The 247787-nt window shown below is 39.3% G+C and overlaps 1 protein-coding gene, 1 long non-coding RNA gene and 2 pseudogenes across 7 annotated transcripts; 3 read left to right on the top strand and 1 right to left on the bottom strand.

Moving 5' to 3' along the window:
* The first annotated feature begins 10447 nt into the window (after window positions 1-10447).
* ZNF608 (zinc finger protein 608) lies at window positions 10448-157871 on the top strand. 6 transcript variants are annotated; one of them, XM_039848577.1, is made up of 10 exons: window positions 10448-10584; window positions 11785-11876; window positions 99721-99976; window positions 146830-146917; window positions 147445-149899; window positions 151564-151981; window positions 152583-152755; window positions 154173-154326; window positions 156220-156301; window positions 156887-157199. In XM_039848577.1, the coding sequence occupies exons 2-10, from the start codon at window positions 11823-11825 to the stop codon at window positions 156891-156893; spliced, it is 3687 nt and encodes a 1228-aa protein (XP_039704511.1). In that variant the 5' UTR covers window positions 10448-10584; window positions 11785-11822; the 3' UTR covers window positions 156894-157199. The 6 variants fall into 6 exon arrangements, with proteins under 6 accessions (XP_039704511.1, XP_039704508.1, XP_039704512.1 ...); XM_039848574.1 differs by lacking the exons at window positions 10448-10584; window positions 11785-11876 and adding exons at window positions 55200-55486; window positions 58817-59907 and having other exon boundaries at window positions 156887-157871; XM_039848575.1 differs by lacking the exons at window positions 10448-10584; window positions 11785-11876 and adding exons at window positions 57182-57801; window positions 58817-59907 and having other exon boundaries at window positions 156887-157871.
* On the top strand, window positions 114425-114543 carry LOC120590955 (uncharacterized; annotated as a pseudogene).
* Window positions 157872-164316: 6445 nt separating the features above from the next.
* Window positions 164317-189112, top strand: LOC120590901 (uncharacterized). The gene is made up of 2 exons (XR_005649805.1): window positions 164317-165389; window positions 188598-189112. It is a non-coding gene; the product is annotated as an uncharacterized LOC120590901 (long non-coding RNA).
* A 20603-nt stretch (window positions 189113-209715) lies between these two features.
* On the bottom strand, window positions 209716-210098 carry LOC120590897 (ubiquitin-like; annotated as a pseudogene).
* Between the last annotated feature and the right edge of the window lie 37689 nt (window positions 210099-247787).

The raw sequence follows: 247787 nt of genomic DNA, 5'->3' as shown, positions 1-247787 counted from the left end.
GGGTTGATGTCTGGACCTCGTTAAGCTGCTGTCCTCTAAATACAGTTTTCAGAAGCAGTAATATTGACATCGCTAAGCCATGACCATCTCTATGTAGATAGAAATGGTCACAATCATATCAGCAGTTCTATCAGCTCTATCAGTTCAGCCAGTTCAGATCTTCTTCCCATACTCCTTCCCTTCTTTCTTCTTGCCAAAATTTCTTTACATCTACTATCTCTCCATATTATTACACTGCTCTGATGTCAAGATCGAGGATAACTCTGAACCTGATCTGCTCAGTTGGATGATTCATTATACTCTAAGCTTGACTTATCAAAGAGTACTATAAATGTCATTTCTGGGCACTGTGGCAGGTTTCACTAAGAGCTGGGACAGCTTGCTTGGGAGAAAAATATGCAGCATAGAGACAGTGTGATAGATATTTATGAACAGTTCAATGAATCGCAGTGATCCACAAGACCAGGTTGGTGGCCAAGGCTGTAATCTCACATGTGTTGACCACAAGACCACCAAAATATGGGAGAGGAATCAAGCCAGGGAAATATATGACAGGAACACGGCCTTGTTATCAGCCATTTATTCAGTGAATTTGAGTTTACCAGCATATCTCTGGCTTCCGACGGCCTGAGGAAAAGCACAGGAAATACCCAGAAATGAAAGCCCAAACATCCTGACCCCGGAAAGCTATTCCGGTGATGCTGACTGACCACTTGTTGAACAAAGAGACAATCTGAGGGAATTGCAAAAGTTCAAAAACCTTTTCTGGGGGATAAGTAAAGCATTAAAAAGGTTTATGGTTTAGAAAACATATGGCTTTGGAGTCATACAGTCCTTGATGTGCATCTGGTTCTGACATGCACTTGAGAGGCCTTGAGAAAATTACATCTTTAAGCTGCAGTTGCCCCAAATATAAAGTAGAGATAAAAATAACCTACCTTGCAGGCTTGTTGTATGATTTAACTGAAGTTATATGTGAAAGCACCCTGGGACATAAGGTTAGAAAAATCTCAATTCTTTCCTTACCCCCTTCCTTCTTTTCTTTCCTCTTTTTTTTTCCTGAGTTCCTATAAAATGTTTCCCAAGATAAAGATGAAAGAGCTTTTACATTCCATATGAAACAATCTATTTCTTGTTTATTTAGCATTAAGATTCAAATGATCCTTTTTTTCTTAGTGAAAACTAAAAGGGAACATTGGTGATATCTCTTACAGTTACCCTTACATTTCTAAAACTGGTTACCATCAGAATGTAAGCTCCTCTCCACTTGTAAAGTGTCTCCTTATTGTAAGGGAGAACTGGGCTATACATATTATACATGTACTCTGATGATCTTAAATGCTAATTTGTGCTGGGCGAAGTTGACAGAGAGGAAATGGTAAACATGGCAAATTAATAATCACTAAGTTACCTGAGGGTCATAAAGCTGAAAAAGATAAAAAGAAAGACACAATAAAGGGCCAAGAAGTTAGTGAAAGATGCCTGAAAGCAGAGAATGAATCAGGTCCTTTAGTGAGAGATTTAGACTTAAAGAAGATGGATCACTTAGGAAGATTTCAGATTCAGGTACCAGAAAGCTCAGCTCAGAATTGCTTAAATAATCGATTTATTGGTTCATGTATCAGGAAGTCCAGATATAGTGAGCGCTTCGGCACTGTTGGATCCAGTGGTTCAATATATCCACATGGGTCTAGACTCTTTTAGTCTTTGAACTCTGCCATCTGTGTGTCAGCTCAGCACTAGTGCTCGTTCCAAGTTAATCACAGGATGGCCGAAGTCGCCATCAAAGCTATGGGAGCATTCTTGTTCACATGCACTGGGAGAGAGAAACGGGTTTCTCATAGTTCAGGAAACTCCCACAAACCTGTCTTCACTTTATATTAACTGGATTTGGGTCACATACCCATTCCCAGAGATAGAAGGACTTACCCCTCCACCAAACAGGCCCTCCCCTGGACTGTGTCAGGGTCAGTTTCCCTTGAGGGATTTGGGCTGTGCTTGGAAGTTTGGACACCTGAACAAAACTGGAAATTACCAGGAAGAAGAAAGTATGAATGGGTCCAGGTTAGGCCACCAACATTTTAATTATGGAAGATTAGAGAGGTAAAATTTATAAATTTCTGAGGGCCACTTTTTCATATGTAGGGGCAGTGTCACACAGTGAATTACTGGCAAAGTCAGATTTAGACCTTTATCCGAAGTCCCAGGCAATAAGTTTGCTTTCCTGTTGTGTTTTGTGTTAACTTTGCTATACTGCCTCTTAGACAAGTAGAACAAAACCTCCTCTCCCTGAAAAGTGCGTACAGTAGGGATTTCCAATTCTGAAGTCCTCTACGCTCAGTCAGTTCCCAAGCCCGGTGTCAGAGAGTGCACCCACTACAGTGGTAGGTCCTGGGAACTTTGTCACCGCATCAAGATCAGTGGCTCTTACCTGACCAAGCAATTGGATCACCAGGGAGCTTATTTAAAATACACCTGCCAGAGACACTGATTCAGTAGGTATGAGATGAGAACTGGACATCTATATAATTTTTAATCCTGAGTGAGAGGGAGTTGGAGACTGTGTATATTATTTTCTTCCTTTCCCTTTCCTTCTCTCTATTGTTTTTTAGGCCCCCAATGTTTCTGAGGTGCACCCATGGCTGAGAACTATTCATCCATAAGATCAAATAGCAAGCTTTGGATTGAATGCTCTAGAGGCCAAAGTCTTTAGACTGCGTTTTCAGAGACATAGTGCTGCATTTTGCCTCGTTAATGAAAACCTGAGGCCAGCGAAGGGGTCAGTGCTAACTTCTGACTCAGATTCTTAGACTCATGTCTTTTCTGGTTTCTGCATAGACCACAGAGCTCAAAAATGCCCTATTTCTTGAAATGAAGAAATGTAGATGACCAGAAGGTTTTGTTGACAGACACAGACAAGTTGAATTCTGCATAAAGTTGTTCAGTTTCCTTTTGAAAGAACAAGTAGAGGAATGGCTTGTAAGTGGAATCAGAGCCATGTTGTTCTCATCAGCCCACTGACGCATGTTTCTCAGTGACAGACAGAGACCAGAGTAAGACGATGTTGTTTATTTTAAGAGATCATTGTAGGTGTTCTTCCCAAAGTCTCTTCTCAGCGATCAGGGGCATTGCTCTTCTTTGAATTACAACCGTAAGAAGCAGGAATCACTAGCTGGACATTGTAAAGCCCTTCTCACTAGCAGTTTAAAGAGATTAGAAAGTCGATGGAGAGATGTGTTTAGAAATCATTAAAATCGTAGACATTATTTTCAGAAAGGGACATCCTTTGTTCACTCTCTTGTAGCTAGTTGTAGACTGATAGAAATCAACCACAAAGGAAGTTCAGTGTGGGCTAATGGTTATTTTCACAAGAATAGACCAGACTACTTGTAGACACAGCGATTACTCTCTCCTTCACTTGAGCTTCATCCAGAATATTTTTTAATCAGCATATCAATCTCTAGGTATATCATATATGGGAATCGTTTGTCCAATAAGGCCAAAGTCACAGCTTGTCCTAAAGAACTGTCTAAAAAACCTTTTAGGTACAAAATACCTTTCCCTCTGCATATCTATACTGCACTTTCTTCTACCAGGGCTTCCTCTCCTTATGACACCTGTGTCCCCTAGTAGCCTAACTTTAGAGGAAAGAGTTTGTCTGTTTGCAAGACGCAAATGCCAGGTAGCGCTAGGGCAGAAAAGCTCAGAAGACGTCTTACCCATGAAATCTGTACAGTGTAAGGAGTGACTCAGTCTGAGGAAACACTGATTCCACACCATTGGCACCAAATTTGCTATAGCTCCCTTAAAGTAGCCTAGCCTTAGCCTGGGCTTGGGGCCTGGGGATTCATCCAAGACGGACGAAATATCCAGATTATTTTCCAGAAACGGGTAAGAGAAGGTAGGAGAAGGGAGACCAACATTTTCCTAAGGCCACTTTCCCTATGAATCATTAATAGGAAAGAAGCCGAATTTTTTATTTGCCACTTTTTTCTGTTCCCATCTATCTAGCTGAGTCTTAAATTTCTAAATATACCAACTGTGATTATTCTTAAGAACAAATCAAGTTCTACAAAAAAAATACATATTATTTTATTAAGTGAAAATTTGATCTTTAGTATTCTATACTGCTTTAAAAAAAGAAAAGAATTTTTTCTTTACTTCAAAAAGGGGGCAGAGAACCAAGGAGTTAAGTTCCTATTGTGATTCAGATACAGGTTGGATTTTTATCTTATCTCATTTAATCCTTGTAATCATCCTGTAAATTAGTTACATTGGATTACCTAAAATTAATCCCCAGATAGTTTCTTCTGTGTATCTTCTCTGTTCTAAGGACACTTGCAGGCACTGGGGACATTGTGATCCTGCCAGGAACTCAGTCTGGTGGGAAAGAAACATATGAATGACTAATTACAACACACACACACACACACACACACACACACACAAAGAAAGAAAAAAAATGTTTCCATAATAGCTATATGAACAGAAGGCTGTGGAAACATGCATTTGAAATTTTAAATCTCTTTAATGTTTGTATGAATCAAAATGGTAGTCTTACTGCAAAGACAAATTCTGAGGTAGTTGCAAAGGACTCCAATATTTTGATACAGTCTTACTAAGAGCAGATGGATAATTAACTAGGAATATAAGATGTTCTTTATTTATTTTTTTTGTTTTGTTTTAGGGAACATTGGGAAGGTTTCTGAATCTCTATTTTTTTCTAATAAAGTAACTTGAAATGTTCTAAAGAAACTTCATTTATTCATTCATACTCCCACATTATTTTAAAAATAATTTAACATGGCTTACAAAAATACAATAGCATGGAGTAAATAAAAATACTCAGTAGCAAAATGACTATATCTATATCCATTTCTTCTTAATATCTATTTCCTGTTCCCCACAGAATAACTGTTTCTTTTTTCCTGGTTTCAGTTCTGTTTGAAGTCACTGTGGCTATCCTGGCAAGGTTGTGTTTCCTCTGGAACTGACTCGGTGCCCTGCGCAGGCCGCAGACTGCCTGACTTTGCTGGGGTCTGTGTTACCTCTTCCACAAGCGCTGTTAAGTCTTCAAATTCCTTAGGCAGGAACTTGTGTCCCAAACAAATCTGTATATCAGAGAGCAATTGGCTTGCATGTATAGAAGCCTTAATAAACAGGATATTCTATTTCAAATTTATGGCCTCTTGGCACACACAAGAATAACTCTCAAAGAAGTGTGTGATTCTCAAGAATGCTGTGGCTCGTCATGAACCACAGCTGCTGAATGGAACAAGCTAGGCATCTGCTCACTGGCACTTCCTGGTTGAAGTACAACAATTAGTGCCTTTTCTGAATTTGTGTGGCTTTTGGATTATTAATTTCAGGATGGGAAATCATTAGTATTCTTAATTTAAAGAGGAAACCTTTGGACAAGAGTCTGCAGCTATAAATCAATAATAAAGATTTTCTCTGAATTATGATGTTTTTACCTGACTCTGAAATTGGATTTTTTTTTTTCTTTTCATTTGTGAGCTTTTGAATTTGACTTAACATACTGACTCTGTCAGGTTCCTGTGGTGAATTGATAATGAAATTAGGAGAGACAGGGTCCATTGACTTATAAGACCTATGCCATTAGTTAAGTCCTCTCTCTATTTCTGCAACTGGCTTGACACCCTGTTAGTCACCTTGGTTTTGGCACTTGCCTCTGACGCTGACACTTAAGGAAGCAGAGCTCAGAAAGGAGATGAGGAGGTAGCCTGGTAAATAGACATTATAAAAAAAGAAAAAGACGGAGGTGAAAATCAATACTTCCATTAACGTCTAGAAGCAGACTTTTCAAAGAACATTTATATGTTTAGCTGACAGTAATGTACCAAGACGACTAGTTCCTTTAAGGATCACAAATTATGTGACTTCATTGTGGTACTATTTTTTTTTTCTCTGCATTTTGCCAAGAAATTTCACCAATAGAATGCAAAACTAGAACAAATAAGCAAGAAAAAAAGGCAAACAAAAAACTCCGCCTAGCAAAAATACCGAACTACAATTACACTTTCCAAAAAAGTACATTTGATAAAATTCTGGTGATATACATCAAAATTATTAGTAATGTGCAATGAAATAGCTATTCTCTTGAAGTTTATATAAGAGGCATTGATTTGTACATGTATCTCCTTTATAATGTCACTACTTTCGTAATGTATGTGACCAAATTACCTGTGTTGCAGCGAATTGTTTTTGTTTGTTTTGTTATCCTCTCACCCTCAAATCTAGGTTTAATTCCTGACTTCTGCATTCTCTGGCTCTGTGATTTAGAGAAGCCAATAAATTTATATAATGCTCAGTTTCTACACGTGTTAAAATGGTACTGGGAAGAATAAGAGAGGTGTGTGTAAATGCCTAGCACAGTGCCTGGCACAAAATAGAGTCTCAAGAAATATTACTCCCCCATCTCCCCACTCTGTGCTTCTTTATTTTCTATTTCTTCCATGTTCGTTCTCTTACCACCTCTGCTTTATCATCTCTACTCTGTAATTTAAAAAGAGCATCTCTGGTCATGGGTGTTAGTATTCAATGACTTTGGATAGGCGATTGACCTGCTGGCCTTTCCTTCAGTGAAGGAGGCCGGTACCTTCTCTGAGGCTGCCTCCACTCCCACTACTCTGGCATTCTTTGCTAGTTCCTGAGCACTGGAGCCAAAGCTTCGCAGGACTTCCCATTGTCATGTGGAGTTCAGGGCTCCTCTCACCTCTGGGTACAGAGGTCTTCCACTTAGCAGATGGAGAGACGTAGATTGTTGGCTTGGACTTGGAGAACACAGGTACTCTAAACTTGACTCTGATCTTCCAGGAAGAGCAGGTTTAGAACCAAGAAGTGCTGAGTACCTTGGGAGAAAATGAGAGCTTAGAATTCAGACGCGTAAAAGACAAGAATGTTAATCGGTGTCTGACGTGCATCTCAGACTATGGAAAAGTAAATTTCAAAAAGTTTAAGGAAAATTTAGTTTGGTCTCATGGTGGGTTTTCTAAAAGAGTATAGATAGGTCCAGAAGGAGTAGAAAATGAAATTCTAACTATATAATAAAAATTAGTTGAATATGGAAGGAAAACTAAAGAAATCAATATGGTTGCTTGGAGAACTCTCCTTTGAGCTCAGATTTTAAAAAGAAAGCATGTTTGAATGATCAAAGAGCTTGCAGCTAGAAACAAAAGCAATGCAATAGCACAAACCTAGAAGAACGGTGTCGATAAAAGATATGCTCCATTTTGCTGGGGGAAAAATGACCTTTACCAGTGTGTAAGGAGCACGAAGAACAAGGAACTGTTAGTCACATTTCTAAGAGATGTAATTTCATTATGATGTAATGTAAACAAGACAAAGAGAGAACAGAATTACTCAGCTCCTATTTTGCTCTGTCTTCTCCACCAGAAGAATGACCTTCAGACTGAAAATGTAAAGATGGCTGGCAGATGTGCCTGAGAACTGAAAACACAGTTTCAGGTGCTGGGCAGGGGACCCCTGAATGGCTTTCCATAAAAGAATGTGGCAGTGTGAGGGATCACAGTGGTGGGTTCAGCCAGAAGAGAGGCCATCCCTGCAATGACCCACACAAGAGATGATGAAGGACTGAAGTGAGGCAGGGCAGAGGGGATGGAGAAAGAAAGTAAAGTGGAGAGAGGTGGAGAGGATAGACCTGACAGAATAATCCATTTCAAAGGTTCTAGAAAAGATTTAGATATGCTGTTTGAGGTGAGCATAGAGAAGGAAAGGATGTCACAGATCTTTTGTGGAAGCAGAAAGCAGACAGGATTAAGGAGAATGTGAGTGGAGAACACCACGTGAGCCCTGTCATGGCTGGAGTATGTTTAAGACATAGTGAGAATCCAACTTTGCCAGAATCACAAGTCGTGTTCAGGGAAGTAGCTGGATATAGAGGGGCCATGGAGGAAGGGATGAAGTCTAGATCCAAAGGGTTTATTACCTATCAGAAAGTCTCGAATGAGGGCTTCACACCTGATGAGGAGCTGGAGAGGAATTTAAAAGAGGAAAGAATAAGCCATTGATGTACCTCTTCCTGTAGGCCCATGTAATTGGAATATGCAGTTCAAACTGGAAGGAAGCAAGAGTTTTGTGAATTTCTTTGTGCTTTGTGTGGGATCGATTGGTTAATGGTCAAAGTGTTGAAAACGGACAGGACCCCACTCTTCTTTTCCCCAATTAAAGACAGAGTATCTGGGCTTCTTAATTGTTGAATTAAAGCTAATAAAGAAAGCTTTGTTGTCACACCAGAGCTTATCATAAGGCTTCCTAAGGTAGACCAGGGGTCAAGGAAGACTTCCCTAGGGATGTGACATATGGGCTGAGAGTTTGCAGGTGAGAACTTAGCATGAAGTTTTGCACACATTAGGAGTGTTAAGCCTTATTCAGATCTGATGCCTCACTTTAAAGAGAAATATTGCCAAACCGAAGCTCTGCCCATACCAGGAAACCGAGTCACCCCCATACCAGGAAAGTGGTTTTATCAACTCATTGTAGACTCGGAAGAAGAATTTTATCTAATTCTGACATAATCTAACATCAAGATCAAGCTCCGATGCTCCAGACCCAAATATCTATAGTTCAATCCTGGCTCTGCCATAATTTGCACTGCCTCATATGTATAACAACAGCAATAATAATACTATAATTTGCATAGGACTATTGGGAGGATTAAATGAATAAATACATGTTGAGTGAATAAATGAATAAATACATGGAACATAGCAGTCAGTCAATACATGTTGGGTATTATTATTACCTAGTGAATAAAAATTATAACAAAACATATATATGTATATGTGTGTATGTGTATATATATATATATAGTGTATATATATAGTGTGTGTATGTATGTGTGTGCATGTGTGTGTATATATATAAAATAGAATGTTTTAGCAATCCAAGTTGTTGAACAAAGTAATCTGAGTTATCTAGAAGAAACAAAAAGGAACTGATACCTGCCTTGAGTGGGCAGATAAATTGGATGACGATCTAGTCTTTCTAACTTTCAAAATTTCGTAATTTTATATTTAAGAATTGGGCATTTCAGGAGTACTTCATTTCAACTAATATATGTTCCTGGAAGCAAATTATTTATTACATGTCCTCTGGAGCTTTCTTTGTCAGGAAAAAATATCTATTTGTTAGACTCGTAAGACCATAGGTCTTAAGCTAGGACATAGCTATGTATCTCAATTTGTGTTGAGTCAAATCCCAGGGAAAACTACGTATTCAGTCCTTGAGGTGGAAACAAAGAACGTAGTATTTTTAACAAGACTTCATTCTGAAATGTGACATGAGGGACTTTCAATTTAATGTCAAACTGCAACAACAATTTTTCAAACAGTTCTTGGTCATTAGTAAACTGATTGTTCTATAATCAAGTCAGCAATAAGCAATAAAGATCAGTTAGGATTTTTTTTTTTTCCTTTCAAGAGTTGTCCTCACAATTCTTGAACTCAATGAGAGCACTGATAATCTGAATTATATGGGCTCTCACAATGCAGAAAAGAATCAAAGGAGATTTAGAAGGGAACATTTTACTGAGAATTCAGCCAGGCTGATTTGCCCATTGGTTAAAGAGTAACAGCAACTACACTAACCACCAGAATGGTCAGTGCAATTAATGCAATTAAAGTAATTAGTCCTGGCAGCTATAAGGTCAAATAGAGGTAGCTTTGTAACAACAATCTGCCACTGCAAAATTACTGACATTTCCAACTAAATTATATTCTCTAAATTGTTGTCTTAATGCTAAATAAATAAAGTTATGCTAATGTAGGGACTGATTACAGATTGAAATTAGCACAATTGCTTGTTACACAGTCTGCTAGGGTTAACATTTTTTAAAAACATAATTAATGGCCTTTGCTTACTGTCTCTGGTTATAGATCCTGCAGCTCATTTGCATTCTTTTGCAATATGCTGACAGTGCTAAATGTCTAAGAAGAAAGATCTCATCTGCAGGCGGAAAATGCATTTTTCACGTCATCAAGCTAAAACTTGTTATGGTTTCAGGCCAGTGTTAATAACATAGATGACCAGAAAAGGAATGGATAAGAATGAGGCTAGAATCCGTTTTTCTTTTTCAGTCTTGTGATCCAAGCCTTTTCTGGAGTCAATGTGAAATGTAATTGCTCTTTTGACCTCTATCTTCTCTCTCCCCAGGTCTGAGGAAGAGCTACACTGGTTGATTATTGCAGGAATGAAAGGCACTCTGACCTTGTCGACCAAGCGCCTTGCAGCTTTCAATGTTGCCCATTATCCTGAAGGCAGGCAACTCCTGGAGAGAGGCAGAATCTACAGGAGAGCTGCTCCCCGGGCAACCTGCCAGAAAAGGCTTCATCAGCGGCAGTTCAGACGTGGCCAAACAGCTCAGGCAGCAAAGGAAACAGCTAAGGGAGGGGAGCAGGGTATATAAAAATATTATTAGCACAAAGTCTAAAGAGCTCTCAGGCATCTATGCTATAGAGTGCTTTGCTGATACCACCCCGTGTTATCTGCCTGAACTGAGGATAGACCTGGGAAGGTTTGCTGAGGAAGGAAGCAGTAACCAAAGTAAGTGCAGCTACTGATTTCCTAAAATAGCCTGTCACTCACTCAAAAGGGTTTATGATAATACTCTTATGTAAATAGGAATATAAAGTGATTTTCTAGCAAAAAGTAGGTCGGGATATTTAGTTACAACAATTGTTCTATATTATAAATTATTCACTACAAACATGGTTGGATTATTTTTAGAATTTATGGTTAACAGAAGGATTAGGGTACAACTCACAATTAAACCATGTCTCTTTCAAGCCCTACAGTTAAAAGGAGGCTTTGTTTAAAATCAGCTGTGGTTCTTTTGCATATCTATTAGTTCTACTTCAATCAATTCTATTCAAAATTTTATTGAGCATTTATTATGTGCCTGAGCATTGTGGGGAAAATAAATAACATGGAATGTGAATTAATGAGGCTGGTTGACCAATCAGACATGGTGCCATTTGCTTTGTCATTCTATTTCATCCATTGAGGAAGAGAATTGAAGGCCTGCTACAAGCTAGGCATGTTGTTTGGTCCTTTGGATTTCAATTTTTGCTTAAGTTACAGTAATTTTCAGGTGCATATTATCATTTCCACTTTAGGAAGAGTAGATTTACTGTAGTAATAAAGGCTTTAGAATCTGGAATTAGCCAGACTTGGGTTTAAACTCAATTCTGTTACTATAACAGTTTCTACTTGTCTGTGGAGGATACATTCCATGACCCCCAGGGAATGATTGAAACCAGAGATAGTATCAAACCCTGTGTTCAGTCATGTGTACCTTAAGGACAGAATATATTCAGAGAAATGCATTGTTAGGTGAGTTTTTCATTGTGTGAACTTCACAGGGTGCACTTGCACAAACATAGATGGTACAGCCCACTACACACCTAGACTCTATGGTAGAGCCTATTGCTCCCAGGCTACAAGCCTATACAGCATGTCGTTGTACTGAACTCTGTAGACAATTGTAACACTGTGGTAAGTATTTGTATAACTAAACATATCTAAACGTAGAAAAGGTACAATAAAAATATGGGATAAAAGATAAAAATGCTACACCTGTATAGGACACTTAACATAAATGAAGTTGGCAGGACTGGAAGTTGCTCCAGGTGAGCCAGTGAGTGAGTGGTGAGTGCATGTGAAGGCTTAGGGCATCACTGGACACTTCTGTAGACTAACTACAAACACTGTCTCATAGACCCTCCCTCTGCTTCCTTCTGACAGGGTCAGAAATCGAACATTGAAACTGTCCATGCTGCTCCATGAATAGGGATGTGAGCTGGATTGATTGGAAATATCGAGGAGAAACTGACTGGGTAAGGTGTAGATTATCTAATAGTGGCAGGAGGGAGTGAGAGGTGGCCTAAGGATCAATAGGAATAAAAAATCAAGATGGAGAGCTAAAGGAACATAGGGGATTGTCATGGCAATGTGATCTTAGCTATTGCATGTTGGAGCAGTGGTCAGATTAAAGAACTCTGTGGTATTTGTTTTAAAAAAAGGAGGGTGTTTCACATGGAGAGAGTATAGAACTAAGGACTCGGTATTTTGACTTTGGAAGTTCATTTTTGTTTCTTTTGACTCTGTCTGGCACAAAAATATCTCTCTGGCATTGAATTGATAGAAGAAATAAAATATCAATACTTTACATCACTACAACCTGAAAATATTTCCAAAATACAGAAACAGGCAGGCTCCAAACTACACAGAAAGCTTTTATGAACGTGGCAGTGGCACTTAATATTGTTAAGGTAGCTCCCGTGGGTCTGTGTCCTTGTACAGGATCCTAGGCCCTCAAGAAAGAATCTGTAGCTATGCACTCTGAAGACCATCAAGCTAGATCTGAGAGGGCTGTGGCACCCTCTGATTTGTATTGTTAGTGGAGACAGGCTTCTCTGTGCTGAAACGCATCAGTGGCTGATTGATTGGGATGTAATCTGTGCACTCAAAATTGAGGTGCTGTAAATGAGAAGAAATCTATTCTCAAGGCCCACAGATATTGCTTCCATTAAAAAAAAAATTCCTCCCAAACCACATATCCTTCCATTTCTTACAAGAAATTTACCTCTATTATAATCTTATGGGACACCTGTCGTATATATGGTCTGTTGTTGACTAACATGTTGTTATGTGGCCCATAACTGTACTATATATTTTTCCTATACATACTTATCTATGCTAAAATTTAATTGATAAATTAGGCAATTTCATGGATAGAAGATTCATTCTGACATTAGAGCTTAGCAACCTCAGCTTCGATTTTTTTCTTTACTTTTAAGTTGAGAACTTTTACCTTTTCACTTAAAGAAAGCACTTCACAGCTTCTCTTTGGCATGTCAGAATTTCCAGCATCACTTACTCTTGATCTTTGGGACCACTATGAAGTAAAATTAGAGTTACTTGTACACAAGCTCTGCGACACCACAATAGTCAATCTGAAAACTGAGACAGTTACTGAGTGACTCATGGGCAGGTGGTGTATATGGTGTGGATATGTTGGACAAAGGGATGATTCAAGTCCGGGGTGGGATGGAGCAGGACAGCAAGATTTCTTCACGCTACTCAGACTTATGAATTGTTTATTTCTGGAATTTTCCATTTAATGGTTTTGGACCATGGTTGACCATCAGTAACTAAAACTGCAGAAAGCAAAATCATGGATGAGGGAAGACTACTGTGCTCAAAATCTGTACAATCTTGAGAAAAATCTCCATTTTTCTGGGTTTTGGTTGGCCTAGTTCTTATAATAGAGGAGACTAGATGAACTTAAGACCTTTTCCACTTGTTTAGTTCTATACGAAATATTATTGAGCAACCATACATCCTAGATTTTTTGGGACATCTCAGTTCCAAATATAGTGGCCCATAGTGACTATAAAAATATTTATGTTCATCAAATGCTGAATTCAAGAATCACAATCAACCCCTCTGTGAATAAAAAGAACCATCAGAAGTAGGAAAAGAATGATGAATACAGGCTGGGAAGAATGGTGTTAAAAGATAATTTTCAAAGAAGGGTAAAATCATGACCCTCATACAGATATAAAATGAAGACATGTTAAAGATTTGATTCTACTCATTAATCAAAGAGGGAACCGACAGATGTTATAACCAGTTTAAGAGAATCCGAAGAGACACATTTAAAGTTCAGGAATATTGAAATGAGTATGCAAATAGAACAAACCTGGTTTTTTCCAGAGGAAGTGGAGGGAAGTCAATTAAACCTCTACCAGACAGGAAGCATTTGCATGTCTATCAGTTACTTATAACATACAAAGTTGCAAAGTAGCTCAAAAACAATGAAAGATTAGAATCAAATAACAGGAAGAGTGTCCTGTATGTAAATAATGCATAGTTTCCCAATGAAGCACAATCTTTTTTTCTACAATGAATATAGCTTCACGTGGAATATGGCATTCCTTTGTGATTTCTGATTCTTCAGTGGATTTCCAAGGAAGGATCTCAGTGCAGGCGTGGTGTGAACAGGGCTCACCTGGGAAACTTCCAAAACAGAACCACCACTTCCAACCTGCATGGAGGCTTCTAATAAATGCTTTCAACAGTCAGACGGCCTCTTCAACTGCTTTTTGAGATTGAGGTTATGATGAGAGGAGACCTAGAAATTCAGCTGTGTGCAGTATTTATAGGTGTGGTATTTCTTTCTGATCCTTTGAACAACCTTTGTGACTTTCTTGATGTGGTTTAAGGGTCATGAAACTGTTAAGAGTTTTAATTCACCAGAGACAAAGGACCAATGTGCACACTGAGGGCACAGGAAAGTGAAAAGGAAAAAAGAAGGAATTAAAGAAATAAAAGAGAGAAGAATAGGATAAACAAGAATGGAATAGGGAATAAGAGGAATCAGCTGCTACAGAGGCATGCCAAGGATGCCTCCTGATGGAACTACTTTTTAATAAATACACCATTTCAAACTCATGCCCATAAAGAGTAGGAGTAAAAAAAATCTTTATTTCAAAAGCTCTGCCAATTTGTAGATTTCCAACCTCCACTAGAAGTCTAATTTGGTATTTTTTACACACTTAGTATGTATTCTAATTCCATTATAATATATGAAATGCTCTCATACACACTGTTTTTACAATTTTACACTTTGGAGGTTTTTCCTCTCTTCCACGCTTATAAATAAAATGATCAATTGAAAGCCTAAATTGTAGTCTTTCCTATTTTAATTTATTTTTAAAAGCACAATATTGTGAATGTGCTGGACTAAAGGAGATATTAGTTATTTATAGTTCTCAAAGGGATATTTGTGAAAATGCCAAGTCAGGTTTAGCTTAATCACTAAAGTGAAATGTGAAAAAGAAGTAAAAAATAAAATATGGAGAATTTTGTGGTAATTTTAGAAAGATTGTGAGACTCAGCAGAGACTGACAACGCAAATGGTGGAAAGATGGCATTGGGTCAGGTCATACAAGGCTTTCGATTCAGTAAAGCATTATAACCTTCCAAAATATTAATCAGGAGTCACTCTGGAAATAAAATTTGAAGAAACTAGGTAATTCTCACATTCAAAACAGATTAACTCAAAATGGGAGGCAATATGATCTTGACTAAATCCTTTAGGAACTGTGGACACCAGGAAAGGAAGGAAGGCCCCTTGGGTGTTCTGAATGACATAGTACAGCTGGTCAGCGAATTCCCCGTTGGCTGTGAAATCACTGTGTTTGGACAAGTCAAAAAGGGTTAAACCATCTAACACCATGAAACAAATGAAAGACTGCTACTTGAGCCTCTCTGCAGTCAAAGTTTCAAATAAATTGTTTGGACCAACAGAATAGTTTCTTTCTTTTCATCGTTTTAACCTAAGGGATGAAGAAAAATAAATCAATGTCAGATTAAAAAAAAAAAAAAAGCTCTGGTAGCTCAGCTCAACACAATATATAAAAAATGAAAATAATCATTCGCTTGTGGGGAGAAGAGAAAGCCAATAAAACTCAGAGTAGCTTCTTTCTGATAGTACACAGTGTGTAAAAAGAACTTTAAAGCCATTATTCCTCTTTTGATCTTCCCCCAAAGCTAAGAGGTGAACAGAATCTACCCAAATTGCGCTGCTTTCTAGCTGTCATGTTTTAAATAGTATCACACATACCTTCCAAGTTTTGAAAAGCCCATTCAATGTTTTATATAAAAGCAAGTTACCAGAAATGGGCAGAGAGCACGCTACTAAATATAGCAACCTAATTACTGTCATGTAAATTATCTCCTCTGTATACTGTTAGAACAATGAGACAAAAGGTTTATCTTGACAAAGTTCGAACTGATTCAGAATATCCATAAGTTCTCCATCCACAGTCAGTGGGAGGGGGCTTGGCGAAAGAGTTCCTTTAATTTCAGTATCAGCACCTCCTTTCTGTTCATTTGCTTTTGGGGAGTTTTTCCACAGCGTATTCACTTGCTAGTGAGATAATGTGACCCTGCATGATCAGATAAGAGAGGGATAGAATTACTAATGATGAAAGGAGGCAGCACAAGGGCAAGAAAACAAAGCAGCCCTTCCTTTTCTCACCTAATCTGGGTAGATCTGAATTTCAACCATCTCGATTTTTCTTTTTCCTCTCATGGTGATGGTGGGGCCATTTTCCAAAGCTGGGTTAGGACAGTACAAATTGAGTTCTGCAGGAGTTTTTTTGTTTGTTTGTTGTTTAATGCTATTCAGAGAAGGAACATGATGCCATTGTGCTGACTGGCTGTTCTGTCTATTTGTGTGTACAAGTCAGTTAATAAATTGAGGGCAATTTAATTCGACCATCACTCAATAAGCATCAGCTGTTTTCCAGGTACTATGGAAATAAACAACACAGAGGCCGTGTCCTTTAAAAAAATTCCGAATGGAATATCAGAAAATCGTGATTCAAAGAAATGTTTAAATTAATAAATTAGAATAACGGGGTGTTACTGGTAGCAGAGCCACCAAAAGAAAATAGATGGAAATATGGGCTAAATTTAAGTAGAGGTGATATCTTACCCTGTTCTGTCTTTAGACTGTTAGAAAAACAAAATTCGACTGAATCTAAAGATCAAATTGGCTTTATTCAGTGATTCATGAATTGAGTGGCATAGCGAATAGTTTCTGCCACACTGTAGAAAAGGAAAGGTTTTTAAAGGTGGAAAGGGGGCAGAAAAAAAGGAAATTATTAACAAAGACCGCATTGTCTATTGGGCGGATTTCCTCATTAGCGCTTACCAGAGAATTCCACATTGCCCGGCTAACGGTTACATTCCCGGGAGGCCGAAACTGCAATTAGGCTAAGTATTAAATCTTGGTTTGCTGACGTGGGGCCTAGCACAAGTGACTCCATTTGGGGCCTTATCCTATTCTTAACAAGGTAAATGTAGGGATCTACTCAGAGCACTCAGTGGACAGCAATTCACTATTCCCTAGGACGAGTCAAAGACAGGAAGCCAGCACTGGGCACTGGAGCCAAAAAGCAGAATCTAGTGCTGTTGTGAGTTCAGGGGTCTCCGGCCTGCAATCTAGACAACTTGGCCCTCATTTTCCTTCACCGTAAGCTTCTGAATTGTCCGGAACTGGAAAACTGTGTCCTTTTAAGAAAAATACGGGTAAGCAACAACATGATGATCCGCATTTCATGACTATACATAATATAGAGACCAAATACAAACATTCTTTTTAATGAAAAGGGTATAATAATACATGGGAAAGACTGTTTTGCTTTGACTTACCTAGGAAATTATTTAAAGGTACCTTGGAAGCATGAAGCACTCAATTGGCTGACCCGACTGAGGAAGACTTTGCAACCTTTCGTTTATTGCCTGCTGCCCTTTGGCTAAAGTACTTCCCTGGGATGAAAGAGAGCCCTAGAGTGAGTAACAACATGCCAAATTTGAAGTCACTCTGCTCTAGGTCATCCAGAGATACCAATACTCTGAGTTGGCTATTAATACACTCTTGCTTCCTGTGCCAGCCCAAGGTGGTTACCTTGCTTGGTACTGAAATTCACCAGGCTGAATAATGACACCCTGCACCTTGTCACCCACAGAGAGCAAAAGGAATTACTAAACAATCACAGTTTCATAAAGAAAATTGTTTCTTTAGTGGAACATTTGTGTCCACTAAACAATTGTTACAAAGTAAATGTAACTCCTGTAATAAGGGACATTTTTGCAGGGCTATTTGTCCAAAGATGAGCATATGATAACAATAATCCTACAAACAAAAATGCAGTTTCGAAGGTATCCCTTGCAACCTTCCACTCCTGCATTCTAAATGAATTCATTTCTCAAAACCATCCGAACATATTCTAAATTAAGACTAACACACTAACAAAAGCAGCATTGTGCCACCATTTTTAACCATTGCATTAGCCATCATTCAACCACAAACCCCCATCCCACTGAGCCATTTGGGCAAGGACAGAGGAGATAGAAGTTAATGGAGGAAAGACTGACAAAGATGGATTGTGTATGGACTGGAAGGGTGGTGATGGAAAAGAATGTATCAAAGACAATTCCTAGATTTCTGAATGGAATGCTGGTGTTTTTTTATGGAGATATGAACTCTGAAAGAAGACTAGATTTGTAGGAGAAAGACTAAGATGGGTAAGAATCAGAAAAGAAAAAGATCCTGAAAATAGAAAAATGGGAACAACCGATAGAGCCAGGACCCAAAGGAGACAGTAAGAAACCAACTCAGCATGTAGGTTGAAGGTTTAATCTTAGAAGGAGGAAAGAGAGACACTCTTCCTCTAAACTAGGAAACACCTTGCTCTAAGCTAGGAAACTCCTTCCTTTGAAATAGGGAACCAACATTTATTGATGGGTTTACATGTACCTAGCATGATGCCTCAGCACTTTCTCAAGTTAGGATACTGTTAAAAGAGAACAGGCTATCATATGACAGCCTTTATTTTCTTTGTGTCTACAGGATGAGAATGCTGGCTAAGATTTTTAAAAATAAGGTCAGATTAGAAAGAGGAATACATTAAATGGTATGCACTGGGGAAGCTGAAAGGAAAATGATGAGGGATAAAAAATAAATAAGAAATGCCAAATAGTATTGTGTATTGAGAACTGGATATGCATAGGTCAATGTCTTAATTTTTTTAGACAACTTAAATGCCTCGTTTACATAACCCAGCGTCCATAACAGTTAGAATGGAAGAAACTTGCTTTCTTCATTCTTAAAATGCTTGTATTCTTAAAAAGCTAGGCCGAGAAAGAAGAACTAAGAAAACAGAAGTCGCTAGCATATTTCTGAGCTACTGCTGGCAAGCATGGAGGATTCTTAAATCTATGCCCTTCCCTGATCAATAGGTTAAACACAAGTCTGTGTTACATTGGTTCAGATACCCTGCAGAATTCCCAAGGGTTTAACCATACAAATTAGTAACACTGGCAATAGGACTCTTGCATAATTCCACACGCTCTCTTAACAGGTGTTTTGTGAACCTCTGCATGGTTCAGTACAAATGAATAAAATCAATCCAGTCCAATTTCCTGAAAATGTTACATATTCTCGCAAAAAGTAGTTATAATAAACTCTCGTGATACCCAGTTGAACAAGTAGGCTTATCCAATTTAACAAACATTTACTGTCATCCGTAGGCATGAAGCACAGTGCTGGGCACTGGGAGATGATGTGATGATGACAGAGATGGCTATCGGGGCTGATGTTGAGGGAAGGCCTACTATGCACCAAGCACTGTTCTAAGCTCTGCGCGTGTGTCTGTCTCAGTTAAGTGCTTGTGACAACCTTATGAAGTAGGCCTAATCCCATAGTACAGAAGCAGAAACTGAGGCATGTTGGTCGCTCTCTCTGCCCCGCTGAGGCTTCAGGCAGTGAAAGTCAAGCCTTGAGGAAGAGCTCCCATCTCCTCCTTGCTTCGCCCACTCTCTCTGTAAAAGCCTAAGCCAGGAAGTTGAGCTCAGAAGTTAGAAGAGAAATAAAGTAGTCTTTTACAAAAATCGAGATGTTGAGAAAATAAGCCAATCCTTTATTATAGCCTATTAAACATATCAGATTAGCTTGATTTTCATAAAAAATATATTTAAAAGTATTACAAATAGCCTTGTAAACATTTGTCTTTTGATTGTAGATTATGTTGGTTAAGGGGTAACTGCTGAAGCCAACCGGAGGCAGCCATATACACAAGACAAAACCTTAAAATGTCTGACAGAAGTGTGAGTGCTTCTCAGAAGAACATGAGAGTGAATGTGTAAAGCAGCATGTAGGAAAACATTCTAATGTGATAATTCATATTTTATTTGAGTCTTTTCTAATTTAAAAAATAAAATTATATCTACTGAGAAACATTCAGAAACATTATGTATTTATGTCCTAAGATAGTTTTAGGAGCTTTTCTACTACCAAGATTTTTAAGAATCATTTCCATTCTTAAAAACCATTCCTTCATTAAAACATCTATCTATCATTCCTTTTAATTGCTGACACTGGATTCCTTTTAACCCCACCAAAAACATGTCAGCTACCACTCGCAGCCTCAAGATTATATACAAATCGGTTATACCATCTTTAGAGAAAAGCTTGTAAATTTTTTAAGTATTTATGCTGAGTTTATTAACACTATTTAAATAGTGACATAACCAGTGTTGATTTGTCACTCCTACCTTGGAAATATTTAAACATTTTTATAACTTAGCTCCACATTCCAGTTTTATCTCTAAAATTAATGCTTTTAGGCTCAATTTATGCCTGTCAACAAGTAATGATCATAGATGTGAGCTGGCTCATAATCCAGAGGTACTAGGTTACAATGTGTTACCATGGAAACTGTGTTTTATTGCATTTTCTCTTCTTGATTTAAGGCATTTGACAATCATAGCAACTGTTTGCCAGTCTTCCCACATCATAAAAAATTTAAAAACACAAACAACCAATAGAGGGGAGAAAGAAAAGAAGAGAGGGGCGGGGGAGGATTCTCTACTGTTCTTGGACTTCACTAGAAACATAAAAAAGAAATGACAGCCTTATATTTAACATGGGCCTTTTGTGAATAGTTTATCTCTCAGAAAGTCCAGGAGTGTTGGAAAATTCAATCAGTGGTTAGTCATGGAATGGACCTGTCTGCCTGTGGTTCATTTTGTTTATTGCATCATATATCTTTTATGATCACTGGAACTTTAGCCTGAAACAGCATTTTCTTTAACAAGAGCCATGTTTCCTTTAACGTTGTTTATTGCATCTGAAACATTACTCTTTGAAATCATGGTACATTTTCTATCGAGCAAAGGTCTGCAACCGAATCTTGCATGAATGTGTTTATTCAGGATCTAGAGGAAAAAAAGAAAAAACTCGTCCAGTTCATGTAACATTAATCACTTTGTTAGTGTTCAGCTGAGGTCATTGCCACATTCCTAGCGGTATTAAGGCAAGTCAAGATTAATCATGTACATTAAACCTTGGAAGGAGAGCACGTGAAAGGGATCTCCAATTAGACATTTCTTAAAAGACGAGAAGGGCCTGTGGCAAATGGGCTTACTCTGCTGTAGCTTGTCTTTCTACCTTGCTTGCTTTTACTGTCTGTGGTTGATACAACCACTGTGACTCTGTGGGCTTCCTTTTTCCTGTTTCTGGGAGTTTATAAGCGAAGTGTGAAGTCTTTTTGAGCATTCAAAATTAGGATTCATTCACTAAACATTTTTTTAGTACATGCTGACCACTCGGCACTGGCTAGGATCTGTCCATGCGAAGATGAATGAGATGCAGTGCTTCCTCTCCCACCTCCTTCAAGAAGCACGTGATCCACCTAGGAAGGCTGGTTCCAGATGTGCACAGTATTAATAGAGGAGGGAATAATGAATTGTGACGGGAAGTCAGAAGAGACTTTACTGGAGTTAACTTTACAGGGGGAGAAAGGCGAGAAAGCAGTCTGGGCAGAGGGAACGACATAAAGATCTAGCAAGTGTTCTCAGACCAATCAGTGATTTGACGGGGCTGGGGAAGAGCGGAAGGGAGCAGCAGAAAATGAGATTGTACAGTAAATTGGAGCCAGACTGCAAAAATCTCTGAACATGTACTTTATTCTAAAAGCAATGAGAAGTCTGTGAAGAATTTTAAGTAGGAAAATTTGAGTAATAAGATTGTATTAGAAACTAATTATAATTTGCAGCGAAGACAGATTAGTTAGTAAGAAACTAGAATTACTGTCTTCAAAGAGGAGGAGAAAGTCATCCAGAAAAGTGACAACAGCTTAAATTCAGCCATGGAATAGAGAGAGAGAGAGATTATGGAACCAGATGTGATAGGAATAGTCAACTGAGTTCCTGAAAGGAGCCAAAGGGTAGATAATAGAGAAAAAGAAATCTAAGTTGATGCCAAGAGATCTAGCTGGGTTGAATATGCAGATACAGTGCCATTAACCAAGGCACCTGAGGTCATGAGAACATTAAAATAATAATTTCTATTAGGATGTTGGACATAATATGATGGCACTGATGAGTGACAGGGCTAGATACATTAATTTGGAGGTTGTTAACTTATATTTGATTGTTTAAGTCATAGGGGAAGATGAGAATGTTTAAGGGCAAAAGGTAGAAAAGGAAGGAAAAATAGTCTAGGGAAGAGTTTCTGGGAAATAAACGATTTCTCGATTATACTATAGTTTTCACATTGAGAAAAAGAATTAGAGGCCTGAGGAGATTTTATGCTTTTCTCTAGCTAAATAAAAAGTAAACTTGGCACATAGAGTAATAATTTTTAAAAAAGAGAAAATTTAAGAATATATATTAGTTAAAAATATTTTACTGCTGATTTCTTATATGTATATAAAATGCAATCTGTATTTAAGATGCTAGTGGGCTTATTCAGAGAGTAATGTTTTATATAAGAGGCTAACATTATTTCAAACCATTGGAGCTTTAAATGTTCATAATAAGCATATTTAAGTATGCTTTTATATTGTATGTGGCAGATTTACATATTTCCCATGTCACCATCATACACTTCCATTTAAGATTTATTTATTTTTAAAAATACATTTTATATTCCCATAAATAGGAGAAATTAAATCATAAAAGTATAAAGTTAGTGTTTATAGTCTAACTAGTACTCCAATTGACAACAGACACACACACACACACACACACACACACACAAAAGTCAGAGTTGATGGCTGTTTTTCTAGTGTTGAGTATAGAGAGAGGGCCCAGGTAAGAGCTTAGTTTTTGCTCATGGAGACTTGCATTTCAAAGACTGAATTTTCCTAACGACCTGGATATAACACATGTGAGATACAAAAATGTCACCTTCTAAAAGAGCAGAAGGTTGAAATTGCATTCATCTGTGCTTGGCCTCACAACTTCATTAATATTGAAAATTTAAGAATCGGTTATCATACAGTAGCAAGAAGTTATTGGAAAAATCAGTAGTATATGTAGAACTCAGAAATACTATTTTTGGGAGGTTTATATATTCCACCTAGTTTTCTGTTCATTCATGCAATAATGCATTCGTCCAATAAGAACTTACTAAGCAACCAGAATGTGTCACACTCTACTAGTGGATATGAGTTGGTGACACTGTCCTTTCCTTCAAGGAATTAATTGCTCTTGTGCTTGGCAGGCCAGCTGGGCTCTGTACAACTCTAGAGGGAGCTGTTCCCATACAGGCTACAACGTGGCCCTGGAGCGACCCCAACCCAGCCAATTAGCATCCCCATTCCGCCCCCACCTCCCAGTGATTAGCTCAGAGATGGGCATGTGACTGATCAAAGCCAACAAGATGTGGAGAGGTGTTTGCTGAAATTTCTAGGAAAAGAAGTTCCCTCTTTCTTCCTGAAAGCTACCAAAAGGAGTCCATTTTCTTCCTGGATGATGGGGTGTGAGGCTCAGGTCAGAAATTGCCTCTGGTGTTTTGCCACTGGGAGCTATGAGTTTGCAGTTGTTGGGTTCCGTCATGTGGAGCCTGAAGAGGAAGGCAGCAACAAGGTGGACAGAATAAAGAGAAGAAGCCACCAGGTCCTTAGTGACATCATGGGAGCAGTGGAGTAAGCCTCTTACAGAGCCAGAACTAACTCAGTTGCAGAAACACATAAATTCTGGGGTTTTTTTGTTTGTTTAAACCAGATTGAGTGGAAATTGCGAGGAACATTTATTTATTTAAGTATTTATTCACTTTTATTAAAGTATAGTTGACATACAATATTATATTAGTTTCAGGCGTACAATATAGCGATTCAACATTTATACATATTATGATATGATCACCAGAATAAGTCTACTAACCATCTGTCACCAAAGTTATTATGATATTACTGACTATTGAGTGGTATTTCTTGTCATGATTGCAAGAATCCTGACACAGTCACCAACACTAACACTTCCTCTACATGTAACTTTTGTGCCTAGTCAGGTATCTACCGGTCATGGTGTTCCAGATGTGTATTCCAGCTTAGGGCAAGATGGATCCCAATGGAGTCAGTGAGACAATGGATAATAAGTTCAACCTCTTTGGGAACCTGACCTAAGTGCAGAGGTGGAGCCAACTACTTCCCAGTTTATCAATTCTCATTCAACCTGATGTGGAGATGATGACAAAGAGAATGGATATTAAAAGAAAGTATTTAACATTCAAAGCTAGCCTCCCAAGGGGACTCAACACTGTCCTCCTAGATTTGGAGGCTTTTTGTTTTTTATATCCTCAGTGATACATACAGATGCGCTTAGCATTTATGCAAGATTTGATAAAGATTTGCTTTTTTATGTTTTTTGTTTTTACTGTGGTAACATATACATGACATAAATTTACCACTTTTACCACTTTTAAATGTACTGTTTTGCGGCATTAAGTACGTTCTCAATGTTGTGCAACCGTCACCACTGTCCATCTCTAGAATTTTTTCATCATCTCAAAACAGAAACTCCATTCTCATTTAATAATAACTTCCCCTTCTCCCCGCAGCCCCGGTACCTCTTTTCTACTTTCTGTCTCTGATTTTTCCTATTCTAAGAACCTCTATTCTAGATATCAATGAAATCACACAGTATTTGTCTTTTTGTGTCTTGTTTCACCTAACATAATATGTTCAAGCTTCATCCATGTTATAGAATAAAGATTTCCTTTAAAATATATTTCTCCCCTTTCCACCCGAGAGTGTTTAATTTCTGCTGTGGATGGAAGGAAGGAAGGAAGGAAGGAAGGAAGGAAAAGGAAGGAAGGAAGGAAGGAAGGAAGAAGGAAGGAAGAAGAAGAAGGAAGGAAGGAAGGAAGAAGGAAGAAAAGAAAGAAAGAAAGAAAGAGAAAGAAAAGAAAGAAAGAAAAAGAAAGAAAGAAGAAAAGAAAGAAAAGAAAGAAAAGAAGAAAAGAAAAGAAAAGAAAAGAAAAGAAAAGAAAAGAAAAGAAAAGAAAAAAAGAAAAACATGTAAATATTGGGTTAATTTTTTAAATAATTGGAACATACTGAGGAACTAGCACATACTTAGGACCCACAAGAGGGGTACCAGGCAATGTACTAATTCCGTTACAGACATTACGTTGTTCAGTATTCACAGTCCTAACAGTTACATTACTGTCAGAGACCCATAGTTGCAAGATCACATGATATTGTAACTAGGATAGGATCCCTGTTTTCTGTAACCCAGAGCCCATACTTTTCCCATTTTTCCACATTGCAATGTTTCAGATATTACAAATCACAGGAGGTCCAACCATAAGCCTATTTCTAGTTTTCAAATAGCTTTAAATCTTCTAGGGTAATAGATTTATCCTTCTATTTTATTTGTGCTAATATAAAAACTAGTTCACGATAGCTGGGTTCACTTAAATCTTTGGCACAAGGTTACTGAGTGATAGATAGTCTCACCTGGAGACTCAGCTTTCTATGTTCAAGCCAGAGGTCATTACACACCCAACAGATTGCCATTTGTCTGAATGCCTGCTGTGCTTTGCACACACTAAAAGCTCAATATGTTTGCACTGAATACATGGTATCTTTGGCTTCTCAGAAAGGATCGTGGTTCCTCAGACATGAGTTCTGATGACTTCCATGGCCGTTCTTCAGCAACCTATAGGACCAGTAGAAATTTTAGGGACAAGATGGAGTTTGCCTCTGCCTCTTCTGCCCTCTACAATCCTTTCAAATTCCCTTTTCTTATCCTATTTAAAAATAAATAAATACAAAATTGCTTGTGATTTTCAGGATGCTTATCAGTGTTACAGAGCTCACCGTTCTTCCAGCCCCTCTATGCCACCATTCTGGCCACCCCACAGAGGAATTGTGCCCAGGAGCCCCAAGAACAGAAGGACCAGGACCACCTGAGGTCCTATGTGGTTGTCTGAAGGCTTCTACAAAAGGGTGGAAAAAGACTTCTGACAAAGATATGTTATTTTCTAGAGACAGAAAGAAGTGGATCAGAGGGTTTTTTTCTAGATCTAAGGCAAACCTATTTTTTGGTTAAGGACTTTATAAGCCATTGCTCAATTTAACAAGCAAAACACATTGCCACATATCTAGTTCTTCTGAGAACTATTTCCCTAAGTTCAGATCATCACTAAATGTGCAGTTATGCATTCTTCACTCACATAAAATTTAACTTTGTCAATGGCCCTTTCGGGACACTTTGGGAGAAGTAATGTAGGTATTGGCAAGCAAACAGGCAGTGCAGTTAGCAGACTTGGGTTGGAAGCCCAGCTCCAACACTTTACTTCCTCTGAGGTTATGAGCAACGTTCTGAACCTCCCTGTAACAATTATTTATTTATTGCTATGTAACACAGCCCTGAGTTTAGTAGGATTGAAGCAATAACCTTGTTTTTGTTTGTTTGTTTGTTCGTTTGTTTGTTTTGTCTTATCATGTGGGGCAGAAATTTGGACTAGGCTTTACTGGCCAGTTCTCCTGGGTTGACCATGCAGATAAAGTCATACAGTGGCTCAGATGGAGTGGCCTGGTCTAAGGTGGTCTCATTCACATGTCTGTGTGGGGTACCTTTGTTCTCCCCATAACCATTTCAGCAGGCTGGCTTAGGCTCATTCACACAATGGTGTCAAGATTGAAACCACAGCCAAAAGAAAGCAAACCCATATGCAAGTTCTTTTCAACCCTCTGAATACATTCGTAATGTCCCACTGGCCAGAGCAAGTCAGATAGCCAAGCCCAGACTCAAAGGGTAGAGAAATGAACTCTACCTCTGGATGGGAGAAAAGGCAAAGTCACATTGCATAAAAAGCACAAGTATGGAATTAGGAGGAATTAGTGCAGTCATCTTGAAAGCAAACTCCCTCTTTTATGAAATGGGGACAATAATACATGTAATAATATACAATATTGTAATATATGCCATATAACATTATTGTGAAAACGAAATTTATTCCTTCTTTGTTAGCTAGCTCAGTAGGGCATAGAAATGGAAAGAGTTTGGGATAAGGTAAATCAAATCTTATTATGGCAGGTTCTGAATGCTTGCTTAACTGAGGTATTGGTTGGTATTTTTCTTAGCCAGCAACAAGTACTGACACATCATGTACAAGTGAATGACATCATCTGAATGTGTTTAGGGAATGATCACTATTTAAAATTATTGACTTCATTTATTTATTTTCTTGTTTATAGTCTGTTTTCATCTAGCCGCTAGATTATAAGTACCATGAGACAGATTAAGAACTTTGTCCAATTTTCTACTCTGTCTCCTGCTTATACAGCTTTGTCTGGCTCAAGAAACATTTGCTGCGTGATTCAATGTAGTTCAATCACTTCAAAATTCCTCTTATGATATGACTTCTAGACTTTTCACTCCAATATCTAGATGCACGATGTGCTCTAGTCCTCAATGTCCTCCAGCACTGTATACAATCCCTGGTATATTCAATGACAATTAGAAAAGGATACAAGTCTGTCCTGATTTGGTTAATTCATTTTTATTAATGCAAGCTAAGATTGAATTTCTTGGCTCATGTAGAACTTGTAGGTAAGTAAAACTTCAAGGATTTTCTCTTACAAACTACTGTTAATCCAAATCTTAGTCTTATTCCATCCCAAAATTGTCACCAAAAAATAATTTTTTAAATAGCATTAAGATGTAAATGTCCTTATTTAGTTTTATCTTCAGTTTCTGGCTCATTCTCCTGTATCAAGATTTTTCTGAATCCACATATGCCATCAAATACATTTGCTTGCCTTCTCAATTTTGTACCAACTTCAAATTTGATGAGTACACTTCCTCTGTCTTCAGCAAAGTACGTGGTCAAATGTTGAACAGGGAAGTTCTAATACGGAGACCTGCCACTACTGTACCACTAAAAATCTCCTTATGGGTTTAACCAGCCACATAGTCATTCAACTCTCCTATTCTCCATTATTCATGTCTGTTTCCTTTCTGAGCATGTCATTGGCAATTTGTCATGTCTTGCTGAAATTAAGATATCAAATGTTTATTGCATTTCATTTTATACCTACCTATTTAACCAACCCCGTTTCTAAAAACGAAAATAAAATCGTTGCTCATGGCTTGTTTTCATCTTATTGTTGACTGATCTGCAGCCTTACCTACATCTGGATCCATCTTCTTTACCATACCTTTAAAAAGAGGATATTTCCAGGGGAAAACATCCTTAATCCAATCAATGCTCCACCCTCCTACTAGGACCTCTCCTATAATTTCCTGCATCTTCTTGCAGACTTCAGGCATCTCTTTTCTTCTGTAACATCAGTCTTCCTTCTTCATTAGATCACAGCCATTACCACTGCAGTATTGGTTCTTAAACCTGATTTTGTGTCAAAATCACCCAAAAGGCCTGTTACAACACAGATTGCTCACCCCTGGAATTTCTTATTCAAGAGGTCTAGGGTAGGAGCCAATAGCATTTCTAACAAGTTCCCAACTGATACTGACGCTGATGTTCATGCTCATGCTCATGCTCATGCTGATCTGGGGATCACGTTTTGAGAACTACCAACCTAATAGAGTCCATCTCTTAAAACAAATAAACAAAAATACAAACAAACACCTCTGATTCCACAAACACCCCTCAAAATGATGTTCCAGTTCTCACTTCCCCGTCATAGCCAAACTTCTTCAAAACATTTATCTAATTCCACAGGCCCTAGTTTCTCACCTCGTGTTCTCTCTGACACCATGGAAACTTCTTTTAGCAAGTTCACCAACGGTTTTCTTGTTGCCTAATCCAAAGGTCATTTCTCTGACCTACCCTTATTCTCTCTCTCCACACATAAGAATGGCTTTCTTAAAGTGATTTTCTTCTACTACTTTCCAAGATACCCTGTTCTTCTAAGCTTTGCCTCCTAATTCACTGACTGCTTTTTATTCTCTTTTGCTGACTTCCCCTATTCTACTCAAATTCTAAATGCTGGGGTGCTTCAGGGCTTGATTCTAGACTTTCTTCTCAATATCATTCTCTCCCTAGGTGATCTTACCTAGTGCCATGGTTTTAAATACCATGACTTCCACATTTATACCTATTAGCCGAGACTCTCTCCTGAACTTCAGACACATATGCCAGTGGAGACCCCACATCCACAATAGATGTCTCTTAATCATCTCAAAGTTTGAATCCTTATTTGTTTATCATTTTGAACCTAGTCCTCTCCCAATTATCCCTATTGTAGTAAAACTACGGCCCTCCCTAAGATGTTCACGTAATAATTCCTAGACCCTGTGAATATGTTACTTAAAGTGGCAAAAGGTACCTTGCAGATTTGATTAAGATTAAGGATCTTGATTTTCCTGGATTATCGGGGTGGACCCAATATAATCCCAAATTTCCTTTAAAGTAAAAGAAGGCTCCAGAAGAGAGGAGGTGTGACATTGGAAAAGAAAACTAGAGAGATGGCAGTATGATTATCCAGGTGGGTCCAACCTAATCCTTAAAAGTGGAGAACATTTCCCAGCTGTGGACAGTGGAAGAAGACGTGATGCTAAAAATAAGCTCAGAGAGATGAAATGCAAAAGAAGTGTTATGAGATGAGCCAAGAAATGTGGGTGATCTTTAGAGGCTAGAAATGGCAAAGAGACAGATTCTCCCCTAGAGCCTCTAGAATGGGACACAGTACTGCCATCACCTGGGTTACAGCCCAGTGGGACTTATGTTGGATTTCTGACCTATAGAACTATAAGATAATAAATATGTGTTATTTTAAGCTGCTAAATTTGTCGTAATTTGTTGCAGCAGCTCTAGAAAATTAATACAGTCCTCATCTCTGGAAGTGGCACCAACATCTACCCAGTCGCCCAGGCCAGAATCTTAAGTGTCATCCTTGATGCTTCTCTTTTGTCTACTTTCTACCCACCTAATCCAGCAACATTTTCTTACAGTTATAATTCCAAAATAGATCTTGAATCTATCTGTTTCTCTCCATCTTCTATGACAACACCCTAGTCCAGGCTGTGATCATCTTGTATCTGGACAACTGCAGTAGCCTGCTAAATTGTCTGTTTGTTTATACACTGGTCCCCCTCTAACTGAGTCTCCACTTGTCAGTGACAATGATCTTTTGAAAAATTCATGTACTTCTCTGCTTAAAACTCTTCACTATCTTCCTATCACAATTAGAATAAAATTCAAATTTCCGAACATGGCCTACAAGGTCCTACATGACCTGGCTTCCGCTTATCTCTCTGACTTTACCTTGTACATTTACCCAAATCACTTTGGTTACCATATTGGACTGCTTTCTGTTCCTATAATCCGACAAAGTCAAGCCTTTATATGTTGTCCTCTTTCCCAGTAATTTTCTTCCCATGTGTGGCTTCTTATTTTTCAAGTCTGAACTTAAATATCATCTCCTTAGGCCTTACTTACAGCTGAAGTACCCCACACCACGGACACAGTCATTCGTTATGAGATAAGCTTGTTTGTAATTATTGACTTTGTTTGCTTTGTTTGTTTTCTTCATCCCCACCCTACCCCCAGCTATAATGCAAGCTCCTCAGGCTTGCCCAGCTGATTCAACATTACATCCCCCAGCACTACCACATTGCCTGACACAAAATCAATGGTAAACAGATGCTTTTTGAAGTCATAAATGAATGAGTTGAGTGAGTTGAGTAAATAATGTAATCACAGTTTTTTTTCATTGAGGTGAAATGCGCAAAACATAAAAGTAACAATTTTAAAGTGAATCATTCAATGGCATTTAATACATTCACAATGTTGTTAACCATCATCTCTACCTAGTTCCATAATATTTCCATCACTCCAGAATAAAACCCTTTACCCCTTAAACACTTCCATCCATTCTCTCCCCTTACCCTGCATCCCCTGACAACCACCAATCACCAATTTCTTTTCTATGCCTATGGATTTACCTATCCTGGATATTTCATATAAATGGAGTCACACAATATGTGACCTTTTTTGTTTGGCTTCCTTCGCTTGGTATGATGTTTTCGAGGCTATCCACATTTTAACATATATGAGTACTTCATTTTTTATTATAGCTGAATAATATTCCTGTGTGTGTGTCAGAAATCCAATTTTGGAATTTGGGATGTAGGCAGTGATTTCTAGAGCATACGCTTTAGTCAGTTCTTGTTTGTTTCTGATTTTCTACATATCTTTAATGCCTCAGGATTTCTCAGAGTCATGGAAAGTAGCTTTATGATCATATCTGCTTAATCAACATAGAATTCATAATCAAATTATTTACTCCATAGATTTATACAGCAGGTGCCAAACTTAATAGGGCTAGAGACAGAACTGGGGGTAGGCAGGAAGAGATTAAGGCAAAGAATCATAGGTATAGTTAAAATTATGATTTTTTAAAAACATGCATATTACAAGATAATCAATGTGCTTATGCAGTGATAAACTCTATCTATGTTCCCCTCAGAAATGTTAGTAGATGCCAGTGCTGCCTGAATTAAGCACTTAGAATCCCTTGATGGTATGTTCAGTGCCATCTCCAGTGTTAGAAAGTTTTAATCCACAATTAGATAGATATTAAGCCATTAAAATATCATTGCATTTTAATGATTTGAATCTACAAAAATATGTAAATTAGTAATGGCTTATTAAACTTTACAGTTTCGGGTTATTGTACAAAAAAGATCTGTACATATAAAATGTTAGTGGGGAAAGCCTTTTGTGTTTTTTATTATATCATTCTTCAGTGAGGATAACAATAGCGAAAATGTTCATGCAATTAATAATTTTACAAAATAAATGTATTAGTGTTTAAGAATAGAAACGATGTCCCTGAAAGCCAAGTATAAATAGTTGCTTAGGTCTAAGCACTTTATCTTGATCCCTGGCACCCCATTTTTTGCTTCGGAGAGCTCTATTTGATTCAAAACATAAATTTGGAAATGGCTTCCTCCCTGGAACCCCCTGAAAGCTATAGTTATGGTGGTTACTTAAATATTATTTCCATAGCTACACTGGCTTCTAGCCACCGTTGAAATGCATATCAACAAGCTTGGTGTGAAAATGGGAAGGGAGGGGAAAAAAAAGAGGAGACAGAGGACACTAATTTTCCTTCTTTAGAGTAGGAGGTATAATGTCTTTATAAAGTAATAATTAAAAGAAAAACAATTACTGGAATCTTATCTGGACTGTGCAGCTGTACTTCCTCCTTCTGCATTAGCAGTGTTTCTAAGGTTATGACAAACCATGAAAATTGCATCTTTAGAGGAGTTTTATTCCTTTTCCTAGGATTTGATTGAAACAGACAGCTACATTTTGTGTATATATAATTAGGCAGTAAAATAGGCTTTGAAGGCAGGTTTCCATTTAGTATGTGAGTCACACGCACAACAGCCTTTCATTCACCAGCCAAAGACTGATCTTTTTAATGCCTCAACTCGCTCAACATGTTTTCTGAATGCTGCATCTCGCACTGAGGGGGAAAAAGGGAAAGAAAAAAAAATCAGCTTAGGCCCATATTTCTTTCTTTTTTCATCTTCTTTCCAAAGGAAAAACAATCTGAAAAGCCAATCTAGGAAGTCTTTGGTGATTTAACCTTATGACAAACTGATTTTTATCGTCCCTTTTCCAGATTGTCATCGGGGCACCAGTGAATGCTGCACCAGTTCTTGGCGTATCTAATCCCTCTCATAAAAGGCCATTGTGGCAGTAAAACTGAGACCAATGGCTTTTTCATTCTCCACCTCTCAGCTCTCCAAAGTAATGGCACTGGGTCTCCTCCTCGTGTTTTTCTTTTCAGATGCATAGTTTCCCCCTTTAACGAGGTTTAAAGAAGGGGGAGAGGGGAGATCGGGGGAAGAAGGACTATAATCTCATTTTCTTAGCGCTGTCCCCATAAGGTGGTACTAAGTGATTTTTTTTTTCTTTCTGAACTTAAAATAGGAAGAGCATTTGAGATCATAGCCTGTTTTTATGAAAGAGATTTTCCTCTGAGATTTTAAGTACACTGAGAACAACCCTGCGTGTATTTTTTTTTTCTCGTGGTAGAAATCAGGCTGATCAACTATGCATCATCAGGCTGATCAACTATGCATCATCAGGCCTTATCTAATTAAAAAGCAGTCGCCTATTAATCTCTATCCTTTCATCTCACTAGATACCATTTGCTATCTCCTGTCCCATTCTGACAAACCCAGAGATGGAGAGAAATAATATCCAGCTACTGGACTGATTTATGCAAGTGATAGTTTGTGTTTATAGAATGCCTTTCATCTAAAGACCTCAAAGGGCTTTACGAACATTATCACACTGACAGGGCCCAGCTCTGACATAAAGGGCACAGGACAGCCATAGTCATGTAAATCTGTTTCTAGAGTGATTAGTACCCTGGTAACCAAGAGAGATGAACTAGGTTCTCATTTTTGATGTGAAATTCGATGTCCATGCAGGAATTTCAATTTCCAATTCAGGCCCCATCACAAGATAAACCACTCAGTATTCAATTTACCTCCTGAGATGTCCCCTTGGGGAGTCTACTCCCCAAGATGAAGGGCTTTACATGACAGGCAGGTGTATATATTTCTTCAATTGGCCTAATCTAATAAAGCTGGACATGATTTATATGTGCAAAATGTTGCCATGTTAAATAATTCAGAACGAAACTGCCTTTTCTAGTGGTGCTGCAAATAGATGTCAATCTGCATTTGATTGTGCCTGTATCCCATAGGGAGTATGGACCGACTGAAAGAAAATATATTCCTTGTGCTGCTGGTTCTGAGGAGAAACACTGGGGACAGTTCTCCTAACTGAGCCTAGGTGATTTGGGCCCAAATCAAATGAAATCTTTCAAAGTAGACAATCTTTGCTAATTCTGTTTTCGTGAAGAAGAAGAGCAGCTTCCATTGAAGACTATGGTGCCTGTTGGGATTTCTATGTAAATCTGATACCGAGATTTCCCTTATCATAAGAGATGTACGTGTACATGGTCAAGGTCCTTAGTTGGAATAATCAACTCCACTTCCTAGCAGTGCCCTCATTTGGCTGACTTACGTTCCTCTGCACATTTCGCCACTATTCCTACCTCAAACTCACTCTCCTCATTTCAATCTTATTCCCCCAAACTAGATTTAAAAAATTTTTTTTCACAAAAAACAATATCTTGAGTCAATTTTTTTATTGCAATCTCTCAACAAAGATCATAAAGTTTTCATTTCATCATTTCCATATTAACCATATAGACACAATAGGAGTCATCAGTTGGTAAAAATAAGATGTCCATATTATGCTTCTGAACTTCATTGATGGTTTGAATTCACAGTAGTCCACCCTTACCTGCAGTTTCGCTTTCCACTGTTTCAGTTACCTGCAGTCCAAAAATATTAAATGGAAAATTCCAGAAATAAGCAATTAGTAGGTTTTAAATTGCATGTCGTTCAGAGTAATGTGATGAAATCTCGTGTAGTCCTGTGCCATCCCTGTCCTTGCCGTGAATCACGCTTTTTTCCAACACATCCACACTGTGTGCGCTGCCCACCAGTTCATCACGTGGTAGCCATCTTGGTTATCAGACGGATTGTGTTGGTATCACAGCGCTTGTGTTCAAGCTTCTTCACGAGGCCTACATCATTGACCTCACTTCATCTCATCACTTAGGCACTGTATCATCTCGCATCAGCAAAAGAAGAAGGGTAAGTACAGTACAATAAGATATTTTAAGAGAGAGAGAGACCACATTCACATAACTTATCACAGTATATCGTTATAATTATTCTATTTTATTATTAGCTATTATTGTTAATCTCTTACTCTGCCTAATTTATAAATTAAATTTTATCATAGGTCTTTATGTATAGGAGAAAACAGTACATATAGGGCTCTGTACTATTTGCACTTTTAAACATCGGGGCTACTATATGTGATAAAGCATAACAGGCATTATCTCCCAATTGGAGCCTCTTCGCTTATGAAAATGAAATGGCAACATTACGAAAAATAATACAGCCAATATTCGGAGTTTCTTGATAAATTCAGAATGCTGGTTTGTATTATCACCTTAGCCTAATTTTATTAATGGGTCTGATAAAACAAAAGAAATTTATGTCCTGTACCTTTATCTGTAAACTAACGAGACTACAGCAGTCAGTCACTTCATCAACCTTTAACAACTGGCTGGACCCCCGGCCTGTGTTACCCTGAAAGAGACTTCAGTGAGTGGCCAAGGATGAAGTGGCAAATGCCTACTTTTGTGCATCCCTGGGTCGCACAGAACCAGGACATGACTTTTCTGGGGCTGGTTCTATTTCCAAGGGCAATGCTTAGTTAATATCCCCTTTAATGCAAGCTTATTTTAAACCCAATTCAGAGGAATAGTCTACATTTAGACTATTTTATCATAGGTCTATGATATTTTTAATGAAGGAATGGGGGCAGTCAGAAAGTTAAAATTCTTCTTGCTCCTATCATTTTCCCTCATATCAAACTCTTTGGTTGTCTTCATAGCATTTCTTAATATATAAAATTATCATATTTATTTACCTGTTTATTTACTTATTTTTTAACTTTACTAGAATATAAACTCAATGACAACAGGAACTTTGGTATATATAACAGATATACCTGCTGCCTATGCCAGAGAATGGCACACAATGGCACAAAGAAATATTTGTTAAAGGAATTAACTGAGTGAAAATTGGTAACATGGTGAATGTCCAGAAATAGCTTCTTCTAAACAGATACATCAAGATTTTATAGCTTTCTGGTTCTGTAATTCTATAAATATTTGACTAGTATAGAAATGACCTGATTATTTTAATGGTTGTTTGGTATAAACATCAATCCATTCGAATTAATTGTAAGCTAATGTTCATTGACTCTCTACATCTACTTGATCATACCTACACTAAAATGAAAAATCATATGCATATGAACCAGTGCAAGATGCTAATGTGAAGTTATAATTCTGAAACAAAGTTCAAGTGTGCATTCTGGGTAGTTTATTGTATTCAAATTCATTGATAGTTTGTGGAAGTCACTCCTACCAACTAGTCTATGAATCAAGGACTGTTGTTGCTAAATTCAGCTCATGTCCTCTATCTTGCCCTTCTTTGGAGGTCACGGGCCATAGTGGTTGAGCATGCAGACTTTGGACTTATGCAAGCCAAGCTCCAACTCTGCCACTATGCCTTCATTTCCTCCTCCCCCAAATGAGGTAATAGTTCTATCCAATTATGTATGATAGTTTCACTAGTCAGGAGAGAGAGAAAAAAGAAAGAGAATGAGAGAGAGAAAGAGAGATTTTAAAAAGACAATTATATGAAACACCTAGCACCACGCCTGGCACATAGCACTCAGTAAAAGTTAGTCATAAGTGGTAGCAGTTGTCGTAGGGGTGGTAGTATTATTATTCTCTTATTGCTTATTCTCAAGCACATTTTGGTTAGCCTATCTCAACTTCTGGAATCTACTCCTATGTCTACATTATCTCCAACTCAAAGTCTCTCTTCAGATTGCCTGTTAATTCCTTTAGAATCTGTCTGGCCTACTTCTGCTGTTTTATTAGAATGGATCATTCAACAAATCTGCCTTTACTCATGGTTGTCCATGAGCTTCATTTAGTCTCCTAGCATTATTATTATCACTGGCATTATCCATTTTGTCCATCTCTGGAATCTCATATTCTTAATCCAGCCACCACCTTGAGCTAGTCTCTTCACTTCAGACTTGAGAAGTGGTTTCAAAGATAGCTCTGAGTAAGATGGCCACTGTCTCAAATGTGTGGTCTTGGACAAAACACGCGCAATCTGAGTTTCCATGTTTTTAGCTGCAAAACTAAGAGAGTTGGATTAGAATATTCTCTGAGGTCTTTTCTAACCAAAAATATTTGATTCGAATTATGTAATTTTTTTTTTTACTTCCATACCTGCTCAGGTTAAATTTTCAAAGAATTTCTAGTATAGTAAAAGTATAGTAAAAGTTTTAACCTTACTATTATTTTATGAAATGTTAAACTAACTGATCTAGATTGCACTGATCTAGATTTGCTATTATGTCTTTATCTCAATATCTCCTATAGCTATCAGTTTCTAATACATCAATTTCTAACATGCTCAGGCTTATGCGTATACAACTGTTCTGACTCCTCTATCAATTCATACTGGAAATACAATTTCAGTTTATAATATTAGCAAATTTATTACACCTGTTTGTAAGATCCACGACAGCAAAGATGGAATACCATCCAACTACAGGTTTATTTGATAGTTTCACTAGTCAAGATACAAAATGAAAATGCATTGCATTTACAGACAACTTTACGTCTTAAAAGTACATTCATACACATTAACTTCAATAACCCTCACAGTAAACTAATGAGGTAAGTAGAGCAAGCCTTGTTGTCCCAATTTATAACAAGAAAAACTAGGGCACAGCAGAACACTTAAGTGTCTTGCCCTAGGCACCACTGTTGATTAGTGACATCTAGGACAAGAACTCAGGATTCTAACTCTGAATCCAGGGTTCTTTCCACAGTGCCTGCCCCCATTCTCAGCCAGCTTGTTCATTCCACTAAGTACACATTACCAAATCCTCTACTGCTATAAGAGATCTCGCCTACCCACTAACCACATTGCTTTGTTTAGGCAGAATTAGTCAAGGAATTATTATATAAAAATAGAAAAGCATATATATGTACATGTGTATACATATATGAATACACACACACATATTAGAATATTCTCTGAGGTCTTAGATGTAATGCATTGCTGGATATAATAAAAATTCTGGCTATGCTTGGCTTTATTACCCTACTGCTTCTTCTGGTATGTATACTAGTATGGAAATCAGCTAATAATCACCTAAAAATAACAAGCAAACTCTAAGTAGTGAAAAGTAAGTAGCATTGCTGCTTATGAAAAGCATTAAAAATGCTTGCCATAAGTTCTTTCTGTTTACAACCCTGAATGAACTGTTAGGACAGATGCTTACTCTTGCTGACTTATACACACCTTCCCAATTTTATTTTTGTAACACTGATATTACTCTCTTTCAACTTTAAAAAGCCTGTATATTTTAAAATTTTGCCCCTTCTTCCATATTTCATCACTCACCTCTTTCACACTGGTGAATCTGTGTAATAGTAGTTGTCCTCTTTCTTTTGATTTACAAATTTTGTAAAATCAGATTTCATTTCTATGTTGCTCAAACAATCTACCACATGTCTAGTTACAGCTTATGCCCTATAAAAGAAACATAAAAGAAATAGAAAGTATCATCTGTTCACTTGAAGTCTTGAAAGACAGGTACATTTGAGAAGGCACTAGAAAAAAATATGATGACCTATGGAACACTAGGTCATGCAGTACATAATGCAAAGAAATAATGAAATCAGAGACAAAAAGTTATTTGGGCTAGCAGTTATGGTATATTCGGATTTACTTTTTAACCTTGGAAGAATTATATGAACTGGATTGCAGAAATCAGTAAAGGAATAGTGAATTATAGGTACAGTCATATGATGTTGGTTTTAGGAAGATAGCATGGAGTCATTAAAAAAAAAAGGTGAGAGAAAGAGCTTTTTGGACTCCTGTAGACCTGGGTTCAAATTCAAACCTGGTGTTGTTATAGCCCCAATAACAGTAATTATCATTTGAATGCCTATTTTGTGCCAGGTATTACATTATGTGCATTCTTTCATTTAATCATCCAAGCAACCTTGCTACTCAGTGCCTGAGAGAATGCTTGGCACATGGTAAGAGCTCAATGAATGTTTGTTAAATTATGTAATACTAGAGTATGATCCTTATTTTATTTATAAGGAAACCAAAGCTCAAATAAGTTATATTACTTGCACAAGGCCACACAGCTAATAAAGAGGAAAACTGGGACTTGAACAAGATCTATATAATTTAAAAATGAGGATAATACTTTTCTGGGTTGGTTATAGGTTAAATGAAATACTTTGGTTAAGGTTTAGTACAATACCTGGCACACAGAAAGTGCTTAAATAAACATCAGCACAAAACATCTAACAGAAGTAAATTGATATGGGCTGAATAAGAAACAATAAGGAAAGCAGTAGCACAACTATTTTTGGATTTTCAACAGTTTAAGGCAATGTGTTCAGAGTTGATAGAACTTCAAATGACCCGTAAAGCAAATATTTGATGAGATGTTTGCTTTCATGCTCAGCCATGGCCACTGTCTCTTAGTTTTTTCTGTCTAATAATTTTAATCCCAAGCATAAAAGAGACAACTAAATGACTTTTCCTGGAATAGTCTCCATTTTCCATATTTAATAGTGGTTTAAGAACATTCGATATAGTGATATAAAACGTTATTTTATACTCATGATTCACATAATACCTTAATAACTCTTTGAGGTATTGAAATCAAACCACAAGCTTTTGGAAAACAACTTAAATATCCATTCTTAGTCTTTTCAGACTGCTGTGACAAAATACCGTAGACTGGGTGGCTTATAAACAAGAGAAATTTATTTCCCACAGTCTAGAGTGTAGAAATCCATGATCAAGGTGCCATACATTCAGTGTCTGGTGAGAGCCTGCTTCCTCATTGAAGATCTTCCCCATTAATTGCTGTCTTCTCCCTATAACCTCACATGGCAAATGGGGCAAGCTGCCTCTGTGGGGTCTCTTTTATAAGGGCACTAATCCCATTCATGAGGGTTCCACTCTCATGACCTAAGCACCTCCCAAAGATCCCATCTCTCAATACCATGACATCAGGTATTAGAATTTCAACATATGAATTGGGAGGGAGGGACATAAATATTCAGTCCGTTGTATCCATCAATTGGAGAATTGGCATAATAACATAGTATTTCCATTCTAAAGATATTATATAACTATAAAAAGAATGAGATCATTTGTATGTACTGACCTGAGAAGATGTTTATCAGTTAATCTCAAGTGAAAAAATAATTGCAGAAAAGTTATAATAGTGCAATTCTAGTTTTAGCAAGGAAAAATACTACATATCATGTATATGCTCATAAATGCATGCAAAAAAAATGTATGGAAAGGTACATAATAAACTATTGGGAAGAGTTTCTACTGGAGAATGGAACATGTGTAGGAGATTGACAGAAAGCTTATACCTTTTTTCTTTAAATACATATGTATTTTATCCTTTTTTTAGAAAAAACTTTTTGAGATGAGTATGATTATTTCTATCTCTTCTGTTTAAAATTCAATAGGGTTATACTGAGATAGTGGCCTAATCATACCTATATAAATCCCCTTATACCCAAAACTCCATTGAAATGACAGAAAATCACTTTTGAGAGTACTGCAAAACAACATGGATTACCATGTATTTTGAGAAATTCCTGGAAGATAGAAACGAGTGGAGAAAAACATGGATAGATAGAGCTGCTACAAAGGTGATATTGGTGAGCTTGACAATGTCCTAACACATATACAGTTCAGCAGAGGTCCCAGTGTAATCCTCGGGAATCTTGAAGAACATTTGAAAAAGTTGCACTAATAGGGTCTAGTTCCTTGCTCCTTTGCCACTTCACCTGAATGGTGGGAAACAAAGACTTTCCACTTTCAGATTGTTACCCTAACTGCTTTTGAAACAAAATAAGAAAGAAGTAGCGAAGGCCTCTAATATGTAAGTTCAAGTTGGAGAGGAACTCTGTGTAACACAAGGTCTACTAAGCGGGGAAAATATATGCTGGATTTAATTGTACTCCTTTCCTCTTAGGTAATTTTTGCTACTAGGATAAAACCTCAGATAGGGACCTCTGAAATGGGAGTTCTTACAGGTGTCCACTGGAGGCAGCCCCCCAGGTAACTTACAAATGCCAAGAGGAGCTCTCAACTCAGAAGATAAACCAGGAGTACACTCTTCCTTCCCAGATGATGAGATATCACCAAACATTTGAAGAAAAATACTTTGAAAAGAAACTTAAAATTCAGAATGCAAAAGAACTAAGTCTTTGGGGAAAAGTCTCAAATAATAGAATCATATAATTAAACTAGAAAAAATTATTATTCTGAAAGATTCAGAAGAATATTGTATACATGGAAGAACAAGCTGATATGAAAAAGAAACATTAACATTTTTGGAGGTAAAAGTGATTAGTGAAAGACAAATTCTCAATAGGAAAAACAGCAAAATGGATATACTGTGATCTAGTTAATGAGCAGGAAAATTTAACCTGTGTTTCTACCAATTCAGGGCAAAAGGGATGGGCTAAAAGGAGAACGTGAAGCCCTGACCTCCAGTACCTTGGAATGTGACTATATTTGAAGATAGGGCCTTTAAAGAGGTAATGAAGGTTCAATTAGGTCATACAAGTGGACCCTAATGAAATGTGATGGGTGTCCTTATAGCAAGAGGAAATTTGGATGCACAAAAAAAACATAACAGGGATGCCCACAGAGGAAAGGCCATGTGAGGACACAGCAAGAAGGCAGCCATCTGCAAGCCAGGGAGAGAGGCCTTGATTTTCAACTTCTAGTCTCCAGAATTGTGAAAAAATAGATTTCTGTTGGTTAAGCCACCCAGTCTGTGGTACTTTATATGGCAGCCCTAGCCGACTAATATATACAAAAATATCAAAAATATGAGAAAATAGTTAAGAAACACAGACAATATAACCAGAATTTTTGACATTTATTCAATAACAGCTCTAGATAGGTAGAACAGAGATAATAGAAGAAAGAATATAATAAAAAAAATTCCCAGAACTGAAGACAAATCATCTGCTACTTAAAAGAGTTTCAGGTTTGTTGAGCAAGATTCATTTTTAAAAAAAAAAAGATCGATAACTACATACATTGTAAAATTTAATACATCAGAAAAGAAGTGATGTAAGTTTCTCTTTGGATACAATAATCTATTTGCAACCTAGATACACAGGGAGTTTGTTGTAGCCCAACAATAGTTCTTGATGCCTTTTCTGTCTCCCATTAATAGAATCAAAATTTAGAGCCGGATCAAAGTTCAGAAGCTGCTTTCTATAAATCGCTTATTTCTTTGAAATAAGGAAATTGAGTCTCAGAGAGATTAATTGCCTGGGTGTTTCAAATTCTTTGACACTCTCCCATAGACCCCACAGGGGAGGGGTCAATGTTCCCTCTCCTTGAACGTGGGTGGGCATATGACCACTTTGACTGATACAGCATGTCACTAGGGCAACCAACTTTTCTGGGTTTCCCAGGGTTGTCCTGGGTTTAGCACTAGAGGTTCCCCAGGACCATTAGTCACCAGAGAGGTAACTTATGTGCCTTGCAAGGCTGGATCCTAAAAGGCCAGGCAGCTATCACTTTGTTTACTAGAATACTCATTGTTGGAGTACAGAGCTGCCACATAAGAAGTCTACCGTTAAGCTATCAGGCTGAATTGGCCATGTGCAGGTATTTCAGTTGACAGTCTTAGCTGAGCTCAGCCCTCCAGCCATCTCCCAGAGATGCCAGAAATGTGAGTAAAGCTAAACCCTCTAGACCAGCCCATGCTCCATCTGAGTCACACCAAATGGCCTCTGTTGATATTTTGTGGAACAGAAAAATTAATCAACAGGGCCTGCTCTTATTACTGATCCTCAAAATCATAAAATATGTAAAATTAATTGTTATTGTAGGCCACTAAGTTTTGGGGTTGCTTGCTAGGTGGCTGTAGATAACTAGAACACTGGTTGAAATGATCAAGATTCTCAGGTCACTTCAGTTCTGGTCCAATGTTGGGTCTACCATAACTCAGCATTGCAATTGTTTTGTTTTGTTTTGTTTTGTTTTTCTCTCAAAATTAGTGTAGATTCTCTTCCTCAGTTGATTCATAGCTTTCTAGATATTACATATAATTATCAGTCTATAGTAAGTGGATATTATAGTAAATTCTCTTGATAAGGGAATGGTTATAAAAAAAAATTTAAAGCAGATATTTCTAGCTCACAGTATATTTTTATATGTCAGTATGCATCTAATCAGAGAAAAAATCAACTAGTAATTTGAACAGGGAAAGTTTAATATAAATAATTATTAAGTATAACTGGAGATTATAGTAATGAGGAATGACTGGTAAGAAGTTAAGAGAACTTTAAAGAATATATGAATAACAGATACATAATATCAGAAATAATATAATATAGTATAGCCACTATCCCTAGTGCAGAGATAAAGCACCCAAGGAAGAGTTTTCTCCCCCACACACCCAGAGCTGAGATCCAGACTGTTCTGGAGACAACATGGCCTTGGCTCACTGCATGGCAAAGAAGTCATTGCAGGGCCATACCCGAGATCTTGCAGGAACCATGCCCCCCCTCCCCCCATCCCACGTCCTGAAACCTACAGGAAATCCATCCCCTAGTGTGTGGGAGAAGCTGTATGCAGAGAGGTGTCTCATAAGAGGCATTTACATACAATACTCGTTAAGGGGGTGCCAAAGGAAGCTGCTGGTCACTACACTATAAAAATAGAGTGTTATCCTACAGGAGCTTGGTGCTGGAGAAGCCACCTATGTGGCAGGAGCCTACCAAGTGAATATGCTAGAACCAGGATGCAAAAACCTTTCCTTCTGCAATGTCTCTTTAGTGCTTTCTGCTAACAAGTTTTAATATTGTGACAGCTGTCAAGGAAAGGTAAAGGTATCAGATCCACTTTTACAAAGCAGGCAAAAAGGGTTAATTCAGAGCTGAGTGGCAAAAGTTAAAAAAAAGATAACTGTCATAATTATTATTAAATATACATCAGGATTTTACTTTACCATATTTTGAACTTCTAATGTCAAGTTCTATAAAGAATTATCCAGATGTTTCTAAAAGGTGAATATTTTAGATGGTAATGGTCATATGTTAAAATATCAAGTTCATTTTCCAAACATGACTTTTATGTGAATATCATTATGTAGAGTACCAGATCATTAAATGTTGCTTCTAAAATTATTATTAGAAACCCCATTAGTGACTTTAAATAAGCACAAGGCTAACTTTTACTTTTCAGGGTGATAGAAATATTCTAAAATTAGATGTGGGGATGGTTGTGAAATTCTGTAAATATACTAAAATTCATTAAATTGTACATTTAAAATGGGTAAACCTTATGGTACACAAATTACATCCTGAGAAAATTTTTCTTAAAATCAAACACTAATTATATGTTAAACTTTTCAAATGAGAACATGGATATATATATTTAAAGGCCTGAAAATGCTAGGTAACCCATTTTTCCACTACTAAATCTTTTCCGATTCCTCTTGAGAATAATATACCACTCTCAATTATTTTTTCCATTCAAATATCTAAATGTTTTGGAAAATTATTTAGAATATTTGTATAATCTTTAGTATATAGTTTGATTCTTTTGACAGAAAAATGATGTTTATCATCATAGGAATTTTGTTCTTTCTCACTGTTTATTCTATTGAACTTAAGTAAATTTTCTGAAGTGGCTGCCAAGGTTGCAGATATCTTTGTCTTGTTTTCTTCTTGGACTAGTCTTATCTTGGAAGTTTTGTTTGTAACCTGAGGTAACGTGAGGTTTTGACAACCTGGATCCTGGGACTAGACCTGTTTTCTGACACTGACCTATCCCACAGCTAAGAAATGCAGGAAGTTCTTTAATTAGTTTCTTGTTTCTGGAGTGAAAGGTTAATGACTTTGTAGAATTACATTCATCCCTAAGTGACTATCTAACTTAAAATATATATATATATATATATATATATTTGAAAATGAAATATGGAAAGTGAGTTCTTTTCAAGTATTAAACAATAAAGATTTTTTTTCCCTATCATCAGGTCTAGCATAGTGTCTGGAATATAGTTAGTGTTTAATAAATGATATTTAAGTGAATAAATAAAGTAATGAAATAAAATAGTGTGACTTTAATGCGAGCAGCTCCACTTTGCATTGAGTCAAGTACCTCAAATGTGGGTCAATGACAAACACTCACTTTTGGTTTACATATAGCCATTTGAGTAAAACAGAAACCTTTTACCTTAGATGAATATGACCCAGTGGAATATAAAGTTAGAATGTAAAGCCCTAAAGTTCCTCCATATTTTTGTCATTTAAACCATGTTAAGAAATGGAGACTAATTTAGAACAATACATTCATTAAATTTTTTATACTTTGACAAGATAAATCTGTTCTAATATTCCAAGTTGTTTCTTTCCCGTTAACTCATCAGCTTCTCAGAAAGTTACTAGATATGCTGAATTATTAGGAGCTTTAGGTGTCCGAATAAAAAATGCTAATTATCTTGGTCTCTATTCATACTGTCTCACTTCTACTGCCTGCTAAGACTGTTCTGGGTTTCACTGCTGTCCTTACACAGCCACTGCATGAGGTGTAGTCACCTTGTTGAAGAAGCTCCCTAAGTTTTCACTTAGTCCCTCCATTTGGGGCTTCCTATGCTAGAAATATGAATTCATAACTGAATGGTCTTACTGTAGACACAACTGAATGGTCTCTTTCCCTTTCCCACCTTTCTCGGCTAGGATCTTTGTTCATCAGTTAACCTCTAAAACTTAACTACTCTCTCTACTGACTCTTCTCTCAAAATGTATGTTGAAGACTGTTTTGTATTGGAAAAACACAAAAGAACAACAAAATTCTCCTCCCAGCCTCTTTCTTCAAACTACCCTTCTCTAGTCGTTTTCAACAAGTTTTTAAAAAGAGTAAGCATCATTCCATCTCCCCATTTGCTCCCCTCTGTTTCAGTCTTGAACCCTTTGGTTTTCGTTACCCTTTAGCTAATGTTGCTCCCTCACTGATCACTAAGTACTTCCCCATATAAAAACCAAAGGAGGCTTTTCAGTACTAAACTTACCCGATTGCCCTGATACAGTTGTAATTGCTGATCACTCTCTCCTTCTCAGAGATATCCTTCACCTAGCTGGGTTTTTTGTTTTTGTTTTTTTAATCTCTCTGCGCATTCATCCATTATTCAAGCAGTTGTATTTTCTGCTCCCAACTTAGATATTGGTGTTCTTTGTGAATCCCATTTTTGACCCTATGTTTTATTCATTGACATTAACTTTTGCTTCAATCAACATGTTTTTTGTTCATAAAGACCTATCTGTCAACAGGTTTTCATTCATTAAGACCTCTCCCTGTTCTGGTTAGTTTATTTAATTTGGCTGTAGAATATTTCTTGTAGAATTTGTACTTCCTAAGTTGAGGGTTACCAAGTTCAGGGTTGGCTTATTACATGTTTATTGTTATTGTTTGTCCTCTCAATATACTTGTTGGCTTGTATATTACCTCAATACACCTTGAGCTGCTCATTAACCATTATTGTCCCCTACAATCCTTTCTACTATTCTTGAATATAGAAGTTCAATATAAGTTCATTAATTTAACAATCATTTTTGACCATTACAATTTCTAAGAACTCAGCCAGGCATGAATGATATAATGCATTTACTACCTCCTGGACATTTTCTGATATATGACTATAAATTAACTTATGAGAGAATTAAGAATTTTCCATAGTCCTACTAGAGCTAGTCCATTCATTGCCTTGTGATAAACTCTAACTCTTCATAGGGGATAAAGGTAGCCCTTCTATCTAGTCTGGCTGAGAGCACTCTTTTATACATTATAAAAGGCTACCTTTTCTTAGGCTGATACAGCATAGAGCCAGGGCACGTAACTTGGTGAGCAGAGCACAATCTGGATATCAGCTTCCATTGTTCCATCACCAGAATACCTTTGTGAGGGTTCACAATGGCCTTATCTACAATAAAACTTCAACCTACAGCCTGACCATCATTCTTTCTTTCAGGGTCCCTATGATCTAGCTAAGCTGGACCAATACTGCTGTCCTTTTTTTTTTTTTTTTGCCTCTACACCTGTGTTCATTGTGTTTCTTCTGCTTGGCATGACCTTCCTTCTGTGTCCATCCTAATGTGGCACAACAATTTAACCTACTTCTTCCCTTGAGCCTATACTGATTCCTTAGATAAAGGTAGCTTTTCTTCTTTCCCAAAATAATACTTTTTGTACTTATTATCATAAATCAAATCCTTTTTGAGCTTGGCAAGTGTCTTACCTCAACTACAAAATTGGAGGCATCTCAAGAGCAGAGATGATGTCTTATTCCTTTTCATATCTTCCATGAACATGTAAACACAATAGAAGTTTATGGAATGAATATTTCAAACTTAATCAAAGGAAATGATTTAATATTTGTAAAATGCTTAGCATGGTACCTTTCACAGAGTAAGTGCTATGCAGGTGTTTGTTAAATAAAACCAAAGGTCAATAGGACATGAGTGTGGATTTGAGAGGACTATTGTTATGATAATGAATGGTAATTATGTCCATAATTTATTAATAGACTCAGAAATACTTTCCTCTTTTATCATTAGAGTTTTAGTAATGTGGAACCATGGATAGAATCATTGCTTTTTTTATATATTCTATTCCTTTTTCTAATTACATATCATTTCTCTCATAGTGATAGTTAAATCTCATTATATTTAATGATTTATCCATTTTTTGCCGTAACAATTTTATCAGCGACTCCTTGTGTTATAATCTCATTATTTCACAAAATTATATCCTATTTGTTAAGAATAGTAACTGTTACCATGATTTCATCTTCTTTAATGCTCTTTTTAATCTCAATGTCATAGCCTTCTTTGTGAAAAGATTAAACATTTTTCTCCTCAGTCTAATACAGTTCAATGTTGCTTATATTATATAGTGTCTTTCTGTATTTCACTGTATGTTGCTATTTATATAAAATTTTAATTCTGTGTCTGAAATGTTAGTTTCATTTCTACAACTCTTTCTTTTAATAAAACAGAAAACATGTACTGAAGAAATCTAAATTACCGAATATTTTTTTCTTTCTTACAATGTATGATATACTTGTAATGAAATACTGAATCTTCATTCCTTAATTTCTATTGAATATATTTCTACATGGGATTAATTTTTTCCTTCTTGATTAAAATATAGTTTATATAAGAAAGTTATAAAGTGTTCAATTGCATCTCCTAAGTACATGTTGAAAATGTAAATAGAACATTACAGATTTTTATCATATATGGCCTAGTGAGTGAATTTGAACTAAAGCAAACAAATAAATGAAAACTGGAGTAAACAAATGGTAGGAAGCAAGTATAATCTGCTGATTGTTTGTATAGACAGCAATGTCATTTGAGACAAATTTTACCCTGTTGGGTTAATGCCAGAAATGTTCCAAAGCCAAGGGAGAAATTGTGTTTCTGAATAGCTCTTTCTTTTTCTAAGACCTAGTAGCTTTTTCTTTCAATTTTTAATATAGAAATTTCCAAATATATATGTGTGTGTTACATAAAGAATAATATTATGATCCCAATATACCATACCATGTCAAAAATGACCAATCATGTCATTTTAACCTCATTCTGCCATGCTTTATGGTAATTTTTTTAATGTTTAAAAAATTTCAATTGAATAATAACAAAAACTGATATGTATATATATATGTGTGTGTATATATATATAAACACATCTCCATATATATATTTTTTAAATTCTGAGTCTTAGATGCCACTTCTTCTGTTTTGCATAGTATTGATCCCTGGTGGGAAATGACTGCATGGCTCTTCTTTGATTGAAAAGTAGTTAAAGTCATTATTCTTTCAGGAAGAGAAGTCATCAGAGAAGTCATCAGTCACCTGCTAATGTTTCTGTGCTCAGCAAAATGGGTGGAATTGTTATCTGGAGCCACATTTTAGTGGCAATCTAGTGCCATGGTTAAGCATCTAGGCACAGGCTAGGCTTCCTACATTAAATCTTGGCTCCACCAAGATTTGACTGTGACACTTGAAAAAGCTACTTATCTTTTCTGCATCTCAGTTTCCTCCCCCTATGATAACAGTTCTTATCTCATGGGGTTGCTATGAAGATTAAATGAATACATATGTATAATTAAGAAGAGCTTCTGGAACATGGTAAGTCACATATATATTTCATATTATTATCAATTTTCTTAAGTTTGAAAGAGTTATGTGTTCTTAAGACAGGTGTTGGTCTTTAAGGATGATGATATAACATTTTAAAACACTTTTTAAAATTAGAGACAAGATGCAACATCTTAATTATAAAGAAAAAATATATTGTCTCCTTCGCTCCTAAAAATGGTCTTACTACTTTTCAGTATTATTAAAAGTATTCTAACTGTATGTTTTAAATTTTAAAAATCTCAGAGAAAAAAAATCTAGTTGGGACAGATAATGTTTAGAATATAAAAATTAAAGCATAATTTGTTCATTTAATTTTTGTGGAATTCCTCTAAAACTCAAGGAAACACGATGAGAACCCAAATAAACAAACTGTTAAAACATGGTTAGAAGAAATGTCCCCATGTATTAAATTCTATTCTTAGCAGATCTCCAACATGATCATTACATTTAAAGATGTCTTAAAAAAAATACAAGGTGTTTCCCTTTAAAAATACGAGGCTGATTTTAAAAAATACAAGGCTGATTTTTAAAAATCTTAAAAAGAGAAGACAGAGGAAGGAAAAGAAGAGAAATGAAAGGAAAGGAAAGGAGAAGGAAAACAAGAGCAAAAGGAAAAGAAAAATGATTAAAATAATTTTGGAAGAAAAGGGTCCCAGAGCAGGCTTCCATGGAGTGTACATTGAGCTGTAGAAACCTTAATATACTGGTCCAGGAGTCAGCCAATCAGGATGCTGAGAACCACATTTCCATAATGATGATTGGCTGGTGGACTGGAGGCTCAGCTGAGCTGAGAGGATGGGGAGGAAATGTTCCGCTGAGAAAATAGCAAAACAACTTTCTGTTGTTTACTGCATATTCTCCAAATGATTGTAGTGATTCATCCTTTAGGAAAGCTTGTTTTGAAAATAAAAGCAGCACAGTTGTTCACAACAAAAGTGATATTCAGCAGCCAAAGGAGCTGAGTATAATGGTACTCTTTTATTTTTCTGTAAAATAAACTTTAGTCTCCTGATTTTTTTTCCAAGCAAATATGTTAAGACTTCCTAGGAGATGCATAAAGGTTTGATTGAAAGTATAAATTAAACAGGGGTTACTATGTCTGAAGCACCTTTGCTTTATTAATCTGTTGGCTTTGTGAAATATGTGCAAATTGAAGGTAGCTTGTAAAGTGTGGGAAAATCCTTAAATTCTAGCATTGAAGTGTCTTTACAACTAAGGGGGTTCTGCTACTCTCCCCACAGAATCTATATTAAGAAATTTTTTTCTTGCAGTTATTTATGTGTGAAAGCTAGAGATACATTTCCCAAGGCATTTGGTATTGCTATCACAAATTTCAACACATATATAAAAATCCACTGTAATTAAATCATAAAGATTTCAAAAAAATGACAAAAGAGGGAGTAAAGAAAGGAAAGCAAGGAAGAAAGACGGAGTAGAACATAACAGCTGTATCCTGCTGCCTTTTGGTCCTCTCCTGCTTGGTGGTTGTATTTCAATGTAGTTGTCGCTTTAGAGCAGTGACAACATTTCACTTACAAGTTTTTAAATTTAGTTTTACAATCATTCTTTCCACAGATCATCTTTCTGGAAATAAGAATAATTCTATAATGCAGATTAAGCAGAAGTATTTTTCAGTCTCTCCCGGTGACCATTCCTTGGCTAGCTAACAGACCAGCCATTCAGAAGCAATTTTCTTCAGGCTGAAATTATGTGCTGACCGTAGCAGATCACTTCCCATAATAACCCTTCCCCCACCCAACGCTAAATACAATCTGTCTCCTACTCACTGTAATAACGTGCAAATGACTGTAATTTTGCAGACAAGAAACAGCCCAAAGTGAAACGTGTCTAAACAGAGGTCGATTTGAAAAATCAGGGCTATTACCTAAATCTGTAAAATACATATTGTAATAAAACCAGCAACAGCAATCTCCAATAAGTAGTTTTTTAAAAAAAAAATGTAGCTTGTGTTTTGATCTTCTTTATGTATCCAGTCTCCACTGGCATAAAAGAAAAATCCTTTTCCAGAAATGCTTTCATTACATGTGATGTAAATTACCTTACTTTGCTAACCAATTCGCAGACCTTGCCTGGGCACCCATTCAGATATAGTAGCGCATACCACACCACAAGGGCCTCACCCAGGCAGAGGTAAGATTTCAGACACTTAACACTGACCTACATTGCAGTTCTCTCAATGTGAGCAGTATACAAATGTTTCCCTTTAGAAGAATGTGCTATTTTGCAATATTTTGCTAGGTTCTTTAGAACTGTAGGGCATAAAAGGGACAAGATGTGCTGCTTTTCCTTCTAGGTTATTTTAAGGTTGAGGAATGGGAAAACTACATACACCTAGAGGGAGAAACACCTCCTTCTTTCACTTTATAGTTCTTTACTATGAAAATTCACTGTAGTCTTAAATCAGAGCATGGAAAAGTGGCTTTCTGTCATTTCAATTTGTTTAAGCAAAAGCGTGTTATAAAGATTTGCGAAGACAGTCATTATTCTCCTTCTCTTGGATGTACGGTCCCTTTGTTATACTCTATGGAATTTAAATTCAAGGTGAACTAATAGGGCATAGAAATGACCTGAAAAGTTAACACAGCTGTGTTATACAGTGTGCGTAAATGTCCATCTTCACGAAATGTATATCAGAATGTCTGCCAGTCTTCCATGGCAGTGTGAACACCCTCCGGTGTCCTTCTTCTCTAAAACCCCTGGGGAAGGATCTGAAATGTTTCCCAGTACAGGGTCCTCTCTCTCCACTTAACACCTGCTTCTTGGCACTTTATTTTGGTTCAGTGATAGTCAGGATACTGCAAAAACATCAAATGTTTGATCAAGAATACTGCTCACCTCTTTTTGGTGACAATTGTCTAGAGATGTATATTGTTAAAAATATTTCACAGAAATTTGAGGTTAGTAAGCATGTGTGAAAAGGCAGAGAGAAGAGCTTTCTCTAACAGACCTTTCAAAGGCAGGAAGTTAGGATTCTACCTGTGGGTAAAAAGAGTGAAGACCTTCTAACATTTGTGTAAGTGTTTAATAAATCACCAATTCTACAACCCCTAGAAATGAGAGCAGGCCACCTTCCCACTACCTTGAGGCAGGTCTGTTCATAAACAGCCCTAGATAGAGGAGCATTTGTCTGCACAATCTTCTTAGGCAGCTAGAAAGTTTCTCATTATATCTAAATTAAGTTCCTTTTCCCATAAATTAAGCCCAGTTCCAGGTAGGTTTTATTTTTTTATAACTTTGCTTTCTACTTTTTCTCCTTGGTCTTGAGTAAATCTCAAGGGTCAATGTTGGCATAGATTTAGAAAAGGTAGGCCCAGTTATAGACATCCTTCCAAATAAATAAAAACCCAAGAAATAATTTCTGATTCTTAATAATATACCACAATTCAGAGGAAATAGGTACCAAAGAAAGGCCACCTAGTTTTCCTCTATAACTGCTTGAAGCTCCTGCCTCCTTAGCATTGTACAATTCTGCCCTTAAAATGGGGAAAAAGTCTTCTGCCAGGACCTTCTGATCACCTTGTAATCGATGCAGTAAGTGCAGGGGCAGAGCTGGCAGTAGTGGTTATTGGAAATGGGATAACACTCTTTAACTGCTCCTACACTATCCTCATTCTCCTCCCACCCTCCATTCCTCCTAGACTCATTTCCAGACAGCTCCTCCCCTCGACCACATCTCTGGTCAGACACACACTAAAATGTAAAATTACAAAGTGCACATATTATACCAGTGTACTGGTATTATCAAATGTATGCTTGTGGATATTAGTAGGGAGGTAGTGTGTTCTGTTATCTTGATAAGAGAGAAAGATAAAATTGTCTTCTCTAAAATATAGTTGAACTTCCCGATTTTGTGAGGGGAGTAGCTCTGAATTTCTAAGCTAGTAATTATCTTAGTGTCAGTCATCAATTAGCTGAGAGCCCTCTGATGTCTCTTGATTGGGCCCTTTGTCAAACAACACAAAACAAACACACACAAAGCCAGCATAGCAACTCTGGTTTATTCAAGTCTGAGGGAAGAACTTGGAGGGCAGGGGATGGGGGTGGTTACAAATAGAGTGTGGAGATGTTGGAATGGAAGGAAAAGGCTTTAACTTGCCCAAAATGGTTGTGATTGAGTTAGGGATAAGTCTTTGTCTTTGACCAGTGGAGTTTATCCAAAAGACTTAAGATTTAGGGCTAGGTGTTGAAGTTAGGGTTGGGTCAGAGTATTTGAATATTAGGAAGTCTACGCTTTGGTTTTAGTTATACCAAATCTATGTTGCAGATTTGCTTTTCCCAAGGGAATGTGTTGGAGAAGTGACCCTTTTCCAACTTTACCAGGTCTTATTTTCTATGCCTTTTGAAATCCAGTTGTTTTAAGAACTAACTATTGATTTTTCCAAACCTATAAAACATATGGGGTAGCCACGGGCTTCCAAAGGCTGAAACGCAGGTGATACTTCAGGGACACAGAAAGTCCTTTGAGGAACCACTCTTTTAAAAGAAGAAGAGTTAAAAATCACCATATGGTGCTGTGTTATTATCAATGAGACATACACAAATTGTAAAATCTATACATTCAAAAATATAAAACAATCATCAAAGCTAAAATGGAGGATAAGTGGATATTAGATATCTAATTTGTCTCATTTTATTTATTAACGTACAGCTTTGATTTGAAGGGAGATCTAAGGACTATTGTAGATTGCATTCATCTAGTTTTTATACCTCAGAAAAGGGTGGAAACGGTTCTTTAATACTGTTTTCAGCCAAATCTAGTTCATCTTGGGTTGTGAAACAACTGGCATGTGTGTGAACTAAATATATTGAAAGCTCAAACATGAGTCAATACACATTATTTAAAACATACGACATATTTTTATTGCTCCACAAACTTATCACTGAATACTTACATCATAAGCTATCTTCTGCTAGCACTAATTCACTTTATATGTTCATCTGACTCAGTTAAGTACCTTAAATTGCAATTGTCATGTGGAAATTATAATCCCAGTAGTGCTGGATCTTTAAAACTTGGGATCATGATGCTTTCTATTAAATTCAGAGCACCTTTTGCCTTTAGAATTTCCATGTTCTAGCTCCTAAAAGTACTGGAAAATAACAATGAAAAATTAAAAATACAAGTGCTCTAAAGGCTTTATACAAATATATTAGCTTAAGTATATTAGCTGTTACAGTACAATACTGAATTTATTTCATTAACCTCTCTTACCCTGTCACCTCAGAGTCCTATTAACCTGGCGTTTGTCCTACAATAAACTCTAAAATATTTCTGTATTTTTGGCGGATTGTTCGGTGTAGCAGTCAAAAGATTTAACACCTCTCCCCTCACCCTCAATCCTCATGGTAGGGTTAAAAATTTGGGGGAAGGGGAACTCTGACAATCCGTTGGTTTAAAAAATGTGGACTGGGACTGTTTAATGGGTTAATCTTCCTAGTATATTTCTCTCTCACAAATCGATTTTTTTTTTTTTTTTTAATGAGGCTGGCCCGAGGTGTTAATATGGTTGGCCGGGACCTTAATTTATTTTGTTTTTTGTTTTTTTGGAGCCGCCTAGGACCGGGTGGGAAAGATGTGTTACTAATTCCAGGGAAGAACCGTTCACGTAGTGGTGGTTAAATGGTTGCCAATGTTAGCACTTCAGTGCTTGTAGACCAGTAGACTGGAAACAAAAGGGTTACTTGTTTCCCCACCACCGCCTTTACCCCCTGATCGATTTTTCTTATTTAATCAGCGAGTAAAAAGAGACACGGGAGGTAGAAAAATGGAAGAAGGGCAAAGTGGTGGGGGAGGGTTGAAAGCCAGAAGCTGCCATACAGAAAAATCAGCCTTGGGAGTTCGCGCTACCGAGTCCTTGCGACAAGGAAGGGAAACCAACAAAACGTTCGGAGTCATTTCCACACAGCCAGCCTCCCTTTTCTCCTCGCTACGCGCTAGTGGCTCATTTGGCTTCCTTCTGCCACCGAGCGATCACATACATTATTTCCCCCAAGATAACACAATCAAACTCGTATTTACCGACATCCGCTCCTTGCAGCCTGTTTGAGATTTGTTTTAATAAATAAGTGTTTTATGTGAATGATGCAGTAATTGAAACGCGAGCACCATTTTTCCCCCTTCTTACTGCAGGAGGTTCCTCTACCCCAATCTGGTTGGAAAATAAAACGCTTTGTCTCCACAACCACCCCCCGCCGCACCCCCACCCGCTCTCAGTGTGTGTTTTATACGTGTGTATTTCTCAACCCCCTACAGTAGCCAAGAGAAAGCAGCTAGCCAATGAGAGAGCCCGGTTTCATAAAAGCTGCTCTCTGATTGGCCCGATCCGAAAGGGCAATGGGAACAAAGAAAAGTCCCTTTCAGGTATAGAGGCTCAGAGCTCCTTTTGCTCCACTCCCCCTGTGTGTGTGTTGTGTTTCAGTCCTGATTTCAGTGTTGCAGAACAAGCTTGTTGTGTGTGTGCACCAGGGGGATTTTTGTTTTCTTTTTTTTTAATTTTAATTTTTGCTTTTATAAAAAATACACAGGACAGTCTGTGACATTTGATGGTCCATCTTCTTTAATAATAAATTTGTTGAAGAGATTATAATTTCCAAAATAAAGCGGCTTCAACCAAACACATTCAATGCAGTTAGAAGGAAAAGGTCAACTCGATCCAATACAGACCGTAAGTACGGTTGCGTGGTGTGTCTCTATATAGCACTTAGCGGGGACTTCATGCAGGGGAATGTGCGAGTTTTATGCATTGAAATGAGGAACTAGTTACAGGGTTTGGCTTTTGCATTGAGAACAACAACCCAAGAAGGGTGAATTTTAGTCAGTGGAGGGTGAAGCATTTGTAACTTCTTCACACAAATTAAGCTTGACTGGGCACTCGGGGTAACTTAGAGTAAATTACCTTTTGGGCTCTAACCCAAGGAGAATAAAAGTGACACAGTTACATATCCTGATCTGCAGTGTCCATTCTCTGGCTCACCTCACTCCCTCTTCTATCCTAGCTGGGCAAGACCCTCTTCCAAACCGTGCCAGGGAAATGGGGGCAAGGGCAGAACAAGCTGATTTCTGTCTCTTGTCACATCCTAGTGCCCAATAACTTAATATTAAACAAAGGAATAGTCACCCATTACATGTAATGGTTATAATTACCATTTTCCACCTCCTTAAAAAAGCAAGCAGCAAAACACCATTAAGAAAAAAAAAAAGCCCCACCCAACCCAAACAAACCCACAAATAGTAACAATGGTGTGTTTATTACAGGACCTGACTTGGGAGCTAGCAAAATATTTTTCTTTGTTTAAGACATGAGGGGGGGTCTCTAAAACCGAAATTGTTTCGAGGTGCCCTCCTCCCTCGCCTCGGCGTCCCTATCCCTGGCCCCTTGGGAAAGGCTACAAATTGGAGATAAGTTGAGGAAAGGTTTATAAGGTGTTTCTTTAAAACATCTGCTTTGCTCTTGTGCTCATTACATTTCACTCCTTCCGAACTTCCGAGAGCCTAGATCTGCGAGAAATGTTTCACATTCATAACTTGTAGCTGCGCCCACTGCAGGGGGTGGTGGTGGTAGGCGGCGGTGGGGAGAGTATGGCAGGGGGAGGGGAGAGACCTTCAGCTTTTTTTTAAAGACCAGATCAGTATTTTCTTGATACGCTTGTCACCATTTTTGTTCTCACGACAACCAATTGAGCCCTTGATCCTCACGTGATGTGAAAGGCTTGCACTGTAACAAAATCGCTCCTTTTAGATGGTTGGTTGTTGCTAACTTGCCCATCCCCCTCTCTCAGCCCCGACATTTCCAGCAAAGCGACTCTCCACTTCCAATCCATCAACAATTCATTACTGCTTTTAGCTTCCAAACGCCAGCTAATTAAAAATACTAAGCCAAGCTCCGGGGCCATCTGACTAAACACAGGAGGGGGTGGGCGAGAGAGGAGGAGGAGAGAAAAATAAATAAAAGGGAGACGCACCGTTTGCTGCGACTATAAATGGGGAAAACTGTCCGGGAAAAGGTCGCCTTTAAAAAAAAAAAAATCTTTTTTTTGACTCTAATTATCGAATTACCGCCTGACTGATTGGCTTGAGTGACAGCGGATTTTTTTCCCCCTCGGGGACTATACTAGGAACTCGGTTCCTTTTTCTTAAAACAACATAAAACAGGAAAACATCACATCCTTTTAGGTTTCGAAGACAGAACCAATTTTAATCGCCGTTATTTTCCCTTCTCCACCCCACCGCCCACCGTCCCCCGCCCCCAGCGAACGCTGTTATAACTGGTTTATCAGCTCACAATCATTTGCTTCCCCTCCACACCTTTCTTTCTCCTCTGGCTCCTTTCATCCCACCTTTCTTTTCCTCCCCCCACCCCTTGGCCCCCTCCTTTCCTCTTAAGTTAGTTCAAGAAATCAAATCTGTCAGGACCGGCGGAAAAATGCCACTTCCCGACTAACAGGCGGAATCCAGCCCAGATTTTCAGTCCTTTCTTCTTATTCTTTCTTCCCTTTCACTAATTTATCCCGATGTTAGCACATTCTGTCTTGTTACTAGCGGACGCCTGTAGGTTTGCTACATGGGATCATTACTTACTGATCACGGTGACTCTGAAGTCTGGAACTGAAGGCGGAATGAGAAGTTGGGAAAACTTTTTTCTCTAAGCTCTCTCTTTTTTAAAAAACTATTATTCTCGATGCTTGTTAAGAGGGAAAAAAACGTTTGGTGCTTCTGTTGTGAATGTGAAACATTATCTTCCAGCTGTACAGTGACACATTTTTTTAAGGAGAAAAGGACTCCTGATCCGTTTGCCAAAAGGGGGGTGGGGAGGTGGAATAATGTTATCGAGTGATTATTCTGGCTGAGATGTGTTATTTGGTTTCTTCCTTCTTGATCATTTGGTGTTTAAGTAAAATGAGGCACAGGCTTGTTTGCCGAGTGGAGTGGGAAAGGCATTTTGATTTGCTGGCCTAATTAAAAAATGATAAAGGATTAAAGGTAAGCAATGTCTGTGTGTATGTATATTTATTTATTTTTCTTGACAATCAACTGTTAAAAGGGGGCTGATCCCTTTAAAAACCGTTTTAACTGATCTTTGTCAAACACACACTCATTTGCGGTCATTGAGGCCACCTTGGCTCAGATCACTTAAAGTGTATGTCTTAATCAGTTTCCCTGTACAGTCAGTAGCACCATATTTAACAGATTGAGCAAGTCTGTGACCTAGGACTATGGTAGAATTGTTTGGATGTAATTTTTTTTTTTCCTAAAAAGGCAGGTATTTAGCTTTTTATTTAACACTGTCTTTTCTATAGAGAAATACTCTTAAAGACATGTGTGTATTTAAAAAAATATAATTGTATAAACTGTTGGGGAAGAGGATAGGAGGGGAGTATGTGTATGGTGGTGGTGGTAGGGGGGTTATTGGTTGTTTTTTTCTGTTCCTTACTGGGAACAAAAACCAGACTTCCCAATTTGTAAAAAGAAGTAATAAAATTAGAAATAAGGAGAATTTAGCAACATTATTCTGAAACTAACCTCAGAGAACTTCCAGGGTCTGGTCATTTAAATTGCAAGATCTAGGGCACGTTTAGGGATGTTTAAAGCTGTGTTCCTCCCTCTTGTCTGAGTGTTCAGGCTGTGTATCTGGGGTTGAGCCATCTATCACATGTTATATGCTAGACAAAAATCTTAAAACTCTTTCTTTTTGTTTAAACCTTTCTGGACTTGACTCAGATCCTTAAGATATTTTAATGCCTTTTAAAAAGTGATTATCCTTGCGTTGTTACTAAAGGGACTTTCTTTTTTAGCTACTGTAAGATGCTTTCTGTCATGGGTATGTTTTGGAGGCTTGGTTATTTTTCTTTATACCTGATATTGTACTATGGAGACAATACACTAGCCACTTTGCTCTCCATCCTTCCCTGTACCCCTTACTGACTCCCTAATATTAACCTTTTTTTATTCTGGTAACACCCAGACAAGAAATATTCGACTTTTCCCCCCTTCACAGGAAAAGGTGGACCTGGACTGAAGGGTGTAAAATCCCTGGACACATTCCTGGGGCAGGAAAAAGGAGAAGAAGATTAGAAGATTTTTTTTTCCTAAGAGAAAGCCCAGCGGAGCTAAACGAATGTCCCCTCATCTCCAAAGGAAAGTTCATCGGATTTTTATTCTAGAGAGCTCATCTTCAGGATGTCAGTGAACATTTCTACTGCAGGAAAAGGTGTGGATCCAAATACGGTTGATACTTATGACAGTGGCGATGATTGGGAAATCGGAGTTGGAAATTTAATAATTGATTTGGACGCTGATTTGGAGAAGGACAGACAGAAATTTGAGATGAATAATTCCACCAATACCACTAGCAGCAGCAACTCTAAGGATTGTGGAGGTCTGGCCTCCAGTGGGGCCGGTGCTACAGCAGCCTTAGCCGATGGCCTAAAATTTGCTTCTGTTCAGCCCTCTGCTCCCCAGGGGAATTCACACAAAGAGACCAGCAAATCAAAAGTGAAAAGGAGTAAAACTTCTAAGGATGCTAATAAATCTCTGCCTTCTGCTGCCTTGTATGGGATTCCCGAGATCAGCAGCACTGGCAAGAGGCAGGAAGTCCAAGGGCGCCCTGGAGAGGCAACTGGCATGAATTCAGCGCTGGGTCAAAGTGTGAGCAGCGGCAGCGGCGGCGGCAACCCAAACAGCAATAGTACCAGCACCGGCACCTCCGCTGCCACCGCGGGGGCGGCCTCCTGTGGGAAAAGCAAAGAGGAGAAGCCAGGTAAAAGCCAGAGCAGCCGAGGCGCCAAGCGGGATAAGGATGCGGGGAAATCCAGGAAGGACAAGCACGACCTGCTTCAGGGCCACCAGAATGGCAGTGGCAGCCAGGCCCCTTCCGGGGGGCACCTCTATGGCTTTGGGGCCAAGAGCAATGGAGGTGGCGCGAGCCCCTTCCACTGCGGGGGCACTGGGAGTGGCAGCGTCGCGGCTGCCGGGGAAGTTAGCAAAAGTGCCCCGGATTCAGGGCTCATGGGAAACTGTTTGTTGGTAAAGAAGGAAGAGGAGGAGGAGGAGAGCCACAGGCGAATCAAGAAACTGAAAACGGAGAAGGTAGGATAAAGTCGCCTCTCTAGATCTCCCACTTTTCCTCTTTGTGTGCATTTGTGTGGTTGTGTGTGGAGGTGTGCCTCTGTGTGCCTTACACTTCTTATTCGTGCTTTCTGGTTCCTTGTGAGATTTCTATGATATGCATCCTCTCCATGAAAATTTGGGATGGGGTAGCTAGCTTACTTGGGTGCAGTGTTTAGCTTTTGGCTTCTGCTGCTGCTGCTGCTGCTGCTGCCGCCGCCGCTGCCGCTTGTGGTGCTGTTCGGGTCCCCAGGTGGGAGGGCCTGGGTGTTCTAAGTACCTTTTGCCCTGCAGAAAGGCTCCTGGCCAGTCAGTCCGCCGTGGTGTGCTTGTAATAGAAAACCTGTGCATGTACCCACTTGACTCTTGTCCTGGTTTCTCCCCCAAGGAGAGCTGTCTTCTGTTTTAATTTACATGTCCTAGTATTTCTGGTATGTGTCCTTATGTGCAGGGTTTACGCTCCTTCCCTGGAGAGGTGTGTCGAGGATTCTAATTTACACTTCACCTTGAATCCTTTTATTTTTTTCGTTACTGTCTCCAAAACAGTTCTGTCAAAGGATATCATCCTTGGATGGGTTCCTCTTATTGGTTCTGAATTAAACCCTGACCTTGGTGTCCTTGGGTCGTTGGTTTCATAACTGTGGGGAAAGACTGGAATGGCTTTGGTGGCTGCTAGGTAGGTCTCTAACTTTGTTCCCTCGCCCAGTTCTTAGCTGGAGATTTAAGAGTATTATCACTTGGATTTCTAGCTCGACTAGGGAGCTGAAAGGTTGGTAAGAAAAGTGAAATAGAGTTGGCAAATTGGTGTTCCTGAAATGTGCAAACAGAGCCAACTGATACTAGAATTACCCATTGCCTTTGAGTGGTGGGGATGTTGATTTAGGCAATTTGGACCCTTCCTCTCACCTGTCATTGTCTTCCTAGTTAGACACTGCATTTGAAAAACTGCCCCCAGTCTTCTACTGCTTGATGCTGGAGGCCTGTGACTTGCTGGTCTGGTGATTGTTGTGCACTGAGTCGTGCCCTAGGACCGAAGATGCTCTGTCCTCCAGGAAGGCTGGGCGTGAGCTGGGGGTGATGTTCTTATGAAATTAATCTTTAGGTTCATTCTACAAGTTGTGCCTTGCAGAAGCAAAATTCATAGCATGTGGTTTGTGGCATGGTTGTTTGGAAATACGCTTATTAACTAATTTAATTTTTGCTATTTCTAACTTGGTCAGAATTGTAAGATGTTTTCGGGTAATTATTTTTATGTACAATTATTCACAGCTCTCTATTTAAACTTTTGTATTTCTGTGTTCGTATGTTCAAGATTTAAGTTGGAGTACAGGAATAAAGTTTTTATTTGATGATTTTAGAAGTTGATAAAGGTCCACTAAGGTGTAGATAATGCCAAAATTGCAAAAAAGCTTCTGAGCACTTTTATTCCTGTCTCCTTGGTCAGACAGCATTTTCCGTTGGTGAATTTAAATGGACTTTTTTTAAGTCCCAGGTTTTAATTCTTATGTTTAAATGTGTAGTTTCACATAATTTCTGCTAAAAGGCATTCTGAGATCTTCTTATTACTTAGTACAGTAGGGCATTTACTTTTGTTGCCAATAGTCTTCAAATTGCAGTTCTAATCTGCTCTAACTATCTAGATGAATTGCCCTAATCCAGTGCTCACAATGGCTGTGGTTAAGGAGTCAGAGCCATTTGATTGGATTCACTGCTGCCTGGAATGTGGGAGGTACTGCCCTTTTGCATTCCCCTTAGCCTTTTAATCTTCCAGCCAAATGTTCACATTCAACAATTTTGTTTAGCTGGCAATCGGAACATTTCAGTATCTCAAAGGCTGCTGTCATGGCAACTGAGATTAGAGCGTGGTGTCGGTTCTCCAGTTTTTGTGTTCTTTTCACTTTCTAGTCACAGAGGAAGCTGGATGAAGAATGGAAGACTTAAATTATTCATATCCATGCAACTCATCTTCAGGCAGAGCAATATAAATGTGATAATATGAATTATATAAATGAAGAGCAAACAAGTCATGATGGGCCTGGGGTGGAGGAGGGGAGAGAGCTCAGTGCATTAGATTCACTCCACTGCCAACGGTAGCCACCAGTGTTGGGTACACAGGGACACTAAAGGGATGGCTCCAAGGAGCTTGAATCCTGCAGGGTAGGCCATTCTCTGTCAAGTTGGGGTGTTGGCTCAGGAATACCATTCCTGTAGGCTTTCTTACCCCACCCCCACCCTGCCCCAGAACTACTCTGGAGAATGCTTTCCTCTTTGGCACACAGAGGTGGCACTCCCTTGCACAGATGCCACCCAGGGAAGTAACTCTAATTCCACTAGTGGTTTTGTAAATTAGACTTCAATTTAGAAAATACTTTCTTAAGATAGGAGGATACTTATTTAGGAGGTAAAGGTTTAGTAGGACAGCTTCACCTGACAAAAATATTTCAACACTGAGGCATCTTGAGAAAGGTTGACGTTTCGTACATCTTTTAATTTCAGCCTTGCTTGATTACCTGGGTTTGTGAAAACAAGTGACTGAAAAGTGAAGATGATTAATTGTCAGCAATCAGATGTGGCTCATGATGGGCCAAATGTGGAAACCGAAGGGGGGACATGTGTGTGTGCTTTTTTTTTTTCTTCCTGGTTGGAAGGCTCACAGGAGATTCATAAGGCTGACTGTCACTGGTTAATTTTCACAGCATGCTTAAATGTCTATTTTTGGTGTGTTTATTCTTTTTCTTCACTACACAAAGTCATGTAAAACATGATAAATTGGATCTTATGAAACCTAATTAAATCAATGAGTGTTCTACTCCTTTATGTGGAAACCACAAGTATGTTGTAAAAGTCGCCACTCCCTTAATACGTGAACAAAATCAAAACATGCCATAATTCTAAGATGTTTGAGCTATATTTCTATAGCCCATTTTGTGGTTAAGCCACCAGTGACATGTCTGAATAAGTAGATTTGACGGGGTTGGCTTTTGGTTGTTAAAACCTGCTTCTCCACCTCCCCCTTCCTTTCTTTTGAAGCATATTAGCCTCTGCTGAGGCTCTTCTGTATGTATCCTCCTTAGCTGTCTTGCAGTTTTGACTTATCAGACACAGGCATTTGGCCGGGCTAAATGGTTAGTTAAATAGGTTTATCTGATCACTGGGACGTTCAAAAATACATAGATTTCTTAAAAACAGCTGATAGACGTGAAAGGTGCAGGAGATCTCATAGTTGTGTCTTGGAATTCTGACTACTCAGTACGTATTCAGAAAAGAGAATTATTTCTCCAATATCATACTGCTTTCACTAAACTGGTTCTTAACAGCCTAAAGGGGGGGGGGTGTCTACAAATGGACCTGTCTATAAAGGGTATCATTCATTGTATTTTATTCTCTCATAGAAGCCTTTTTTACACTACACGAGGGAATTCTGGCACATTTTCTAAGTGAGTGTGAGCACTTTAAGAACATATTATGATTAATGAGTTTTGTGGACAGTATGCCTCCCCCCAATATAGTGCCCCCTACAAATTCTGCTTAGAGAGTGCAGTTTATCTACTGCGAAATAAAAGGGCAGAAAGGTCACTTGCTATAATTAAAGAACAAAGTCCATTGTTGTTGGACAGCAAACTGTTTTGAAAGCTACACAAGAGATTTAGCTGTTAAAAACGTTGGTAACTAAGGGTGGCTCCCAATCATTGATCCAGCCCCTTACTTTGACATCACTGGGTTCTGGGCACAGTATTTGAAATGTGCTGGGTTTGCTGGAGAGATTTAAAAAAACAACGCACAACTGATCAAGATTGTGCTAAAAGGAGATAAATAATGTTTAGCAACTTTTAATAACTTTGCAAATAGTCTATAAAAAAAAAAGGGAGGGGAGGAGGGACTGATTGTCCAAATGTCATGAGGTTAAGAACGCTCTTCAAGTGAAATTGCTTGGCTGCAAAATGGTTTTAATTAGAGTGTTATAAAGACTTATTTTTCCTAAGCAGCATTTTATAGTTAGTAAATGAAATGTATGCCGAAAGTGCTAAGCAGAAATCTCCCTAACCACAGAGGTGTTCAATAACCAGATTCAAACAACATGGAAAGTACCATCTGTTCTTCGTTTTCAGCATGAAAAACAAGGATTGAATGGCTGAGATTTGCTCCAATTTTGACTGTGTCTGTGTGTTTTTTTAAATTTAAAAAAATTCACCTGGTACTTCATAGAAACTTGAAATTGCAGTAATATGAGCAACACTGTGAAAACACATGTTTCTACATTTATTTTAACCAGTTCCATTTTTATTTAAAATATTTCCAGAAGCCCAGCCTTTGAATACTTTATAATGGTTATTCAGTTCCTGCAGGCAGTTACAATGAGGGGTCAGTTCTTCAAAGATCTAACTATTTAGTCAGTACCTGAATTATTCTGTCAATTTTCCCCCTGGAGGCGAGGTGGGGGGGAGGCAAAGGCTCTCACAGGCTAACTCTGGCCAGCGTTTATCGGTTAATCTAATTGTAGGTGATAGCCCTGTGCACTGGTGTTTACTATTCAGAGACCTTGCTCTCCTGAGCTGTAGTCTGGGATTGTTGATAACAAGGAATATATTCTTTTAACGATGATAACTTTTTTGAGTCCTTGACTTTTAGATGCTAAGCTTCTTGGTTCTGGTTGTAGTAAGAGCCCTGGGTAAAACATTATCCGCCTTTGTTTGAGGTCTCTTATAGAAGCTAATGACTAGGCTTGTGCCTCCCTGAGATAAATGACATTATCTCTGAGTGGGCTGACAGGAAACAGACATGTTAATGGTGAAGCTGCGGGGAGGATCTGCTTGGGTTCTGACAAAAGAGCTGAGAAGGGACCCCTGGTTGTGGTCATTAACACAGAATGCTTTCTTGCTCTTCCTAAGAGGCCCTTGATAATTGGAAAGCTATTCTAGCCAGAAGCACTTAAATCATAAATCTACGACTCCTAGTTCCTTTACATTCATAAAAGTAGCAAAGTAATGTGTTTTTTGTTAACTGGTTTGTGATCTGGTCTTTTAAAATGGTGGCACCTCTAGGCTGGGTGATAGTGACATTTGGGAGAGCTGTGCCTGGGACTGTCTTTATCAGATGGGAATCTCTCTTTGTCTTTCATCATTGCTCAGTCATCCCTCTGCCTTAATAAAGGGAGTGGGTCCAAAAGCTAAAAAGAAATGATTTTTATACGTGAAGATGTCTCATGGGAGAGGGATAAAAATCTATTTTTTATAAGTGGGGGAAAAGATTTTGCTCAATGATTTAAATGTGATGAAACCTGCCTTTTGAAGTGCATGTTTAAAAAGTCATGGGTATAATTGAGTTTCAATGCAGTTTAAACTCTCTGCTTCTTGAATGGAGATAATTGCCATGTTGAACACACTCTAGAGGTGTAGAAGAGGTGGAAGGATCATGTTATTCTATTCTTTAATATTAAGCACTGGAAGTTTTTCATAGTAATTACTTTAGCACAACATAGTTTTTTGATTGCCAGCACTCTGAACTTGCCAGTGATCTGAACATCAAGGTTTTTGCTTGAATACTAAACAGTTTATTCCTAAATTACTTAATCCTGACTGTAGCATTCTTGGAGAACACGGAAGCCAGAACTAAGGAAATATGGGGCTATCCTTTAGCAACTTCATAGTAGAAATAATCCTTCTTCGCTAGGATTGTTGTTGATGAATAATAATAATATCTTCTTAATCTGTACACGTAAGGCAGTCGATAGGAAAAGAGAGCAAGTGAAATCTCTGCATCAGGAATGACTTAGGTCATCATTGTAGCCTAACATAGAGATCATACTGGAGCCTCCTAACTCTGGTATTGCATAGGTGTGTGTATATGAATGTTATAATCGCATATATAGATGTTGGGCTAGCAGTGGATTTGGAGTATTTAGTTAGTATAGGCTTTATTTATTTATTTTTTTAAAGTGTCACCATTGATTTTACGTTCCACTCTGTGGCAGAGTAAATGGGCCCATTGCTATCCAATTCTCTCAGCTGAAGTTTCACTAGAGACTACCATGCTCTCTGCTGCAAGTTCTTTTTAAGCTACAGGTTTGGTCTCTTGGAACAAAGTCTGCAAATGAATGAAAGGTTGTTAAACTATTCATAGTCAGTTGACCAGCAGTTGGGCTGTTTGTAATGTTATTTTGAGAGCTCTAAGGATATTCAAGAGGGTGAGATTGGCACATTGCTCTGAAAGCTGAGATCTGTGTATCTGCTAAATATGGGTAACAAACTATTTTTGGGAATGTATTAAAAGAGATGATAGGTTTTGCCTGAAGAACTGAAGTGATCACAAAGCAAATACTTCTTATATTTTGATAGGGCATTGGGTCTTGAGATACATGGATCGCATCTGGTATTCAGGAGAACTCAAAGGGAAGGATGTTTTGGTTAGAACAAATGGGTTTGAAGTGATGAATAAATACTACCGATTTTTTCAAAGCTACTCTCTTCTTTTTCCTCTCCACCCCCTTTCCCCAGTTTGATGATTATTCACTGTGACATTCTAGCTCAACCACTGAGCTTTTTTGCCTCCTGGGAATCCTCATTGTCAGCTAGCACCTTAAGAAAATTGTGCCTACAGAGACATTTAGGTATATTCCAATAATTCCATTTGAATGTAGCTTTTACAGTTTAAAAATATATTGATTATATTTTGTGTTGTACATAATGATTTTAGAAAGCAGATATTTAGGTTGTGGAATTGGCTTATTATGTTAACCGGAGAGCAGATGGCATAGTGCCACAGACGTATAATTTTACTTAAAGGGACTTTTAAGGTTTTGATGTGTTTTCTTTTCCTCTTATTTCCCTGATGGCTTCTTTTTATTGAAGGGTAACTTAAGGAGACCTGGTAGCAATTTTACTGCCTTCCCCTGACAGTTTGAAATAATAGCTTGGTCTTTGGTTGCACTGATCTTCTACCAGTCAACTTGATTCTGGTTTTTGTCATGTGGCAGTGAATTAAAAAGAAAAAAAGTGTTTGTAGTATGTTTTAAGAAATGGACTCTTTTATATGCTTCAATTAGCAACAGACGACAAAGTTCCAATTGGTCACACTTTCATAAACTCCTAGAAGTCACTGTTCGTCCTTTTGATTAAAGAAAACTCCTGGTTGGTTTCTTGGGAAAGCACATCTGGCTCTCTGGTTGCTTTAGGTATACCTTTTTGTCTCTCGAATTAGTCACTGAAGGTTCAAAGGTCGCGTCTAAGTTCTTCCTAGTTAGGTTAGCAAGCAAGCTTTCCCTCTACTAGAGGGCTGTACTTTTTTGGGTGGCTACACCTACCATGTGTTTGAATTCACTTGGCATAAAAGTACCATTTGTTTCTATGCCTACATTTTACAGTTTTACTCATTCTTCACTCAGAAGAACATCATCAGGATGAGTTGGAAGCATTGCCGAACTTTTTTTTTTTTTTGCAAAGAGTACATAGCCAGACCAGATTACTTTTGGATTTCCTGTCACCTCCTTGGCTGATTTTATGGATGGCTCATGTTAAAAGCAACAATAATGTTTGAATTGGAAGGGTTGAAGCCTCGGGTCTTCATTCTTCATGAAGAACTGTTTATTTGTGTGTGGTTCACCACAGTACATGGATAATGCTATCAAATCTGTGCTTTATTATAGGCTTATGACTAGCACAGCAGCACTTCAGTTATGTGTTTCTGGGTTTTAGTTCTTCGCCAATTCTTTTGTGATGGAAATGAAATTAGAACTGAATCTTTGCAGCCAAGGGGAAAATAGGCACAACAAATAGAAATTGTCCCTTGAGCCAGTTCAGAAGCAAGCAGTGGTGATTTAAGAAAAATTTTTTTTTCAAAGTAAGTGAAACATACTTCTATTTAACTTTTCCGTGAAGACTGGTGGAAGATGAGCCTTACACTTTGACAAATGGAGGCTGTTCCAACAACTAGGCTTTATATCCCTTTATATTGTTTCACATTTTAAGTAACTGATTGAAAAGCGATTCACATTCTCAAACCTTGAAACTGCTTTGAAGGTGGAATTTGAGTAAGTGATATTGTTTGCTTCTGCTCCCCAAAGGGAACAACATGATTTTAAAACGGAGCAATTGAGCTTTTCCGCATCAAACTCCATTTGGCCAATTGTCTACATTTACATTCCTCGCCCAAATCCTTCACCAGCCTTTCCCATGATGCCGCAGCAGATGCCAGACACTGAAGTAGAAAGCAAGCAGCTGTTTCCATTACCCCATTGCTGTATTATCCTCCGCAATCTGCATTCTTTTTTCTCTCCCCGCCCTCCCCCCCATCCTTGCCTCCTTCTTTCCTCCCCTTCCTCCTCTCTCCCCTCCCCAAAACCTCCTCCCCCACCCCCAGTTTTAAAATAAAGAAACCTTCTCCTTCTGACTTTTGCTTGCTCCAGTTTATCAGGCTGCAGGTTTTATCTTACCAGGACCACTGGTTCCTTCGGGAGGCCTAGTTTATTGTTCCGTGGCAGGAGCGGCCAGAGTCCCAGGGCCCGGGGGTGTGGCCCGCTCGTGCCCGCGGGCCGGGCGCGCGCTCCCTGTGGGACAGCGGGGCGAGCAGCCGGGGACGCGCCCTCCTTTCCTCCCAGGACCCGTTTATAGCCCTGAGCGCTGTAAATGTGTCAGCTCTTCAAGACGGGCTCACCTCTTTCTTCATTTGCTCCAGCTTCTAGTTTGACAACGTTCCCCTGAGGCGGAATTCTAATCTGCTTCCAATTAGTTGCAAAATGTGACTGAAATTTCCACATTATGACTGCTGTTTTACTTGCACGCACACATCTAGAAACAAATTAATGCTCTTGAATATTTATTTTTTGAGCCCTTGGATTTACTTTAAGAGGAAGAGTTTCCAAGTGTTTGAAATGACTTCCAGGATTTGCATTTTTTTCCTCTCAAAGCTTGCAGTACTGGGTATATATATATATGTATATTTTAAAAAAAAAACAGCTTGGGGGGCCCATCTCTTAATAATTAAGCCTTTTCTATCTTTTCAAAATTTCTCAAAATGTATTACACATGTTTAGGTTAAACATATAACTTTTGTAGCATTTCTAAAATAAACAAAACAAGGATGTTTGCCCAAGTTTAATAGAGGGGGGTCCTGGTGCAGTGTTTTAATAGAACACAAATACACACAAATTTACTTCTAAATATAGCTAAAGTATATTTGGCTAAAGCACACAAGACTTGTTACACACTTTTAAATTCTTTCATTTGATATTCAAAAGCTGTACACCCAAAGAAAGAATTGGGTGATTAATTGGCTTAACAAATACAAGGGTACCTTTGAAGATGTCACAAAGGGCTTTAACCTTATCCTTCAGATGTGTGCCTAGATCCTGAGCACAGCCTCCTGAGCAGTCAGTCCTCTGGAAGCTGTTGGAACTTCTGGGCTGAAGTAGGCATAGTCAGGGGCTTCCTATGACTTCAGTACCCTGTGTCCCCATCTACATAATCCACTGTTAGGAGAATGAGCTTGACTCTGGGTTTTGGGGTGGTTCAACTTGGAGGGAGATCATTACGCCAACTCTATATCTTCCTTTATAGTGATTTTTTTTTTTTTTTACAAAGATATCGATCTACCTGATTATATGTAAATAGTAGGTTTGTTGCTGAGGTCAAACTTAGCTCTATTTATTACTTGCCTTAAAAACCACTTTCTCAGGTCACTGGCTTAGTATTTGCAGAAAGGTGGTACTCTTAAGCTAAAGGATATAAACAGCCAAATTTACTGTACATTTTATAGCAGTGTTCGGTCCTCAGCATCTTGGCAGATTGATATCAACGATAATAATGGGCTTTAAAGAGGTGTGAATAATTTTATTGATGGTAAAGTGGTTATGTTGATCACATTACTTTGTATTAGTGTCTAAATAACACTTTCACATGTAAATAGATCAATTGTTTTTCAACGTCATTGTCACATATAATCATAAAAGCCCTATAATGATTGATTTATAAGTCCTTTTGTTTAATGTGCTTTTTTCAATCTCTGTAACCAAGAGGTGGAGCATTTCTTTCACTTTGTTTAAAACAAAACCTATTTTAAATTATTTATTATATATAGAATATAAATTTAATTATTTTATTTGAAAACTTTTAGCTATGCCAGAATTCCACAAAAGACATAGGAGTGTTCTTTGTATGGCTGCCTTTCTTCTTACTCTATTACTGGTAGTAGAAAAAATAGATTGAAATCCTTAAAAATTTTAAATGTGGGCCTTTAAGATTGTAGAGACCGCCTAGGTTAAAAAAAGGCGGGGGAGGGATAGTGGCCCCATGGTGAAATGCTCACAAAGGGCACAATTGTGCTAGCCCCTCAAGTCCTGGGGTTCACTAATTACCCTTTAATGAGGTCAGTCTGCTCAGGCTTTTCCCCTACCTTGAGAGTAAAAGCACACAAGACAGTTGGAGTTCAAGTGGATCTTGGTGTATTTGCAAGTTAGCATAACTGCTTTGAAGACCCACAGGGCGCTTAATTGGGGCTGGGCATTTTTGTTTTGGGGGAGACTACACACAGCTCCCCATTGTGCAAGTGGAAGCCAGTGTGCATCTTGGAAGCATTACATGCTTTTGTTGATGGTGCATAGTTTTATAAACTCCAAGTGAGCTTATTGCCTTTTAACCATTGGGAGCACTAAATAATGGAAGAACCTAAAAGTCTCTGGGTTGGGTAGCCGCCAAGCAGTTAAAAAAAAGAAAAGAAAAGAAAAAGAATGAATAGTTTAATTGTAGAGCAGATCATTTGTTTACAGATTAAGATTTATTCAGTCACCAAATCCTATGGACCAGGAGGCGAAAGAATTAGGCCGTAAGGTATAGGAATTGAAAGCCCAGTGTTATGTTTTGTGATCATGCTCAGCTGTTTTACCATTTTTCACAAAAGAAGAATGAATGAATAGTTTAATGGGTGAGAACCCCCTGGCAAAATGTACTTCTTAAGCTTTAGAGAGAGAGGGGAGGAAGGTGGAGGCAGGTGGCATTTATTTGCTGCTTGGTCAGGAAGCTAAAAATTTAAGGTTCTTTTAACTAAGAGGGAGGGACAACAGCATTTGCTGAATTTTCCTGTTTGTTCAAATGAGGGGGGTTGGTGGTGGTGGGCGATGGTGGTGGAGGTAGGGAGTAAAAAGTGGAAAGAAGGTGTGTGGGAAAGGGGGCGTTTGGTGGAGAGCCTTTGTTAAAATATGGCTGTAGACAATGCATTCTCTTGAATAATTGGGACCGTTTACAGAAAATTCCCTATTTCATTAGTTTAGGGGCCATGGTACTGAATAGAGAGGACCTCTTCAGCAAGGGCAATGAAGTAGTATAGCAAATGGGGGTGGGGCGGGGGAAAGAGCTCTTGCCTGGCAGCCAGAATTTCAGGATATCTTTCATTATTATTATTATTATTTTTTTAATTTAAGGACTGGATTGTATCTAACAGTAGAAGACAAGAAATCATGGCATTTGTTCTCTTTGTAGTTGTCTGTTCTTCTAATCCTTTTATGAATAATAGGCTTAAGGAAATCACCAGTAAAGTGTTGTTTTCCAGAAGTATCATTTTGAACACTCTCCAATTTAGTTTTTATTTTTATATTAATCTTGGAAGTGAAACCCTTTATTTCTAAGTGTTCTTTTGTATATAAGCTGTCACCCTAATGCTAACTCAAGCTGCTTCCAAGAATCATTTCTACATGATTTCTTTGTATTGCATTTGGCCATGTAAAGCCCGTTCCTTCTGCAGCATTAAAATTGTTTGTTTCTTGATGCATGTTAGATAAATTGAATGTTTAAATATGTTAACTTGGCTTAACATGATCTTGTTTTGTTTTTCTTCTTACTAAATTCTTGTACTGTTATTTTGGTATCATTCTCCTTTTGAAATGGTTTGATTTTTGAGTCTATATCATGGCTGGTATCTTCATTTTGCAGATCTGCCTTTTGGAGGAGGTGCTGAGCAACAGGTGGATGAAAAGAATGGGGGAGGAAATACGGTATAAAGATTTAGGTCTAAATGGATTCAGCCTTTCAAACTAGTGACTTTTTAATGTGCTATTGTTCATTCCAAATGCTTTTCTATTAATATTTTCTGTTAATGAAGAAAGAGACTGGATTTTACTTCTGTGAGCATCCAACATAATTTTAAAAACTACAAACTTTTAAATCTCATAAAACTTATCATTGTTGTATGACTAAATTCATGTAAATACATTTTTTAAAGATCATGCAATAAAAAATCATGTTTTACCAAAGAGGTAAATCCCTGCAAATGTTCACGTAAATTTGATTTTGGAGGGGAGGTATTGTTTGACTCTTAATATGTGCTCAACCTAAAGCTTACTTAGTAAATCAAACAAGTAGCCAAGATTAAAAAAAAAAAACATAGCTCATGTTAATATTGAGGACAGCCTAAAGGCTTTGCAAGCTTGGGAATTTCTTTTACAATTTTAATTCCTCCTGGAAAGGAAGTTTTTTTTTTTTTTAACCAAATTATCAGTGTTTCCACAATGAGAATGCTTCTGAGGGTTTAAAAAAACACCCAAACACACCATGTATTTCAGTGGTTTAGTTTTTGTTCACATGTACATAAAGAAGTGGGGAATGGGTGTTGAACTTCCTGCATGTTAACGAGAGTTCCTCTTGTGCCTGGTTCCTACTCTGTAACCCCTCTATGCGTACCTAATTTAAGTGGATGCTTTTTGTTACCCATATAAAATGTGAAAGGAAAAATTTACCTTTTTAAAGATGCTCTGAAAATGATTTTTATAAACCTGGTTATACCAAAGTCCAGTACCTTCTATCTTAGCTCATATTAAAGGCTTAGTCAAAGTCTGCTTTGAAAGGCTATATATAGCATATGAATCCATAAGCCTGCTGTAAATTCATATATATTATTTCCTTGTAAGAACCCGTGTTTTTCACTTACCTGAAGTTGGTACAGCTGTGGAGTTACTTCCAGCAGATAATCCTGTCCAGTTTTAGACTGATGACAGTTCAGTATTATCTACAACTATTTGCTGGTGATTGGATGACAACATGAAATCACTTGTCCTTGTTGATTTCAACTCTCTAAGCTTATCGAATCTTAAACACGTTGAATTTCCTTTTCTGACATAGTGAAATCTGAAGAGCTTCAAAGACTTCCATACTCGAAAAATCTAGAAAACGCCCAGTGTATTCCAATCACATTTTTCTTGGTGTTTAAATCGCCTCTGAATTTGGTGAGAAGTTTTTCAGCACACACTGGTAGTAGGAGGAAGTTAAATGGTGGTGGAAAAATAGGTACTGTTTTATTTTTTGTCTGTAAATAAATTCTGAAGGGTTTTTGAAGAATTTCATTTTGGATCTGTTGCAATGTACTTCAGGATCTAAAGAGTGATACTAACTGTACAAATATTCTGTGCAGTGAGGTATAGTTGTCTCCATGTTATTTGAGCCTGAATGTGCGTGCATAATTGGAAAGATTATTGGAGAGAGAGTATTTTGCTGTGGTAGATGTGGTTTAAATCCTAGCACTGAGCATAGCATTTACTTTCTCAGCTTACCCACAAAATCTGTGACTAATTTAGTGAATGTGAAGATTTTAGTCCAGATGGTTAGGTTTAATTGTAAAAACTGGAAAGATTTCAAAGTACCCTTTGGGGAAGTGCGGGAAACAACAACTAAACAACAAAAAAGAATGAAAAGTAACTACAAGTCACTAAATATAGCATATTTGTATATTATATATTTATACACACACATAGACTCATATACTTAAATATATATGTGTGTGTATGTGTATGTGTATACACATACACACACACACAAGCATACAGTAGTCAAAGAAAAGCATGAAGAATTTATTCTATCCGTGAGCTTGAACAGATAGGATCATGGAGAGCAGTGATTTTTAATGTTTAAAGATTTAGTATATGCTGTTTAAAGTGTGTTTGGTCTTTCCTGGGCTCAAAACAGGTTTCCTCTCAAGTGTGTTAAGAAGATACCACTTTCCTGTCACCTGCTATTCTTGGTTGAAGAGCATTGGCAATTACCTCATCAAACCTTAGGGAATACCACTCTTGCCCAGGCCTTGGCACGTGTCCCTTCACTGTGGTGCTCTGAGGCCTGGCCAGCCTGCTGTTCGACACTGCAGCTGTGTAGCTCAAAGAGGGAACAAGCTTGCAGAAAGAGGTGGTTAGATGGTGATTAGTGCTATTCAAGGACCAGCCCACTTTTCAGCAACCTTTTTTTTTCTTCACAGTTCTTGCATTTGATGGCCATGCTAGAATGAGTACAAAGATCTGAGCTGATGCTTTTGAAGCTACCCAGGACCTTCTGGTCACCTCCTATGCAAGTCAGAGGTTAAAAGGATAGAAATTGGCCCCTCCTCTATTTTAGTTGGAACACCGCTGAACTAAATCTTGGGCCAATAAATTAGCTTTGAAGTTGATAGGTTAATAAGGCTCTATAGTGAAGTTTATTTGTATTACCTGGAATTATAAGGAGAGATAGAGGGAAGAAGAGTAATATGTCATGGATGGGACAAGGTTAGACTACGGGGCTGTTGGTAACATCTGCTTTGTTGGAATAGGATGCTTGGGTTTCACAGTGATCCACAAGGCAAGCAGATGGACGCATTTCTTTCCCAGGATAGAAAAATGCCCATTTCATAATATTCAGAAAATGTAGAGAAATGGTTTAAATTTATATATGTTATGTTTACCATAGAGTCGTTAATATTTGATTTAATATTTGATTATTGAACCCTCAGCATTTAAAAATGGTACAAGGAACAAGCTGGAGATTGTCTTCTACAGTAAAGAAGATAAGCAGCAAGCCAGCTGTGTTGGGCTAGTGATTTTCAGATTATGGAAAACCTGGGATATTACCTATATTAAGACCAAGGTGCTTCTTGAGGAGGTTTAAGTGTAGGTCTTTGAGGCTGTTATTGTGCGTAGCATGGGAGAGCGAGATAAACAAAAAGGTCAGCCACCCCAAAGCAGAGGTGATCTTTGCTTTGATCTCCTTGGCTAAATTCCTTTTTAAAAATATCTCTTACCTTTTTATATGTCCCTATCTGCTTAGAGCCTATTTTTCTCCATTTGTCAAGAGCTTTGCACTCCATTAGCAATCCACTGAATGACCCTTAAGGTGATTTTAAGATGATGCCAGTACTTCATTGCGGGTAGACTTTTAAAGGCCCAAAGAATGGAGCTCAAATGTAGGAACTTTCTGGTAGGAGGAGAGGCAGGATAGCTTTCCTGCTGTCTTAAATCACACCTCAGCACTGATCTTTTCTGCCCCAAAAGCTGTTTCTTTGTAAAGCCGGTTTTGGAGAGAATTTTTTATGGAGAAAAGTTTCTTAAGATATTTGAAGCTAGCAACAAGGTGTAAGTGATGAAATTGAAGCAGGATCTGACATCGCTTTATTTTTTTTCTTTTTCTGATTTTAGAGCGGCTATTTTAAGAGACTTTTATAACTAATGTAAGCAGTGAGGTTCAAATAAGGACTTATTAGGCAAATGAGATCCTGAGGATTGATACTGCCATTAAGTTATGTAGTGAGTCAGACTTGAGAATAGTATCGTTGTCGTGTATTTCTATTTTCCTTATTTGTTAATATATATCGTATGACATATACCATATGTTACATATAAAAGTTGTGGTATTTTTTCCACTGAACATTTCTAATATACCTGAATAATTTGATTCGAGGAATAGAAATAATTAGAAATAATGTGGATAACTGGAAAAGATTCGGTGAGGGCACTCGTACACGGTTAAGACCACTGGATTTCCAGGGACACAAGTCAGAATGAGAATGGATGTGATGAACTCACCAGCGTACCTCTCACGTGTTTTCAGTTCACCACAGGCCAGAGTTCCCCACAGTTTGTGCAAGCAGTGGTACTTTTTATTTTCTCTCATACCTCGACTTGTGCACAGGAGAGGGTTTTAGAGCTGACAGAGCACATGGTTGTATATTCTTCCTGTTGGAAATCTTGGCACATCTTAGAACACAGTGGAAAGGAGGTTCATTGGAAAAACAGTAGATTTGCCTACTTATTGAGAACTGCCTCTTAAAACCTTTGGTGCTAGGAACTGGGTCTGAGAGACAGACTGAAGCAGAGTCTGATGCACCTGTGGCTTTGAGGCCCAACTTCTGTGCAGAGCGCTGTGTCAAGCATAAACTTGAGATGGGAGAGAAAAAACAGATCCAGCATTCTGTGCTGACTTGCGGGGGACCAAAGCCTGGACTCCTGATTGCCTGGATCTTTGCACTGTTTTTATGGACACGCTTCCTAGTCACTCTCTCGGCTGACGGCACGTGCTGTCAGATCCATCCAGATAACACACATGGACTGTGTTCCAATCAGACCATGCCCAGGTTGGATTGGGAGTTGGGCGCAGGCCAGATCATGTAGGGCCTTGTAGGCGGTGGTAAAGAGTTTGGATTTTAGTTTGAATATGATGAAAGACCTTTACAGAATTTTGAGCCAAGAGAGTGACGTGATTTGGTTTGTCTCTGAAAACTTACTCTTGACGGCTGCATGGAGAATTAACTGTAGGGAGGCAAGAACAGAAATGAGGAAATGAGTTGCAAGACTTTTTCCGTTGTCTACAGTTCTCATGGGGTTGATGAGAAGTGCTTGCCTGTCTAAGGTAAGGAGGACAGGACTTGGATAAAGAGTCATGAGAGGATGTGAATTAAGGATAATATCTAGAATTTTGGAGGTGCATCAAAAGTTGGGATGCACTTTTGATGTACCCTGTGATTGCCAGGAGATGCCAGGAGATGATGTCCAATTGGACAGCCAGCGCTGGAGACATAGATTGGGGGAAGTGGGCATATAGGTGGGCTTTAAAGTTTTTGTGCTGGCAGAGGTCACCTAGAGAGTACAGTTGGAAAAGAGGAGGACCTAGGGCTAAAACATGGAACATTAGGGGGAGCCAGCACTGAGTCGACTGAGGAGGAAGAAAACTCAGCCAGTCTGATGTTTCTGGAAAGCAAAAGAAGACGTTCTAGCAAGAGAGGTGTGATCAGGTGTGTCACATGCAGCCAGGAAGTCAGGTTAAGATGAGACTCTGTATCGACTGCCGACTTTGGAGGGATGTCTGTTGTTGGTGACTTAACAAAAATGGTCCTGGGTGAGGGGTGGGGATGGCGGTTAATAAACTCTGATTAGGGTGGTTGGATTTTGCGTGGGAGGGGAGGAAGTACATGATGAGTACAGCACACTTTTCTGTAAAGGGCAACATGTGGTGAGGGAATGTCTGTACCATTTTTAAAGTAGGACAGTGGCATAAATATCCTGCCTGGACGCTGATACAGGAAAGGGAGAAAAGCTGCTCATATCAGAGAGAGAGGGGCTAGGGTGCCCTGGAATAGGCATGGGTGCCTCTGTGGCCTCCGGAGCTGGGGTAGGTTCTCCACTGTAACGGGGGGAAAGTCAGAAAATATGTCCAGATGCAGGGGAGTGGGTAGGTTCTGTGGTGGAAAAATTGAGTTTTCATTTTTATCATTTGTGTAGGATGTTGTTGCTATGTTAAGGGATCCTTCATAATACAGATGTGAATGACAATTAAATCTTTATTTCTTCATTTATTTCCTGCCTCCTCTTACAATCTAGAGAGCTTTGACTGTTTATTTTGTGTTCCAACAATAGACATATTAGAAAGGGGGAGATGTCAACACAGATCTCAGTTTAGTCTTTCATTAAGTCCTTTATTCATTCCTTTAGTCAGCATATATTTGTTGAATGCTAATTCTATGCCAAGCACAGTCTGGGTCCTGGAGCTACAGTAGTAAAGCCTCTGCTCTCCTGATGCTTATATTCTAGTTTATTGTGGACAAATGTGTTTTGGTTTGTGTTCACTGGTATAAGGGAGAATCAAGCGGAAGGAGGTGAGTAGAGAGGGATGATGGGAAAGGAAAGTTTATATTTGTTTGTGTCTGAATAGAGACCTGATAGGTACAGTCCTGTGCCCTTTAATGGTGGGGATATGTTCTGAGAAATGCATCATCAGGTGATTTCATCATTGAGCAAGCATCATAGGGTACACTTCCACAAACCTAGATGGTATAGCCCACCGCTGTGATTGTACGTGTTATACTTTTATACAACTGGCAGTGCAGTAGGCTTGTTTACACCAGCATTACCACAAACATGCGAGAAATGCGTTGTGCTAAGGTGTTACGATGGATGGGTGCAAAGTCACTAGATAGGAATTTTTCAGCTCCATTATAATCTTAGGGGACCACTGTCATATCTGCAGTCTGCTGTTGACCAAAATGTTGTTATGCGGTGCATGGCTGTACAGTGAAGAGGAGGCATTTGACTCTCTGGGGAGAGACATTTCTAGACCGAGGGAACAGCCTGTTTACAAGCCCTGAAGGAGGGACCGTGTTTGGTGTGTTTGAGGAGGCACCAAGGTGGCTGAAACTGAAAGACGGAGAGGGGAGAGGGCAAGCAGATAAAGTTCAAGAAGGAGCATATTGCCAGATTCCAGGGAGCCCTGAAGAACCAAGTAAGACTCAGAGATGGGAGGGATCGGGCGGGGGATGGGGCAGGGGTGTTGAGCAGAGGAGGCCAGGCTGTGACTTATGTTGTAGACCTGTCTCAGTGTGTGAGAACCTGTCCTAAGCTTTCCTTCTGGTTCCATTCCTCAGCTCTTTTGATTTCATTCTAGTCTCTAAGTGGTCGAGGGAGATGGAGGTATTATCTCGTGTGAATTATATCAACTGATTTCAGGTACAAGGTTATATATATTAAGTTTTTCTCAAAGACAAAATGGTAGCTTCCTCAGAACACATTGAAAAGAGGCTGTTAACTCTCCCAGAGTGAATGTTTTCCAGGTGTCTCTAATTTTGAGTACACACACGTGCTATTGTATTAATATAGTTGATTATTACTAAAATTATGAACAACGGAAATTTAAAATGATGAGGTAGTAGTATAAATAAAACCTTTTTCTTTTCTTTTCTTTCTTTTTTTTGCACCTTGTTGGAGCTCTTGTAGTCTCCCTGGGAATTTAACATGCCTACTACTTCGGAGACCGGTCTAGAGCTCTGAGAAACTAGTTGCATTTATTAAAATATTTTTTATTTGACTTAAAAAAATTTAAAAGCAGTACATAAATCGATAAAAATTTAAACTGTACTAAAATATTATATAATGGAAAGTAAGTTTTACTTCCCCCTTATACCTGCTCCCTAGAGCCAACTACTTTTAACATTTTTGTATGTCTTTCTTGAAATAGGCTCCATATGTTCAATATAAATATACATTTATATTTCTTGTCTCCTTACACAGATCAGAGCATATTCAACAGATCTGTACTTTGTTCTTTTCCCATAACTGTCTGTCTTAGATATCGTGTGCTCCCTTTCTACCTTTGATTCCATAATTTATTTTACTGATCCTTTACTAATAGCATTTAGGTATTTTCCAGTCTTTTTCAGTTACAGAATGCTCTGGTGAATTTCATTTTGAATGCATTTCAAAATGTAATTGTCCCCTAACTTGATTTCATCAGCTGCATTCCCACCAACAATGGAACATGGAATACCTGTATGTCTACAATCTAATAACTGTGAATTATAATTTTTTGGCTTTAATCTGTGCTAATCTGATAGTTGCCCATTATTTTAATTTGCCTTTTTCATGTTTACAAGCTACTGTATCTCTTTGTTTTCCTACGTGTTGATAGTTTTATAACCTCTTAACTAATTTTCTAGTAAGTTGTTGGCCATTTCTTATTGATTTTAAAGTATTTCAGTGTATATTAATTAAGTATACTTTTTTATGTGCTTGCAGATTTTTTCTCTTTTTATTTGTCTTTTGATTCCGTTTATGCTAGTTTTCTTTTTTAATATCCTGTGTGAACATCTTAAAATCGTGTAGTCAAATTTATAATTCATTTATTTTTATGGCTTCTGGGTTTTGGATTAGTGCAGAATGGCTTTTCTCCAAGATTATTAAAAAAAATTATTTTTTTGTACTACTTTGATGGTAGTTGACTATCTTTATAATTTTTAACTCAAAGGCGAGTAGCATGATTTTTATTTTCCTCTTACTGGCTTTTGGGGTTGTATTTCACTATAAATAAATTTGATCCAATATCCAAAATCCTGGAACCCTTAATTTAAAGCATTGTTTCTTAATCAGAGCTATGCATCTGAACCACCTGAAGAGTGCTTTTCCTTTCTCCAAATACCCAGTCTCAGGTCTCTCACCTCTATTCTGATTCTCTACTTTACAAGGAAGTTCCTTAGAAGAAGCTTCAGAGAGCTCATTTGAAGATTTCTTTTTTTCTTTCAAAGGCAGATGTTAGGAATGGTTATTAGAATTTCCCATTTTTTTTTTTTAAGGTTCTTTATTGAAAAATCACGGTATTGCTTGACATATGACTTCGTTAAGTATTTTATAGGTAGTTAATGAGTATACTTGGTCAAATGGGAGGTAGAGCCGGAAGGACTAATGATTTGCAACTCCAGCCCTAGGAATATTTACAGCCAGATAAATACCCTTACTAGTGTTTCCTAGAATCCTAGAGCAGAGCCATCTCTGCACAGCAAACTGCTTGAGTAATAAAGATGAGCCACTACTTTGCTTAGTGAGCCATTTGGTTTAGTAGCATGTAGATAATTGCCGTGGAGGCAGGAGGAAATGTTTGGGTGTGTATAAAGCATGCAGTTCCTAGTATTACTGCTTTGGGTCTCATCTGTGGAGGTCAGCTGGGCTTCAGAAAATTGCCAGTTTGCTATCATGCCTTCTTAGTCAGCAGAGCATAGCCAGTAAGTCCTGCTGAAGTTGGCCACATGTGGCTTTCAGGTAGATTGTTCCCTGTATTAGACCCTTTACTTTGATTGCTGTCTGGGTCGTGGTCCAGGGAAAGAAGCTCTGGAACTGGGAATTGAGAGACTGGGTCCCACATGATGTTTTGACTTTGACTTCCTTTATGACCCTGGTCAAAAGCCACTGTCCCTGGGCCTTGATTTCTTTTTGGACTGCGTTTTCTCGGAGTTCCAAAAAGAGTTGTAATTTCTCCTGCATCTACTTACTGCACGGGAGACAGGTGTGGTGTGTCTATGTCTCTACAGTTTTGTTGCTGTTATCTGTGAATGCACGTTTCCTTTGCCAGCAAGAGACCATTCGGAGCATGGATGTCTTATTTATTTTTATCTCCCTAGCACCTAGCACTGTGCCTAATTCTAAGAGATGCTCAGTAAATATGTGCTGTGTTGCAGGGAAAGGAAGGCCTCAAGGCTGGCTGCTCTGGGTCCACATCTTTTGTCTTTCTTCCCTGTAGAGGTCACAGGCAAACACACTGCTGAGAATTATCTGGATTTTCACATATCTAGCCTTTATTTGGCATTTTTAATTCTTTAAATTATCTGCGTAATCTGTTATACCACACCTGCTTTCCCGGGTCTGGTAGTGCGTGTCTGTTAAATTTTTAAGAATAAAGATGCTTTACCCAGAAGGATTAGACTGTGTCAGAATAACAGATTATAATGGCAGATTTTTGTCTCATGATTTCTTTGTTACCCACAAACCCCTCAGGTCTTAAATGGAAGGCTACTCTTAAAAAAAGTGGGGGTCATTATCCAAGTAAAAGAGAGGTGCCTATTATAACTTATAGCTTAGGTGTGACCTTGGGAAAATTGTTTAAACCAAGTTAACAATCTAATTTGCAAGAGGCAAAAAAAAAAAAAAAAAATAAGTCAGCTCAGGAGTTTGGAGTGTAATAAGATCTTAGGAACTCAGGGATGGAATTTGGCCCCTTCATCTTTGGCAAAATTTGTATTAAGAATTTGGAGCACAGCTTGTTCTGAGAGCTTCAGTCTGTAATCATTGATTACAATCATATGTCATTAATAGTCATAACTGTTGTTAAATAGAACAGTGGTTTGATTTTTACCTTGAAGTGGCCCATTAAACCCAACATGTTATTAAAATACATTTAAAAAAATACACTTGCTAATATACATTTAATAGATTGAAACTATATGTGTTTATTGTGAAAGTCTTTTTCACCTGAACGAGTGTGTGGTGGTTGTGTTTAATGGCCAGGGCACGATTGTGGGTCTTCTGGAGTCTCTAGTAAGTCCTGTGCTTTTCTGACATTCAGAAGCTTTTGCTGGAAGGGTGGTAGAGGAAAGAAACCTCCAAATCAGATGCATTATAAAAGATGATGGTGATGATGGTGCCCATTAATGAGAACTCTCAACATCTTTCGGAGTAGGCTTCTGGTATAGCATCGATGAAGCGTGGGGATCTTTTCCTTGTGGGATTCCCCTCCCCTCAAGTAATTTTCCTAGGTAGCTTATTTATTCAGAAGGCTATTTCCTTTGAATATCAAAAATACAACCAATAATTATTAATCTCTGCACAAGGTTTAGCATTTAGTTCTGAGGGAATGTTTGTTGAATTCAGTAACACTGTAAATTAAGTACTTCTAAAGTCATATCCCGTTGATTTTCAGGACAGCCTTCGAAGGTTATCAGGGAACATGTTATTCTGGTTTTACAGGTGAAGAAACCGAGATTTAGAAGTAACGCAGTGCCCTTCCCTAGCAAACGTGTATAGAGCGTTCACTGTAATGAAGAAACAGCACTGAACTTGCCCTTATTAGCACCAGGCCCTTGCTTCCGAACTGCATTTTAGGGTAGGATTTTATTGAGCATTATGCACTCTTTCTCTCGGAAGAAAAATAAAAATGAAAGTGGACCTATTTCGAATGCATAAACCTTTGGTTGTATAATTACTGGATTTCTGAGACTCCACAAAGACTTCGAACCCCAGGTATAGAATCTTTGATTTAATGATCGCTTGTCAGCAAGCCCTTGAATTAACTGACTAACTTAGGGGTCAAACAGCTTGACTACTGAGAAGCTACAGGAACCCTGTGCTTCTTTTTCCTCCCCTAATGTTTTTCTTCCTACCCTATGCTGATTTTGAAATGATGAACAACAAACGAAATATTAGGAAAACACTCAGTAAATAGAGTGTTCTACAAATAAAAATGCAAACAGATCTCTAAGTGTTAGCAGGGGAAACCCAGGCCATGCATTTTGGAGTGTGGCTTATGTTCATATATTAGGGAGCCTGCTGGAACCCCACTTACCCGTTAGTGCCAGCTGTTTGGTTTAATCTGATCATTTACAAAAATATAGCAGTCTTCACTGGTGCGTATGTTAAATACTGATATAACTGAAATAAATGCTGTGCCTGTGGCATATATTTTTGCAAATGCTTCCTATATATGGGCTGTGTTTAATTCTAATTGCAGAAATATCAGTGGGATTTATGTCTGTCTTCCTGAGGTGTTTGGAAGAAGGAATGTAAGCACTTCAAGTTAGAGATCACATTTTGATTTTCGTTTGACACTGGAAAGAACCGTGTTAATTTAAAGAAATTCATTAATGTGCAGCTTAGTACTAGTCGTTTCCTTTAGCTAAGTTAATTTTGGAGGATGGTGGAAGCATAAAAGATAGGTGAGGTTTTACACAACTTCTGAATTTGAGGGTAGAAAAAAGCCCGTGGGTGTTTCAACTAAAATGCATAGTAATTTAAAAATAATTCAATAATGACTCCATTTGTTTCATTCCAGCATTAAAAAAGAGACGCGAAGAAGGCTTGCCTGTCTTTCTTCACCAAATAGCAGTTTTGCAGACCCTTACAAGTTCCCATATGTTAGTGAAAAAACATTTTCCAAGAAATTGGCAGCATCGCACTTTGTAGCTGATGCCAGCTTCTTCCTTGAGCCAATTCAACAGAGAGGAGAGGGGGAAAAATGCGTTGTTTTAATGGCTGAATTACTCTGACAAGCTTTCACGTTGCCCCTCCTCTTATTAATATTCTTTTTGATGTGAGCTTGTAAAACAGAGGATTGGCTGTTAATCTCCAAGATCTCAAGGGCTTTTGGCAGTGGCCCATAATTGATGTGTTCACATGGCCGTTGTCTGACTACTAATGATTAGACAGCAGTGTTATCTACCAGCTACATCAGTGTTGCTTATAAATCACACTTGATAAACTGCAGTTTCATTTCTTCAAAGAGTCTGTACATGTCTACATACTTTGATAGAACTGCCAGAGGCATTTCATGATTCTATGACAGCTTAGATTAGGTTTATTTTTCATTTCTGTTTGACAAAATATTAGACTTTCTAGCGCTTGTGAAGAATTTTTTTGTTCCTCTAACAAGGCACTTGGAGAATGATAGGCAGATAAAGATTACCGGCTCTCCATGGGAAGGTGTACAGGTTGGGGTGGCAGGTTGCATTTCGGCCTTTGCTACTCATGCCGAGGTGAATGGAGTGGGGTCAGGCCACTTGGGGCCATGCCGCTCGGAAAGAGGAAGAGAAGAGGCTACCAGGGAGGAAGTTCTCAGAATGTGAGCCTGAGCTCAGATTGTGACATGGCTGGGACAGGCCATCTAGAACTGTGAGATTGCACTCACTGTTCAGTCATAGTATGTGCTGAACCCACGCGTCAGGGTATGACTCCGCTTTATAGAATGGCAAGGGGAAGCAAGAAGATTTTACAAAAGGAGAAGGTAACAGCCCCAGAAATTGTATTTGTTCTCCTCGTTCACTTCTTGTATGGGGGACACTGCTGGCTACAGACATGTCCCTCTGGCCACAACTCTGGGCACTGCAGAGACGAAACCAGGTTGGGCGTACATTGTGCAGACACGGTGGGCTCTGACTGGGAACCTCTGCTGAGTCTTGGGCCTTTATTTTACTATAAACTCCTGCGCCCTTGTGCTAACTTCCCTCACCTATCAAGCAAGCAAGCAAGCAAGCAAACAAACAAAGATGAAATCATTTTTGAGATCATTTTGCTGCTCTCTTTCTCTATCTTCACACATCCTTGGGCTGTGTTGTTCCAGAACCCCTTCAAAGTCTTTTTGCTAATATTAGTTAATTAATCTTCATTGACCTTAGAGCAAATACTGGATCTTAAAGAAGTGGTTATATCAATTATTTGTGATTTTTAAGAAAGGGAATTCATTTAGTGGGTTTAAAAAAATCACATTGCTTTTAAGAGACATTCATTGTAAGGTGTGTCAGAGGTTAAACAGTTTATCGAAATGTACAACTTTTATTTTAGAATAAAATGATGGGGCAAAAATTGGGAGTAGGGGTTTTGTTAACAAACTGTTACAGTTTAAAGAGTTACTGGAGCTCTAGAATATAAGAATGCCAGAGAATGCACTTAACAGCAAAGGTCTCTGAAACAAATTTACCCCACCCCACCAAGACAAAACAGAACAGAACAGAACAAAACAAGTTACATAAGGTCTCAGAATGCTTCACAGTTATTATTAAAGACTTAAAATTGTTAGTTAAAACAAAGGCTTGACTGATGTGCCTTTTGTATAATATGTGGTATATTACTTACAGGAAACAATTTTCTCCAGTTTAGCATCTTCCTTGTGTCCTACGTGCCAGATGTATTCCTTAACTGCCTGAGAGTGGCTTTGACATGAGCACTCCTTCTCCCCTAGTAAATTTTAGGGTTGTAATTAAAATAAGCACGATAGTCCAGGAATAAATGTTTATCGATAAGCATCAGCGTTGAAGACTGAAGGTACTCACTCAACTAAGCTGCTTATCTTAAGATGATTTGTGGTTGAAGGAAACATGCCCCCTCCCCCCTTTTTTTTTATTAAACAAAACCATTTAAATGTAAGTTGTTTTGGTTATGGTTATTGGATTTTAATGTACCGTGAAAAAAATATTCATGATTAACTTAGAGAAGATGATCTTTCAGTGACGTAAAATGGATTCTTCATTTAGTTTTGATACATAAAGCAACTGTATTAGCGTTTCAGTGTAGCTGTAAAATATGAAAAAAATCTATTAAGAGATTGAGTATGGTTTTGATTATATAAAATATATGTGCATATGTAACGGCTAGATGGTACTCTTAAAAATAAAAAAAGTTGGAATATTTTAAGATTGTTTTGCCATCTTTAAATGTTTTCTTTTAAAAAAGTTATATATATGTGTATATAAGTACGTATGTATATATATAGTTTTATGAAGTGTATTATCATCATGGCAAAAATAAGTGTATTCTTTAATTTAAAAAAAGCACCAGTTCTTCTTGACTGGTGATTTAAATCGTGATTCAAATTAATTTAAACTTAGCTTACTCTAATGCTAATACTGTTTGCAGGTGTTAATGGACTAACTGGAAATTACTGCAATATTAAGGGAGAGTATAATAGAAATATACATTTTAATAGAAATGTGGAAATTCTATTGCCTACAAGGTGCTTATAATTTGATGTTAGTATATAGAACGTGTCCTCTGTTTTGTTTTTGTTTGTTTGTTTGTTTGTTTTTGCGGTGGGAGGGCTGCATTATATAAAATTTCTTATTCTTTGGCTAAGAAATCTTGAACAGATTATAGTTATCCACTTTAAAGAGCTGATCTCTTATGGTTCTATGTGACCAAGATTTAGAGCAGGTATTATTTGATAAGTATGGGACTGGGTGAATTGTCCCTAAAATTAGTCTTAGTAATTTGTTATAGCCATCTAAAATCTATTCTGAAATAAGACACAGGGCTTATTTCAGAACAGGGCTCTAAGGTAGTGTGACCCTATCTCCTATCCCCCACCAAGCCCTCATTACCTCTCTGCTCTAAAGAGTAAATAACTAAAATGGATTAGGGCCTGTATAGTCCGGTGTAAATAGATAATCATATTAGTTTTCATTTATACTTGTGCGTTCTTTTGAGACAATTTTCACGGAGTTTATTTTGATTCTTGAAGTACCCCTATGAAATAGCTAAGGCTAGCATCCTTAATGCCCTTTACGGATGCTGACACTAGAAGATCGTGATCTCATTCATAGGCTAGGATTCCTCTCGGGACACCAACTTGTGGAAGAGGAAAAAGAATCACCGTGTCCCCCAAATGAAATATTGTTCTATTCCTGATTCTAAATAACTGTAAATGCTCAATTACAGATCCATCCCCAGATATTTTGAAGTTTCCATTTCATTTGAAAACCATCCTTTGGTTTTCAGAGACCATAGTAACATGTTTTTAATGTCTTGGTTTAGCCACATGACAAGTTAAACAAGGCCTGTAAACATGTGCTGTTGGGGGCGTTGGACACAGTACATGTGGGAGATGACAGTCATAGCTAACATTTGCTGAACACATTATGGGATGGGGGATAATACAGATATTACATGGATTACCTCATTTGACATCTTACATTAAATACAAGTCAATATTCTCCTCTTTAGGTAAGGAAGCAAGCTCAGAAAAGTTAAGTAAAACTTTAAGATTATATAGCTAGAAAGCAAACTATCTGAGAGTCAAACACAGAGATTGCACTCTTATTTTATTTATTACACTCCATTACCCAGTTCAAAAGCATTACTGGGACACTTGGCATGAGACTTTGACCTCTCTGTCGCGCTTGGTGAGAAGGAGCTTCTGGGAGTGACAATTTAGTTGTCCCATTGATGAGTTGGACTTCTTGATGAAAGCACTCGAGGTTTTCTGGGATTGCTTCATTCATTTCTAGTCTCCAACAAAATATGTTTGAGAACGTTAATCATTTCATCTAATTCATTTACTTATGAGGGAATTAAGGTAAAATATCCTGGTTTTCAAGATTAAAATGTTCCAAAAACACATTGCAATTACATAGGATGCTTAAGTTTTGTCTGTTCTTATAGGAGTAGAGAGATATAAATTATTGACTATATATATATTCACTTTTTTTTTTTAATTCACTTGTAAACTCTGTGCAGGCAGGGAGTCTTGTCTGTCTTGGTTATATTAGTGCCGAGCACTGTGGCTAGCATTATAAAGAGATGTTCAATAAATATTTATTTAATGTTTTAAGAGAGATTTGAAATTTACCTTCTTGTGCCTCTTTTTTGTGTTACCACTCCTGGGTTTTATTGAGAAAGCTAAGAAGTAGTGAGTACATTAAGTTCTTTTTCTTTTTTCTTCATTCAGAAATGGATGTGTATGCTTGCTTCTTATTTCCCATACTTCTCCTTACTGCCTACTTACTTTTTCTTTTTACTTCCTGCTCTCTTCCAACAACCTCCCCCATTACATTAGAGTCCAGGGGTGGACCTAAGGCAGCTTTTGAAAGTACAGTAGTTGACCCTTGAACAATACAAGGGTTAGGGTCACCAACCCCACTGTGCAGTCAAAAATCTATATAGCTTTGACTCCCCCAAAACTTAACTACTTAGCTACTATTGATCAGAAGCCTTGCCAATAACATAAACAGTAGATTAACACATATTTCGTATGTAATATATAGTGTATACTGTATTCTTCTAATAAACTAAGCTAGAGAAAGAAAGTTATTGAGAAAATCATGAGAAAATACATTTACAATATTTACTGGGGAAAAAAAAAAATCTGCATAGAAGTGGACCTGCACAGCTCAAACCCGTATTGTGAATTCAAGGGTCGACTGTGTGGGCATTTGCCATTAATTAGCTTTTTCTGTAAAGAGCTCACATAGTAAAATATATTAAGCTTTGTTGGCCCAGATGCAACAAGGATATCATGTAGGAACTTACATAATGAGGGAGAGAAAACAGTTTTCTACAGATTTTTTAAAGATGATCAAAATGAAAACCTAGTGATAGTAATTGAGTACAATCTATAATACAGGTTTTCTAATGAGAGGAATGGAATTCTCTTTTTACGAGAGGGTGTTGATAACACTTCACTTAATGTGGGTTCAAAGTTAGTGGTTTGCTACCATTAATTTGATTGTAAAAATTCATTTGTAAAAAACATTCATAGCTTGTGGACTATACACAAAATTGGTACTGGGCCGGGTTTGGCCCATGGGGAATCATTTGCTGACCTTGAACTAGATTGCGGACTAAGAGACAACCCAAGCAGGGTAAACTACCCTTCCTCTGTAAAGGCTTATTGCTCCCAGACCAGAAAGGGAAGGTGTTCATGCTGGAGGAAGTGGGATGTTTAGTCTCGGGGCAGGAACATAAAGAATGAGGGGACATATTTTTAAAGGTACAAGAATAGGAAGGAAGAGGGAAGGAGAGAGACTTTATCTCTGTCCAGCACCAGCAGTGATTCTCCAGGGGAGGTGCCTTGGGCGCTGTAGGGCGTCACTCTGAGAGGGGGCGGGACCCTGTGGGGTCAGTTTGGAAAAGCACTTTCAGGATACCTCTTGGTGGGTTTTGTGATACAGCCTCCTGAAGTGAAGGCCTCATGTTCCTCTTGATTGTTCCTCTTGATTCTCCGGTGGTGATACGAGACATCTCAGATCACTCTGATCTTAGAGCCTCTCTCCTTTGGTTTTGCTGACTCAGCTCTCCTGGTTTGCTGTGACCTCGACTTTTCTGCCTCATCAGTGTTGGGGCCTGTGCCCCTTCTCTTCATGCTCTTTACATTTTTCCCAAGCCGTCGTGTCCACTCTGCTGGCTTTACCACTTTATGCCAGCGACTCCTCTCTAGTCTGGATAATCCTCTTGAGTCCCACAGAGCTCTACCCACCTGCCTGACAGACATCACTCCATAGGCCATCCTCCACCCATCCTCTGCATCACAGGGAAAGATGCCCTGGCCAACTGAAACAGAACCCCGGGACTCCTCTCTGAGTTCACCTTCTTCCCCCACCCCTCTCCCCATCCCCACCACAGCTGCCATCCATGGACTCTACTGTAATGGTTTCCGAGCTGTCCTTCTTCCTTCTCCTCCAGTTTAACCCCCTCTCATCTGTTCTCCCACAGCCTCCTCTGTGCTTTTACCAAATGAACATCCAGTCCTCTTTCAGCGTGCCCCCGTTTTAAAATCCTCAGTGTTCTCTTCTAACTTTGCAATATCCCCCAAGCCCCCACCAAATTCTTAGCCTGGCCCAGACTCCTTGTGAGTGACTGATTCTCCAGCCTCAGCTCTCCCTCTTATCCTTGATTCTCTACATGTTGAACTCCTCAACTGACTGTGTTGTCCAGAATGGCTCAGCTCTACCTGTACCTCCAGTCCCTTCCCCAGGCTCCGCCCTGCACTGCTTAAGGTCCATCTTGCACACTCCCTGCCCCACCCTTGGAGCTCCCATAATGCCTTGGGCCTAACTGACCACCTCAGCCCTGACCATACACTGCTCTTCAGCCACTGCTTGTCCCCCTCTGTCACCCTGGAGCCCCTCCAGGGCTCCTGCAGCAATGCTTGGCACATAGTGGCACACCTGGCAAAAATTTGCTAGATGATGAAACGACTTCCCAAGGTGAGACAGCTTTTAAGCGCAGCCCTTATAAAGGGGAGGACATGGGATCAATACACTGCCCCCCATCACACAAACTAGGTCCTTATACCACCCTTGGCTTGTCGGTTTCAGGACCTCTGCATAAGGAGTTGAAATAATAGTCTTAAATCATCTGCCTTCTCCCTCTGTGTTAGCATTTGTTTACTTTTATTCTAAAATAGCATGGCTTAGCATCTTTTTATTAAAAATTTTGTGCTTTTGTTTTTTTTTAATTACGAAAGTAGTACGTGTTCATGTTAAGATTCATGCAGCACAGAAGGCTATTTTTAAATGGAAAAAAAAAATCTCTGGAAGAATGCATAAGAAACTGTTAGAAGAGAGGTTCCCTCTGGAGAATGATCTTTTGACTTTTATTATTTGCTATGTTCTCTGGAGGGAAAATAGGATTCTGGATCTGTGAGCAGGTTTTTCTTTGGGTGTGGGGGGGTTGTTTATGAGAAGAAACTTTTAAAAGTTTGAGTTACGGCACCAAACTTGGTAGAGGTCACCATAGTCCCTGCTGGGATATCCCATGGCGTCTTGTTTTGCTTCTGACCCAGAGAGGTGCCTTAACTCTTAAGACCTCAGTTTCCTCAGTTTGTAAAATCAGATGAGAAAACCTACGCTCGCCTTTCCGTAGAGCTGTAAGGGGAGTGGATGTGAGTGTCTCCAAGGGATCTTTGAAAATAGGTGTGTAGGTGGCCTGGCCATAGGGCCTCTTTGTGATTTTAGCTCGCTCTCTCTCGAACCTTCTAGCCCTGTGATAGTCTATTAGAGCTTTATTTTACCGAGTTGTTTGATTTGATATGAAATTAAAATTTCAAAGCTTTCATTAATTTCTTGAGATCGATCTGTATTTAGAGTCACAATTTGGGAGGTCTGGGAGGAAGAAGGGCGAGACATCACGCTGAGCCTCTGAGACTTGTATTTACAGGAGCAATGTTTAGATTTTACCAGGAAGGAAGTGAATGGTACCAAGAGAGCGTGCTGAGCAGGGGGTCAAAATCGCCCCCTTCTGTGGCCAACCCACCATGCCGTGGAAAGGCAGATTCTTGCCTCTTTCTGAGGCACCTTCTTAGTTCCCAAATGATGTGACTCAGGCACTTCCTTGTTATTTAATTTGTTATGATCGGCATGTATTGTATTGATGATTAAAATGTCTAAAATTGTAGTTGAAAATACTCCTTTCAGGTGGTTGTGAGTGAGATTCCCTAGTTAGTGTAAAGGAGTGCTGTTAGTAGAGAGGATTCGGAATAAGGTGATTTTTTTTCCCCTCTTAAACAGCCTCCCCGCCCGCCACCGCCCTTTAAAATCATGTATGTGTCCAGAAGGATGAGATTGCGAGGCCTCCGACCTTTCCCTAATGTCAACCTCATTTCAAGGAGAAATTAGGGTTATACAACAACAGGCAGTGCATCGATGGCCAGGATCTATTAAGATACTCAATATTTAGAGGTTTTGAAATGGATTTGTTCGTTAATATCAGTACATCCACGTTAAAGCTAAATCCATAATTAAAAATCCAGAGTTGTACCGCTGAGCTTCATTTTTTAAAAGTTTCATTCTTAAGGGTTGGAGAACAGCTCTAATCGATAGAAATGGGATTTGTGTGGAACTTTTCAGGGATTCACCTTTGTGCAGAAAAGTAAAGGGACTTGAGAAAAGGATTAATCCAAGAAGACAGACTTTTTTTCATACCTTTAGAGCTGTCTCCTTTCTTTGTGGCTTTTTTTTTTTTTAAGTGTCTTTAGAAATAGTCAGGATGAGAGGAAATCAGACAACCCTTAGGAATTAGGTATTAAGACACTGATCATTTACTGCTACTGTTTAAAGCGCACGCAGCAGTCCGGGCAGTGGAAGATGTCAGCGGCACTTTTAGAACAGATGAAGAGTCTGTGGCTCAGCCACAGGACATGTTTTTTTAAAGAACGCAAATGAGGCTAAGTACGTGACAACTGATGTGGTCTGGTGGAAAGCGTGCTCAAGGCCAGAGTCCCTACGTCCCCTCCACCTCCACCAGTGTCGCTTTCCTGTGGACCTCTACACAGTTGAATTTGGTTTGGCTTCAAAACAAAACACAAAATTAAGACATTGAGTTGAGTAGTTTAATTGTACTCTATATACTCAGTACCTTTTCTTCTGCTTTGAAAAGCTGTCAACATTAGAGAATGAAGTTTAAAATAGTCACTTGTTTATATTTTACAGATGTGGCTGGCCCATCTGTGCCTCTGCTTTGTGACCTGCACATAGGGCCACTTTTAGAGTGATACGCTAACGGTCCGTGGCTTCGCCTCGGCCGCCCCCTCCACCCCGCACAAGCAGCACCACAGAGCCCCTGGATTGGCCTTCTTCGGCTTCAGGATGGCTGGAGTCCTGGCCGGAAATGGAAACATTTGTCTTGGTCCCACTGGCCTTGGGGCAGAGTCCCGCTCCATCCCCAGTGAGACCTATCAGGCTAACAGCTAAGCCTTTGGCTTTTCATTTAGGGCAGTCTCTGGCCTTCACACCTGGGAGTAAAAAAATGAAGATAATGCTTTAGTTCCCAGTCATTGTACATAGTTGTAGCTTTTGGAATTGGATGATTTAAAAAAAACCACAGCAAAACAAACGCGAGCTTTGTTTTCAGTGAGGTTTCTAAGAGGGGCTTCTTCAGTAGGGTTTGCAAGTGTTTGCTTGGACACTCGAGATACACCGTTCTGAACTATGTAATAAATAGAAGGTGGCACAGGTGTGCATGGCTTCTAACGTACAGAAAAGGGTCAAAAAATGACCTTGGGAGGAAGGTTCTTTCCAACCTGAGTTCTATTTTACATTTAGAAGAGTTTGCTTTGCTGTTAGATCAATGCGGGTTCAAATTCTGGCTCAGCCACTGACCCTCAGCGACCTTTTCAAGATACTTTCCCCAGGTTTCTTATTTCTCATTTGTAAAGTGCTTTCCCCACAGGCTTGTTGTGAAGACTGAACGAGAGGATGCACAGTGTGACCTAAGCCCTCCTGTCTTACATACGTTGAACAGTAGCTGCTGCCATTTTTTATAAGAAAGTCTATAGATTTTGAAATCAGAGGCCTTCAATTTCAGCTCAGATAAGTTGTCCATCCTCTGAGATCTTCAGTTTCTGCCTCTATGAAATGGGGATGTTGTGAGAGTTAAGTTCAAAATATAGAAAATGTGTGGTGGTGCCTGGTACCCAGTAGGCCCTTAGTAAGAATTTGCTCGTGTCATTTTCGCCAAAAGCTGTAAAGCGCAAATTGTTTTGATCGTGGTTCTAAAAGTCTGCTCTACGGTTAGGAAAGACAGAATTAGGAATGACTGAAGGGCAGTCATTCCAGATTTGTCCATCAGGGATGGAGAAAAGATCAGTGCTTAAGGAAACAGTTTTAAGCTTCCCGTGCTCTGCTAATGAAGCAGTGATGTCAGAAAGGGCGGTTAAAATGGAAAGTGGGAGACTGCGGCAGTGGTCACCTTTAAAGAGCTGTGACTTCCCCTTCGCAAAGTGCAGTCTCTGTCTAATGCCTTTTAAATTAAAGAGGTGACTGTGGGCAATCTCGTAAAACAGCCAAATGCCAGGATATATGGAGAAAAGTGAGCATTAAGTTATCGCGCCCCACCGCACTCATAGAATGTAAAAATATCAACTGAGCAAAATAAAACACCATTTCCCCTCTGATTGTTTGTCGGTGATCTGAGAGCCCCAGGATGGAGGGATTAATAGCAAGATGAACTTGGAGATTTGTGGCAACAGATGGAAGAAACCCAGGGCAGGCTCTCCTGCCCTGGGTCGTGGGAGGGATTCTTTCATTGAGGCTTGCTTGTTTCCCTGGCCCTTCGTTTCCCCCTTCTTTCTCTGCTGGCCGCACTAGCTGTCCACACAGCTGAGCCACCTGACTGTCTCTTAGATGGATTTGAGCAGAGCAGGAGTGCCTGCTGGAGCACCCACAGCCCTGTCCTGGCGACCCTTCCTCATTTGCTGTCGGCTTCCAGGTACTAGAAACCATCACTGGCTGATAAGTCACTGTTGGAGTGATGCGAAGCTGCCGCCACCAGCACTTCAGCTTTGGAGCCTTCTTTGCTCATCAGCACTGAGGAAGCCCTTGAAGTGAGGTGAACAGAGAAAATATTGCCACAACCTCTCTGCAGATCCCCTCCACCCCCGCCCCCCCACCCCCAGTCCTCTGATTACACACGCTAAGTGCCGCTATCTGTGTAAATAACCTTTCCTTCCCCGCCTCTCCCTACCCTCCCTGATCCCCCACTCCCATGCTCTTAGGCTCTCTCCAGTGATAAATAGCCAGGCTACTGCTCAGCGTGCACCAACACCTGGGAATAATCATGCAAAAATAACAGTGAGAGACTGCCGCGCGTCTGTTCTTGACATTAACTTTCCTCAGTTTGACAGGCTGCCACCACCAGCTGTTAGACTTATGGGTCTTTTTTTTTTCCCCCCACTGGAGATGGCTGCTTTCCTACTTTCCTCTTTTGGGCTGTAATAGGTTACATCAGTGTCCCATCAAGATGATAGAAAAGAGCTTTGACAAAGGAACTATTACTGAAACCAGCCAGTTCTCTATTCTCATTTTCCCCCCAGTTATTAATAATATGAGACTGCTAATATTTTAAATGATTTTAAAATGGAGTATCTGATTATTGCCAATTTAAGATACTTCCCCCCAGAAAGATATTCATAATTAGCTCTCTTGAATTGCCTTTGAAAGTAGCAAATCCTAGCATTTGGCCTTATAGGGCCAAACCACCTATTGATTTCTTTTTAGTTCGGGTCTCAAGAATATTTGTAATAATGATAATAATATTGCAAATGGCAATAGCTTTTATTTATTGAGAGCTACTCTGTATCGGACCCTGAACTAATGTCGGTATGATCTCACATAATAGTCACGTTAGCCATGTGTTACTTCCATTTTACAGATGAAACCACTGAGTCCCACAGGGATCAAGAGACTCACCTAGGGTTTTGTAGCTAAAGGTAGAGCTGGATTCCCGGTCCAGAGACCCACCTCTTCTACACCACACAGTCTCCCACTCATTGCTGCTGTTTGCACTCGGGCTCCCACGGACACCCCCTTGGTTGGGTTCTGCAGTTACAGTTGTAAATTTGCTATATTTGTACAGTTATTTGACTAGTGTCACAGTCTCGCCCACTTCAGCTTTGCCAGCAAGATGAACAGTGCCTGACACAGAGCTGGTGTGTAGAAACTATTTATTGGTTGGCCATATGATTGATCGAATTTAGGTGGGTAAATGGAGACTTTGGGGGGAGCAGGGTATGAAAAAGAGGTGTAACGAGAGACTAGTGAAGGAGATTCTGTAGACGTGGAGGACTCATCAGGACCTGCTATAAAATGGGGCGGATTACGCTGCCAGATGCCAGTGTAGGAAAGGAACAGTATTTCCCCAGGCTGAACCTCTCAGGGTTAAGCCCTTTTTCTTATACTTTTAACACACTTTAACTGCACTTCACCATGCATTTGGAGGAGATTATAGATTTATGTTAAACATAGTAGGATATAAAAAGCAGCTTTGTAAGGTTGTGTGAAGGGTTAGGGCACTGTAACATCAGACCTGGGAAATTTTTTTTTTTTCTAAGTCATTGTTTACTGAGCTAAGAATTATGCTGAGCCCTCGCTTTGCATGAATGATCTCACTGAGTCATTACCTGGGCCCTATGCAGGTAATTGTTATTCTTACTCCCATTTCTTAGACCCAGACACTGAGCCTTAGAGTAGCCAGGCGACTTGCTCAGGGTCCCACACAGCAAGTACCAACAGGGTCAGGGTCTGGACCCAGCACAACCCAAGGCCCACCGCTCCCATGTCCAAGCATATGCTGCCGCCTCACCAGAGAGAGTCTGTGAAAATTGGCGCTTCCCTCTCTGTTAATGAGTTTCATTGGTTGAAGAAATTATGGTTCAGTGTAGGGGATCAGTGACCTGAGAAATCAGGGCGTAGTGGAGCTGATCTTTTGTATAAGGCAAAAAATAACTCTTGAAATCACCCTCTAAAATCCTGCTTTACATATGGTATGTGTGGCTTTGTGTTAGACACCCTTAGGTACACAAGAGAACTGAAACCTTTTCGGGGGGAGGGGAACACCTCCCACTGGGGGCATTCACAGGCAGAAGGAATTGGCCACATTCTGTATTAATTCACATCCGCCCCTCTTTTGTCTCCTAATGTCTGTTGAACGCCCCCTACTGTAAAGTTTCTGCTTGTAGGACGCTGCTTGTTCGTGCTCACCTGGGCTGCCACGAGAGATAACTTATTGCCCTTGCACAAATATGGACCACATTTTCCTCTAGAATGAGTAAGGTGGGCTAGATGACCTTATAGCTAAAACATTCTGTGATTGTCTCAGGGAAAAGCTGGGGGCACAAACTCAGCTGCCTGTGCCTGGGCAGGTTACCACAGGCTTAGCCCTATTAGTTGATGCGAGGGTGTGGGCCCAGCAGAGCACATTTTTTCAATTATTGTGTTAGGAGATAGTGGAAATTCAGACATTTCCTTAATTTTTTGTATTGGCAAAAAAAAATTTTTAAAGTAGCGTACCTGCTAAATAAAACACCTCTGGGAGTGACTGTAATTCTTCCTCACCTCCTCTGTCATTGGTGACTTCTGGGGAAGAAGGGCCCCCAGTCAATCACACGGTGGCCTTTATTCTCCATTCTAAATCCTGAAGTCCCAATGGAGTAAAGTTCCCTTTTCTGCTCTCCCTGGTCATGATGATCCTGTGCCTGTGGGAATGGCAGTTTTGGGTGTCTGTGGGAAAGCCCGTGCAGTGGAAAAACTAAAAGTTGCTGTATAAGCCAAAGAGTAGCCTTTAAAACTGTATTACCTATTGAGTTTTGTTATCAAGCTTAAGGGTTTTAGACTATTATCACATTGGGGAGGACTGTTTATGATTAAGTTCAATTTATAGTCAAACTCTCTGAACCTTAGCTTTCTCCTTTTAAAACATTTGGGGACAGGGCTCCAATGTCTCTTCTATAAATGTCATCAACTAAACTTTTTTCATTGCATTTGGACTGTGTTAATGGAAATAAACACAGCTTGCTAATAGGCTCAGGATACCAGTGGCCTCTCTTCTCAAGCCGCCTAGACTCTTTGGGATCAAATAGTATGTGAGCGTGTGTGTACATGTATGCAAATATATTCATAAGCAGAGTCATACTGAAGTAAGGATTTAGTCTGCAATTTTGTTGTAATATGATTTGTTGTCAATATTAGCAGGCCAAGGAAGGAATACATTTTCCAGTTGAGGAAAATGGGCCTCAGTGAGGTTAAATGAGTCTCCAAAGTCACAAGCTTAATTAGTGTGTCAGAGTTGGGGCCAAAATCATCGTGTCAGCATGCTCTGTCCCCATAACTTCTGTCGCACACATCGCTCCTACTGTGTCCTGATCTTCAAAATCAGAGAGTCGATGCTCTGTAAGTCTCCTCACCTCTTTTGTTTCACTTCATTTTCTTGTTTATCCAATTGAAGCTAAATTTGTTTCTCTTGGAATTAATATAGGCTGTTGATCAAGTGATATAAAGAACAGTTTGAGAATATCGTTTCCATTTCGTTTTTTTTTTTTTCCAGTTTATATGTGTAGCATCAAATTACGGTCAATTTACAACTAACTGTACAAATTAAGAGGTTGTTGAGAAACATGCATAAAGGAAGTACAGTAGCTGGGTTATAATTTGTCTTGGTTATTTTTTTTTTAAATTCTGGAAAGCGAGTCCAATCTCACAGTCTTTCTAGTTGTGATAAAGACTACAAGGTAGCATTGGATTCTCCCCACTCGCTTAAATTTCCTTCCTCAGAACCCTTTTCTTCATTTGTCAGCCCAGTTTTAAAATAGGAACTATCAGTGTGAACTTTGATCCACATTAAGCTGCATTTACACGAAAGCATTAATCACCAGACCTGGGGTTTGGGGCTGTTAAATGCTTTTCTTTCTTGGGCTCTGTGATCAAGAATGAGGAACAATAAAAAGCATGCGACAAAAGAAGTTTTATGGCAGCTTTGAGAGCAGGAAATTAAGTTTCTTTAATATGCAGTTGGATGAAGGGCTGTTCTATTGCATCTTGGATCACTCAGGAAAGTGAACGTCAGTTTATCACTTCAGTGAAAAGCAAACTGTAGAAATAGTTCCTACAGTTACATGAACAAGGAGCCCACACAGATGACTGCTTCAGCTGTTTAACTGGGAGCACACTTCCTCATGCGACTTATCTTGAAATGCACTCTTTTTGTGTGTATGTGTGTTTTTATTTTTAACAGAAAAGACTATGTAATATTACATCTGTAGCCAAGTGTTGATTTCTTACAAAGGTTACGTGGGGACATAGATGTACATCAGACTAAGGTGGCATTTTATCAGAACGGCCTTCTACGTGTCCTTTTTTTACACATATGGTTTGCTAGCTCAACTGATAAAATGTGCAAGGTGTCTTTCCTTCTATGGTGGTGTCCACATGCAACACGAGGACCTAAGTAGGGATTTGGAGTCCTGGAACAGACCTGCTTTTGCATTTGGCTCTTTCACATTTGATAGCGTGTCATCAGGACCACAGCTATTCTATAGCGGTCATGATAGTTGTTAAAATGGGTTGAATGAATCAGTCGGTTGGTGATCTACCTGTTTAGTACAGGCATAGCTTTTGGTTTCACTATGGCCAGTCTCCTCAACTTTCTGTGAAGAACTCCTTTGCTGCTCTTCTCAGGGTAGGGGTGTAAAGCAGTTACTGCACCACAGGATCTTGTGTTGGCTGCCAGTACTATTTCCTGGATTTAAAGAGAGGACTGCGGAGTCATGGTCAGACTCATCAGGGATCTTTACAAGTTCAACCACTAAAGGACTCGTGCACTGGAGAAACTCAAATTCTGTGGATGTTGGGCACACCCATTTATTTCTCCCTTTATGTGAATTCTGCTAAATTTTGTAGTAGAACACTTAATTAGAAGTTGGTGCTTAATACATGCTAATAATATCCAGTTTATGTGTTTCAGTGTGTGTAATCTAAGTTTATGTATTGTATATATTCAGCCCAGTAAGTTATATATATTTTAGTAGTGATTTGAATTCATCGTGGTTTATATAAAGTACTTTGGAAATGATTTTAGTCCATCTCCTGTGCTTAGATGTCCAATGATGCATATGTGGTGTTTATTGGAGTTTTTCCTTTGGAAAATAGCTTATTTTGAAAATAAGATTTCATTACAAGTGGGAAATAGTCTTAATTTTGCAAAGCACGTTTGATTCACATGTACTGAGGGCTAAGGGTTGTCTGTTGGTGGATTTAGGAGGACATCGAAGGCTTGCCTATAATTCAGGAAGCTAGAGCTCCAATATTTGCCTCGTTTGGCATGAAAAAATAAAATGCTCATTTCTATTCTACTTTATATTTTGGCACCATTAAAACTCCCAAAGCGTGTTATAATTGCAAATGGAATTTGGAATGGTGATATATTCTAGAAGTGATGTAAACAGATTGCATTAAAAAGAACTCACAGAGTGCAGCACCACTGCAGTAAGCCTGTCTGTCTTTCAGGTTGACCCCCTGTTTACAGTGCCAGCTCCACCACCGCCGATTTCCAGCAGTCTCACGCCTCAGATTCTACCCTCCTACTTTTCCCCATCTTCATCCAATATTGCAGCACCGGTTGAGCAGCTTTTGGTTCGGACTCGTTCCGTGGGTGTCAATACCTGTGAAGTTGGAGTAGTGACAGAGCCAGAGTGTCTTGGGCCCTGTGAACCTGGGACCAGTGTGAATTTGGAAGGGATCGTGTGGCATGAAACAGAAGAAGGTAAATACAATTTATTTTTATTTATTTCCCCGTGCCCTCTTCCCCATGATGTATTTATGTCACCTGTAAGGGGAATTTGCTTTGTGGTATTTGGAGAGGAAAGAAAAGTGGTTTTTATGCTCTTTGGATTTTTGTTGAAATAAGAACTATGTTTGTCCTTTTGTTCACGACTGCTTTTACTTTCAGAATGAATCAGGTGTCCCTAAAAGTGGCTCTCCACTGTAAGTGCTAACAGGGAGGAATGTGAGAAGCAGGGTGAGGGTCACCCTTGCCCCTGAGAGGGATCATGAGAGTCAGAAAGGGACATAGATCTCAACTGATCGCTCTCTCTGACATGACGTTTTTGTGTTGCTGAGCCTTTCACTACTACCTTCTGAATTGAGCCAGGGTTCTTACATTTAGTGAGGGGCCATCATCACGATGTGGCCGCGGCTGGTTGGTTCAGAGCTAATGAAGCCGAGGTCAAAGGCTTAAGCCCCAGTTGATCCAGTCACGTCTGTTCTGTGACCTGCGGGAGACCACAGCACCTTCCCTGCCCCTTAACTCAGCAGTCCATCTGGCAAGTGCAACCCATTAGTCACAACAGAAGCAAGGTACAAGAGAAATAGATCAGGATTAACCTGTCATTGCTATTGGAAATATAAATCAGGCATGTGCCATACTGATAGTGGATCACAGACCATGGTTGGATCACAGACCATAGCATAAGATCATTAAGGACAGAGGTTTCAGGTGGCCGGTGTCATTGACAGAGGCCAAGAGATAATGAAAAACTAAATACCAAGGAGAGAGCTTCATTGCTCCATTGGGGAATGAGTAGAGTAGAACAGTTAAGGGAGAAGCATGCCCATGGGTACACCAATGGAAAAAAAGCAAATGAAGAATCGGGGACTTTTTTTCCTCTGAGCCAAACTGGTCAAGGATAAAGGAGACACAGTTGTCAATATCACGGTCTTTCGGGAGAGAAGAAAGGGCAAGAATGAGGGTAGGGAGAAGGGTCAGAGACTCAAAAATCATTGTTAGGATCCTCTGTAACGAGGGGAAATTTCGAGGGCTGAAACTTAAAGGGAAGAAAGCAAAATACGTGCAAAAGAGGCTGAGCGAATGGGAAAGCAGACAATATTGGGAGAAACTGTTGAGAAAGAAGTAATGGAGAGAAAATAGTTAAGAATAGTGACCAATTATGGGGAATGAGAGTAAAAGTGAAGAATGAAAATCAGGTGACCGGTGTAAGCGTAATTACCTGAAGGCAGAAAACAAGCTGTTTTAAGATAGAAAAACAAAAACTCTTAGAAAAATCTTCGAATTCTGCATATTACATCGAATATATTCTTATCGGACGTATTTCATAATTAGGTAAGAAAAATTTCGATAGCCTCCGTAAGGAAAAATAAATTACATAAGAAGGAACCAGAGAAAGGGACTGAAAGCAGTAGACACGGGGAGCTCTCCTGTTTGTTCAAATGGAAGTGATAGTCAGAATTTACTTTTGGCTTTAGAAATTTGGGGCATTGGGGGCACCTCCCCCCTTGTACTTTTAACTGGGAAGCCACTTAAAACAGTACTATGCAACCACGTTGGGAGGGATCGATATAAGAGGCACTGGAATTAAAAATTTTCCCATCTGGCATGCCTGTTCACACACCACCCAGTGCAAGGGATCCCAGGTGGGGCGCAAGCCTCTCTCTCATTGCCTCTCTTTGGGGTGTGCAGAGTCCTTCTTTCCTTCGATTTGCTCCTAGAGCAGATGTGATGGATGAAGGGCTTCAGGTTGGTATCTCAGTGTGAAAAGTATAGAAAAGGACTCGAGACATAATCATAAGAGGACTTGAGACAGTTAATTAGTTAGGTGCCAATTTTCAGGAACAGAAAAAGATTTGGAAAGGAGGATTATTTCCATAAACTGAAAATTAAGATTTTCTTGCACTTGGATAATTGACTCATCACGGTGAGGCACTGTCTTCCATTTCTTAGCTGTGACTTTGTGTCCCTCAGTTTATTGCTTGTCATTATTTATTCTAGTGTGGAATAGGATCGAGTTCCTGCAGTGTGACCTCACTGGTGGTGGATGTTGTAAAATTAGCCACAAACTTTCTTGAATCGCTGTAAGGCTTGGGTTATTTTTCACTTTGCTTAGAAATCTGATGGGTTTTGACTTTTAACATTAGCCTCTAATAAAAGATGGGACCGTTTAGGAAAAAAAAAAAAATCTGTGTTTAAAAACTTAGTCGATATGGAATTCTGATACCCTGGGCATACGCTTAAAGAGCTTTCTGGCATTATTATTTTGTTGTTGTTTTGTTATTATTTGGTAGTGATATATATATATATGAAGCCTCTCCGTTTCTACCCTCTTCTCTGAAAAATCAATCTTCTGAGTCCGATGTACCTGCTTTTGTATACTGTGATACATCCATCCCCGGGGACACCTTCCATCCGTTCCTACGGCAGACTGATAGCTGTCGAAGCTTCCAGGCAGAGTAATGCAGCCCTTGGGCAGCTCCAACCTTCTTTTAACTGCCTCACATTTTCCAGGATTTGGAATGTGTGGATGTTTACTGTGGTGACGAGGAGCTGGAGCTGTTAATAGAGTTATTCTTGCTGAATAAACTAAACTTCTGACCTCCATAGAATTTTAAGAACTCGTCTTAGTAAAGGCCTGGGTCACAAGATGTGTGTTTAATGTGCAGCCATTTTCAAGAGCATTCCATTTGCATTTTTTCTTAGTACAGTCTGTTTAAGGGTCTTGCACCAATTTAAAAATTAAACCTACTTGACCGTTAATTTTTTCCCTTTTGGGAAAAACAAAGAAGGAAACAGAACAAACACATTTGGAGAGCTAAAAGGGACGGAATTGGGGAGACGGGGAGGAGAAAACAAGGCACAGTAGCTTTCTAGTCTGAGGTTTCACTAACAAAGAACTTCAAGTCAAGCAGTTATAAAACTGTCAGTTGCCTTTGACTAATGTCCTATAGATTGAGTTGTATAAAATCTCTTTCCTAGTATTTTCATTTCGAAGGCATTGTGTAACTGGTAGTGTTTTTCACAAACCTCATTTGTTACGTGCATTCACGTGTGTGAAGGTTGTATATGTGTATGCGTTTGGAGATCCTAGAAATTTTAAGAGCTCACATCCGCAGTCTTTGGGGAATACTGAGTGTTCTTGTGATTTCTTTGGATTGGTGGTGGCAGGGAACAGCAAGACTGGACTATGAAATCCCCACTAATTCCTAATTGTTTCTTGGGCTTGGAGTTCCTCATCTGAGGAGGATACTTTTAGCTACAGACTTTCCCCTTAGCGGTCCTGCCAATACAGGAAGTCGTTGTTGCCTAAGGAACCAGAATGTGCTCAGGAATAGAGTGCTATGAGAGAAGTCCCCTCTGGAAATAATTAGTGGGTTTCAGATCATGCTTAATAGGAGAGAAAAACTATTACTGCATTTGGATGTTTAGTTATTCTACCCTGATCTTTCTACTTTAAGGTGAACGCATAGGAGCAATGATATATTGTACAAAATTACTCTCAGATGTTGGAAAAATTTCATTCCTGACATTTGGGACACACATGCCTAGGTATAGTTATTTGTTTGAAAATTTGCTCTTTTGGGGGAGGGGAGAAATAAAACAGACAAAATGTGTATACATACAGCAATGTGTGTAAATACCCATGTGTTGAACTTGGCTTTTTAGCTCTTCTGAATGTATTTTCCTTTTGATTTTTATTGAACCATGTTTAACCATGTTTCTTCTTGGGCCTTTTTTCTTTTTCTTTTTTTCTCCCTACTGGAGAACATACCTGGTTCGGCGGTGTCCGTGGTTATTGTCATGGCTATCATTTTCCCCTGCTCTGCCAGTCTGTCATCCCTGTCCCCTCCGTTCTCCTATTGGTTAAGCAGAGCCACTTTGGTTAAGAAAAGGAAATGAGAGAAAGAATCTTGGTGTTTGCCAAGGACAGCCTTTCAAACGTCTATAGGTTACAGGACAGTGGTTCTTAACTCTGTGCCTTTGCATCACCTGGAGAGCTTTTAAAACATGCTGGTGCCCAGACACTGCTCCAGGCATTTACTGGGTCTGGGTAGGCAGTGTGGTCTGGTTTGGCCACCTGACACTGGCGGTTTTTTTTCAAAGCTTCCCAAGGGATTCTAATGCACAAGCAAGGTTGAGAACCACTGTCTCAGGGGAAAGAGGGGATGTCCTGGTCATTTGCAAACTGTTTGACCTTTTCTCTTTAAGGAAGTTACATGTGTTATTATTGTCTCATTTTCTCGGGTATCAGATGGACAGAGGCACCTGTCCTACCTGCCTCACAGCGTAGATAGTGCCTGTCAAGATGCTGTAGTGTGGCAGGTGAGCATAGCTGCTTTATCACAGCGCTAATGAAAAAAGAGGGTCCAGCTTTGATTCTGAACGTGCGCTCCACAGAGGTTTGGTGGGGGGAGAACTTAATGAACAACAACTGGGTCCCGCTCTTCCTGATTTACCGCTGTAGCCAGGTGGACCTTACTGTTTGTTTCTCCGGTGAGCCAGACACAGCAGCTTTGCTTCTGCGTGGTCTCTGCTGAATTATTTTTGAAATAGTTCAGAAACCCAGAGTAGTAAGGAAAGTTAATGAAGTAGCAAATGAAGGATGATATTCAGAGAATCACTGGGGGTTTTCAGAGGGGACAATGGAAAAACAAGTGGCAACTTATGACAGTAAGTATGGTTTTTTAAAGACGACTTAACACTTGGTGTGAGAGGATGAATGCTTGTTTACATGAGGTCCTTCACCGGATATTCTGTGTATTTTCCAAGGAAGGAAAAGTAATCTTGAGAATTAATGTGTTACAGGCAATTAATTGGAGAAGTAAATGATGCTCCTTAAACCACCAGAGATGTTCGTAAATTCTTTTGCTTCTTCTGCATCTCTAAAGTCATAGAGAGGATAGTGTTTCAATTTAAATGTGCAGTTTAGGGGGTTTAAAGCTAATTCATTACAAGGCAAATGATTCTACATAATTGACACAAGGTATTGTTATTCCTATTTCTGCACTATTTACATACCAATTGAATGACTGAGAATAGAACTTTCCTTTTCAGATTTTGATTTGAGGAGAGATCAAATATTCATCCAGGCTTAATATCGATATTTTCTGTAACTGGGCATGGAGTCGGTGCACCACTTTAACTAAGTGAAATATTGCTACTTATTGAGGTATTTCCCAGTGATTTTATACATTCAGCTTTGACTCACAAAAGAAGAGTCAGCTGCCTACTTTTGCTTGGCGTTTCATCAGCTACCACAGCAATGATGATAACTGCGCAGCGTTGGGGAACTTTAAGATGGAGGATGGGTATGCGAAACCTGTCAGCGCTGGGCGGTGTGGGGATGAGTCAGCCCTGCATGTGAGTGCGGCAGGTGAGCACAGTTGTGTTAGTGAGGAAAAGGGCCCAACCCAGATCCTCTACATGAACTCCACAGCGGTTTTGAGGGGCTGAAAGAACGAGTAGTTGGTACCACTCTGAGTATTGGTCGTGAAATTTATCATCAGCTTCTTGGGCCATCTTGCAGTGTTGGTTGCCATTGAAAGTGTGGATGGTTCCTTGGGCAGAGCAGCCCAAAGGATACGCATTCCAAACTGCACAAGGTGCTGCCGATTTTCACATGCAAAAGGCAACCCGAACAGAAAATCGAATTCGTGTATTTGCTGGACCATACACTGTCTTAGTTGACTCTGATTATTCTGTGTACAGTGGCAAAAAAAATTTTTTTTTTAATAAAAACAAAATTGGCTCAAGGAGATATATCTCCTTGAGCCAATTTTGTTTTTATATAATAAATAGATAGATAGATAGATATTATAAATAACTGTAAAACTCATCATGTAAGTACTTTCTTTTTTAAGACGACTGAAACTAATGTTACCAGCTTCACAGAAAAATCAGAAAGTAAAAAGGGAGGATGGGTATTCTCATAGTGAATACTCAAAAAAGATTTGTTGGATGAAGGAGAGAGTAAGGAAGAGGGGAGGGGAAGGATTGTTCGTGCCATTGCCTCGGGTTTTGTTTTACTCTTAGACCTACCTGTGTTATGCTTTCTTGATGCGGTAATGTGGCTGACATTTGGATGTGATGAGTGATTGTATGTTTTGCTGAAAAGCAAGAACATAGTCACTTCACCTCTTGTCAATGTGAAAAATAAGCTGCTATTAAGTAGGATTCAGCTTAATGTTTTTAGACAGAACATTTGTTCTTTTGTGTCATTTGTGTGTATATTTTGGTGGTGACATTAAGTGTTAAGTAATGAAGCAGTAAGTTTTGAACTCACGATGTAAGGGCGTTTTGTTACCCCTTTTGGTTGCTTGACGTTGTAGCTAAACTTATATGTGAATACAGAATGTAAGGCACTTTTAAAACTAACCTTTTCTTCGGACTTAGGTATAGTAAAAGATCTAAGAAGTCGTCTTATAAGATTTGTGTGTGTGTGGTAATGTCTTGTCTGCTTGTTTATCTTTTTCCTGTAAAGGAATTGATAAGAAAATCTTGAAAGAGTCTTAATATATTTTGACTTGGAACTGAAGATATATTTCCTGATTACCAAATGCAGATAGTCTGTCTCGTTGGTTACAAAGAATAGCTAGCTGTTGGCTCATTTAGGCACATTGATTAAGGTAGTTCATTGACTTTAAAAATATTTTTTCTAGCAGTTTTATTGAGATACAGTTTACGTAACGTATAATCCATTCATTTAAAGTGTACAATTCAGTGGTTTTTAAAACATATTCAGAGTTACGCAGCCATCACCACAATTAATTTTATAATACTTTCATTACCCCAGAAGAAACCCTGTACCCGTTAGCCATCACTGCCACTTGCCCCAAACCCCCTATTTCATCGACTTTTACATCTTTGTCCTTTCTGGATTCTTCATTATTTTTATGTGTAAACATGTATGTTTTATGGATGAGAGGATTGATTTGTTGAGCACTTACTCCGTGTCAGGCATTGTGCTGGGCTTGCTTGTCAGGTAATGATTTCCTTAATCTTCAGAACAAAATCCAATGGAAGCTATTATTATCTATATTTTAATAAAGGAGACTTAGAAAGGGATTCACCTGTGCAAGGCGGCACACCTGGTGAGTGAATTTGAACCCGCATTCTGGATTTTTGTCTACCACTGCTCAAAAGTTCTCGTATATTTCACAAAAATGCTCTTTGGAAAGAGGGAGTAAGATGTGACGTGATAACTGGAATTTTTATTTTTAAGTATGGAACGATAGAAAATTCTTTACAGTTCTAGCATCTGATTTTGGCAGGCGTAATTGAATCCGCTTCAGCTGGGTTGATGTATATACACCCTCCCTTTCAGCTCACTCTGCTGTAAGCTGCTTAAGTGCACAAATCCCATCTGTTTGGTTCACTGTTGGATTCCCAGCGCCTGGCACAGAGTAAGGGTGCCATACATATTTGTTGAATGTTGAATAAATTCGTGGAACAAAGTGATAGGGTCCTTATACCTGTTTAAGTTTAAGTAGTGTAGCTTTCTAGTCAGGAATTTATTACTTTTAAATTAAGTTTGGCCTAGACTATCTGGAAGAAATGGTCCTAAATATCTCCTTTGTCACTGGTTTTTAAAAAACCATTACAAAATCTGATGATACTTTATTACATTTCAGCTTCTAACCTTGCTATTATTAGACCAACCTCCACAAAAAAGCAGAAACAAAATATTTTGTGTGCATTTCCCCTTTAGTTATTCATATCCTTAATGTGGTTTTTATTTGCTGATTTAAAAAAAGAATACATGGTCATTTTTAGTACATTTTTTGGGAGGAGGGGGAACCAAAAAAGTAGAAAAAAAAAATTGTCCAGAGTCTCAATAATCAGACAACCACTTTAATTTGTTAGTTTACTTCTTAGTTTTTTCCATATACATTTTTTAAAATGTAGTTGCGATCACTTCTGGAGTTACACTTTTGAATATTGCTTTCTCTTTTAATCTTTACGTTAAAACAAGCATTTCTGATGTTAAAAGCACTTTCTAAAAAGCATTTTTCATTGATAATAAAGATTCCGTGGAGTGGACACATAAAATTTAATTTAAATTCCTCAAATGATGGATATTTACATTGCCTTCCACTTCTTAGATAAATATAAGCAGTACGTAGCATATCTTTGTGCATGAATTTTTCCGTAGCGTTTTAGGAATGTGTAATTATTATGCTAAGATCTGTTTTCAAGAAACAGAATTGCTGAGTCAAAGGAAACAAACGTTTTTAACACTCTGGAGCACGTTCCGATTAGCCGCTTTCCCCAAAGGTTGTGTCAGTTTACCCTGCCCTGGTTGAGAATGCCCTTCTCTCTTACCCTTCCCAACTTGGGACTCACTGACATTTTGATGACAAAAGGGACGAGGTTGTAAGTCAAATGCACAGTTCGTGATGCTCAGAGCTGGGATTCTAACCTAGATGGAAAGGGAATGAGATTTCCCCTTGTAAAAATCAGAATGGCTAGCCAGAGAAAGCATGTGGCTGGGGCTCTGCCCTGGTGGGGACTTAGCTCTGGATGATGGAGAGGTTTAGATTTCACTTCTGCTTATGTCTAGAATGACATTTTGCAGCCCCCCACCCACCCCCCGCCCCAAGCGAAAGAAGTTAAAAAGAGACTTTTAGATGTGAGGAATTTAAACACCCAGGGGAGGAAATTTGTCAAGCATCCATTCTGAACTGGGAGGCATCTAAGCTGCTTGTGTTTCTGAAAACGTCTTTCTTTTGGGTTCTTCAGAATAAAGATGAATGGACAGGATCTTTATAGAAAACCTTTGTGCCTCATGATTTGTCGATGTATAGGATTTGTCACTTGACTTACCCGAGCAGTTTGCAGCTTCTTCCCTGGCGCACTCCAGCCCCGCCTTGACTCCCACACCCCCAATATTTATGTCATCCTATAGCCTCTTCCCTAGGCTGCTTCTGTGTATAGCTGCAGCAGGAGGAACTATCCAGGTAGTTTTTAAAAGTAATATCTACCAAAGCATTCCCACATGTACCCTTCCCCGGCCCTTCTGTTTTCAAATAAGATTGGCTAATATTTCCCTGGCAGAAGGAAAATAAGCTATAAAATGGGAGAAGGCATATCATAGGTTGCAAAAAAGCCATTCTCAGCAAAGAAAGTTGGGGAAATTAGGCTCATGGGCACAATTGCAAAGTGTCTAGCAAAGTCTGATGTAACAATCAGGTAAAAAGTGATGTGTGAGGTAGGCAAGACCCTCATTGCTCATTTGATAGTTGTTTATAACTGAATAGTAAATCGAGCAATGATATACATACCACACCCATATGTTTTCATTTCATAATTAAGCTTTCTAACTCAAATATGTATCCGAGATGCTTTCATAGTATATTTCAGTTCTTGGGCGTTAGAAGTGTGACTCGTTCCTTTACATGACACACTTGGGGTATCAGAGCAATTAAACACTTTGGGAAACTTTAGATTGCTCTGCCAACACCATCTAAGTAGCATCTTTTCACTTATGTGGAAGATTCCTGCAGTTAGCCCTGTCACTCTGATCGAGAAACTGAGATACAGACAATCTAAACAAAAAAGGACTGTGTGTCCTTTCTGGATTTCTAGTTTCTACCTAAAGTGATCAGCCTGTCCTAGTTTTACGTCTGTGTTTGTTTTTGTATGTGTGTATGTATGAATATGAGCAATTATTTAAAAAATATGCTAAAAGGCAGATAAACATTTGCTTGTCAGTTTGAGGTTTTGACTGAAATGTGGGGAATTAATTCGGCTTATAGAGTGAAATGTTTTCTGAATTTAATATTCATCAAATATTTTTACAAAAATACCCAAAATGTCGATTTTGATTATGTATTTCATAACAAGAAGAAAAGTGGCCAACCACTTCCCGTGCATCAGAGGCAGTGCCACATGTTCTCCTGGCTCGGTGGGCAGCTCGAATCCCGCCAGCCCTTCAGGGACCCACATGTACATCTGCACAGTTTTGTATGTTGTCGTGTAGATGTCTTCTTGATGTCTGCATTGACAGACAACTTTTGAAGTAAGTCAAGTTGAAAGAGCTGACTGAGAACATTTAGCGTGTCTTATTTCGCTCGAGTAGCGCAGCACAGGCCAACTTGCTTAAAGAGAACTAACAAAGACTGCTTTCCACTGCTCTCCTCGGCTTCATGAGAAGACCCAGTAGCTAGCTTTTCAGAGCATGAAAAGCTAGCCAGTTCCAGACAGTACTCACAGTGAGCTGCTTCTTTCCAGCACCTTGAGCATACACATATAAAATTATTTCTTGTCCAAACAAACAAGAAATATAGGAGAGGGGGGAAACTGGAAACACAGAGAAACCATAATTGGCATTGGGGTCACTGGCTTGGCACTCTCTGAACCTGGAACTGAGCTGGCCGTGGTGAGCGTGCGTCTGAGAGGCGCTTCGAGTTCAGTAAGTCTTTGAATACTCGAGGGCAGACAAGTTACGAGGCCATAGACTGGAAAAGTCTTCTTTGCAAAGCGCTAGAGCCATATCGAACTTGTCTCTTTCATAAGATCTCTGCTTGGTAGGGTGACTGAAAGGCATTATCACATTCACAGGGAGTTCCAAAAAAAAAAAAAAAGTTAAATTCTAGGTTGATAGTGGGACAAAATGACCCAGTGGGAGCAGGAGAACGGCGGTTCAATTTTCAAAGAAGCAGAATGCAGTGAGCTACATATTGACTGCACATTAATCTTAAGCAATTCAGAAGAAGAGCATTAACCACAAAATCCTTTGTCAGTTACTAGAGAATCTCTGAAGTGTACATCCTCTAGGACATCTCACTTTATATCTGGCTTTTGAATTAAATATCTTCTTAAAATAAACATCATCATTCATGCCAGTCCTCTTGAGCTTGCAGTTGCTTGCAGTAGCACATTTTCAAGTATGGAATTTCAACAAAGCATGACACATGTTGAGTGTGACTGTTAAGTATCTTGGGCTGTGGTTAGCATCACCATCCTCATTTTCTCAAAGCGAGGAAAATGAAGTATGGGGAATTTATGACCAGGGTGAAAATCAAGGCAGGGTCTGAAGGAGAATCAAATGTCACAGAGTTCTGGCAGCTTCAGTGATGGCTTGGGGCAGGGATCTAGTTGTCTTGCCCCCATATGCTCACCTCAAGGTTTCAGAAGAAGGTGGGCTGACCTTACTGGGCTCCTCCTCTGAGGAGTCATTCAGGCCTGGCAGCTAACCCAAATCCCCTGGGGTCTGGGTACTGGCTCGTTGATACCGTTGATAACGTTTGTTTTTTCCAGATTTGACTCTCACCCTGACCCTCCTGATGTGTAGAGTCAAGCTTTACAAAACTGCACTTTACCCAAGGGAGATGCAGATGCTCTGCCAAGGGGTGTATGCACCCTTAATTATGTACACTTACTCAGTGCACATGGTTTGCTTATTTTGGAATAAGTAGACATAGTAGTCCGGTGTTTACAGAGGACTGCTATGGAATTGTGGGGGAGCCCACATCGTGTTGTTGTTTCGCTCCATAAATTCTGGCAGCTTCAACTTGTTATGGTTCAGTATTTGGTGTCATTGCCCCGTTTATTTCACTCTGATTATTATTGAAAAGGGAGAAGGGATAGCAGGGGGTGCCCCGTCAGTTGGTAAGCATAATATGATTGATTAGAACTCAAAATGAAAACGTGAAGATCAATTGAAGGCAGCCTAGGCCTGCCTTCTACTGCACATGAACTTCTTGTTTTTTTGGTTACTTGAATAGTGAAAAGTATCCCAATCAACAGTACCTGACTGAAAAAAACTCATGAGAAGCTATGTGCCTTTGTAATCTCCCATGATAACTAAACAAAAGGAGCGTTTTATATTTCATACAAAATATTGTATTTATCAAGATCTTCCAGAAGGGTACAATTGAGTAAATCAAGAAACACCCTATTTTTTTGTCTTTTTATTTTTCATTTATTTTTAATTACATTTATTGGGGATGACATTGATTAATAAAATTATATAAGTTTCGAGTATACAGTTCTGTAATACATCATCTGTATATTGCATTGTGTGTTCACCACCCAAAGTCAAATCTCCTGCTGTCACCATTTATTTTACGCACCTCCCCCCCGCCTCCCACAATTCCCTCTGGTCACCACTAAACTGTTGTCTGTGTCTGAGGTTTTGTTTTGTTGTTTGTCTTGTTCATTTGTTGCTTTCAGTTTTATGTCCCACATATGAGTGAAATCATGTTCTCAACTTTTTCTGTCTAACTTATTTCACTTAGCATGATAATCTTAAGATCCATCCATGTTGTCACAAAAGGCAGTATTTCATCTTTTCTTATGGCTGAGTAGTAGTAGTCTATCGTATATATGTACCACATCATCTTTATGCAGTTATCTACTGAAGGACATTTCGGTTGTTTCCATGTCTTACCTACCATAAATAATGCTGCAGGGAACTTAGGGGCACGTATATCTTTACGGATCAATGTTTTCAAATTTTTCGGGTAGATACACGGAAGAGGGATTGCTGGGTCATATGGTAATTCTATGCTTAACTTTTTGAGGAACCTTCGTACTCTTTTCCATAGAAGCTGCACCAATTTACATTCCCACCGGCAGTGTATGAGGGTTCCTTTTTCCCCACAACCTCTCCAAAACTTATTACTTGTCTCGTTGATAATAACCATTCTTACAGGTGTGAGGTGGTATCTCATTGTGGTTTTGATTTGCATTTCCCTAATAATGAAGTTGAGCATCTTTTCCTATATCCATTGGCTGTTTGTATTTCTTCTTTGGAGAAATGTCTGTTCAGGTCCTCTGTCCATCATTTTTTTAATTGGATTGTTTTTTGTTGTTGTCGAGTCTTATGAGTTCTTTGTATATTTCGGATATTAGCCCCTTATCAGAGGTGTTGTTTGCAAATATCTTCTTCCACTCAGTTGGTTGCCTCTTTGTTTTTTGTCGATGGTTTCTGTGCAGAAGCTTTTTTTAGTTTGATATAGGTCCATTCATTTATTTTTGTTTTTACTTCCCCTGGAGGTGAAATTCATAAAATCCTCTCTAAGACCAAGGTCCGTGAGTTTAGTACCTATGTTTTCTTCTTTGTGTTTTATTGTTTCAGGTCTTTTATTTAGGTTTTTGATCCATTTTGAGTTAATTTTTGTATATGGTGACAAATAACAGTCTAGTTTCATTCTGCTTGTGGCTTTTCAGTTTTCCCAGCACCATTTATTGAAAAGGCTGTCTTTTCTCTATTGTATGTTTTTGGCTCCTTTGTCGAAAATTATTTGCCCACATATATGTGGTCTTATTTCTGAGTTCTCAATTCTGTTCCATTGGTTTGTGTGTGCCTGTAATATTTTTGTTAAAAATTCTCCTTTATCCTTTTGGCTGCAATGTTCTGATATTGATCCGTCAAGCAGATTTTATTTTAATGCATTGTTACAGAATCCTCAAGAGTTCTTGGTGTTGCAGTTGTGACTGTTACTAGAAAAACTATTTTTGAGAAAAGACTTGTAGCTAAACCATGAGAAAAACCAAAATAAAACAAAGTGATGTGATTGCTATAACTTTGCAGTGACTGTAGTATTAGTCTTAAGAGAAAAGGGAGACTGGTTGAAAGAAAAAGGAAAACTATGTGACTATTAAAGTTCTGCTGGGAACTCCCACTTTCCACCATACCCATTTGTTATAAAAATGTATGTATCTATAATGAGTTAATGAAGTTCTTTTAGAGTATTCCGGTTGCTTCCTCTGCTTTTGCTGAGATCCCTTGTTCACTGTGAAAGCTAATGTATTTTACAAAAGCTGAGTGATATGATGTAGTTCAGAAATGCCTTTGGACCGTGGGGAAGTTTGATAAATTACAAGGGAAAACACGAAACTAGAAAAAAGCATGAGACCAGGTGTCAACAGAACCGGGTGGCTGTCTCGCTTTTCTCACCATCGCGCTGTGTGTTCTTGGTTCTGGGCCTCGCTTTCCTCATGTGTAAAATGCGGGGTGTGGGGTTGGTGGAGTACCTAATCTCTTGAAGGTCCTTGAATTTTGAGGAGCAAGGGAGTGTGAAGATCTCGAGTGTTCTTGCCAGAATCATTTCAGACTTAAAAAGATTTTGAACAAACTGCTTAGCAAACAGCCTGGATGGCGTCACCCTCACATCACCCTCCCGGTTAGTGCCAGGTCCTGTAGAACAGCCGGTAGACACGACTCGAGTCTCCAGCCTTGAACTCTCTGTTTCTTGAACTCTTTGTTTACTCAGATCACTATTGATCTGCACTCTCCTAGCGGTTGTGCTGGTAAAAGCGGAGTCTGGTCCGAGTAGGCTGACATTTATTTTAATCTCTGATACACTCCAAGGAAGAAGGAGCACATTGAAGACATTATCTGGTAAGGTTCCTAGGAGGTAGAATCATAACACGTTCATTAGCAGGTTTTCAAACCCTTGGTCTGAAATGCCTGCACAAGTCTTTAGCCATTCCACTCTGAACAGGCCCGATCCTGTCCGATCTCAGAAGCTAAGCAGGGGTGGGCCTGGTTAGTACTTGGATGGGAGACCACCTAGGAAGGCCAGGTGCTGTAGGCGTAAAAAAGTAAAAAATAAAGGATTGTAAGCTCACCAAGGTCCTTGCAATCTGTGAGGTCCATCAAGGGTTGCCTCGCCTAAAAGAAAATGAAATAAAATGCCTGCACAAGTCCCAGCTACTTCTAGTGCTACTGTCTCTACCTTGTATCAAGACTCATAATTTATATAATGTTATTAACCAATGTCACCCCAATAAATTTAATATAAAGAAAGACTCATTACAATTCCTTAAAATGCCCAAAAGACAGCTGTGAAATAGAGAATGTATTGGATGCATGAGAGTTCGCACACAAGTGTAGTTTAATTTGCCTTTTTAACTTTTTATTCAGGTACGCAGCTATATAGTTTAAAAAGCTACAGAATGTTACAAGTTCTCATAAAAAAAGTTTCTTATTCCACCTTCTCCTTAGCCCAGTTCCTACTCTCCAGAGGCAGCTAACTACTCGAAACAATTTTAGCTGGCATTTTTCCCTATGTTTTGCTGTTTTTGTCTATGTTTTGCAAACGTGTCTACGTGGCTATTTCTTGATGTATTTTTTTCGGTTTTAGGTATTTTATATTAACTTCTTATTATGGAAGATGATTATTTAGCTTTCTCACTCCTCTCTCCCAATATATATCTATTTTATTGCCTCCCGTTCTCCCCATGTAGTTAGGAGTTGCCTTTTGGTCTGTAAAAATTACTCCAAAACAATACCTTTAAAAAAAACAAACAAACAAAAAACAAACAGCTTACTATCTCACAGTTTCTGTGGGTCAGGAATCTGGGAGCAACTTAACTAGGTGCTTCTGGCTCAAATTGTCCCATGAGGTTGTGGTCAGTCTGTGTACTTTTTAGTTCGGTCAGGATTCAGTGTATACATTATATGACTGTGTATATTATTCACGGCACAGCCACGTACCTTTTCTTTATCACTCAACTTTCTCCCTGGAGTCAATAATCACCTTCCTTTTTGTTTGCTTAGTATTCTATGTGACCGTCACTAATTGACCATAAACTGTCATGCCAGAATTACAAATTGCTTCTCAGTTTGGTGAAATACACCAAGCAATCTATAGATTTTATTTTTTGGAATCGTCTCTCCGGAGTCTTTCGATCTGTTCTAATCCGGACTGATAGGTCAGGCATAGAAATCTTAGCTCTCTCTCATACACCATCTCAAAAATTCCATTTTCTTCTTATGTTAAATACCCTATTTCCTGGAATTTTGTGCTCTTCTCCCTTGTTTCTGTCCCTTTATTTTGATAAAACAGATCTTCCAATGGTGTCCTAAGAAAGGGTTCATGGGAAGTAAAAATTTGAAATCTGGAGGTCTGAACATGTTTTGCTTCTACCCTCAAACTTGATTGATCAAGCGGCTAGATACAAGAATTGGTTAAAATAATTTTCTCTGACTCTTGAAGACATTGCTCCATTACTCTCATCTCCACAGTGTGGTCTTTGACAAGTCTAGCGCCATCCTGATTGGAGGTCCTGTGTTTGATACCTGTTTGTTTCCCCCATCTCCTAAGCCTTCATCTTTTCTTTGTCCCCAGCATTCAGTCATTTCTCAGGAACATCCTTTGGCATGAGTCTTTTTGAATTATTTGTGTTGAGCTTGGTCCTCTCACTAGAAAACTCAGGCTCTGTAGTGTTGGAAATTTTGTAGATGTATTTCTTTGAAGCCCCTTTTAATTTAGAAGTGGAACCTCCCATATCAATCTTATACTCTTCTGATCTTTTCTTTCCTTTTTCAGATCTCTGGCTTATAGTTTTTATATATTTTTTTGATTTGGAAATAGTTTTCCAAGTCTATCTTTCATTTTTTTTTTCTCATTAAAAAACCTGTTGTCATATAGTTTTCTTTTCGTTACTGGAATCGTTTCCTTACAAACCTATTCTAGTATGAACGCAGCGTCTCCTTATTTCCCTAAGGATACTAATTATCTCATTCTTTCCTCCTCCTCGCCTTCCTCTTTCCCTCCCTCTCGCTTTATCTTTTTCTTTTTTTTCTTAGCATTGTTTCTAAGTTCTCTAAGTTCCTTTTTTTTCGTTTGCATTTTTGTTTTGGCCTCTGTCTTTGGTGTTAGAGACTCAAATGCCTGATGATCCTTGGCTGTCCGTGCGCTAAGAGAGATGAGCTAAGAAACTGGTTTGAAGTCCCACACGCTTGGGTGGACCTTTTGACAGTACAGGGAGACCTGGGTGGATTATTGCTCTTGAAGGTCCCCCAGCTAGGGGTTTCCATATGCCTTCTCTCTTCCTTTGATCAGTTTCCCCAGAAAAGTTTTCTCTGATTTCCTGGCCACCAACATTTTTGGCACGAGTTTCAGAAAAAAAAAAAAATGGGTGAAGGTTTCACTCTTCATTGTATAAACATACTTAATCTTCTCGTTCTTTAATTAACTGTAATATTAGCCCCTATTATACAGATGAGAAAACTCTTAAAGAGACCTAAGTTCCTTTGTTTTCTTTATAGCTACCATTTATTCTATGACCTGAAATTGAGATAATTTCAGTCATTTTGGAGTTTGCCATCATCATTATTACTTTACTTCTATGGAGAAATCAAGTCATTCAATTTATTATTGTCATAGCTTATGGGTTTTTTTTTTTTTTTTTTTACCACTTCCCCACCCCCCCCTGCAAATGCGGCTTTAGTTATGCTTGGTTTTCAGACAGTTTGGGAATTTAAAACAATTGCATAAAAATGAAATGGAAAACTGCCTTTTTATTGCTGTTTGTTTGTTTGACTGTTGGTTATCTAAACAAAAGAAATTTAGTAGCTTTTGGAATGCACAGACTACCCTAACCCCAGCCCTGCCCGCCTCCCTTATGGGTCCTGGCCAGGTCATTGTTTTGGGTTTGAGCTCTGTTCTTTCTGTCTTTACTTAGCAACATGAGTTGTTCACCAGGCTGTTTTTTCACAAATTCCTTTCAGTGTTTGTAGCAAAACTCTCATTTCCTTGGTTGTGGACTGACCCTTTAACACCGGGACCTCCGAGACACTGAAGTTGAGACAGGTCTCATAGGCACTTCCTTCTACTAAGGGCAGACGCACTGAAGAAACCTCATGGAAGCCAATGTCCCTAGACCTTGTTTGGGGTAGAACCAGGCTCCAGAGCAGGATGTATCTGGAAACACTCTGCTCACTCAACCAAAGCTCAGGCAATTACATTTGACCCTTGAACAATGCCAGGGTTAGGGACGCTGACCCCCACACCTAACTTAAGTAAGTCCTCGCGGATGGTGGATGTACAGGGATTCCCAACCGAGGATCTAAAATACTGTTTTTGGTCTGCAGTTGGTTGAATCCGTGGGTGCAAAACCTATAGATACAGAGGGCCGACTATATTTTTGTTGAAAAAAATCTTTGTGTAAGTGGACCCATGTGGTTCAAACCCATGTCGTTCAAGGGTCAGCTGTACTTGTATTTTCGAATTTTTCTTCTCAGTTCTAGAAAGATGCTTCTTCCTTTAGTTCACCAACTTTTGTATAATAAAGAATACTTACCTCCCTTATTGAGTACAAAGACTATAAAAAATTGTCATAAATATCACATCGATATCTTATTCTGAAGTATTCTTGTCTGTCTGGTTCACACATGTATCCTCAGTGCCAAGCACATGGCAGCTACCAATAAAGAAGTGTCTGAATGAATGAATGGTGAAGACAAAGGAGGTCGGTAGCCCATGACTTTAAAAACCACCTTCCCTCCTCCCGTCTGCCTCCCTCCATGTGGCTCAAGCCCACTTGGCGCCCAGAGGAAGCCTGTTGTGCAGGTTTCACGCAGTTCTGTCAGTAGAGTCAATAAGGTGACAGGCAGTAAGCTGAAGAGAACATTTTTATACCCTTAAAAGTGTTATCTACGAGGAACACAGTTTGTAATGCTGGAGTGGAAAGAAGCCTCCTTGCAGATGGCCAGCTTGATGCAGGCAAAGCTGCTAATTTGTTTTCAGCTTCAAGGAGATTTAGTGCCTTGGCCTCCCGGGCAGAAGCTCACAGTGGAATTGTTTTCCTGCTCCTTCATCTAAGCCTCCTGGCCAGGCAATAGGGAAGGCTGGATGTTTACAGAACTAGCAGCACCAGATTCTTCTTCTGCAGACAGACATGGAGATTTGTTGCCAGGGACTTTTTCTGACTTAATGGTGTGCTCTTGGGAAAGCACACCAATTCTTTTTCATATCTGAGGGCAACCACAGAACCTCCCATGGGAAAGCGAACCAGAGTCCAGTCACTTACCTGCCAGGAAGGGAAGTGTCAGAGCGAAAGTTCTTGCCTTGCCCTCCTGGGCAGAGCTGTCATTAGCCCTGCCTGAAGTAGATAGCATACGAAGAAAACGTGCTCGGCAGCTCAAGTGCAACCTCAGAAAATGCCAGTCAGATTCAAACCTTTGGTGGGTTGTACCCCTGGCTTTCCTGCCAGTTCGAGATGCGAGCGTGAGAACTGAGATGACAGACCACTGTGGTGTGGGGATGGTGATTCTGGCCTCCGGTTAAGCTCCCAGCCTGTTTAGACTACATTTACAGGAACCTACCAGTGGCACGAATACGGGGAATATAGAAAAAGAAACTTTAGTAGGTGTTATGTGTATGCACGCTTGGTCAGAACTTTCACTATTATGTAGATTTCCATAGTTCATTAGATTAATTTTAGTCTTGCAGTTCACCAAGGCTTGTCCTAAAGTGGAGGCATTTGGGTACCGAGAGTTGAAGTTTTAAAATTTCCTGGTAATGCCTGGATCTACATTCTAGGAATTGCTTCATGGCCAGCTTTCCCCTTTTTGGCAATGGAAACTGCATGAATAATGCCTCCTTTGAAGCTTTAAGGCACACAATAAGCCAAGAACTCTAATTGAACTTTACAAGCTGAAGGGGCTGACTTATGGGCAGCATTTGAACAAACTTCTAGTCACTATAATTTAGTAAGGGTTAGCTGCCAAGAGCCATGTAAGGCTTTATTTGATCCATTTATGAATTAAGGGCCCGCAGTAAATTAATTACCATATATTGGGGCTAATAAAATCTAGCAGGATGAGAACGCCTTTGGTTCCTCCAGAGAGGGGAGTCAGGACAGAGCTGCTTCCTGGTATCTGTGCTGTTTCCTGGCCCCGGGGCCTTCCGCAGCGCTGGAGAAGGATGGTGTTCATGCTCCATGTCCATCTAAGAGACATTTGAGCCACTTTTGGCCCAGAAACTGCTGGAAGCCTTTGCTTTATTGATCATAATAAGCTGTTCTGTCTTATTAAAGTTGCATCATGGAGTCTGGATTTTAGGAGCCCTATTGAGAATTAGTTGCAGAAGAAGTGATTTGCTTGTATTTTCCGGCATTTAACAGGCCAAGCAGATGGGCGAGCAGACCTGAAGTAGTTGGGTTGGCTGCCTGCCACTGTTCTATGAATTTTGATTTTCACGGATATGTAATAGTTTTATTTTTCCCTCTTTTAGAGGTTCTTGCCTAAGAGCCTTGGGAAAATATCTCCTTGGTTTTCTGCTGAAGGCACCCTTGTAAGTGAAGGTAGCTGCAGTGCGCCTCACTGGCCCTGTGTTGTCTCAGGTCAGGGCACCGCAGACTCCACGTTCTGTCAGAGAGGAGAGTACCAGCTCCAGTTTCCTATGGCTTTCCGGGGAAAACGGTTTCGTTTGCAATTCGCCTTGCCTTTTTAGGTGGTTTTCTTTTCTTCAGGCTGTGTTCACCAGCATATTGAATAAATAGCGAAAGGGTGTTAAACTTAACGTTTTGAAAAAAACATTTATATACAAATGTGGAATGAGCCAGAACACCATTTGTGTGAAGAAGACCTGAGTTCTTCCTAAGTCAAAGACTTGTTTTGTTAGATATTAAGCATATACAAAATGCTGTTTTAAACATATGCGTAAGGTATAAAGAACAACGTGAAAGCAAGCATGTATTTCCCACCACTTAGATGAAGAAATAGAAAATGACAGTGTCAAGATCATCGAAAACATCTGGTGGCCCTTCCTTTATCCACTCTGTTCTTTATTCTCTATGAAACCAATATCCTGAATTTTGTGTTTTTTCTTCCCGTGTTTTATAGCATCTCTCCGAGTTCATAATAATACTTTGTTTATTTTGCCAGTTTTCGACTTCTTATAAATGGAATCACATACTTTCTCAACTTGCTGTTTTTACTCAACATAAAGCTCTAGTTAATTTTCACTGCTGTATCAGGTTGTTTGAATACATCATTATTATTTATCCATCCTTGTGCCCACGGACTTTTGGATTGTGGCCAGTTCTTTGCTATTTCAAACGACGTTCCTGGGAACATTCTTGTACGTGTCTCCCGGTATCTAGGCCCGTTTTTAAACAAACCAATCTATTTTAAACAGTATGCTGGCTTTTTTTTTTTTTTTTTTTTAAGGTTTGTTTTGCCAAGAGGGTATGACACAAAATATTTCAGGTATTATAGATTATAAAATGGCCACTTACTATATACTTCAAAGAAAGGCCCGTATTTATACAACGGTATAAAGGAACAGTAGCTTAGTTTCTCTGCCTTTTAATAGTGATCCAGATAAAAGTCATTGCTGCTGCAAAATGTATTTCATTAGTGTTTGTTAAAACTACAGCTTGAAGAGTCACATGGAATCTTAAGATCAAAAAGATAAATGTTAGGAAAAGAAAACCTACAAAACAAAATGCCTCCCTTCTTGCTATGCACTCGCTCCATTCCCCTCTCCTTCCTGCGTTCATAGAGCATTTACTAGAGTTTGCATTTTCCACTAGGTGTTCTGTTTTTGTTTCTCCAGTGGCATTCACTTCAAGGCCTTTGATGGCATCTGTTCGACTTCATGTAAGTCAAGAACACACTAGATTGTCCATAAACACGACCAGTCTTGCAGTATGTCTTCTAAGAGAGGCCGTGTTGAAATAAGTAGAACTCTGCACGTCTTCTGTAGCCTCATCTTGTTGCTCACGGGCCCTTGCTTCACTTTTCCCTCTGCCCAAAGCCCTCTTCTCCCAGATCTTCTGCACGGCCAGCTGCCTCACATCATGGCTCAGATATAACCTCCTGACTCCCATCCCTGAACTAGCTTCTCTCTTATTACTTCCTAAAAACCCTTATACTGCTTTATTTTCTGCGAGGACTTAGTATCTAAAATTATAGTTGCTTGCTTAGTTATTATCTGTCTTGTCCCACATGGCATGTGGGCCTAGATTCTGTCTCGTTCACGACTGTATTCCGAGCAGCCAGTAGTGCCTGGCACATGGAAGGGGGGCATAAAAATGGATTTAGCAAGTGAATTTTTCTTAAATAACAGATAGATTAAGGATATTTCCGAGTAAAAGATGGCTGTAGTCACATGGGATATATCTCGTAATAGACAAGAGACTTTTAAAAAGCAAGGCATCAAATGCCTTAGGCCTTATTTTTCTTATCTATAAAATGGGGTCATAGAGGTAGTAAGTATCAAAACATTAATAGATACAAAATTGCTTTTTTAAAGAATGAGAAAAGGTAAATTGTTATTATACGTGTTGTTGACATTCTACAAACTGCCACTGGCTAGACCGGTCCTTAAAGTTGTTGAAGGGAACTTGGATTGAAAGTGTTTAGAATTTTCCTGTAGGAAAATAGTCTTCAAAGATAAGAGTACCAGAGAAACAAGACTTTGTTTCTCTCAAACCCATGACTCCAGGTCAGCCTCAGTATTCTTCAGTAAGAATCTGTACACTTTTGAATGATAATTGCACCTAGCTGATGTGAACTGGAAACTTACTAAGAACATTTTTATTTTCTCCTCAACACAAGTATTCGGAGTTCTATAAATTTACCCTTGCTGATACTTTGTAATATTCTCCTGTTCTTTCATTTGGGTGTATTATTTATCTGACCAGTTGAGTTGTAGTCTCTTTCAAAGGTGACACTGTTTTGCTTTTTAATTTGTTATTCTATTGGACAGAGACATGTGCTTGGAAGAGAAAGTTTTTGGATAAAACCTTATTAAGTTGTTTAAATATTTTTTAAACTTTATTATTATCTGCTAGATTTGTTTTTCTCAACCCAGACTGTACATTAAAATCATCTCATCTACTTAAAACAGTATGTTGGCCTTTTTTTTTTTTTTTTTTTTTTCACGCAGAGTCACGGCTGAGAACCAGTAAACTGGAATAGGTCAGTAGTTGGCAAACGTGGTACTGGAATCACCTGGGGGAATAAGAACATACTGATGCCCGGGTGCCACTCTCGGAGGTTCTAATTTAAAGTGGGGCGGGCCTTGGGATTTTTCAAAAGACTACTCAGGTGACACTAGCGTACAACACATTTTGAACCTCTGAGACCAACTGTAGACCTTGGATGCAGTGCGGGGCACAGAAAGTTCAGTGCAACTTTGCCTGCTTGATACGATTTATCTGGAATGCTTACTGAAACACAGATCCCGCTCCAGAATCTCCAGAGGAATGGCTGGGGAACCACAGGCTCTGCAGATGGTTTTTATGATCAGGCAAGTTTGGGGGACATGGCTCTTGCCCAGTAAATACTCCACGTCTTACTAGATGATGGTTGTGGGTGAATTTTCTCAGTATTTACTTGGCCTGTCTCTGAGCAGAGGAACCTGCTTTGTAGGCACTCACTGTATTATGAATAATTAAAACAAAAGTCTTTTAGATTAGGAAAATGTATATAAACTGCAAAAGGTCTCAATTATGTCATTTCCGTGAATAATTATAATTGCTTTCTTTCTGTAGTTAAATAATCATAAACTACATGCTGCATAAATCCTTGAAAGAAAATGCCTGTTCAGAGATAAATGTTTGATCAAAGGAAAATGGCAGATTCTCAACTGTTTATTATAATGAGTAGGGATATCAGGAATAATTAAAAGCCAAAAACAATGAAAAAGTCTCATTGTGCTTGAGGGTCTTTTCCCTGTCTCCCTCTATGCCCCCTTCCCTCCATGTAGTCTTCTTAAAACTTGGGACGATTGTCTGGTTTGTTTCACTCTATTTCATTTTCATGATTTTGGTCTTGTGGAGCTGATCAAATATAGTATTAAGAACAAGTGAATGAGCAAAGGTGAAAAGCCAAGAGCATTCAGTGGAATCGAGCGGAGTCTATTATGTGCCTAGTGCTGTGTGAGCCACTGGGAATTAAAAGTATGAGACCATCTCTTGTAGTTGGAGGATAAATATGAATGTATTGCAGAGTCTGAATAATGTATAACTCATTTAATCTACTAACTGGTTAATCAATTGCATGATAATTAAGAGTGAGAGATACATACATACGTATGTACGTACGTACGCGCGCGCGCGCGCGTGTGTGTGTGTGTGTGTGTGTGTGTGTGTGTGTGTGATACTGTCTGGTGTTTCTAACCAGTAAGAGGTTTTCAATCATTTGTAGGACAAAGATCCCCTCCCTGCACCATGAGTTAAGAGACCTCGTTTAATAATGACAGGCACTCCCAACTTTATGCTGAATCCATTTGAAAAGATGGGCAAACTATGCTCACGTTGATGGTGGAGGATGGGGTGTGTCAGGATGTCTAGATAGTACAGTCAGGTCCCCTTCATTGGATATTCGTGGCACTTGAAGTTTATTAGTTACATGTGCCCAGTCTCTCATGTTATACTTTTGCAATTTTTTTTGCAGTTTGAGAAACCGGTCCATTGCACTTCTCTTTCTTCCTAGTTGTTTCTCAGTCACCTTAATTTAGTGGGACCTTACTGTTGTCACCATGTACTGAGTACAAGCCTGTGATAAATGACTCGGGTTCATGCTTCTTTCTGATGAAAGCACTTTTAGGAGACATATTTGTTTTCTCTGGGTTTCCTCTGAACAATGTCAAGATCTGAGATTTTGCCTTTTAGCATTTGAGACGCTAACATCAAAAGGCTGTTTCTTCAAAGAAGTTCATGTTGCTATTTAGATGGTAATTACTTTTCTCCTGGTTTAGATCTGGGCTTGGTAAATTTAACAGGCTCAGTGTTATTATTTAATACTTGGCACTATGAGATGAGTGTCTGAATCAAAAACACTAAATTCTGATTAGGAAGACAGTGGAACACTTTAGATGGAGGATCTGTACCAGATGCTACTTGGGAAAAATCTTAAACTATGTTTCAGTGAAAATAAGTGAACGATCCTTTTACTTTTTGTAATCATCCATTTGCACGCATTTTTCTATTAGTACCTGGAGACAGATTTCCCATTTTCCCAGCCAGTATAGCCTACTGATATAATTTGGATTATAGTTTAATTTATTCTTTAGAGATTTCTTATCTTCAAGAAGACTGTTAGAATCGTGTTTTTTTTTTTTTTTTAAAGTGCTAGGCCTGGAACCCAGATCAGCTGACTCATAACATTTAAGGGTCAGGACATAGTATGGTTATTAAAAAAACCATACTTTCCCCCGTAATCCTAACTTGCAGCAGTATTGGGAACCAGTAATACAAACCAATTCTGCGTTTTACTTTTGGAGGAAAAAATTAAGTAAAGTTTATTTAACGAGGTGCCTATTAATATTTTATGTTGTATTTCTCAAATTTTTTAGGGAGAGAATCTTTTGGCTTTTTGATTATTTTGATGTGTGATTTCTTGATTCATTATTTGATCTTTCCTCTGTAGAATTAGACTTCTACGAGGACTGTTACCTTTTCTGTGCACTCTGTGATAAAAAAGCCAACGGGCAATACAGTGTGACTGCTTTTTGGCCGCAAAAATAAAGCCCAATTTCTTTTTTCTTATAAAATACTTTTGGTTAAGAGCAAAGAGATAAATTTGACTTTTGAGGTCCTGTGTGAGTAGAGGCATTTGGAAGAGAAGGTTGGAAATTAGGTGTGTTGTATTCACCTGTGCCGTAGTCGTTATTAGGAGCTTAATGTGGAACGGGATTTGTGTTTGTGGTTTCAAATGACCTTTTGGTTACAGCAGTTATTTAAAAACCCAGATGGCAAAGGTGAGCTTGGCTTTGGCACTGGCACATCACCGATCTAAGAATTAAGCGGGAGACAAACAGGCCGAGAAGGACTTTTCTGGGCTTCTCTCTATATTGTCTATCTCTATTTCCTGACCATTTAGTTAGCGCTTCCTTTGAATATTTTATTATCTCTTGGTTAATAATCAAGACCACCTACCTGATTTTAGCCTGCTGACTTTTTTTTTTTCCCCCTGCCTTTTTCTTCCCTCTAGCCCACAGTGCATGTGTATTCATGTTTTTGCTTTCCATTCACGGAGATCTCCAGCTGGGAAAATATAGTGTGTACAATACTCTCTGCCTTCAACTGACATTGCTCATAAATTGCAACAGAAACACTGCTATCAGCAGCCTAATAGCAGGTAGAATACAGCTCTACATATCAAGACTCAGCAGGATACAGAAACTATGGTTACCAAATTTCCAAAGGAGAAGAGGAGGGGGTAGAAAGTTTTCTAAGAATAACTGAAACAACATTGAAAATTGATTCACTGAAAGCAGCTTTTTGAAAAGGACTTAGAAGGGCTGACTCAGTGGTCGCTCTGCTGTCACTTTTTGCTGAATTGTCATTTTTGAAGACCTCACAAGAGGTTTTTGTGACGGGGCAGTGCTTTTGAAAAGGCAAGCTTGTTTGCTTTTCTCTCCCCTTCTTCCTTCTTTCCATCCCTCCTCTTCCTCTCTCCTTTCTCTCTTTCTCTTCCCTATCCTTTCAAAAGAAAAGGCCTTCTTCCATAAACTTCATGAAAAGAGTACCAATTAACTCTGATTCTGTAGTGGTGGTTAGTTAGGTGGGGTCAGAAGTTCCCCTTAGGCACCCCCTACCCTCACCTACCCGTGTCCAGTGGCTGAGGAATCCTGCCTATAGCAATGCAGAAGCTAGCCTTGCTGTTAGTCTTGTCTCTAAGCTACAATTTATTTGATCTCACACAGTGACCTGTTCAGTTATTTGACTTCTGGTAAAAGAGCACACAATTACATAGTATATCAAGATGTTCATATTTTAGGCTATGATGTGAAAATGGACACTTTCATTTATAGATCCTTTCCGTTAAAAAAAGAAAATAGCTACTCCAGTGTGAGAATTTCCAGTGCTTTTAGCACATCGTTTTATCTTAATAAGTGACTTATATTAATATTTTGAAAAGCCCCAAATTCCCCTCTATGAAGAAAGGATTGCTGGGCTCCATCATCTTTTGTGAGTAGCCATAGCCGAATTCTGCCTCTTGCCAGAAGAGATTAGTGCGGATGGTGAAATAATTCTTTCTTTAAACCAACTTAAGCTGTTGTATTAATATGCCTGTCAAAGGGCTCAGGCAGATAAAAAGTTCTCAGCCTCATTCCAGGCTCCTCCGTGACTTTCCCCAAAGGAATCACGTGATACCTCCTACCCCACCTACAGCCCCGTCCCCCAGAATATTTGAGAGTAATTAATCAAAATCTTTATTCCCCATTTCTTGTCCGGAAAAACTCAACATGGTTTATGTACATCTTATTTCACAAGATGTATGTTTTCTTTAAAGTCTGTTAGCCTAGTGGCTCTAAGAATCACCTTAGATACTCGGAATAGAGCTAAGAGTCAGTATTTTTAATATGCACCTAAGGGAATTTTTATCTTCCAATGACTTTGGGAAAACATTAGAGTCGGTTAGGCCTGTGTTTGAAACCCACATAAAACACCTTCTAGGGATGTGTGTTTGGTTCATTTGAGAGAGGAGATTCACAGATTTCTCTGTTGTCCATCCAGGAACCCAGGTTCAGAAACCTGCCCTATATTTCCTTCAGAATTGGGACCCTGATTCTTAACATTTAGAAAAAGCCAGAGCCTCAAAGCCTATGGATGCGCCGTTAATATCACTTCATTTGGTTTGGGTACTGTGTGTTGCTCACCCCTCCCTGCCAGGTCCCTTGGCCATGTACCATCTCCATTAGGCCAGGAGGGTGTGATGACTTGCCATCCTGAGAGACCTCCTCTTCTAAAGCAAAGACCGTGAATGCCTGGGGATGCTCCTCTTGCCTTTGAGCAATCACTGGCAACTTTTTGAGCCTTGTGATAAAATAAAGTAAGCAGAACAAGTGGCTCACAGTGCCAGTTTAGATAAACTCTGTTTTGTGGTGTGATTTCTGACAGTGCAGAGATGCACATCATCCATTGGTAGGCACTGTGTGTTGCGGGGAGCGCAGGTCGTGGTGGGCGGGCTGCAGAGAAGCGGGAGTCACCAAGCTTGTTCTCTATCTCTTGCAACTCCCTTATCAGGTGTTGTCTCGGGAAGTCATATACACTGTGGTCATATACACTGAAGGCAATCAGCGGTGCTACTTCATATGACATTTTGTTGTTTTTCTTCTCAGTGCACTAAATGTGGCACTGGATTGTATTTTAGCAGAATGCCCTTTGCAACAAGTAGTCTTATGTGTGGTTCTTTCTTTTTAATCATTTTATGTGCCATAAATTTAGCTACCTTGAGCTGCCTTACAAATTGGGCCAAGAAATTTAGGATTGACTAAATGAAAAAGGGAGTCTCTGGTTCCTGTGTTATCTACCACAGGCCTTTCTTTGGTTGTTGCTTAGTGCTCTGGCTGTTTCTTTACCCAGACCTCAAAGAAGCCTTTCTCTTCTCCAAAACAACTTTTAATCATTGGGATGTGTGTTAGTCTCACACACTGGGGCAAAATTCCACTTATCGCTCCTGGCTGTTGTTGGTCAGGCCTCCCACCTGTTTGATGAGCTTGAAAGGAACCCGTTGCTCAAGCACCGAGAGACCGTTGACTGCTGACCTTGTCGCTACCCACCCTGGATGCTTCTGTATGGACAAAGGGTCATTAGATGAGAAGAAAGTTGGAGACCCACTTGAGATTTTGGCTCTGTTCTTCTTAGTCCTGGGACCCGTCATTTAACCTCTCTGGGCCTCAGTTCCCTTCTCAGTAAAGAGAACAAGTTTGGAATGAGTGATCTCCAAGATTCTTTTGTGCTTGAAAATTACTCGAGTTTTTGGGTGTGTTTTTAATGGGAATTCTGGACACCATATGATGAAGCTTATTGTGTAAATCATGTACCTTGTCGTATAGATTTAGTGCTCTAACAAATTAGGGCATGGGGCAGACCTCTTGAATTGAGGACCAGGTGTGTATATTCACCCTCTTTGGTGAGTATACATGGGAATCCTGGGTAATTGTCACAAACTGGCGCCACACTCCCTGGGTTCCAATTCCCAGTTCCATTGCTTACTGCTTGTGTGACCTTCAGCAGTAACTTACTGCCGGCTTTATGCCTCAGTCCTTCGTTTGTAAAATGGAAATAATGTGCTACCACCCCTTCATTGGGTTGTTAGGAGCACTGAATGAGTTAATATTTGTAAGACATTTTTAATAGTGCCTGATACATAGTCAGCACTAAATGCACTTGTTAAATTAACAAACAAACAATTCCCAGTGTTGTATTTGTTCTAGGCAAAGACAGGAGTGCTTTTCATTAGCCTGCCAGCACGTTCTCCATAATTTGTGATTCCAGCCTAGAAGATGGGAAGACCCTCATACTTGTAGGTACTTTTACAGTTAACAGCGGTGTTAGTGTTGCTGTGTGTGACCTTTCTGACAGCCACATCAGGCTAGCAGGTGTCTTGATTGTGAGTCTTTCCAACACAGGTGACCACGAGGGGAGGGGGCATGAATGCATTGCCGGGTCTGCAGTGAATGGACTGCCCCAGGAGCCCAGTTTCAGTCCTTGTCAGAAGCAGCTTTCCCCTGAGGTCACATGAAATGTAAACGGCAGGAAGAGGTGTAATTGTGAACAGTGGTTCTTTGTAAAAAAAAAAAAAAAAAAAATCAATCAATCTATCTATCTATCTATACCCCTCTCCAGTCCCCAAACCCATACCAGTAAATTTCTTTTTTTTTTTATTTCTTTTACAAAAGACTGGGGTTGTGAATGCATTATCTTGAAAGATTGATCCTAAATTCCTCATGCACTCAGGGATCAGGCAATTCATTTTTACTTTCGACTGAATTCCTAATTTATTTTAAGTAAATGAAAATTTACATGTCTGTAATCTTCTGCACCAGAGGACACCCTCTGTCTCTCTGTTGACCTTATTTACTCATATGTTGATTTCTGGCATTCGCATTGTTGCTATTATGGACATGATTTTTTTAGAATAGCAATTTTTATTAATTTGTTTAGTTTTTATTTGTTATGCATTGTAGAATATTTGCCTGCACACTGCGATTTATACATATTTACCAAGTTTCTATTTAAAAATATGCCATGACGTAAAATTAGGCTAATTACATTAGCCAGAATTAAACATTAAATGCCACAATTTGTTAAACAGCTTAAAACATGCACACACAGCAAACCTAGTTTGTATTTTGATCGTTTGAGTTGTGAAGAGATTAGTCAAAATGAGTTAGCAATCTTCTGGATAAAAATGTGCCTTTACTATATTATGAAGGCAAGAATATTGAAGTAGTATCTTTCCATCTCCTTCCCTTTTTTTAGGAGCCAGATATGTGACCCTTAATAGCACAGAGACCTGAAAATTTTAAAGAAATTAATCTATCTTGTATTACTGAGAGAGCATGAGCTATTCTAAAGCATACTGGGAAAGAAAATCTTTCTGTAGTTCAGTTAGCACCAAGAAAGACTCTGAGAAGCCACAGGCCACGTATTGAGGACCGGTGACGAACACAGCCACTTCCAGTGGTGCTAACTTCCAGTCAGTGTACCACTAACCAGTAGCACCAGTTCTAGTTCCAGCACCCTTTCCAGTGGTATGTCACATACACATGTCACATATACTGGTCATAAACCGAAAGGCCGGCGAAATAGTCTATGCCAACAGGGATCACAGGGAGAAAACATCACTCAAAAAACTGACCTGAGTTTTCCACAGTTAACAATCATAAATGTGTCACCTGCGATTTGCATTGCTGAGCGCTAAGTTAAATAACTCTCTATCTCCTTGAAATCAATTTCTGGTTATCCACGTGCAGATTGAAAACCATGGCTTTAAAATTGACATTCAGCAAATAAAATTTATGTTTCCTGAAAGGCAAAGAAGGCTGTCATTTCATGCTTCCTAACCTTCATCGTCTATTTCCCTTTGGTACACGCAGGCCGTCTAGGATGCTCAAACGGACATAGCCATTATGGAGCGATAGCTTTCTGCTCTGTCAGCTTTGTTTTACAAAAGCTCTGTTTTCTTTATTGCCTTTATCTATTACATCTGTAAAATTTATTTAAGCAATGACAAATCTCTCTTTGGGGCCCAGAATCCGGGAGAATAACCACTGACAGGCGATAGGGAGATTTGTTGGATATGACTGTTCATTAAATTGCAAGGAGCAGTTGGAGAGGCCAGCGGTCCGGATCTGCTGTGGCTGGGCGGGTTACGGCCTATGTTTACAGCCTCTGCATCAGGTGAGCGACAAATGTACCTCATCAATTGCTTTTGTAATAGTTCCATAAAAGTGGATGGCTTTTGAAATCCCAGAAGAAGATTCCCGGTGTCTCTAACAAAAATTTCTAATACAACATGGAAGCTACAGAAAACCAAATCATTTACATCTCTGTTATTATCAAATCACTGAATTGTGGGGAGAATCAACTGAGAGAGGCCCCTTTACTTAGGAAGTATCAGAATCAGATGATAGATAATTCTCAGCTCCACAATTTGCACTTTTCTATTCTGATTTGTATACATAATTATAATACTGGGGTTCTTCATAGATTTAATCACTTACTATTTCATTTACCTTTAAAAAATAACCATTTATTTAACACCTGCTTTTTTGTGAGGAGTAAGCAGGCGAGAAGTAAGCGGAAACATAACCGAGGTGACCGAAGTAAGTGGAAACATAACTGACTTTGGACGTTGGTATAGACGAAGAGAAGGGGACAGAGTTGGGAATTTGTAGGGACTCAAAATAGGCATGATTTGGTGACCAGTTAGAGGTGAACGCTTAGACGGGAGAAGTCTGGAATTGCGAATCGTGTCCCTTTGAAATAACAGCTAAAATCATAAGAAGTTAGAACTGTGATCTGGTGAATTATACAATCGTTTCTCGGTTTTCTATTGTGGTTACCTGCTAAGCAGTTAAGCATAAGTATAGAAGGGTTTCCAGCTTTCATGCTTTCCCCAGATCACTGTCTTCTCTGACAAGGCAGGCTGTAGGAGAAAAGAACAGCAGATCAACAAATTAAGGTTGATAGCCGTTTGTGTGCTGGTAGAGTTAACTTCTGGCTCTGGGGTGCGAATTGCGGAGGCAGGGAGGAGGGGAACCCTGATTCCTAGTGTTTGCTGTTCTCTGTGCTGTATATAGTATTCTTACCAGGTCAATTCAAGCTTCCAGTGTGGTGGTCCTGGCTGTGGACTTGGGAAGGGACGCACTGCAGATACAGTCCGTGCCTCCAAGTGCGCACCACTGGGCCTCACTTAGATGGCCTTGCCTGTTAGCCCTGGGGTTCCCCATCCTTGCACGTGTGGCTCCTCCACGAAGTTGCACTATTTATCAACTTACATAATGAGTTTAGTAGGAGTGTGGTATCAGAAGACTGCCTGTGTTCAAATCCCTGACTTTCTAACCTGGGGCAAGTCAGTTGGTTAAGCTTTCCTAGAGTTAATTTGCTCATCAGTAAAATAGAAATAATAAAAGAACCTGGCTTGTAGGCACTGAGAAATGAAATAATCTGTGTGAAAACACTTATTCTTGTGACCCATGCATAGTGAAGCACTCAGTCAATGTTCCTTATATTTATTTTCTGTCTATACCCCCTGGGGACAGTAACACAAATGTTAGCTGCCTGTTGTGTAAAATAATGCTGATTAGTTTTAAATTGCCTATTTTGAAGTTTCAGAGGAGACCTCAAATTCAACAACTATACCAAGAGTCAGTGAGAAAATCTAGTGTTCAGTTTGTCCACAGGCTTAAACATTTTAGCGATACCTATTTTGTCTCCTTGTCGCTTCCATGTTTATTGATTCAAGACTTGTAATTTGCAGTCTGTCTTTATACACAGCAGCTACTTGAATCTTTTAGTTGATTTATTCTGAATCGTTTCCTAACTTATTTCCATGCTGTAAGAAATAGGACTGTAAGAAATAGCCCAAGGAAGCTCTTCTCTGTAAGAACAGGCTACAAGTTCAGTTTTGTTTTGAATATTTTACAAAAAATTTTGTGTCTCTGGTAGCCCATGATATTTATGAGTTTAATGTGCTGACAGTGTTTTCTTGGTTAAATTAGAAAATTCGCATTTTCTTTAATATTATTAAAGTTGACTTGGATTGAATGGCACCAGAAAATGTAAGCTGTTGTACCAAGAGACTTTTAACAGGACTGTCTTAACTACCACTTTTATGGAAAGCTTATCACATCTAAGATTATATTCACATATCTTAGAGTCAGTACACTATCAAACACACACGGAGCAGAGTTTTAATTGAAAAATGGCTTTCTTGTCACTCGAAAAAGTGCACCAATTTATATATATACTAATTCATATACTGGGATGCACTAAATAAAATAGCATGATCTCTTGGCTAAATGTTAAAAGATTTTGTGGCTCAATATTTCTAAATCAAAAGCTAAGTAAAAAACTAAGCTATTTGTGTTTTGAGCTTTTTTTCCCATATCCAAGAAATTCAGATGTCAACATGTAATTTCTCTCTTGAAGCATTCAGATTCTATACTGTTGCTCAACGCTTTGAACAAGTTTTTCCTTAGGTGGGGTGCCTTGCTGTGTGGCTGGCCTGGTCTGGACACCTACTACAACGAAAAGCAGACCTGGGTGCTCGGGGCTAACCTCTTACCAGGCCACTGCCTTTGCCCTCCCTCTCCCTCTGAGAGGCCTCTTTAGGTAAGAAGAGATAATGGTTTGCCTGGTTTTTCTTTCAAAGAAAACCGGAAAGCCTTTGGACCAATAATTTTGCTTTTAGAATGCTGAATTCTTCACACAAAGCCTGAGTGGAATTTTGTAGTCTTTGCCCTGGGGCCATCCACTCTGTTACTGGCTGCTCACAAATATAGCCACTAGTTTCAGCTGAAAAAAATCTTCAGTTATTTTAAGCAAAGGACAACAGAAGGAAATAATAGGTTTCTATCTCATTTCTCCATCACGTTATTTTCCTGTCCCGTGTACTAATTCTCACAGCTATTTGCAATGAAAAAATATTTAATGCCCCATATGCCAACTGCCCAGTGTTAGTATTGTCCAGCCAAACATTCCATGTTTGTATTGGTATTGGATTTAGTGATTCAGAGACTGGTGGGTACAAATCAGATTTCTGTAGTTAGTGTGTGTGTGTGTGTGTGTAAGTGTAACTCTTGAGAGTGTTACAGGCAGCCTGGAAAGATGTTGAAATGTTGAGTCAGGTCTTCTTTCAGTGAAAAGAGGTGTATAAAACACACCCTGATGAGGAGCTGCAATTAACAGTGCATTACTTTCTGGAAAAGACTTCAAGCTGGCTGCCCCGCAGGTCAGAGTCAATAAAGACTGAGTTACTAACAATAGCCTTTCTCTCTCTCTGAAGCCTTGGACTTAACCCTAACTTCATCAGACCAGAGAAGAAGAGAATAATGAAAACAATAGGAGTCTTGGAGGTTGACTTGGGCCCAATGCTCAGAGGCCATAAAAGCTGTCAGAGAGTTTGATTGATTGGCTCTCACGCCTTAGTCCCCAGTGCAAAGCACTAATGTTCCAGCCTCTTCTGAGAGGGTTGATGTGCCACCTGGGGTCAGAACTTATCAGCCTGCGGGGCTAATGTTTCAGATGAGGCCAAAGTGCAGTCAATAATTTATACGGAAATTTGTGCTTAGAATCGCAAGGAAAGCAAGTTTTGACTCAAATTCCAGTCTGTCTGAAAAAGAAATCTGGGTCACCTTCCAATCTTCCTGCTAAGATCATTGTTGTGTATATTAATAGCACTTAGGACGAATTTTCATTGAAGAGAATTAAAGTCATTGTGGAATATTTATTTAGCAGTTATCACATAGAGCCAAATTTCAGGAGTTTGAGAATCAATAGGTGAAATGGGGAAAGGAAACATCAGCGATTTTGAATTTATTAAAAGAAAAGTAAATTGCCTCTTGAATATAATAAGCAGATCAGGTTAAATCATAGTTACTTTGGAAACTATTAAGTGTCCACGGGAAGAGTTGGTTTACGGACTCTGAAACTGAGGTTCATGGTACTGACAACATGGAGAGAAATGTTAGGTAATACCGAGGACTAGAAGAGATACAAGTATCAGAGAGGAATTAGGTTTCACCTGGATGCCTTGAATACTTTATCTAGTTTGCAGAGAAATGTGGTAACCAGGAGTTAGCTTAGGTGTCTGTGTGCGACTGTATTTGTGTGTGTGTGTGTGTACAACATCTCTGTGTCTACATAAACGCACGTATTTATACGTATATACAGTATACAGAAATAGACAGCAAGCAGTGACACTGAGCAAGCAGGCAAGGCTGGTCAATCAATAACCAGCTAAGTTTTGTTCTGCTCCAGCAAAACCAGGACTTGCTCCAGTAAGTGCTAACAAAGGCCCTTTTCCCTTCACTCTGCTGAGGAGAGCACTATTAGTCATGCTTCATTAGGCTTGTTTACAGAAAAGAGCTGGTCTCTAAGCACGTTATTGAAATACTTGTAACTCTGTTGGGCTTTTTTTCTTCCCCGAAAGATAAGAACTTTGGAATGTGGGCTGGGGGAGGGTGGGAAGGCAGCCTCTGACCATTGTCAAGAAGATTGGTGGGTTCAGATGGGAGTTGGGAAGATGAGTTTGCGTTTAACCTCTGTTTCCATCCGCAGAGCCTCACTGCAGGGTCTCATTTTTGTTGTCCAAGTTCCGGGGATCTTTAATTTTGCCCTGTGTAATTTAGACAGATGTCAGGCGTTCACTTCAGCTCGCTGTTCCTGAAAACTCGACGTGAGGTTTCCTCACCCCAGTCCAGAGAGGAGGCTTCAGGGATTTAGAACTGTGTTTCCCAGTTGGCTTTGCTATTTATTGAGTGGTGACATGAGGAAATGTTTGTTTTAAACATGGATGTTTTAGGAAGGATGGCTTTATCTCGGTCAAAATTGGTGGTGGATGTAGCAATAAATAATAAAAGTCCTTAATGTTGGAATATGCAGCCCTGAAGATTCTAAAAGATACATATGCCCCATGCATAGTAAGCCAGGTCAGTGTAGACGCCCATATCTGAGGGTGCTTTACCTGGAAGGAATGCAGAGGCCTTGCTGCTGGCAGTATTTGTGAGTGGGGAATTCTTGGTATTTTGGCACCTCCCGCCATTCCTCAGCTTGTGACCTGGTTTATGGGGGAGTTTCAAAGATGAAGCCAAAGTCCATTTGCAGAGTGCCTCTTCTGTGCCAGTGCCCATGTTAAATGCTTTACATAAATCACACCTTGATATTGATACTGTCCCTGTTAGATAGATGTGGAAACGGGTTCAGAGAGATTTAGTTCAAGGTGAAGCAGCTCCAAAGCGAGATTTGAACCAGGTGAGTCTGTCTCCAGAGCCATCTTTTCAGGCGCTTAGGGAGCTCCGTTTGATCACCAATCACTCTTTTTTATTCTTCCTTCCTCCCCATTCCTCCAAGTAAAATTGACTGCAAACTGAGCTTGATTAGAATCCATTCCTTCAGCATTCCTCATTACATTCCGAACCGGGCCACAGTTATGCGGCTTCACTACCAGAGTGTGAACTACTCTCCGTGCTGCTGGGCAAGGTAGGGCAGGGCCTCCTCCAGGTGAGAAGGGGATGGTTTACCCAGGACACAAACTTCACTCGCCCCGCTGCTTTTTATTGTGAGAGTACTGACCGCATTCTCTGACATCCACATTCCTTGTTTCCTTTTTAGATTTGCAAAGGTAACTTTTAGGTGACACACAAAATGTACCCCTTTGTACATGTACACGGAGAGCCTTCCTGTTTACTTGTACAGAGAGAGTTGAGAAAGTTGAGAGAGGCAGTTCCCTGTTGTTCAGCTGCTGTCGTAAATTGCTATTTTAAATTTCAGCAAGTGGGATAATAGTAGGGCGATCATCTCCAGTAAATGCTGTTGGTCTCTGAAAGAATGGCCTGTTCAGAGGTTTTATGATTTACAGGGGACACAGCTGGTGGCCAACAGAGTTATAGGAATGTGTGTTCTCCTGGGCCCGGTAGAGCTAGAGATGAAAAGGGCCCAGAGCTGACAAAAGCAAATAAGCGCTCTGACTTTAGATAAAGCATCATAATTTTTATGAATCCTGCTTCTTCAGTCCCAGGGAGATGCACGCGTCTGTAGCAGCTTTTTGATGTGAGCGTAATTGTCAGTTGGTTCCCTCTGTTCCCTTGTATCTCAAGGACTGGAAAAGATAAGAAATTACTTTAAAACACAGTCCTATAAATCTAGTATTATATTACACAAGTTTTGTCTAGCAGTTCACTAGCATTGTAACCTGAAGCTGCTAATCTCTCACCTAGATTGATCTACATACAATAGGTTTGTGAGGAAGACTAGGTGATAGGAAATGTTGGGAGGACTGATAGCTTTATATTCCCTTTTCCAAGCCCCCTTCCCCAAAGTATCTGAGGCTTTTCCTTCTTACATGTTATTTCCTTTGCATCTCTCATTTTTCATTCATCTCAGTAATTACTTTGCGTTCCTGGCTGCTACTCCCTCCCCTGCTTTTGCCATAGGTCAACGGTCCCCAACCTTTTTGGCACCAGGGACCGGTGCTCCTATGAGAATTTAATGCCTGATGATCTGAGGTGGAGCTGAGGTGGTGATGCTAGTGCTGGGGAGCCACTGGGGAGCCACTTGGGAGCGGCTGCAAATACAGATGAAGGTTCACTTGCTCACCCGCCATTCACCTCCTGCTGTGTGGCCCAGTTCCTAACAGGCCACAGACCGGTACTGGTATGCGGCCCAAGGTTGGGAATCCCTGCCATAGGAGAAGCGTTGGGCAGGAAACAGACTGCTGCCTGCACCAAGAAGTAGGGAAGTGGCAGATACCTGTTACATGACTTTACAAATTTATAGTGTCTTATACTCTTCTTTCTCCTTTGAGCCCTAAACTACTCTTTTAGGAGCAGTGGCATACAGGGGGAGTTTTTGCCTTAAGGATTTTTTTTTATTTTTCCTCTCTCTCTTTCTGGTTTTGCTGTTCTCTTTACCTGTTTTTCAAGTCGAAATAACGGCATTGCAGAGATCTTGGTTATAGAAGTTGTTTGTAAGATGAAAAGATCTTGTAATTAATACGAAGTGCAGGAAATGACAGGGCCTGGCAATGTGAAAGGCCCACATTCTTTCAGTTGCTTATCTTTATGGCATGCGAGTCTGAAAATGGGAGTGTGTACAGGCTGTTTCCCTCTCATTCTGGGGGATCCTGGCTGAGTGCTTATGTCCGGGCCCCATGTACATAGGTATCCCCTAAAAAACACTCTCAAAGGAATGACATGTTAGGAAGTAATAAAATAAGAACAATGTCATTATCATGGCTCATAGTAGGCCTAGTTCCGTGAGTACTTATCAGATTCCTTTCCCAAACTCTTGAATGCTTTTATTTAGAGGAAGAAAAAAATAATCTCCTAATGAACTAATAATTAAAGCTTGTGGGACTGGATTGGGGGAGGTGAGTCAAGTCTGCTATAGCTGGCATTGAACTCTGGTCTTCCCATGAAGAAAGGGAGGGAGGGGAATAGGAAATAATTCTGCTACCCTGATGAGGAAATTGTGCCTTAAAAGAAGGGGAGAACTTGAGGAATCTGTTGGCACTAGAAATCAATCATCTAAACTCATCAGATTTCAGATAAACTAATGTGTGTCTGCAAAGGAGCCGGAGAAAATTTAGGTTTAAAAATCAAGAGTGCTGCTGTTGCTTGTCTCTGTGCCACTAAGCCTCAAGGAAAGTTTAATCAAAGACAAGAAATGAAACCTCTTTATACAAATATATACTATATACATATACATGTTCAGTTCATGCATTTAAATTGCTCCAAATGTCTGTCTCAGAAAACTTTATTTTTTTCTATTCCATCTCCCCAAGCGTATTTTTTTTTTTTTTTTCCTTTCGCCTCTTCCCCTCCTTTATCTTTGCTCTTGAGTGTATTGCCTAATCCTGCTGTGTTGGCTGAGCCTTGATGGACTACAAGCTTGAAAAACATCACTTTGGAAGTACAAGGGGTAGCTTTGATGCAGCCTGGCTAAGTGTCTATGACTTACCGCCCTTGTTGAATCAAGCTCCAGGGACTTGTCTTCCGGCCCCCACCACTCTCCCAACATTAGCACCTTAAAGCTGTCCTCCTGCCTATCCCAGAATGGGGACCCTGGGCAACTTAGCAGAAACTTTTAGAAGAATTGCCTAAACAATAAAGTCTATATATAGATTGTGGTATGAGTGGTTGCAACATTTTTTTTTTTCAAAACTATCCTCAATCCATCAAGGACAATGTTGCTTTAGGATGCGTGTATCTGCCTAACTTTCAAGCACATGTTTTTTGTTACCAATCATGTTTAAAATTACTTTTTAAAGATCTCTGTTATTTTTTCCATTATGCTCTTTGTTCTCCAAAATGTCTATCTGACAGCTATGACATCTTTTAACTATGAAACTTGCTAAAATATATGTACTGATAATTTAAAAGAAGTAAAGAGTCCCTTTCTGCAGTAAATATTAATTGGGCTCTAATGACTTGTTTTGATTTTTTTTTAACTTTATATCTTAGGCTATCAAAGTTTTTATTAATGCTTAAGCTTGTATAATCCTTGCTCAGTGAGAATGTCACTATCCACACATGTGGTGCCGGCTCCGGTGCAAATGTATGGGACAGCATTTCAGTGTTCCGGAGGTGCCTTACAAAAAAAGCCTTATTTCTGCTCCCTCTTCTTGCCTGCAAGACTTCTTAACAGGCCATTGTATTTTCTAAAAGTAAGAAAAGGATAATGTTACTAGGGAAGCAAGAAAAGAAAAGCAGCAAGAGCTTCTTTTAGCTGACCAGTCAACTGGATATTGACCACCTGTCTTCATGGGAAAGAAATGGATGGCAGTGAATAAGCGAGAGTCTAGTTTTCCAAGAAGCTCAATGATTTTCCCAAATCAATACAGCTCATCAGGCCTCAGAACAAAGGCTGCAGGGGAGGTGACAGTGATGGAAGTGGCTCTGTGTTCTTTTGTGTATTAAACCATAAGGCCCATGGGGAAACAAGGTTTCTTTAGCCATGTTTTTTTTTTCTTCTTCTTCTTCTTTTTTTTTTTTCTTTTAGGGCTTATTCAGGGTATTTAAAAGAGAAAATCCTTTCAGATTAAGAAAAAAAGATTTCCATAGATTGTATCCGATGATCAAATGTACTTTTGAAAGAGATAAGCACAGTCAAGTAAGAAAGAATACCATCTTTTAAAATGCATATTAGAATAGCATTTTGCCATTGCTTTTTGGTATTGGTTTACTGTGTTTATTTGGATTAAGGTCTTTTTGTTGTTGTTGTTATTGACGAATATGGTTTAGATGAACCAAAAAGAAGGGTCTCAGTGTTAAGATCAACCTCTGGCAAATAAAGAATCATAACTATCCTTCTATAAAGGAACCTTGTGCCTAATGTCCTACAAAATAACACGAGACCCCAATAGGAAAGCTGGACTGTCATCTGAGAGGTTATAATTAACGTAGGTAGTGTGGTGCCAACATACTCTAACTACTGACAGAGAACATCTACCCAAACCAGCAATTTTTAGCCCTTCAGTCCTTTAATCCTTAAGCTCACTGTGCTTTCATAAAGTAATACATTAACACCAGAGCAGTGTGTCTCTGGGGTTTATGGCTGGGGTGGCGGCACACTAGGGCATAAAGTGTTTCATTACACTTCCCTTTGTTAGTGCTGCCCTGTCTCCCAAGCTCCATTGCCATACACTGTTTGTTCAGATAAAGCCCAATGTTCAGGGTGACTAATCGCAGCACTGTGTTCCAGATGGTTTGATTACAGGATGTGGTTAAAGTGACTCTTCAAACATTCAGCCCAGCAGTAGGGCTCTTTAAAAAAAATATTGCATTTTCTGGTCACGTGACAGCACTTTTCTTACATATATACTTGGCATAGGTACTAGGAAAGTCCCTCTGCTTTTTGGCTGTCAGGTATTTATTTCATTGGCAACCTCAGTTGTAAATTTAAAGTGTCCCCAAATAATTATAAACTTAGCTGTGTCCTTGGAAGAAAGACATCTGAAGCCAGAAAAATGAACAAGAGTGCTATGTAAGACACAGCTTTTTAAAAAGTACCAGTATTGGATACAGCAAAACCACAATAAAATATTAGGAGAGAGTTCAGTACAAAGGAGTGATGATAAATCATACCTCGTACAGCGGTCACATTGTATAAAAATACAGGGTAATATGATATCCTAAATATATAAACTTTATCTTGTACTCATGAAACCAGAATATTGTGGCACTTTTATTGTCATTAATGTTTCTACCAGAAAAAAAAAGAATGTAAAAGGAAAGAAATGTGTAAACTTAAAAAAAAAAAAAAAAAAAGGATTGTTGCATAAATGGGTTACATTTTGTTGTTATTAGAGTGAGGTTTCTGTTTTCTGCATGAGTGCACACCAAGTCCATCCAGATGTGGTAGTCTGAATAAGAGTTCAAAAAAACTATGTCTGATTCCAAATTCGGCATTCGCAGTGCTTGGCAAAGAACTTCTGTCCCAGGGCTGAGGCACTTGAAAGACTCTGAAACAGTCTAAGCTGTAATACAAACAGTTATGCTGATCTACTGGGAAATCAGCCATTTGCCCAGTTCTTGAAGAAACATCTTCACAAATACCAGAAACAGTAATTTATAAACCATATTTATAACATCTTTGGAGCAAAATCTCTCCGCCGAGAATTTCTATCATCTATAAGCTAGTGGAAGATTATGCTTATTGAAAAAGTATGGGACCAGTGAATAACAGTCACTGAGTAGGATTCAAATGGAGATTCTCTTCTTTCTCCTTCTAGTAGTTCCTAAGTGTTGGATGAACTCTCTGGGTGCTGGGCACTGTGTTCGCAGGTAGGGTAGGTACAGACGCTGCTCCTATTTTCAAAGAAGTGCAGTCTAGTTGGCAGAGATGGGCATACTGTGTATGTACGTGGTGTAAAATGTTAAAGGGACTGTATTGGGTAAGACGAATAGTCTCAATATTGTTTAAATATTGTGAGAGTTTATTTGCCGCTCACCTAATAGACTAGTTCAGTATTTCTTTTGGGTGAGGGTTCTCTCCTTATCATTCAGGGTCCTAGATGGAGATCTGCCTTCTTCTTATGGCCTTTGCGGTTGCTGTAGTTTCCATCCCAGCCAATCCAGGCAGGGGAAGAGATTAGAAGAACGTGCACAGGAGATTCTTATGGGCCAGGCCTGGAACTGGCACATTATCAGTTGATTCACTTTCCTATTTTGGCACTGAGGCACAGGGCTACATCTTACTGGTAAGGAGGCTGAGAAGTGGCTAGCTGAGGGAAAACATGGATTCATTGGTGAGAGGACTGTGTATGTATGGAGTGCATTGAGGTCCCAAGAGGGAGTGGCCATCTTTTGGTGATGTGTGTGGTTCGTGTGTGACTGGAGGATTCAGAGGAGAGATAACATTTAACTTTGTTTTGTCCTGATTCATTAGGAACCTTAACTTTCCTTGGGGAGTTGGACTATAACAGCTGTAAGGTTTTTTTTGTTTGTTTTTTTTTTCCCCAGAGGAATTGAAAGTGTGACATGAAGAATGTTCGAAAACTTGCTTAGGCTGAAGGGGAAAAGAGGGCGAACTAGAGAATGTCAACATGGTCATTGTCCTTGACTAGGTGAGAGGCTGTCAAGTGGATGATGGGTAGACTGTCCTTCCAAGGTATCGGAAAGCACAGCGAGGGTTACGGTATTCAAAGATCTTAGTTCGAAACAACCAGGAACAACTTTTTAACAATATGGGTGCTGGTGAGAGCTCCTGTCAGTGATGGGGTAAAAGAATACACACACAAGTATTGAAGGCCTTGTACCACCCACTGGCTTCCTCATCTCATAGCTATTGCTTCCTTGGGGCTTTGGCTCACCATAGTCCTCTCAGCCTTTGGTATCTTGTGACCTTTAGGTTTCTACTCTTATTAATACTTTCCTTTCCATGTCACTAATTCAGATTCCCAAAGTAAGTCCCCGTATGGTTACCTCTGCTTCTGGTGCCCATCACTGGAATAGTCAAATGAGGACAGGATTAAGATTATTGGTCTAGGAGCCTAGTCCCTTAAGGTTACCCTCTGAGCAGGGGCTCTGGGTAGGACAGGCACTATAAAGTCAAACCCAGGGTCTAGTTTAATGTGATGGATCAAGGGGCCTACTCCCCAAGTATGGGTAATATGTAAACTATTCTTACACGTCCGGATTACAGGGTATGCCTGTGTTGGTTCTGTTACAAGTTTGCAGACCCTTGAAGTACAGAGTTTGGTTGGAGTTCCGGCCAAAACATGATTGATTTTGTAGCACCAAGTAGATACCTAGTGTGTAACCTGTAGATGCACAATAAATACTTAATGAGCCTGACCATCTCTGTCTCTGGGAACACTTGACTATATTGACAAGAGGAAATAATAGAACACTATGACTGTGGAATCCTTATGAGAGCTCAAGGCTGTTTTGGCTCAGGTTGTAGAACACAGACCACATTCTTATTAGATACTGATTCAGAATCTAAGCTGCAGCCCCCATAAAGCATAAAGCATAAGCAATATGCTTTATGGGGGCTGCAGCTTAGATTCTGAATCAGTATCTAAGAAAAAGACAATACAAAGAAGAAAACCCTGTGTGGTGAGCACACTCAAACCTATCCATTGCTCTTTTCAGCTATATTCTTACTTTTATTGGTGATGATCTTCAGATATTTTGCAAATATGAAATGTTACAGGGTAGGCAATTAACTAGCATTTTGAGAAAGACGGTGCCCAGGATAGTAAACCTGGTGGGATACTTGAGAACATAAAGATGAAAAAGACTTGTAGAGTGTCTCCAGCACCTAGCTTAAAGGCTAGAATTTCGAAAGAATAAATGTACATTAAAAGAAACATTAAACTTTTTAGAATAAATGTACATTTATTTCCAATTTATGTAAAAATTAAGCGAGAAACATAACTGCCCAGATTTATAACATTCAGATTTGTACTTTTAAAAGGCTAGTTTTTATTTTAGTTATTTATGCCTGTAAAAAGTCGAGTCCACTTTATATGACCATGGGTTTCAAAGTATTCAAGATGTTGAGGCTTCAGCAAAACGATAAACCATGTACAGCTTTTGGAGCTAAAACACCTTTATGTTTGGCCCCTCACAATCGGATGTTGTCTAAACACAGACTTCCTTAACAAAGAAACAATACGCTTTGTAGTTTATGAGAAGCATTCCTTCATTCCAGCATAGAGCGGCAGATTTGGCAGCGTAAACATGTGCGTGTGTGTAGTCGCACGTGAGTTCTAGGCAGATATAAATACTCTGTGGCATTGTGAAGCGGCTTGTACAAATAAAGAAAAATAGAGACAAGCACACGTATTTAATTAACACTGTGTGGAGACTGTTCAAAATCTCCCCGGGAGTAGAGCATTTATTTTGAGCATTTTTAAATACGTAAACTGACTTATTAAGGCCTTCTGAAGCTGAAAAGGGACTTTACAGGGCTTTTCCCCCCACCGAATGCTAAGAATAATGATGGTAATATCACTTCTCTACTCGTGTGGCTTCTAGAAATAGCGTCAGGCGATGTGAATAGTTCTACAGTGTGGAAGTTGCAACTGGACTTCCGCCTTTGTGACAGGTTCCAACGGTAGCCCCACATAGCCAAGGATCTGCTTGTTTGGGGTCCCTTCCTTCTCACCGTCTCCCTGCGCCACCCCCCCCCCCCCCCCGCTGGTTTCCCTTTGTCCCCTTAGCGGACCACGAATCGGTTCTGCGAGTTCGCAGCGGGCCGCGCCGCGTGGGTCGCGGTGGCAAAGCAGTACAGACACGCGGGCGTAGCTGTCATCGCACGGGCCAGCCCGCGGTCATTTGCCGAGCCGGACAGCGCGGGCAGCCCACTCCGGCCGCGGGAACCCGGGATTGGCGCGCGCGGCCCCGCCTCGCCCGCCGCCGGGGCGCTGCCTCCTCCCGCCGCCAAGCTCCTCTATCCGCAGCCGCTGCCTCGCTGCTCCCGGCGGCCGCCACCGGCCCCGCCAATCAGACGCGAGCATTCCCAGCAGGCGCCGGCCAATCCGCGGCCCGCAATTTGCTGGAAACGCGAAACCCTTAGGGGAAAAGCAATAACAAAAGCCTTTCACTGCAGACAAATGTTAAGTGTCTGTGCAGACTTTTCCTGTTTTTAATTTTATTACTGCTAGAATGGAGGGTTTGTTGTTTCTTTCATGTTTCCTTTCAAGCAATTTTAATTATACATTTGTGCTACATCAGGGACTCTGGAACGCAGTGATTCGGCTTATTGCATCTAAAGCTAAAATGCAGTAACCTTCTGGCAATACAGATATATTCCTGCACTGTAAATATAGCTGACATGCTAAAGAATTTTAAGCAGCTGCAAAGGTCTTTGACACCACACACAGTGCCCCAGAGAGCAGATGATGAGAAAACCGGCTCTGTCTTCCCCTTCCCCTCTTCTCCCACCCCCTCCCTTTTCCTGAAGGGATGTGCTCATAAAGAATCCTTTCCTCCAATTGTTTTGTCTTGCGCAGATTTTGACCAAATGCCTAATTACCATTGATTCTCATCCCAATATGAATCTTTTATACTCAATGGTATAATTTCTTTTTCCCTGAGGGAATCCGAATGGAATCAACCCTGATCTGAGGAAATGCTTGCTTTGTATCCTGCTAGCTTTTCCTTTCCCTTGTAGACTATTGCTACAGTGAGTAAATTCAGCTGTCACCTAAGTAATAGCAACATAGACCATATGGGAAACAATTTTTAAATTTCTTTTTGAGACTTCTGAAAGAAATCCTTTCTTCCCCACTACTTGATTGCCAGCCATTCAAATATTTTACCTGATGTTAAAACCTTCCAAGGAAATGTGTCTTACCTTGTGGGGTGTCCCTTACCATAAAGGAGTTCAATATAGGTTTACAGTAAAATTCAAAATGGCACTGAGCAAGTGAGCAAACCAGCTAGAAATAGACTTTGAGTAATGTCCCTTGGTGTTTCCAAGAAAGAGTGTGTGTGTGTGGTGGGGGGCGGGGGGGAGTACAGAAAACAAAACAAAGTCTCACTTGAATATTTCATTTTTTTACTGTAGTATTTTAGGTTTGTCTCAAAATCTAGGTCCTTGTATATATGCTTTAAAAGAGTGAATTTAAGAAATATATGGCACTTGTCTTCTAGTGAAATAAAGAAGATGTTATATTTTGTTTCCCTGTGACATTTGGTGTACTAAGTGCACTTAAGTTTAGTAATTCACAGATGCAGTGCTAAATTAAATTGTCTGTCTGCAAAGCAGTTGGGAAAAGCAGAATGGCTTGCAGGAAACAAGTGTGCTGGTTTGAGATTTTTTTTTTCTAACCCTCTGTGGCAAATGCTTACTAAAGTTGATTCTAAAGATAACCCCAAGAGCAAACCTATTGTGCACATTTATTTTCTTAAGAGGGCTATTTTAGGAGGTCTTAATATGAAACAAGAACAAACAGTGAAACAGATACCATACCAAGGCTGATTCTTGTCTCACAAAGCCAGAGAGGGCAGGATTAAGAAAGAGAAACCATAGCTGGTTGTCTGCTATCTGGATTCCAAGCCCTGGTTCCTGCTCTATACCTATTTTTGTGCACCCACATAATTTTTTTCTGAATAAAAAGCACCGTTATTTTATGTCGTTGAATTGCAAACAAAACCGATTGTTTTAAGTCACCTTCTGGTTTAAGTACTGGTAACTGGCGCTTAGTTTTTGTTGGCTGCTTGCCAAACGAAAGCAATTATGTGTAATAATAGAAAAATTAAGAGGTGAGTGTTGCTATTTTACAGCAGGACATGGCAAAAACCATTTCCTTCTGTCAGCAGTATCTTGATTACACTCTCACACAAAGCTTTACCCTTTTTCTTCTATACACGCATAACACACACACACACACACTCTCTCTCTCTCACACACTCACACTCACTCTTTCCTGTGGGTTTTCTTTTGAGGTCACTGAAACCAGAAAGAGGAAGAATGTAAACCACAGCTTTTGAAAGCAAATGAGAATAGAACTTTGCTCGTAAAAATAATAATAATGGTAGGAGTAGGAGTAGTAGTACTAGTAGTAGTAGTAGTAGTAGTAATAGTAATAATAATTAATAATAATAACAAATGGACTGGAAATGGAGTAATTGGTGCTAACCATGGTCCTCCTTCATTCTCCACTTCCGCAGGTGTCCTAGTGGTCAATGTCACGTGGAGGAACAAAACTTACGTAGGGACCCTACTGGACTGCACCAAGCACGACTGGGCCCCTCCCAGGTATGCACAGGGCCTTTTATTTCAGGCTCTGTTTTCTCTCCTCCTTCCTCTCTTTCCCCTCTCCTTCCCCCATCCTCTCTTTGCAAGGAAACTATATAGAGAAATGAATAATACATAAAAGTCTGCCTGTAATTGAAACCAAGCATAAGGGAAATGAGCAATTCAGGGTTGAACACAGTAAAATGCAGATGCCGGGTTTCTTTTTTTGCCAGGAGATCTCTACTCCCTGCCCCTTTTCTGTCTTCTTTGTTTTCTTCTTTTCTCAAAATGGGAATTTGAACTGGATTTGAAGCTGGCTACCTGAGCCGTTTTTCTTTGGTTTTCTGAGGAATAATATAAGCTGCTGGTAGCCTGTTATTTTGCAGGTGTTGAAACCGTCAGTGGAAAAATGAGGTGTCTTTTCCTTATCTGGGCCCGGCCCTCAAGCCGCTGGCGTGTTGACTGCACTTTTCTGCATTGTGTGCCTCGTGGTTTCACCTGGCTCTTTTGAGCCTGCTCATTTTAATATTTGTTACTTGCTTCCCCAGGTTCTGTGAGTCACCAACAAGTGACCTGGAGATGAGAGGAGGCCGGGGCCGAGGGAAGAGAGCGAGGTCTGCCGCAGCTGCCCCAGGCTCGGAGGCCAGCTTCACAGAGTCCAGAGGGCTGCAGAGCAAGAACAGAGGAGGGGCCAATGGGAAAGGGAGGCGGGGCAGCCTCAATGCCAGCGGGAGAAGGACACCCCCAAATTGTGCCGCTGAGGACATCAAAGCCAGCCCCTCCTCCACCAACAAAAGGAAAAACAAGCCTCCAATGGAGCTAGACCTGAACTCCAGCTCCGAGGACAATAAGCCTGGGAAACGTGTCCGCACAAATTCTAGAAGCACTCCCACCACCCCTCAAGGGAAACCAGAGACTACTTTTTTGGACCAAGGCTGCTCCTCTCCAGTATTAATCGATTGTCCCCACCCAAACTGCAACAAAAAGTACAAGCACATTAATGGCCTGAGGTACCACCAGGCTCATGCACACTTAGACCCAGAAAACAAGCTGGAGTTTGAACCTGACAGTGAAGACAAGATCTCGGACTGCGAGGAGGCACTGAGTAACGTGGCGCTTGAATGCAGCGAGCCAAGCACAAGTGTATCAGCTTATGACCAGGTGAAGGCGCCGGCATCCCCTGGCTCGGGGAACCCCCCTGGGACCCCCAAGGGAAAGAGGGAGCTGATGAGCAATGGCCCAGGTTCTGTTATCGGATCTAAAGCTGGGAAGAATTCTGGCAAAAAGAAGGGCCTTAACAGTGAGCTGAGCAATCTCCCAGTCATCTCCAACATGACGGCCACGTTAGACGGTTGCTCAGCGGCAGACGGCAGTTTGGCTGCTGAAATGCCCAAACTGGAAGCGGAAGGGTTAATTGACAAGAAGAACTTGGGAGATAAAGAAAAGGGCAAAAAAGCCAACAATTGCAAAATGGACAAAAACCTCTCCAAACTGAAAACGGCCCGGCCCATCGCTCCTGCCCCAGCCCCCACACCCCCGCAACTAATCGCTATCCCCACCGCAGCCTTTACAAGCACCACCACGGGGACAATACCCGGCCTGCCCTCCCTCACGACGACTGTTGTTCAGGCCACACCAAAGAGTCCTCCGTTAAAACCCATTCAACCAAAGCCTACAATTATGGGGGAGCCCATCACCGTGAACCCAGCTCTTGTGTCACTCAAAGACAAAAAGAAAAAGGAGAAGCGAAAGCTAAAGGACAAAGAAGGCAAAGAGACAGGAAGCCCTAAAATGGATGCAAAGCTGGGCAAACTAGATGACGCCAAGGGGGCTGGGAAAGACTTATCTGGGCATTTTTTAAAGGACCATCTCAGTAAGAGTGAAGGGCTGGCTAATGGACTGTCGGAGTCTCAAGAGAGCCGAATGGCCAGTATCAAAGCCGAGGCCGATAAGGTTTACACATTCACGGACAACGCTCCCAGCCCTTCCATAGGGAGCGCCTCGAGAATGGAATGCAACCCTTTGGTGAACGGGCAGGCGCCGATGGCCCCACTGCATGTGTTGACACAAAACGGAGCAGAGAGCTCTGCAGCCAAGACGAGCAGCCCTGCCTATTCGGACATATCTGATGCCGCCGATGATGGTGGTTCTGACAGCAGGTCAGAGGGCATGAGGTCCAAAGCCAGTTCCCCGTCAGATATCGTGTCTGGTAAGGACGGTGTTGTAAAAGGGCACTCTTCAGCTACAGCACAATCATCTCAAATGAAAGAGTCCCATTCTCCCTATTACCATGGCTACGATCCTTATTATTCTCCAAGTTACATGCACCCCGGGCAGGTCGGCGCCCCTGCCGCTGGGAACGGTGGGAGCATGCAGGGACTGAAGATCAAGAAGGAGTCTGAGGAAGATGCAGAAAAGAAAGACAAGGCAGAGCAGCTAGATGCCAAGAGAGTGGACCATGCTTCCGCCTCCTTACAGCCTCAGCACCAGTCGGTGATCACACAGAGACACCCTGCCCTGGCTCAGTCACTTTATTATGGCCAGTATGCCTACGGGCTCTATATGGACCAGAAGTCTCTGATGGCCACCAGCCCTGCCTACAGACAGCAGTATGAGAAGTACTATGAGGACCAGAGGCTGGCAGAGCAGAAAATGGCCCAAACTGGGAGAGGAGACTGTGAAAGGAAAACCGAGCTCCCCTTGAAAGAGCTGGGCAAGGAGGACAGTAAACAGAAAAACATGCCGTCGGCCACAATCTCAAAAGCTCCCTCTACCCCGGAGCCAAACAAAAACCATTCTAAACTAGGGCCGTCAGTGCCTAATAAAACTGAGGAGACAGGTAAATCGCAGCTTCTCTCCAATCACCAGCAGCAGCTTCAGGCCGACAGCTTCAAAGCTAAGCAGATGGAAAACCACCAGCTTATTAAGGAGGCTGTAGAAATGAAATCTGTCATGGACTCTATGAAGCAGACAGGTGTAGACCCAACCTCGAGATTTAAACAAGTAAGATTGTGGAGCGTGGCCCCCACAGGGAGAGAGCAGTCTGAGACGTGTACATGTCTGGGCTTATCTGATTAGACTTCTCCACAGGAAGTAAACCAAGGGTTCATTAGGGTTGGCTCCTCTTCTCTTGAAAAATATTTTAAAAGGTTCTCTCAGGAGTTATTGCGCGCTTCTAAAATGTACATCGCTCATGATTTCCTTGTCACGTTGTGTAGTAAAGAGAGCTGTGGACATGTGCTTTTCATGTTCCACAATGCCATTAACGAACTGTGAATCCGACGTGGTCCCTTAGTTTCTTACTGAGTCCAAAGCGAGAGAATTCCGCCACCTGGCCGCTGAGTTTCCCGCTGAGTTAACGCCGAGATTCTGAGTCTGATCTCTAAAATATTTGTTCTGCTACGTTTCCAAATTTCTCTTGATGTCTTTTAGGAATGTTAAGACCGGATCCCTAAACTCACATTTCCCACTCATCTTTTTAATACAATTTGGGAGCCAGATGTCTTTCCCATGCATGGTGTCTGAGATGCCTGGATTCCTGTTTTACGCTCTGTATTAAGTGCCCCAAAGTGGGGCTCAGTGCTGATTCCTTGTGAGGAGAGAGAAGAGGTCTGGGTGGATGTGCCGCCAGCTGTCATCCCGGAGCCCAGCCTGAGGCTGCACGTGCAAACACCTGGAAGTTGGTCCCCGTGAAAGCACCCATACGCTAGCACTTTGATATTTCGAACATCCTGATTCACTGCAGTCCCATGAGAGTTCCTTCTGGTGTTTCCCAGCACCCCCACCCCCACCCCCGTGCTTAGATATCCCTGGTGAATCAGAGCAACAGAATCCTTTCTTCATGTTCCTTTCTGCCCAAAAGTTGGACCTTAGGCGCAACTCCGAATGTTCACTGAGGACCAAAGTGCCCAGTGGGTTTATATCACGAATGGGAGGGGAGTCGCAAAGACCATTTAGGACCCTAATTTCCCTCTCTGGAGGCCTGAATCAGGCTGTGACTTCGCAGGGCGGTATTGGAACTCTACGATTTGGAGGCGCGTGGTTATAGATGGCTTTGTTTTCTAGTAGGAAAGCCATAATGTGGGCTATTAATTTGAAGTTTTGTTTTGATAAGATGTTAGCACGTAATGAGACATGAGCCGATGTTAAGCCTCAGCTGTGGGTGAAGAAAACGTATTAGGAAACCAAGAGTTTTTCCACCCTCAGTGATGTTACTTGCTGTAATAATCACTTAAGTTTACTATCATTAGCTCGAGTTGGAGTTTTAAAAATTCTTTTTACCTATGCGAGGTATTAAAAGGAACATGAGAGATTAAGTATGTCCGAGGATGTTCAGTGATGTTGAGAAATTAAGGGCCCAGCTGTTAATGCCCAGCGCACCTGTTTGGAGCCCAGCTCCACACCTGGGCGGCAGTGTGGCCTGGACGTTACCTGGAACTTCAAAACCTCTGGTTTTGTCTTCTGTAAAAGTAATCATTAATAACGCCCGCCTCAGACATTATTCGGTGAGAGGAGGTAAAGGCCTTTGCCCAGTGCTAGCACATGAATAAATGTTAACTTAGTAGTAGAAGTAATAGTAATAGTGCCGGCATGATGATTAATGGGTCTTTCTTAAAAAGTGAAATTTTAAAACAAATCTTTTTTTTTTTTTTTTTTTTTGAAATCAGGATCCAGATTCAAGGACATGGCATCATTACGTATACCAGCCCAAATACCTGGATCAGCAAAAGTCAGAAGACCTTGATAGGGAAAAGAAACTAAAAGAGGATAGTCCCAGGAAAACTCCCAATAAAGAGAGTGGCGTGTCCAGCCTTCCTGTATCATTAACCAGCATTAAAGAGGAGCCCAAAGAGGCCAAGCGTCCTGACTCTCAGTCCATGGAGGAGAACAAGCTGAAAAATGATGATCGAAAGACTCCTGTGAACTGGAAGGACTCTCGAGGAACAAGAGTGGCTGTCTCCTCGCCCATGAGTCAGCACCAGTCGTACATACAGTACCTGCATGCTTATCCTTACCCACAGATGTATGAGCCCAGCCACCCCGCATACCGGGCCGTTTCTCCCGTCCTCATGCACAGTTACCCTGGTACGTGTTATGGGTTCTAACGGTATTAAAGGGAAGAGGTCGTGTTTATATCTTAGCTATTAAAAACTCAGGATAAATTAGATGCTTCAGGAGTGACGCTCGTTTTACTTGTTTTTATGCTACTTAAAGTCCCAAAGATGAAAGTGATTTAATAAAAGGTTTTTTTTTTTTTTTTAGATGAAATGTTAAGAGTCCTTAGCTATTGTTTCCATAGTCTCTGATGGGCTGCTATAGCTGTTAGACTGACAGATACTTTATTGCCTATGAAAATATTCTAAGCACTTACTGTCATAATCATTATAGTTACTATTCCTTTCACTTAAGCGGACACATAAATGTATGAAATAGCTGTAAGCTTGATTCTGTTTATAACCTCCGTTCATCAGAATGAATTAACTAGGAGAAGAAAATTGGAGAACCTAGATACAGTTTAACGATGATGTAGCCGGTTCTTAATGTGTAGTAAATGTCCCTCTATTTTGGCAGAAGAAAGATCTATGACCTTATGCCAGCACCATGTAATCAACTAAATGATTTTTTTTTTTTTTTTTTTTTTTGAGACGAGTTTGAATTCGATGTGGCATTTGTTGTTTGTCTGCAGGGGCCTATCTCTCTCCGGGATTTCATTATCCTGTTTATGGGAAGATGTCAGGGAGAGAAGAGGCAGAGAAAGTCAATACCAGCCCTAGCATCAACACGAAAACAACCACTGAATCTAAAGCACTGGATTTGCTCCAGCAGCATGCCAACCAATACCGCAGCAAGTCTCCTGCTGTAAGCCTCCCTTTGTTGTTATTTAAAAGTACTGTGTTTTGGGGGAGAAAAGGGAACACACTAGAGAACGGTCTTGAAATATGAATGGTTTCGGAACCCAGCTGTGATTTCTGGATGCTGTTTTGTCCTAATACATAAAGAATGGAATGTTCAAAAGTAAGATGGTTTCACACATGGGGGAAAAAATTGGTAAAGTATGTACGGTGGTCACAAGCTTTTCTGTTGCAAAATCTATACCTTACCTACCCAGGAGGATGCTTGTGAGGTGGACATTTAAATTTATAGGAACTGACTTTCGGTGTGAAATGTTTTTGATGTAACATAGTCTGATGCACTCATGTCAGAGTGAGTCACTTGGCTAAGGAGTAGTGGCTGACACCTGTTTTTTTTTTTTTTTTTTTCTGTTGACTCATTGTTATGTCCTTAGAACTTCCTCTGGGCCAAAGCATGTGGGCATGTGTGGCCTTTAGAAAGATGGTTTCCACACACCACTCACCACCACCCTGTCCCCCCAAAGACACTACTAGTCCTAGACACTGTTGTGAAGAGGGAGAAAAGAAAGACTGTGGTTGTCTTTGGCAAGAAAGAGAAGTTTGGAACAAATTAAAATATGGGGTCCATAATGTGGATGAGTCCACCAGAGACTCTATAAAGAAAGTGGAAAAGATGATTTATGAATCTTTTTCTGTGAGTACTCCTTTTAGTGCAAAGATCTTTTTCAAGTGAGAAAAAGAACTTCAGTGAAAAGGTGGTTAAGTTCTAGTGCGTAGAAATGTATCAAAAACACACGATCCTTAACCAAATTATGATTAGGGAGAGCTAGAGCTCCTCTGAGTGTTCAAAAATGGAGAGATTCTGGAATGCTTTTGGAAGACATAGGGCAGTGATTTTCTGTACTTGACACGGGCATGTGATATTAGGATATGTTTTCAATGGAACGGAATAGATAAAGGTGTTTAAAATTATGAGCTAGATTCTCCCCCACAAAATGTAGATAAAATAAAAAGGTGATCAGAAAACTTGACCTTAAATCTCATTACAATGACTTCTTTTCCTTCATTCGTATGTAAAAGTTGTTTCTGGGAAGAAACTGGATAGATTCTAAACCTGAAGTTATGAGTGAATAGAGAGAAAGGTCCTCTTATTTCAGACATTTGAAGAAAACTTTGATGGTCCCTTGGGGTGGACCGGTTCTTTAGTGTTGACTTAATTGCAGCTGAAACTGAAGCGCTTTTTTTCTTTTTCTTTTTTTTTTTTTTTTGTGAAATGATGTTCATCTAATAAGGAATTTTTAAGTATCTACATGTTTACTTTTTTTAAATCATTAACACGTAGCTGAAGGGACAAAGGTGGTTTAGTACTCCTACTAGTTCTTTTTCAGGGAATTAAGTGGGGACATGTCTCTCTTCTGTTGCAGCCGGTGGAGAAGGCTACAGCTGAGCGGGAACGGGAATCGGAAAGGGAGCGGGATCGCCACTCCCCCTTTGGCCAGCGGCATCTGCACACGCATCACCATACCCACGTCGGCATGGGGTACCCACTAATCCCTGGTCAATACGACCCTTTCCAAGGTCAGCAGCTCTGTTGTTCTTGTGTCCTTGTTCCTTCTGCTTTGGAAGACAGTTGCTGAAACTGTTCTTCATGTCTTCAAGTAAACATATTGAGCTTTGAGTTAACATTAGCTCTGGGTTGGATTTTTAACACTTACTTCCTAGTATTTCCTAGCGGCACAACTAAAGCTATTCCTAGTCTTTGTATTCTATGGAAACACGAAATGGCTACCACTTAATAATTGTCACTTGTTGATGTTATCAGAGGCTTGCTGTTATCTTGCAGACTGAGGGTGACATCCAGTGTCTAGGTCACTGAATATAACAATCAGAAGATCAGATAGCTACTTCAGGAAAATTGTGAAGAAAGGGAGGCATGGTGGGAGGCTTTGGTGACATCACCTGTCCTCGTCCCTGCAGGGCCTTTAAGTTGCTCTTTCCCCGTGGGGTAACGGGTAATGCGATCAGGCTCAGCACTTTTCATAACCTAATTCAAGGACTCTTCACAGACCTTCACTACTGTGACTTTCACTAAAGATGGAGAAACATCTTTTGAAAAGCCATAGAATTGACATGAGGGAGTGAGGGAGCCTTCAGTTCATGTGTTATAGTTGAGCATATGTGCCATTTGTCCTAGCTCTGTCACCTCACAGCAGGTGGGCATGGGCACAGGCACCGTCACCGTCAACAGATGACTTGCTAGGATCTTGCTGTCTTGACTCAAATTGCCATAAGAAAATGTCATAGTCTCCAGGGCTTTAAACAACAGAAATTGATTTTCTCATCATTCCGAAGGCTGGGAGTCTGAGATCAGGGTGACAATATGGTCAGTTTCTGTTGAAAGTTCTCTTCCTGGCTTGTGGGCAGCCTCCATCTTGCTGTCTGCTCATTTGACCTCTTCTCTGTGCACATGGGGGAAGGAGAGAGAATTACTCTGATGTCTCTTCTTAAAAGGACACAAATCTTGTTGGATCAGGGCCCCACCCTTATGACCTCATTTAATCTTAATTACTTCCTGATTGGTCCTATCTCCAAATGCAAGTCACATTGGGGGGGGTTATGACTTTCACACAGGAATTTTGAAAGGACACAGTTCAGTCCACAGCACTTGCCAAGCTGCCTCTTACCTCGTACTCTGCTATGTGAATACAGAATATGTTTGAAAGTACTTCCAAAAGTGGGAAGTGCCATACAGATGTGAAATGATCATTTTTGTTTATTCAGCTCATGTTACTTGGTGTCAACTAGTGGTGTTAAAAGAGAACATAAAGGACATAGAAGGAGAGAGTAATCTTTCCTGGGTTTGTGTTTGTTTCTTCTGTTTTTTTCCAAGATTGTTTTCTATAGAATTAAGGAGAATTTTCTATTGGCAACTTCATGCTATCTGGATTATTACATCCTCTGACAGTTACCCTTCTCTTGCACAGTAAAGGTTACTATTTCAAAGTTTGGTTCACCGATTCCTTGTACCTTATGAGATGCATTGTGTTCGATCTCTGGGGAAAATGTTAAAGTGATAAAAGTTACTATGAAAATATTGTATTCTAAGCAAATAGCATGTCGCTTCTATAATTCGCTGTGACTTTTGATTCCTGTTGTTACCTGGTACCTATTATTTCTGCTGAGCTTCCTATTCAGGAATGCGTCCAAACCATTTAGCACCATGCAGAGCCAGAGGGATGGAATGCCGAATTCTTTTTGAATAGCTATTAAAACCGCCGAGTATTCGATAAAGGCATAGATATTGGTTAGACCACGTGGTTTGTACTCTGTTCTTGCTGCATTAAACATTTTATGTGCGTATTCAGGAAAGGACACATTGCCGCCGTTGGGTCTGCAGCCCTTCACCACCGGGCCTGCGTCTACTCTTACCTTTCTGAATGTCACAGAAACCCTGTTTTTTTCCCCCATTAGGCTTGACCTCTGCTGCCCTCGTTGCCTCTCAGCAGGTGGCTGCCCAGGCATCTGCATCAGGAATGTTTCCTGCACAAAGAAGGTAAATACCGGCCACATTTTTTAATTTTTTTTTTTTTTTTTTTTTAGATAGAGACATCTTAATGGGTGGGAGGAAGCACGTATAGGCATTTTAGACCAAAAACTTAAGCCTTCAGGGTTTTTTATTATTATAACGAATTTGCTTTTTTGCTACTGTGTTTCCCATGCAGCTTCTATTCCCTGAACCTCATTTCTGTAGCTGTAATGTAGATTAGTAATTAACTGATCAGTTATTTAAACAGTTGAAAAGTTTCTTAGGCTATCCTCGTAGCTCTGTTAAAATAGTCACTGTGACTCCCTTTGAGTTGTTGTGTTTAAGAATGAAGTCACAAATGGAGAAATTTATTTTCATAAAGTATTGTTTATTCTTTCTCATTTTGAATTATCCCTCAAGTTGTTTTTGAAAGAAAATAATTCATTTTTTCACAATGTATATCTTTACCCTTGTGTTCATTCACGTTCTGAGGAGTCGAATTCCATGAATCGAATAGAACTAAAATAATAAGCCTGTCAATCTTAGGGTCTTCATATTTTCAGTGTCAAGTGTGGATAGAACCCTATACTAAGGTTTTCTTTTCTTTTTCAGAGAATAACAAGATTGGAAATGTACGTTGTCATGTGACTGGCTCACATGGGGAAGCGCTTTATACAGACATCAGTTCCATGGTGTTAATTTGAAATGCCTTAATGGCAGGCAAAAACCAGTCATTTCATTTTTGTAAATTACAGATTTTATCACAGAGTAACAAATGTTGCTGTAATTAAACTTCTGTTTTATATATATATACGTATACATATATGTATATATACATATATATATATATATTCTTTACTTTTTGTATCAGTAACCAGGCTCGCACACACAGGGTCTGCTGCCAAGTTGCAAACCACTCAGAAAAGGAAATAAAAAAAATGTATTTGTCATGTTGAAAAGTGTTAGCCACAAAAGGCTGCTTACTTTCTTATTCTTTTCATTTTAAATTGTAAATAAATAATGTTATGTATCAGTGTGCCTGAACCTTGCATATCCTTCATATATTTCCCGTAAGCCCCTCAGAAAGGCTAACTGTGATGATGACACTTGGTACAATTTAGATGTCTATTTGGTGGCTCCTGTTAAAGACGCATCAGTGTAAAATGTTCCTGTAGTCACTGTTTGTACTTGTGTATTGTGGAAAAAAATACTTTTGGAAGGCATAGGGTTGCCAGTACCACAAAAACTGTGTTGTACATAATGTAAAGATTAAAATGGGGAAATAATGAGCATCTGTGAATAATGAGGTGTCATTTTTTGATAATCTTGAATGGCAAAAAACCCAATAGCCTGCATACCAGAGACATCTGTGATTGTTCTATTACTTGAATAGTCCTGCAGTCCTTTTTTTTTTTTTTTTCTTTTTTTAATGTTTACAATTATCCAGTTTTAGAAGAGAGAGACTTTAATGCTATTGCCTGGTTACTTGTTTTATGCTGTAATCTAGTTTATTTTATGTAAAATGTATATTGAATGCTTTCCTTTTTTATACCTGCCTTAAATAATTTGGCAATCAGAATTAAAAAGTTTTTTTTTTATAATGGCTTCTTGTCTGTCTCATGTTATTTCCAGCTGGCTGATAGTGATTCTCATTTTCAAAGAAAGGTTTCCTAATAGTATGGACATCCAATGCATAAGATACAGTATATAGATATTAACTTTTCTTGTACACAGGTATAACAACCAAATAGTCTATTTAATTCATTGGATATATGCATATTCACTGAGTATTTACTCTAAATATGGAGCATAATATCACTGCAAATAAGTAGATACAGGTTTCTTTCATGTAGATGATATTCCAAAAGTGTAAATCTTGTGACATGTGGACAGTAGATAAAACGTGTAAAAAGACTGTCAGCTAGACATTTATTTAAATTGTTTTACTAGAATATTTTATGCCAAATGTACAGAATTGCTGCCTCATTTTCTCCCTCCTTCCCTCCCTTCCTTCCAACGAATACTTGCTGAGCACCTACTTTATCTCAGGCATTATAAGGTCCTGGGGTACAGCAGTGAGCAAAACAGACAAAAATTCCTGTCCTCAGAGTTTGCATTTTCTAGGAGGTGGGGGCAAACATAATAAAATATACAGTATGCGGAGTACAGGAGGTCCTTGAATCACGTCTTCATTCAACTTTTCATCGTCTCATTGATGCCGTAGGAATTTAAGCCTTACTGAATCAGTTGCCTGTGGTAAAATTGGTTTCTGTATACACTGTTTCGCTTAGAGTCACCGAACCTATTAACGACGACATTAAGTGAGGACTTACTGTATATTTGATGGTTGGTAAATGCTATGGAGAAAAATAAAGCACGGGAGTGGGCCTGAGTAACACGTGTGGGACTTTGTAACTGTAAATAGAGTGATCGGGGAGGCCTCACAAAAGGAGCTGAGGAAGCGGTCCGTGCACACATCTGGGGGCAAAGCGTTGTGGTGAGATGGAAAGCAAGAGCAAAAGCCTTAAAGAACAAAAGCCTTCCTGTGTTTGGACTGGTTGATTTCAATGCTTCATTCCAGCTGTAAGTTTTTCTGATTTTACTGTAATTGCTATTGACAGTTTTACCACTTGGTTTTCTAAAAAGTTCTTTAAGTTGACAAAATTTGTCTTGGTATAATTTGCTTAGTTCTCCTACTTTGAGGCCTGTGTTTCACAAATGAAGAGATTTTTGCAACCAAAAAGAAATGTTTCCTCTGCTTTTGGAAAACCCACCATGAAGCGTTCTCTTTGCTGTGTGCCTTATAGTCTAGATCCAGTTCCTGTTCTTAATAGATTTCAGTAGGAGGATCTTTTTCTCAAGTTTGTTTGTTTGTTTTTCAAATTTCATCCATGTTGTCATTTATATATATAAAAAAAATTCTTTATAGTGTTTATTGCTACACATTAGAGTATTTCACAGACTTTCATCATTTTTTAAGTTATCAGTTTTTTTCAGTTCTTAGATCATATCCAGATGTATCCTTGAGCACTTGATGTAATTGATCCTATACCAGTTAAACAAATATGTTTCTTCTGTTCAGAATTTGGTTTAAACTGAAGTATGTCTCTCGGTTTTCCACATGCTGTGCCAGTTTTAGAATTGACCGAACAATTCAATTGTCGAAACACAGGAGCAGAACTGAAATCCCATTACACCTTCACCAGCTGAATTACCGTGTCCCTGTTGGTGGCTAGGCAGCACTGTGGATTCTTGATTTTCCCGCTTTTGGTATTTTAAAAAATCTTGTGGAAGCCAACTTTGCCTTTCAGCTGCAAAACGACTGGATGTATGCTTACTATATACCGAGCTTGTGATCACTTCTAGTTAGGTGCCCAAATAGAGAGGGTATAAATAGGTGCATCAGACCATGCTTAACCCTGCTACTGTAATAAACGGGGATGCTGATAAATAGAGATATATATGACCAAAAGTACAATGCTGTCTTCCCCCCAGGCTTTTACTGCAACATTATCCATGACTGGTTTACATTAATCACTAAATGAAGTTTTGTTTCTTCCCCTTACTGTTACAGTGTTGTTTTTGCTGATGACGACATGAATTGCCAAAGGCCAGAGCTTGTTTATATTATGTGTGCCATTTCTCTAGCTGAGTACATAGTCAGTACTGGATGGTAAATTAAAGATTCCCAAAAGACAAGCATGCTTGGCTCCATTATATTACTATGATGAATCTGCCATTAATACGGTTCTAATTGTTTTACTTTTATAGACATAAAATCAGTCCCCTTAGCGACTAATAATAGGGTTTATTGATTTTACTAAACATTATTCATTCCAGGCCTGCTCATATCAGCTTGTCCTGAACATATGCAAAGAGCCTGCAGTGCTGACACGGTGCAAATTAACTTCCTAGTGAAACGAGACTGGAGAGTTGTTTACAGCTGTGGTCCTACCGAACACAGAATATTAAAAAACAAGGCAATGGGCACCATATAGAACCATTTGTTCCTAGATTAGGATCTCTGATGGCTTTTTCTTGGGAATTTGCCATTGATGTTCAGCCCAGGTCATTAACAGTCTCAGGGTGAAAAGCCTGGCCTTATACATTCACACTGGCTATGCCCCAGATTTAGTGTGGTTTCAGCCCAAGAGTCTGAGAGTAACCGGGATGAATAGCTCTGATTGATAGAGGATAAAACAGCAGTTTAAATGATAATTACTGGTCATTTCATTCCCTCTCTGACTCTGAAAAAGAGGCAAGACAAGCAATGCCATTTATTACTGTTTTGTCACTAACCACAGTCATCCATTTCCCTGCTTACTACAGCAGCCTGAGTCATAAATGTTGTTTGCTTTCAGTTAACTTTAGGAGAGAAAACAAAGTGAAGCCCACTGTGAGCGGTGCTTCTGTCATGGATTTAAAAAAAAAATCTAACAAAATCACTCACTAAAAGCAGAGGTTCCCAGCCTCAGCACTACTGACGTTTTGGACCAGATACTTCTTTGTTGGAGGTAGAGGAGAGGGGCTTTCCTGTGCGTTCTAGGATATTTAGCTGAACTCTACCCACCAGATACCAATAGCAACTTGTAACTGCAGCCCCCACCCCAAGTTGGGACAACCAACTGATCATGTGAAATTCATATCTCCTGCCTGGCCCCTGTCCCACAGATAAACTGCTGCGTTTTCTTGTTCTTTGTTGCTTTAGAAGACGTAAAGACCTTCGGTGGTTCCTGGTGATCCCCTTAAAATACAATGGGGATACTCATTTGACTAACATGGGTGTAGCTGGATTAGGTCTTCCAGTATTTTAAGGAAAATTGGATGGTCCAGATTTTAACATAACATTTTGTAGATTTGAAAATGAATTCAATCTAAAAACCACATCCGGGAGCTAAATTTAGTTTGCCGTGTATCAATTAGCAAGATACACTTTATATTTGTTGTTTTAAAATCCTCACACTAGCTCCCTAAAATACATATTATTTTTCCCTGGAACTGAGGCTTTTCAAGTTGGAAAACCTGGAAAAAGGAGTCATTTGTAAGTGAGCTGCTGAGATTGAACTCAAATTTCTTTGCCACAGGGAGTATCATTCAATTCTTGTACAGGAATAAATTTGGGAGCTTCTCAGATGCACACTATGTATTTCAGTGAAGATTTTTTTTTTTTTCATATAGATATTTGGAAATAAAACGAAAGGAAACAAAAAACTTGGAGATTCAGAGCACGTAAAGATTTCCAGGGCCATCAGGGAACCAAGGCACTGACGATGCAATGCACGTTCGGAGTCCAGGTTTATGGTTGGATCAGACTGTGGCCAGGCCCTGGCCTGCCTCCTGTCTCCTGCTCTACGTGGAATGGCAAGTAGGTGCAGATGGGATAAAACTCCCGATCGGATTCTGTAACAGAAATGGTTAATCATTGCAGCTCTCTCCATCTAAGCGTGGGCTGGGCGAGACCTCACAACCTTCCCAGCCCAGCTCTCCAGGCAGCTACTGAAAATAGACCAAAGTTGACATGCAAAGTGAAGCCTCTTTGGCATCTCTGTGAGAAAGTGAGTTCTTGAGGACCAGGATTACGACCTTATATTTTTCTTATATTTTTTGAGGGCATCAGAATCCCCTCATTTTTGAGCCGGGAGATTTAACATGGCATTACACTTCCCCCACTATTAGAAAGTTTGCAAGTTATTTTTATTACCTGCAGCACTTTAAAACAACTGTTATTCCTTTAGACAGAAAAGTTAGGAAACCAGAATTGTTACTTATTGACTCATCTTTCTACAGATCTTTGGAGGTGTTCTCTTTCTTTTTTTCCTTATTTTTACTTCTTCATACAGCCCCTCTTACATCCCTGCCTCCTTCCTTTGAAGATCCTTGATTAACTTGGATCCACCCAGATAATCCAGGATGATCTCCTCATTTCAAGGTCATCTGATTAGCGAACTTAATTCCATCTGCAATCTTAACTTCCCTTTTCCATATAACCTAACATAGTCACAGGTTCTAGGGATTGGGAAGTGGACATCTTCGAGGGGTTGTTATTCTGCCTACCATATCACCCAACACAATCTCCGTTCTTCCTGGGTGGTAGTAATTAACAATGATAGTAATAGTAATAATAATAATAATAATAATAATAATAATAATAATAATAAAGCTAGCATATCTGTATTATTTCCTATGCGTTAGACACTGTTCTTGAACACTTCACACATCCCAGGTCATTTAATTCTCATAATCCAATTACTATTCCCATTTTAGAGTTGAGAAAACTGAGGCACAGAGGGAAAGTAGTTTTCCTTAGTTCATGCCACTGTGTAAGTGATGGAGGGCAAGCTTCATAACCACTATTCTATCCTGCTTCAGAAAAGGGATCATAAACTCTAGGTAATTAAGAAGACCTAGCCAGCTTTCCTTTGCTAAATGATGTTATTTTCAGAGGGGCAAATGAGAGAAATATAATGTGCCTCCAGTTTTCTATGAGACAAATACCTGTACAGACTCTCCAGGAGCTGGGCATCAATGTAGACCTAGGACGCTGGGAGCCTGGAGGGTTCCTAATGCATTGCTGGCAGAAATTTCTGGAAGATTTACATTTTTTTTGTTTGTCTTGGAGGTCTTTGCCACCTCTAATACTCTATCACATACATCTGATAACTAGAAACTCGGAATATAAGAACTGGTGCTCGGGTGTCAGAGACTGACAAGGAAAGCTGACACTTTGGTGATTCTAGAAGAAACTATAGTGGAGTTGGTCAAAGGATCATTCCTCGGTTCTGGAAAAGGGTCTCAAATTTGGACTTTTAATGATCTCTAAATAGTTATACTTACTGTACCAGAGAACTTCTAAAAAGAGTAGAAAAGAAAGATATTCAAACCACAACTTTAAACTCATCTCCCATAACCAGATTTTTTTCTAGTGCATTTCGTGGTGCTCTGATATTGGAGGGAGGGGATATATGAAATATTTAGTTGCAAAATGTAAACATTTAAACTATACTCGAATATCTATAACCTTGTATTAGAATTGCTTTTTAATTTTAATATGGCAGATGCCTCAAAAAAAAAAGAATGGCCTAGATTTTTCTTGGCCTCTGAAAGGATTTTGTTCCAGATGGTATGTACTGGGAGCAGGGTGTGCTGTTTGATTTAAAAAATTCTTCCTAGTATCGGTGGCAGGGGGTAGTCTGGGCATCCTGGGCCCCAAGCAGTCATTATAGAACTGTAGGTTAGAAAGAGAAGGTGGTCCCATCTCCCCATCACTCTCCAGAGAAGGTGGTCCACCCACTCACCCCATCTTCCTAAATCAGATCCCGATTTTTCCAGAATCTATTTCTCAGGTGATGATTGGCAGATGAGGGGAAGAGGGGTGCAATCTCCAGTGTAGCAAAGACAGGACTGAGTCTTTCTGTGTCTCTCTCAGGAGGGAAGAAATCTTTCTTGGACACCTCTGGCAGACATCCCCTCAGCCCCTTACCCCAGAACCAGGTCACATCGCACTCCTAAACCATCGTGGACAAGAGGATGAGATTGCCATGACTTTCGCAGGCTGAGGAAGGTGACAATGTGCCTCTGGATCATGCATGGGAGGAGTGTATCATGGCTTAGAATGAGTCATAAATGCTGTTCTCTTAGGGAAGAAGAAAGGGGAGATGAATGCTTTATTGTCTAAGAAAAAGCCCTTTCTCGAGGCTAGTGGTAAACTCTCCCAGCGTGCTCTCTAGTTCTCCTGAGGAATAAATCTGCTTACAGGTTGGGGTGTGGGTAGGAGGCAGGCGGTTGTTTGTACTTATGCGGAACTCAGAGAGACCCTCAAAAGTAACTGATTCTCCCCTAGAGAATCTGGAGATTGGACAGAATTAGGGTGGGGAGGTACTCTGCTTGAAGAGAAAGAGAAACCAGGTTTTAGCCCAGTTATGGAAGGCTTTAAGTTGAGGAAGAGCCATGACTGGTTCTGAAAACAGTCTTGCTGTTGCTGGAAGGAGAAGAGTCGAGGGCTATTTCCCAGGTAGTTCAGGGGTAGAAGGTGTGGTGGGGGCGTGAAATTCTCTTTGCTTTTGTCCCCTTCTCCTCTTCGAGAGAGAGCAGAGCAGTGTACGTAAGGAAGAAAATAAAGGAATGGCCCCAATTTCCCATCCCAGCATCAACCTTGTCTGGGTTCCAGCGTGCACGGGACCGACACCTCAGGAGCATGGAGAACGCAGTGGTCCCCTGTGGTGGTCCCTGCCCTGGAGAGATGTGGGCTAGTGCTCCACCTAGCAGGTCTAGTGACCGAAACGCTTAGGTTGGGATTAAATTCCTTCCAAAGAAGGAATTTTGAAAGAGGCTGTATTCATTCAGGAAACTCCTCCTGAGTGCCTACTAAGGGCCAGCTGCTTCCTGGGGACGGAGTGCCCAGACCCTATACTCATAGCCCTTCTAGACAGAGTGGGCCAGTCCTCCCCTCTGTGGCTGGGCCAGATGTTTCTGTAGAGCTAAGCAAAGTGGAACCCTGAAGAGCTGTTCCTGACTGGCAAGATCTAATGTGCAGACGATTACTCACTCTGGGGACTCTGTGACCAAAACTCAGAAAACTTCAGGCCTGACGTGCTTAGCCTCAGAAATCCCCAGGTGCCTGTGTGTTGGCTGCTCCCAAGCCCCCGCCGTCCCCTCAGTGATAAGATACACAAGGAAGGACAATGAAAGATGGATTTTATGACAACAGTTTGGTGACCAGACTATCTCCTGGTCAAGGCTGCTCCAGGCTGGGGCTGATGCAGGTTGGGTCATGGCGAGTCCCCCAGCAGGCAGCTCCATGAGGCCCTCTGACCATGGCATTGTGAGCTCAGCTATGACAGGCCACTGGGGAGTGCCAGATGTGCTCAGAGGTAGAAAGCTTCGGTGACTCATTTCTACACCCTTGACCGGATCCTGTCAAGGGTCTTAGTCAGTGAATGGCAGATTCAGAGGCAGGAAAAAAAAAAAGCCAGCGGAGAGAAGCCCCAGGGCCTGGTCTCTTAGTGGCCAGCCTATAAATGGTTCCTATTTTGGGAGTCTTCACGCTGAACAACGCCGCTTCTGGAAACCCCATGTGATGGTCTAGGGGGCTCAGGAATGTTCCTGTGACTTACCGGTGAGTAAGGCATGCTGAGAGCACATAGGTTCCCCAAGTTCATCTAAAGAGACTTTCTTTTTACATCAGGTGGTAGAAACTGATGAATTGGTGCTGAATACGAATGTGATATCCTCCCAGTTGTTCAAGTATCTCGGCCTTGCCCCATTCCATGTAAGCGGCTCTTCAAGGGCCTCTGAGGCTTCCTCTGAATGCTTAGCAAGCTCAGCTATATATTTCTTGCTTAGTCAAGGAGTTCTAAGTTGTAAAAACAGAAACTTATTCAAACTAACTTAAGCAAAATAGGCAGGTTTTATGCAGGGCTGAGAGGACTTGTGAGAGCAAGGTTGGAAGTGTGACCCCGCTTCAAGGGTGCTGTGAGTTCCCACGCTCCTTGGCAGCCTCTCTCCTGCCCCTCTCCCCTCCCCCCTCCCCACTCCTCCCTTTTCTCCTCCTGCTCCTCCTCCTCCTCCTCCTCCTCCTCCTCCTCCTCCTTCCTCCTCCTCCCTCTCACGCTCTCACATCACAGCCTCTTTTCTTTGCTCTCTCTCCTCTTTTGCCTCAGTCTCCCCTCTCTGCTCACTAGTTCTCTCTAATTCTCCAAACACGTGGACTACCTTGACTGGCAGTACTGTCTGGCATTTCTAATTCCAGATTCCCAGGAGAGAGGTTCACAGTGGCCCAGTGAGACAGGAGGGTACTGCAGTGTAGGATAAACTTGGAGTTGGGGGTTGGAAACAGACTGCTAAGTTGCCTCCTAGGTTTGGCTTCTTTTGGCCAGCCCTACACCACTGCCATCTAAGCTTTGTGTCCAAGGAAGTTCTATGGCCAGAAACAGATGCCTATTCAAACCAGCTTCATTACAGAGAGGGTTTATTGAAAGCTTACAAGTCAGTCTCATATCCAAGGATAGGAAGGGAATTGTCAGGTCATGCTGATAGTGTTTAGAAAACCCCTACATCTCTTTTGAATGTCACATATTCTCTTACACCTGCTTCTTCTGGTACAACTGTCCCATTCTGCTTCTGTCGACAGACTGATTTTTTATATGTCTTTATGGCTCCCCTGCGCCTGTTTATTGTACATGGCTTGTGATTGTTATGGAACTCACTCTGGCACATTTTTCACCATCATTTAACTGATTCAGACTTTCGGTTCCCACTCCAAACTCTTATGTCGTGGGTGCTGGATTTCTGTCTCTGTAATAATCAAATGTGGCTGGCCAGACTTGAGAAAGGTGAGGCCGAATCAGGTAGCTAGAACCTAGGTCTGTCCTTCCTAGAGATGCGGGTTAGCCAGGTTCTTAAAGAAAGGAGGTGAGCCAATGGTATCTTCGCTGTATCCTGACATGACATTCACTCAGTGATTTGACAAATATTTATTTAGTGCCTCTTTTAGGCTAAAACAGATGCTGGAGATAGGACAATACAGAAGAGAGATCAAACCCTGTCCTCATGGAGTTTATATTCTACTGGGAGGAGATAACCATAAACAAATACACAAGCAAATATATAACATACCAAGCAATATAGAGATAAGTTAAGTGCAGCAGAGAAGATAGAGAGTACCTAGAGAGAAGGGGAAATTTCTGTGTTTGTGGTATATATATTTGGTCTTTGTCCAGGTTTCTGTTACAGAAACCCTAAAATCCTTGGAATTGCCTAAGTGGTAGGAGTGTCTTTCATTATTCATAACAAGCCTCTTTTGATCAAACCTGAATCTGTATATTTGAGGTGACTCTTAGAAGGCCCCTAGATAGTTTCAAGATGAGGGCTAGTCACCAGAAGACTCAACCATGTAATTAGAGGGTTAGAATTTTTAGAGGGAAAAGGACTGGAGATTGAGTTCAATCACCAGTGGCCAACGATTTCACAAATCATGACTATGTAGTGAAATTTTGACAAAAACTCTCAAACAGCGAGGTTCGGGGTGTTTCTGGGTTGATGAATACATCGATGTCGGGGGGAGCGTGGCATGACTGGAGAGGGCATGTATGCTCTGGACCGCCCCCTCCCCCATACCATGTCCTATGAATCTCTTCCATTTGATTTTTCCTGAATTATATCCTCAGGATAAAAATAGAATCATAAGTATTAAGTTTTTCTAAGTTCTATGAGTCATTCTAGCAGATTATCAAGTCTGAGGGGGATTGTGGGACCCCCCCTCCTCAGATTTGTAGTTGTCTGGGAAGAAGTGCAGGTAACCTGAGGACCCCATATGTGACTGGCATCTGAACTGCGAGCAGTTTCATGGGACTGAGCCCTTAACTAACTCCTGGTAGTGTCAGAATGGAATTGAATTGTAGGACACCCAATGGGTGTTGGAGAATCGGAGCATCATTGTTGGAAAATTATGTAATTTTATATAAGAGGTTCAGGGAAGAGACACTCAAATGAAATGAAAGAGCCAGTCATGTAGATGTCTAGAGGAATAGCGTTTCAGGCAGAAGGAAGAGCAAGAGCAGAGGTTCTGAGGTGTGAATGTATGTGAAGTATTTAAGGAAGAGCAAGGGGAATGGGGTGGCAGGAGCACAAGTGAAGAGTAGAATGGTAGATAATGTATATGTGTGGACACAGCGTGGCTTGTAGCCTCCAAGCCAGGCGAGCCGTCCCATAGAAAGCTCACTGATTTAAGAGGCACAAATCACACGGTTTAAGGAAGCAATTTAAACTAAAGCATAGAGTTAGAAGCCAGTGGAAAGAAATGGAGTAGACTGACACATGTGCACCGGGGTATAAGCAAGTGGAAAGGCCACTCCATTTAAATTCTGTGTCATACATGTTTGTCTTGTTTCTCTCTGTGCTGCATCAGCCTTCTCCACTGATGGTGTGGTTACAAGGGCCAGAGATGAGGGTGAGGAAGATGGAAGACGCCTGGTATCAGCTTATGCTTGCTCTACTGGAGATCTTGAGCTGTAGTGTTAGCCTGATGAACAACTATGAGCTTTATTTACATGTCCAGGCAGTTGGGGCTTTGCAGGAGTGTCACTAATGAGTAACTGAAATAAGACCTCATGGATAGCGAGTGCTTCATGTCCTAATGTATATTTAGTATATAATGAATATTCAGTGCTTCACGTGTCTCATGTATATTTAGTGATCATGAATATTTAGTATTTACTTGGTTCTTCCATTCCTTTCTATCTAGGTTCACACATACATGCTCTACTTGCTTTATCTGTCTACCATATCTCCCAGGTAAATAATGATCTGTGCTTAATACATCTAATGATTTGCATCGATTTCATTTGCTTTCTTGTCTCCTGTAGTAGAACTGAATATTCTCAATGTGTCAAATGCACTTTGCATGAGGTTCAAGAGACGGACGTGTGTTTTTAGATAGAGAGGTGGCATATTATTAAGGTCTTATAAGCTGTTGTTAGGTCTTTCTTTTTACTCTGAAGAGGATGAAAAAGCTGTCTTTTTAGATGAGCCTAAAACTTCATCATATGTATGGAAGATTTTAGGAAAGGCAGGAGGTAGGAAAAATTATAGGAGAATGTACCAGCAGATTCTTTGAGAATGTGGGTTATTGGGGGAATAATAAACATTAATTTCATGTTTGCCTACCTGCTATTTCAATTTTGTCATGGTGGCCAGGGGACAAGTACATATAGGATGAGGCAGCCACCCCAGATGTGAAGGGAGGCTGGGCACAGAGTAGACAGGAGTCAGCCTAGAGAACAGATACGGCTAGCTCTTCAAGGAAGTTTAGTGGGAGAAGTTTACAAAGTAGGAGGAGATGAAGCAGTATCCTTAAGAGTGTGAGTGAGAGCATGGCTACTTTTAACTAATCATTCGATCTTTGTGATAAACTTGACTTGTTTCCCTGTAATATCCCATTCCAGTCATTCCTTATATATTTCCTTTTGTCTATTTGAATGAATTTGAATGATACACTATTATATGCTTTAATTACCCCATCTCTGTGATTTGGGTTAGCTGGGGCAGAATACTAACATATTTGCTATTTTGATAGCAAATAGCTGCAGTGTTTATTCATAAAGCAAAAGGGTATATGTTGTATGTTTGCGTGAGTTCATGTATTAATTTAAGCTCTACTGAAAAAGTCATTTAAATGTTTTTGTGGAATAGAATTGGTTTCACTTTTTGAGGAGTCTCGTGTTAAAAGGAATTTGGGGGTTATTCCTTTCTCATGCTCCTATAACACAGAACTCACCATTGCTTAGTGTTAATTTTTAAATTGCAGAATGTTTCTTTAAAAAATATACAATTTATGAAACTACTGTAGTGTACTATTAACATGCCTGAAAAGTAAAATTAATACATGAAAACATGAAAATAATTTCATCTTTATTTGTAATGAAACATTGCTTGACTGGCAAAGGTGGTATTTTAAGACCTTAAATATCGCTTGACACACCATATGGAAAAAATAATAATCTGGAACACAACATAAATCTTTAAAAACAATAATTTCCAGAAGAGTCAAACACTTAGTGAAAGTATCATAGTGCTAGAAGAAAATTTTGATTATTTATATTCTTGGAATGGGAGTGATGCTTCTGTACGTAGCACCAAATTCAGAAGCCATAAAGGAAAAGATAATTTGATCACATTAAAAAAATCTTGAAGTTGTATTTAGGGAATAACATCATAAATAAAGTCAAAAAATAAGAAACTGGAGGAAATATTTGCAAAATATATCTTAGGCAAAGGGCCAATTTTCACTCAAACGACTTTTAAAAAGCATCAAGCCAGCCACTTCACAGAAAAGATAGATGAAAGATGTAAACTCGATAACAGAAAAGGAGCACAATGACTGATAGAAATATGAAAAGATGATCATATAGCAAATAAAAGGACAACGGATTATTTTTTACCTATTAGTTCAATAAAGGTTAAATGTTGGTGACGATTTGAATCAAAGTTCCTGCACTGTTAGTGAGAAATATGTTAGAGGCAAATTTGGCACTGTTAGCCAAAACTATAAATGTACAAAGTAATTATTTTTTAAAGAATTTAGCCTACAGCCATTCTCACTTATTTGCACAAAGACACTGTACAAAAATGTTCACCGAATCATTTTAAACAACTGAAAACTACTAAAACCTCCATCAGTGTGGTCTAGTAATGGTAGAGCCACAATAAGCTGCCTCAAAAAGGATGAAATTAGTCTTTTTGTATTTACATGCTATGGCTGCCACTACGTACAGTTAAGAAAATGAATTTGCTGGATATTACGTAGAGTATAGGAGGACAATCTTATATCTGTAATTAAATGAGTATATATTTATATACAAATTGTGTGTGTGTGTGTTGTATGTGTGAGTTTGTATGTGTGTTTGTGCAGTCTTTGTATTTGGAGAGAAAAACTGGAAAGCCTCTTGAATTGTTAACAGCGGCTACCTATGAAAATTGAGAAGTGGAGAGAAAGGCATAGAGGAGAAAGGACTTCCATTTTTAATTAATAAAATTGTGAACTGTTTGATTTTTAAAAAGTAATGAACTCAAACCACTTTAAAAAGAAATTGAATTTCTCTCACTAAGAATATGTGGCATGATATCTGTCTCTGTCTATCTTATCTCTATTTTGCTTTCTATCTCTTCACTATCTCCACTTAATTTATCTCTAATTCATTTTATATATATATTATATGAAATTAATATATATTAAATTAAGGGAGGCTGTTTATTAGCTAGTTATTGACTTTTTCACAGTAATGTGAACTGCTTTAAAACTTATACAACGTTTCTTTTTGGCTATCTGTGGATAGTATTTTATTTTATCATAACATATGCATACTCATACGAGCTTAATGAGGAAAGTGTCAAATAGAATAGCAAACAAATAAATGCATTTGTTAATAATAGGTTAAGTACCCTCCTACCATACTTAATACTCAGAGTTAAAAATAGAACATATCAATTGTGAAGAAGTCTATACAAAGTTCTTTTAATAGAGATTTTATCTCCTTTTGAAATAGAGAGTGTCATCATTTTAAGAAACCCAGTTCTGATGGGCAGTTAGGAATAAGGAGTGGACTCATCAGCAGTATGGCTGCCATTTTGAAAAAGGAGTATAGAATCCTTGGAGAGAGAGGACGTACAGGGTAGATATTTAGCAAGGAATGAATTTAGTGTGGAATAATTAAGGTTAGTGCCAGAGTAACAGAAAGGCTTCCTTTCAAAAATTGTTTTCCTGCTTAGCATCTAGGAGCAGGCAGTAACCAATGAGACCAAGAGCTATAAACATACTTATGATAGCTCCTAAAGTAAAACAATTATATTGTGTTTTCATCTCATATACTCATATATATTTCTTTGTCAATATTGGCAAGCCTTCGTTTTTAAAATTTTGCATTTGCCTGTTATGTTTTTGCCCATCCTTTCACTTCAAGCTTTCTGAATTATTTGTTTTAGATGTATCTCTTTTATGTAGAATAGAGATTTGTTTCTCTATGAAATTCAATCCAAAAATCTATTTCTTTTAATAGTTAAGCTTAGCTCATTTTTATTTATGGCTATGAAAGATATATTTGTTTCAATTCAGTTCTATTATTTTATGTTACCTTTTCTTTTTGCTTACTTGACCATTGTAATTCTTGTAATATTTGGGAAGGTTTTTATTTCTGTACAAATATTTTGTATTTTTGTATATTTTATGTAACTCTTGTATTACGTAAAGGTATAACTTCATCATACAAAGGCTACTTCAAACCAAGACTTCCCTGTGCAAAGGCTACTTTATATAACAAACCTAATTACTCTCAGTGATAACATTTGCTTATGTTCCTCCTTTCCCCCTATACTCTCCCTTCTTCAACTTGAATATTCTTTCTTGTCACCTTTGTAGGGCTAATTATGTTTTCACTTCCACTACTTGTTTTGTCTGTATTAAATAACATTCTTTTGTCCCTACCTATGTTCCTTCTACCTCCTCTTCTTAATTTTTATTTTATTATTTTTAAAAACCATGTTATATAAAAATATTTTCCATACTTAGAAAAATTGTAAATGACTTGATCGTTTTGCCTAGCAATCCAGATGGTTATTGCTATTATTTTTTTATCTTAAAATCCCCACGGCTTTATTAGAGTATGTCTCAATGTTGGTTGTTCCAGTTTAAATTTCCCTAATATATAATATGCCTTTTGAATATGTAGATACAAGCCTTCATTTTTTTCAGGGTGGTTCTATGACTGATTATTTAAAAACACTTGCTCTGTTTGATTTTTCATTCTTGGGGATTCCAATTTTATATATGTTGACTAGCCTTTGACTTTTATATCTCTTAGAATTTTAGAATTATTGTCTTTCTAATTCTTTTAAAATTTTTTCTCTTTTTATTAGCTTATTTCATTTCTACCTTTAAGGTTCTATTTTGCTTCTTCTGCAGTTTCTATTTTTCCCTTTGTTCTTCCATTAAAAAAAATTAATTTCTCTAATTGTTTTTGTTTTTCTTTCCTAATTTCTGCCAGCACATATTTTACCCTCTTTTAGGTGTTTAGTATCCTCTGCTCTGTATTCTTAAATATTTTTATTTTGTAATCTTCCTTTATGTAGATAATTGTTTTGTTATTTTTAAAGAATATCATGGTAAAATTTTGTAATGACAAATTTCATCTACTGTATGGGCAATTTTTTTTTTGAGTGTTTTCTTAAATCTGTTACTAAATTTGATGCTTTTTTTTTTTTTTTACAACTTTGTGCTAATTATATTTTACAGGATTACTTGGGTTAGTTTCCTGGACCATCTATTTATAGGATATTTTGTTAGGAGTGGGAAGTATGGCAAGATGAAATTCTAGGCTTTATAACTCAGGGTTCTTTCCTTTGCTGCTTTAGAGACATTTTGCTTCAATGTGTTGGTATCTCTTGTATTGTGCAGTCACCCTTCCTTTTCCTCTCTGAACCTAGTAGCATGATCTTAGCTCTATCAAATTCCAGCCATCTATGAACAACAGATTCTTTAGCCTTTTACTTCTAAATGGATCCCTTTCATTCTATGTATACTAGAGCTTATGCTTATTGAAATCTGCTGTCATCTTGGGTCTCTTCAGCCCTTTCTGAGCTGTTCTCTCCTGTTTCTCCAGATAGCTTCTTTTGGGGGTTCTGCTTGATCTCAGCTATTTGAGGCAGCATTATTAATAATAATTTTTGTAGTATTCCTGTTATTCAAGTTTTACAAAAAAATTTTTTTTTCATCGTCCTGGTTGCTCAGTGCAGTTTCCAGAAAAAGAAGAGAAATTTGGAACCAAATGCCACTTTGTTTATTCCAGAAATCCTTGTTCTCACATTTTAAACATTTTTATTTCTATTATATACATATTATTTTCATTATACACATCATATATAACTAAATGATTATTTTAAGAATATTTTAAGCAAAAACATAAGAATAAAGGAAATAGAAATTCCTTATTTCCCCTCCCAACTCTTAAAAAAATAACCATTTTTTTATTGGTTGGTATGTATCCTTCTAGATATTTCTCTATGTATATATACGAAATTTATGTTTTCAAATTCATACCTTTAATCTTATCCTTTGTTAATACTCAGGGTTTTGTTTTCATTTTTTTTTTCTGCTTTTAGTTTCCTTATCCCATCCTACCATTAACTTTATTTTTATTTTATTGGTGCAGGACTTATTGATAAACTGTTATAAAAGTTATTGATCTTGAAATACAGTCATTTCTTCTGTCTTCAAGAACAAAATGTTCAACAAAAGTTGAACATTGTGATAGTAGTGAGTTTTTCATTCCTTTTATCTCATTTTTTATTTAAACTCTTCTTTTACAAAGTCTAAAAGTAAGAACTGAAGTTATGCTCCCTCCTTCATTCCTTTTTTTTTCTCTCCCTGTCTTTCTTTTTTATTCCTAAAAGATTCTAAGATGCTGTCTTGAAAACACAGGACAAAACCTCTTTTGGGAAGATTGTTCTAGAGCAGTACTTTTTTTTTTTTTTTTTTGCCAAGGGTCTTTTTTCTCCTGAGGTGAAGTTAACTTTTTAAATTGTGAGAATGATTTTAATTTAAATATTCAAATTCACATTTCCGAGGTAACCTTTATGAAATATTTTGTTTTGGGCAGTCACTTTAATGTTTAAACAATTTATCTTTCTGATCATAACCATGAAAAAGTTTGCCTTATTATGTATAATTTTTCCTTCTTAGTCACATATTATCTTTCATGAAATAAGAAAATCGAAGTTCTTATTTTTGGCAGTCTATGTCTTCATGCTGAGTCTCTAAATTAGACTCACTACACAGCTTTAGCCCAGAACAGTCATTTTCTTGTGCCAAAAAAGGACAGACATCACTTTTGCGGCCAGTGTGTTAGTCATCCAATTGAAAGGTTGGTCCTTGACGATCTATCATTTGGACAAAGTAGTCATTTGGCACAGTTTGGATTTTCAGAGTTCATTCATCCACAACAAGGATAACAAATAGCTGTGTAAGAGGAATTCTTCACAAACAGAAATGCTTGGGGGACAAAGAAAAAAATGGAAGAAAAAGGAAGCCTAAAATTATTGCTCTTAGATATGCAATGCAGAGACTTCTAAAAGTGTCTTTTACTTCAGAAAGATTTCCTAGTTTCCATATCATCAGCTAGGCTCTGGAGATGCATGAATTCTTCTGAAATAGCAGGCAACATTTTGTATGACATGGTCACACATACATTTTCTAGAGAAAAAGATCTTTCGTTTTAATTGGATCTCAAAGATGTAAGTGAATGAAGTTGAAGAAGTATTACTAAGAATGCAAATAGTTTAGTACAACTTTGTTTCTTAGCGTTGTGGTCACTTGTTGTTCCTGTCTGGCACCCATGTCCCCTTCTTTGGTGACTAGACCTCAGTGTTCCTTTGGAGGACTCTCCCCTCACTCTCAGTGCAGGTGGAGCTCAGGGCTTTGGGGTGGTCGATCGGCATGTGCTGCTCTCCTGGCCCCAGTGATGGCTTCAGGAGTAGCCAGGTAGCTCACCAAAGGCTTGCGAAATTTAGGTCTGAAACTTTGCCGCACCTACTAGGAAAGAAGTACCTTCTTTTCAGTGGAGTTGCTGAAGAGCTAGGATGTAAATCTAGGTCTGACAGGGGCCTCCATGTGGTGATGGCTTTCCTGAAAGTGAAGCTAACAGAAAATAAAGTTGAGCCAAGAGACGGAGGGTAATAGTCATGATACCTTTCTGAGTCCTGAATCTAATGGTGTTTGAAGTAGCCTCTTTCTGTACTTTTCAGGTATCTGAACCAATAAATACTTCCTCCCTCACTCTTTTACTTATTTGTTTACTTAAATAAGTTTGAGTTGGGATTTTGTAACTTGAGTGACAGAGTCCAGACTGATGACCATCTCTACTCTACGTATACATATTGTTTTTGAATATGTCTGGGAATAGCCTTTGTACAATTTGGGGTGCATAGCAATATACTAAGAGTTGTTTAAGGAAAGTAATTCAGTATTTTGCATATTTAAGTCTGTTGACATAAAATACATTTTTTTAAAAATTTAAGTATTGTTGGTATATTATATTAATTATATTAGTTTTTGGTGAATGACATAGCTATTCAACAGTTTTATATCTTACAATGTGATCACCCCACTAGTTCTAGTAATCATCTGTCATAATAAGCTAAGAAGACAAATAACTCTTTGCTATTCTAACATGTAATATAACTTATATTTTGTTCTTGGCCTACCAACTTTTGCTTCTAAAAAAAAAAAAATGCCTTCCTGCCTAAAATGACTCTCATGTTCATTGAGCTTCGTCTGATATTTTAGCTAAGCAGCATGGGTGCCCATATGGTACCCTGGGACCTGAAGAGGAGAGTAAAGGAAACAGGACAAACTGAAGGGCACCCAACTCTAGTCTCAGGATTTTTCTTCTTTCATAAGAAAGAACATTTATTCTGTTTGACTCAGTGAAGTTAGGAGAACAAAGAATCATTTTGAAAAATTTGCTCATAGTTCTAACAAAGTGAGTTCTCTTATCTATGGTTCAGTTACAACAAAAAGGGAAAAATTTTTACGTATGCTAAAGTACTTTTTCAGCTTTTGAAAAAAATCAATACCATATTCGCACTAATGTTTGCTTGAATAAAATATTGACTGGAGATATGTTCCTTTTGGTCTTTATGTAAAAACACCCATTTTAATCGTCAGATGGGTTCTAATTGTTTCCCCTCCCCTCTCACAGAAAGAGTAATGAAAGGACAGTTAAAAGCAGAACTATCTAGTTATTTTATAACTGGCACTAACAAATTTCGCCAATTATAGAGTCCATTCTGTAAGCAATGAATGTGTGGCTCCCAATTAATCTAGTGCACCTTCAGGCAAGGTCTAAATCAGCTGGATACAGCTAAAGCAATTTGCACACAGCTAAAAGCAAATTGGAAAATAAGTGTTCCACGCTGCTGCCTATCTTTCCAAGCCAAAGACACAATCAGTATTCTGGCAGCAGCCCTCTGTCATGTTATTTGCAGCTATCAATTTTAATTATAACAATTATCGATTAGTTAGGAAAGTGAATAATCTGAAGCTCAAATAAATGACTCTGCTTCGCTTCTCCTTCCTGCCTCTCAGAAGGAGGTGTTACTCTGAGTCCTGCTTCAAGATTCCACCTGGATATTTGGACAGTTCTCGTCTTACTCGCCTCCCTACCACACACGCAGTCTTAGTTTTCCAACTCGGCTTACAGACTGCTCTGACCTGAAATAAAGCTCGGTCAGCATCTTATTTCTAAACGGAGAATTTAGAGACAATTAAAGAAAAGGTACCTGGAATTTGAAGATTTGGAATGTATTAAACCATTTTTGTTCAGCTGGGTAAATAAGGGAAAAAAGAAATTCAATAGGAAGAACAGAAGATAGAAGCATAAGAAAGGAAAGAAAAATGGTCTCCATATTGTCAGACTGAGCAAGTAAGACAATATGGTTTAGTGGAAAAACGGGGAATTTGGAGTTAAAAGGCAGAATGAATCTTTGCCTTCAGATTATTGCCACATTTATTAGCTCGGTGATCTTTGGGAAATCAAACAATGTTACTGAACCCCTTGTCTCCTACTCTGTATAATAGGGCTGGGAATAACACAGTGAGAATAATACTTTCTTCATTAGATAGTATTATTTTTTTAGGTGGAGAAGGTTGGGAGTGGGAAGGCAATTAAATAATACACTCTATTAGAAAGTGTTCTGCAAGATGGTTATCAATGTTGAGCTCTCCCCAAGTTCTATTATATTTGTTGAATTAACCCTATTCTCCTCTGACTCAATTTTCCACTGTCAGATTCTTCATGAAGGAAACCCCAGAGAGGTAGGCAGATATGGAGATGATAGATATGAACATAAATAAATTCATCTCTCAGTTTATGAACTATATGCTTGTTAGCAAATTTGGCTATAAAGTGAATTTCTGCAAAGCAAATCCCATTTTCCTATCGATGTCTATTATAAAATCAGATATATATCCATGGAAAAGAAATTCCCAAGATTCTAAGTCAAAAATTGTTAGAGGACAACAGCAGTTACTTTGAAACGTGTTCCAAATTTTGAAGTGTTTGACATGATTTTCCCATCTTTAAGGTTCATCTGTAACCTATCTTTGCAGAAAATATTGGTTAATAACTAAAAAGGATCAACAAATCTTAGAACTAAGCTCTCCTTCCTCTCTGGTCTAGATGTTTACAAAGTCCAAGGACCCACGTTATAATAATACATGTTGTTAATGGTGATGTAGTCTAGCAGGCAAAGTAGTACAGTTCCTTAAATTTTGGAGCAGATAATGGAAAAGTCAATGAATTCTGTGCTTCATCATTTTCTTAATCTAAAAATTCACTCTATTTAGCTTATTAATAAAAGGCTACCTAGAGCCGAACAACCTCATCATGGCACTTTAGGTGGTCTAGTCTGAGTGCCACAACCACAGTCTAAGGAAACTGATGGTGTGTGAGGTTCTAGAGCAGGACACAATCCAAGAACTAAAGCAAGGTTAGAACCTTGTTATTCGTAGCAGTTTCTACAGAGAAGCAGTTAAAACTTCAAATAACTCATAATTTATCTCTGCTTGATTCTTCTTGATTCTACTTGTAGGATTCAATCCTCATGGAGAATATAGTCAAATAGCTTCATGAAGATCAATTGTTTTTGTAGATATTTTAGAAATAATTTCAAATCATGTGGAGGTATAATCTACTTTTATTTTTCTCTCACTCTAAGTTAAGGAAAGGTGTGGTCTGTTTAGTTTGCTCTGTATCAGAGAATGTGATTTTTAAAAATATCATACAATTGCTAGAAAGTCTGTCACCATATTTCCAGGGAACTTATTTATTACTCTAGTAAACATTTAAATTAAACACCAGAGTTAAAGAAGATCTGGAATGGTGACATGAACAGGAATTTGAACTATTCTAGAATTATTATTTTTTCAAGCATCCTATTTGGTTGGTTGTGCATATCCTATTTGGTTGGCTGGGCATATTTTAGAGTATCAGATTCTTTTCTAAGGGACCCCATTGCATTTTTGCTTTTGAATCTTTGCTTTAATATATATTATAAAGCACACAGTACCATGTTTCAGTATTTGGTATTTAAAATGCTTTAGTGATTTACCACGCTTCAATCAATTGAAATTCTTTAATGGGCAAAAAAATTCCCTTATTTGATAAAAGATTAATTAGCAAGGGCTGTACTTGGATTAGGAACATCCTTGGGTTATAGCTACATTTAAAACTCATATGGCTTTCACCATTGAATGTGGAGTGATTTGATGGAATTCATCAAAAAGTATCTGCTACAATATAACTCAAAGTATGAGACAGACCATAATGTTTAGTAGAAGCCGCATGGGATGTGGAATGAAAAACACTCTGGTTAGACCCTGAACTTGTCCCCTTTGATTTTATGACTCTGGGCAATTTATTTAACCTCAATGGGTATCAATTCTCTCATCCGTAGGTGGGGATAACACCTTATTGGGTATTAAAATTAGGTATTAAAGGGAATTAAATAAGATAATAAATTGCAAAGTATATAATAGTTGTTCCATAAACATTCTTTCTTTTCCATTTCTTTTCTCGTCTCAAATAACATGAAGTATATGAGGTAGCCAAGATCTCTCAACTGCTAAATGAAATATATTTACAAACTTCTGACTTTTCTGTACTCAAAATCGGTCAAGAAATAAACAGAAAATTGAGTTGGGATAATTTCATTACTTAGAAAGTCAGAATCATTATTACAAGAGAGTCCTTATCTGACCAAACACCTTTGAAATCCTAAGCCTTAGTCCACACACTTTCAGCTGTGTTTTATAGAATCTCAATGTTAGAAGAAATTGTAAAGTATCATCTGGTCTAATTGTCCACCAAGTTTCCTAATCCCCTTTATCTTACAGCTGGCCCTGTCTGAACCAAAGCCAAGAACAACAGACAGCTGGGGAAGGGTTGGGGATGTCACTGGACTGGAATTTCATCTGAGCAGCAGAATGGTGGGTTACAATCCAGGCGATCTTATTAAATATGTTTCTTCTGGAATGAGCCTTATCTACAAGCCTTCGGCATTCCTTAGTATGTTACAGAAGCATTCCCCTGATCTTCCTATGTAATTATTTCTATGCCTGCTCCAAGGGACCAGGCTGGCTGCTCAGCCTCCTTCCTTAGGAAGGCTTCCTGCCCCGGCCTGCTTTCTTCCTTGGCCTATCAAGAGTCTAGATCATTTACTGCTCTTGCCTTTCTGCCACTTATTGTTCTGGACAGGCTGACAATTTTGACATAAAAATTTATAAAATGTTAATGGTTATTACCTCTCTTGGGATTATTCTCATCCTAAAAGTGACCAGAAAATCTACTGGTCTCATATGCAGGAATGAAATCTGGGGCTATCTGGGACCGGGGCAACCTCATAGTGGAGATATCTTGGGGCGGCAAGGCATTGGGAGGTGCCCTCTACAAATTGTACAATGTACTTACCTTCCGCTTGTTGGTAAGATCAGGGTGGATAAGTGTTCATGGTAAGTTGAATGTCTCTTTCAACTTACACAATTACTGAATGCAATCGGAATGCTTTAGCATAAGATTGAAATAACCCAGTTAAGGCTGATTGCTATCTCATGAACTTCTCCATGCCTCAGCCATTCAATATTTCTAAAAAGAAAAAGCCAGTCCAACTGCTTCATGTTTAAATCTGGCACCTTCTCAAGTGGCTGTGAACAGGTAGGGCAGGCCCGCCAGGTGAACCTCTCTGACCGGGAGAGCTGGGGATTGTCACCAGCCCAAGATATCTCCACCATGAGGTTGCCCAGGTCTCAGATAGCCTGATTTCATTTCTGCCTATGAGGCCACTGTAGTTTCACTAGTCACCTTTAGGATGAAAGTAATCCCAAGAGAGGAGGTAACCAATAACATTTTATAAATTGGCATATCAAAATCGTCAGCCTGTCCAGAACAATAAATGGCAGTCAGGCAAGAGCAGCAAATGGTTTAAACTCAACACACAGCTTTGCTTTTTGAGACGCAAATACTTGAGTAGAGTGATGGGGCTTCATTTAGAAATACCATCCACAGCTATAGAAAATCAGTGTACAGAAGAGTTCAAGCGGATGCTGTGAGAAAGACAAATTATTCAGAAAAGTGGATTCTCAGAGAGGCTGAGCTATTACATGTGCCAGTTCCCCATCACAGGCCTTTAGGTTCCTGCTCTATCCAGCCATGACTGGAGAACATGATTAGAAATTCAAAAAGTGTTGATTCAGTCTTTTCTTGGGATCGTCTATGTAATGCTTACCTAAGTTGAAAAAAACCAACACAAAATATCTTTGTCATATTTTCTTTATGTAACAGCAAGTGCTCATTTCACTGAACATACTTACTGATTAGTTGTCTCATGGGTTAAGTTTACCTCTGATGTGTCAAGCATCAATTCCAATTCTCGGCTCTATCCTTCACGATTGCACTTAACAGATGACTTTAGACACTTCTCATCACTGACCACTGATCTGACTGTTGTGTGGAAGACTTTGATAGGGGAATGGAGCCCAGTGGAGGCGAACGCTTTCAGTGGTCTTCCTCTTTTTTCCCCTCTCTCTTCCCTCATTTCTGTCTTTAAGAAAGAATCTCCTTTTCCTTTTTGCCAAGTTTGCTCATTCTTGCTCTCTTGCTCTTCAACTTCCTGCCTCTTTTGGTTTATATTGCCAATTCTATCTTCTTTAATGCTGCCTCCCCTACTCACATAAATATGGTCAGCTCATGACTTTATTATCCTACTGGAAACTAATATAATATTGAATGTCAACTGTAATTGAAAAATAACTTAAAGAAAATAAAAGTAAAATGAAAAAAAAAAGTCTTCATTATTCTAAAAAAAAAAAAAATCTGAATTACTCCATCATTTTACCCACTAAGGCATAATGCTGTCTCCCTTTCTCTTCACTATCAAACTTCTGAGCTTTCTGTTGCCTTTGCCTCTTCCTGCCTCACCAGAGGAAATTTTAGCATTTTGAAATCTGGTACATTCCTCATCTTTCCAATCCTTGACTGGAGCCTTGTGATTGACAGGTTAAATGGCAGTTCCCTGAAGCATAAATCCTTGACCATCTGCCACATCCCCAAATCTCTCCTCCCTTGGCTTCTGAGACCTGGTCCAATTGTAATTCTCATCTTTGGTTTTTGAACTCTTCTACCTCCCTTGTGGCTCTTCTCACCCGCTTTGTCCCTGAATACAGATTTTTCTTTAGGCTACATCTCTCTCTTTTGGCTTTCCTTCAGGTTCTTCCCATCTTTAGCACTTCAACTGCTGATATCTATGTTACCACTTCCAAACCTGTATTTCTATTGATGACCCCTCTCTTATGTTTCTAGGTATCTCCTAATGACATCCAGGCATCTCCACCTGGATATCTTTGTCAGCCTTAATAAATCAGAAACCCAAATCCCCTTTCCTCCCTCTAAATCACTTCCTTTTCATAGACTCCTGGCTCTTTCCAAAGTGCTACCTGATGCTCGCACTCAAACCCTGGAGTCTCGTTAACTCCTCCTAAATGTTTAGGACTTTATTTCTTCTACTCTGCGATTCTTTTAAATACATCTCTTACTTTCTTTTCATCAGTGTAGTTCAGGTTCTCATTTTTTCTTGTTTTTATTAAAATAGCTTCCTGAATCATATATTTGCTTCCTAGATTTCTTGCTCTAGCGTATTCTATTTACTACAGTGGAAATCTATAAACTACAGTAGATATATAACACAGTGTATTTCTCTATATACTCAGTAGAAATCCTCCTATTAGAAATCATCAGGGATTGGTAGCTTGTGGGTTAATAAAAAGAACATCAATTAAAACAGGGAATTGTGAGTGACAATAGACACATACCATAAATATTTTAACTTAAAGCACATAAATATACATTAATTTTTTTTTTTTTTTTTTTTTTTACAGAAAAAGAAAAGAAAAGCTTTATTAGAAGGGACAGTACACTTTCATACATGGAAGTGGGCCTGAGCAAAAGAAGTGTGGCTCAAAGGCCAAATATACATTAATCTTAATACCTTTTGGTCCATCGATTCACGTTCTGCATCATCTTTCTTGCATGAGCATCTGAACTGCATATTTTCTTTCTTTTTTTTAAGTGGAACACAAATTAAAGAATTGTTTGAGGCAATCTAAGCAGTAAATCCTAAATTGTTATGGTATCTCACCAATCACAACTTTCTCACCCATAGTTAATTTGGTGACATTAAAAAAACTCTCAGAAAGTACAAATCTTTTTCTTCTACCACTTTTGTCAGTTTATTTTAAATTGTAAATGAATTATATAAGCATAAAAACAAAGACGATTTGTATAAACAGGTTTAGGAGCAAACACAATTTACTCTTGGTAAGAATTGATGTCATGTTACCTAACTAGAATGAAAGTGTGTGTGTGTGTGTGTGTGTGTGTGTGTGTGTGTGACAACTGATGGGAGCAGAAGAACTCAAATATTCTGTCTAGAGAGGAACCCATCAGTGACGAGATGAGCCATCTGTGTGTGGCGGCCAAGAATCAGGACTGGGAAAGATTAGCTAGTCTGGGGATTCAACTCTATGGGGGTCAGTTAACAGAGCATCTACTGTATTGTCAAATTACCTGGAGTGAGATATCTTTGTTTCTGAAATTCTAAAGAATACCACTAACAATCTGTGGAGATACCTGATCTCATGGGAACTGCACTTTGAGGGGAGAGAGTGCTGTTGGAGCCATACCACACCAAAAACTTCTGCCTTGGCAGCAGCGGCTACTAGTCTCACATCCAGCTACAGGGTCTTTTCAAAGTTTTGTTTTTTGTTTTTTTAAAAACACATATGCAACAACTACAAAAAAAAAAATCAAAATGAAGACATTTATACACATCTGATTTTGATGTAGAATTTCCATAGCAACATACTGCTCATTGTTTAATGTTCGGTAACTTAGAGGCCGATTGGCTCATAAAACAATTGGGTAGTGTTCAGATTTAGATTATAAGAACCTTGTTCGTTTATAAAATATTATGATCTTGAGCCTTTCAATCTACCATGAGTTAATGCCTCCTCTGGGAATTGATGTCATATTACTTAACTAGAATCACTCCTGGAGAGCAAAAATAATTTAGTGAGAAAAAAAATCATAAAAGAAATCGAGTGTACTAACCCATGGATTAAAATATAATTTAGAAAACTCTTTCTGACTTAGTGTTCATCTGGGAAATGATCTTTCTGAGTCTTGTCCTCTACGCCAAATATTAGAATCACTTCCCTTTAACATTTAAAAATTTATCACTTAAGCTCAAAGCCAGCCCAACACTATCTTGGGATTCTTAAAAAAAGTGTTCTCCTTCCAAAATCAAGCCCACTCACTTAACACATGTTTCCAGAGGTTCATTGACTAGTGGATAATGAGAGGTTCAGATTTCATTGACATGCAGAAAGTGGACTCTGTGTGTTCTTGTAGGGCCTTTAGACCAGGCCTGGAAAAGCCGATGTGGGCCTGTCCCTTGGACCTGTGTCAGTGTGCTGTCACTGGGACTTCGGAAACATTTTACAATGCAGCCCTGAACTCTGGTGCACGGGTGACTTGTTTTTCCAAAAGGAAAGAAGGCCGGCATTACTATGTAAGCGGAGGAAGTTGACATGATCTCATTCACGGGCCTTTCTTCTATTTGTGTCAGGGGAATCCGCCTCTGTGGAATAGCAAGCCTTTCTTTTGGCCACACATGGTTGTCTGCTTAATTTTCCTCATTCTTAACCTTTGCCTCCTCCTTGGAATGAAGTGTGAAATACTGCCAAGACTCTGCATTCTTTCTGTATATCTTCCTCACAATAGTCAAGGAGAGCAGGGTTAAAGATGTTTGTACATCCAGAAAATAACTCCAGCACACAGAACAAGGTCTGAACAGCCACCTCCAATAGGAAAAAGTTAACATAAAAAGGAGTTTGGAGAAAAATATTGGTTTCTGTCTCATACAATCTTCATGGTAGCAACCTAGTTAAACATTGTCTAATTTAAATTAATGGTAAACATACCTCGTAAATAATAAAAGTCCCCAAAGCCAAACTTATATTTAATAGCACTAATTGCCTTCGAATCAGTCCCACCTTTTAAAACAGTTTTAATCCAAGCAGCACGTTAATTATTGAATCATATTTAAATCCTTGCAAAGTAATCATTTAATTTGCTACATTTTATATAGTGATGCTTTATTTTTCTATTCTTCAGTTGCTGTACATGTTGTAGAACTATGAAGAATGCTATAGATCAGATTATTCTGAGAAACGTAGAGCTAGTGCTTTGACTATTTGTAGCCAACATTTAAATACACATTCTATTATGCTACTTCACAAGACATTGAAGAAGGTCTTTATCATGGTCTCAGTTGTGATTGGAAAACATTTTTACGGGTTTACTTAAAAAACAGAATGAAAGAGCTCTGTTTCTAAATGTCTGGCGGTAATATCAGCTGTGTGAGCAGCAATTTTAGCCATAGTATTTTATTACTGAACTTCCTATTTCTCATTCCCAAGGAAGGAGAAAGAAGAAATCCATACTTTATAAAAGCATTTGAGAATAGAATATAGAGGTTGTTGTTTGATGACCTGTATATTAGAACTACACTCAGTGACGTGCCACACATACATCCTTCTTCCCTTTCTTTATACTCTTCTTATTGTACCATCATACAGGAGCCAAAGAGGACAATATCATCATGGAACTCATTTTTCATTCTATGCTATGTGACTGGAAGCTTAAGGTCTTCTGGGAACCTCTACAGCACATTGAGGCCCCATGAAATCGGTCAGGAAAGAAACCATTCGGGCCCACTTGCTTCTTTCTTCACATGCTGTCTTTTAAAGGGAATGCTAGCTTCCTTTTAGAGATCTGTTCTTAATCCCTTTTTTCCTTTACTATTTAATAATTATAACAACATATGAGCACTATGGAAAACAAGAGAAGTAAAACCTATCTCCTTTGATAAAATTATCCCAACACAAGCAGTGTTATCGGTTTGTTTGTTTTATTAATCTATTGTCACTCGGTCTCTTTATATAAACTTTTTTACATAGCTGTAATCATGATGTATGTTCAGGGTCTTTTTTTTTTTTTAAACAAATAACAGAAACGCTGTTGCATGTTCCTACACAGTCTTCATAATTTTGACTTAAAAGAGCTAAACGATAAATAGTTCAAGAAGTAGATGGTCCATCTTTTATTTAAGAATGCCTCCTGTTTTTTAAAATTTTAGTTTCTGTTTATTTTCTTTCGCAAGTATAAGTAACACTAATAATCATATTAATTCCTACCACTTTCTCTTTATTTTTAGAAATGTTCTTATACTAGAGACCCAGAAGTGGGTATACTGGGTCAATGGTTATGAACATTCCGGAGCTCTTAAAATATATGTCAAATTGCTCCCCAAAAGGGCTTAGCCAATTTATACTGAAGCAATTATGGATGAAAATTTCAGTTGCAGTGCAGTTTAGATTATACTCTATGTCTACTTAACCTGCAGCCTCAGGAAAGAACCAGACAGATATTACCTGTCTGTTCTATGCTCTGTGAAAAAAAGAATATTAGTTTTAGGAATCGGCTTCAAGTGATTATTAGCAGAGAAAATTGACATCTTTCTCTGATAAGGTAAATTGGAGACCACATTATGCCTGGATGTTATGCTATTTAAATTCTTAGTCTTTATTATATTTCCGTTGCTTATTCACGTTTTATAGTTATGCACTATTTTATTCATAAAGATATTTTGATAAAGTCATATTTTTATAGGAAAGTTATTCAAGTGTGGAAGCATGTGTCAGACTCCAACTCAGCTGATTATATCATCCTCTGCTCAAAAACCCCTCTAGACTCCATTACTTCCAAAATAAATTCTGAATTCTTTATCCTGACATTTCAAGGCCTTCTCTCCTTGGTCCCGAACTTCCTTCTATCCTTATTTCTTCCTACATGCCAGTCAGTCAGTGATACTTGCTGTTCCTCAAATAGTCTTTACTGTCCTTGCTTACACTCTGTCCTGCTCCCACCATGGTTTCACCTTCCTGTCCAAATGATACTCATATTTCAAGATGTTTAAAGTCATCGTGCCTTCCCGCAATCTTCCCTGACTCCTGGAATGCTTCTCCTCCCAAGTGCCTGTAATTTCTTCCAACTCTGAACCATATTCAAACTTTTGTTGTTGCTTTAAAAAATTTATTTCAGCCAGTGATTTACTTTACCTATTTAGCTATATTTTTGCATTTTTACCAGCTTTATTGAGGTATAATTGATAAATAAAAATCCTATATATTTAAGGTGTGCAATGTGATGATTTTATATTCGAACACATGATGAAATGTTTACCACATCAAGCTAATTAACACATTTATCACCTGACATAGTTACCCGGCCCATGGTAAAAGTTCTGCTTCTCTCTTAACGCATTTATCATAGTCTATCTCATACTTAGTGCTTGTAAACTTGTCAAATCCCATTAAGTTGTAATATTTTTGAGGACAGGAAAACTTACTCATTTGCGAATTGTTCACAATATTTAGCAATGTGTTTTACATGTAGTAAATAAATATATAGTATTATGTATAGTATTAATAAATTTTTATTTATTTAAAGTATCTAAATTGAGCTTGAGACCCTTTAGCAGCAGCTATCGAAATACAAACAAAATCTCAAGAGGGAGTAACTATACATCTATGCTCACATGGTAACTGATGTGAATAATTCTGAACTTCACGTGTTTTGAGATTTTTAAGTGCCTCCTGAATCATCAAAGATACAATGATGCCGTTAGACTTTTTCAGGTTGAGAATATATATATAAATTCAGGTTACTTTGATTAGGGTATTTATTGTAAGGATTCACAGGGAAATAAAGAATGATAAGAAATCATCTTGTTTACCGTGCGACCAGGGCTCCTGGAGAACCAGAATTTTCAGCTCTGTTAGCCTAGTTTCCTGTCTCCTCAGCATAGGCTTTTGTTGCTTCCAACTCCAGAATTTTTTCATTATGGTCAAATAATGGTCAATCAGCTTCTGTTCGCTTTTGCTGCCACTACTTTCATCGAGACTGACTTTGTCATTCAAGTGGAAGATTTGACTGGTCAGCCAGTCCCAACCTACTAGTGTCCTTCAGCCATCTATGGGTTGGACCTCAGTCTGCAAGGTGACCACATGCCAGAACTTGCAGACTGAGGTCTCAACTGTGTCCAGGGAATGTGGTCCAGTCAGCTGTGTTGAGATGATCGTGCAACAGTGTAAATTCTCCCACTTATTTTTTTAATAAGGAATTGTACATGTGATCGACACTCAGCATTATATCTCTTAAAAAGATGTTAAATTATTTTCTAATTTTGTAACATTGGTAATCCATATGTTCCATGTAAACAATTAACTTGAATTTTATGGCAGTCAGAATATTATCCAATTATGACAGGTGTTAGTGGGTACATTACTTAATAATTGCTAACTTTATTAAGTGCTTACCATTGCAAATATATCACTTTAATTTTCGGAAGCACTCACTAAGATATTTTTATCCCCATTTCACAGATAAAGAAACTAAGGCTCAGAGGGGTTCATTAACTTGTCTAAACTCACATGATTAAGTCGTTGAACCAGAACGTAAACCTAAGTTCTTCAAGTCTCAAATCCTGTACTGTGCCATGCTGGAACATGGACAATGTAGAGTTTAGATTATTTAACCACCATTTTACTTTGAGTAGGAAACATAATGAAGTTTATGTATGTTTTAACTTCTTCGCATTTCAGGGTGAGTTTGCATGTTTTGCAAATGAAATCAAGAGTGGCGGGCCGAAGGAGCACCCCCTGAACTTCAGCATTGTCAATATACCTGCTCAGTCTACCGTGAATGGTTTCCCCCACCCTTCACGTTTCTATTCTCAAATATTAGGAAATGACCCAGAACACCTCATCAATGAAAAAGAATGTGCACCGTGCTGTGATGGAGCTTTCCGCTAAAGGGTTTTCAAGAAGGAGTGAACTCAGTGGTGAAGCAAACTTGCTGTCCTTTAAATAGCTTTCCTGAGGACAGCATGCTGCTCAAGCATTACCGTTGCCTTTATAAATATACACAAAACAATCGGAGCAATGAACTTAAATTTGCTCAACTTAAAAGCTTTTTGTGGAAGAAAAAGGTAAAACATCTGATTATTTTTTTTTTAGAAACTAAATTGGGTTCCCAATTGCATTTCTAATTTAATTATACTTTAGAAGCTCAGTGCAATGTAATTTCTCCTACAATACTATATTCCTTTTATCTGGAATTTCAGGTTTCTCTCTCCAGTTTCCTGAGATTTGCAAAGCAGCAAAATCAGCCAGTTTACGTTTAAGATGTTTTGATTCTTTTCTCAGACTCTTGCCAGTGTACTTAACACAGAATGATTAAAAGCTGTGTGTTCTGTTAGAACTGTTATAGTGTTTAAACAAGGAAGTCTGTGTTTGTTTAAGAGAATGGGGAAATGGTTATCTTGACAGATTAGACTGAAAAAACAGGACAGCCACAGTCTAGCACAGATGTCCACATTTGCCACTTGGCTGGCTTTTTGAGGTATTCTAAACAAAACTTGCCTGTGTGCTGGTGCCTGTGCTCTGCTTGACACCTGACTGAGGGATGTGATTAAGAGCTACTGCCAGGGCCTGCGTGTCTCTGTGGGCAAATGTTCCCAGGTTTGAAATTTCTCAGGGTCTGTTTAACTGTGTCATAATTAAACTAATGGAACACAAGAGGAATTTCTCTAACTGGCTTAAAGACCCCGTTCAAATGCGATTTCATCTCACATCACACACAGTTCCTGTGGCTTCACTGCAAAGTCGAAATGAAGCTGAGCAGAAGCTGTGGGGATTACCACATTAATCAATCTCTTACAAATGTGATCTTAAAAACTGGATGAAACATCAGGGGCAGCTGTGGTTAAGTGGAAATAGCACGGGGTGAAAACTCAGGAAACCTGATTCAAGCCCTACCTCTACCACTTACTAGCTGTTGGAGTTTGGTCCATTTAACCCTTCTCGGGTAATGCAGCTGCTGTTGATGAGACTGATGACAGCAGCTCGCATTTTCCTTGAGCCCATCCTCTGTGCCAGGCACTGCTACGGGCTTGATGTAGTACGTCATCTTCTCCTCAAAAGAGCCCTATACAGTGAGTACAATTAGCTGTGCTATTTCCTAAGACAACTCAGAAGTGCTAAGAACTTTGCTAAAATTACATAGCTGGTCTGCGACACAGTAGCTAGGATGTGTGAATCCAGTCTGACTAGTAAACTGTGCTGGGTCTCAGCTTTCTCAGGCGACAAGCAGGGTCTTCAGGGTAACTTCCACCTGAGATATTAACGATTGTGACATCTAAACATATCAACATTGTTTGGAATATGTCTATAAATAAGAAAGGCGGAGACTTACTCTTGGTTGGTTATAATCGTGGGTTTGCCTAGATGTCTAGATCTGTTGCCTGGTTACATAGTTTGCCAAAAATATTAATATAAACTTCTTTAATTGTGAACTTTATGAAAGTATAGAATGACTCCATTTAAATGGTATTTGCTAAATCATATCTTGGAGGTTTGAAACTGGTATATGTGATTCTGACTTTTTCCTGAGAAGGGATTTCAAAATACTTAGGACGTTGGGATATACTTATGTCATATAAGCAAACGCCAATTTAACTCTCTATTGTCTTTATTACTATTTATATGTATTTCATTTTATAACATAGGTGACATTTGAGTGCAATCAATGCGATTTTAGAATTTATTGCAAAGCAGCTTTATTGGTAACAAAGAAAGTTTTCCATAGACTTATATAAGATTTTGATTTATCCCTAACATATTCACATGTGGTATGTGAATATATTTTCTAAAAGTCATGAGCACATAGTTTTTTATTAAAAATATAGAATGCAAAATATCAAAGTAGTTGTTGACAGTCTACTTCTGCCCTGGCTGTTTTGTCAATGTCAGTGGGGTTACCCAGGTCTTTGGGAGACCAGGCAGGATTACGACCACGGATTCTACTGGCCTGATTCTTAGAGACCACCTAGAGTCTTCTACTAATGCAAAAATCTAAGAGATTGGTTTGAAGAATTAAGTCCACAATTTTGATACCTCTGTACATATTAACTAGATAAGCAAATGTATTAAATAATCAACTTCTTATGCTATTGTTTAAATGATTTCTAGTATTGTATCTTATCTCCTGTAATCTTGACCTGAAGACAGTCTGTTTGAATGGCTTCATTCCCAGTCTTGTTGCCATAATCATCTTTATTTACTTCTGGCCCTAACCCTGCTCCCTTGTGGGTCTCATTCCTAACATTTGGAATAGTATTTCACTCTACATCTGTTATTGTTTTCTCCTACTATATCTGTTTAGAATAAATCTCTTAGAATTCTAACCTCAACCATCAATCTCTTCTGGATCCTTATCAAATGATAACAGGTTTACCCAATGCACTATTTTGTTTACCACAATATAAGAGCCTGCTTCTCCATAAACAGGAATCTATTGTTTTATCTTTTCTAGAATGTAAGGATTGAAAGATCAGTGTCACTTGTTTATCCCCATGCTGATAGAGTGCCTGGCAATTGATAGTAATAGATAACAGAGGAATTTCAGTATAATTATTTTTTAGGTACATTCCTGGCCATAAGCCATGTGATTTCCCTGGTTTGATTTCTCCAGGGATTCCTAAGACCAGTAATTTAGATTAATTTCTTTGAACATTTAAGAGCACCAAATTATGGCTATCATCTCTACTTTATCCATAAAGATAAACAGAAATAACGAGCTCGGATATATTGAGTCATGTTTAGGAAAAGTGAGGTCCAAGTTTTTGGATGTCGTTGGGTTTAGAATGAGTCATATGACCTGCCCCTTCTACTACTGAGTGTCTTTACTTAGGAGAAATCAGGGTAATGATCTGAGGGAAGCTGCAGAAGGGCAGTCTGGGGGCTGGGGTGTAGGAGGCTTGCCTTGGTATTGGAGTTGTTTTAGAGGACTTGGTGTTTAAGAAGCTCAGGTCTTTTTTTTCAAGCTCACTGTCCAGACCATCTCCTTCCTGTTTCCCAACTGCCCTCCAGAACTAGAGAGAAGTGAAACAAGACTTTATCTTCTGAGGCCTGGAAAGGGGGCTCTGCAAAGTGAGATGATTTGAGAGTGAGGGAGAGGAGATTTTGATCCATTGATTATGTTCAAAACTCCAGGCCAAAGATGATCACCAGGTCTCAGAGATAAACAATTTACCAAGAGTATACTTTACAGCAGTGTTTTCCATACTTGAGTCATCTGAGGATCTACCTTTCCAAAATTTGCTAAATCTTAAAAAAAAAAAAAAGCATTGACTTATAGTTTTATATAAATAAATGTGTTAAAAAAGGAAACAGGATATCACATGCCATAAATAGGAGACTCAAAACAAAAGCTGTGAAGGAAAAAACCATGGTTTTTAGACTCCCAAGACTAAAAAGGATCTGAGCTTGAGGCCTGTTTTTTTTTTCTCAACAACAAAAAAAATTAGTTTTAGAGAGGCAGGAAGGGTATTCTGGTGCCAAACTAAAAAATTCTCCTTGGTTTATTTGGAAGGACTGAGAGAGAATTGAAAATAGAATAACTTTCTCACTGTGTGAGTTAGTGTTATTTAATGCTCTGTTTGAGAACTATTTCATCTCACACACCTTCCATAGGATGGGGCTTGTGCATTGAGAAACAGTGTTTTTAACCATTGGATCAGAGAGAGTAGCTAGCTGGCAGTGGATTCAAAGGTTCAACATGGGTTTGCTGACTATTTATCATATGTATCATTTGTGCAAGGCATTATGGAAAAGAGAAATAAAACAATAACCTGGATTAGGTTTAGAAGACATATAATATGTATGCATGTATATTTAATAACTTGAGATTTGAGACAAGTATTAAATAGACATATATGAACAAGTGTGATGTATGACACACCTGGTGATCATCAAGGGATTCCGAGTACAGGAAACGTCATTCTGAGATGCGGTTGCTTTAGGAAAGCTTCATGAGAATTTGATGCTTGAAGAACAAATACATTTTGAACTGACAGACAAATGGAAGAAGGGTGCTCCCAGAGAAAAAGAGTACAAGCCAAAGCTTTATTGTGGGTTAAGCACTGGACCCATGGAGCCCAGGTCAGATTTAGGGAAATGGGAGATTGCACAGGATTGCTTGCGAGAGACCAGATATAAAAGCTGGATTGGGGTTTGACATTTTTTTTGGCAGAAAGGAGACATTTTTGGCTCTTGAGATACTGTCATTCTGACGAAAGGTGTGAGGAGGATGAACTTGGCAGTTGGATATAGGAAACAGGTAGCCTTCAAGAGCATATGGTGGTCATAGAGAGGGGAAGAGATCTAAGTTAATATTAGGGAGATATATAGATTAGTCTACCGTATGCCAAAATATTACCATTGTGCTTGGAGAAGCACAAAAGAGAGAAATAAAACAAAACTTCACTTTTTGAGGCCTGGGGCAAAGGGGACTCTGTGAAGCGAGTTGATTTGTGGGGGGAGATTTTTGTATTCTTGTTTAAGTGTGGGTTTGAAGGGTTCTATTCAGTTTTAGCTGAAGGCAGCTAAATTAGTTTTGGCCTCATATGAAAAGCCAAGTCAGAAGTCTCTATTCTGTATAAAAGTGAATACTAGAGAAGGAACCGCTCATGCCCTCAAAATACAGGGAGGAAAAGGAAGAAGAGAAGGTAGATAGTGGCATTGATCAGATTCCCTCTCTCCATCTTGTACCCTGCGTGAGATCCACGTGCATCTTTCCATTTACTTCTCACTGCAATCTGAGAAAAAGGTGGCACAGAACCCAGTTTACAGATAATAAATCCAAGATTCAGAAGTCTTAGAAATGCTTATATTTAGGATGAAGGCGATCAGAGGACAGAGGAGTCCAGAAAGAGAGAGAATGAGAATCGGGAGAGGGAAGCTTTAGGGAAGCTATAAGGAGGCTGCTTCAAGGAGGCACTTTCCCACTGTGTCTACCATTTATTTATTTTTTATTCATAGTTTTATTTTTTCCACTGAAAATCCTTTAGGGAATTAGATCTATTGATTAAAACAATGAGTGAGTTCCCAGTTAACTGGACTTGATGACCTTGGACAGTAAGATGATACTAGATTTGGTGACATGACAGATGTTTTCTTTTTTTCCACCTCTCATAAAAAAAAAAAAATGTTGTATTTCTTTTGGAAGTTTAAAGTGCTCTGAGAAAATCCATGTGAGCGAAGGAGTTGCTGGGTGGCTTGCAAGAGTGGTCCCTTGACTGGTTTCAGCTAACTTCTGGGAGCTTGCAGTCCAGACTTGATCACGTTAGCCTTCTGAATGGAACTTAGACCCCCAAATTGGGAATCAGAATAGAGGGGCTTTCTACAGAACAGTTCTTAGATATACATGCAGAAATGTCAGTACCTTGGTGGGAAGGAGTTCAAACATGTAATCTAGCAGTTTTTACCCATTTTAATGAGGGTGCTCCTCTCTCAGGTCCCAGGAAGCAGGACAGAAACATACACAGGTATATTTCAGAGGCCTTGGAGTACGGCTGCTTTGGGCCGCTCAGGACACTCGGGGCATAAAGCGAATGAGAAGGGCATGAGCTTTTGCACCAACCCTGGTACTGCGACAATCCTAGGTGCAGCTCACCCCTCACCCTGCCCTAAGTGAGGTGGAAGGTTCACTTGAATAATCAAGCAGCTTTGTGTGCAGATCTACTTTTACTCCACACAGTTTGGCACCTCTAGACTTCAGTATGATACTGAGAATTTAAAACTCACCTTCATCTGTCTTTTGGGACAGGCATGAGTGCATGTGTATGTCCCAGCAGGGTCTGCCCCTGGATCCTGGCTGTGGATTTGAAGTGGGATGATGCACAGCAATAAGCAATTCGTTTGCTTCGTTTCCCCTTACTTGCTCCCCCTGACTTCTTCCTGATTCTCTGCTGTCTTTGTGGCTTTCTGATGCACCATTTTCCAGCACCATTTCTCCTTCCCAAGTAAGTGCCCAACAGAATACTATATCTTAGCAAAGTTTCTTATCCAGAATCCTTTGGGTTATTCCTCAAATGACGCTAGTCGGCAGAACTGTTTCTCTTTTCAGAGTTGGGGAATCATAATGATAAAAGTTTATTCCTTTATTTAACAAATGTTTATTGAATGTCTAACATGTGCCAGGCACTGTATCTGGTAGGCACATAAATAAATCGTACATGTTCAGCACCATTAAGAATCTTGAAATCTGGTGAGAGGATACAGGCAAGTAAATCAATGGTTTCTTTATGCTATGATAGGATGGTGATAGATCTCTGATGGAGCTACAGGAACTAGGGGAAGAGACACCTAAATCACATGTTCAGGGTTCTTACAGTCCCCTTACTTGTCCTTTGGTCACAATGACCATCCCGTATACTTAATTACCTCACTGTAAGAGCAGAGCATCGGAGCAGGGCTGACATGCATCTGAAACACTGGTACAACTGTTACAGTTGTTAGAATACTGAAATCCTGTCCCACTTGGCGAATGACCTCAGAGCGTCCCTTCTGCCCCAGATGCCCTAGCTTTTTCCAACAGACCCAGCAACTAAATGCAGACACACTCCAGCACTTTGGCCAGGTCCATTCTGTGTAGTTGGGTAACTGAGCCATAAAAAATGTTAAATATTTTGAATATCCTCTCTCTATATTGGACTTGTTGGCCACTGTATCCACATAGCTAACACGGAGACTGCCATATAGCTAGTCTCACTAAATATTAGTTGAATGTTTAATAGATACATAAATTACTAGGGGTTCAGGTGGGGGAGTTTAATAGAGATTTAATAGGGCAAGTAAGACTTTGGCTGAATTTTAGAAATCTTTGATTTTTTTTTTCTTATTTATAGAAGGAATAAGTGCACATCATTGAATTTTGTAAAAATTTCCGAAAGTAGAAAGAAGAAAATAATTAGCTATAATGCTACCATCCAGAGAGGACCACAATCAATAATTCGAAGTATTTTTCTTAGGGATTTTCTATATGTGTATTTGCTCCTAGATGTGTGTGTGTGTGTGTGTGTGTGTGTACGTACCAAAATAGGGTACATTTTAATATGTTAACATGGGAGCTTTCTGTTTTTCATCAGCTGTCCAAAGAAGACACCACGATGGCTCCAGGCCCTAAATGTGCTGTTTGGGTTAGTGGGAGAAAGGAGAATGGGGAGGAGTCAAGTATGGCTGTGTGGGTTCACATGAGAATGGGCATTCTAAGCTACATTCAAGGCCCTTTGAAACCCAGAGCGGGGGCGGTGGGCAGTCTGAGGGTGAGAAGGAGGAAAGCTGGGAGAGAAAGAGAAAAGAGCCCTGAAACAATGTAGTACTGGCTCGAATTTGAGGAAGATGGGAGATATGTAGAAGTAGCTATCATGCCAACACTTGGGAGATAGATAGGTGGATGAAAAAATATGGAGGATGTTTTCTTATATGTGGTGGAATATTATCCTCTCTTTGTCTCCTCTTCAAGATACTTTCAGTAAAGACATAATATTTGAAGGCCTTTTGTGGGAGTGGATTTGAGGTTTTGGATGCAAGTCTGTGCTGAGATAGGCTTTAAACTGGGAATAAGAAAGGCCAGTTTGTTCAGACTGTGTATGTGCATGAGTGTGTGTGTGGGTGGGTGGGGGCTGAATGGGACTGTAAGAGGATGTGAGAGTGATAATAGTTTAAAATGGTTTCTTTTGTTTTCTGAAGCTCTTGACCTTGTCCTTATTCTACCTGCGGCATCCACCTGTTTATCTGCTTTGAATGCAGACAGGAAAAATGAGGTAATACTCAACTTTTAACATTCAAGAATAGGATTTTGCAACAAGTCAGTAGTCTTGAAAACCAGGATATTGCCTTGAGAAAGAAATTTCTAAATTTGTATCCTTACTTTAGTATATCAAAGTTCATACTTTTGTTTTTGTTTTTGACTGAGTGGCTACAAAGACTTTACCAAATTATTTTAAAAGTTGACATTTACATATTCTCGTGTATACATAGTTTCATAAAATCTTCAGGTCTCTGGAGAGCTGATGTGATATACACATGAGCCTGGCAGGGAAGCAAGTGAGACCAGGCTTGAAGCCATAGGGCTTAAAAAAACTGAATGTCCTTCTAAGGACCTAAGAGGAGTAGGGCAAAGGGAAAGGGTCACTTTAGGTGTTTGGCTTAACTCTACTGCTCAGATATCCATCTGATGTTCCTTTCCCATCTCTGGGGAAAAGGGACCCATTTTCAAACTGTACCCTCATTGCACATGCGCTCATACTCCGAAATCTTAATGTGGCAGATACACCCAAGAATCCACTGGAATAATTCCTTATTAATATGTTTATATCAGAGAAAAGAAGGTACTTTGGGAGCATTACGGCTCACTTTTCTACATGTACGTTATTCTAGGCAGAAAATAAAAATTGATTAGTTTCTCAAGCCAGTTAACTGAGTAAATACAATAACAACATTGTTCTCTACCCCTCACTGAGGCACAGAACAAGGTGTATCTCTGTGTAACACCTGGTCCCCAGGTCAGCTGGACCCCAGTAGAGCTCACAGCCCAATGTTCCTAGGAAGCCTGACACGGCTCTTGAGCAAAATCTGCTGGCCTTGGGGTACTGCCCCCATCCCCAGGCTCTGAGGTCAGGTGAGGGGGGCTATGGTGGCAGGCTGAGAGCAAAGCTGGGATACAGTGGGAATGCTTAAGCAGAGTCACCAAAGCCACAGAGGCCTCGATCTGTCCAAGCTGGCACTGCAGAACTGGAGGATCGGTGCCACGGGAGGAGATTTCTCATTATCCCTGACAACACTGCCTCGCTTCCGCGGTGACATTGGCCAGGGTCCCTTCTAAGGGGACTCGAGCCTCCAGAGGCCAGCCGGAGCTCGGGCCGGCTGCTTTGAGCCTCCAAGGGATCAGGAGTCTGCCCCTTCCTTGAGGCTCCTCCTTTGGAATGTATTTATCTCACAATCTGGGCAAAGCCACCAGTTTAAAAGTCTACACTTAATGAGCTAGATCATAAGGAGTTTCTTAATGGTGGGCCAGACAAGAAGAATATGACTCTCTCCCAGCTCCAGGTTGTTTAGGGCCAAGAAGGAAAGAGAAGTAGGAGAGAGAAAGTGATCAGATGTGCACCGTGACGTGAGTTAGAAAAGAGAGGCTAACAGCAACAGGGATTTTGCCCGGTTTCCTCTTCTGATGTTTGTTTGTGGATATGGGAGGAGGTAGCCAGGCTGGCGACCTCAGATCAATCAGAAGTGAAGCCACAGCAAAACGAACGTGGTGGTATAGCCCACATAGGCAGAGAGAGGTCCTAAAGTTTAATCTCTTTGGAGCTGTCCTCGTTTCCTATATGGCAAAGTGTGACCCAGGAGTAGCTCAGAGTAATTCCGAAGCTTGTCCAATAGAATTACCACAGCGGTGGCAAAGTACCTCTGTCACAGAAGATGTAGAGCTGATAGCTCAAGTTGGGGCTCAGTGGGAACTGTAAGACCTGAGAGGGATCTTGATGCCCAAGCTGAGAAAGTCCAGGTCACTAGGTCTGCCAGCTCTAGATAAATGATACGAATGGCACTGAGGCTACTAGCATCCAGGTAGAAAAGGTCATTGCTCCGGAGGCATGGAAAGCCAAGGATCTGGAAAAATCTGACTCTCAGTGGGCCTCAGCTTCCCCTCACATCCTTACAGTTAGTTTTACTTTCTTCAGAGAAGTAGAGGGAGTGGGAAGGTATTTGAGAGATTAGCATTTTTTTCAAAAGTACTTTAAGAAGAAGTTTAATTTATAAGATCAGACTAAATGTTAATTCTGACAGGACATTTAGTTAACGTTTCCTCAGCCAGTGACACCTGGGTTCTAGAGAGGGGGAACAGAGTACCCATAGACAAAACAAAGTATATTTTCCTCCATATACCAGAGTTGTATTATTTAAAGTTACACACACACACACACGTACATGCACACATGTGCATGCACACACACTCGGTTAAGATAATCATACTGGGTATATAGTTCTTCCTGTCAAAGGTCATCTGTTGGCAAAGATCAGAAGCCCCCTGAGGCTAACTCAGGCTACAGGGTAAGGGATCATTGAGGGATCACAAGGGCGATCTCATGGACATCCACAGACCAGACAAAAAGAAGAGACAGGCCAGAGGGGAAGTAGAATGGGAAATTCAAGGTGCTAGGTTATACTTACTACTTCTCAGTGGTCACATGATCTCTCTCATTTCTGCTTCTCTTTGCTTATTAAGCTTCTACTTGATACAGCATGGCAGCCACCCCCAAATCTGTATCAGAATCATTCATTTAGAAGTCTTCCACCAACTGACAACTTCCTTCTGGACCTCTTAGTTCAAATTCCAATGAGATACCTTTTATACAAATCAACTAGAAAAGATCACAGATCTAAAGGTGAAATATAAAACTATAAAACTTTTAGAAGAACCCATAGAAGAAAATATTTGTGATCTTGGATTGAGCAAAGAGTACTCAGGTATGATACCAAAAGCACAATCTATAAAAGAAAATAAATTGATAAATTGGGACTTGATTCATATTAAAAATGTTTTCTGCAAAAGAGAATGTTAAGAATATGAAAAGATAGCCACACACTGGGAGAAAATATCCGCAAAACATATACCTATAAAGACTTGTATCTGTAATTTATAATAAAAAATTCTCAAAACTCAATAATAAGAAAACAAACAACCTAATTAAAATATGTGCAAAAGTTTTGAAGATACTTTACCAAACAATATATACAGATGACAAATACGTGGATAGATATTCAACATTATTAATATAAAATGTAAATCAAAACCACAGTGAAACATCATTACACACCTAGTAGAATGATTTAAAAAAACTGGCAAAAATTTAGTGCAAGTGGAACTCTCATACATTCCAGTGGGAATGCAAAATGGCATAGTTACTTTGGAAAAAACATTTTGTCAGTTTCTTATAAAGTTACATATATAGTTCCCATATGATGCAGACATTGTACTTTTGTATAGTTTCAAGTGAAATAAAAAAACAAAACCTTTACACAAATGTTTACAGTAGCTTCATTCATAATTTCCCCAAACTAAAAACAACTGAAATGTCCCTCAACTGGAAATGCCTAAAATTGTGGTACATCCATACAATGGAATACTACTTAGCAATAACAAGGAATGAACTATTGATATGTGCAACAAGATGAATGAATCTCGAGTGCATTATGCTAAGTAAAATAAACCAAATTCAAAGCAAAATTAACCAGATTTAAAGTGTTGCATACCACATGATTCCACTTACATAACATTCTCAGAAAGGCAAAACTATAGGAATGTAGAACAAATTTGTAGTTGCTAGGAGTTAGGGGTGAGGACATTTTTTGGCTACAAACGGATAGCAAAGGGAAATTTTCTAGGGTGGTGAGGATGATGAAAATGTTCTCTCTCCTGATTGTGGTGGTAGTGACATGGCACTGTGCATTTGTCCAAACTTATAGAATTACATATTAAAAAGAATGGTTTCATTGTATATAAATTTAAAAATAAAAATTTGAAGAAGAAAAAATTTCTGATGAGAGAGAAAATATAATTGACACCCCTTAGGTCAGATTTCAACCTTAGGCCAATCATCGATCTCTCAGCAAGCAGAACTCTGAGCTCTCTCTCTTGGGTTTTGATGGGGCGGTAACAATGGGGTGGAAAATTGGACTGGTTTGCAAATGAACAGACTTGTCAGAAAATAGTTTTACATCATGATATCACTGATTAACATTATTTAATGAACATTTTCCCAAGTTCTTAAAATTGTTTTTCACTCACTGGTTGAAATTGTTGCTAGTGACCCATTCTCCCTATGGCTGTATCTGCTGAGTTCTGAAGAAGAATTTGGAAATCACTAGATAAAGAAGGTAAGGAAATTTGGCAAACGAGTAGGAAAGGTCTAAATGCCATCTGGTCTCAGAAATGTCAGCCCCAGCATCCGTATAATCAATAACTTCCTATGGAGAACTCATTTTGAATATAACATTGGGCTAAACAGCTTGTGTGACTGTTTAAAATATATATTAAGATCCAAACTTCAAGATGACTAAGGAGCTCTTTAGTTAGGGAGTAAAACTAACACATAGGAAAAAATAGAGGTATTCCTATTTTTTGCTAAGTATGTGTTCCTTACAGTTCCCTTCTAAGCTGTGTAAAGTTATATTACATTAAGTATAAAAATAGCCCTATTGAAAGAATAAACCTTTGAAATATCAAGATCTATAAATCTTTTTGAAATGTTCAAACTAGCCTCAGGTAATATCTACCTTGTTAGTACAAGGCAGAGATGTTACATTTTACCATTATTTATAGTTTTGAAATAGCCTCCTTGATATTTATAATCAAGTGTCTTTGTGCAATTGCTGAGCATCTTGAAAAGACTTCAAAATCAACTGTATATTCGGTACAGGCATCAGAGCAGCGCAATTAAGCCCAGAACTGCCAGCTGATAATTAGAGATATCAAGTCACATTTTCCACACTATGAAAAATGTTCAAGCTTTGGTTTACAACATAAAAATGAGTGAATCAGTGTTATATCAGGAAACAGAATTAACAAGCTCTGGGCTACTCTTCCCAGACAAAGAGCCACACATAACTAATGTTGCTAGGCTTAAGTGTCTTCCTTTGAGGAATGATATTTCTAGTTAAGACTGAGGACAGCAGTAAGATTGTGTGTGTGTGTGTGTATGTGTATGTGTATGTAGTGGTGGTTGAGGGGCAGGTGGGGAGTTGGGGAGTAGCCCAACCTCTTTTTACGAGTGGCAAACATTACAATGTTCTCATATTTTATTTTCTTTTGAGCACCTAATAGTAATCATCCAGGAGGCTCTTTAAAAGAAAAATAAGGAAATTTTCAGTAATCTCTTCTCAGAACTTGTATAATGTAAATGTATCAGTGGAAGATGAAGGGCCAACTCATGGAAATAAAATGGAATGACTTGAGGTGATTTAAGAGGGGAACACAGTCATTGTTTGTAAATAAATGTTAATGATATCTTTGCATCCATTGCAATTTTGTAACTTGCTTATTTTGATGAATTATAGCAAGGCTGTATTTTAAGTTGTAACCTATATATAAAAGAGTCAAAGTGAAGTTGTTATCTGCATTTTTATTGTTAGCAAAAGATGTTTTTTCCTGATAAGAGCGTTCTCTGCCTTCTACCCCCAAGAAATCACTAGATTAAAAAAAAAAATTCAGAGTTATGGTTTCCCCAGAGACATGGTAACATTGACTGGCCACAAAGTGATTAAAGGGAAAAACATAGCTGTATTAGTCATCTACACATGCCAATAGGAGCTGGAGGGGAGGGTTTTAAAACTTTTAAATTTAGATTTATTTATTTTAAAAATTATTGATAGAAGTTTTCACAGCTCACCTCAAAAGGATGTAAATATCACTGCTGGCAGTACATGTACCCAGAGACTGACTTTATGCTAACAAATATGATGTTCAGATTGTCAGCAAAACTAAAATGAATGAGCTTTGCACAATTCAAATGGATCTTTGGCATACCATCAATCAATTAAGTTCTTCCTGGCACTCTAAGGTTAATATTAAAGTATACAATACAGCATCATCCATTTTATTTCAAATTCTTTGTGTGCCGTCCCACAAAACATTCTCTTCTAGACTAGAGTGATTATAACCAATATAAAGCAAAACCTAAGAAGATGTGACCAGGAATTGTCCCTATAGCTTTTTTTGTATGTGTGTGCATCGGGGTGAAAGGTGAATATTTACAAAACAACCCAAATCAAGGATGAAAGCCTAAAGGCAGTTGGAAATGCAAGGGTGGGACAATGTCAGAGAGACAGTAAACAGCCCAGAAAACTCGACTTCACCTCCAGCGATTCTGAGTCTACTTTCGCAGGAGAATAAACAGTGAGAAATGTGGTGGGCTGACTCTAAGAGCATTTCTGAAAGGTGGAAGGTCATTCTGAAAAAAAGGATTCCAACATAGGTTCTTATTTATCCCTGATTTGGTTTACTTCAACTCAAATGAATTAAATTCAAATTTCATTCACAATGAAAGTCAATCTCATTATTGAAAGTACAGAAAATAGCCATTTTTGCCATGAACAATTCCACTTGGCAGAGAATAGCCTGGCCTTATGTGTCCCACTGGGATAAAAACTTGTGCTTCAGTGGGAAGCAAGAAAGCATAACAGAAGAATGGTGATTACAAACTCTGCTTTCTGGTGTGATTGTTATAGCTCTGACTCTGGAGCAATGAAGAAAGGCATCCAAAGATGAACGATCCCAAAGATCCCAAAGATGAATCCCCGCTAGCAGTTATTCCTCTTCCGAGAGCCACATACTCCTGGCTGTAGGGGTGGGGAGCACAAGATATTGCAAAGGGATCCATGAATCCATGTGGCCCTAAGTGTTCTTAGTAGAAAGAATAATGTCACATACATGTGTCCTATTTTGAATGCACGTATATGCTTTTAGAAGATATTAGTAGAAATTCCTTTAAAAGAGTGACTGGGTTTATAAAGTTGCCTTTTAGCATCATATGCTTTTAAAATCAATAGCTACTAGAACATGGAGGGAGTTCATTAACTTTTTTTATTATTAAAATGGTCTTCAGAAATATAAGGAAAATGGCTTTATTCACAACTGCCCCAAACTGGAAAAAATTCAAATGTCCATTGACAAGAGAATATATAAATTGTGTAGTCATATAATGGAATACTGCATAGAAAAAAAATGAACAAACTACTGATATATATGACAACATGGATGAATCTCACAGATATGATATTGAGCTTAAAAAAAAAAAAAAAAAGCCAGACAAAGAGTATACTGTATGATTCAGTTTTAAGGGAATTAAGAATGGGCAAAACTAACTGATGGAAATAGAAGTCTGAACAATGATTGCCCCTTAAGGGCACTATGGGAAGGGACATGAGGCAAACTTCTAGGGTGCTGAGGAACATTCTGGTAGTGGTGTGTGCATGGGTACAAACATAAAATTTTATCCAGCTGTACACTTATGATTAAAGGACTTGATATACTTTATTGTATATTTATGCCTGTTTTAAAGCATGTCAACAAAGTTTTTGACTATGACCCATCAAGAGGTAGGATCTATATCCTATCCCCCTGAATTTGGACTGGATTTACAGCTTTACATCAAAATTGAAGCTTTGTGATTTCCAAAACCAAGTCTTTAAGGCAAGCAGCTTCCATTTTGCTGGCTGAGATATTTGCTGTGGAGTCCTAAGCCATCCTATGATTCTAGCTTCCAGCTCTTGCGTGACCCTTCCACTTTCCTCAGGCATTTGAGTTTTCTGAGCTGAGGTCCCAGACATTTTAGAGCAGAGACAAACCATCCCTGCTCTGACATAAAATCGTTAAGTATATTAAAATAGTGATTTTTATACCACTGAGTTTGAGAGTGTTTGTTATGCAGTAATAGTAACAGAAATAAGATTTAGTAACAAAAAATATGTTTAATAATAATGGATCTTTAAGCTCAAGGAATTTGAGAACCAATGTAATCAGGGTTCTTTGGTTGCAAGCAACAAAAACCAACTCTGATCATTTAAACGAAAGAGAATTTATCAGCAGGATATGGGGCTGGAGGGAGCTGAAGGAATTAAGAATAATCTCACTCGAGAAGTACCTCTGGGGGCCTTGGAAGTAGAAACTGCTAAAGGGTTTCTTCAAGAGTCAGTCGCTGCTATGATCAGACTGTCGCATCACTCTGATCAAGATTTTAATTTCAAGGAAAGCAATCAGTCTACCCAGATTGAGCCACATGCCCACACCTTGTCTAGCAAAAGACACAGTGATCTGCACTGATCTGAATGAGGTTCCTCATGGCTATTCAGATAGAGTGGAGTTTAAGACCTTTCCTACTTCATATTTGCATGCTCAATATTGTCCTAGGTACTGAGAGTTAGTAGAGGAGTTCTCCAGTTGATCCACAGTAATGGTAGTGAAGCTTATCTAATTTTGAAGCTGTGTTTATACACTGGGAGCAGCACTAGGATCCCCTAGCCCACAGCTACTTTGACTGTTGGCTACTAATGACAACCAGCTTCCCCTTCTCCAGAGAACTCCCCTCACCTGATGGGAGGCCTCCCTCTTCCCCACAGTCTGGTGACTAAGAAAAGACCTCAACAAGGTTGGCCCCTGGCCTTAAGGGGTGATAATTGATGTGTGGTTTGTGTTCTAGAGCCTTCTTCCTGTGAATCCAGCCAAGGCTAGGCTTTCCCTGTACTCACATGCTCTTCCCCTTTGTTTACCTTGCTCTATTCCCTTTCTTACAAGCTTCTCTTGAGAGTATGTCTTTAACACATCACTTTCATAAGAATCCCCATCTTGGGCTCTGCTTCTTGTTAATCCAATCTAGAATACTAGTCTAAATTGGTGGTTGTCAGACTTTCGCATGCATCACAATCACCTGGTTAAAACACAGATCGCTGGACCCCAATCTTAGAATTTCTGATTTAGTGGTTCTGGGGCGGGGCCTGAGAATTTGCAGGTGAGGCTGACGTAGCTGGTCTGAACACCACCCTTGGAGAATCATTGGTTAGGTAATGGCTAAGGTGGTATGGGGCAGGCCTCTTCCATTCTTCTTTCTTGTGGCAAAACTGTTTTGCCACATAGCCCTGCCGTGGAAGCTGATGTTAATACTTAATTCTTTTTTGGTTAGGAGGTTAAAGACTTAAGTAAAAATGTAAATCCAGAAAGCATAAGCACATTCCATTTTTACCTTTTATGTGTTAGCTCTATTATAGTATAGTTTACTTAGTTATCTAGCAGAGCTTTGAAGGAAATGGCAATATGGACAGGAAAGTTTCGATGAGGTCAAAAAATTAAGAGTCTAATCGCAGTGTTTCAAAGTTATTTTACACAGAATCCTTTCTTCGAACCAAACCTTCAGAGGGAGCCCAATATATAGAACCAAGTGGAAAGGATTTGAAGACAACATCAGGGCTGAGTTTAAGAAACAGTGGTCTGTCTATACATCGGCTGCGTTGGCTGGTCCAAGGAGGTCTTTAGCTATTTCTCAGTTTGATCTGTGCCTGGCCTGGGGCTTGTTCCATATGGCACATTTATTTTGAGGAAACAGACCAACCATATGATTTCACTGGGAAACCAGAGACCTCGTATTGCATTTCAAGATCTGTGGACTACTGCTGAAAAAACCATGCATTATGAAAGAAAACAGGATTTGGCTCCATTGCTTATATAAATGATGCTTAGACAAATCCATGTTAGAGGAATATCAACGTCATGGGCCATGCACACATTTTTGGATGTTTTCCCTTCTGTGTGTTTCATGGTCTTGCTTTTCATTCCCGTGAAAAGGCTATGGCATATGAGAATGCTTAAGTAACTACACATTGCAGCCTGTGATGTCTTGGTTTTGATGGATGATGTGGCATTGAGCAGCTCATTGCAAAGCAATGCTTTTAACTTAAATCAAATCAGTTTTAAGTGAATATGTTTTACACGTTTATTCCCCACAGTTTGAAAAAGCGTTTTCCTAGAAAACAGCACTTCTCGAGACACTCCCACTGGTCAGAGTGTGGGGGCTGCCTCCCTGGCTCATACGACAGGAGTGTTTACTTGCGTGGCCTTCAAAATACTACAAGTTTAGGGCCCACAGGGCTGCCGTCTTAATGAAGCAGTTAATGATGTGTGAATTATAGATCCTGACAACCCCTTTAATAAAAACAACAGGACTGCATCCACAGTGTATTAAGGCTGCTAAGTAATGACAGACTGCTTCACATAACGCAGTATCTTTAAGTAAAGCGTCACTCTTGCTTGGCAGTAGAAAAAATTTCGGATCAACGAAGGAAGAAATGAGAGTCCTGAAGAATACTTTGACGCTCAAGACACTTCATTTCCACCCATCTGGGGCTTGGAGTGCAGGAGCCAAAGAGTTTTTAGAGATGCTGCTGAATCCTGCACAAGCAGAAGTTGTTTCTACTCTGCTTTGGCTCTTGGCTTTCCTGGGAGGTGCCCATTATAGCAAAGGACTCCACAGTGGATGTTTTAATAACCTAAAAGTTGCCCTATTCTCCCCACTCCCTCCCCTCTCCCACTGGAGGCACAGGAATGCTAGCTTTCCAGTTGATTTTTCAAAGAACCAATTGTCTGTGCTGAACGCTGACTGATGTGTGCAATGGGATAATGTGGGGACCTGCATTTAGCCAGAAAAGCAACAGTGGAAGCCCAGCTGTGGAGTGAGGCGCTTTCTGGTTGCTGACCTGGACAGCCCGAATGCATGAAAGCGAAGCTTGTGAGGAGCTGAAAAACAAACCCAAACCCAAACAAAGCCTTTTCTTCATTTAATTTGGTGGCCACTTTTAAGGAAAAGGGAATTCACTTTCAGTCTCTCAATGGGCACTGGATTTGGACTTGGAGGCCAGTCTCTTTATCATTATCCCCGGGGATGAGAAAATCCAAATCTGTCTTGTTTGGGCAGGGGTAGTTTTCTTTTAAACAGTTCAAGGAACTGTTTGTCTAACCCTCGCCATTCAAGGTGACAGATAGCAAAGCAAAGCAGAAAGAATGGCACACATTCACCAGAGAACACAAACCTTTCCATTTGTTCCCAGAGCTCCGAGCAGCGAAATCACTACACTGAAAGGGCATTCACATGCAAATGAGGCCCCGGGCACCCTGCTTGGCTTCAGAAAAGCCAAGCTCGCCCTGCTGGGAAAGGCGGCCTGACCGGGTGGGGTCTAACTGGGCCCAGCGTGCCTGCCTTCGCCTGGGAAAAGTGCTTCCGGAAGGGCCAAAATTAGTCCAGATGAAGCTGGGTTTGCGAGGGAGAGGACAGGACTGACTTTCAGGAAAGTCAGCCAAGTTATAGGGTGACCAGCCGCCACAGTTTGCCTGGGACTTTGGGGTTTTCCTGGGATGCTGGATTTTCAGCGCTCAAACGAGAACGAGCTGGTCACCCTAGTTTAGAATGATTTGCTACCCTTTCTCAGCTCCGAAGCAAACAGGCGCCGTTGTCCAGTGTTGGAAATGAAGAAATCTACTGTGAACTCAAGAATCTCTTTATAACCTGTTGTTTCTTTGCTCTTTTCTTCTGATTTCCAGGTCTTTTCTATAGCCCACTATAAGTAGCAAAATTAACTAGTTAGATTTTTCTTTCTGTTTTCCAGTCTCCAAATTCCAGCCATGGACAGAAGGGTAATAAATGGTAAAGTGACTGTGAGAGAAAAGGAAGATGAGGAATCTACTATAATTATTAGGGACCTACTATGTGCCAGGTGCTAAGTTCTGTGTTCCATGCTTATTAATTCATTGACACCACAACCCGCTCAGCTGTCCTATGAGGTAGGTGGCGTTGTGCCTGTTTTGTAGATGATGAAACAAGGAATTGATAGGTTAGGTATAATTTTTGTAAGTTTATGTAATTAGTGGATTTGTAAGTTTATGTAATTAGTGGATTGATAGGTTAGGTATAATTTTTGTAAGTTTATGTAATTAGTGGATCTAAAAGTTCTTGATTTCTCTGACCCCAGGTCCCATGGCATTCCTTCTGGACATCACACTGCCTCTTAAAACGTTATAGGCAATTGGGGTCATGAATAGACATTAACTGAGTCAGACACTACGGACTTAAAAAAAATGCCATTGATTGAACTCCACATAGTTTTACATAATTATTATCAAAATAATACATGATTGTTGCAAAATCATTTATATGTTGAGGAATATACAATGAAAAGAAAAAGTATCCCCACTCAAACTCCCTCCCCTACCCCCCATCCCGAGAGTCAGCTACCACTCTGGTTTTCTCATATAACTTATTTTTTATTATTTTTTTCTTAAAAATATTTTTTCTCATATAACTTTTCACTTTTTTGCGCTTTTCACACATATGCCTATCTTTCCATTTTGTTACTCAAAGATTGGTCTTTTTTAAGCAGTTGGGCTATACCTTATTCAGATGCATGGTATTCTGACATATGACTATATCACAGAATTCAAAGCTTCCTATTAAAGATATTAAAGAAGTTTTTATTTTTTCCCCAAGTTTAAACAATATCATGATATACATTCTTATACACTTATATTCGTACCCTTTGGGGGTTATATTTGAAGGACAAATGTCTAGAACAAGAGTGTACACTTAAAATTTTGGTGAATATTGCCAAAAGCTATTGAAAATTATACTAATTTTTATACCAAACAACAGCTTATGAGAGTCTTTGTTTTTCTCCCATCCAAGAAAACACTCAGTATTAGAAAATGTTCTCATATTAACCAATCTGTCAGCTAAAAAAAAAAAAAAAAATTCCTTGTTGCTTTAATATGCATTTCTTTATGCTAGCCAGGAATACAATGATAAGCAGGACAAGACACCTGTCTTCAAGTACTTCACAGTCTATCAGACACGAGTTAAAAACTGCAGCGAAATATTACAGGTACCATGGAAGAAGTTCATATAGAATGTTGTGAAAGTCCAAGGAACCACGCGAGCAATTCTCCCAGGATGGGTCAAGGCTGTAGGTCAAACAGGCATGAAGGACAGTAGAAATAAAAGGAGTTTTGGAGGTAGTCAGATTGGAATCCTGACTCTGCTACTTACTGTATTATCTTGGGCAATTTCTTTGACCTCCCAGAGCTTCAGTTTCTTTACCTGTAAAATGAAATCACGTCACTGTTGCTTCTCCCCGTCCTCTCCCTTCCCTCCCACTTCCTTCCCTTTTCTCCTCCTCCTCTTCCTCTTTTTTTTTTTCCCAAGGGGAAGGGAACTTTTTCGAGGCCTTAGGGGCATGGGGTTAGGGGAAGGCTGCCCTGTGAGGGAAGAAGGCAGTGGGAAGAGGCTTATTCGACATTCTTGGGGTGCAAGTGGTTGGAGTGAGCACACTTCTTGTAGCAGTTGGCAGCACAGGGTTGCAGGTAAGCATAAAACTCCATTATCTTGAAATGGTTGTATTTCTGGGTGATCTGGCAGTGGGAAGGGTCAATGATGCAGTCCCTTATGCAAAGCCCTAAGTGCAGGATGGACTTTTCCTGGATGGGGTTGTCTGAGAGAGTTCAGCCATCCTCTTGTTTATCCGCAAAAATCAGATGCTGCTGGTCAGGCAGGATGCCTGTCTTATCTTAGATTTTGGCTTTGACATTCTGATGGTGTCACTGGGCTTGACCTCGAGGGTGACCTCGAGGGTAATGGTCTTGCCTGTCAGGGGCTTCACAAAGATCTGCATGGCTGTGTTCTTGTTGAAGAGAAAGAGCGGGATTATGCTTCTTAAATCCCATTGTTAGGAGGATTACACAAGGGAATGCTGATGTGCAAGGAACTGCTCCATGTGAACTTCATTGTTAGGAAAAATATCTTCCTGCTGGATAGCCAGCTTTCCTTGTTTCTGAGTCAGAGAGTACTTCCAAACTCATCCCATTTTGAGTTTGCAAATGCAAATCAGTAAGAATGTCGTGTTCAGAGGTTGGCCTTGCTGTTTGTGGTAATATCCTTAATGACAGAACGTACTTATTGTTACGTTGTGTAGCTGATGTAATTTTACACAGTCAAGGGCAATCATTCTTGAAAGAAAAGGTTTACAGAACTGTGGAAGGAATGCTTTAATGCCAATATAACTGGAAGATCAAAGAGGATGGGTAGAATTGCAAGTTGCAATTTGGAGAGAAGCGTGGTTGAAGCTGTATCTGCACCTTGGCACTTGTGAGAACCTAGAACTTCTGTACCAGCAGTGGCTTGATGGTCTTCATCCAAGATAGAGAACTATCTAGGATTTCTCAATATCAAGTTAAATGTTCAGATATCCTGAAAACAGACTTTCGAATGCCTCTATTGTCTGAGTTCTCATTTAATTGAACGTGTATTTACTGAACTGCCTCCCAAGGTGAATAGTCATTTCTGAGGAAAGCTCCTGGGAGACATTAGGCTGCAGGAACTTTGCTTTTATGACTTCGGAAGGTAGCAAGTTTAATTCTCACTTATACTTGTTTATTTTTTTTTCCCCTTGAGGGAGAGCATTTTAATGACCCCCAGTGCATTTTGGTACTTGAGGAAGGTTCACTTGGTCACGTGCTGATACATGTGCATGTTTGCAGATGGACAGTGAGCTGCCGAAGCAGCCTGTGGGGAACAAGGAGCCCAGGCCAAGGAGAGTTAGTTCCCTTCACGCTCTGAGGTTGCCTGTGAGTGGTGGTGTGGCACTCACCACCACTATGCCCAAATAAAAGGAGTATTCCAGTCGCTGTGTGGTGTGCCCTAAATATAGCCAAGTTCCTTTTCATTATGTCCAAGACGGATTTATACACTGCAGGAAATGCAGGAGCTTTTCTTAGAAGTCAGCCTTCCAAAGCCTCAACCTAGAATTCAAGGTGGCCTGAAAGTGGCTGAGTAACTTCACCCATGCTCACTGCCTTCCCACAGCAAAGACAAGGTGAGAGTGACGTTTTTGGGGGTGAGGTGGAGCAGAGAGTTTTCCAAGTCATTTTTTGTTGAGGTAGTACATCCATTCAGTAACCTACACAGAGCTTGAGTATAGATTGATGAATCGTTACATATCTGCCATGTAATTTGAAATAAAAATGGAATGTAAAACTATAAAACACAAACCTTGCATGTATTTTTAAATTAAAAGAGCTTCTTTTTAGATTTTCTGATGGCTAATCCTGGATAAGTTAACCAACTCTAAACTTTTCTCTCCCTTGCTCTCTGTGTGTTGTTTTGCTGATGTTTGGAGCACATGGTTGGTCTGCCTGTGTTGAATCCGACCCTGCCTAATAACGACAGAGGGAAGATTGGCTTCCCTTAGTGGTGCCAGAGAGTATGCTCTTGTACCCAAGGGAGCTTCGATGAGTGAATCAGGCTGAAAAATCCCTGAAAACCTCTGCCATGTGTTGGAGGTGCTCTTAGGCAGTGCTTATTGGAAGCTACAGAAACGGTTGACTCTGTGTTTGAAGCAATCAATAAATCAGTAACATCTAAGGTAATTTCAGAGCATTCCCTGGGAAGCTTGGCTCATTCAGTTGCTCTTCTATCACTTAAAGCAGACTTCTTTGTCTTTGGGGTTGATGAGTAGGTATAAAAGCAATTCCAGAGCCAACTGTCAGATAAAACAAACTCAATTCATATCCTATAATGACAAGGTTGTGCACCACAGAGAACGGCTTTTAGATTGGCTTCAAGTAAACTCACGTGAAGAAAAGTTTGCATCAAAAAAAAAAAAAAGAAAGAAAGAAAGAAAAAGAAAAAGAAAAGGAAAATGAGAACGAAAGAAAGAAAGAAAGAAAGAAAGAAAAAAAAAGACCCAGTCTCACCTGAGAATATACAGGGATCAGAAGGGGTCCAGTTCTGGCCGGGACACCAGCAAATCAACCTGTTTCCATAATGACTTCTTTACATTATTGAATACAATGGGAACTTTAAGGGCAACTGCAATAACAGTTTCTCATGAAAAATTAACAAAGAATTTATGGAAATGTAGGAAAAGTCCCAAAGCAATTAGCTTAGATTTCTCTAGAGTCTGAGAAAAGCCTGGATAATTGCATGCAGAAACTGCATAAAGTGGCTATTTTCATTATCGCAGGATACAGAAAGTCCATTTTCATCACAATGGGATATAATGATGTTAAAGCTAAGAGGGAGATATATTGAAAAAGGTTACAACACAGTTTACCAAATGGTTTGATTTATGTAACCTAGGAGATATACACTTAAGATTACTGTTAAGGGGACTAGAGAGGTTATCTTTGAAATTTCTAGAGAATATGATAGGAAAATATAGTATAGTTTCTGAACACTAATTGTACATTACCACTAGGATGCACAGGAATGAATTTAATTTGTCTCAGAATTGAGAGCTGGATTGTACTACAAGCTGGCACATGAATATCCATTCTGACTTGACTCCGTTCTAAATTGGCTATTATGTATGTTTATGTGTGCACTTAAGGCTGGGGTCCTCTCCCTGAATGTCTTAGAAATTTCTGAGGTCCTGGCACCCTATGGAAGCAGAGGCAACATTTGGAAAACACGCTGAGTCTTTGCTAGGCATTCAAAGAGATTATACATTATTTAAATGTCGCTATTTTCAGTAAAAAAAAAAAAAAAAGAGAGAAAGAAACAAAGAGCATCATCTTTTCTGTTGATACTCTTTCACAAGCACTGGCAGTTTAATGATTCTTCCCAAGTCCAAGAAAGCCGGCTTCTTCTTGGCTGTCTGTAAAGAAATGGGGAAAGAGACATAATACAGTGAGCTTTTATCAACCTCCAATGTCCTCTGCAATGTCACACACACACAGATCAGGATATCCTTCTCTATCTATAAAAAGCTATAGTTAAGGCTGTGCCTGGGATTCGAATGATTCTCGAAACCATTAAATAGATTCACTCTGAAGCCCACAGAATATTAATAACTTGTTAGCTGCAGTGTCAAAAGGATCATACAGTCTCAATCTTATTTGGTAAACACGCTCTGTTTAAAAAAAAAAAAGAAGAAGAAAGAGATTAAGTGTTTCCAACAAAAGCCTCAGCAGAGGGCCTACTCTGAATGGACACTGCTGCCTGGGGACAAATGTCAACACAGTTCAAGCTTTGTTAAAAGGACTGAAAAGATCCCCGAGCCTGCACGTTGGCACGCTTATGGCCAGCATTAAGAAAATCAATCTAAAATAACAAAACCGCATTCACATCACAGCCCGGCCAATACACTTCCAGCAGATGTGACAATCATATTTTGACAGTTCAGATAGCTGATAACGGATGGCAAAAGAAATTTCTATTTGACATGGGACCTGAGTTTTCACAATTACAGCTCCTCTGTTTGTCTGGGCCACATTAAGAATGCAAAAAGCGGAGAGAATAAACAGAAGCCAGTATCTTGGTATAATCAATGCAAAATGATGCAAGCCCCATCAGTATCGTTCTAGTCTACTTTTCATTTTTATTTGCTTCTGCATTAAATAATAGCCCCAAGAAAAAATTAAAATTCCTGCAGTCTTCTTTGCTTCCCAGCTTGCCATCTTTTGCCAGCTTCTTTGACATCCCAAACACATTTTTTTTTGAACATATTATTCACCTGTTTAATGAAAGAAAGGAAGAAAGGATGAATAGAAAGCTTTGTTGTAAATGGAACTGACATTTCACTCAAGCATTCTGAGCAGCTCTGACATTCAACACCCTTGTACCTGAAACTTCTGGACATCTCCCATTCTGGCAGGTCAAATAAAGCTGTTCCCTGGGGGATAGTTTAAAAGTACTTGTAACATGTTTTGATTTACAGATTATCAATTCTGCTGAGCAACAGAGAGACATATTTGGGAATCGCATAAACAAATACATTCAACTGTGCTGTGGATTAACCTAAAGTGACACATTTATTTAAAAATCTGCCTACTACTTGTCCTCATTGATTAAATGCCCTTAAGAAAGTAAGTCTGATGAAATGAAAGCCATTGAGATGCAGCACACCTCCTCCTCTCCTTTTGATGGTTGACACATTCCCCAGAGTGGGAGATTGGATGGCTGATAAGCTAACACTGAATTATAAGCACTTTATGGAATGTCACTGGCAAATGAAAGATCTACTGTTTTGCTTGCAAAGCAATGGTATGCCTTAACAGCACAGAAATGGACACGGTGCAGAATTATTTCATCCTCTGTGCTCAGAATATAAACGAATGTGTACACTGCGTGCATTTTCACGGCAGAGATCAGCTCAGCGCCAGCAAGGCTTGTTCCTGGCTACAGCACCATTGATCACGAAAATAGAAGGGCCTGCCAAAGACTTTGTCAACGTTGTCAGGGCTCCAACAAGCACCGGGTGGTTTTGCTGCAGCTTGCTGTTACCTGAGCTTTTGCAGTTTCGGAGGAGAGAGCGTATGGGGGAATGGTGGTGCTGCTGCTGCGGGGTGGAGAGGTTAAAAAACTCTCTTCTGTTTGGAATTAGAGGTATAAACAACATTTGAGGTATAGCGGGAAGGGTGCCGAGTATAGAGTTCAAGCTATGACTTTTCCTTACTAGCCTTATGGCCTTGAGAAAATCACTTCAATCTGCTGAGCCTCCAGTTTCTTCGGCTGAAAAATGGGGCTAATAATGTTTGTTTTTTACGGGATCGTTGAGAGGACGGTGTTGAGTAATGTACAAGAATGTGCTTTGTAAACTGTACAGTGCCATGCAAAGGTGAGGGGTCATCATCGGCTGCAATGACTGGGGGAACCAGGTGGTCCCCAGCAGCAGACCCTACGTCCCCTGTTCACGGGCAATGGGTCTCCACACAGGCCTCACGGCTCTCCTTGGTGCTCCTGTCTGCTCTCAGTCGAGATTTGTGTGACACCTCTCTGCAGTCAGTTCCAGCTAGAACAGAAACACCTAGAAAATTTGGAATATAGTTTAGAGCGCAATCCAAATGGTGAAATGAATGTTTAAGAAGATTAAAGGGCAATCACACTGTCTAAAATTAAAATAAGGGAGGAAACCTTAAAGTGTACTGAAATACTAGTAAATTTTGGAATTGCTTCGATGTCAAATCAGAGACCAGGCTTGAAGAATGTTTAAAGAACTTTTTGTTGTTGTTTCTCTTTATGAACAACCCAAAATCCTTTTAAAAATCTTCAATGGGAAGTCAGTTTTAGGTCTATCCATATAAACGTTACTTTTCCTTCAAATCTCTCTCTTTGGCCATGCCCGCCTGTCACAGATATTATTTCTTTCAAGCATTATTTTGATAGTATTATTTGTTCCAAAACATCTGTGGATTGAATCGGGAGGCATTTCAGGCTGGGCAGAATCATGTCCACCTGTCTACCGATCTCATGGAGTTTTCTTTCTGAGGCTAATTCCAGCCCTGTTTCAATCTAAAACTCCCGAGGGTGGGCAATATGGACAACCATGTTTAACCCCTTGCAATATGGTGGCCACAACATGAACTTGGTTCTGGTTTTGGCTTATCCAGCTGCTAGCTGTGCTGCTGTATTGTCCTGGGTTAATCTTATAACATCTTTACTAATATTGATGATGAAGATAATATTAGTAGTAATAATGATGAGAACTTCCAAGTTATTGAGTGCTTATCATGTATCAAATATTTTTATAATGGTTACTGTGTTGTTTTTGCTATAATTCTCCTAGGAACTTGACACACTGGATATGATTATTCTGTCTGGGGTACAAGTTAAATCACTTGCTCCACATCTGGCAGATGTGAGAAGAGGGACCATAATTTAAGTCTGAGTGACCCTGAATCCTGAGCCACATCCACCCTGCTCACCTCACTGTGCTATTGAGATTAAATGTGATCCTGCCTATGAAAGCATCTCTTTCATTTTTAAAAAGCACATTTATTTAAAAAGGATGTAAGCAAATAATTTCTTATGGAGAATCTGGAAAACACAAAAATAAGTAGAAACTACTTATTACCCGACTGCTTTTTATAAAAAGACATGAAGTTAAATGTCACCATTTCTCCTTCTAACTCCCACCCCACCCCTCAGGGATAAACTCCGTTAACAGTTGTGTGTGTGTACTTTCAGACCCTTTTCTTGGTGAAAGTTATCTGGAGAGTAGAGATCGGCAAGGTTTGAATGGGAGTCCAATTTTCTACTGTTGTGGCATAAAGGACACAGACTGACCTCGAGCATCTGGGATATCCATTTTAGGATGCCTTTGGCTGTGCGACATTTCTGCAAGGCCATCCGTGTGTGTGTGTGTGTGTGTAGACATTGTGAGACAAGCACAGTCCCCAACTGACCCAAGTGATGGGAAGCGTGTGTTTTAGCCTGTCTAGGATTTTTGCCCCAGATTGTGTCTCTGTCTCTTTCCTTCCCTACTCTCACTCTTCTTTTACTGCTTTGATTTCTACCCTTCTCTTCTCCTTGACCAAACTTCACCTAGATTTCAGTGGAAAATATCCTGAAGTGAAAGTGACTGCTGAGGAGTGGGGAAGAATGTCCAGAGAAGGGAGGAAAAAAAAGAAATCAATGTTCCATTCCTATTTTTAGGCGGCTGAGATTCTTTTCCTCAGATTTAGCTAAGTGCTTTGGGGTAGAATCAGCCAGCACGCTCAGTAGCTTCAGCAGATGTCCTGTTGCCTCCAAGGGAATAAACCAGATACGTGGGAGCAGGAGGGGACTTGGGAGCCATAGCTGAATCCGGTGAAGATGTGGAAGAGTGAGCTCATGTTTTTTCTCCGAGCTCCTGGAGACACCCCTGCCTGAGTCAGATCCCAGGCGAGGGCTTTAGCTGGAGCCAAAAGCCCTAGTGACAGTGGACAAGTAGCAGCAAGGCTGCTTTCTCTGGAAAAAAAAAAAAAAAAAAACTTTCAAAAGAGATTTTGAGTGAATCCTCGTGATCAGATGGGGAGAACTGTTACGGGATATTTCTGCTGTTAAGGCTGTTTCACACTGAAGAATGAAAAGCTTGTCAACAAAGTTCCGAGCAGCCCAGTGTGCCTACCTGGACACCTGAGCAGTACTGCCTAAACTCTGGTCCAGTTGTCCTCTGGCCGCCTGGAGAATGCAGTTTCTCTTTCAGAATGAGTGTTGCTCCAAGTCAGCACCGAATAGAAAAAACTACAGCGTCAGGACCCGAACACTTCACATCCACATATTGTGCTCTTCACTTTTATGACTGGATTTATGATGTAACCTGGGACCCAGAAACTTCGCTTGCTCCAACCGCCCCTTTGTGCCTCATTTACAAGTACATTTTTATCTCTTCAGCGCTGGCAAAACATAATTATAAGCAAAATCTAGTTTTGTTCAGTTAATTTTATGCGGCTCTCATCACCTGTTTTTTTTTCTTCTATTTTTTGCACCAGCAGAAGAATGTACAACTGATTGTATATAATAATAAAGAAGACATTCCATTGAGAGGGGTTAGTCACTTGTGACCTCAGAAACCATGAGAGGGAGGCTTTTAATGGTTTATCAATGTCAGAAGAAGCCAGAGATCGAATTAATATGTAGAGTTGGGTGTGTTTTATTATTTATAACACATGCTTCATTTTTAACACTCTCCTGAATGCAATATCATTCTTCTGATGGGTCTCCCATCCTTCTTACCTCCCTCGCCCAGCCTCCATCATTTAAAATATTGCGAACTGCCGCTGTCAGACAGACCAGTGCACCTTGAGCAAAGCTGTCACTTTTATTTCAGCTTCCTTTTCAGAAGTTAAATCCAGGTTTCTCAGCTGGATATTCCAGAGCTTAGTGAGTTAAAAAGAAAAGAAGAACCAAACTATTTTTGGGTTAACGTATCAAAAATGGAATTTGCACTCACTGAGGGGATTCAAAACAACTAGAAATGGTAGGTTCATTCAACAAATATCTATTCCTCCATGTTAGGCATTGTGCTAGGTACTGAGGATACATGAAGGATCCCCTGACCTCATGAAGCTTACATTCCTGTTACAGAAGACAGTAAACAAGATAATGACATTTGCAAATTATGCTTTGAGGGATATAAACAGTAACATGGTGAGATCGAGAATAAGGGACGGAGTAGGGGACAGAGTTGCTGTCCAGTCATGCTGTCTACGAGGAGGGGGACAATTAAGCTGACTTGGGCAGGTATGGCAACTTCCAGGTCACTGGTATAACTTTCTTAAACCCTGTTGGCAAGTCTCCAGCAGCTCATCATTGTAATATCGATGAGTCAGGGTATGTGAAGTTTATATGAGGAGTTTCCATGTGTAATGCATTAGTCTTCCAAGGCTACCATAAAAAAGTACCACAGATTGGGTGGCTTAAACAACAGAAATTTATTTTCTCACAGTGCTCGACAACAGAAATCTGAGATAAAGGTGTTGGCAGGGTTGGTTCCTTCTGAGCCTCTCTCCTTAAATTGTAGACGGTAGTCTTCTTCCTTTGTCTTCATATGATCTCCCTTTGTGTGTGCATGTGCTCATGTCCTATTCTTTTCTTATAAGGACACCAGTCATATTAGATTAGGACCCACTCCAATGACCTCATTTTAACTTAATTATCTTATTAAAGACTATCTCCAAATACATTCACATTCTGAGGTATTGCGGGGTTGGGACTTCAACATGGAATTTTGAGGAGATGCAATTCAGCCTATAAAGTGAGGAAGAGAAGAATGTCTGATTGTAGACCTTTGTTATGGATGTAATTTAAGGGACATTATCTTATCCCCTAGGTACCTTGTAATGTGCTATACCTTGTGCCTAAGGAAAATGACCATCAGATAACACACTGAAGGATCTTTCTGAATTCTTCAGATAGACTGAGTTCCAGTGGCGTGGGTCCCGCCCTGAGTGAGCCTTCTGAGAACCTTGGATTGGGCTAGAGACTCTTTTAAAAAAAAAAGTTTTATGTCCATTATCTCAAAACTGGGAGGCGGATCTCACTACCAGTTCTGAAAAGGTGCTGCCGAACATTTCATATCTGGTTGAAAATACATTAAGTAAAAATCTCCAAGCTAAATCATTAGAAAAAGAGCACCTAGTTAAAAAAAATCTGTCGATAAATTCATAATTTTACACCACAGAAAGAAATCAATTGGCAATTTATTGGAAACTATGTGCTCAGCGCCTTGTTAAGGGGAACCTGGAAACAATAATCAATGTATTCTTTCTTTCACTCAACAAATATTTAATGAGTGTTTACCATGGGCTTCATTTATAACTTCCTTTAAAAATACCTGGCTAAAGATAATTCAAGCATGAGCTGAGTTTATCCAGTCTGTTCTATGCACCTCTTATAGAATCTTGTTTCGAGCCACTGTGGAGGGTACTTTGGGGCATGGTAGTGGTAAGACTGAGAAAATTGGGGTTGACACGTAACTCAGAGAAGTCTTCTTAGAAGACGGGCCCCCAAGAATGGGGTGTGGGAGACATGTAGTTAGTATCCATACAGAGCAAAGGTGATGATGAAGATGGAAAGCCAGTTATGGATATTTGGGAAAGGAGCTAGAAGGAGAAGGGAAGCTCCTGAAATAGACTCTGGTACCCATGGATTTATTGGGCAGAACATGTGAGTCCATGCGTTTGTCTTAGTGGACCCGATTAATAACATATGTATCAGAGAAAAGGGGCAGATCTTTGCTTCTCTCTCTCTTTCTCTCAAATCCATACTCCCTTAGCACCTTGCACTTAGATTATGTTGTCTTAATTGTTTACTTACACATCTATCTCCCACATTTAGTCTGAGAATTTCTGAGGCACCAGAAATGGAGCACACTGGGTACTCAACAAATATTTGTTGGGTAAGTGAATTGATCAATTTGGCGGTACTTGGAAAGTTTATTCTTAAATAGGTTCTTTCAAGATTTGTAGTGATAATATCTTTTTGAATTAGGTTGCAACTGCATCACTAAATTCTGTTTTATGGTGATAGTATCTAAGTAGGGTTCTAGCGTCAATTTGGAAGCATGCATGACAAAAAAATCCATTAGAGGGGCTACAAAATGTATCTTTTATGCATTGTCTAAAAAATCATGAGAGAGACTAAGAGAACAAGAGAGTGTGATAAAGAAAATCATTCTTCTCATGGATAGAAATGTATACCAAGTATACCAAAATATTGTTTTCAAAGCCCCTCTCATCTGTGGTGCCGGTATATGGGATTAGGCTGATCCAATATAGACACTTGGACTTTGCAGAGATGGGAACACTGAGCACTGCAGGCTCTTACCGTTCTGAGGTGCCAGAGTCCTCGATGTGTCTCTCTCTGATTCCTACAGACCATGGTTTTGAGCCCAACTCACTGTGCTCACTTTCTGAAGGGTATTTGCATTTTAATAAGGGATTCTAGAAGACAGCTGCCTTCGAGAAAAGACTGAATCTCTTTGGGTGAAATTTAAGATACCTTGACAAGTGCAACAGGTAAAGTTTTGGGGCTTAAAGACTCTGCAGGAGGTGCTCAAATGACAACATAATATTTACTAATATGAGATCCACTGGGAATATTTGGCCTGGCACATAAAAAAAAAATTGTGGCCATGAAAAGAATGTGGTAGTCAAGTCTTTCTAAGACAACAGTTTACAAAACTATGTTTATTTCCAGATCTTTAATGTACAATTCTAGCGATGACAGGAAAAGCCACTGTCATGCAGTCTTCTCCCTGGATATCCTTGTGGTCAAATAAATGTGTTCACTGGAGAAATTTATAAAGGTAAAGACAGATTAGCAGTTCAGGTGGGCAAATACTTGCCAGATGGATTGGATCACCTGAAGATCAGGCAACTAGATCAATGAGGGGACAATGAGGGTAATAAGACCAAATAATAATAAGACCAAATCACAGGAGTAAGGAAAGAATTCTAGAGGTATTGGGCTAATTCTGTTTCTTGGTATAGACAGATTGAAGATAGGAAATTGGAAGACTTGCTTGCTAGATCTGGTTCTGCGAGTAATTAGCCATGTGCTCCTGGATCTCTCTAGATCTTAGGACTCTAAAATGGAAGGTTAGGCCATGTGGAACACTATGATGTCTCCCAGCTCTAATATAGTGTTATTCAGAACTAGGTCTGTATCACATTTTTGCCAATTTAGAATAGGAGTCAGATAACCTATAAGCAGTAGCAAAGTATAGTAAAAATAGCACTGATTCTGGAACTTGTGAAATAAAAATAATAGCTAATCTATAGACAAGCATCATTCTAAGTTCTTCATATATTAACATTTAATTTTCATAACAACACTGTGAATAGGTACTATTCTTAGCTTCATTTTTCAGGTGAGGAAATCAAGGCTTAATAAAATCTCCCAGCTCTATAGATTTTATTAAATCCCTCTGAATTAGTTAAGGTCTCTGTGACTCATCTGGAAAATGAAAGTAACCAAATCTCCCCTTTATACCTTATGGGGCTATGGTAAGCATCAAGTGGAACAATACAAGTAAGTGATATTCTACGTGGTTTTTGTATTTTCTTTATATAGACATGAGGAATTATTAAGAATCTGCTTTAGAAGAGGGATGAGATATGGTTAAACACTCAAATGTGGCATGGCAGTGGCAGTGAATGAGTGTAACATGGTGTTTTGTCTCAGGAGTTTTGTTTTATTCATGGTGTTTAAATTTACATAATATTTGACACATATGAAAGAGTACACACATATATACGCTTATAAGCTTGAATAAAACTGCAAGAAACATTCGTGAAATTACCTGTCTTCTATTTCCCTGCTTCCGTCATTCAGTTATCAAAGGCAACCACTCTCTGGACTTCTGTGTTTAATCATCCCTTTGCTATTTTCTTTAAACAGCTTTATTGGTATAATTTATGTACTATTCCATTCACCTATCTAAACTGTACAATTTAATGGTTGTAGAATAGTCACAGTAATGCAGCCATCACTACAATTAATTTTAGAAACTTTTCATTACCTTTAAAAGAAACACCATACCCAGTTGACAGTTATTACTCCTTTCTTCACAGCTCCCAAATTCCTCTTTTTTTTAAAGTATAGCTTTTTACTACAAGTTTCTACACATATGCTTTTACCTCAATATATATTTAACTTTGACTGTATTGAACTTAATGATTTTTTTCATACTTCATATACTTTTTTCAGTCAGCAAAATGTTTCTAATCATCTATACTCTTATACATAGTTATAGTTCATTCATTTTCATAGCAGTATAATTCCATTATTTAAATAAACCACAATTTATTTATATCCTCAAAAAAATTTGGTTTATTTCTTATTTTTTTGCTGCAATCATTCTGTTCTGAATGACTGTTCAAGTCTCCTGTGTGCATATGCAAGAGATTCTCTAGCACCTACCTGGCACTGTAAATTTTGATTGCTAGTTCACTTTATAATATAATGTAAAATTTCATTATAAAATAGTTATAATTTATGCTCACACTGGTTGAGTGGTAGATTCTTTTTTCCACACTCTAGCCAACATTTAATATTATGAAAACTCAATTTTTTTTATGTCAGAGACAAGAAATTTATTAATCTACTACTCTTGTTTTTGATTGTTCCCTTTTTAATTTTCATATATTCATTTTCTTCTTTTTAATTTTTATATTTTTTCTATTATAATTCACACACAATATTATATTAATTTCAAATGTACAACACAGTGATTAGACATTTATTTAACATATGAAGTGATCATCCCAATAAATCTGGTACCCATCTGACACCACAGTTATTACAATACTACTGACTATAGTCCTCATGCTATACTCTATAACTACCAATTCATACTTCTTAATCCCCTCCCCTCTTCACCTATTCTCCCACCACCCAATCTGACGAGCATCAAAATGCTCTCTATCTGTGAGCTTGTTTCTGTTGTTTGTTTAACCTGTTCTCTAGAATTCCACATGTGACATTTGTCTTTCTCTGTCTGAATCACTCTACTCAGTGCAATACCTTCTAGGTCCATCCATGCTGTTGCAGGTGGCAAGATTTCATTTTTTTTATTTTTATTTTTTTATAGCTGAGTAATATTCCATTGTATGTATGTACCACTTGTTTATCCATTCATCCATTGATGAACACCCAGGTTGCCTCCATATCTTGGCTATCATAAACAGTGCTGTAATGGATGCACATATCCCTTTGAAGTGGTGTTTTGGGATTCTTCAGATAAATATCCAGAAGTGAGATTGCTGGGTCCTTCCTTGTCTCTTGTTATAGCTTTTGTTTTAAAGCCTATTTTGTTTGGTGTAAGTATTGCTATCCCAGGTTAGTTTCTGTTTCCATTTTTATAAAATATCTTTTTCCGTCCCTTTACTTTCAGTCTGTGGGTCTTTCGATGTGAACTGAGTCTCCTGTAGACAGCATACGTAAGGGTCTTATTTTCTTATCCGTTCAGCCATCCTATGCCTTTTGATTGGAGCATTTAATCCATTTACATTTAAAGTAATTGTCGATAGAAATGTAGCTATTGCCATTTTATCATTCATATTTTTTATCCTTTTTTCTTTTTCCTCCCTCTTAAAGAAGTCCCACTACCGTTTGCTGTAATACTGGCTTGGTGGTCATGAACTCCTTTAACTTTTTCTTGTCTGGGAAGCTCTTTATCTGTCCTCGAATTCGAAATGATAGCTTTGCTGGATAGAGTAATCTTGGTTGTAGGTCCTTGCTTTTCATCACTCTGAGTATTTGATGCCAATCCCTTCCAGCCTGCAAGTTTCTGTTGAGAAATCACTGACGGTCTTATGGGAACTCCCTTGTAGGTAACAAACTAATTAATTTTCTTCTGCTGCTTCTAAGATTCTCTCCTTGTCTTTTGCCTTTGGCATTTTAATTATGATATGTCTTGATGTGGACCTGTTTGGGTGCATCTTCTTTGGGACTCTGCACATCCTGGGTTTGTATGTCTATTTCCTTCACCAGGTTAGGGAGGTTTTCTGTTATTATTCTTTGAGATATATTTTCAATTCCTTGCTCTCTCTTCTCCTTCTGGTATCCCTATGATGTGAATTTTGGCATATTTGATGTTGTCCCAGAGGACCCTTAAACTATCCTCATTTTTTTTTGGATACCTTTCTTCTTGTTGCTATTCTGATTGGGTGTTTTCTGCTACCTTATCTTCTAAATTGCTGATTCAATCCTCTGTGTCACCTAATGTGTTGATTTCCTCTAATGTATTTTTCATTTTAGTTATTGTATTCTATATTTCTGACTGGTTCTCTTATATACTTTTTATCTCCATTTTTATGTTTCTTATCTCTTCGTTTAAATTCTCGCCGAGATCACTGAGCATCCTTATCACCAGTGTTTTGAACTCTGCATCTGGCAGGTTGCTTATCTCCATTTTGTTTAGTTCTTTTTCTGGAGCTTTGTTCTGATTTTTTATTTGGAACATTTTTTTTTTGTCTCCCCATTTTGGTTGCCTTCCTGGTTTGTTTCTCTGCATTAGGTAGAGCTGCTAGGTCTCCCAGTGTTAGTAGAGTGGTCTTATACAGTAGGTCTCCTATGGGGCCCAGTGGCACAGTCTCCTTGGTCACCTGAGCCAGGTGCTCCAGGTGTATCCTTTGTTTTTTGTGTGCCCTCCTGTTATAGTTGGGCCTTGATTGCTGTTCGCATGTCAGTGGATGGGATTGACCCTCAGGCTAATTGGTTGTGAGGACTGGCCATTACTACAGTTGAGGCACTGTTATGCAGGGGCTGACCCTATGGAGCAGGATTTGCTTTAGCAGGGCTCTGGTACCTTCCCAGTCTGCCCTCTGGGTGTGTTTTCTGCAAAGGCAATGGTGTGGTTCTCTGCCTTGGTTGGAAGCTGACCACTGGGTGTGCTGGCCCCAGGTCCTTCTGGGAGGGGTCAACTGTAGGCCAAGTTTAGCCTTTTTTCTTGTTGCTATTCTGATTGGGTGTGTTCTGCCTGAAGCCACCTGGCATGTTCCACAAAACAATGCACAGATGGTACTACCCATGCTGGACCTGGAGGTCCCTGGGAGAGACTAACCCACAAACTAGGCCAGCTGCTGACAGTGCTGATCTTGGGGCCACTTAGCAAGAAGTACTGGGCATGCCTAGGCCAGATGGTACTTGTTTGGGGTTTGTGAGCTTTTGAGAGAGTCTAGGAATGTCCGCAACATGAGCCAAGACAGACCATTTGTAAGGAAAAGCCACTGGAAGTGCTTGGGTGGATCTGAAATTTGAGTGGGACAAGGTCTCTGGAAATCACCAGGGTGGAACAACTAGTATTAGCTTGGTTGATGGAGACTCAGATATAGTAGCCAACTGTGTCTGCATGGCAGGAGTAGGTGGGGCTCAACAGAGAAACAATAGATTCTACTAGCACTTCTGTCTGTGAGAATGGTGCTCCTCCAGGCCTCACCGTGAAGCCAGACAATTCAGTTCCTCTGCATATATTCCTGGTGCCTTTCAAGCTGCTCCCCCAGTGCTGGAGCCCAGAGTGAGTGAATATGTCAGCGAGTAAGTCCGTGCACGGGGCCCGTTAAGAGTTATGCCTGGGTCTCCAGCTGCCTCGTCTCAGCCACAGTCTCCTCTGCTTTTCACAGCCAGTAGTTGTGGGGACTTCTCTTCCTGGTGTTGGAACCGTGGGCTAGGGAGCCTGTTCCTGGCTAAGACCTCTTGCTCCTCAGGGGAGACTTTAACTGTTTCATACGTAATTTATATTCTTTATCTTAACATTAATTCAATATTGAAATTATAAGAACACTAAATCTACGGATTTCTGTTTTGCTAAATTCACTTATAGTTGCTATCGCACATTTGGTGATTTTTTTTTTTTCGTTGTGAGCTCCTATTTGGTTCAACTTAATCTCTAGGAATCATGTGAGCCTACACTAGGGATACTTTCTTTCAGAGAGGATTTGTACTTGCTATTCTTTGAAGCTAGTATTGGGGTGCTACTGTCCTAGGACCTCTTTAGCTTATTTGGAGGATCCATTCTAATCTGCATTTCCTAGATATAGCTCCCACACCTTGCAGTATTCACAAAGCACAGGCACTGAAGCCCTGTACTAATATAGGAATTGACCTTGAGGTTAACTCCAGATTTTTTGTTCTTATTGCTCACCCCTCTAACTTCAGTTTCATCTTGCTATTTCTTTACTATTTTCCTTTGTTTCCCTTTAGAATTTTCCCTTACTTCCCTGTGTTCTCCACGTTTTAAAAAACTCGTCGTTGTAGTTTATCTAGGTTCGGTGTGTGCCTAGTCTTCCGTATTGCCAAAATATGATATCCCAGATCTTTTTCATTTATAGCAGTAAACAAGGCTCTCAGGGCATTTATGCTCACACAGGGTTTTTGAGCACTCACGACATGCCAGGCTCTGCACTAGATGCTATAGGGAATAATATTCTTGTCCTTGAGAGCTTGGTTGAAGACATGGACATGCACACCAGAAATTATTCTACAAGGTAGTGTAAAATATGTGCTAAAATAGAGGCATGACTGTCGTGCATGGCAAAGGCTAAGGAGTGAGGGCTTCACTCCCTCTGGGGAAAGCTGTGAATTGCGAGGCTCTCGGGATCAAGCTCATGTATTGAATATAAGCTTCCATTTCATAACAGTCCAGGGGTGTGCAGCTGGTCAGGAGTTAAATCACGTCTCTTTCATGTTAAGAGTGACTGATGTGAAGGGCACAGCTTACTGCAGAAATCTGAGGAAACATTCTGGATAGCCCAGGCTGCTCCTCTTGTCACAAACCTCCACTTGTACTGGAAAATTATTTAGAAGGCGTATGACTGAGAAAAGGTAAAACACATTTAGGTACTTCAAATATTTCTCAGGAAAAAATAGGCAATTCTTATTCAGCTATTAAATGGGACTTCTAAAGTGACTACTGTTTGTCTACTGGTGTTTTCTATTATACCCTTATTTTAAAAGGATTGTAATTTGACTGTAAAAATTTCCTCTAGGTGAAAATTTGTCATACCAGAATGCTCCCTTTGAATAATGTCTGCCTTAAAAAAATAAAACAAGAAAAAACCCAGATTTGGTTTACATTAGCCAAACTCTTTGAAAGTCAGAAGACAACAAAGCCCTTAGTATTGAAGATAATTGATTCTTTCTATAGATGTTTGCATTCTTTACTGCATGAAAAATTTTAAAAAACCCAAAATAACTAAAAACAAAAAACAAGAACCAAACTTATTTGTCTTCCTTAATGTACAAAACAAATATCCAATTTTAGATAAAAAGCCTTCATGCAGTGTGCCAAAAATTACAATACCAAAGATACATAATGTCTATAAAGGAAAGAGTATGTTTTAATTTTTTTAAGAACAGATGCAGTTTTTAAGAAGCCAGCTGGCTAAAGTATAACCCAATATATGGAGCTAGAACAGAAGCAGGCAACAGTTTTGTTATTTCTGCCGAATTAGCTGAGTGCTACAAAGACAGGGAATTATGCTGTAAAAACCCCAGTGATAATAAGAGCAATCGACATATTTAATACTAAGTAATATATGCTTGACATTAAAGAATAAAAAGGAGACACTGAGGGATAGAAAGTGTTTCACTCAAAAAGCAATTGTATGCACACTTGAGATAGGAAACAGAGGCTGTTGTTTTATTGGTAACCTCAGTTTCCACGTGAGACTTTTTGGAATGCTAAATGTGATTCTAGTGATGAAAGCTACATAATCCTGGATATGAATATGACTTGTTTAGGTGCCTAAACAAAGTGACAGCCAGCTGATCTACCACTGAAGGAAGAGTCGGCTTTATTGTATTTAGAGTGAGTTGGTATGTATAAATACAAAATGGTGTCTTTCTAAGACTTGTCAAAGATAAATTTGATTATATGCAATCAATTTTCAACTTATTCAGTAGTTTTAGAATCTAACTGCTGAGTAAGATGTGACTCTCCGTGTGCTAACATCAACAGGAGAAGAAGAAAATTTTAGTTTTACCCTTTAAAGCAGTGACCCCCAACCTTTCTGGCACCAGAGACAAGTGCTCCTGTGAGAACCTAATGCCTGATCATCTCAGGTAGAGCTTAGGCGGTGATGCTAGTGTTGGCGAGAAGCTGCAAATACAGATGAAGTTTCGCTCACTCACCTACCGCTTACCTTCCGCTGTGTGGCCTGGTTCCTAACAGGTTGCAAACTGGTACTGGTCCTTGGCCTGGGCGTTGAGGACCCAGACTTTAAAGTTATGGAAGTAAGGTGGAAATCATGGAAATGGAGAACAGATTAGTGGTTGCCAGGGGGTGAGGAGGCTCAGGGCAGAAAGTGAGTGTGGATACAAAAGGGCAACATAAGGGATTCTTGTGATGATGGAAATGTTCTGTATTTTTACTGTATCAATGTCAATATTTGGATTGTGATATAGTATTCCAGTTTTTGAAGATTTTACTATTCAGGGAGAATTGGATAAAAGATGCATGGGATTTCTTTGTATTTAAAAAATAATTATTATTTCTAGTTTTATCGAGATATTATTGATATGTAATTACTAATTAAACAAGAAAGCCATTAGATTGAAATGGCTTTAATGCCTTAGTAACCTACATAAGGGAACTAAGACCTAAGTCTGAAATGCCTTAAGATTAGGAAGTCAAAACCTAAAGACAACTAATCACAAACAGCCAACTAGCTTTTCCCAAATAATGCATCTACTTAAACTATAGTCAATCAAATTATTTCCTTACTTTGCTTTCACCTCTTCTCTATTAAAGCTTTTCTCCTGGACCTTGCTGGTGGGGAGCTCCTAACCACTTCTAGTTTGGTAATTCAAACTGATTTTTGCTCAACTAAATTTTTAAGAGTTTAATATTGCCTCAGTTTATTTTTTAACATAACATTGTGTAAGTTTATGGTGTTCAACATGATAATTTGATAAATGGATATTTTGCTAAATGAGCACCACAATAAGGTTAGTTAACATCTCTATCATCTCACACAATTACAATTTTTGTGTGTGTGTGAACTTTTAAGATCTGTTTTCTTAGTAACTTTCAGATATGCAAGAAAGTTTTGTTGTTAACTATAGTCACCATCTGTATATTATATCTCCAGATCTTATTCACATGCATCTATAATTATTTCAGAATAAAAGTTTAATTAAAACTAATATTAGGTTTACTTGAACAATATAATATTTACTCGAACATATAATAAAACACAAGAGTGGTAATAACATAGCATCTTATAGAACAGGGATCAGTAAACTATGGCTGGTAAGCCAAGTTTGGCTCACTGCCTGTTTATTTTTGCAAGTAACCTTTCATTGGAACCCAGCTATGCTCATCAACTTATCTATTGTCTATGGCTGCATTTGCAATACAATGGCAAATTTGAGTGATTGCATTGGAAGCTATGACCCGCAAAGCCTAAAATATTTACTATCTTGCCCTTTACAGAAAATAATTTGCTGACCCCTAATCTAGAATGCAAGCTCCTCAAGAGCAAGTAAAATATCTTGTCAGCTTGTTTATCACTGTGTGCCTGGCATACTGCCTACCACATTGCAGCTGCTAAATAATCATTTGCTGGATTAAGGAAGCAACATATCATGAAAATGTGAGTTTGCTATGGAGAGAATGATTGAAAAAATTAAAAACATCATCTTGGGTTCATGACCACATTTTCTGAAGGCTTTGCAATTGAAACACAAAGATACCTGCCCTTTTTAGACTGATAAATGAAGAGGGTTGAAGGTCTCACATAAGCTTACAGTAGCTACATGAGACCAATGTAATGGAAAGAACTTTTAAAGGCATTAATTAACTGTGTATAGGGTCTAATGTAATTCTAATTCACCATTAGTCAGGCATATTATTTCCTTTTAGGTGCGTAACACATAGCAATAGTTCAGTCTTTGAGGTATGCTTATAGTTAAGTCACTAAAACTGATGAATTTGATCAGAAGATTTCCATCTGTTTATGACAAAGTCAGCTTATTATCTCATTATATTGACATCTCACCTGTTCAAGAGAAGAATCATTAAAAACAGGAGTGAGAAAATTCAAATGTTTAAATTGGCTATGGTTTTGAAATTTTGATTATACCAATGAAGCTTTTGATTTAAATGGACTCTTTAGCAAATATTCTGTAAGGTGAAATGTCCTTTGATAATATAAGCTTCTAATTTGTTAGCTAAAATTTGACTTTCTCCAAGGGAGGGATAATTTTATTATACTGGAGTCTCAAGAATAATTTCCAGGGAATATGGTTGGTATAGGGAAGATATAAACAGAGTTTGGAGCCAGAAAAAACTGGATTTAAATCTCTGGGCCAGGAACAATTTAATTATCCCTGCTGTGGCTCATTTGAAATGAGAAAATGATTCCTGTCTCATAAGGATGTTCTGAGGATTAAATAAGAATAAAAAATGCTTAGGATTTGCTATATACTCCCAGATACTCATCAAATGTTAGTGCTCTTTTGTTGACTAAAGAGGAAGGAGACATGAGGTAAGAAGGAAGGTGTTCCAGGTGACTGCAGAAAAAAATACTGTCCTCTAAGTGACAATGTCTCCTAGCTATTTCCATGGGGGATATTAGGACCATTATTTGTATTGCACCTGAAACGTTGTTGTGCAGTCTATCTAAATAATGGGTCTGCATGATATTTCCGAAGGACCATTTTATTCATGGAACATAACAAAGCTGCCTAAGCAAAACAAACAAATCTCTCTCCTTAGTGTGGTGTATTGGGCTAAAGAGAAGTTTCCACTAAAACTTTCCTTTGCAGATTCTGGCATAACATGAAGACTGAGTAGCTGACAAAAGCCTGCTGACACTACCGGAATCCATTTATCACTTGATGCACCCCTCCATTTTTGTTATTCTGTCTCAACACATAGGCAAATGGTGACCAAAATCATTTGATTAAAATGTTTACTTTTAAATAAATTTTTGTTACAAAGCCTTGATTGCGACAGGAGTTAAATAACAAAAATTCAAATGAGTAAATTTTAAAGATTTAATTGGATTTATTGAATGATTTAAGAATTGGGCAGTATCTCATCTAGCAAGTAGAAAGGAGCACCAAAGAGCTGTACAAAATAGAAGGTTTTTAAAGACCTAAAGGAGGCCAACAATGAAAATTATTTGCAAGGAATGCATTGTTTAAATTTTTTTAAATTTTTTATAGTGATTTTAAAATTTTTTATTAAAGTTGGCATGCAATACTATATTAATTTCAGGTGTACAACATAGTAATTAGACATTTATATCTTACAAAATGATCACCTCAGTAAGTCTAGTGCCCATCTGACACTATACATAATTATTATACCGTTATTGATATCTTCCTTATGCTATACTTTACATCTCCGTGACTATTTTGTAACTGCTAATTTGTACTTATTAATTTCTTCACATTTTTCACTCGCCCACAAAATCCCCCCTCCCATTTGGCAGCTCTCAAAATATACTCTGTATCTATGACTTCGTTTCTATTTTGTTTGTCCATTTATTTTGTTCTTTAGATTCCACATATAGTTGAAATCATATGGCATTTGTCTTTCTCTGTCTGAGTTACTCCACTCAGCACAGTATCCTCTAGGTCCATCCATGTTGTTGCAGGTGGCAAGATTTCATTCTTTTTTATAGCTGAGTAATATTCCATTTTATATATGTACCACTTCTTCTTTATCCATTTATCTTTTGATGGATATCCAGGTTGCCTCCATATCTTGGCTATCACAATTATGCTGAAAGTAATATATGGATTCCCATATCTCTTTGAGGTGCTGCTTTGGGATTTTCTAGATAAATACCCAGAAGTGAGATTGCTGGGTCCTTCCTCGTCTCTTGTTATAGCTTTTGTTTTAAAGTCTATTTTGTTTGGTGTAAGTATTGCTATCCCAGGTTAGTTTCTGTTTCCATTTTTATAAAATATCTTTTTCTGTCCCTTTACTTTCAGTCTGTGGGTCTTTCGATGTGAACTGAGTCTCCTGTAGAAAGCATACGTAAGGGTCTTATTTTCTTATCCGTTCAGCCATCCTATGCCTTTTGATTGGAGCATTTAATCCATTTACATTTAAAGTAATTGTCGATAGAAATGTAGCTATTGCCATTTTATCATTCATATTTTTTATCCTTTTTTCTTTTTCCTCCCTCTTAAAGAAGTCCCACTACCGTTTGCTGTAATACTGGCTTGGTGGTGATGAACTCCTTTAACTTTTTCTCGTCCGGGAAGCTCTTTACCTGTCCTCGAATTCTAAATGATAGCTTTGCTGGATAGAGTAATCTTGGTTGTAGGTCCTTGCTTTTCATCACTCTGAGTATTTCATGCCAATCCCTTCCAGCCTGCAAGTTTCTGTTGAGAAATCGCTGACAGTCTTATGGGAACTCCCTTGTAGGTAACAAACTAATTAATTTTCTTCTGCTGCTTCTAAGATTCTCTCCTTGTCTTTTGCCTTTGGCATTTTAATTATGATGTGTTTTGGTGTGGGCCTCGTTGGGCTCATCTTGTTTGAGACTCTCTGTGCTTCCTGGGTTTGTATGTCTATTTCCTTCACCAGGTTAGGGAAGTTTTCTGTTATTATTCCTTGAGATATGTTTTCAATTCCTTGCTCTCTCTTCTCCTTCTGGTATCCCTATGATGTGAATTTTGGCATATTTGATGTTGTCCTAGAGGTCCCTTAAACTATCCTCATTTTTTTTTGGATACCTTTTTTCTTGTTGCTATTCTGATTGGGTGTTTTCTGCTACCTTATCTTCTAAATTGCTGATTCAATCCTCTGCTTCACCTAATGTGTTGATTTCCTCTAATGTATTTTTCATTTTAGTTATTGTATTCTACATTTCTGACTGGTTCTCTTATATACTTTTTATCTCCATTTTTATGTTTCTTATCTCTTCGTTTAAATTCTCGCCGAGATCACTGAGCATCCTTATCACCAGTGTTTTGAACTCTGCATCTGGCAGGTTGCTTATCTCCGTTTCGTTTAGTTTTTTTTCTGGAGCTTTGCTCTAATTTTTTACTTGGGACATTTTTCTTTGTCTCCCCATTTTGATTGCCTCACTGATTTGTTCCTATGTATTAGATAGAGCTGCTAGGTCTCCCAGGGTTAGTAGAGTGGCCTTATATAGTAGGTGTTCTGTGGGGCCCAGTGGCACATTCTTCCCTGGTCACCTCAGCTGGGTGTTCTAGGTGTGTCCCTTGTGTATGTTGTGAATACCCTCCTGTTACAGTTGGGCCTTGGTTGCTGTTTGCATGTCAGTGGATGGGATTGACCCTCAGGCTAATTGGTTGTTAGGACTGGCCATTACTACAGTTGAGGCACTGTTATGCAGGGGCTGACCCTATGGAGCAGGATTTGCTTTAGCAGGGCTCTGGTACCTGCCCAGTCTGACCTCTGTGTCATTCTCAGATGTGGCCCTTTGTGGTGCTCTGGCTTGTTCTGAAGCTGACCACCCAGTTGTCAGCCCTAGGGTCTTCTAGGAATGGCCCCGCCATAGGTCATGTTCAGCCACAGCCTGTGCCCTGCCTGAAGCCACCTGGCATTAGCCACAAAGCAATCTGCAGATGGCCATTACCCCAACTGAGCTTGGAGGTGCCTCCCGAGGCCAAGCTGCAAACTGTGGCTGGCTGCTGCTAATGGTGGACTTGGGGCTGTTCAGCAAGAAGTATGGGACATGCTGAAGCCAGATGCTGCTTGTTTGGGTTTTGTGAATCTTTGAGAGATTTTAAGAATGTCTGCAGCATGAGCTAAGACAAGCCGTTTGTATGGAAATACCACTGGAGTTGGCTTGGGTGGGCCCACAAGTTGGTAGGGGCAGGGTCTCAGGGAATCACCCGGATGGGGCAACCAGTGTTAGCCTAGTTGACAGAGACTCAGATATAATGGCTGCCTGTGTTTGCACGGTGGGAGTGAGGAGGACTCAACAGAGAAACAATGGATTGTGCCAGTACTTCTATCTGGGAGAAAGCTGCCCTTCTAGTCCTTGCCCTGAGGCTAGTCAACTCAAGACCTCTGTGTATATTCCTGGTGCTGGAACTCAGAGTGAATGAGTTTTTCAGTGAGTAATTTCCCACACTGTAGGCCCTTTAAGAGGAATGCCTGTGACTTCAGTCACCCTCCATTTCACACAGCCACAATCTTCACTGGTTTCACAGGCAGAAGTTGTAGGAACTTTTCTTCTTGGCACTGGAACCCTGGTCTGAAAAGCCTTGTGTGGTGCTGGGATGCCTCGCTATTCCAGGGGGAACTCTGCAGCCGAGTTATCCCTACTGACTTTTAACCACCACACTCAGGTGTGACACTAGCCAATTTCCTGTCTCTATCCCTTCTATGAGTCTCGAGGTGGCTTCTCTATGTCCTTACTGTAGAACATCTGTTCAGCTGGACTTCAGGCAATTCTCAATGGTGATTGTTCTGTAGTTTAGTTTTAATTTAATGTGGTCGTGAAAGTAGGCAAGCACAGCATTTACCTACTCCACCATCTTTACCAGAAATCCCTAGGAATGCATTGTTTTTGGCAAGATTGTTTTCCTAAGGAGAAGGAAGGTCAATTAGGTGAATTATCTCACTAGTGCTGACCAGGTAATTCCAAGTTGACTTGTTAAAAGTTAAATTTCTGGAAAGCTGAAACTGCAATTAGATTTAATATTAAATCTTGGTTAGATGATGTGGGACTTAGCAAAAGTGACTCCATTTTAGGCCTGTTTTTTTTTTTTTTTAAACAGTGCTACACAATAAAAAACAATATTCTTCGATAGACAGTGTTTTGTACTTTCTAACACTGAAGGTTTGACCTTGAGTTAGTTTCTGCAGCAACACTATAGTTACTGTTAGTTTTACAGACTGCCTGTCAATGACAGTGGCCATTTTATGAATTCAGCATGAAGCAAAATTATGATGAAGCACGTTTACCATGGAGAGCAATTTATTATTATACTAACCATGTTTAAGGAGAAAATGTGACAAAAAGAAAGGTAGACAGAAGGTACTGTGACTATTTACAGATTATTACCTTACCTAAACTAAGGAAAAATAATAAAGCAAATTTTAGACTGTAGACTGTGTCAGGTCTGGATAAATAGCTAATATAAAAACTCAAGCTTACCAATGGCAGAACTGCATAGCAGCCACCAGACAAGGCCAGTATGGTGCATACACCAGTTTTGCATTTTTAGGAAATCTTTTTAAATGATTAAATGCAGCCAGTATTTCTTTTCCATTTTCTTTTGTAGCTCTATTTGTCATATTTGTAATATCCAAGACCAAAAGCCACATTGCTAGGAAAATAACCCACCACAGAACTCCTATTTTCTCTTCCCCAAATGGCCGTTAGTTTCACTCTGAATTATTATATTCACTTTACAAATGTTGAATATTATAGAAAGAAATAGAACTGAGGAATGGTGTACTTCCAGCTGGTATGTTAATTGGACACTGTTTATTCAACAGCAGCATTAAGAATATAAAAACCTCATCACTAGTGCTCTCTGAAAAGTCTTTGCAAATAATAGCACTTATATAAAACTTAAAGCCTGAATGTTTCTTGTTTATGAGTAACATAGTATTAGCATATTAAAATCAGTATTAACCAGTGCTGGAATTGTGTGCAGAAGCCTGTCAATGTACTAATGTTAGTAGTCTTAGAAACTCCACATCTGCCACAGGATTAATTACTCACATAAAACATTATCATTTCCCCATATCTCCTATGAGAAGGAGCGGCTGCTGGAGTGATTAATGGCTCTGAGTGATATACAAAGGAATAAATGGGAATGTTACCCAGTGGATTGAGAGATCTGCTCTTGATTCGTATTAGAACAAGGTGAAGGACCTCGGTGGTGTAACATTTATTTCTCAAGGCCCATAGGCAATTAAAAGAAATGTCTGGCACAAACTCTGAGAAACTGTTTAAATGGCCAAGACTGCCTTCCCCTGGAGGCCTTTATGTAGGAGGAGATGAGGTTGGAGGTAAAGGCAGGTCACAGTGAACCTGGCCACTAGGGGTAGGTGAACTAGCTGCTGTTTATCGATGCCAGGTTTTCTAGGTCCTCCAGCCCTTTATTTCTCATTCAGTGAATAGCTCAGGTCACTTCCAGGGTCTGCACTGGCTTCTCTCTCTCTCTTACCACTATACTTTCTGCGTGATGTCAAGCTGATGCAAATTCCATTTTGAGAGGATGGAGGCAAAGAAAAGTAAAAGCGATTGAAAGACAATTTATTGTTTACAATTAAATCTAAAAGATTATAGTTCAAAGGTGAAAACCCAGCCTGCAATTAAGGCTAGTGAGAAGACTTAAATAAGCTATTATATGACAATTAACACAAATGGGAACAGGAGATAATCTATAGATTGCATCCCTGAGTATCCTTCGTGTTGTCCATCATTCCACTCAAACTCCTTTGTCAATCCCTAAACCACCTCCATTTTTCAGTAATTGGCCCACTTGTTCTTGGTTCTTCTGTGTTTCAAATAAGAGTAAAACTGACTTTTCAAACAAAACTAATCCTTAGATTTAGAAAATTCATTCCATTTCAGTTTCTACCTTCCCTTTATTTTCCATATACCTCTCTTTTGGGGGACGGATTCCCACAATTGAGACTTGGGAGGTTAAAGCTATAGCTAGTACTAAAGAAGCCGAGATAATTTTCAAAGTCTTTTAGCATATTATAATTAGAGAAGCAATTACAGTAAAGTTGGTGATAATTTAAATTTGATCAGCTGGATATCAGATGATGAGTTGTTTGGAACTGGCAAATCTGATTAATATCTACATGGTGAGCAGACTTGCCTTTCAGTTAAAAAAAAAAAAGATAAAACTTGGCCACCTGGTTGGCCAAATTCATAAGCCTGTGATCCTGTGGAAATGCTATATATGCAGGTGAACACAAAGCTTAACACCGTGGGTCTTTTGGGGAGAATTACATTGACTGTGCATTCTGTTGAGTTCCCTCCTATACCTCTTTGCCTTCATTAAATTTCTGTTGCATTAAGCATTTAAATGCTACTCTTTTTCACAGAAGACCTTGGAAGAAACTACTAGAACCTGATATTGTATTCTTATAGCATCTACATTTTTATCTCGCTTGCTTGTTCTTTTTCGTTAGATAGATCCAGTGTTGTCTGCTGGCATTCTGGTTTTTCAAAAGACTTACATAAACCTCCCTGGAATAATCTCAGCCCTAAGGATGGAGGTAATAAGGAAAGGTGGGAGGAAGAGAAGAGAGAGAGAAGGAGAATGCAAATGGAATAAATATGTATAATTGGGAAATTCCGAATTGAATCTGAAGATTTGAGTTGTTGTTACTGGGATCCCAAGACCTGTGTTGAAACTTGAATTTGAGGATTAAATCCTAACTATTTTATAGAATTCAAGTGAGCCATTGGTGTCGAATTCTAGGACTTTGACTTGAAAATGGTTTAAATTATTTAAATTAGAGCATCACAGGGGACTCACAAGGTGGCATAAAAATGTCCCTGAGACCCTATTGCACATGCATCATGACATTACCAGCCTTTAAATGTGGTAGTGCTGCTACTTAAGGCATTGAAATTTTGTTTTATTTTGTGTCTTTTATATGAGAAATCTGTATCCTTGGTGATTTAATACTACCCCCCTTTGGTTTTAAGTTTTAGGAAGCAATAGATTTAGTCAATGTAATTTATCAAGCCCTAAACAAAAACATTAAAAAAATCTAGCAGGAATTGTGGCTCCCTTTCACTCTCTCCTTTGTAATTCCAGTTATAGGGCTTATTATAATAAGTAAAAATCCTCTGAAGTTTATGTCTTCTATTACATACTACTAGTTCTTCAAAATCCATGTACATATTTCTACCAGAAATGCTAAACCTTTGAGAGAAGCAGGTCTGATGATTGAGTGTCTGGCTGGAAATCATTTACTATCGATGGTCACTCAGCTCAAGATTGTATCGCTGAAATGACTTAGGAAGAAAAATCAATAATACTCACATATTGTGCAGTCTTCTTAGAGGATCATCTGTTTTACCTCGCAGAAGTATTCCTTGCTCCAGATCATTCTTTTGAAATAAAAGCAGAATAAAAGGCAACCTAAATCATAGCTCATTTTCTCTTATGCCTTTATTTCAAGTTCCCCCCTTTTCTAGGGGGGAGGGGGGAGGAAAAACAAGTCTCCTCTTGTTTTTAAGGAGCAAAATCATGAAGAAATAGATAGGAGAAGATGCAACTAAGATGGAAGGCTAATGTGGGTTTGTGTGATAATATTCCAATTGCTCATGTTTTCAACTGAGAAAAAAAATTCACTTGGGGTATATTTAATAATATCTCACTTTCAACATGATTGGACAAAGGAGGAACAGTTTTATCCCTGTGGAATGGCTTTCATGACTGGAGGATTGACTTTGATGTTACACACACACACGCGCACACACACACATACATGTCACACACGGGGCATAGTGGGTCACCATAGCTCCCATTCTCAGGTAGTTGCTCATACCTCCATTGTTCCCTAAATTTAATTCTTATAGATTTATACCCAGCCTGGATCTGAAACAAATTTCACAGCAGGGTTTTGATGAAATGTGTTGGGAGTGGGCCTATGTGATCTGGGAGAGGAACAAAATAACTTATTGGACTTTGAAATTGGAATCCATTTGGAGCACATATACATCAAAAGGTGGAAAAAAGAATCAACTGAACCAGTTTTCTCTTAGTTGCTCAAAAGGAAAAGTTTAGAAGAATAGCCTAATCTTTGGGTTGATTTGGAACTCTCCTTGGTGCTGAGAAAGCCCTGTGGCAATGGTCCCCACATTGCTGATTTAAGTGTGCCTGACGATTATGCTAGACAGTAATTCTCGTAGTGGGGTTGCGTGCTATGGGGGTGCAGGAGGCTATTTTATAAGGAACAAGGACACAACATTAAATAAGTTTGAATTCATGGTGTGAACATTATTCTTTTTGAAAGTCTTCATCTCTACTCACCATCATTGCTCATGTGACTGGTAGAATCCAGATGATCTCATCTCTTTCCATCTCTATCCTTCTTCTCTTCTTTCTATATTTATTTTAATGAAATGAAAGCTCTAAGTATATTTATTCCTTTATTTTACCTGCATCTCTGATCATTAGCTTTGGAGGATTTCAGCTCTGGTTTTCATTGGAGAGACCTAATGCGTACCCCGATAGAAAGGATAAAGAATGATTTCATTCTACCACTTTATTCTGTTTTTGACACCTCCATCTTGTATTTGCTTTAGTTGAACCATTCAGCTCGGTAATATCGAACTCAGCTTATAGAAAGTCAGGGCTCACTTTGATTTTCAAAAATGTGCTTTCAGATATTGCTCTTTGTCTATAATGTGTGGTTCCATTTCCAACTGGTAGCAGAAATGCCTACATGTCAGTGAAAATGGTGTTCTAATAGCTTCCTGTGTCCTAGAAACAGAAAAATTAAAGCATTACAGCCTTTTCTGTTACAGTGCATGTTTATTTAATGTGAATTGGCTGTAACACTATTGGTAAATAGGGAACGATGTTGGTATAATGCAGAGGTGATGTTGACTTGCACTGCATTAATGTTTTGAAGTAATTATAATCAAGATCACCACAACAAAAGAGAAAGCTTTGGCCAGATAGGAAAACTTCAAGAAAAACGCTGAAAATCCTGTAAAGGATTGACCTCCTTTAGCCCTAGTGACAATTAGGTTAGTAACTTCAAGAATGGCTACATTTTTCAGTGTGTTAAGCTATCTGTGGAGGCTGAGACTGCAGATAAAGAAGCTAAAAAGACATTTCTTCCTGTATTAAAACAAAAGATCTGATTTTCAGTTTCAATGAAACTGGTCTCTATTATTAGCACATGCCTCCAAGGACTTATATCTGTAAGGAGGAAGTCCGGGCTGCAGGTTTAAAACTGCAAGTGAGCAACTGATTGTGGTGCTGGGTGCTAAATGCCAGTGGAAAGTTAACTGCCTATATATTTATGAGAGTTGTTATTCTTTTTGTTAGAGCTTTGGTGGGAAAGTTCTGTAAATTTTTGTTTCAGTTTCCCCAACACTACTTTCCCACAAAGCCTTGTTATTTTTAGCATGCAATTTAGGGGTATATGTACATAGAGTTATCACAGAAATGCCTGTAAAACATCTTGAATAGTTCAACTTCATATCCTTGGACATGAATGCAACCAATATTTCACCAGTACAGAAAAAGCAACTCAAGACAGCACTCTATAGAAGTATTTCAGTGAGAGGTGCTTAGCAACGTCCAGGGCCTCCAGCATTCAGCACGTGGTGCCATAAATGCGCGTGGGCACATACACTACTGATCTATCCTGTGGGAGGGAGATGCTGCTGGCTGGGTTTAAGATTATTTAAGAAACTTTCAATCTAGGAGAGTTAGCTTTTGTTCCTCAATATGCTCTCTGTTGTTTGAAATCCAAGTAATCTCTCTTTTGAGTGTTGTGCCTGCTGTGTGGTCCATGCTGCTATGTTTCTATCTAGAAACAGCAGAAAAAAAGACGGAATTTTAACAACTTGGAAAGTGGAGTGCATGCCCCTCAATTTATGTTTGTATTCTATTTCTCAACTTCTACAATGTAAAGAGAGCCAGATTTCAGTTTAACTCAGCCACTAATGAGTTGTGTGACATTGGTCAGGTGACTTCACACCTGGGGTTTGGTTCCCAAAAACTGAAAATGAGGATAGCTTTTTAATCCCAACACCCTTTCTTGGCCTGACATGTAAAACACCTTGTCAGTTACCCTGCCCCTTTATGTGAGGTCTCAGAATAACTGTCACACCTACAGTCTTTCTTCTGTTTTTGGTGTCACTGGGTCTGGCTGGTGATTGGTGCCCCATCCAGCAGCCAACTCATAAGCTGGCCTGTGGCCGGCCTATCGGGGATGTGGCCTGAGGGCTCAGTCCAGCTCCTCCTCATGAGCTAACCAATTAGCCATATCACTTGAGTAGCCTGAACTCCAGATATTCAGAATTAATCGCTAGCAGCAGGAGCAGGTGAACCAGAGACCCAGCTACAGGGAGAGCTGCTGCATTATCCACCCCTATGAAGCACTGGTGTGAGGAACAGCAGAAGTCAGCCCCTGAGGGGACAAAATGGCTTGAAGTCTGGTGTTGCATTGTGTCTTGGGTGATATTCTGGTCTCTGAAACTTGGCTGGGTTGAATCGGGATGATTTCTTGATTTCTTAGCTTTCTGATGAATTCTTATCTAAGAATGTGTTTTACCATTGACTGGCTCAGGGCTGAATGACTGGTTCAGGGCTGAAGGTGGGTAGGGGTAGAGCTTGGGGAAGTTTGAGCCCCAGTTTCCTCTACATATACATCCTTCTTTGAAGGTTCAGAGTTATTGAAACTTTGCATTGTTCTTCCAGAGGGTCACCAAGGATGTGACTGTTATCATGGCAAGCCTTTGTGGGGAGAATTGGGAATGGAAGGCAGCACTGGGAAGGGAGAGAGATGCATGCTCAGAGTGGGGACTGGACAGTCTGCGAAGGCTGTCTGGTTCCCAGGGGGTACAGGCTCCTGGTGATAGAAGACATATTGAAATAGGAATGGCAGAGAAAGAAGGTAAGGGAACCTGGTGTCGCTACTGCCTCATGGTCATTCCAAGCCCCTCCCCATTGCAGGCCTGTATGTCCCCTTCGTTTGGTTCTCTGCTCATCACCCCTCTCTCCCCCAGCCTTGAGAAGCCCAAAGTTATGTTGATGTCTACATGGGCAAAAGGATGGTAGTTCTTATTCCTCTTGCTTTTTATATGTTTTGAGTCCTGTCTATTACTCTAACTTTAGGATACTAGAACCTTGAGACCCAATCCAGTCAGAGACTTCCTCTTTCTTTGCTTTTTGCTGCAGCACCTTTCCCTGGAGGCAGTGAATGCTTCCATGAGAAACAAGTTAAGGGAGTGAGGCTGATAGGGGAGTTTATATCATAAGGAAAAAAAGGATAAAAAGAACTCTGGTTAATTAACATGTGCAACAAATCCCATGACCTTTTGGAAGTAACCCAAGCACATGTCTCTTTTGTGCATCTTGAAAGAACCTAACATACTTTCTGTGAGTCTCTACAGAGCAAAAGGTTTCCAGACCTCAGAGAATGGGCCATCTACTTCAGGTAATATGATAGGTTATAGTATATCTAAGTTACTTGGGAGGACTTTGAAGTTTGGTAAGCTATGACCTGTAATACTAAAATGGAAAAGGATAAATGGAGATCATTAAAGCCCTAAGAAATTGATCAAATAATACCTTGTACATTAGACTTCCACTTAGGAAGAAAAAATAAGTTTAACAATTTATTCATATAGCCAAAGGAAAGAAAAACTTGGGAATGAACAAAATCAACAGGGGAGAATCTCTGATTTGAAGTGTGAAAGCAACTGTATGTTGTGTTAAAAACACCCACCAAGCTTTCTCTTGAATATACTCAATTATAGGTGAAGTTCCTAATGAAGATGAACAATTGTAATCAAATGGAACTAGCTAGAGAGGACCTCAAGGCCAGGGGCTATATTTACCAAAGAAGCTTTGAAAAATAACAAAAATATATAATGATGACATCTTCCAGTTTTTGAGAAGTGCAATTATGATCACCTGGTATATGTATTGCTCCTTTTGTAAATAGTTGCCAGCAAATACAAATCTTTTCTGTTATGCAACTTGAGTCAATTAAATGTTTTGCACAAGGAATAGTAATGGGCATTGTAACAGAACACAATGCACAGTCTCCTTGTGAAGAGCTCAGTCTACTAGTTCACAGGACACCACATGGCCCAGGCAGGTAGAATCCTTTAAGAAAGTTAGTATGCTGCAGACAGAAGACAAGGAAAAAGGTTATTCACATTCCATGGTTACTCACCAGGTAAAAATGCAAAGAATTCGGAGGTACTACTAAAAGGAAATGTGTCTAAAACATACAGAAAGTCATATTTGTGGCTCATTATAATTAAATCTTACACCAACACCTTGTTTCCATTTGTAAACTTGTCCTGACTCCATAACAAATATAAAGATACATTAACTCTATTAATCAGGATTTTTACTTTAATGTTTTTCAAGAAATAAATGTCCATAATCATTTCACCACGAGCTTATACATCCAATTGCCTGGCACTACAGTTATAGATATATATCATCACATTGATGGGATTATAACCAATTAAGTATAGCTGCTATAACTGATTCATCTTTGAATCTCCCACAGTGACTCACGCATTAAGGGATCAGCAAATATTTGCTGAACTGAACATATTTTTATTAATCCTCATGTAATCTCTCTTTGTCTCCCCAAAACTCTGTAATGCATTTAATTTATTTAGTCAATATTTATTGAACAGCTACTACATGCTGTGGCAGGGACTGTATAATACATGTGAGAGAGTTGAAGGGATATGATCTGTTACTATGTTAGTCTTTAGCGCCTCTCCTGAATGGAGCCTCTCACCTAGAATCAGAGGGCATGGGGCCAAAGGACTCTAAAGAGAGGCGCTTAAATATCTCTTTTCCAACAAATTACCCTAATGTGGTATGTCATGAGAGCTGAGATAAGTTCTTTATGCTTCAATAATTCAGTGTCTGGGAGAAGACCCCGATTATAAAAACCAGTGGGCTGCCTGCTGTTTTCAGTGTGGGATCCTAGGTCATTCCTGTGAAGATCCAGAGACTGCTCTCCAGCTCTACGTGGGACACAGCTGTCAACACCCTTGCTGTTTAGATTCTCTGAGATCAAAGCCATTGAGAACCCAGTCTACTGGCTGAACTTGGCATATTGTCAATGCTAGTTCCACTTTTTCTCTCTATATTGATGAAATAAACAAAGATGGTCTCATTTTAATTTTTCCTCTGACTTCGAAAGAACAATAACTTCAGGGTTGGGACTCTACAGGGGCACTCTACTGATTTCCAGACTAATTCGATCCCTCTCCCCAGCTCCTTTATCTCTCTTTCCCAGTGTCCTTACTCTTCCAAAGAACAGAAATGTTGATCTCACTTGTTTTCAGTAGACCCTGGGATATATTGATTCCTACTCAGTCCTTTTTCTGCACTGCTGGTGGCAGAACATATCTGCTCAGGGACAATTGTTGTGCACTAACACCTTGGAGAAATGTAACGAGGGAAGGAAGGTGTAATGGGAAGAAAGAGCTACATGGGGAAGAAAGCTATGCTGCACACAGCCCCTTCAGGAGCGGACTTAAGCTGATGTGACACATAAAAGGGCTTGACAGTAGAGTAGGAGGAACGAATGGGGTGCTCAGGGAAGAACAGATGTGTTGAATAGTGAGAACTTTTGTAGGTCTCAACAACACATTGATTGCCTTGGATGAGATACGATATAGTAGGAATTAGATTTCACTGGAAACTATGGCCTGAAGGATGTCAGCTGAGTTTGTCTTGTGGCTCCAGTCCTGGCACAGAAACTGGGAAAGGAGAGAAAAGGCAACTCTTATAACTAAGGAATAGGTAGTCCCTAACATGCAGCATGGAATCAAATGGTATTATTTTAAAATTTATGAGAACATGTTCATTGCTACTCCAGACGAGCATCTCTTTTCTATGTAAGAGCTTGGAGAGTTGGGACTGCTTGGAAAATGACAAATAGAAATCTCTGGTATAAGCATCTGACCCCAGTCACTGGAGCAACCAGTCCTGCCTCATATCATAGTTACTTTCCCCTTTTCAGTGTCATCAGTATACCCTCAAGTATCATAGAGTCACCTAAAATTAATTTCTATTCTTCCTTTTAACTGAACTTCCACATAATTTGTTTTGTATGCTTATTAGCTGAATATAAATTTTTCATTTATTTTCAGCCCCCTAACTCATCAATTAAATACTTTCCTATGTCCAATTTCCACACAAGAATAATACATAAATCTCTACCTAGGAGCTATCTTTGGAATTATCCTACTAACAGTTTTCTTAGTCACCCTATATAACAAAATCTCCTACATCTTCTGAAACCTAGCCTACTGATATTTTAACTATGTTTTGGTATATAGCCCGTGGGAAAAAAATAAGTTCAGATCCCTACAAAGATGTTTGGAATATGAAGCATTCATCTTAGGAATAATATATTTATTAAAACAGAGATGGGCATTTTAAATGAAATGCCTACTTGTCCAGTAACATACATTTTTATAATTCTTAGGTCAGGAATCTCAAGAAGGATTTGGGATGAGAAAGTTTCTTTTGATTTTCAGGGGAGGACAGCAGTAGGGCAGAGAGTAGGGATGGGGTAAGCCTGTGATGATGAAGTTCAACCACGGAGAGGACTACTCGGGCCAATTTTTTTTGCCTGCTTCCTGCCGGAAATCCTGGTAAATCTCAGAGAAGCCATATGGAATTGGCCATTGGCTATATCTCTTACCCAAAAGGCTTCTTGACTTACTCACTATTTCTGGGGTAATCTTCAGAGCTTACTCTAGACAAATGTCAATACTAACTTTCACAGTTGCTCTGAAGGAATTTTGGTTAGGATGCTTCTTTAAGAAGGGACCACATTGTATCTGATGAGAAATTACCTATGTATTGAAATCAATTCTTCCATAATAATCTGGAGAAGTAAGTTTCCTAGGATGGGCTAATTGACTAAGTTGTTTATTTAAGGAGGATAAAGATTGAGGAGAGACAATGAGACTGAAAGTAAGGGAAAAACACAACCTGAAAATAGTTTTTTCTTTTTTTTACCTTACAATTTATAATACGATTTTATAAATACAATATTTAGGATAAAAATAAGAACAGTGGTTGTTAATTTTGCATTGTCCGTATATATGAGAGGTATTAGGTAAGACATCAGTATGGCAAATAGAGACCTCTCCCTCTCCAGCTTCCAATTTCTTTCTCTCCGATGTCTTAGGCCTTTGCAAATTTCTCTCTTTGTCCATCTGGTAAACCTCCATTCACCTAGGAAGCTCAGCTCATTTTTCACATCCTTAGTGAAATAGTCCCTGGCCAGGTTCTTCTCTACAAAAGTTGGCTGCTCTTCTTTTGTCTCTCAGGGTGCTCCTGTGTTGGTGTACCCTACACCCCATTGCGGAAATGGCTCAAGTATTAGACTGTGCACTTTACATAGTTGGGGACTGGATTTTATGATTATGTTCATTTTTGTAACTACCCTGCAAGCAGCACAGAACTTGGAAACTGGTAAGAGTTGAAAAAGAGTTTGTTGGGTAAATAAACAAATATTTACTGCATAACTCCACGATGTATGAGGCAGAGCAGGAACTGCATAAGATATTAGGCAAGATTTCAGCCCATTTTGAGCTCATAATCTAGTTAGAGTGGCAAGACAGATGCATCTGAAAATGTAAGTGAACAATGTAAGGCAACAAGTGGTAAAAAGCAAGAGGGATGACTGCAGGGCCACAAATACTAATGTGATAGAGATTGGCATTCCTCCTAGCTGGCATAACAAGCAAATCCCTCGAGCAATTTCCCCGGAGAGAAGTCATCTGTCTCCTTCTTTTGAATTATGAAATTAGTTTATATATCTTTCATGACACTCATCACATTCTACATTGTCATACAGATAGTTGTGTCATGTGTCATCTTTTCTTCCTTGCTAGAGTAAACTTTATTCATTTTTAAAAATATCCTGCAGTGCAGTGTTTAGCCTTGTGTAAAGGATATAGTAGATGCTTAAGTGTGCTCTGTTGAATGAATAAAATACTTGTTCTGGACAGTGAGTGCTACATGAATTCAAGGTAGGAAAGTTCGTGACCTGCTCTTTTGGTCAATGAATGCTTGAAAAGGAGAAGAAATTCAGCTGTGTTTTGACATGAAGTGTAGATTTGTATAAATAGACTCAGGGAAGGCATTCTCTAAAGAGAGTGGTATGAGCAAAGATTTGGGAAGAGGGTTACAGAGACGTGTAGGGGGAAAATGAGTAGAAAGACGACTCAGAAAGGAGAAGAGCATGGTTGATGTGGGAAAGGTGGAGGGTCGATGGTCTGGAATCGATCTGTCTTTTCTGTGTTGAGAACGCCTCCGTTTGTCTGACTTCCCAGGTTTGTTCTTAGTCCCAGCCGATACAGCAAATGTGGATGTGACTTCTGCCCACCCTCACTACTGAGTTGTGGCAGAGAGAGAAGGATGAAAAAGAATAAGAGGAAGCAGAAAAGAGGACAAGAATATGGGAGGGAGATAATAAGTAAATAAATATGGAAAAGGTCTAGTGTAAATTATGAAAGGGTGCTGGAGGGGTCTCGAACTAATCCGCAGCAGTAGTGGCCGGGGCATTCTGAAGTTAATTGAAAGTTGATGGAGTTGCTGAACTGGATAAATTCCAAAATTATGAATGTTTTTTCTTGTTTGCATAGATCTAAAATGACATCTTTTTTCTATGTAAAGCAATTGCTCTATCAGCAGAAAGACTCGTTTATAAAAATGTTGCTGTGATGAGTTTGTAAAACTGTTTGTAAAACTGGTGTTTTTTTCCAAAGAATTAAAGGGACTCAGTGCTTTACATTCTTTGATTATGTTAACGCAAGTGTAGTGTGAGATGGTGGAGTTCAACACCATCACTGTATTAGACATAGGCAGGCTATTCAGTGGCCATAAAATAATAGTGGGGTTTTTTCTGTAGATTTTTCAGTGGTAATTGTATCCATTACTT

This window comes from Pteropus medius, unplaced genomic scaffold, assembly GCF_902729225.1.
Source record: "Pteropus medius unplaced genomic scaffold, Ma_sr-lr_union100, whole genome shotgun sequence".
In the NCBI taxonomy this organism is placed as follows: domain Eukaryota; kingdom Metazoa; phylum Chordata; class Mammalia; order Chiroptera; family Pteropodidae; genus Pteropus; species Pteropus medius.
The sequence above is the reverse complement of the archived record's forward strand: the minus strand, read 5'-3'. Positions and strand labels throughout refer to the sequence as shown.

Coding starts and splice junctions, on each gene's coding strand:
- ZNF608 (XM_039848574.1), top strand. CDS start 58,999: ATGTCAGTGAACATTTCTACTGCAGGAAAAGGTGTGGATCCAAATACG. Junction 99,977..146,829: donor GTGGCATGAAACAGAAGAAG/GTAAATACAATT, acceptor CCACTTCCGCAG/GTGTCCTAGTGGTCAATGTC. Junction 152,756..154,172: donor ACCGCAGCAAGTCTCCTGCT/GTAAGCCTCCCT, acceptor CTTCTGTTGCAG/CCGGTGGAGAAGGCTACAGC.